Genomic DNA, 206,871 nt, shown 5'->3' on the forward strand with positions numbered 1-206,871 from the left:
CAACCGGTCCCATTCCTTGCAACAGAGGCATTACTCTTCTGTGGGCATTGGGGCACAGCATTCACAGGTACACCACCAATCTCCAGAGCTACGCAGCCTTGCAGCAGCCATTCCTCCTCTCTCGTCCTCTACCTGTTGCGCCTCTCTCTCTCTCCTCCTCCGTTCTTCAATTTCACAAAGCTCTTCGTCAGTGTATTCTAGCTCAAATAAATAAGGGTGGCCATCAAACTCTGCAAAATCAAATTCCTGCTCCACAAAGTCGAAGTCTGGCAAAAAGTCAGCCATTATTCTATAAATCTTTCATAAAATAAATGAACGAACTTTTCAGGCTACTGTCCGGTTCTGCCTTCCAGCTGTTGCTGCTTGTTCTCGTGAGATTGCTAACTATTATTTCTATGTCACTAGTCACTTGAAACAAATTTAGGACGATAGGAGACAGGTTGAAATAAACCGAAATTTCCCTTTAAGTAAATTTTGGAAAATACGCCTTTTTTCTGAGTTAGATGATAAGATCAATAAAACTATCATGTCACTACGGTAAATATAAGGCCTAGGCTTAGTTTAGCATGAAGACTGGAAATGAGAGGAAACAGCTAGCATGGCAGGAAGCACCATCCAGTGGTCATAGCAATGTTATTACTTTTACTGTTACAGGTGCAGAGGAGGAAGTGATGTGATGCTGCATGAAAAGCAACAAAGTCCATGTAAGGTTGTACAAATATCAAAGAAGCGCCTATGTGAAGGGAGGGGTTCTGCATGGGTCAAACAAACACAGAACTTTCACCCAGAAGACAGCTGCTCACATCCCGAAATCAGTCGACTTCTTCTAATGTAAAGGTAGCACAGTATGCTAGTATGTGTTCACTGACACACTAGTAACATACAGTATGTGAGGTGTCATATGTGATGTATGTCATGTGACATGTCACGTTAGGTTAGTGGCAAATGTACTTATTTCATGACCAATTATATAATTATTTTTCTTCCAAAACCTAACCACACAATTTTGTTACCTAAACCCAACCAGGGGCTGTATTCACAAACATTCTGACAATACTCTCAGAGAGCTCCTAACTTAGCCTAAAATATTTTAGTAAGGAGTCCTAGCTTAGGAGTGATTTAGAAAAGTTCTCAGAGCAACTCTGAGCAAGGAAGGGACAGAAAACTTTACCTTAGTGAGGAGGTGTGGTCGACCCTGTTTCTTGGTACTATGCACTCATTTAACAGATGTGATTGGTTCTCACAGACAAACCCTTCTGTGAGCCTGCAAGGTGTGGACACCCAGTGGAAATGAAATGAACTGCGTCACAATATGAGACAGTGAACGGTGTCTTCATTGTTACTGTGATAGTGTGATACTATTGATGGAAGGTTTCGACAGACCAAAGTCATCACTGCTGCACTGCTGCATTTTTCCAGTGTTTCAAATATCTTAGTGCTGTGATCATTTTATTTCTGGTGTTATATCAGTATTGCATTGGGTGGCAAATATGTGCATATTCCTAATGAGAACGACCACAAACATTATCCCTGCACAATCTAATCTGTCGCATTTCATTCATTTACTGTCATTCAGCATTAGAAGAATATTTATCCGCCTTGGTGTTTCCACCATTTTCTCCTCTGCTTAGGTAACTAAAAGTCCTCCTCTCTACTCATAATAGTTTTTCACCTTAGGAGCTCTCTATAGGGCTAAGATGCTTTATGAATAACTTTTATCTTTGCCAGGACCTTGTCTTAGAAATTTGTCACTCGGAGCAACTCTTTGTACCAGGAAGCTTTGTGAATCCGACCCCAGGTAGGTTTGGAGCAGAACTTATGACGCTAAGGACGTGTTAAAATCACGACCAGTAAAGTTTTGTGACTGCACGTTGCATGGTTGTGATGCTGTCACTGTGATAACACTGCCACTGACATCACTGCCACTACAATAGGTGTCTTCAGGACCATACTTTGCCATGACAACACACACAAACACAGACTCAAAGTATGAAATATATACCAGCCCCATTGTCACGACTGGTAAATATAAGGGACCAAATATGTAAAGTGATAAATAGCCATGAATTTAAACCAAAATTCTTCTAACGCTACAAAAAATGAAGCAGTATTTAAAGCAAAGTTTGAATATGATGATAACCTCAACTCAGAACCACTGTAACACTATTTACTCGGGCAGTTACACACACACACACACACACACACACACACACACACACACACACACACTTGACCCTCACTGAGTGTAAATCTGGAGATGTTTACAGCTAACAATGTGGGAAGCCTCATTGGACACTTGGTGATTAAATGAGCAGGTCAGGGCAACAGCACATTCCCCTGTCACTCAACTGATGGCAGATTAGCCATCTGAGTGGCAGCCATCAACTGCCATTTTTGCAGGTGTGTGCGTGTACATACACACACACACACACACACACACACACACACACACACACACACACACACACACACACACACACACACACACACACACACGTCAGCAGGCCTATGTCTGTTGACAGGTCTGGCCACAGGTCTGCCTGTTCCATTGCCTGTCCGGTCCTGTCTCTCCATCCATCTGTCTTCACCTCCTATATCAGCCACGTCACACACCAAATCCTGAACCCTGGTTGCCCATACTGCTGTTGATGCCATGTACTCACACCATTCCTCCTCTTGCCTCAGACAGACAGATGGACAGACTGAATGACACTTGGACGGATCCATGCAAGTCCCCAAGGGCAGGTGCAGTCAGTCTGATTAGGCACACTCATAGCCCCATGCAGCCGCTTACACACACAGACACATTTACACTTGTACGTACACAAGCCCACACACACACACTCGCCTCAGTGCATTCTAACATGTTGCCTCTCCATTGATATTATAAATATTATTATACGAGTGGAATAATACGGCTCATTAATCGGTGGAATCCTGCAAATTGTCTGAATATACAGAATTGTTTAGCATGTGACATTCAATGCAAGCTACATTTCATACCCGTATTTATGATAGAATAAATCCAAAACTCTAAATGTTTTTAGAGTGGCAATGGGATTTCAGTTAATTCAAGTGTTTATTTAGTGTCTTTTATCTCTTTATTTTACATTGTAAACATTTAAATGAAGAATTACCAGTCAATTAAGGTTATGCATTTCATATTTAATGCAAAACTGTATTTATGCTGTATGGTATTTAGGCCATATGGATTAGAGCAGATTAGGACATTATATAGAAAAGACTAATGCTTCAGTAATTAATGAATCATTATGTTGAGATCACTGGTTGTGGTCTATAATGCTGTGCATATGTGTGCATACTGTATATGCATATTTACATATGTGTTATGTCTCATGTGTAAAGCCCATCCCCAGCACAGCATCGTGTATGCCATGTAGCAGTTTTTCTGCCCCTGTCTGTTCATAAGCATCTTCATTCATCGTGTTTATACCGAGTGTGTCTCACACAAAAACAGGGGTTACCCTAAATTGATCGGTCACAATTTTGCCCAGCAACCATCTCACTCACCGTGGAAAAGCTTAAAATCCATGTCGCAGACATGCAGTGACCTCACACACAGTGTCCATTTAGTTCAACCAGACTTCTCCATGATTGGAACATTTCGGGAAAAGGACCATTAGGAAGAAATGGCCCAAGCTAGGAACAGCCTTGTGCCAGCCGTCACGTTATCTGTGTCAAATCACCAGATATGAGTTCAATGGGAGCTGTTACAGCCATCAAACTGTGCTTTTTTGTCCTTAAATGTTCCAGTTTGCAGTTGATCTATGGTGAATGATATGAAGTTACAGGAGGTAAAGGGACGGAGCAGTCTTTATGTCTGGAGATGAGTCTGGTGAATGTTTATTGATTGACAGTTAACCCAGGTTGAGGTTACTTCCTGTTCAAATAATTCATCTGATTGGCTTTAAAATGGGACTACAGAATGTGTCAGTGAGTTCAAAGATCTATCTCAGTCTGGACTGTGGATTGTTCCACTGGATATGTTTTTACAAAGTTTACCAGCAGGTAAGAAAAATACACTAATTACCTGGTTAAATATGTGAATTTTTAATTTGGTAATTGGCTGATAAAATTGTGCGTTCATACACCAAGATTAGCTAATAATGTTAGACTGAATAACCCTAAAAGACCCGCAGGACCCCGCGGCAATCTTCATTGGAATCCATTGGTACCAACCATGTCATGATAGGTAATGAGAAAGGGAGTTAAATAACGCTCCAAAGTTAAGCTAAATTTTGGCAAGGGAAAAACTGGATTGGCAATTTCACAAAGGTCCGTGACCTGTCGCCTCAAGATATCTAAATAAAAATAGGCTCTATGGCTACCCACCGATCTCTCCTTTACACAAGAGCCCACATTATGCTTGTCCCGTGCAATTTGGGGCAAAATCATGCAGTTTCTTTTTTTTTAATGCAGTATAAATGTGTTATTTTCACCTTCTTAAAATGGCGTCTTTGAATATTTCTGCATACTGAAGTCCCTAAACAGTGTTGGAATTGTATAAATTGGGTATGACCAGAAAGCTGAGACTCTCGTGGATTCCATGAGTACAATTGTATTCATGTGTGATGATGTCAGTCCCCATAGTAGGCATTTCATTGTAGCAATACCATTTCTTTAAAAAGTGGACATCACTGTATAAAATGACCTACTGTAATCTCTAGGATAATCACAGCCTTGTGAAACTTTACAGCCACAAACTACAGACCTTAGGCTTTCAGGGGATGTATGGCTTTCATAGGTATATTCACAATAAGGAGGTTTGTCAGCAGTTTTCAGAATAGAAGTGCTCGCCATCCAGTCACAGACAAAAAAACAATTCTTTTAGAAATCTCCAAATGTCAAAATGTTTGATGCCATATCACAACATGAGACTTTTCTGTAGTGTTCCTCAAGGTCTTGGTGTCTTAATGTGGTATTTTGGAGGGACATTTGACCATCTTTATCAATTCCGGAGTTGTCAAAAATTTAGCTCCAAATCTGTAAAACAAATAGTGTCAACCCAAAAACTGCTGAAATAACTTATGAGACATTGAGCATGTGAATGGTCATCATATACTTCCATCATTATGTTCTAAACCCCTATACAATCTAAACTTTAAAAATTTGAATAGGTGTCTAACCAAAATACAATGTGTACTGTATATTAATGACGAGAAAGATTCACTCAAATTAATCTTCAGGTTCACAGCTTTAAGATGAAGTATACGAAAAAAAAAGAAAAAAAAATCTGAGTCTCCTAAAAAGGGAAATGTGCACAGACAAGCTGCATCCCAACAGATGCTAAATTGAGCCTTAAAAAATTACGAGAAAAATTTCACTAATGTCAGATCCAACAACATGGCAGAAACAGATTCATATATTTTGTAGGCCTAAATTTTAACAGTGCAACAATTGTTAATTACGTCATCAGTGTGCAGCAACAACATGATTTCATGTTGCTTTTTCCACACTTGTACAGCAAACTTGCAGTGTTGTACATGTGCTACAAATATACAAATAAAATGTGTTGTTTCACACACTATGTAAAATTACAAATTGATTTTAAGAAATTATGTTAAAACATAGAGTTTACGTATTTTACATGTTTATACCACAATAGTTGAGTATCTGTTATTTGGCTGCAGTCAGTCAGTTTTTACTTGCCGCCATACAGGTTGTTTTATTTATTATCAGTTATCATAAAAACAAAGACTTAAGTAAATTATCATGTTGTGACGTTGATCGTAAACTTGATGTGCCTTTGAAAAACGACCCTGCTTTATCTATCATGCTGTAAAGCTTGCGGCAAACTGTACATAATATATCTGGTGTTCACCCTCTAATGCCAAACTCCTGTTTTCAGGGTAACTAAAATGTCCGTTTGTGCTTCAGCTCATAAACTTTGTCTTTACCCACTGCCACATCCTCGCAAGTGCCCAATGGGTATTGTGCATGTGCAACACTCAAAAGAGATGAGAAGGAAGCAAGATGACTCACTCTTTAGCTATTTGTTTCATCAGCTCCAGAAAAAACAATATATACATTTTTTTTTAACACTTGCCCGATCAGGCGTGTGAGCTGCTAGATTATACCCAGCCCAATGTGGTATTCTGCTGGCCCCAGGAGGTCATTTAATCCTTATTGTTAAGCCATGTTTTTTTTGAGTGCTCATACATCTTTACAGAATTTTGTGTGTGTGTGTGTGTGTGTGTGTGTGTATTTGAGCTGCATTCAATTTAATATTGTTCTGATATGATACATACGGTATAGCTAAAAAAAAAAAATCAAAGAGGAAAAACAGACACATTGCAGCCACAGAGAAAGTTCCCCTTTCTCTGTGGTTGCATTCCCATGGTAGTTTGCACAAACCCCTCAGGCAAAGCTTTATCCCCGAGCTAACATGCTGGAAAGCCTCTGAGTACCCCAATGATCAAAGTCGGCCATTTGTTTGAACACACTGAGACAGAGTCATTAGAAATGCATATTACACGACAGCTATTGCATATTAACACAGTCAGGCAGCCAATTAATCATTAGCTCATCAATATCTCATTTGCATGAAATTATTCTCTTTTAAGAGCCTGTGTCTGAGGTGACGGGGTGAGCTCATCGATAATGCTAATGTCCCTATGGGCCTGGGAGAGGAAGGGGAAGGGGGAGAGACGGGGGAGAAATGGAGAGGGGGAGACCTTGTTCGAGTGTTGGACTCCCACTTTAAATACCATATGAAGAGAATTAGCATGTACATCAGCTACAAGAGTTTTATATCAATGAGTGTAGGAGAGTTTCTATGAGTATGCTTGGGTGAAATGGACGTATGCAGGTGAGACATGCTCAACACACACACACATATACATACATGCACACAGACACACACACACTTATGCTATTGGCAAGGCCAGAGTGAGTAGAGTGTCTCAAGGTCGCCTAAGGCTCAGGGCTCTTATAGATTGCAGCTATGGTGCGTATGTGCCCTGGCCACACCTTTGTGTGTGTCAGCGTGCGTGTTGCGGGGCTGGTAGATGGAAATGGCAGCACTGGGAGTGATTCTGTCACCCTTCCCTAAAGAGGAAGGTGAGATGTGCCATGCTTGTTATCCATCAAGACATTGATTCCTCAGATGGAATATAGGAAAAGGGGGGAGAGGTGGAAATGCAACAAGACATCAGAATTATTTGTTAGCCAATTTGTATAACGATGAAGCAGACAGTCATTCTAATGAACATTTTCATCATAAAGTCGGTCCTTTAAGTTTGTATTGTATTTAATTCAAGATACTTTGCTGCCCGTGTATACCAGTCGTTAAAGTAATCCTCAAATAATTGTCCTTGGAAATAGTAGTTTGAGAAAACTCAAGGTCCACTCACTCGTACTCACTTACTATCCACTGATGAAGACTATGTGATACAATTCAAAGCTCTGGAAAAAGCCAGTAAGAGGACCTCCTTGAGTTGGAATTGTTTTGTCAAAGGTAGAGAATGAACGTTCATGCTTAAAGGAGGGGTAGGCAGTTTAATTTTGACGTCACTGTGCAGAAATTCCATAATAAACTTTGAGTATTATGTAATGTGGTGGTGGTCCGAGAGAAAACTTGACTTCTGTACCTCCTAAGGGGCTCTGTTTTCAGTGTTTAAAAAAACATATAGCCCGTGATGGGAGACTTTGGCCAAACAAAAGTCATTTTACAGAACAGGCCCTTCTGTTGGCTATACGAAAAATGCAGATGTGTGTGCACGTCCCTTTGGTGACAACCTGATTCAATGGTGGAGAATCCTGCAGAGAAAGTTGCCATTCTAGCATTGGCAACAACTGCTGTCACTGCAAAGCAACCTAAAGAGGAGTCTAAAAGGAAATTTGACAATCAACAAAAGACTTGTTAATATAAGTGTTTCAGAGATGGAGAGAGAATGTTGCCATCAGTTTAGTCTTCTCCTAACCAGAGCCAAAGGCTGAGGGCTGCAGCTTCAAGTTCATGTTTATGGAGCTTATGTTAGTGACAGCGTCAAATCACAGTGTGTCTTCCTCCTTACTTCCTGTTGCTGCAGACCACCTCGCTAGGAGAAGAGCGCGCAGCACCTCTGGAGACAGACTCCCAATCAGCAGCTCAAAATCAGCCAATGCAAACCCCAGCTCCCAGCCAGATCTGTTGCTGCCTTAATTAAAGATAGATCCAGGGTTGCTACTTGCCACCAGCCCGCTGTGACACCTGGCACTAGGGGTTTGCATTGGACGTATCTGATGTGCTAAAGCCACCAACTGGAGGGCATTCATTTGTGGTCTGATAAATACAGATGGAGAGATGGTGGTGAAGAGCTGAGTGACTGTGCTGCATGCAACTTTACAATGAAATAAGATTAAATAAATCAATGTATGGGAAACACTGGGTTACTGTATGAGGTGTGCGCACATGCCAGCTGACGTCTGGAGGGAGCAGCTTAGGACGGATAGGGGAGAGCTGCAGGAAGGTGTATTTTCAAATTCTGCTGTCTCTTTTAGCCTTTTCCAGATTCACTACAGATTAAATCACAAGAGCTGCTGAGCTCCCCATGACAACTTAGTAAACCACATCTGCCAGTGAAGACAGTGTTAACATGACTGAAAGCACCACAAAAAGCTAGTGATAGGACTTTGAACTCATCTTCCAATGTTCCACTTTACAAAAAAAAGAAAAAAAATCAAAGTTTCAGGACATAACCTAGCCAGACAAAACTGTGAAAACACCCTGAACAAGTGGAGGTTTTTAGAGAATTGTAAAGACTGAAGTTAAATTTAAATTTTGCTTTGTGACAACTATGAATATTATACAAAGCTAAAATGCGTCTTCATGTGAATCTCACCTCCTGTCCTCATTCAACAGGCTCCACATTTTGTCTCCTTGTTTCTCCTTTCCGTCCTCATCTCCTCCCTAGCGCGGGGAGGTGATACGTGTACTCTTAGCTGATTACCAAACATGAAAAGGTTTCCCTAAGTTCAAGACTTCTCATTGATTACCGACCCCCCTCCTCCTTCTGCTCACTCTCAGCCTCTCCTCTCTGTCTCATTGTCAATCCTCCCCACCCTTACCTCCGTCTCTACCCCCTCCCCTCTTCACCGGCACCAGAACCTGCCCACGTCACCCATGTTAAGTGCGGTCAACATAACACAACACTGCCAATTGCTATAATTGTGCACGTGTGTGTGTGTGTGAATACGATCTCTGCGTCTGTCTGTTCAAGTGTTTGTGTTTGAGGATACACTTGAGGCCTAATTAGAAGCGTTATAGCTGCAAAGGGAGTGGTATAATGGCACATAATGAAAAATGACAAATTTCCTCTCCAATAAAAGCGAAATTGATTAATGAAAAGCACTTTGAGATAGAAGAGGTAAAGCGTTGTTGGATATAAAAGATGATGTATTAATCCTCTGCCGTTACAGATGGTTCAACCCTCCTGACAACTGCTATTCTGTCGAGACACTGTTAGCATGCATAATTATGCTAATTAAGACCTAATTAAGTGCTAATTCTTTAGAGAGTCTCTTTCTTTGGTTGTAATTTAACACGACTCAGCATTTAACACTTCTTAAAGAATTTCACACCCCCTGTGATTCATTTGTAGTCCTCGTTTCGTTTGTTATGTGTTGTAGACACACGTAGGCCTCCGCACTGGTCAAACAATGATGTAAAAAAAGGCCGTGGTTAAGAGGGAAATGGGCCTGAAGCAAGAAAGGAAAAGAGACTGAATTCAGAGCAAAGGACATACAGATAATGGAAATTAAACTATGATAGGTTGTGTTAGAAACTGAGGTATATTAGAGAGTTTTGACATAGTTAATTAAAGAAAAGTTGCATCCCTCAGTATTTTTTTTTCCAAAATGCTGTATGACAGGAGATCACTATTAACTGAGAGGTGTTTTCACTCTCCATTAATGATCACAATGTGCAGCGGTTACACACTTTGTATTTTTACTGTGTTTGTGTTTTCACTAGTTCATGTGAGAATTAGTTCTCCGGCCGGCTGACAGGACATTGTTATGTTGAGTGACAGACAGATCACAAGTTGTTACAGCGTATTGCGTCAGAGGGGAATGAAAATTGTGTGACAGTGATCCAGTGTGTGTTCAACAGTGACCCCGCGCACAAACGAGCGGTGACTCACTGTCATTAAAACAAACCCATTACAAAGTTGACATGACATCTGTCAACCCGGCAATCATCACAGGTCAGGACTCTTGACCTCTCCCTGTCATGGTGCATGTAGCGATCAGATGTAACGCAACTCACTGATTGGCCGCAGAAGCCCAGGAGCAAAAGCTGTTTCGTAATGCTGTCTATGGTATTAGACAGTAGGGCTTTTTCAGTTGCTGCAAATTGGCTGGTGTGGTTTTCTTAGAGCAAAACCTAAAGTCATGTTTTTTTAGAGCTCTGCAGTTTCACGTGTTGGAAGTCACAAAAAAAGGCTTGCGTGACAGTGTATCATATGTTTTTTGGTAACATATGAGGCTATATCCTCAGGTTTAGGTGGTCAAATAAATCCCAGATTTAATCTTTAAATACAAACTCACTGAAACCAAACGTTATATAAATCTCAGGCTGAAAAAATGTTTCAAGAGGAGAAACAGATGCAATGTAGTGTGGAGATTTTCTACGTTACCTTAAATCAACGACGGGCCTGTAGCATTGGAGCAGGACTATGTGCAGATAATGAAGTGTGGCCCTAAGTAACTGCGGAGTCCCTGCCAAAGCTTAATTAGAGATTCATCCACTGGTATATATCACTGTTAGTGTGTGTCAACAGGGTGCCGTGCATCAGCCACTGGCAGAAAGGGGTTTATGGCTCAAACTGTGTGTGTGTGTGTGTGTGTGTGTAACAGCCACATCTAGGTCCGTGAAATTAAAGACCAATAATTAATGGGAGGTGGGAAGTTTAGCACCTGTTTCAGTCTATTGTTAATGGAGATCTTGCAGGAAATCCACTGTGTAGGGCCGGTGGGTGACTTTAAAATAAACAAGGGGACTGAACGTTAACTTCTGTTCTTTTTTTTTTCTGTTCTTTTTTATTGCCCATATATTGTAGTTGCCCATTGTCTGATGGTTTACCTTGAAAATATACTGAATTCACTCATGGACTATTAAAGAGAATAAAATTGAAATAAAATAAAATGTCAGTCGCTTAATAATATATTAGCATCAATTCCATTCAAATAACTGAAACAAATAAGAAAATCAGCCCATTTAACATTATTTTTACTCAAGTGGATAAAATCAGTAACTGAAATAAGAAATTAAATCCCCCAGTCAATCAACCCAGTGTGCATTTCATTTTATTAAATAAAGCATCCAAATCAGTTTGGAATTTCTTCACATAAATCATGCAAATGTAAACACAAAATTTCCCTGCACATTGCGCCTGCACTGTTTTGACTTTGTGGGTGGCCAAAAATCAAATTTCACTCCACAAATGTGACCTGGGAAGTTATGTTGCATTTTAAAATAGAAAATACATCAATTCAATGTTTTGTCTTTTTTCCTTTCCTCTTTTTTTTGTGACCACCATAATTCTACTTGTGTGACAGGGCATTGTTAAAACCCATAAAAATGTGTTTAAAATTTGTTTAAAATAATCTTTAAAACAAAGATATCAAATAGTGGAAGTCAATGTAATACTGTATTCCATTGAAAAGTGTGTAAAATGACTTAATCATTTAATGTACAGGCCATAAAAAAGCAACTTAAAAAAACAGTCACTGTCAATGGAAAGAACCATTTTAATAGGGCTGCACCTGACTCATTTCAGTTAAATTAGATTTGGCTGTTCAACACAAATACTACACAATAAGTTCTTTTTTTTCCATATAGAGTTTGAGAGTTTGAACGAGGCTCATTGGGATGTGCAGGGCGACGGTGACATTCACATAATATAATAAACAAGCTAACAATGCTAACAAGAGATTCGAAATGTGCAACATTTTATGCTGACACATGTCAAGCAATAGCCAGAGACTGTATTGTATTAAGTGTCTGTGAGCTGTAAATTCACCACTGCTAAGCAGAAGGCAGAAGATAACATTATCTCGGAGCCTGACCAGGTGAAGTCTGTCTTCCTGTGGACATCTGCCTCTGTGTCAGCAGCTGTCTGTACTGAAGAGCAGCGTGAAAACACGGAGCGCTCACTCTGCAACTAAATCTAGGGACAGAAATGTCCCCAGATGTACACTGCACACTGGGTGACCAAAAAAAAAAAAAAAGACGATTTAAAGGATTCTCAGTCGACTGGGGGTCTTTCGAATCGCCGACTTTAAGGGGGCAGCCTTACATTTTGATGTATAAAGTTCAAGAGGAAATCAAACCTCTAAACAAGTAAAATCCCTCCTATTCTACATGGTTCACAGTCTCATTTTAGTACAAACAGCATGATGTAATTTAACTGTGTGGACCAAAGAGGTCGTAAACATGGTGTAATTAATAATACAAACACAGTTAAACTCTGTTAACCTTCACAGCTAAAACATTCAGTCACACATGCTTGTATCCATGTGTTAGGTTCGTACGTACGATAACTGCACAGGTTTTCTTTATGACGTGGTGTATATGCAAGTGGATAGATGGCACATATCATCCTGTATTGCATGGTGTGTGTGTGTGTGTGTGTGTGTGTGTGTGTGTGTGTGTGTGTGCTGTACATGAGGAGAGGGCCCCTGAGGTTTGATTATGAGCCGGTGACCATAGTGCCCAGAATATTTGGTAGAGGAGGAAGCACAGAGGCGCCGGTCCAGTGACACAGTAACACAGCCCCTGGGACACGAGCTTATACAGACTCTGTGATGTTGCTGGCTGAGTCTGGAGCGGGATACACACACATACACATACGCACACACACGGTATAATGACGAGGTCCCACTGCAGACAGCACACTGCTCAGACAACACACTGCTCAGACAACACTAAAGACTTGTAAGGGGCTGACAATTGAGGGCTTCACCACTCCAGGGGCTGTGAACTTTTATTTCAACTGTGNACACACGGTATAATGACGAGGTCCCACTGCAGACAGCACACTGCTCAGACAACACTAAAGACTTGTAAGGGGCTGACAATTGAGGGTTTCACCACTCCAGGGGCTGTGAACTTTTTTTTCAACTGTGACCAAAGAAAAGATTTAGATTGTGTGTGTGTGTGTGTGTGTGTGTGTGTGTGTGTGTGTGTGTGTGTGTGTGTGTGTGTGATCTAAGAGAGAACTTCCTTACTGTATCGAGATGATTCGCCACTGCTTCGCTCTCCATTACCTTCTGTAATTTCATGTTTTTGGGGACACACGACTACTGTCTTGAGCCAAACAACACACACGCAAAAAAAAAGCAGAAAAGCTTCTAGAAACCTTACAAAACAGGGTGGGAGGTGAGCCAGAGATTCAAGGAGAACATTGAGAAAACAGTAGACAAACAGAGCGCAGAATAGTGGCGGTGAGACAGCGAGGCAGAGACGGCCCGTGCAGCTTCACCTCTCTGTGTTAGCAACATGTTTCTTGGCTGTGTTGTTTAATCTGGCTAATTGAATGCTCTAATAATTCTAAAGAGATTATTGTCCGACAGAGCGTCACACTCGGGTCAGAGGTAAAGCAGGCCAATGATCTATTTGTCAAATACATCAAGCTCTCCTCTAATTTCCTTTGATTGAAATTGATCATTTTGTAAATGCACAGTCCAGATGGCTGATAAGATTTATTCCCTTTGTGTTGGGGGAGGTTGAGCTAATATTATGTAAAGGAAGTGCGGATAATTTTGGATTAACTAAAGATCAACGTGTAGAAAGCTGGTTTTAAAGCTCTATCTGCCACAAGCTGGTGATTCCACGTAAAGCTATCATGGTTTTACTTAAGCCTGTTCTTGCAGGGTGTGACCTCCATCTTCACTTTGTCTTATCTAAGTAAGGATCTTACTAATTCATTTATTGCATCGCCAAGCATACAATTCTCACTATACAGCATTTGATATAAGCAGTGATTTGAGAAAGACAGAAAAAAGTTCCCAGATGCCTGACAATTAGTTACTGAAGAGACATCAGAAATAGATCCACACACATTTGTCTACCTTCAGTACAACTTTGGTGAAGTCTGACACTAAAACTTGAGTTGTAGCTGAGTAGCAAGCCATCCAAGCATTTTTCCAGCTGGTTAGCAGTTAGCTCACCAAGTTCAGTAGTTCACCAACCAGCCCTGCGAGCTATCACTGCATTACCAAGTGTCTATAACTAAATATGACGTAAAAACATGCAGATGAATTTTGCTGTGCCACTCCCTGGTGTGAGCAGGGGCCGGCTGCACAAAAACCTTAAGTTAAGATTTACCTTTAAGTCCTAGTTAAGGTTTCCTCAAAATAAAATCCATTGCACAAAGCACTCTTAAGTCTTCTCCTTAAGATTTCTTTAAAATGTTCACTTAACTATTTATGGTTTTCTCCTTGTCTTGGCCTTATACTTAAGGAACCCCGAGACTGTTGCACAAAAGACCTTAGCAACTAAAGCAAGGCGAAAAGAAACATAAGGTACCTCTGAGTCTATCTGAACTGCAACATGACCAAGTTTATGGTGATAAATGAAAAAAATTAACACACCCCGAGAAGAGTGTTCTGCGACCAGAGAACCCAATGGATACACTTGATTTTACGCTATAGATCTGACTATTTTTCTTTGCCTCTTCCTACAATCGTTTTCTGGTATTTGAGGATCAACTTTACTTTGTAGTATGTGCTTCCTATGATTCTATTCCTCCAGAAGTATAATCTATAATCTTTTCCTCCTCTGATCAATATGGTTTTCTTGTCTCTACCATTTTTTCACTATCTAACTTTAAGCCAACTTTGTTAGACAATAACAGGCATCACAAGCATGGGTTCAAGCAAACAAACAATCTCCATGGAAACTTTTATCACTGTGAAATCTCTTTCAATGCAGTAAATGAGTTAAGATATTTCCTTAACTGAGGAAACCTTTTAAGGGATTCTGTGCAACTGTGTAAGTCCCTCAGCTAAGGAGAAATTAAGCCCTAAGCTTCAGAGAAAACTTAAAGTGTTTTGTGCAACCGGTTCCAGGCCTTTAAGCAGAGCAAGGACAAAACAATATATAAATCCTTTATTCAGTCACATATTTATGGTGATTTTACATCAAAGATTCTTCGTCAAAATAATTTGTGTATTCGCCCCGTGACTTTGGGATTCAGATTCACTTCAAAATGTAAAGGGTTCTTCCTTGGCCCATGCTACAGGTACACCCTTTCACCAAGTTTCATTAAAATTGGGCTTGCAGTTTTTCCTTAATGCTGCCGACAAACACACAAACAAACAGCAGTCCTTGGTGGAGGTGATGAAAAGACCACAGATAGAAAGAAACACATCATGTGCTCCTGTTTTTATTATTTCCACCCTGATGTAACATACATACATACATACAACATAAACCACTGATAAGCCCAACTAAACAAAGAGTTTTTCCTTGGTCTGTCTGAGAGTGCCTTAAGCATCAATGCCCAGGTTCACCTTCAAGAGCACAGTTCTCCAGATTAAAACTGTTTCTGGTTAACGTTACACAAGCCTGCACACATGCAGGAATAAACAATGTTTCACAATAAAAACTGATCCAGTGAGACAGAGATGGAGAGGAAGGGTAAGAGGGATGACATTTTGAACCACAGACGTCTGAGATTGACCTGTCATTTCAGATGGTTTGTATATGGCTCTATAGTGCCGCTCTGAACTGCTGAAGTGCATTTCTCTTCTGACATTCCACAATATGAGGACGAGGGTCCAGATTATTCCAAAGTCATTCCAAGTTTACCAAAGCAGGTTGTTTCTCCCCTAAAAAGTCACAGTCTATGTTACTCAACGTGATCCCAACTCAGCATTTCGGAGAGTTTTCTGTCAGCCTTGCAAAATAAACAGCTCTCTGTAATGCCCCCTTCTTTCGCCCCCTCCCCTCTTCCCTTTCTGTCTCTCTACGTCTCTCCCTCTCCCTGTCACAGTTGTTCATCCGCAGGTTGATGGGAGGCATCAGAAGGGATGAGTAGGAGGCATTTGAGACAAGTGTGTGAGAGACACAGCGTGATATCGGTGGAAAGGGACGTCTCTCTCAGAGCTTGTCTCCGGTCATATCCACAACTGGGGGACAACAGATGATGCAGAAGAGAGGATAACCCTCGCAATCACCCAGGGGCAGGATGGCAACGTGGAGAGGTTACTGTAGAGCGAGAGCGCACAGAGAGCGGAGGGGTCACCAGGCCAAGTGTGAGCTGGCTCTCCCGCACATGTCCCATCATTTAAACTGTGTTTTTGTCTGCCTGATGCCCGCCCCTCCCCTCCTCTCCTCTCCTCTCTCCCCCCACTTGCAATTCTCTTCCTCCCCAATCCCTCTCTACATGTAGAGCCTCGTCAACTAGATCTGCACTGACAGGCCCTAGCTGCATGCGTACACTCTGACCGACTGCTCTTTTTGACTTTGTGTTTGTGTGTGAATGCGTGTGCGTGTGTTTGTGAGCAAAGAGAGGCGGGGGGGAGGAAGTCTCTTTTCTTGGCGTCTGAAGGGTCTGATTTTTGTGACAGGGCTGTCAGATCTCCGTTCCCTCCACGCCAGATCAATGCCAGCACCAGGCAAGTGGCAGCGCCTGATGAGAGCCACCCGCCCCTCTGACGTGTGCCCACTACGACAGGGAATATGTTCTTCCAAATAGCAAGCTGGTAGCAACTGAGTGACGCACACACAGAGTGGCACTACAGAGGGAAATTGGTTCCTTCGCTGCACAGGAATGCTTTTTGTTGAAAGTGGTGACAAATTAGAGAGGGCAGGTACGGAGGCCTTGACGTCTGTGTGTTGCCATGTCAACACAAATACACTTGTGGATTGTTCATCTTGTATGTGCACAGCGTGGTTAATCATATATAAACTGTATATTACCTTCTAACATCAAATTTTTCTATCTATCCTGTTTTGTATCTTCCTAAAATTAGGTCACAATTCCCACAAAACAATTCCTTTACATTTATTATAAACAAAAAATGTGCCATTAAACGTCATTTTTAAAGTATGTTTTCCCTCTTTATCAAAAAAGCAATCACTTAAAAATGAGAACTAGCCAGCTTTTTGTGTTTAACAAATCACAGCTGCTTTTGCTTGAATTTATTGCCGTACTTCAGTCACAATTAATATCTTGCTGCCCAATATGCGAGTGTCGACTAAATTATTCAGTGTATTATTTCAAAATAATTTGGTAAACACAGGTCTGATTCATTGTCAGTAATAAAACACTGTTTACATGTGACGTACTTTGATGAATATGAGCAAACTCTAGGCCCAGGTGTCTGGTGAATGATGAATTTGTGAAATGCACACTATGCTGCCGTTGATTAAAAACCCTCTGCAAAAACACAGCAAACATGCACACTGGACAGAATATCTTCATAAGAGCAAAATGCTAACACAGACGAGCAACACTTTCGCCTTAAAAGTAGTTCAGCCTGATGGAATGAACCCGGCACGATAAATTTTACCGAGCACATCCTTCACCAAAAGCCAGATGCAGAAGACAGGGTAAAGGGACAGCAACAGAGCGAGGCATTTAATGCACGGCACCGCAGCCATAACACTAAGTAGATGCTGCCCACTTAAATCTTTACATTCTTCATTCACTTTAGCTCACCAAACACGACAGTCCCCATAGGCGAGTAATGAATAATCATTAGCAAAAGGTCCACAAATTATTGATGTAAAATAAGCAATGATTCTTTTTTTTGTTTCGCAATTTATTGCCATTAACAAGTAACTTGCAATCCAATAAATGTCAGCATGGCTTTCAGTTAATTAAAGGGAAAGATATTATACAGTAATGCAGGGTGGCGTTTATATCTCGATTTCCACAGACTGCAATTTACTGCTGAGCCTTTATTTGAAGGGACCCACAAATAATGGCTATTAAGCCGTCAGAGGATGGACAGGGGATCACATTAATGAAATTAGATAAGGTGGAATGGTGATCTACACAGCCTGGACTCTGGAGACACACACACACACACAAAGCCACACAGACATGTATGCGTGCTGCACACAAGAGTGACACATTAGGACTAGATGCTGTTTAGTTTCCTCTCTCCACCTCTTTTTGTTCTCCTGACCTGCCTGGCTTGTGTTATCACTTTTTTTCTTCCTTGTCGTCACCTCTTCTGCACTTTGTCCGAGCACCAACCGGAGCCCAGTTAGGTGTTCAACATGAGGGCCTGTCAGCTCATCAGGGAAAGTTTCCCTGTTTGTCCTGAGCACTGTAGGCAGCCAGTCAGTCCATCAACCCCGCCATCAACACTGCCAACACACACACACACACACACACACACTGGCACACGTGTCCACATCTCCCCCACTAACAGGGAGGTGTCACTCGGGGAGGCAGCTGCAGTCGCTGGTGTGACTGCTCTCCTCAAATCAGAGACCCTCGTCCCTGTCAACAGCAACCTGGCCCTGAGGCTACCACTGTCACACAGCGTGCACCCTTCCGAACACACACACGCACACAAACACACACACCGACTCGGGGGAGGAAGAAGAGGAGATGGAGGAGGAGGTGGCTGTGTTCTATCTGGAGAGCTGATTTCCACTGTATTAGGGGAACAGGGTGATGGAGATGGGAAGAAGAGAGGGAGAGGGGAAAAGGGGGAGAAGGAAGGATGAAGGGAGGGGTGAGGGATGTGTGTTTTAGTTAGAACAGCGGGCCTGATTTCCTTCCTGACAGAGAGGCCCAATTATTAGCTGTGACAGTTTAGGGAAATTGGGCGTGAGTGTGATGGGACAGATAGGAGCCGAACAGATAGGAGAACTGATAATTGTTCGACAGACGCCCAAGTCAGGTAGAAATCCAGCTGCAGGATTCACCTCGCTGTTTCATGTGTACTAAAAAAGAACAATTCAAGATTCACCAATAAGACATTAGACAAATAATTTCCCCGGATAACTAACATGCCCTAAAAAGTCTTCCCTTTTATTCTTGCTTTATCCTCATCCTCTCACTCCTTCTTTCTCTCTTTGTGTGTGTGTGTGTATATGAATGACTTGGCCTGTATTTGTGCTGGCAGCATACATAAGAGGCCCTCTGTGCAATCGGACAAGGTGCCGATATCTCAGTCATGTGACAGTGACTTCCTGTCTGTGTGTCAGACAGCAACTGAAGGCTTGTCAATACACGCTCGTGCTCACATCCTTTCCCATCTCCTCAAACACAAACTCACACAGCCGGCAGAGAACCGTGAAAACCACTTCTTTCTTTCTTTTTTTTTTTGCTGTGTGTCACAAGCTTCTCCGACAGCATGGAAAGAAAACTTTAGACTATGACAATTTCTATTTTTACACACAAAAACTATAATTGCTCAGTTGATATCTGAAAATTTGATGAGCCAGGGTCAGAGAGTAAATTAGTTTTTTGCATTAGACTAGTTGCATTCAGTGTGACAGATTATCCCACTCCAGAATACTGTAATATATTTGCTTTTATCAGAATTAATTAGTTTATGTGCATGTTTAACAGCACACAGCAGCCGTGCAGTCTCCATCTATCCCATCTACAATCCAGTTCCTCATCCAGTTTTGCGTTTTGGCTCCGCAGCCTGCTGAACTTAGAGAGAGCCTGGAGGCTGTTTCAAAGGACAACACTGCCCTCGTATGGCAAAATTATGCTATTAAAATGAGACAATCATGCTGGCTAAAGTAACGTGATGCAACTTGACACAGTTTAAGTCACCAAAGAAAGGTGTAAATGAATCTCATGATCACTAGTGTACATGCAAATTTTCTTTACAAGTGTCTTTTTGATTCATAATGAAAAGGAGGATTTTACAGATTCTGTGAAAACTGTTTTCCCCATTTGATGCCACACAAACACAGAGGTTGATCCAGCTAAATCTCAGTCTGTACCCGCAGCAGCAAATATTCTTGTTTGGACTCATAGATGCCCATTGCTGTGACTACAACCCATCCACTCTCTGCTTAACATTTGTCATTGATCGCAGCCTAGCCCCCATTGGCAGGTCTAATTCATTTACGAACTTGTCATTCCACATCATTGATTAAGTTGTCCTTCATCCCCGCTTTAATTATATGCAAAGATAAAAGATTTTCTCATTATTGTGTTTAATCTAATGAAAGGCCTTGTGCTACAGCAGGGGCCGGTTCAGAGGTCCAGACTATTGACCTTGGAGGGCACAGCTAGCGGATGAATGTTTTTAATTAGACAGAGGAAACAGCTTTGGGAGGTTGTCTGTTAGGCTAGAGGGTGGGACGGGTTGGCACGGAGCAGTTTAATAGATCTCAGCAGGTCACTGTCTCGCACCTATAGCTCAAGACTCATCACTGTTAAGCACACTGCTAAAAATATCTGTCTTCAAAAATATTGATATAGCATTCAGTCCTTTCAGATCTTGACATTCATGAAGTCATAGTCATAGACAATCTCACCATAAACTAGTGCAGAAAATGCACTACAAATTGGTGCATAAAAACTCCTCATTATGCAGGAAATTAAGTGTTTGATGATCAAAAACCCCCAATTCACATGTCCCCCCAAATGCTGACATGAAACCTACGCCCTTTCATGCAGTGATCTGTTTTCTGTGGCAAATAAAACTGAGATACAGACAAGTTTTATTATTTAATTCCATTAGGATAAAATCATTTTTACTCCCAGAAAACTGAATTGGAGACTAAAGTAATGTTTGCAGTGGAAATGTGTTCTAGGTACCATGTCTGAAGGGTTACTTTTGGTTCCAAAGGTACAATACCGAAAGCGTTTGGTGGAAACGGGGCTTAAATATCTTGTTAAATAAGCCTTTCATTTAGAGATTGTCTGCCTGAGCTAGTTCTGAACTTACAAAATTGGAGCCACATTTGTAAACTTAAGCTGGTTGAGACGACACCTTCAATGAACCATTTAGCAAAGCACTTGACCTCCAGATGTCAGCAGTAGGCAGTGTGTGTGGGTATCTGCAGGGATAAAGAGTACTAAAATAGTCTACTCAAATACAACTACTGTTTCTTTAAACAAATTTTACTGAAGTAATTTTCAAGTAAAAGTAAAATTACCACAAAATGTACTAAGATAAAAGTAAAATGTAGGTCAATAAAGTAAACACTAGGCGTTACATTTTTAAAAGAGACAGGTGAGTGGAGGGAGGGCAAAGAAAGATGTACATGATGATGTTTTAGGCCAGTGGTTCTCAGATGGAGTGCTGTGGGATTCTGTGATAACCACACATTATTATTGCAATATTCAACTGGGCCTGTACAAAAAGTTATGAATGAATTTTTAATTGACTGTATCAGTATGTTGTGTGCACCCATTTCCTAATAAAGAAGCATACACTACCTTAAAAATGTAATTTAATTTAATTTTAAAAACCTTCACAGGTAACCTATTTGTCACTGTTCGCATGAGGGAATTAGAAGTGCGTGACACATCACATTATCTTACATTATTTACCATTTAAATGGAGGTGTTACTGGTGTTTTGATGTGGTTTTTAAAGTTTAAAATGAATTCTTGCCTCATTTTGTTAACAAATATTCCATGAGTAAAGTAGTAAATAAAAACAAACATTTATGTTGTGATAAGTGTGCCTTCACACACATTCGAAACACATTTAGGCTACAAAATAAAGTGCTTTAACATGTCAGCAGATGTCTATACCTTTTTCCTTTTCAACATAAAGCACTGTGCATACAACTGATGAGCCCACCCATTACACAGCCAGACACACCTAAGCAAAGATGAATGACAATAAATAAAAATAGAAATGAACACCACAGAGGTGCAAAGCATTATTAAACTACAATTTAGTAATCTGCCATTTCTTGAAGAATTAACAGCAGAATTAAACACCAGTCACCAAGACAAACAACAGAGGTATATATTAATGTAAACTCAGAGAGCAGAAAACTCAAAGCTGCAGCCACAAACACACATGCAGCTACAAAAGAGCTGCAGTTTTTGCTCAAATGTAGTTTAGGCCTACACACAATGCACCGTGGACTGTCTCCTGTGAAGTGAGTTATATCCATCATGAGTGTGTTGTTGCACTCACCTGTCTGAATGGCTTTGTGTGAGGAAGTCCTCCACAGTCTGCTCCACTGTCAGTCTCTTTGCTTCATCCTCAGAGCATAATACAACCAGTCCACTCCTCAGTCTCTCTGTTACACTTTAACTGTCCTCTCAGCCTGTGTCCCACTGCGCTCCTCGGAGTTCCCAAACATTTGGAGCTAAATGATTTAGCATGTTAGCCAGTTCCGCGTACACCTGTTGGGCAGCTGGATGGGTGTGTTTGATTTGAGTCACTAAGCGCGCTCGCTGGGCGGTTCATTAAAAAACAGCAATCAATTAAGGTAAATGCAACTCTTTTTTGTTAGCCTGTGCCCATGTTCAATAATGCTTACAGTGTGCATGATGGCGTGATTTCGCATATTGCATTGTTTTAGCTATTTCTTACAAACTAAAAGTGGATAAAAAACTGTCTAACTGGCACTGAACATGCAGCTCTGTGGAGCTCTGCCTCCCTGCGGCCGCAGTCACAACTTCTTCTTCTCTGCCTATTTTGTTTCTTTCTCACCCAGATAATCAGGACTTCTTCATGTGACTTTTGATTTTACTAGGAAATGTAGCGAAGTACAATATTAGAGATATAAAAATCCTTAAGTAGCCTAATGAAATTACTGATTTCTTTTTTAAATACTCAAAAAAAAAAAATTACAAGTAGGCTATCATTTCCTTTGTTGAATTATTAACAGTAACAGAAACTAAACTATGCAAATACATTATTTACTGGACACCTATTATCTGCTTTTGTCTGAGGATAATGAAAACAATAATGACAAGTGTTTTATTTATTGGATGCATTACAAATGTTTTCACTGCACACATCACAGCACAAGATATTTATAATTTAAAGAAAAATCCCAGATACCTGACAGTGAATGGTTGTTTCACTGAGGCAAGAAAAGCTGATAAGGCTTTTTACCTGTCCCTCACAGTGCCTAGCTCTGTTTGATCTGTCATAAGATGCTATTTGTCAGCAAGCTACTCCATAACACCTTTATATGTATATGTGTTTTTCCTCATATGAAACAAACCATATGTAAAGGATAGCATAAAGATACAAAATAACATTTAAAACAGACATTTAGGCCGAGCTTAAATGCCAAATGAATAATCACAGTATTTATTCCAACAGGTAACTTACCGGCAATTTATAGTTTCATTTTTATATTATTTATTTTATTAGTTATCATTTTTACAAAGTGAAAAAAAATCATCCACTGAAAAAGTTCTGGGCAAACTAAATTTGATTGAGACGTCACTGTAAACATTTGGCATTACTGTGTGAGTTCAGGGGTACATTTTTAGCTAGTTACAGTATTTCAGTGTAGTATGTCACTCTTAATGCCAGCCTAATATCAGTTACTGTCAATATGTTTCATTTTATAATTTAACTTTATAAAGCATATTATAATTTCAAAGATGTGGGGCAGGCTGGGAATAACAGTTTGAGTATTTTCCCATGCACAGCAGGAGAGGAGAGGAGAGGAGACCAGATTCAACCCCTTAAAAGACCTGTGTGTAGCATCTAGTTGTGAGGACACAGAACTGAAACTTCTTCCATGCGCCAAGTGTGTAAAGACCTCAGACTAGCGAAAGCCCCTGCTGAGTCGCCTCACATCTATTGTGTCTCAACTAAAAGTCTGCACATGAGCACACTGCAAAGACTTCAACCAAAAGCCAACCACCATGTACATTCTGCACTAATGCTGACCATCAGAGTGATTTCATTCACAGACAGGCTCTGCAGTTGTCGAAGCCAATTCAACATGCTGAATCACCAACAAAACAAAGCCAGTTGACAGAGGCCGACAAGGGGCCAAAGATACGGGACACATCGCAGTGATGAGGGCCACAGGTGCTCACTGACGGCCCAAAGCACTGAAGGCTGACCGTCTGTTTGGTCTGTCAGGGCCTTGAGAGAACTATAGGACTAAGAGAACTAGGAGAATGTTAAACTGAGAATGGTCCTATTTAGAGACAGTGTTTGATTTGTCCATTCTGGGCCACTGTAGAAAGAACATGGTGGACTCCATGAAAGAGGGCCCGCTTTTTAAAATGGCTCATTCTAAGGTTATGGAAACACAATTCTTATTATCAGGTGATTACACTGAGGAAAACACAGTTATGAACATGATTTACCATTTCCTAAATCTGACACACCTGAACTTAAACTCTTGAAGTATTTTTTTCATGCAGTTGCAATGGAGAAGTAACAGGAGGCACATTAGTCTAACAGCAGTGATAGTAGAAGTATTGTGCTTGAAAGAAAATCAAAAGGAATGGGGATTTTTTTTAGCTGAGGCAGATGCAACAGACAGGATACACCACTAGAGGGCAGTACTGCCTCATATCAACCATAATGGAAACAATGTGCTGATACTGTACTGTCTGCACGGGTTGCAGTTCACAAATATTGATCAGGTTTTTCACACAGCAGCTTTAAAACTGTAATAAAAATCTCGATACTTCCGCAGTCATGAGAGGCTGACAGTGCAGAACAGATAAGTCTGTTGCTGAGGCTGTAATAATCTACCTCAATTTACATAAGCAGTTTGTTAGAGCCCCAGCTAACAGCTGAATTAAGGTTGCTCTTACTCTTTATTAAATTGCATTTAAACTCTATTTTAAAATAAATGTAAGGGTAAAGACCATCCATATCACTCTTGCCAAATCACCATCTTTATTGGCACTTCAAAAGGAGCAGGACATTATAATCAGCATAGGCTACTCTCCTTAATCTGAAATAATGATATACTTTCCTTTTAGATCACCTTGAGCAAAATATAAAAAGGCAAGTCAAAATGTGACACCGGCAAAAATAATTTGTGATAATACAGTTGGCCCCTGTCCTTTTTGAAATACGCCATATACAAATCTTACTTTACAAAGCAGCACACAAACAGCGGCCACTCTAGCAAATACTTTAGAACATCATCAGCACAACAATCACCACGCTGTCAAACACAAAGACAAAAGGCTTGATTACAACACTTAAGACATGTGTGTTTCTCTGTCAGATCATGGACAATAACAGTTTTATACATGATTCAGTAGCTGATGATGCTACGGCACCATCTCATTTCCTCTAGCACCATTGACGTGATGCCCGGAGAGCTCAATCAACTAGATTTTGCAAATCAAGTCAATTCTTCTCTATTAAAAAGAGAAGACAACAGTGATGAAAATGACAAGCATCACAGAGTTTTCATCTATTCCAACTACTCCTAATCTCTTAGGGCTATGTTTTTATTTTCCCTGCATTCTAACACTTCACTCAGAAACCCAAAGTGCAGTGTGTTCAACGTATATTGTTCCACTGCAACAGTGACAGATTAAATATCTCTTCCTGCCACAGTATTAACAACCTCAAAAACCAGAACAGCTTCAAATGCATTGTACCAAATGTGGTCTTGGTTACTCTCGCTCCATCCATTACGCATAGAAGATTTATGGTCACATGTTTACATCCATTATCCATCTGTTCACAGCTCAGGCTTGTTCAGCTCCTTGTGTAACCACTAGTGGTCCACTTCAGCATTAGACTCATGATTCATTGTAAACATTCACTGTAAACACAAATAATCCACCACTTTCCTCTAGGTGGCATTATGCATTCACCAGATCGTCCTCGTGTTTCATTCATACATTGATTGAGCCAGGCCTGTCTGCTTGAAGGTCTCAGCCACCTGTCTGGAGTGCTGCATTTTAGCTGACAGTGCCTCTAGAATATCATTCTGGTCCACAGCTGTGGCTGTCCGGTAAATGAACGTCCCCATTGACTCCAGACCTCGCATGCCTAGATTCACCCCACAACCTGGAGGATGTAAAGGAGGACGAAGAGGAGAGGAGAAGACAGAGGAAACATAAAATCTATCTCAGTAATGCACAACACATATTCATGATAAGAAGTATACAGCTTCTCATTTTGCAGACCACACATTAATATGTGGCCTTGACGTCACAGTTGTGGCTGAAAACAGCGGCACAAAAAAGCAGCATGGAGACAAAAGCAGACGAGCGTCAGCTGAAAGGCCACTGAGTGCAGTAGTGACTCACACACAGGCTGCACACATAAAAAATAATTTATCCTCTCCTTGCATCTCTTTTTATTTCTATCTCACTCTGTCTCATTTATTCAAAGGGCAGTGCTGGTATTAACTGGTAATAACTGGTATTTTACAGACGTGCATACCTGTGTCAAAGTTGAGGACACGTGCCGCCTCCCCCTCCACAGTGACCGCCACATTGTCCCCCTCTATGTAGGCAGCGCTGATGCGTCTGTGTGACAACTGAATCTCAAAAAGACGGCGGCTGCACTGCATGTGATGGAGCGTCACGTCGTTGAGACGAGGCTCTATGTCCGTCTTGTAGACATTGAAGGACTGGTGGAAAATGTTCTTCATGATCTGGGCAGCAAAACAGAGACAGATCATGTGTCGCATCATTAAAGGCCCACTTCACCAACTTTTAACCTCATCTTCTTGTACATGGCCTTGCTTATGAACATTACATTTACACGATACAATATATCCCACTCGTCATCATGCTGCCACAGTGGTACTACAGCAAGAAGCCCCACATTTTTCCTGACTTCAGTGTGTCTTAAGTTTTCTTAGTGTGAAAGAAGAAAAAAAAAATGATTAGCTGAGATGAGTTTTTACTGCAAATTCCTTGAACCAGAGGATTTGGGGTGGTGATTAAAGCCTTCCCATGGAATTCAGAGAGAAATTGTAACTGCAATAATCTAATTGTGTATAAAAATGTATGCGATTACAACAAAAATCTGCAAAATTAATCAAAAATTCTTTTACAAGTCACTGGAGGTTACCTATTGAGACAAGAGATATGGAAAGATGCATCTCAACTGATACAAACTGCAGCTGAAACAATAAACTTAGCCTGACATTGCCATTAAAGAAAGTGTTGATTGACAGAAAATTAATCTGCAACTATTGTGCTAATCCAATTAATCATTTCAGTCATTTTTCAAGCAAAATTAGCTTTTCTTAGAGATTGTCTTTGTTGGTCAGAAAAGACAGTGAAGACGTCATTTTGGGCTCCGATAAATTGTGATAGGCATTTGTTACATCCTGGTCCAGTTGTCAAGGTTATGTGTTCTTGTTTTTAGTTTTTCCTGTTATTATTTTCTGTCTTATTGTATTACTCACCTGTGTCTCTTGTCTCAGATACCTCACTTCCTGCCTTTGCGTGTTTCCCGCCTGTGTGGTTACTTTCCCCATCCTGATCAGTTCCACCTGACCCTTGTGCCAGTTTGTCTTCACTGTTTTCTAGTAAGCGTTCCAGTAATTTTCTTTGTGCATTTCTAGTGTTATTCTTTCTATTTTGCCTGGTATTTTTGGACCGACTCTTGTGTATCAATCTCTGATTTCTCCAAGAAAAGACTTTTCATTGTGTTTTTGAGTTGTGCTGCTGAGTCCCTCCTTTGTTGTTGCCTGTATTTCCTGATACATTTACTCTGCACTATTTTTTGGCATTTCATAAGCAATTACTCAAATAATCAAGAAAATGATTCAAAGATGAATAGAAAATGAAAAAAAATCATTAGTTGTAGCCCTAACAGGTTCTGTGACATGCTTTCATCTATCTGTAACAAAGCAACTCTGACTCATAAAAGCACTTTGTCATTTTATTTTGATGTAGGAACACTGAAGAAGAAAAGCTGCAGTGTGCCCTCTCATCAATTCTACAGTAATTGTGGGTATTGAGTGACAAGCCTCTCTCGCTCTCTCCGCCTCTCTCGGTCTCTTTCTCTGCTAAACTCTGCTCTTCTTCGACCCATACTTGCACAGTCATCTGTTACCAAGTAACTGTGCATATGAATGGCCACCCACATAGCAACAAGCGCTCAAAGGCTGGTCTTGCTATGTACCTGTGTGTACTACACCGCACGCTGTGGCTACAGGCTACGCATGACCAGAGCAGTAGTTGACATGAAAACCTAGAGATGCTCAGATAAAACACAGACTGCCCAGTGGTTGTAAAAGCACCTACAGCCTGCTGGTGAGCACAGGAAGAAAATATCATGCCCTCCATTTATTCACTGATGTGTAACAGCAGGGTACAGATGGCCTCTTCACTCTCACACACACACATGCACGCACACACACTAGTGAGGTCTATTTTCTCCTCCCCCTCTTTCCCCCATTTCTTCATCTGATGCTCTCTTTGGCTCAGACACACTCAGACTCAAATACATCCACAGACTCAAACACTCACTGACGCAAACATACACCCACGTACAGACACTAATGGACTCCCACAATAGCGCAGTCAAAGGCCATTTGCTGAATGAAAGGTGAGGAATAAGTAGCAAGACAAGGCAGCACAGCACTGTGCCAGCGTTATTATTATCTGTCTTTCTCTTGCATTGACATGGATGTACAGCTGCATATTCTTCATACCTATAGTCTTTATCAACGACAACAAGTAGTAAATAAGCTCAGAGTCTCACAGAGGAGTTGGCCGTGTGCCTGAGGAAGCGAACCATCTTGGTGTCAGAGGCGGGGCAGACGAGGGCCATGTAGCGGTTTCTGAAGGTGCCATAAATCTTCAGGTGGAAGCCAGGTTTGGCCGTGGGATTTCGGTGCTCTCGGAGGGCCTCTACTCCGTAAGCGGACAGGTCGAAGTAAAGGCTGTGGGCTCGGATCTCAGGAGTGGGTACCTGAAGTTAAAAGACACAGAGGGAAAAAAAGGAAGTGAGATTAGTGTCATAGATTATATCATTATGTGGACATTACCAATATATCTGCTGAGTTAATCTAATTCCTAACATACATGCACCTGATGATGTGTACGTGGTGAGAGGACATATACCATGTATACCATGTCTGCCTGTGGGGCTGTTGTCACTTGAGTGGAGATTAAGACTATCTTGATTTTTATTCAGTGGTTCAATCTGGCAGTGACTCCTCATTTTCCCTCAAGCCACAAGTGATCAATTTTCTTTTCAATGACATAAACCAGCCAAGTGGGATCAAATAGCATTTAGTGCAACCAAGGGAGTTAGCTAGGGAACAGAGCAGCGACTGGGAGGAGATGGAAGGGATGGTGGGGACGACCAGGTCATATCCTGGGAGGTAAATTCAATCACTACAGGAAACAGCCAGAGAGAAACGGGGCCAATAAAAGGCAGCCACACAGCCACTAAAGAGAACGTGATATGAATGGTTATAGAGGCATAATACAGCAAAGGAGACAATGATTGTGTTTCAGATATTAGACGATATTAGCCTGAAAGCTTTTGACCTGTTTATTTGTTCCTCCAAACTAATCCTCTCTTTTGTACAGATCGTCACTGTTTATAATCATAAGAGCGACCTTTCACAAGTCAGTCTCTAAGAACAGTATCAACAATGACAGAAGATGAGGAGCAGACTACTGCTGCAAATATCATCTGTCTGCATCTTCAGTTTCCCAAACTCAGTGGACCAGCAGGGATGTGACATTTGTTTGTCAGTCTCTCTGAACAATGCTTCTGCCTGAATAAAGCCCCAAAGGCTGATCTGCTGCCTGTGCTGCATCATATTCCAAATATTACACCTTTCATATTTTCTGTCTTCATTTCTTAATCAGCAGCTGCAGCCAAAGAACGAATGAAGTGAATCAATTTTGCTGTGTGGAAGGGAGTGTTGCACATTTATCTATTCAGTCCTTTCTGGGCCTTTTGATAACATCACTGAGTCATCACTCACAGAACCATCTGCTTATATAATGTCAAGCGACCTTTGGCACACTACGTGAAAAACATTGCAGCTGAGGTTTTGATATCTTGATTCATATTCACCTGGCAGGGAACAGATTATGAGCCTAGCCAGGGGGGCGCACTGAATAGCAGGCTTTATCATCGCCGTCACCTGCCTCCAACAGCTGCTCTTATCAAATTCAATGAGTAAATCAAAAAATAGGGCCAGTGTTTATGCTGACGAGATCCAACATTCTGCCATAATCGGGCTGTTTATATGAGAGTCAGATATTGTGCTCAGCTGCTATTGGCAGGTCCACATCACTGTTTGCACAAGTCAGCCTTATGAGGACAATAAAGTCGCCTTCACTGTAATATCCTGCAATATCCTGTTTCTGCTGCCTTCATTCTTTACTCAAACAGCAACCTGTTGGTTATTGCCTCAGTGTGTGCACAGGAGTGAATGCATCCATTAGTGTTTGTGTAAGTGCTTGTATGTGTATAGAGTGTGTGTGCGTGCGTGTATATGTGTGTCCTGACCTGTCTCTGATCTAGTCTCTCTATAGTTGCGTTAGCTCCATAGGCATGGCAGGACTCCACAGTGTAGTCAGAGCTGATGCCCAGCACCGAGCAGGAGTCGCCACACGACCCATCAGCCACTACAATCACACGTGGCCACTCATTCCGTGGGATCCGCCGAAGGTATTCCTCTGTAAACTGAAACAAGAGTTAAACTAAATACAAGGGAAAAAATTGCTTGTTTGATTTATTCATTTTCCATAACCACTTATCCTGTTAGGGGTCGCAAGGAGGCTGGAGCCTGTCCCAGCTGACACTGGGTGAGGGAAGGAATGCATCCTGGACAGGTCGCCAGACTATCACAGGGCTGACACATAGAGACAGACAACCATTCACACTCACATTCACACCTACGGATAGTTTAGAGTCAGCAATTAACCTGCATGTCTTTGGACTGTGGGAGGAAGCCTGAGTACCCTGAGAAAACCCACACTGACACAGGGAGAACATGCAAGGTCCAAGTCCTTACATGCTTGTTTGATGAATATTAGAATTTCATTTACAGTTGAATTCACATTGTCAGAGCTTCACACTGACTCTATTCTATTAAGAGACTTGAGCAGTAACAGCACATCTACTGTTCTGAGGAGCTGAGGAGTAAATATATTTTTCACTTGTGGCTGTAGTCATTAAAGATTATTATGCAGGATTAAAAAAAATTCTCACTCATCACTTATGACCTACTAGAGGTGTGTGGTGTGTTTGTTGTTTTGGGGTTTTTTTTGTTTTGGGTTTTCTTTGTTTTGTTTTCAGAGACTCTTATGGACGTGTAGGCTCAAAGCACTCAGGTGAGGTCGAGGCTTTCAAAAAAAGTAGAGACCAAGTGCCAGACTGTACGCAGCCAGCATCCAAGAGACACAGTGCTGAAAAAACACAAATATAGTGAAGTGAAATGCCAAACAGGAGTGAGTCTGAGGTTGACTTTTACTGTCACTTCCACTGGCGAGCTTGTTTACAAACAGTAATTCACAATTCTGCAAAGTAAACCTTGCAATATTTCTTAAAATTAGGGTTTACGTGCAAAGCATTCAAGATTCACATAAAATATAAATTACCATGCATTATGTGTGTTTTTATGCTAACATATTTAGGTTAGTGAAACCAAAAGAAATATTTAAAGATTTTTTACAGGTTACCAGGGCTGCAACTAATAGTTATTTTCTTTATTAATCCATCTGCCAATTAGTTACTTAGTTAGGTCAACACTGTGGAAAATTATCTTCACCATGCAGCCTTCATAACACTAAGATATAACTGATGGAGATAGACAGGAGAAACATAGCACAATGTTGAACCTCAATTAATAGCCCGGGCTATTATTTGCTTAAATCACTGAAATCAACAGGCCTATATTTTGGACAGGCCTTTGACTCCTTTCACACAAAACAGCTGCTCAGCAAAGATCAGGAAATGCAGTCAAAGTGTTTATTTAAACTAGTATGAATATTACTTGTATAAAAAATAGGCTTCAGATAATGTATCCGTTATGAATCATTCATTTGATCTAACTTTGACAGACAGTGCATCAGAGAGAGACAGTTACAGCACTTGAGGATTACAGCACCTGGCATATGGACATGACACCACTTTATACTGTTAAAACAATACTCAGTCACAACTTGGATTAATTATAACAACAAACCCTTTTGATTCTTTTGATCCTTTTGATCTGAGGGACCTCACGGACTAAAGCAATATGAAGAACTTACAGGGTAATCGAGGAATGGACACATCATTTAAGGTAGCCAACAACCCGGTTTTATACACTCAGAAGCTTCTATTAAAAAAATTAACTGCTTGGCAACCAGACCAGGCGTCCTATTGAGACAGGTTTGTCAAAATGTGTAGTAAAAGGGACTCAGCATTTAACTGGGACTAGGCTTTTAATTGAAGTTTTACAGTACTTTATTATTTATGCAGCAGCAAGAAAAGCAGCAAGTCTTGAAAAGTGAGAAGCTGGATGTAAATTGATGTTTGGCATTTTTGATGAAAGGAACCACCTAATGGATCAATCAGTCCTTAAACGAATTAGTCAGTTGACTAACTGATTGATTGTTTCAGCTCTACAGGTTACAGCACCAATATTTAAACCAGGGGTGACGCAGTATACCAGCAGTGATGATAACCATGATACTTAAAAGTGAAATATTTATATCATGTAAATAATCCAGAGACTCTTAAATAATTTCTGTTTCTTTCCCTTCTCACTTTCTTGCCTTTTCGCTATCCATTAAGTGTAATTGCTCTTTCTCTACAATTTTGTACCGTTACGGTTGAATAAAATAAAAATGCCCAGTAAAAGGATTATGCATTCTTGCTTACAGACATCTAAATGTATATTATATCCAATAATCTGTCCCCAGTGATTCCAAGAGAGAGGATGAGGAGGCCTCCAATGAAGTGCTAACATTTTTTTGCTGCTTTAAGACCAACAAAAAGTGCAAGCTTCTGGTAGCATGAGAGCTCTAAAGAGGACGTATCATTCAATAGGGGCAGATGAGGACAATATGGCACTTCAATATAAGGCAGGTCAGATAAGGCTGTAGACACCATTTTCCATAAATATTCCAATACACACGCAAAAAAGACGCAGTTTCGCCTTTAGCGCAGAGCTCACAGTTAGGAGACGATATGAGCTTCATTAGATGGAGCGTTCTCAGTGTAAGATACATCCTGTGCAGATATTTGAAGTGTATCAGTTTGTTGTTGTGGCTAATTTTGATTGCTGATACTTCTCATATTTACACTAAGGTTTCTATGAGTTACAGTTTGCACTATTATAACCTCTACATAACAAAATGGTTTGATTTCTCCTTCTTCACCTGCCGATTAATCAAAGGAACAGGTGAGGTTTTATTATACATTTACAAGCCATTAAAATGGGCTCCAGAGGTTGTGCTTGTCTTGGCAACAGCGCATCTCTCAGAAAGATTTATTGTTATGCCTGTGTATGCATCGCTGTCCCTCAGTAAAACACCAGGTACTCTCCTGTGCAGAGGAGGAGACAGAGCAGGACAAAGTGAGTCAGGGAGAGACTGACAGGCTGAAAGGGAGAATAAAAGGGCCTTACAGTTGATGCGAGAGATCTATGTTAAATCCATTTCGACTGCAGAGAACAGGTTATTTAAAAGACCCCCTTTTGCATTCCCAGACCTTGAAACCACTTACAGGCTGGGAGGGTGAAAAGAAAATCATTCATCAAACACAATGTCCTGTCCCAAGAGGAAATGGCAGACTTGGCAGTGGCTCTAAACGAAACTGAAGTTTGTTGTGATCAAAGACCCTCTTGACCTTGTCTTCCGTCTTCCAAAGGTTGGTGAGTCACTTGATAGCAGGGGGGGGGGCACCGCAGTTAACAGGAATGACATTGGAGCTGAGGAGGAAAGAAGCTGCTGGCAAGAGCCGGGGAAGAGTAGCAACACACAAGTGTGCCACTCAGATAGCTATGTTTTCTACTGTCGCAGCATCCGCAGTGACACTCCGGTCCAACCTTAATAGAGCACTAATAAAGTCTCGCTCTGGTTTCCAGCCATGACACAAATATTCACTGAACATTTCATAATTGTTTGCCCACTCCGAGCACTCACTGCGCCTCTCTGAGAAACCCCTCTGAGGTTTTTGTGTTTGTAGGTTGAGTATTTCTTTGGCCTTAGTTGAGGTCTGGCAGGGAGGCTTTGTTCTCATGTTTTTGTTCTCTTGGTGTGGGAGTTATGAAGCTCACAGTGAGGACTATACAAATAAACATAACTTTTTTTTTTTAATAAAACAGGGATAACATCTGTGGTTTCATCTTTGATCACACCTCGTGGCCAGGTGCCAGAGTGTACAGTAACATTTCAGTGACTTTGCACATGGTTTGGGGATACCCTCAGAAAATCAGTTGTAGAAATCTGTAATTAAATCCATGTTATTTTGATGATATAATAGTTTGGGGTTGTAAGTTGTTTACTATATTGAGTGTTTTCCTTTTTCACTGGCCTAAAAACTGTAGCGAGGATTCTCTGTAGGTTTGAGGTCAGCTTACATAACAGGTTATTCTGACATTATACAATGTTATGTTATGAGTAGCTGTGGGAGAACTGTAGAATAGTATATGCATGTTTGGTGTATATGAGGAAACTGAGCATTATAAGAAATGAATAAAATTATGCTTGCTAAGAAAAATGTGTTCTCTGTGCTGTGCTTAAAGGGAAAACTAGCTCATGCTGAGGGCACCAAAAGGCTCTTTAAATGTCAGAAAAGGAATCAGTGAGCTACAGTATGAGACAGCAGCCTTGTTCAGTGGCTTCTGATTGGACATGGGAACAGACATCTCTGTCACCATCACAGCTGATAGCTATCAGACCCCTGCTGAAGTGCAGGCACACACCAGCCTCTTTGCTTTGACCGCTGCCACTTAGGGAGGATCAGGTTTTGACAGACTATGAAGGCACAGTCATTACAAAATGAGGCAGTGTGAGACTTGAAGTTTATCTCATCTCTCTACAGAGCCATCACAAATTATTTCCAGATCAGTGCTCGATGTATTATTGATAAAATTGCATGAGGAAATTGAAGTTGTATAACATAGGATTTATAGCCTCGTTGAGAGAGTGGCACATGGGGATTATTTTGAAGCACCTGTTATTAGAGACTTTTAAAAGCCTATTACTTAGGAGACACTAACATACAGACTATCAGATAATGGATAAGGGTTAGTTGAAATCAGTGATGAGGCTATACCTTGGTCCCCAGCTGCACCTTGACGTCCACCTTCTGTTTCTTCTGCTCCAGGATGCTCAGCATGTACTCCTGAAACACGCCTATCCTGGTGAAGAAATGCTCGTTGTGCCAGCAGCCCTCCATGTTGTCAAAGTCCACCCCGAGTCCCAGCAGAAACTTCACGCTGCGGGGATCCAGGGCGATCTGCTGGGGCCGGCACAGCAGGGCAGTCCGGTACCTCTCATCCAGCACGGTCAGTTTCAGCACCTTACCGGAGCGGACAGCGACCAGCGCGGCCGTCAGCCCCACGGGTCCCGAACCCACGATGAACACCGAGATCCTGGCCCGCCACTGTCTGATGCCATCCAGGCTCACTTTGACCACCACGTACACGGCCACTGCCACGAGAGTGCTCAGCGCGGTGTCATAGGCGAGAGCGCGGTACCTCTCCTCTGCGTTTTCCCCGGTGCCGCCAACTCCAGCGTTTTCCGCCTGCAGCCCGTCCATACCGCGAGCAGAAATTATACTGTGATGAGAGCCAGCAGCTGTATCCTCTCCTATCAATTAGCCGAGCGTCCTCTCATCGTCTGTGCATTCACTGGAAGAGAGAGAAGCAGGGTTTACGTGCACCATGCTCTCAGCCAAAGCAAACCAGCTGAGACTTGCCACATGCGTTCTCTCCACTGCCTCCGCTGCAAGTTCAGCTGTTGCAGCTCCCTCCCTCTCTCTCCTGAAGTAGCGACGGTGTGTGTGTGTGTATGTGTGTGTGTCTACAGAGCGTCAGCACAAAATGAACTGTTTAGTGTATCAGCAGTCTATGCGTAAAGGTGTAAATCAGTCATATTTCTGTGCCAGGACTTCATAAGGTCAGTGGTGACCCAGCTGTAGGCATGTGATTGTCCCGTCCTAAAATCCAATAGATGCTTAACAGCAAACTGCAGGGGGCTGGGCAATGTGCTTTGGTTTTACTCTGAGAAAACTATTGATTTACTGTCGCTAAAACAAGAGAGAGGTCGACCCCCCCCCCCCCCCCCCCCCACACACACACACACACACACACATACATACACACAAGGACAAACAGCAGCACAGCAAACCTACTGTATAATCTCAAAGGACTGATTACAAAGTGTAGACACACTACTCCTATTTTACAACAACAATGTTCCCTTAGGGAAGACAAGAGCTGTAAAAAGCAGAAGGCGACAAATTTGCTTGGATGATGAGTCAACAGAGTCATCCTAAAGTTGCTGGTGCAAGATTAAGAGTAAAGCCAGAGGGGAAAAAAAGCTTAACATCCTCTCTAATCTCACGCACTGCCATTTCATTCCTTACAGGACCATGTTAATCACTGGCTCCATCTAATGTTGTGTGTGGTTTCAGTGCTGACCTTTGTTTCCTTTACTTTTCCTTCCTGTCTTCTGTGAACCAAAGGAAGCGGTGGCCGTGAACACACTTCACCATGGCGATGGCTCCAGAGAGAGCGGACAAGGCCAATTCATATGAAAAGATCCATTTATGTGGTGCGGCTGCTAAAAATGGATTGTAATGGCACATTGAAAGGAGCAGAATAGAGATGATGATGCAGTAGTGGCATTGATCTTTTCATTTTTATTCAATTTGTTTCTGCACTGTGATGGAAAAGCAACCTGTCCAGACCTCTCCTATCCAGGGTGGTATAGGTTCCCTTCACCCTTATCTTTCTATGCACATTTTTATCCATTAGAGTGTTAGAAACGAAGCACACCTCAACATTCAGTCTTATCTGTTGGTGTAAACTGAAGCCCTGGAGGAACATAATTTCCTTCCCCTTGTATACTGCATATTGCATATGGAGAGAATGGCAGTAAATCCTACCTTGAACCTTGATACGCCTCTCAAACATACACAAATAAAGGAGCTGCATGAAGGAATACTGTTACCAAAGAACAGCATTCAGTGCCATATTCCATCATCATTTTTCTCCTCTCTGCTGCCACCCTGGCCCTGAATGACCCCAATGCATCACATTCATCAGAAGGTTTGGCATTTTAAATAACGCTCTGACCTTTAAGCCCCATTTGAGCCCTGCTAATACAATTAGCACTTTGAAGGTGGTAATGACATCAATTTACCTACATGACCCCTGATATGAGCCAAGTATTCGCACAGGACTGACAGGGAGGTTCATATTGGTCTCTGTGACTATGACAGAAAGTGCGTAAATACATTTAAATCGGCGGGGATCCAGAGAGAAAGTGAGGAGAGAAGGGCAAACACACACACACATACAGAGACAGAGAGAGAGAGGGGCATATTGGTGTGATACACCGTGCCTCCACCGGTAATTGGTTTCCACCTCTGCAGGTGCCTGGCAACGATCATACAGTCCGGCCAGTCCAGATGAAAAGACAAATGAAGCTCTAATTACAGTTAAGACCTGCAAGCTGGCAGCAACCACACACAAGACATTTCCCTGGAAATGAAAGGAGAGCGGTCACCTGGAAACAAACTGATGAGCTGAAATATGAGCAGAACTAAATAGCTGTTTTGATCTTAATGCAGGAGTAGTTGAAAGGAAGACAAATTATAAGCACAAGGTTCAAATACTGCATGCAACAGTATTTAAAAACATTAATAACCAGACTAAATAATGTTTCTGTATGTTTGTGGATATTTTACTTACACTGAGATGAGCTGAGCATCTCACCCACCTCATCAGCACTTCCTCACATGATGTAGCATGAAATAATACACTAGAAAACAATTAAGCAGCACTTTAGCTTTGATTTCCACATTGCCATGCTAATATATGCAGTCGCACAGGGGCGATGGAGATAATCCTTCCACGAAGCCTCGGGATTTGAATGCGATAATGACACTGAGTGGATCCCTCACACGTTCTACTCTGACACAATACTGCGCCTGAACAAAAGGAGCACAGAGTGCCGGTTTTTATCAGCTTGCCCACATCTTACAGCCAGTAATGGGGTCACGCATAGATCTGAGGTCACTGGAGAAAAAAACTGGTTAGGTCCCAACATAATGAATACAAACCCTCATTGTTGTCAGGGAGTTCAGACCATATTAAATCAGCATATTCACATACAGGGTTGCTGCCAAGAGAATGGGACGAGGCCACCTATTAGTTTGCAGTCTTTAGAACATCTTTGAATGGGGTGGACAAGTTGTACAAGTAAGATTTTGGACAAGTAAAAAGAGGAGCACAATAAAGAGTTGTAGACTTACAGGAATCAGAGCGTCATGTTGTGAGATCCAAATAAGTAAAGCACACAGAGAAATCCAGCGAGCCGAAGCTGCTCTCATGCAAAATGTATCAAAGTTATAAAGGGCAACATGCAGCGCCAGTGGTGGACAAAGTACAAAACACATTAAGTCAAAGTGTAGATATTTGTAGTCAATTATTACTCATATATAATAAAAGTTGTTCAATTTTTCTTTTTACAAGCACTGGGGTACTTGCTTTAAAACATACTTCAGTTTTCAAAAGTACATTTTCTTTTTAACATCAGTGCATTTACAACATAATGACTCTGAAACAACATACTGGATTCACACAGGACCCTGATCCAATACGACAACTTTGCAGGCAAATCAGTAAAAAACATAGAAAGTTATTTGACCAAAATGCAGCTACTACAAGCACAGACGACTTGGTGTAAAAAGCTTATCTGGAGTTAAGCAAATGTTTAAACCTCAACATGATTCTCAAAATGGACAGTGAATTTTTGTTGGCAGTGATGGGATTCAAAGAAATATGAATCTTTCCTTATCTTAAAAATCTCAAACATGGACTTCAGGTGATTAAGAATCCTTATCTTTATCTGCGATAGCCATCATTATAATTACCAAGTTCAAAGTGTACTGTTGAAAAATGCAGCAAGCATTTTGAACCTGACTGCAGGTGTAGGACGAGTTGTTTACTTTGACTGGGTTTTCTCCTGTGATTATCACATCTTATGGCCAATTGAATTTTAGAAAAGAAAGTTATTCCACTTTCTACATAGCTATGCTTTAAAGTACTGAATGATGGGAACCTTCACAGAAATGTAGTGGAATCAAAAGTTTGTCTTTCAGTAGTGGTGTGAATTATTCATTCTTTCAGTTTATTTTATTTATAAGGACAACGCACATTAAATGTGTCAATGTTAGCCAGCTGGCTAATGTTCAGCTGCAGTCATTTGGCGAGATGTTTTGAAACCAATAAAAGGATAAAATTCACAGGACAAAGACAGCATGAAGACATGAAGACATAAAGACAGGATTAACTACAGCAATTAGAAACTGTCAAGGTGGAACAGAAGCCATGCAAAGCAACAAGCTTTGAAAGTCATAAAAAAAATATTAAAGTACTCACTCAAAAAATTAATGTAATGTACAGTACTCAAGTAGTTACTGTCCAACCCTTTGTAACATTACACATAACTGCACACAGTAATTAGGATATATATTGGGGGGCACACAAATATACACACAAAAAACGTGTCATTTATGTTGCGCTGCATGTGTAATTCATGTAGACAGTAGTAGTTTTTATTTACTGTACAGCTGTACTTGCTTATTTTAACAGGAAATAAGTTTTCAAATTTTCAATTTTTTTTTTCTTGGGGGATGGGAATGGGATCCGCCAGCACATTTGGTCCCCCCACTATTGACTTCCCAGCTACGGCCTTGCATAACTGCAAAACTGTTGAACCATGAACATCCAAAAACTACAGTGTATCCCAAATGTATGCCTCTCAGTCCCGTCTCCTTCTCAGGGAGCCATTTCTTCCCTTGCTCATCCTCAACAGCCTTTCCTGCACAATTTCCCCCCCACTGTGCTTGATCTAAGCCAGACGTGTCGTCCTCACTGTCCACTGTATCAGCATGTGTTCAGCATGTGCACTGATCAGTCCCACATCTGTCTGAGCGCCGCAAACGGGTATCTCATGCTCCTACTCACCAAACTGGTAATGATCTCAAGGTGAATTTTGTTTTATTGTGTTTCCAAATTTAATTTGAGCTCCTTTATAGTCTCTGGGATGCTTCTTTCTTTGGCATACCACTAGTCTGGATGATAACAGGACTTACACAAACACCCCGGCATAACACTCAGAGGTTTTGTGTTAATTTACAATGAACTGCAAATACTTTCCACTGGACCATCATTTCACGGCCTTGGCTAAGCAAACGTCAGAGCTGACAGTGACACAACACATTTGACTGGACAGAAGCCAAAATATTTGGCTTAGTTTATCTCAAGGACAGCCAGATAAATGACTCCATGGGTGGACAAACATAATGACTTCTTATCGGGTTATTTCATGCTCCTGAATTCAGAATGTTTCTGCACCTGTAGCTGTTGAAAGAGAATTTTTTCCCCTCTTTGCTGTGGGTTGGATGTGGGCGCTGAAAGTGGTAAAAATTCAGAGGAGAACCCAGCACTAATTCATGGTATTTGCACTGCCAACTGCCAACCTGTCCAGCTGAGTCTAGTGACGCGTTCAGAGCTGACAGACTGAAACCGTGCTTACGTGGGTTCAGGCAGCCGAGAACACACTATGACCAAAAGGAACAGATCAGATCACCATGGTTACTCAGTGTAATAAGGTCAGTGTGTGACGCTGGATGTTACCATCTTAGCAAACTACTGGAAGGTTTCCATCAGGAATCAGTTGTAGCAGATCTAGGTTTGCTCTTGCTTTGGATTGCTGTACAGAAGAGCTCACAGATTCCTTAATTGCCTATTTTCATCTGACTAGAGCATTCTTAATAAGTCCTAAAGTCACTCAGTGGGCAATCCCAAATTTTACTGAAGCATGTCATGGCACATTCGTCCTTTATTAGGAACTGTTTCCCCGCAGACATATTTTCTAATAGGCAAAAAAAAAAAACCTATGCTGGCTAAAAATAGACTGATTCAGCAGTCCAGCTGCAGAAGACGAGAGCAAGTCTTGACAATTACAGAGCAGGAAGGCAAATTAACTTCTCACACTGCATGAAAACTAACAATCCCAACAGCTGGTGTAACAAAACAACACTTTATTTTCTCAATAAGATAGTACAGTGACACGCTGATTGGTTTAATTATCTGCTGAAAACTCAAACATGTACATACAGCTGAATCTGCATTGATTTAAGCATGTCAATAAAGAAATAACTGTGATATCTCAGGTGTAATAAAACTTACATTACTGGATCTTTGTTGGCAAAATGATATTGTTTCCCACATCATTAAAAATTAATCTTTGAAAAACTTGTGAAAGCCAGTATTTACAGAAAAGGTTGGCTGACGTTTAACCTTTTTATGGTTTTACTTTTCAGAAAAACAATGGTTGGAACTCCTCAAACATCAATAAACAAACATGTTCTCAAGTAGGACTGAAGACATGTGACTATTAATGGCATGACAGGTGCATCCATTTTCCCAGTAGTTCACAAGGACAAGACTCAAGGGTTAAGTTAGCAAAATTCTGGCTGTATACAAAAGATCATGTGCACCCACATTCTGTTAAAATGAAGCATTCCCTCAGACTGTTATCTCCAACAAAAGGCAGATGAACTTGAAGGTCCTTCATATACAAGATTTTGAGACACTTCTGCCACATCCACACTTCAGTCATGCCAAAACTCTTAACTGAGCTGCTGTGATAAGTTCTCATTTTGGACTGCGATACAACTGACCTGACAGCCTTGACTTAAATTAAGCTGAAGTTACAAGTTAAAGAGCGTTGTACTCCACGCACTTTGATGGAACCGTCGAGAAGTGTTTCTGGCAGATAGTCATTAGCCTCTTCAGTCCCTGTAGAAGGAAAAATAGAAAACAAGGCAAATTAAGTTGGCACTTAGATCACGTCTCCAGAGTGCGACTATTCTGGTCAGAGATGAGACCACACATGATCACACCACGTTCCTCCTAAAGCAACATCAACCTTTAAACATGTAGGTATTTTACAATGAAAACAACTAGTGACTGTTTTTTCATCAAGAAAAGTGCTACGTTGCCCGTTACACCTGTTCCCGACCCTTAGAGACCCAAACCAGACCCAACATGACCAGTGGAGGTAACCGCTCCACCACCTGTGTCCTGTTCCAGGTAAGATGCCTAATCCTGATCCAACATATTGGGCCTTTGCAACAGGGCTGTACAGTGCAACATGAAGGCCCACAGTATGTTGCACTTGCTACACAAAAATAGGTTACTGCGATGACTGAAATGACTACGTGTGTGAGACAGATCTGCTTGTTTGAGGTGAGGGACTGCGTGTTTGTTTGTGTATTAGCTGAACAGATAACACATTGCTACTCTATTTAGTAGTTGTAGACTATCATGATGGCCCCCGGATGTGCTCATAAAACTGCAGCCTGGTGACAACAGAAATATTTCATACACCAGGTGTAGGCTATAAAACATGGATCTGCCAATATGAGAAAGCTAACACTCTGTTAGTAGAGAATGCAGTTTGCAGTGTAGCTCATAGGTTTTATGATAAACTGGGCTTCATGATCGAACAAAGTCTCTAACTACATTAGGGTTGTCACGATACTAAAATTTCAAACTCGATATCGATACCCAGGAAAATATTCAATACTTGATACCATTTTCGATACAGCAACAAAAAATTAAGAGGCATGTAATTTTTTAAATAAAGATCAGAACAGTAACATCAATGATAACAACAACAAAAATCCCCCCAAAATAAATAACAACCAGAAACAAGATCTGTCCATACAAATGTATTTATCTACAGCCCTGTTTATTTTCTGTACTTCTGGTGAATTGACACCATATTTTTGTTGCTGATCAAAGAGTTGGTAGTTTAGGCTCAGGATGCTCCTGTTTCTACCTCACTATGTGATCAGAGAACAAGGGGTTACAGGAGAAACCAAACGTTTTTTCATCTTCAATCTGTGACTTTACAGTTAACATAACTTTTCAGACACACATAATTGTGTTGTCCTGTTAAACTAACATTGTCTATTAATGTTACAGACGGGCATGACTGATAAAGTTTTCTGCTTAGCTCCCACATTAACATTAGAAGTTATATTTTAGTTTGATGCTGGCGACACCAGCTGCTCAGCTGCTAGTGAGGGGAGGGGCTGTACCTGCCGTCTGCAGCGTGCTGTGTTCACTTCACTAAATATTTCCAAAGAGCGCTTTTTCCTTTATCATTTTTGACCAAAACTGGCTGCTCTGATCCTCCTGCAGCTGCGCTGGCCATATTACAGCAACAGAAATGTGTGCATGCATGCACAGTGACGACAACAAGCCGGGTTGCAGCGAGGGCTCTGTGCCTGCCAGACGCTGGCTTCACAGGTGGCGTGCACTGTTAGTATCGATACCTTTGTAAATTAGTATTGTATCCAGATACAGCGTTTGAGTATCAATACTTTTCAGAGTATCGATACTTTTGACAACCCTAAACTACATTGAAGGACGTACTTGAGCGTGCCACAAAACCTTCAGTCTCTGTAGCACCGGAGCTACTGTATGTGCACAAAAGTTAATGTACAGCATTGTGCAATTATTTACATGTAATGTTAAAAAATACCAAGGGAACCAACAAAAGGTTAAGCTTAAAATGTGATACTGTGGGGCCAAAGAGCACAGTGAAACATTTACGGTGCACCTAAATTTTGTGCACTAGTGCAACCAACGTAAAAAAAATTCATCTGTAGCTCTTAATTAAATGTACAAACATGGGTCAACTATAACCCATCTAGTAAATTCATTTCTCAAAATGCTCTGCAGCATTTTTAACTTTTTTAGACACATTTACATTTTGGTAATGTTTACATGTCATTTCAGGAGGTATACTGGTATAATGTGGTTATTACTGTATATGACCAGCAAATAACTTCAACCCTGATCTCCTCTACAAACATCAGCAGACAGTTTAACACACATAATTTACATGCAACAGTTGTGAAGACTGGACACTGAGGAAAATAATGAAGTAAAATGTGCATACCCTACTTGCAAAATATTTACTACACACACACACATAAGTGTTACTGATGAATCCTAGACATGCAAACTATGTTACTCTCTGTATAAATGAAGAGTAAATATGCAAATTATTTCCTTTCTTGGTAATAAAACACAAAGCACACTTCGACATCCAACCAGACGTGCGTTTAATCTAGAGCAGGCCTATGCCACTGGCGGCCACCGGGCAACATCCAGCACAAAAGCATTCTCCGAGTTGAACAGCATACATAATATATGCCAGTACAAAATATGTAAACTACATACAGTGTCTGGAAATAGCTACTGAGTGAGTCATCTCACTTCATTCTCATCTCCATTGAGTTACACATGCGCAGTACCAATCAGGAGGCATGTATGGATCGGTACAGTATAAGGACACCGCCAATCATACCTTTCATAAATCAGTGTTTATTCATGTGACGCAGTTCTGAAGACACTTAGTAGCTTTTCAAACAGTCTGGCCTGGGGTCAAGTAGTCGAAAATATGCCTTTTCCTTCACACTTTTCCTTGACCTTGATGGACAACATCATCAGGGGTGTGTTTGTGTGTGTGTGCGTTTGAGAGAGAGGGGAAGAAGACACTGGTAGAGAGAGATAAAGTGTGTTATAAGTTACTGTTATTGATACTTGTTAGCACTGTTAGCATCGATAGCTCTTTTATTCTGTTTTTGCAGTTGGTGATGTGCCTGTCACGTTTTTATTTTAAAAGTGAAACAATAAAAAATTGCTACTCTTTTACTACATTCATTTGCATTTGTTTAACATTTGTCATTACCTAAGCTAAAAAACAAACAAACAGGTTTTAAATAGGCTGCTGATGAAATGTCTGGCCCATCTACAACAAAGATGAATATGATAAATTCCTACACTCTCAGGGTAAAGATCCTGCAATCATTTTTTGCTTATATTTCATCTTCAGCATCACTGTCCTTGAAACAAAGCCCATCCTAATAGAGATTTAGACACTGTCTGTAGGGGACAATCTGAGAGTCTCACCTGGATGTATTTCCTCTGTGTCTCGTCGTTGAGAACATGGGCCACGTGTTTGGAGAAGATCTTTTCTCGCCCAGTACGAGCATGGATACCCACCATGGTCACACCGATAGGCCAGGGAGCGTTACCAATGGCCATCTGCAGGTAGGCATCATTTGCCTGGGGGAAAAGTTGAATGAAGTTGATTCATTTGTATATTAATAAAAGGACTAACATGGTAAAAAATAATGCTGTTATACAGATAGTAACACACCTTGACATATTCTCTCTCCAACATGAATTTAATAATGTCTGTGATTGACTCTTTGATGTCTGCTGGTAAACTCTGAAAGAGATAGTAAAAACATTAAAACTCTGCGAAATGGAAAAACTACATTGACACCTTTTAAACAACATCCTTGCAACTTGTTTTGTTCTGTCCACAAATGTTACCTTCTTCCTGAGCTTCCTGAAGAGAGGTTTGAGGTAAGACTCAGTCTGTGAGTGAGTTGCACTGGCCAGCTTGCCCTGAACACCTCGCTTCACGTGGTCCTCTCTGCTGTTCAGATCTTTGGCCCAAACACCAAGAAGAAACTAGAGATACAAGAGGAAATATAGCTGTTAAAATATTACAGAGACACTAGACAGGTTACAATTATTTCTTCTTGAATGGCAGCATTAAAACACACCACAGAAAACATTATCTATTTAACAACAAAGCAAATCATTACTGTAACAAATGAAGAAGAAGAACATGAATGGCAGCCACAATAGTGTTATACGTTTCTTAAGCAACAGCTCCCTCTAGATCAAAGACAGAGCATGATTTTCTTGCCTTACCCTCAAAAACTTGTGGATGACTTCCTGGTCTCCATCATCATCTCCTGTGCCCAGGGTTTTACCAAGAGCCTGAGGGAGAGATTCAGTATCAGACACAAACTGATTTGTAACCTTTATTTACTAAAGCTGACAAGAATAACTTAACACAGTTTTTAAAACAACAGCTTTTATTTTGTGATGACAAAATTAGTAAATACTCATTAATAAACTGCCCATAACTTGATCTAATAGGAAAAAAAATTAAAGCTCAGTTACAGGAAAACTTTGCCCACAAAATGACCATTTGTTTATCTATTAATCATGCTGTGTTACCTTCAATTAATGAAGAAAACTTCCGTTTTTCTTGCATGCCTGCACAGAAAACGGCAAACATATTGTTTTATTGATTAATTGGGAACCAGTTTAACAGCAAAACTTTGTCAAACTGGTCCCCAATCAATCAGTAAATCGATATGTTTATTGTTTTCTGCAGAGGCATACAGGAAAGACAACGTTTTCTGTACAAATTCGAAGCAACACAGCATGACTGATGTACAAATGGTCATTTTGTGGGTGAAGTATCACTTCAACTAAGCAATGTTAACTATGAAATGTACCTCCAATTCCTCTATAGTTGTGTTTTCTTCATGCACTTTCAGATCGTGCTGTGTGTCCAGTTCTCCTGACTCTGTTCCTCCAACAATCTCATTCAGGTACTGCTGGTCAATCTTGTCCATGGCTGCTTTCAGGTCATTCCTCAAGCCCTAGATGCAGAGGCAACATTAAACAGAGGTTTTCAGCATACTGTGTTTAAGAATTAAGACAATAACACTATTATAAGAATCACATAACGAACAGCCACATAAAACATAACTTTATTCTCTGAAGAACAACATAACTAAGATTCACTGCTTCACAGTTGTCGATCAGATCTGGCTCATGTGGTGAGGTGATGGCTCATAGAAAAGGTACGTTTGCATTTTCAGCCAGATATCGAAACTGTAATTTTTTCAGTGTAGAGACTACTGTGATTTTTCCCCCCAGACTGAATGGACTTAAATCAACATATCTTTATTGAATAATGTGTCCCACTACAAGGTGCTTTCAGTCGTACCTTGTTCACTTCTGGAGTCAGAATCTCAATCTTCCTGAGTCTCTGGAAGGCATCATAATCAGACTCTCCAAACAGTCGGATTGGTTCCCCTCGTTCTCTAAGCCGTCGAATTACCTATACAAACACAAAGTTGCCACAGATTAATTAATGTTTTAGTACTGACAGAAAAATTACTGTGAGGTAAGTGTTAATGTTTAGTATTAACTTACTTCCTGTCGGGACAGTGTCATCGGCAGCTTCTCTTCTGTTAGTTCCAGTTCTAACACTGGATTAGCTGAGGTGGTTGGCTCATCTTCTTCTTTCTTATCAATCTTCCGGACAACATGGAGAGAACAGAAATATACTTATAATTTAAGGTTTAGAATTTAATAATATTGAAAGATTGCTCTTTCTGGGCTGATGCAAATGAAACAAATTCAGCTGGGATATGTGAAAAGCATCTGTAATGTCTTCAGGAGATGAGACCTCAGCAATGAAGAGGATGTATGTCACTATGATGCACTGTATTGCAGAAATTCAGGTCCCTATCTTACCCCCAGCTCCTCTATAAAGTCATGTCTCCTAATAACTTACCAATAAAAGCAGGCATTTTTAATATTACATTACTCATACTTCATTTTGTGTTATTTGAATACTGACTGCACAGCCTAAAACCTAATCACAGGCAAAACATATTCAGTCATTTTGTTTGCAAAAAGGAAACTCAAAGTATGCTTCCAGATCATGCTTTCATGGGCACATGCATCCCAGCACTCTTAGATTGTGGTGTAAGGAGCACAATCTAAAAGAACAAACAGAAACTGATTACAAAAAAGCCTTCCAAACAAACAATGGCCATTGCTCAAATAAACAAAGTATACTGCATGTGTGCATAGCCTAATAATTTTGACATGTTAAGCCTTGCACAAAGTAGAACAGAAATGCAGTTTTCAATAGAGCAACTGTTACAAGGCAATGCAAACTGGTGACACAAAACCAGGGGAACTTACAATTGGTTTAAATATTAAAGCCGCCGTCACAGACTATGTGCAAAATAACAAGTGCAGCTTGGTAACAGAGTTATCTTTTATTTCAGTTCAGTATCCCATGCTGAAATCCACACCATGTCTGTGTCCCATTTTGGCTTTGTTGATTCCTTTCCTTGTTCCCTTGCTTTCTGACAAGTGGTTGTTGCTAAGTTTGGAAATAGTTTGTAACACAAAACTGGTCCAGGATATAGTCTAGTTGTCACAGTGGTTGGTCTATAAAGAAATAGATTGTTAAAGGCATAAATATCAACAAAAGTGGAGTATTGGAAGCACGGGTGGATCAGCAAATGCATTCATGTTATCAAATGCCTTTCTATAACTGGCTAGACACAGCAATTGTTTGTTAATTTATAGATTGAGTTGTTTGATGCTGAATTCATCTCATTATCTCACACAAAAAACACCCAGCCCTTGTGGCGTTATTTCTAACAACCCACGCTGGAAAATAAAGATATCTCCACCATGTTATTTCTGCTTTTATCCTTGCTGGCTTTTGAGAGTGAACTTTCAGAAAGGGTGCCAAGGAAGCGGAAGCCTTTGGGACACAGTGCGTTTTATCCTGTTATCATGCATCCTGTCAGGTACTTTCACTGTGCAATCCCATACCTGGCTCTCAGGAGTCTCTCTCTGAACCTACAGATGCAGGCAGCAGAGGCAGGTTGGGGGAAAAACAGCAAACACAAAACACCAATATACACCTGAGCATCAAAGCCTGACCTTATTTTGTTTCCTGGCAAAAAGTTTAACGACAGTATTACAGCGTCATACTATACATGAGATAAAACTGAACTGAGGAAAGGCAGTGATTTATGTGTTTGAGTATATGTGAGCGAGTTAGAAATAAAGTGATATGGACATCAACCTTATATCCACATCTTCTGAAGTAATCCTCTTGCTCCTTGTGTGCAAGCTCAGACCGTTTGAAGAATTTTTTGGAGTCCTGGAAGCAGAAAGATAACTTATTCATTAGATGTTTCTAATAAAACCCATGTGAAACACAATAAAAACACAATACTGGTGGCAAGGTCTAGAGTAGCATAACATATTTACCTTTCTCTTTCTCTTTTGTTATGACATTGTAGGGTGTGTGTTTTTAATACAAAATAACTGGTAATTTACTCAACACAACTATTAATTTTTCCTCTCTGCTGGAGTGAATGTGGCAGCATGCTGTACTGCATGTAACTATCTTGTAATTTTAAATAATAAATCAAATCTTCACAACAAAGCAATTTTATAAGTTTATGTTTTACTAAACACAAGGAAGACCACGAGTAAAACAGTGTCAGTATATTATAAAAAAATATGTGATCTGTATTCCCTAACCTTGGACATTTTATCTGTATTAAAGTGTACTCTAATATGCTGTTACATGAGACTGTTAACACTCCTGCTGCACAAATAGGGATCATTCAACTATAAACTAACCCAATCCCACTGAATACATTATTAGTATTTTACTGAATGGGTGTTTTTCTGCGAGTGTGGCATTTACAGTTTTTAGTTTGAATCCCAGTGTTAGTTCAGCAGGAAGCAAGCAAAGCTAACATTAATTTAACGTTAATATTAACATTGAATAAACCATATGATAATCTGGCTACAGTTTAAGTAGACTGTTTAAGTGATAATTAGAACATCAGCCTATACTTTGAGTAACGTTAGCTAATGTTAACGCTACGTTACGTATTTGCTAGCTATTTCCGTTTACTTTAACCTGTCAGCTAACGTTAGCTTCCTACTACGTTGCTAGTTACTACAATATTTAACATTAACGTTACAGCTATATTTAGTACTTTAAGTAGAATTCAATACTGTATCAATATATCAATCAATACATATAAAACATCGATGATTCTGGAGAGGCAGCGTTAACTACACTGAGTAAACGTTAGCTAGCTGTTAGCTAAGTTAACGCAGGTAAACACTTTAGCAACAATGCTAAGTTACCAAGCTAACAAAAACAAGCAACTTCATACGCTACTTACGTCGACAAGCTGTTTGTCTTCGACGAGTTTTCTCTTCCTGGCGATCTCAGCCTTTAGTATGTCCATATTGGTAAAGTAATTGTGGTCGTTATTCTGTTATTTCAACAAATAACCACATGTGTAGAGCTTTTGCAACGACGTTATCACCCAGACACCTTAACCGGAAGGCAGCTTTAGCCTAACACTGAATTTCAGTATAAGAGTCCTCAGTGATTTACTTTATTTTGTTAATTTTGTGTCTAAATAAAAATGTAAAAATAAAATGTAATTTGAGTTTACTGGCCATTCAATTCAATTCAGTGTAAATAATTAGTCTTCTTATAGAGTTTAGTATAAGATCAAGCACTCTCATTTTGTCACATTAAAACAACAAAAATACTGTTTAATGTGTTGTTCTTTGGATATAGGTTTATAGTTACTGTAATATAATGATATTTTAGGCTCCAGTAGGCTAAGTAAGAATATTATTTAGGCTAATAAATATAAAGGGGTAATGGCAACTAAAAAGCAAGATTAACATTCATACACTCACTGTAATAAGCCATGGTTATGTGGAAAAAGTGAAAACATTTCCAATATTTTGTTTTGGGTGTTGATCAAAGCTCAGTTCTTTCACACTTGTAGCCTATAGTGTATTCGTATTAGCATGGCTATTTATCCAAAAACGAGTCCAGGGCTATACTAGCTATACAATTATCTTTTTCAAGTGATTAAATTATTTAAAAACAGTTCCAAATGAAATAGGCTAACGTGTTTTTTATTCTTCTCTCTTTTTCTCTGCCACTGCATTTCGACATTTGGACACGAAAAAAATAAAATCATTTTTAAACAAATAGCTTAGTTTTACTGACATCACTATGGTATTGTTGGAATGCATATTCACATAGCATTTCACCAAAGTGATGAATTTGAATGCTACATATAGGCCTATATCAGTTTTACCTTGTGTTGCTATATGTTGCTGCATATTCTACAATATAGAGTTACAAATCAGTTGCAAAGAGGCTGCTGATGCCCTACTTCTATTAATGCAATAATAAGCTACAGTTTGTGTAAGGATCAGTCCTTTCTCTACTCCCAAGGTCTGAGATTAAAATGGTTAGACCTTTTGAAATCGTTTAGGGCTGACAATGGAGAATTGATGGAATAATGTAAAAAGTAACATCAATTTAACTGGCCTGCACTCGTCATAAGTGACTCAACACTACCTCCTATTTTCTGCCAGTGACTCAGAATTTATACCGTTGCCTGAAGCGAGGTCATGACTGGAGGGAGGGAAAATCTATCCTTTGATGCGCAACATGAGCTCCAGATAGAGATAGATATCCGTTACATGCATAAAGAAAGGGGATTTACACAGTCTGATTCCTGTCTGACATAACAGATAATATCTTTGATAAATATTAAATTAATTGAGCAACCACCTCATCAAAGAGTTTCTGCTGCTCACTCCAGTCAAACATGAGATGTGGCCATTTACTTATTTTTATAATCAGGTAAATGAGTCGTCCAAACAACAATAAAAACAGTAATAACTATTAATTTCTTAATAATTTAAGGGGGGAAAAGTTTATGATTGCAATGTGGTCTCATAACTGCCTTTGTTCTAATGCCAGTGCATTGTTTGGACACCACAGTGGCAATTTTGTGACTCGACCTTTTAGATGAGAACATACCATCAGGTGGCGCAAAGGGATATGTGACGAATTTTTAATATTAAAGTCATTAATTTATTTACATGGCGAAAGGGGAGAACCAGCATCCTTACTGGCAACGGGGGGAAAATCATACATGTAGCATTTCTCAGGTCTATTTGAGCTGAACACGGTGACAATGTGGCGATGACAGGATCTGTAGCGCAGCCTGGGGAGAAATTTAACTGATTAATAAGGCAGACGGACAGTGATTCCGCTGAGTGTTTCCTAGTCACTGATTCCGTCTTTCTGAAGAGCGATTCTCGACTACACGACTTGCTGTAGACTAAATCCTTCCTGAAGATGGAGTTTGGGGAAAGGAAGAGGAGAAGGAAGTCACAGAGCTTTAAACTGGTCACGGATGAAGGTAGGCTGCTGAATGAATGCAAGACCTTGCAAGACGCGCGTCTGTGTCTGGGTGTTTGTCTGGCGCTGTGTGCCAGCAGAGGCGACTCTGTAAACAAAAGCGATGGCCACGACAATACCCATAGTCTGTGCCTCGGTTATAACCAGCAGCTAACTCTATTGATTCAAGTCTCACGTAAAACCCTTCCAGGACGTCAGTCTCAGTGTAGATTCAAGGTTGAATTAATTAAAGAAATAGTCCAAAATATGAAAACATGTTGCGCATTCTGGGCATGCAGCTTACTATTCACTTTCTGCTGAAGCAATCCAGGCCACCTCTCTTGGCTACACTTCTTCATACCACCTACAGGTGGTGGTTTCTGCATGGGATGGGAGGGGGGGTTCTGCTTTGGTTGACATCACCGTCCCTGTCAGCCTGCACAAGCTCCATTATTGCAATGCAAAAGGCCGCAACATCATTATGCAACTATTTGTCAAACAGAGCATGATGTGAAATTAAGTTTTAATTTAATTATTGTTGCTTCACGACAAAACAATTTCTTTTCAGATTTTGCCCCTTCATATATTATGAATTCCAACTGCAAAGACGCCAAAGGAGAGCCTAAGGATGCTGCTGTGTCTGATGGTATGTGCCATTATAAGGATTAATTTCACTGACACACAGAGGCAGATCACACTAATTATACCAACACCCTTCTCTCTCTCAATCTAGGTTGGCTGGGGGATGAGGGTGTGGAGATCAAGAGGCAAATAACAGGAATGATGAGGCTTCTGAGTGATAAGTCCGGCAGGGCTTATCAGCGTGTGGTAACAGAGCAGGACAGCGTAACAAAGGAGCCCCAGGATCAGCACCTGACCTGGGTGCATCAGCCTGTACCCTCATCTCTTGTATCGCACGACCACCAGTGCAACAGCTGGAACTCTGCAGAGGACCCAGGGCCTTCACCTTCATCAATATCTACCTCCACCGGAAACGGTCCAGGCTTTGGTCAGTACAGCACCCGCTCCAAAGCTCTGAGGGTCCTCAACAACACCAAGGATCTGATCAAAGTGAACGAAGTGAATGGTAGGGTACCACAGCAGGTTTCAGGAGGAGAAGACCAATAAACACAGCACTAATTTCCCATAGAAAACAATGATGCTGATAGAATAGAGATGAGATAGTGACTGTTGTAGAAGGGCAAACAAATACAGAGACATTTGTGTGGAAGGCGGACACTTTATCCATACAACACAGTCAAACACTCATGCACACACATACACACTTTCTTATCAATGGCATGGCAAGGAAGCACATTGCACTGGTATGAGTATGCATGTTAAAGTAGACAATTTCTTAGCAACCCGATACTGTCTGTCCAGCAGATGTGATCCCTCCTGCTGCACCCGAAACCCCCTGCTGTATGTGTAACTGTAAGGGCACCTTGCAAGCTATTTTGCAGGAACTGCGAGCCATGAGGAGGCTGATGCAGACTCAAAAAGGTCAGTGGATGAACACAAACACTCACACACTGTGAAGAAGTGAGAAAGAGAAATTATAATGTGTTACTTTCTTTTTCTCTAGCATCCTTGGAGAGACAGGAACAGGCAGCATCACCATGCCAACCCCGTCTTGGTCCGGGCCCCGCTCCTCGCTGTAGGCCCCGCAAGAGGAGGCCAATATATAAAGCACCCCTGACTGTGTCTAGTACTAGAAAAGCAGCTCTTGCCCCTCTGGAAGGATCGGCATGTACAGCTGCACCTGCAGAATCTGTAAAGAGGGAGGAATGTGAGACAGAGCAAGCTTCAACTACACCCAACAGTCATCCCGTCTCCTCTGAGGTTTCTGCGCCGCCACCTCAGAATAATCCAGTAACTGTCAATAACAGACAAGATCCTGTCCTGAACCAGCTACGGGAACCTCAGCAGGTAATATGTCACATGGCATGTTCATGAATGTACATGTGCCAGGGGAGTTTCTGTACTTAACTGGTAGCTCTAATTTATGATTTGAGTGTACTGCACTCCACAGAAACAGTATTCATGAATTTGAACTCAATCTTTCTGATGAATGAATCCTCAAAAGGTTTTTTAAATCTATATGTATTTACTATATTTACACTGAGTCTAACAAGCATCTGAAAAATCACACAACATTATGACTTCAGGCTAGAACTCCTTAAAAAAGCAACAGCTAAAAACTGAATTTATCTTGTTATGTTTTAATTCACCATTATCCCTTATTTCTTCACAATCCTCAGTATCTCTTATTTGATTCTTTTTCAGTCTGAGGTGCGTCTTGCAGAGGATCATGACGTGTATATTTCAAAGGCTCAGCTGGACTCCATTCTGGTTAACTATACACGCTCTGGCAGCCTGCTGTTCCGCAAACTGGTGCGCATCAATACCTTTTAAAGAGCCAATTCACTGGCCCTCTGATTGTGGTTAACACGTCAGTCATGTGGCATCACTGGTTTCTCACATTTTACTGTAAACTACAACAACAACAAACATCTAATAATTTACTTCTATTAAGATACATTTGCAAAGGGCTCAACAATATTTAACATGGAGCTTTATTTGTTTTAGGTGTGTGCCTTCTTTGACGATACGACGCTGGCTAACTCCTTGCCAAATGGCAAAAGGAAGAGAGGGCTCAATGATAACCGTAAGGGCTTGGACCAGAACATTGTGGGTGCTATTAAAGGTACGATGCAAAAGACTTAATCAGTCTCTGTCAGTGGTGCCTCCGAGGGGGAGTATCGGGGGGTCAGTGACCCCCCTGATATAATTGCTGCCCCACACTGGCCCCCCAGCGAAAACAATTAAAGGCCAACAGGCTGTGGTGCACTCATTTTTTAAGCTGAAGTTGAAATCTTATTAAACAGGACAACCAAAGGCATCCATTGGTACTTTAAAGTAGAGATGAAGCACTGGACAATATGACTGCAGCAAGGCAAGGCAAGATATGACAATGCAATCAAACTTGATATCCACCTAGATTTGCCAGAAAACTAGATTGTATTTCAACATTTTCACCAGCAGGATGCAGCCATTTTACAACAAGCTAGCTGGTGACATCACTGGCATGGTTCATCTCTATTGCTCGCCAGGACAATTTGTTAAGGTAGGCTTGGTAAACTTGGTGATATAAAGCATGTTTTGTCCTTTGATGGCAATAGGTTTTTTATGACCTGTGTATGAGATGTTTTTTAATAGAGTAGTGCACAAATGTACACAAAGCCATGTAGTTACAGACAGATGATAGACAAGTTGCATCGCTGGTGCTTCCTGGTGGCGGTGCTGGCATAGGGTGCAGCAGGTCCAGCTTATATTTTGTTTTGAAGCACCACCGAGGGGAGTCATACCATTTGTTTATTTGACCAATGCTTTGTGATACTTCCGTTTGACTCAGCTTCTATTGGTGGGGATGATGTTGATTGTGATATAAGGTGGCTTGTGGACTTGACCACTGGGTTAGGCTAACAGAAGCTATGTTAGCTGCGACAAAATAACGTTAATATAAAGTTATAAGCATCTTGTGTTGTTGCGGTGCGACAACTTGATGAAGTGTTGAGAAGTGTTTTTTGTGGTTTGTCAGCTGCAACAACTGGACATAAAATGTAACGTAAGTCAGGTTCAGGCAGCTCTTCACTCATACTTTCGCTGCTGTCATCCAACTCTATGGGAACAGGTTTCATCACCATATTTGGTCCTATTGGCTCAGAAAGCATTGGTTATTGGTTTTTAACTTTGTCCTTGGTTCTTTGCACCTCATTAAAACTCTCTGGATATCAAGTTTGATTGCAGTGTCATATCTTACCCAAGGTAAAAGTCAAACAAAAAAACAGTTATATTGTTAAGCGTTTCATCTACGTTCCACTCTCTCACCTCAAGATATCCTAATGAAAATGGGTTTCCATTGCTTCCCACGAGTCTCCCCTTGCAAAGGCTTGTTTCCATGAAATGTTTTGCTCTCTACAATCAATGTGATCCTTCAAATTAAAGCTGTATATTTGTCTCATTAAGGAAAAGGACAACCGGTCGAACGAATTGACAAACTTGTATAGATACATAACACAATAAAAAAGGACTGCTGTGGAACTCAAAATGTTTACTGTACTGGTATTGAAATAGTTTTCAACTAGCCTGTATACTTTAACAGCATAACTGAATTCCTAAAATTCCGTTAGGATTTTTAGTTTTGGTGTGCCACCCAAAGATTTCCAGGGGCCCCATCTAGCCACCTCTATGAAAAATGTGGGGGGGCACCACTGCTCTTTGTACCAGGGTACAACAATAATGACACATTGTGTGAACTGTGTCTAGTGTTTACAGAGAAATATTGCACTGAACACAGAATAGAGAAGTTGCCCGGGCCACGAGACTGGGTTCAGATCCTTCAAGATCAGATCAAACTTGCCAGGAGGAGGCTGAAAAGAGGTACTGCTATAAAGTCTGTTTCCCCTTTTTGCTTTCTTTTGTTGGGGTAGTTGTAAACTCATATTATGCAAAGGGTTTGTGAGCGTGATCAAAGGAAGTTTAGCTATTATTATTAATGCAGTAAGTTTACTAGTATGAGTCAGTTAGAAAGGTCCTGTTTACACCTGGTAATTACATGTGTTTTGGGTGTTTGGACCACAAATGGACAGCTTTAAATACAGGTGTGAATGCATCCATTTCACCCAATGCATCTTGAGATCTAATCACTCAGACCACATTCAGAGGTGGTCTGGGCCGTGTCAGCAGTATGTGCGCTAATATGAGCTGGGCCACATTAAAGGACCACCTACTCAGATGACATCCTTGCATATAGACTCCCTGCCAGCAGACCCAGCACCAAAGGACTGTCAGTTTGCCCGGTTAGCACAAGCTAATACAGCAGCAGCTGTTAAACAGTCTCAACAAACTCACACCAACACTGAAAGAGTACAACACCGTCATTAAACCCGTTAAACAGTTAGCTTTGTCACTCTGTGTGTGCAGGCAGACTCTCACCAGTGAGTGCATAGCCATAGACAAATCTCCATTCAGCCCACAGACTGAAATGAAATGAAAATGAAATAATGGACATAGCCGCCGTGACATCACCAATTGGTTTCTGGACTCTTGTTACAAACCAATTGGCCATCACCATCTTGTTTGTTTGAAGTCAGAAGTGACCATATTTAAGTGAGACAGTGGAGCTGACTCAGACTATAGTGACGCCTTGCAGACAACCTCATGCGGCCACACCCTTAAATATGCATAACTTTGAGCCTTGACGAAATGTAACCAAGTGAGTACCTATACAGTTGTCATGAATGGGGAACACTTACCAAGCTGTAAACATGTTTATTTATGCTGTAAACGTGGGCATTTTCACATGGGTGTCTGTGGGGATTGACTTGCTTCTGGAGCTTTAAGTAGCCATTCAAGGAGCTGCAATTTTTGAAACTTCTGCACTGACCTCATTTTTCAGCCCCGGTGGTTGCTGCTTTGTTCGGCCTTTCCGAACTGAAATTATGCAGGCGTTTATTTGCACATAGGGCAGGAAAGTGCGATCCGATCACAAGTAGTCACTCAAGGCATGTGGAAACATATTCTAATGACAGGTGTGAACAGGCAGACTTTGAGCAGTCCACTTGTAGTCCAATAAGCCAAGACACATGTTAACATCAGGTGTGAACAGGCTCACATACAAAATTATCAGTCAAAGAAGATGCTTTCTGTGAACAAGTCAGGTAAACCATGTTCATCCTTTGACTCCTTAGATGCTGCAGAAGCAGAAGAAGCCGTAAATGGACCTTCCACAAGTATGGACCTCATATTAAAATTTTCACACATGCAGGCAGCTAACACACACACAGACACGCACAATCCTACCCATTTATTTAGTTGTCTACTTGTGTCTGTCTCTGTCTGCACCTGCAGGTCCTATGTCGGTATACAATCTCACACCATCTTTTCATCAGCACCCCCTCTGAGCCCACAATGTCTTCACGTCTCACCACTTCACAACACACACAAACTGCTGGCTCGCTCATTGGCTCGTCTTTGTCACGCTGTTGCTGTGACATTTGACATTCTCACGCAGCTTCCCGAAATGTCAGCTAATTATCTTCACACCATGCACCTTATCCCCTCTTTCACCTTTCTATTTCCCTCGCTGCCACAGTAGCATGTCTCCTTCTGCTCTCTTAGTTTTATTTTTTTTCAAGTAAGGCGATCAGACCCATTAAATGTGTTGTGGCTTTTATGGTAGTAATATGTAAAATGTTAACATTATTTTCTTCCTTTCTTTACAGGCTGTGACTATAACAAGACTGCGAGTGTGGAGGGGACGATGGTGAACATGACTGGTTGATTCAAGGGTTGCCACAGTGGCCTTACAGCAGATCTGTTGTTTGTTCTCATTACTTCTCTAACTTGATGCATTTTGCCACTTTAGATATTTCCGTTGCAGCTGTAATCTTCTCTGTGTTATGGATGTAAATGGAAAAAAAACAGTAGGACCAAATGAAGAAGACGCCTGCCTAATGATATCCTCTCCCTCCCGCCCTCACACACACACACACACACATGCGCACTCCATCTTTTAAGGTCCATGAGGCTTTTCACCAGACAGATATTGGGATCTGGGATTTAAGCCAACAGACACTGAACTACACAGTGGTTAAAAAATGTCAGCTCATTTTTATGTTCAGAAATGACTTACTGTTTACATTATAGGCTATAGCTTTAACTTGCCTAGTTCTCATATGTCATAACTAAGAGGAATCACAAGTCTAAGATGAAATACTGTAACAGTATAGCATCTGTATATTTTGCACAAATTACTTTTTAAGGGAGGTTTTCCATTGTGAATTGTGCCTTTTAAGTGACCAGTACTTCAGTGGGTGTAACGTGCAGTGCAGCATCAACCTTAATTACAAACATCACATCCAAAAAAATATCTGATGTATTTTTGGCCAGTTATGCCAATTAAAAATATTAATAGGCGACATCTGGCTGAAAATATAAAATATACAGTATTCTATGAATAGTTTGTTTTCATTATTAGAATCTCTAGGCTCTATGCATATCAAGTGTGCTGTTGTTGTTAATATTGTGATGAATTATTTTTAATTTTTGTCTCTCTGTGCATATAAAATGAATATTAAATATGGTTTCCTGAACATTTGGTCTTTGTGTTGTTTTTTATATGCTAGACAGCAAACCTAACAAAAGATAAAATGAGAAAAAGACTTCATATTGTTGGATTTCCTCCTGAAACATCTTCACAAACAGGAATGGATTTGTTTTAATGTTAAAAAGCACTGTGGCAAACATATGTGTTGCAATACTGACATAATAATGTCAAATATAAACTCACAATTGCATATTTGATATATTTTATGAGCCTCGGCTTTTATTAAGTACATAAACTGACAAAAAGGCAATGTTGTGTTGTTGTAGGTGCAATTGGAGGGAAAACAGTAAATTAAAGGTACACTCCATTGTAGAGATTTTGTTGCCAGACTTCACAGTTCATTAAAGGGGATGTTGAAGCCGCCGCTGTACAGGCAGAGGACCCTTTGAGCTCTTGTGAGATTCCTCTCCGTGTAATACACCATACATTGTTTTGTAAAGACGAATCGTGGTCGGATATGAATCTTTATTAAATTATGTATGATAATATGTGATAGTTTATTTTTTTAGTCGTCTATTTTTGAGTTCGAAGACAATTTTGTTTTATTTTTCGTCAGGCTTTCGCCGAGGACGCCCGATTCTGGCCCCAATGCATTCTGGTGCCGTCCCCGCTCTTCTGTTGGGATCCACCGCTAACGTGAGGCTGGTAAGGATAAACTGGACAGAGCAATTAAAGGGGAAATGTTGCAAGAATATAACTCCGCTTTGGTCCTAAAATTGCATTTAGGGCGATCGTAAACACTTCTATTGCACCGCACCATTGCAATCTTTGCACAAGTAGCATGTTTACTGCTGTTTTATGGGTATGAACTCCGATGTTGCACACATCGCATGGCGAGGGACAGGAAAGGGTTAATTTTTTCCGCCGCCGACATTTTTATTCGGCGCTCTACGGCAACTTTTTAACTTACATGTGCAACGAGCTGGCGCTATGTTACCCAACTGTGTGTCACATTTAAGCTGCAGCTTGTACAGTGTGTGTTTCTACATGTAGCACAGCTGGCACACTCGGACGGTCCCAGCTCTTTGTTGCTTAGAGCTGCTTATGCCCATCACCTCATGCATTGATCAGCGTTTGCAGGAGCTAGCATGGAAACGGAAACTGCATTTTCAGCAAAACAAACACAAATGTCAGAGATGTGGCTGTCACTATCAGCACATATTGTCTCAAAGCTGAGCGCACTGTAGATTATAATGTAGTGTGTACACCGGATAGTCAACACTGATATTGTTAGCCAGTGCCTCAGGGTTGAATGAACTTGGCAGCATTTTGGCTCTTGAACACTCCCACTGTGTGTACCGACAGAGGCCCCTTACTTACAGCAATTATACAACAAACCGGGGTTATAAGTAACCAATAACATGCCTGGCTTCTCTGTTAGGTGGTCTAGATTACCCACTTTCATGTCAAACCGGGTCATCCATGTGTCACCTTTGATTGAACTAAAAATATCAGAGTTTATCAGCACACACCAGCTCAAAGTTTTATGTTACCAGTGGTTGGTGGGTGTGTGGAACATAAAGATGTTACTGAAGGGTCAAACTGATGATATTGAAAAGTTTTGGATGCTTTGCAGTTTCTAACAGTTTATTAGTGTGCACCTTAAGCTTTAATAACCCCTGTCTCCTCACTAAACTGACAGAATTCCGTATATCTTGTGCCTGAAAATGAAAATGCACTTGATTTTTCTTTTCCTAATTCAAACAGTAGCAATTGTTAATTGTTAATTAAATGTTGAGATACATCAGAGAGGCGCTGATGTATTTCTGGTGGTGTTTATATCTGTGACTTATGGTGTTTGGTTGCTTTGGTATCGTGTGTCTGATATTGTGTGTACAAAGCAATGTTATTTACTGTTATTAAATGTTGATTCAGTGCTGCATTTATCTCTGTCACCAGGACATAAGATGACAAGTGCTTAATTGATTAGTCAATTGATTATTTGATCCACAGAAAATTGATCTGCAACAGTTTTGTTTATCAGTTAATTGTAAAAATCATTTCCAGCTTCTTTCATGATGATTTGCTGCTTTTCTCTGTTTTATATATTTGTAAACTGAATAATAAACTGAATATCATTAGGTTTTGGGCTGTTAATCAGACAAAACAAGACATATTTAAAAGTGTTAGCAAGGGCTTTTATGAAATTCTGACATTTTATGGGCTAAACAATTTATTGCTTAATTAAGATTGATTGAAATTTTAAATAATTGATAGTTAAAGTCCTAAAGATGACAACAGACTTAAATCAGTAGCCCTCTGACACAGTCCCATAGACTAATATTATAAGCCACACAGGCAGGATTCATTGCGGTGCTGTGGCTTCAGATTTTACAGAAGCTCATTTGTACTTGAAGTTATTGACTTGAAATGATGCACATGGGAGAACGTTTGTGGATAATTTGCTCTGTGATGCAGTGTTGTGAATGAGGCTGAGCTGTGTTGTTTTTATTATAATTATTGTTTATCAAGACCACACAATGAACACAGTTGTCCTCGCCCCCCCTGTGACATTAAACAGTGTTTCTAATCACCTATTTTCTTCCTTCTGTCCTTTGTTGTGGTTCTAGTGGTGAAGACCCAGAGTTTCTTCAGACATGTCAGTGAGGGAGTCCTTTAACCCCGAAAGCTATGAGCTGGACAAGAACTTTAGGCTCACACGCTTCGCTGAGCTCAAGGGCACAGGCTGCAAGGTTGGCTCTCCTTTTCAAAACCTGCCTTTGATGCCATTATTGTCTATGTATAGCTCTACAAATTAATAAGAAATATGATATAAAAGCAATGCATGAAAATGGTGGTTATTGTCGTTGGTCACAGGTGCCCCAAGATGTGTTACAGAAGCTACTAGAAACCCTACAGGAGAACCACTATCAAGAGGATGAACAGTTCCTGGGGGCAGTTATGCCCCGATTAGGTAATAATGACCTTCACATAGCACTATATTAACAAATAACTGAAGTTAATAAGTGCTTACCAGCAGTACGGCTTAAACAAGCAACAGTAGCTGTTCTGACTGCAACAAGAATGACTCATAAAATGCTAAATATATGTTATATTGTCAAATATGGGAAGATGACTAAATTAAGTTCTTCACGGGACACTCCCTAAGGTGTGCCAAGAATTCTTCTCTGTGCTTGAAAACCAGTTTTGTGGTGGCATTGAAGACTAAATTGCTTGCTATTAAACTATAAGTGTGTTTCCCTTTTCCACACCAGTGACATCCTGCTGTGTTTTATGTAAGCTCCAAATGGATGAACATTGTTGGCTATCATTTACGGAGGGAGCAAGAAATACCTCAGGGTACAAAATATTTAATTGCCGTAAGGGTTTTGAGTAAACCCTGCCCCCTTAGTTCTGAAATGGACAGGCTACCAGTGTCAACAGACTGACATGAGAGTAATTTGATGATTTCTTTCTCCATTAAATGGACAGGTCACTCCTTAATGTATTTTTCCTCTTACCTGTGGTGTTATTTATCAAGCTAGATTGTTTTGGTGTGAGTTGCTAAGTGTTGGAGATATCAGGCGTGCCTCTACTGCTAGCTCACCTAGCACCACTAGCAAAGTAATGTTGCAGCTCAGCAGAGGAGGACGCCATTAATGTTTACATCTCGTGTTCTCACAAGCACGAGCCTCTCATCATGAGTAGATGCATGCTTCCCTCTGCACAGGGATGCAGTCGGTAAGTGTAGTTCAATAGAAAGAAAAAAAGTTCTACAAACTGCTCACAACAAGGTCTGTGGATTATGTTGAATAGGCTGATCATGGGCTCTGGAAAAAGATATTGCTGTTGAGTTTGTAAAACATATTTTTGAGCTTTGAGCACCACAGGCTGAGTGCCATCTAGTTCCATTATATTTGAAAGAAGACAGACATCTCTACAGCCGATATCCCCAACACTCGGCAACTCATACCAAAACAGTTGACATCAAGCCAGGCAGTCAAATATGCTCGTTGGTAAAGATTACAGAAACTTTATCAAAATATCACATACAGAGCTCTTTTATTTTGAAGGCATAGGCATGGACACCTGTGTGATCCCCCTCAGACATGGAGGCCTTTCTCTCGTCCAGACAACAGATTACATCTACCCCATTGTGGATGACCCCTACATGATGGTATGACCTCCTCTTATATGGATAATACTTTTACTTGTGACAAATGGAAGGATGTTGCTGTTGGCTGTATTATTTAGTGTGACTATGTACACCAACCCTTAATGTTCTTAACTTCAGTATTTCTATCTTGTAGGGAAGAATTGCTTGTGCCAATGTTCTAAGTGACCTGTATGCCATGGGAGTGACAGAGTGTGACAACATGTTAATGCTTCTGGGAGTCAGCAACAAAATGTCAGAAAAGGTAAGAAGCATGTCAGCCGATGTCAGCTGATGCGTTCACTGTTGGGTCTTTTTTCAGCCAAATAGCTCTGAAGAAGAGGTAGAGGTTGAACAAACCAAAATACCACTCATTGCAGAGAATCGTTTTTAAGGAATTATTTCAGGGTGTTAAGAATGATGTTTTTATTTTTCTGTTGTGCTCCCTGTCTCTGCTCTGAACATCCTGGGTCTTTACAGGAGAGAGACAAAGTCATGCCACTGATCATCCAGGGGTTCAAGGACGCATCAGAGGAGGCCGGCACATCTGTAACAGGAGGACAGACAGTGCTCAACCCCTGGGTGGTGATGGGAGGAGTTGCTACCACAGTCTGCCAGCCCAACGAATTTATCATGTATGTATAGCATGAGTCCCTACTACATATGTCCTTACTTATATATTACATATTATTTTGTTGTTTTGGAAAAAATCCTGATGACGCAATGTTTTATATTTCTCAGGCCAGATAACGCAGTGCCAGGAGATGTGTTGGTGTTGACCAAGCCACTCGGAACACAAGTGGCCGTCGCAGTACATCAGTGGCTAGATATCGTAAGTCCACCTCACTCATTACACTCTTCACTGTGTCTGGATATTTCTTTATTTTTAGGATATACACTGATGCCATTGGGTGTGTATGTTTTCTATATCTCAGCCTGAGAAGTGGAACAAGATCAAGCTGGTGGTGACCCAGGAGGATGTAGAGCTGGCCTACCATGAAGCCATGATGAACATGGCTCGGCTCAACAGGACAGGTAAAACCATTACGAATGTGTCCAGATAACTGATTTGCAGTCATAGCCTGTTTTTTTATTTATTTATTTTTTTTTAAATAGACTATTTTCATTGTTTTTAATTAGCATGCTAGGTTGGGCATAATTACATCAGCTGTTGTGGCAGGGAAACAATGAATGGAGGACATTTCTTTTGAAGTACAGCATTGGTCACCATAATGGCTATTTGTTAGCTTTTAAGATGACACACAGTGTTTGTTCCACAGTGAGTAACAGCGTTTGTGAATATCAACACAAACTGAATAATCTTTATTTGTTACCACTGACTAATCTTCAGTCATGAAAATGTTGTACACATCTCTAATTAACCAGTTAATCATCCCGATGCCCTTCTAAGTCTCTTCCTCTCTCTCTCTCTCTCTCTGTCTCCCCATGTAGCGGCTGGTCTCATGCACACCTTCAACGCTCACGCGGCCACCGACATCACAGGGTTCGGCATCCTTGGCCACGCTCAGACGTTGGCACGGCAACAACGAAGTGAAGTGTCATTTGTCATCCACAACCTCCCGGTGCTCGCCAAGATGGCTGCCGTGTCCAAGGCCTGTGGGAACATGTTTGGACTCATGCACGGCACCTGCCCTGAAACATCAGGTGTGTGTATACATGGATCTGTTTTTGTCTTTCTTCCTTAACCACTGTATATTTTGAATGTAAAGTTTATTGACTGAGTATGTGGCACATGTGTGGATTGAACCTCACAAAGTGCTTCACAAGTCAGTAAGAATAGCTGATGCATAGTTTTGGGCCTATTACAACAGATATTAAGTCACCCTTGGTGTTGGTTTTACAAAAATCCCTGCTGTATCATTCTGAATCAGCTGCAGTTTATCCAGTCATAATTTATTTAGGCAGTCTGATTAGTCTAATTGGGACAAGATGAGTGTGAATAGTTTTACAGCATGGAGAGACTACAGGCCATAATAGATGGGAACATTTTAAGTAGGAAAAAATGTAGTAATTACATAATAATTTGACATACTTTTGCTAACAGTCCTAAGAATATGAGTTCGTACAGTTTGAAGTTGGGCTGAAGGTCATATGTACCTTTGAAGCAATGCTCATCCAATCCTTGAGTGTCACCCATCACACATTGCTAAGAAAGAAAAACTAATAATGATATGTCCAAGTGAAAGGAGAACAACCTTGGGCCAAGAACGTAGCCCTGAGGGACACAAAGAGGAGCCCCAAAACAGAGATAAATCCCAACAGAGAGTCAGTAGTATCAGTCAGAAAACAGGATGAGACGTATTGCACTGCAGCCACATCTAATGGCACCTGGGCCCTGTGCCCCAGGACATCAGTAATGTGATCAGTATCACAGCCAGCACCCGCGTGCAGTAATAGAAATGAGCACTCACCAGCATCACTACACTATAGAAATATCATTTGAGCCCCTTGTGACTGACAAAATCTCTTCATCTTTACAGGAGGCCTGCTCATCTGTCTGCCTCGGGAGCAGGCCGCCCGCTTCTGTGCCGAGATCAAATCCCCAAAATACGGCGAGGGCCACCAAGCGTGGATCATCGGAATTGTAGAGAAAGGAAACCGCACTGCTCGCATCATTGACAAACCACGGATCATAGAGGTGGCACCGCAAGCAGCCACACAGAATGTCAACCCAACTCCCGGTGCAACTTCTTAATCCTCCTTTGCTGCATCACAGACCGGAACCTCTGCTCTGCTGAGTGTTTTTAGACACATAAACTACAAAAACCATCCTAGAGTGTTGAAATATATACACACAATAGTATGTACACAGAAAAGACTGGGTTGGTGTGTATCTACATGAAAAACAGCCCCACACAGTGGCCAAAGGGGCGTGTCATCAACCCGTGGACTCAACCTGCAGTATCCCCATGATAAAAAATTGGTAAGAATTAGTGCATACTTAAAATCCATTTGCCTTTCGTGTCTGTTGTGTTCTGTTATGTTATACGTGCGTGATTGGCAGGCAGCTTTGGATAAGAGAGTGATGATGATGAAGACAATAACGCGATACTGTTGATTCATTTTGAATCCTAGGAAGTCTGGTGTCTGTTGCCTCTTTGGGTCTTTCAAAATTGCTCTCATCCAGCAAGCGGACTGCGTGGTGGTGTTTTTGTTTGTCCATTCACTTTGTACAGTTATAAAGCGTAGTTTTAGTTCATTGCCGTAACTGATGCCTTGAAAGAAACGGAGTGTGACCAGAATGGTTTGTTTTTTATTACTTTGACTTTTTGTATTGTCCCCACCAAAACTAATAAATATTCAAATAGAAAATGGTTTGTTTTTGCCGCTCATGTTAACGTAACAGGTCAAATATGACATAACAGTTACTGTCTAAAGTCATAGATGAGAAGAAATCTGCACACCCCTCAGGAGATGAACCCCTCTACCATCTGCATTCCCAATATGTCATCATATTTAAGGTAATATGGTGTATAGAGTTTGCATTATATGGTCACACAATTGTGCAACTGTAAAAAGCAGTCTGGGTTGTTAACAATAAGCACTCTGATCAGTGAGTTTATTAGCTGTTGCCTGTGTTGGAGATCCGGCGCATTTAGTTTTGCTCTCTTAAGTTTGCTGCGAGCAGTCTGACTTACTGATGAAGCTTCCAGCTGATCAAAGTCCAGATCGTTCTTGTTTGTCCTAATAGCCTGGATGAATCTGGAAGGCCTCTGTACATGTTCATATGGATATCAGGAAAAAAGATGCAACCTCCACCCCATCTCTTAAAATAAACTTCTCTTATAATAGGTTGTTTTCCTGTCTGTTTTTCATATATTAAAAGTGGTTGTTGAAATGTGTAAAAAATGGAAAATAGTAATCAGTTAACAGCATGATGAATTCATTTTTTACTGATTTGTATGATTAGAATTGCACAAAAGCAGCTGATGGTGAGTTATATGTAATAGATGTATAATGATCTTTAATATTTGAATCAAAAATGACAATGTAAAATGAACAGCAATTCATAAATACAGGCATGTAACATGATTTATATTACTACTGAATTCTTTAAAAAGATATATTTACAAGTTGCATATGCACAAACTATAGTGCATATATATAAAGATTATATCTAGATTTATTACATTAGCTTTATATACAGTCTATGGCATTAAAGGAGGGAGAAACAACCATTGCAACAAAAAAAAAAATCCCATTATTAAATACACATATTACCCTCAGCACCAAAATAATACAGATCTGCAAAGTATAATACAAAACAGAAATAAATTAGAGAAGTAACAACTATTCCTTTAGTCTGACAGAGTGGAATGACCAGCTCTTACAGTGTGACCCACCAGAAAAGCAAAAAGGTTGAAAGTGCAACCTGTCACCAGAACCAGAGCAAAAAGACTCTCAGGTCATACAGTATGTGAGCCTTACGCAGCATCCCAGCAGTGTGTGTTAGATGTGCTTTTTCCCATTTTCCATATGTACATGCTTTGCATTCTCAACCACCTTCTTATCATTTTCAGGCTTGAAAAGTGCTTGGATGTCCAGCATGGCCTTACAAATGTGCTGACCGAACCGGTATGAGTCCTGCAGGTCACACAAAAATGCAATTACAGTGAGAGAGAGACAGAGAGTGTTGACTTTTGAAAGATAGCATAAATGCTATACAGATGGAACTATAATATGCATTGTTCTTACTGTGTCAGGGCTGGAGAACTTGCTGGAGATGTGGAATGTGATGAGGTTTTCCCCAACAATTATATAAGACACGCCATAACCATCATCAGCCACCTGGTGGCAGTCAAGAGACGTTATTATATTACAAGATCAGGACAACAAGGTTAAACATTATGACTGTAATTCATGCACATCTTTAAAATAAAACATTATAACTCACTGGGCCAAATCCACCACCAGCACCCACATATTTAGGGAACTTGTTGATGTCGACCAAATTGAGCTGCTGCTGTGGAGTCTGGCTGGTGGACAACTTCCACGGCTCTGAGAGCACCTAGAAGCAAAGACATAGAATGTTACAGCAAATAAGGGTTGTGAGTGGTAGGTTAAGGGGAAAATTGTGAACGAGAAAGCATAACGATAGAGAGATAATAGATGATAATAGCTGTAACCTTCTTAAGGAATGGCGAGTCGACACCCTGGTATTTGGACACAATGTAGAGACAGAAGAGGTGGCGGTCGATACCAGAGCCAGTCATGGCCAGACGATACATGTTCTGATGCTTATCTGCTGCCTTCCGAAAAAGGGAGAGTCTCTGGGCGTTCTGACCACAAAAAACAATCAGCAGAAAAATTAGCATCCAGGCCTGTACATATGACATCAACATCGAATCACCTTATTTCTGTTAATGCAAGTGTCAGTTTAACCCCACCATGACACATGAGAGAGTTCAGAGTCCAGGGCACATACGTGCAGAGACACAGTGCCACTAGGTCCTGGTGACCAAGTCCTAAGCAGCACAATGTGACCTTTCACAGCGTGCCCTCTCAAAATGTGACCTCTAATACTAGTAATACTAGCAAGTAACACACATTTAATACCAGATATGTCCAAAGTCTAGTCTTGTAAAGGGTTTTAATGTCTTCAACCCTGCTGGACCTACCTGTGAATCTGCTGATATAAATCATATTGAGCCATTAACCATTGCTCAGTCCTCTTTGGTTTCATGTTATGTGTTCCTGGTTTATTTTAAGTGTTCCTGTGCGTTGTTGTGTTCTGCTTACTGTTGCACCTGCGTCCTCCATGGCTCTGACAAATGCAACGGCCTCAGAGGTGCAGGAGCGTACCGTCTCTGTCCGACCGTCTCGGAACATGCGAGTCATTGATGACTCGTACGTCAGACAGAACACTCTCTGGTCCTAAAATGTAGATGGATTGAAGTCATGTAGTGATGGTGGATGATATAATCAAACTGTCAAAATAAATCAGTGAACAACAATGTGAGTCATGTCCCAATAACGTCAGCCCTACCCTGAACTGTGCCAGCTGCAGGGCCAGCTGAATGAAGGCATCAGGGCTGCTCCTGCACTTCTTGATCAGTCCCTTGCCAAACTCATTAAACAGATAGCCGTGGAAGTCTACGTCATCAGCTATGTGCTTGGCTGACAGGTATGAAGTCTCAATGATGTCTTGGCACTAAAAAAGGAGAAAACAGAAAGATCTCCTGATTCATTTTGTGATGCGAGCAAATACCGGTAAATGCAAATCACATAATTCAATGGCAGTAAATGATTCAAGACTCTACTGCACCTCCTTTGGAATCTGCCACTGCAGTCGAGTGGGATAAGGCAGGCCTTTGTTCACATCCCCTTTACAGTGTCCCTCCTCTGTGTAGCCCAGATGGAAGCAGTCTGTTGCAAGGACATACTACACAGACAGAAAATGCTGACTGATGATATCTGCGAACTTTAAATCATTGTTTTGAAATACAATATCAGCATGCATTTTTATACCTCCCACATATGTCCGACAATTGGTGCATCAGCCCAAGAATGTTCAGCGTTTACACCCATTTTGCCATTTGGATAGGAGATCAAGGTGAGAGACTTGTCAAACCACCTGTGGGGAAAAAAGAACAAAGTTTTTTATAGGGAAACAAACCACTTAAAGTCTCAGTAGTGCAGATCTTCCCTTCATTTCTGCCTACCTGTCGCAACATTTTCCATGAAGCAGGGACTTGGCGTAACTGTCAAGTGACTTGGTCTTTGCAGGGTCATAACCCTGCGGCTCATCATCTAGTGTCAGGAAGAAGGCAGCTGACTCAATGTCATCCAGAGACACTTTGTTTTTACCCTGGCTGAAATACTTAATCCGAGCCCGAGCCCATGGAATTCTAGAAGAGGATGTCAGAGTAAGACAGTTTTCCATCTTATTTTGTGCATATATGTCCTGTGCATGTGTGTGTGAGAGAGAGAGATGGTAGACCTGTTTCCTGCAGTCAGGGCAGCTAATTTGAGTTCTCCTGGCTGTGGCTCTGATGTATCATTGAGGATCCTTTGAAACTGCATCTCAAGTTCACTGGGAAGGAGGTGCCGCCCTCCAGTGTACAGCCACAATTTGAAGAAACGGCCCTTGTGGTAGACAACCAGGTGCTTACGGTCATTCAGGTGCTGCACAATATCTGCATGGAAGGGCGAATAAGAAAAGGAAGCATGTGTGGACACGGTACAAAATAAGAGGAAAACTGAATACTCCCTTAATCCCACATACCTAATCCTGAGCTACTGCAGGACACTTGTTAGAAAGTAAAGCAGCACTGGAGTACATTGGACGGAGGGCTGAAACTTTCAAACCAGTTACCCTTCTGCTACTTTAATTTGTGATGTCAATGCAGGTATTGGTCATGGTCCAAAATGGGGTGGCGGGTCCATTATGAATGGAACACAAGTGACTCAAAAAACAAAACAAAAAACCCAAACATTTTATTTTGAAGTGCAGTGAATTTCCGACACAGAGCTTTTATTTTGAAGTGCTGTTTCCTGCTGTAGAGTGAGGGACTAATGGACAGCTACTTAACAGAGACAGCAAACTAGCTCAAAGACATGGCCAGACTCATGTAGGATGCTGAATGTATTACACTGTGTGGACCTTGAACTAATGACTAAGGAGCAATCTGGACCCCTGTCTGGACCAGTTGGGACCCACTACTAACTGTACCTTAGCAGCTGTTTACCTGTTTCAATCCCAGGGATGCGGGTGGTGTTAAATATCCTTTCCATCTGAGTGGAACACATAGGGACGGTCCCCAAAGCCCTCAGCTGAGAAGAAAAAGGAAATGAAATCATCAGAGAGAGGAATGAAGTGTGTAAAGGGGGTTTAAGGGTTAGGGAAGAGTGGCAGTAAAGTCAGAGCAAGCATTACCGGTGCATGTTCACCACGTTCCAGTTTGCGTCTGTACTGCAGCATAGCATGAACCACGTTCCCTGCCCGAGCAGCCTGTCGGTGTGTTGGAGTCACGTACAAGAGGTCCTAATACATTCATCACGAAGACAAAGCAGACATATACAGTCAACACAAAAAGTAAAAAAAAAAAAAACCCTCCACTGTTATGACAGGCTGATCTAGTGTTAGTCTTACCATTACATAGAAGTTACTGTTCACCATGATAGGACCCCTGCCCCTGAGGTAGATGTACTCCTCCCACCAGTCACTCACCTAGAGAAGATAACACATCATTACTGTATAACATTATGATTCAGTTGAATTTCATTTAGTGTTGTATTATTTATGAATACCACTCACATAATTTGTCGCCCACCAGGATTTTAGGATCAGGTATCTCTGTAGCTGGGCTGCCTCTTTGGAATCTTTAAAGTCATTGGCCAAAATCTCCATCTGGTTGTACTGTTCATTGTCCAGCAGAGGACGGACTGACTGCAGGTACTGTGGGGAAACATGGAGTGTGTTGTCAGGACAAAGGAGCAGCGTTATGTAGAAACACAGCTGGTGTAATAGAGCAGCTGAGATACACACACAGAAAATCTGGAAGACATCCAGCATGTTTTATGTGCTACTGTACTACTGTGTATTATACTGTACAGGGTGCAGGATGGCAGCTACAACAGTAGGTGGTGCTACAGTCAAACTATGTCTGTATGGTCTAACAAGCGTCATTCATCACATGGTTGGAGGAGGCTTTATCATGTAAGTTGTGCTAGATAGGTTTGAATGTAGGTGTAAAGGTTATCATGGGATGGGAACATGACACACAGTAATATTTAGATATCAGGTTACACTCAATGACATGCATGCATTTATCGTGTTTGTGTGTCATTCATTTCAAGTGGCAACATGTGTGTTTGGGGTCGTGGGAGGTCAGCAGTGCGTAATTTCACACCCTGTGAATAGTATCATCCACACTGGGCACAGGAAGCCGGGGTAAGGAGGCCTGGAAACTGTAGAGCAGCGGCCTGCGTCCGGAGAACATCTTCACCAGGCTCTGGTAACAAAAGAACAACATCCAGAACATTATACACATACACTACACTAGATGGTCCTTTCTATCAGATTCTAACAAGAACCAACCATAACGTCTGCACAGAGTGATTTAATTTAAAGATTCAGACAGAGTCAGTGAAAGACTGAAGGACAAACATACCAGCCACACTTTGGTAGACGTGCTCATTCTTCCATGGGACTCAAAAATCCATCCGTGATAGGAGAGCAGAGCTTTGAGAGAGTATCTCAGGAGGTAGATGAGGAACAGCCACAGTCCCGTGGCAAAGAGGATGGCACTCAGCACCGCTCGGGTCTGCACTGATATATAGTCTCTGCTCAGAAAAGGCACAATGCTTCCTCCGTCAGCAATAGGATGTGAAATCAAACAGATACATCCAGAATAACTTCTGAGCAAACCTAAAGGTCCAGTAGAATACTTAAAAACTGAACCACAAGGGAAGACATAATGCTGCAGGAGATATCTGACCTGTATGGTAAGGTTTCCTTGATTGCATCAATCATTCCTAGGGAGGGGTCTATGCGGATATACAAGGAACTCATCATGGCGATCACAACTATTAGCCAACTGGATGGACTGGCAGGATAGACTCCAGCCAATACACAATTCTGGGAATGAGAGCAGTAACACTTAATATTAACGCAAGATCAATCTTCATCCTCAACCTCTGTTTAGACAATGAATGAATGAATAAAAGTGTAATCACATTGAGTGACCCCATATTTTTACACTGATGATCAAAGTTAGATCTGAGGTGTTGTACCTTGAATTGAATGGCTCGCTTCTTCCATGCTGTCACTCCAGACAGGTAGATGTTTTTGATGACCTCTTGACTCAGTGTAAGGTCCACGCCATCTGGGCGCACAGTGAACTGGAAGCCCACCGCCTGATGCGCCTCAGCCATCTTTGATTAGTATTAACACTGAGATCAAAAGAAAGCTTTTTAAGTCATCAAGTTTATGACTGGAAATGATGACTATAGTAATGATATTGTAAAAGTATAAAAGAAAAAAATAATCAAACGTTCAGTGGAAGATATAGATCTTGATAGAGATGTACCCAAAACTGTTTTACACTGTGACATATGATAACCGTTTCCTTTCTTCATACATTTCATTGTCAAGATGGCGTCATCAGGAAGTATTCAAATTTTAGATTCTAAAATAAAAGAACAAATTATCTTTTTTCCCATCAACTCTTAAGATCATTTTAAGGTCTTCTATGCTTTTTAAGTCATCTAAGTCATTTGTGTCAGCTCTGGATGCCAAATCTCCCAAGATCTAAACTTCCATATTCCATATCTTCCACTATTTAAAGGAATGTTTCAAACACAAAATGACCATCTGTATATCAGTTAGTCATGTCACCTTGAATTTGTGAAGAAAACCATCATGGCGTTTCATTTAAAAGACAAAACCCTTTCAACTTGGCAATATATATTTTGCTCATGCTGAAATCTGTGAGCCCCATATCAGTGGCCTTACTTATCACATGATGAGCAAACACTGCAGATGGTGCAACTTTACTCCAAATGACGTCTCCACTGTGTGTCACATCTGTGAAAGTGTACTAGTAACACAAAACTGGTCCAAAAAAATCAACAGACCTCAGGTTACTCTTACTTATTGACATAAACAGTGAATGAAATACCAAATGATTCTAGAAACGGATGCGCAGCACAAAGGAAATTGGGATTTTTGCAGCAGAATTTTTCCTTTAGGGAACTGATAGTGAATAAAAGCACACTATCTGATCTTTAAAGGAATACTTCATCCATAAAATGACGATTATTATATCCATCAGTCATAGCGTGTTACCTTGCATTGGCAAAGAAAGCTTTGTTTTACTCGCATGCCACCACAGAAAATGGCAAATGTTTCGATTTGTTGATTGATTGAGGACCAATTTACTCAAACTCTCACATAAGTAGTGATCAGGTAGTATGCTCTTATTCACAATCACTTCTCAAAAGGAGAAAATTCTACTGCAAAAATCCAAATTTCCATTGAGCTGTGCATCAGTTTAAGAATCAATAAGTAAAAGTAATCTGAGGTCTGTTTATTTTTTTGGATCAGTTTGGTGTTACCAGTACAGACCTGACGCACAGTGGAGACGTCATTTGGAGGAACGTTGCACCATCTGCAGTGTTTGCTCATGATGTGATAGGTAAGGCCCCTGATATGGGACTCACAGATTTCAGCATAAAAAACATATATATTGCTTCAGCTTTTGTCTTTTAAATGCAACATCATTATGGAATTCTAAATGAAAATATTTGGAGATCATAATTCACTCCATGTAATGGCCAGGCTGACTGGTGTAGGATTTCTTTTTCCATGTCATATGACTGAACAGTCACCAAGTGGGACAAAGTTCATTGGCCAGATATAGCAGTGCACCGGCTGAGCATGTGCGAGACCTCAGATGGGCATGAAAATATAAACACAGAGCACAACCAACGGATTAATGTTAAACTCTTTGGCATTTCAGAACATTGTGCGAGCCTAAAATACAATTTGAAGGTCAGCATTTATTTCCACTTAAAAAATGAACAAAGAGTGAGAATGAATTGGTCAACACTTGAGTGTGTCATTGAACTTCCCCATCATGATTTTCACCTGCTTTTTTGACATACATGGCTGAACACAACACAAACATCACACTCGAAGATTTTAGCACATCTCCCTAACTTGTTATACCCCTATGTAATTACAACATTGAGTTTGCACATCAAAAACCTGTGCAGCTACTGTAACACATCTACACATAGCGCTGAATAAGAACTATAAATAAAAAACAGAGCCATACTTTACCTGTGTCAGAACAGAGTCAGTCTTGTCCACTCAGGCTGAGGAAAGCTGTGACTTTGGTTTGTGCCACTGAGGCAGTGAAATTCCTCTGTACTCAGCCTTGTATGCTCTGTGTGACTCCAGTGCCCTTGATGTGGCTTTCCTCAGGTAGTGAGATCAGAGCTGTCGTCTCCTGTGCTCTCCAACCCTCCCTCTTTCCCCCCTTCCCCAACACCACTCACTAGCTTTACTCTCCCTCTATCCCCCCCCCTCTGCCTGTTCCTCTCTCACCCGTGACATGCTTTTTTTTTTTGTAACAAGACACCAAACATAGACAGAGCCTAACCTCATGTGGCTTGAGGTCTCATGCTATGTAACTGAATCTGCTGCAGTGCTGTGTTAGGACGTAACTGGAGTAATGTGACGTTTCCTTTCCAGTGCCAGAGAGTGCAAGCAGTATTAAACTGTGATAATAGAAATGTAGTAGTGTGATAGGAACAGCACACAACTCTCAGATTATTATCAGCAGATTTAAGCTTGTGACTTTGCCCCAAATGTGGGTTACAAAATGGGATTGAATGGTTTTTGTTAAGAGAAGACAAAATGTGTTTTCTTCCTCTTACTTTTCTAAATGACCATTCGTAAATCAGTTAGTCATGCTGTGTTGCCTTAAATTCATGAAGACAATTTTTTCTCTCGCATGTCTTCATGGAAAACAGCGGACATTTTAATTCATTGTTTGTTTGGGGACCATCTTTAAAAACAGAGAAACTATATAAAACATCAGTTTTCAAACACTCACTCAACTCCCCGCAGTATGATCCAAGTCTCATTTATCCAGTCATATGGTCGGTACTTCACAAACACATGCAATTTTGCTAAAACCTTACAATTAAAACTGCTAGGAAAGTGAAACTTAGCTATGGTCTCTTCAAAGCAGGGGTGTCAAACTCATTTTAGTTCATGGGCCACATACAGCCCAATTTGATCTCAGATGGTGCGGGCCAATAAAACCATCACACAATAACCTATAAGTTACATAAGCTCCAATATTTTCCATGAAGTAAGCAAAGCGTTGTTTAACTTGCTCCTGAAACCTGGCCCCTCTTAGTGTAGTCATCTAGTGGGTTGGATTGGACCCTTTGGCGGGATGGTTCTGGCCCATGGGCCGTATGTTTGACACCCCTGCATCAAAGCCAGACCCTATTATTTATTTTTTTAGCTAGCATTTTTGCACAAGTTGTGTGACAGTTTGCTAATAGATGTTTTGATATAGTTTTGTTGTTGTTAAATGTGGCCCCAAATTAATCAATAAATCAACATGTTCTCTGTTCACTGTGGAGGCATGCAAAAAAAGTGTTCCTCACAAATGTAAGGTGACACAGCATAACTAACTGATGTACAAACTGTCATTTTGTGGGCAAAGTTATTCCTTGAAATCCCACAAAAACATATAAACAGGAAAAAAGGAAATGTCTTTAATTTAAACAACAAAACAAAAAATAAACAAAGTGGGGCATCAAACTCTAGTGTAGTGGATCTTACATTTCATTCCTTATTCATACATGACCAAGAAAAATCTATTTTTTCTCATTGACATTTTTGAGATTTTGAATCTCAGATACCAGGGAGAACAGCAGAGAATAGCCTATGTGTATACAGAATATACAGCAGCAAATCCATCTAATGGGTACCAAATTCCAACCATGGTTAAAAGTAATTCACAATAAAGTCAAGTTAAATTCTCTATACTCTTCTATTCTTTTCTCCCAGAGGTTCTCTGGATATTCTTATGTATAAATCTAATTGTAGTCTACCAGACTGAAATGTTACTGAATACATATTATGTGACAATTTTTATAATCAGTAATGTATTCAACTGGACTATTTAAAAAAATGTAATCTAATCTGAATACGGATTACTTCAGAATCAAACACTGAAAGCATTGCACCAGACACTAAAAAAATGGATGCAGCCACAAAAACCTGAATTCCACAAAAAGCCTTTTTTTCTTTAAACATCTAAAAACATTTTCAATGCAAATAAAACACATTTTGCATATTTAGCATTTACAGTTGTTCAAATCAAATGACCCTAATTAATTACCACCACAAAATGGGGCACTTGTCCAAGAAACCCTGTGTTTTTGATGTGCTTTTCATGACTTAATAATGTTTGTTATCATGAAAAAAGTTTCAGAGTTTAAAATGATCGCATTTTAAAGACGTCATAAAATGTGATCAAGTAATCCATGACATTATATTAATCTAATTGACCTATGGCTAAGTCCTGCCCTCAAACACAATGAGCCAATCACAATTCCCATATACTCGGACATTCTCTGCCTGGACGTCCATTGAAATGCATTACAGAAAGTCAGTTTTGTTCGGTTTTATGAGCTTTTTCTGAGATTTGAAGTTTAAAAATGGTCAAACGGTGTGCATGGGGTACATGCAACTCCTACACAAAGTATCCTGAGAGGCTGGGCGACGAGGTGTATTTTTTACACCGTGAAAAATGTCTCCTTTGGATAAAGTTGTGTGGTAACGGTAGACCACAACATCAACTCAATGTGAATAAGATTAACAATGATGTCTTCATCTATTCTCAGGTAAGACAACATCGTGTTTGAGGCAACATATTCTCACTTTGCTGGAAAGAAATATAAAGTTATCTTTAACATCTCTAGCTAACGTTAGCTAAAGTTAGCCTAATGTTAGCTCCTAGCTGCGTTGTTCATCATGTCACCTTGTTTGCTGGGAGTTCATTAGCCTGTTTTGTTCTATTTTTTGTACTTTGGTGATCGTACATCATTGTTAGCTGTTGTCCAAAGGGCTCTAGTTAAGCTAACGTTAACTTCTGGAGTTTAGCTTCATTAATTTATCTATAATCACAGAGATAACAAAGGTTGGCAAACGGTATGCTGAATAATTCAGTGTAAATACTGTAGCACCAAACTAACGGAGAGACACTCTTGGTAAAGATGGTAAAAAGGCTGTTATCCTTTTCTCATATTCTGAGCCAAAAACCTTAACTTCAGTGGCACTTAAACTTCTTGTCTTTGATGGCGACGGCAACGAGATGTGGTTCACAAGCGTACACTGTGATCTGTAAATTTTGGCCTGTAATTTAAGCTTTTCATCGACCTTCTCAACAATAAAATGATATATCCCTCCAATGCGTAGTTTAGGCCCTTTTGGTTACTTCTCAATGACATCTGATCGTTATGTCCCCAAAAATCACCAATTGCCTCCTGCGAAATTCCGTGTACTGTGACACCTGCCATAGTGTCGGTCACTGAATGTTGTGGAGGGGGGCGTGGCTTAGCCATAGGTCAGTTGTATATTTTTAATATAATATGGGCTGATTATAATACTTATATTTTTTGTCATTTAATTACATAATCCCAATGACATGTGTTCTGTTACTACCCAACCCTATTTACAAATTAACGTTAAGCTAAACACAAGAGATGAGAGTGATAATCCACCTGAGTTTATCTCCTTATGTTTGAGAGAGACTTAACCTACATTCAGCTGCAAAACAATCACATCATATGTGCAGGATAGCAAAAAAAGTTAGCTATAATATTAAAAGTGAAGATAAAAGACAGCTTCATAGCGGGTGAAGATGGGTAGAGGAGGAAGAACTGTGAGGGAGAGAGTGTTGAGGTCCATACTTGCAACAGTGTTATGCTGTATACTTGGCATCAGGACCTGGTCACCTACAACTGTCCCCTGTCCTGCAAACGCCACTTTCTCGGTGCTGTGCACCTAAAACAGAAGAAAAAGAGGCTAAAATTAATTTTGACTTAGGTTAAAAATAGACGTCTTTGTGCTTCGGATAGACAAACTCAGCTTTCTATAGATGTGTGGAAGTACTTGTACCTGTCCCCATCTCTGTGACTGCACACAAAATGATGTCACCACATTTTCTGAGTTGTTCCCACCAATCACAAGCAGCCTGTCAGTGGCGGCACCCAGGAAGTAAAGAGTAGGGAGGTCTGCATCTGCTCTGGTGAGGGTGGGAAGCAGTTCAGACCAGGAGTCTAAAAGACAGAGAGAATACAGAAACATCATTATTCATACAAGCTCTCTGGGCTATAAAAAAACAAAAACATATTCCTCTTGCCAAACAGGGCTTTGCAGTTCTGCCGTACCTTGCCTTGTGTTATACTGCAGCAGCAATTTCTCTCCTGTCCTCTGGATGCTCCCCAACACATAGAGACAGTGTCCAAGGCTAGTGGCAAGGGGCACATCATGGGACAAGGACATGGTGAACTGGAAGTCAGTGAGCGGCAGTGAGGAGACAAACCTGAGACAGAGTGTAATCAGTCACTGATACACCAACAACAGGATACTTTTCTGAAGGGAGAAAGATTTTTTTTAGTGACATCCCAAAAACCTACCCACTGAATTACACTGATAAAGAGGACACAAACCTCCATGTGTCCTCCCATGGATCATAGCGTTCTACAGCTGTGTAGAGAGCTGTGCTGGAATCTGGGGTCACCAGTGAGTCCAAGTACCAGCCTCCCACAGCGTAAATACAGCCTTCACAGGCCACTGCACTGAAGTGCCTTCTGTGCTGTGGACGCAACAAATGGTGACAGTTTTCTTTATATAGATGACACGGAAAGCAAGAGAAGTTTTATTTTGGGTAAAACAGCCAGATCATTAGCTTGACTCACAAACTAGAAGACTGGCTCACCTTAATCAGAGGAGCTGTGGCAGCCCACGTATGAGTGAAGGGATTATACCTTAAGGAGGCCATCTTGAACTCCCAGCCTCTCTTCACAGGCTGTCGGTAGCCTCCTATTATGTACAGGTAGTTATATAGGACCACTGTAGTGAAACACCACTTATCAGCCCTGAAGGGAAGCTCTGTAACTGGACACCAATCTCCACTGTCCTCTGACCCTCTCAGGGTGAAGATATATCGGGCACGCTCTGTTTCCGGGTCTTTCCAAGAAGTCAGGTTCTCTTTCCTGAGGCTGCAGAGACGTCGGTCTCCTTGTTTCCTCAGGTGGACGACTTCAACCTTCTCCTCATCGTTCAGACACCTGACAGGTGAATCAGTTTTAGGGACAAGACAGAAACATGTGGCCAACTAGGTCTAAATAGTTTATGGTCATGTAATTATACTGTTAAGGGATGCATACTTGATGAGGTGAGGCAGCTCCAGCAGGTTTCTACTCAGGTAGGTGAACACTGTCATCCTCAGCTCCTCACAGCAGATCTCCTGAGCCAGACTCAGGTAAGACAAACAGTTACCTGGGCTGAGTTCATCTGCCAGGACCGAGAGACACTTTGAGAGGAAGGCCTCAGCCAGGAGATAGCTGCTGACCTCCAGAGTCAGAGAGGCAGAAAGCAAGAGATTATAGGTTGGTTTTGGGGGGAATCATGGCACTGAATTTGCACAGGGGAGCATAAGATTTCTGATTGTGACAGGGGTAAATGAGACATGGAGATATGAAGTCTTTATACCTGGATGTGTGTGCCCAACTCCTCCTGAGGGACTTTAAACTTATCATGGAAGGAGAACTCGAGGAGATTGTGGAAGACAGAAGAGGACACGTGGTCCAGGTGGATGTGGCTCTCCGAGGTCTCTCTCATTCTGGACTGGGACAAGGCTCGGAAGTACTCGCTGCACTCTGATAGTCTCCCAAGGTCGACCTTAAAGATGAATGATTCAACCAGTTAGTTAATACAGTTAGCTTTTGTTGAACCTGTATCGCTGAGAGACATGTTTTGTTTTTTACTTACATGGAATGCACATGTGCTGGTTTGGACCGTAACCCTGGTTTCGTCTTCATCTCCAGAGTGATATGTGCGAAGTGCCTCATTAGTTTTCCACTCCTCTGAGTCTGCCTTGCATGATCGTCTATCTGTGATACCCTGAGATGCTATCTGATTTTTGACTGCTGGAAAAGCTCCCCAAACTCTTGTGAGAACATATTTCAGCCAGAAGCTTATCCAGTGAAGAAGTATCATAAAGCATTGCCTGAGGGGACTCATCTCATTGGCTGTCAGATCTAAGTTAAGCCCATTATAGCAGCTTGAATACTGCCTGTACCAGGTTTTCGGTTAAAATCTATAGGGTTAAACATGCGATGCTCTTCTCACACAACCACTGCTCCGATCACAGATTCAGATTGATGCTGTAAGTGCTCCAAATAAGGGAAGACAAGCCCCCCGGAAGAATTCCAAACAGCCACTGTAATGGAAAAATAGAGGACAGAACAGTTTAGTCCATGCTTCCTTTCCCTGCTGCAGCTCTCTCAGTCACGTGTCCTTTGACAGCACAAACAACGAAGCAGCTGAGAGGAAAGATTTAAGGCCACATGCCAACAGAAACAGCTTGTTGATAAAGAAAATAGCGCAGTGCAGAGAGACTAAATCTTCCGAACTCCTGTTTGTTCTGCAACAGATCCAGTCGATTCAGAGCGTCCCTCGATCATTGAGCAGTGTCGTTCTTTCTGGCTGGTCTATTCTTGGCACGTGGAGGTGGGATGAAACATAGCTCCTTTACTCTGCTCCTAGCGTCATCATGGGGCAGTCAAGTTACTGTGCCGTTATATGAGAGTAACTTAAATGTATCAGTGCATTTGTTAAATATCTTTTAAGACTGATAGTCATAAGAAAAACAAGTGCACAGACACAGGTTCTAAGCACATCTTTTTATTAGCTTTTAAATTATAATTTTAGTAGTGCAAAGAGGACCAATACAATAGAGTTTTAAAAGCATGAAACGGTACTGGAACATTGTCAATTTAAAAAAAACAGCTACAGGTAGTTAATGAGGCACAGTTAAGTTTCTAGTACATTCTCAAAAGTACACTGATGTAGCTAAGTGTAAAACAAGGATATCATGACATTAACTGATGGCAGTGCAGTCTGACAAATACAGGAGAAGGTGTAAATATATACAAGAATCATAAAGTAAATTAAAAAAAGGAAGTAAAAAAGCTTCGAGAAAATGTCAAAACCCTGCTTCACATTCAAACAAGCAAAAGGGAAAGTCGTGTTGTGACTTTATTATAATACAGATTTTCTAATTTAAGCAATTCAGATTGACGTGGTTGCATATATGTGCCGCATAGACATTATAGTTAACCTAATTCAATAGGTAAGAATGACAAACGTTTAAATATTCTAGGTTATGGTTCTCAGCCAAGACAAAAGCAGAACACAAGAAACACCTCTGAATAACATCATCAACACAAAAGGTAATACAAACCGAATAACAGTTAAAGGTGCGGCAGAAATGTACAGTTAATACAGATCTAATGTTACTAACTTAACTGTCTTAAACTTTGGAACTGTTCTAATGGTTACATTGACAGTATTGTTGACTACAGTGATACTGTATAAAATAGCCCTCGTGTAATAACTTGCTGAATGTAGGTTAAGTATTTAACTTAAAGTTATTGGACCGTGAAAGAAAAAGTCTAATGTAGAATGAACACCAAAAGAAAAGAGAGAGGTAGAATGACTGAAAAAACTAAATTAAAGAGATAAACAAAAGCCTTCCACACTGAACTTAATACTACTTATTTTAGTAAACAAAAATTATTTTAACAGTGAGATTTACCGTCTGAAATTACAAGACACAGATACTCTGGCAATCAGCATTCTCCATTACAGCAATTGACCATCACGTTGACTGAGCCCTTCAAATGATTGAAACAGAAAAACATTAAATGCTGTAGAGCTATAACTGCTCTAATAAGTGCTCCTTCACACAATGTGTAAAGGTACTTCAATAAAATGGATTGCCTGCATCATGTTAAAATGTAAATGTCGATCCTTCACCACACATTGCTTGTCATAAGCAGAGCTGCATAGGACCAGAGTGTCGATATCACATGGTTGAAAATAGAGACATTACATTCGGATTCACATGGTGGAAATCAGGACCAGAGCTTTTTGAGCTTGAAGTAGGCATCAAAACGACACAGGGCATAGTCCTGCAAAACAACAGGGTATACTGTGAGGCAAGGTTCAATAAAATGTAACATTAAATATGCGAGTGACAAACATTACGATGTGTACTGCAATCATAAACTGTATATAGAGGTGGATGATGCGTCTCCACTTCCTCCTACAGTACAAAAATGAAGCCAGAATATCCTGACTACGCTGTTGCTATCTTCTCTGGTAACGTCGTTTGGAGCCAGAGTCTTTGCAGTGGAGATCTCCGTGGTTCCTGCCCATACAAGTGTCTGACCAATCGCTAGCAGCACCATTGATTGTGAGCACACCAACTGGCGCATATAAGCCCCTCTTACAGTGCCTGTTCAAGGTGAGAAATTCAAGCCGTTATCCAACTTCACTGTTCTTTATAAAAGGTAAGATTGCGGAATGGAGGGACGGAGTTGTTCTGCTTTTAAGCTGGCAGCAGAGGTAGTAACTACGCCACATGGGCATCTGTGTAAAAGGAACAGCTAGCAGGACGGGACCATGGATGGGACGAGTGTGACGTTTGGATGATGTGTTATGTGTGCAACCCACTCAGAGGATATTCAAAAAGCAACGAGCAGCAGTTAGCAGCTAACTCAAAGAAGAACAGCAGCCAAAAATGACTGCACATTGGGGAGACAATTAGGTCCGGAAGCTCCTTACCCTCCGGGCAGAGGATGAGATCAGCCGCCGTATAACAGGGATGGTAAATGACTGTTAATGCCATGTTATGCCACTGTTATTGTTTAAAAAGTGCTACCAGCATATGTTTTACGTCACACTTGACACAGACACTGTTTTGTTTCAAGTTATGCCCGTCACACCTCTTTTGCTTCAGCGATGGCGGCATGCTATCTAAAATCACCCACTGGGGCCGCATGATGCTGCTGTTGTTTGGTTCTGTGTAAAAATGCAATGGCTGCATAAAGAAGGGACTTTGTAGCGGCCCTGTGGTACGATCTCTGAGTAAAAAGGGCCCCAGCTATGTCAAATCATGGTGTCAACCCCCCTTTTTATAGCATCGAATAACTAGTTATTCGTTAATCAAACTTATTAGAAAAATGAAAGCTTGAATATTCAACAGCATGATAAGAACTACCTAAAATGATGAAAACCATTTTTTGATGTGTACTTGTGAGATTTTATTTGGCTAATGTCCCACTTGCTAACATCGAGGGGTCGGGGTTTATGACCTGTGCTGCAGCCAGTCACCAGGGGGCGATCACGATGTTTTAGCTTCACTTTTGGGAAGCTGTTATGTTCATACAGTCTATGATTAAAATACATGTAGTTTGCAGCTGAATCACATCAGACTGTTAAAGGAAAAGAAATTCTCCTTACCATGTACCCAAACTCAATCTTGGAGATCTTTGCTTGAATGATGGACCACAGCCCCCAGAGGAAATGTGATGCCAGTGCATACCTACAAATCAAAACAAAAATGATGACGACACAATAAAACCAGGGCTCTGTTGGTTCTTTTAATCACACATACTGCTGCTGTACATCATTATAACAGCATGTGTTACCTGTTAGCTTCAACTATCATGTCCTCTTCCAGTTGTGTCTGGTCCTGGGTAATAGCAGTGTATTTTCTCTGTTCTGCCAAATAACTTTTGATAAAATGAAGCTGAAATAAAAAGCAAAATCATCTTTAATAAATGTAGTACAGTTATCATCTGTTGGGGATTTATTACAACCGTATTTGTTTACACCCTTTGTGTTCACCTACTCCAGTGGTTCTCAACTTTTTTTGTGTCAAGGACCCATAATTTGATACATGTAAGGTCACTGACCCACATTTGATATAATTTCCCTTCAGGGATAACCATCTGAAAAGATACTGGTTGTTAGATATGATTAAGACCAGAATTCTACAGCTGTGAACGACAGTTAACTTTGGAGGAAGTGAAACCTATGATCAGAATAGTCACTCCTGTGACTCATACTGGGCTTATTCTGTATTTAATGAAATTGTGAAAATAAACAATTCCATACTTTTCTGGGCGCCCACTAGAACCCACCTCAATGACTCCTCCCTGGTTGAGAACTGCTGCCCTACAAAGCAATGAATATTGTAAAGTAATCCCTCAATTTGTTTTAGTTTTGTTCCATTACATCTGTTTTTTCATGTTTGGTTATCTACAAAAGGTCGTGATTTCAGCTTCAATAATTCCCCACACATGCCACAGCACTCTGCTGTAAATAACCCCCCTTTAAACTCAAAATTTCATTTACAAGTTTTACCACTAGATGGTACTGTGTAACCAGAGTACCTGTCATATCTATTCCCCAATAAGATTAAAAGATTACCTTAGATCTTAGGTTTAACTTAGGGTTTAAATGTTGGCACTGTAGTAGCTTATATAGTATCAGTCTGAGCTTCACAGGAAATTGTGAGAGTAATACTAAAATTGGAAAAGTCTGTATAATGTTTTAACAGTAAAAATAATTGCATAAGTGCTGCATGACTGTAAATGCTGTGGAAAACCCCCAATATCCCCATTTAAAGCATCTAATTAAAGTGATTGCAGGTTTTATCTTTCATCAAAAGTATAACCTCCACTTACAATATCTGACCTTTTCTCTGTGAATACACTTCGAAATAAACCAAATTAGTTTTTAACTTTTATACAAAGTTTTGACTTTTTAAACATTTCTCTGTAAATGTTTCATATTGAGGTTTGTATTTCTGACTTTGACACTAATTAAGTCTTACCATTACAGTGCAGTGCGGCAATTGTATTCCAACCATAGCAACAAAAAATAGAGGGATTCTATTTTAATTATTTAATGTGAAGCTTTATTTAGCGATCAAAGAAAGGTAGATTGACTTAGACTGACCTGCTGCTCTCTGGTAGGATAGTCGTCCGCTGTGGCTTTGTAGAAGGGCCACTGGTTATAGGTGTAGTTGTACATCCATTCACAGAAATGGTTCCCAAAGTCAAAACCCCTACACAAATTATAATATAATATTATTAATATTAATAAGCAAGGGCACAATCTACAATTGCAGCCCAAACTGCTCATTTCTAAACAAATGATATCAATACTGTTGATGTATGACTTATTACATTTGCCACAAACTAAGACTTTACCTGTAGTTGTAACTGCTGTACTCAAAGTCGATCAGCATGAGTCTGTCTCTTGAGTTATGGTCCTCCTTGTCCAGTATCAGAATGTTACCTGCAGCAGCAAAACCCACCATCATTCACTCTCTCCATTTACTTCAGCTACTGTCAAGTATTTCTGTTATACTGACAAGTATCTGAACTATTCAAACTGGTCACCACATATGGGTGGTTTGGTGAGTGGTCACTGTGTGCATGTGCGCGCAAATGTGTTAATAAAGGGGACATTATCAAAAGGCCTTTTCTGTCTCACCATGACAAGTCTCAATTCACAGAGCCAGGCCCATAAAGAAACAGTTTCACCAGTTACTCTAGGATTTATTATACTCAGGAATAACTTGCCTGTTTAGTAAAAGCTGGAAAGCTTACCAGACATGCAGAGACTGTCAGAGCAGCATAATGATGCTAATGATTTTTGAATGAGATATATTGGTATAATGATACACATTACAATCACACATGGGTGTAATGTTGAGGCGTCCACATACTTTTGGAATGCAAATTCGGAGTAGACTCTCGGCAGTTCTGTGAGACAGTCGCATTCATTGGAAACCTAAATCTCCTACTGCCACATCATCTACTTCAGAGCATATGAATGTGAGCCACACCTATTAATAACTTCACCCAGCCTTCGTTTGATTTATGGAATGCACTGCTCTCCTTGGCAATGTGACAGTAAGGACAGGGGGTTGATCAATCAGCCCAATTTAGAGGTGTGAGGATCAAGGGCGTAGGTTTCATTTCAACATTGGTGGGGACACAGATCAAGTGGGGGGAGTGCGGGTGCTCTCCAGGAAATTCTGAGTGTCAAACACTGTATTTCCTGCATTCTGGTGATGTTTTATGCACCAAGTTTTTGATGGAAATGTCCGTTTATGTTAAGAAAAACACCAAATTCAGGCAATTCATGACAATTAATAGGTAATAATGGAACAAAATGAATAAATATTTATTCTGCTGTAGATCCACCTTTCTCATTTGATGTTATTACTGCTGACTAAAAACTTGTGTAGGCACAGTTTACTTTTCCGTCCTGTGTCTCCTTTGTTTGGGGAAGTAACCTCTTTAGCAGTTGTGTGCTGCGTTTTATCAGAGGTGGAACACAGAAATGAACAGAAAACACTTTTGATCAGGCATTGAACATGATCATCACATACTGAAAAATAAAATGCACTGTCCCTTACTGAATCAATACGAGACGTTTGTGCCATATTTTCGTGCACAGAACTGTTAGAATGAGGATAATGTGAATGAATTCACTCAAATATTGGTGGGGACAATTCTTTCCCATACTGTCCACATGCAAACCTACTCCCTTGGTAAGAAAATGGAACCCAACAAAAGAGGAAAAAGTTTTTACCTTCCTGGACGTCATTGTGGCAGAACACCACTGGCGATGGAGTCGCTGCCAGCAACGCACTGTTGTGGAGAGAGGAGCCAGAAAGAGGGAGAAGAGAGAAAGAGCTTGTCAGTGTTGTATTCACAGGTGGTGTAACTTAGTAATTATTATTACTAAATTATGAGAAATAGGCCAAACAGAAAGCCAATCAATTAAAAAAAATGCATCACATCATGTTCACTCCAGTTTTACTCTCACTGGTGGACAACATACATGAGATAAACACCTGACTTCATATCTATAGTGTAGCATCTGCTCAATGATTGTGGATCAAACGCTTGAGTCACCGCAAGTTGATTCAAGTTTCTGTGATGCATATACAAAAGAATGTTGTCTAGCAGGTAATATAACATGCAATCCCTCTTTAACATTGCTTACAGAATACAGGCGTTTACAGTCACACAGAAGATGTAAACTCCCACAGGAAATTAATAATTTTTTTGCACTGCATCCACTTTTCATAATGTCGGATGTGATTTGTCGCATTTGTAACGTGGTTTTGTTGATCGGTTAATGTTTTGTATTTATGTATTTGTGTGGAAGCTGATGTCCTGGAACACGAGACAAATTTCAGAATCTTTTCTGACAATAAAGTAAAATCAAATCAGAATCAGAGTCAAATGATCTCTCCTGAATAGCAGGTATATATGGAGGCATCACTGGCACTATATACTGAGCAATTCAAAGCATCTATGTATGTACCCTGTCAGATTACCCAATATGTTATTAGTGTGTATGATTGACAGAGCTCCAGAACTGCTGTATGACCAAGTACAAAAAGTGATGTTCAACTCTCTAGACGACCTGCCTGGAGCAAGCCAAGATATTATCAGATCAGATATGTTTGAGGACCTTTAGATGACTGCAGCAATTAGCCAGGGGAATTTCCATGAAGTGATCTCTAAATCTTAAGTCTGCTTCAGTATGAGACTGCCACATATCTACAAGATAACAAACCTGCGCATAGATATGCCCTGATACTGGTTAACACTGACAATAAGCACTGGGCTGATTTTCTACTGGCTGCAGAGGTCAGACTGACAGGCGACGTGGAGGCACTGGGACAAAGGTCAGCCATTAGACTGAATTACTATGTGTAATACATCTCAAACTATAACCCTTGAAGCCTTATTTGTGTAATCTTTTCTTATCAATATTCATCATGTTCAAGTCTCAATAGGTAAGTTTAATGCTGAAAGATGTGTGAAAAATTAATTGTAAGTCATTTATATGAAGACCACAACTGAATCAAGCCTTTGGGCTTTACTGTGACTGCTTAAAATGTTGGATAAATAATATATGAATATAATATGCTAGGTGACATAGTAACCAATTTGCTGTCTCATGTTGTTTCTCAGGATTCACGTGTTCCCAGAGTTACGTTGTAGCCTTGGTGGCAGAAACACCAAGTCAACACAAAACTATTTAACTGTTCAATAGGTCTCCCTCTGTTCCTCTGACTATCTGGGGGCATGATGTTTAATCAAACACTCTGCAAGCATCAGGGGTTAAACAGGCTAAACTACCACTCCGATTGCATCACCATTCTGCTACTTCCCCTTCCAAGTAATTTTGAAGCTTACTGGAAAACTCGTCAACAGAAGGGTTTTGCTTTAGAGCTTTATGTAGAGCAATCAGCCTAAAATTTATAACCAACTGCACTCAGGGTGTGCTGTTACCATTAGGGGGTGTACAGTACTTGGTCTGCAATCATATGAATGCCAGGACCCAAGGTTTCCCAGCAGAGGACTGCATTGTAACAAGATTATCAATGTTATTAACTTCACCTGTCAGTGGTTTTAATATTTTGGCTGATCAGTGCATATCATAGTATAAAGTCACCTCATGCAATATACAGTGTTTGGCCATTTGAAGCTTGTAGCCCAACTCACTGGAGACTCTCAAGTTCAGCAGGCAGGTCATGCTTCATCAGCTTATTGTATTTCTTCACATGTGCTTCACGTGTAAAACTGAGCTTCATCACTTGATCCATGTATCTAAAGGAAAAAAATATCCAGTACATTTTATAATTAAAAACCAGACAGTTCTAGCAGTAGTAATAGAGTGATATTAAGGTGTCCTTACTTGTCGATGGTCCCAAACAGCCACTTAGGCTCTTTGTTAAAGGGCATGCTCATTTTATGGAAACGTGCCAACTTGGTGGCAATCTCAGCTGATATGGCTGAATCTGAGAGTTGATCTGTGCGCATGCGGGTATTCTAGGAAAACAGAGGCCGAGAGATGATACACATGCTCACTCCACATTAAGAACTAGATCAAGTAAATACACTAGAGTCAACTAAAGAATATTGTTCAGTGGGAATGCATTTCTAAAGAGCAATTATTTTTTGTCATCATTGCACAAAAATATATTCAGTACAATCTACACATTATAGTTTAACCCTGAATATCAAACACTTAACATACACAATACAAAGATAACCATTTTTTATCTCATGACAGTCAAGGACTTGTGTCACTGTGTCCCCACACACAAAATATGTTTAAAAAACGTTGCCTGAAGCAGGAGACACACAGTGTGCATATATGTGAGCAGTTAGGTGTGCATACCGGAAGGTACTCTTCCAAGCGTCCCTCGGGGAAGATGCCGTAAAGTTTTGGTCCTAGTGTTCGTTCTGCCAGGATGGCAAACATCACACTCTCCAACACCAGGGAGTCCACTCCCTGCATCAGACAGTCAAAGTTTGATAGTGTTTTTGGTTTAGTTCATGCTTCAGTGTGAAGAACAATGACACTGTGACAGTTAACTGACTACAGTGATGGCACAGAATTTTCTCCCCGTGATCATTAAACATGTACAGCCACACACATTCATGGACTAATAACTTCTTGAGGGCACCGATGAGACGGACCAACCTGTAGGATGGCACCGTAGACTCTGAGGAGCACCTGGCGAGGTTCCCCTCCCACACATTTCACGTGGTGGGGCAGACAACATAGAAACAGCAGATTACTCAGTCCACCGCTGTGAAGCAAACACATCAGTGTTATCACATTGGGGCAAAGTTAACATGACCCCCTGGAATCTAGTCATAAACAATAGTCAGAAAACACCTGAAGATTTTTCTTAAGAAACCTTTTATGTTGTGTTTACCTTTGTCACTGTGTTCATACTGTACTGCATATACCTTGGCATTTTCATACTGTTTATTACCATTACTTACACTACCACTATACATATCACTGGTTAAATGCTCAACTGCACCCCTCAGTACTGTTACTGTTTACAGTGACAACAAAGCTGAGTCTAATCTAAACAGTGATCAGCCTGGGTGGTTGAATTGAAGGCTCCTTACAAAAAAGGGTCATCCTATAGTGTTAGAGGGATGCAAAATAGCAATTACAAATACAACATAGGCCTGAATGTCACAGTATAGTGGTTCCCAACATGGGGATCAAGATTTAGATGAAACAATAGGGAACTAACTCACAACCCATGTCCACACTAAGGCTATAATCTGACCACAAGTAACTTTATCAAACCAAATGAGATGGGAAATGCTGTTATAAGAAGTAAATGAAGGCCATTGTAAAGCCATTATTTGAGACCATGGACATAGCGGTCCGCACACATTCATGTGTAAATCCCTCGCATTCTTAGTGATGCTATCCTCACATGCTTTACCTGACGATGCTAATTTGAAAATCCTCCTCATCGATCGTCTTCCAGGCCCCTGACAGAAAGTCTCGGCACCAGGCAAACGCCCTGCCCCTGGTGTCCCGGTCGACCTCCTCGGATCTCCCATCCCGGAAAGCCTCTGCCTCCGAGTCGTCATCGTAATTGCCCCCAAACAGAGGGCTCGGGGTCCTCAAGTTTCTCTCGTTAGCGACAACTCCGAGGAATTTGTTCTCCAGCGGAGGACCCGCATCTTCTGCTGTGACAGCCGGAATGGTCCTGAACAGCCCCGGCCCTGGATTCTCTGCCTCGGTCAAGCCATCCTTTCCACAACTGTCGCTGCTGGTCACATTTTGGCTCGACTGCATCGTGAGTTTCCGGGCGAAGAGTAAAGGAGGACCGGTGTGAAATGCTGGTCTCAAACGGCAGGAGGGACTCGCGGACAAGCGCAGTTCACTTGTAAGGCTACTTAACCGGAAGAGCCAAACATAGCCGGATAATCTAAAACGCATGGGGGTGGGGGGCGTTTTATATCGACGATTTAAGTATCATATATTCAGATGACAGCTTTTCCTCCTCGCACGCGCAGTGACTGATGATTTGCACTGAGCCTAACTGGCGTATTCATTGTCCAATCACAGTTCACTTCCGCGTTCTTGTGCCAAGCGCATTGGCCGTTGTGACGTCAGACGTCAGCTTCCCATACGCAGGAGGATTCGGCTTCTGGGAAATGAAGTGTTTGTTTTTGGCTAGGATTTTAGCACACATGTTTGTGGTTACATAGAAAATCAAATGAATCTTTTATTTTTTGGTACAAACATGGGTGTGGGGAAAATTATAGGCTAGATTTTATTACAGTTTACTAAGATATGTGATTGTGTGGTAAAAGCTGGGTCGTTTTAAAGGGGAACACCAACTGAATTAAGAATTACAACAGGCCTGTGTTATTTTCACAGCCAAGAAAAGTTTTATCAATATCTGTGAACATGAGCTACTCTCTCTCTCAAAGCCAGAAACCAGAGAAGTAAGTCTCAAACTTGTAATGTTGCAGGGTATAACACCTGGAGCTGCTCATTAGAAAATGAATGGCAGTCTGATTTTATGGACCCACAACATGTGTTTTCTATTATATACCCATACAAGCTTTACTCTATTGTAGAGCTTTCAGTTCTGAAACAGAAAATGTACCAGAACATTCCTCTGGGTGCACTCAGTGTCATCTAAAACATCTTTCCCAGTTCATTGTCTATGGAGCAGCTCCAGACTTTATACCCTATGACATCACAGATTTGAGTTTTAGCACTGTCATTTTTGGATTTTGGAGAAAGTTGCAACTTTGACAAACACAGAATTCCACTGGATACACCATGTAAAAGTTCAACAAGGTAGAACACTTTTGGACAGCCACTTAATTGTTGATTTTGGCCCCCTTGTATTACTGTCAGAACAGTATCTGATCTGATCTGATCTGATGGATGTCAAGTACTTTATGTTGTGGCATAGTCATATGTTTTTTCTGCAGTATCTGTTTTAGATTTTAGGCTACTGCTGTGAGGTCACAGAGTAAATAATGCATTTGAATGAAATTTAATAACATCAGACAACATAATCCAGCAAATTGGTGATTTATTTGAAACTCAGTCACTTTTCAGTTTGCAACAGGAACAGAGATTTCATGACGAGGTTCTGTCTCCATGTTGTTACTGACTCGTGGTCTCGCTCACGATGTTAAGCTCCCCACTGCTAACCACGGTGGTCTCAGCTCTGAAGCCTCTCTGGACGGAAGCAGCAATGTCCCTCCCTGTGTACAATACATGGCAATGGTCAGTTTCTGTCAGTCTTGAGGTTGAGTAAGACACAAGATTATGTTGGAAGTAATTTACTCTTGGTGAAAATATGTTCAGCCAAGAGCTTTTCTGATTTCCATATCACAAACCATGCTGTTTTTGTAACACTTGACAAACATGATCTATTTAGCTTTCTGTATTCATTGCATTTAAAAACAAAGGAATAAGACTTCCCCATATTGGTGGTGTATATACTATCAAAATTACTACTGTACTACTTACTCTTTCTGAAGCACCTTGGTTCACAATTATTTCCAAGTGAAGGTTGGCATACAGCTACGTTGCAGTGGATATACACCTGGTCAAAAACAAATGTATTGATTGAAAATATGTTGGCTGGATAGGGCCATATTAGAAATAATATTACAACTAAAATAATCATTTTTACTAGATAGTTGGATTGTATACCTTTTCCTTGAGAGGAGTCATAACCTCTGGATCTGAAGCCCCCTTCTTGCCGGTATTGCCACCTCCAGTAGCTACAAATGTGAACATCTTGAAAACAAAACGCCTGTGGTGGGTTGGGAACTCAAGTCCTGATTGGGCACCCACAGGCACCAAAGTGGTCAGGTAACGGTCATCACGGTATGGGCAGCTATGGCAAGGAGAGAGAGTGAGGAATAGGGGCTGAGTACAACATCAAAAATGTATTATAAGTGTCTGTTTCTAAGTCAAACCAACCCTTACTCTTACCCATCAATCAACAAGTCCCACTGAGGAAGACTGTGAGGGTAGGGATCAGCAGTAGTCCAGCATCTTCCAAGAGTCAAGACAAGGTTGGGATCAGTCCTCTCCAGCATTCGGATTTCAACGTACACAGGATCCCTAAGCACCTTTGTGACGGGGTAGTCGGAATCCACGTAGAAGGAACTGTAGGCCACCTCCTCTGCTCAAGCAGAAAGATTGGTTGGGGACACACTCACTGCCAAATGAGACTAACTGCACAACACATCTCCTTCACACTAACCTTCCACACAACCCTTGGAATGACACTCTCCGTTGGCCAGCCTCAGTTCCACACGCAGAGGTCCAGGAGCTGCAACTGGGGGTGGTGGAGGAACCAGGCCAACCTCAATGACCAGAGCCTCAATTGAGGTGCCGATGTATCTACACTGTACAAGCAGCCTTGGACAAAAAATAAAGTCTGTGTCAGTAAATCAAAAACATTTGAGTGGAGTTTGTTAAATATCACAATGAACTAATTCTACCCTGTTGTAGAAAATTCATGGTCAGTTTAATTGTCTGAATACTTTAAGACTTAGTAGTAATCTTTTATGTTGTGACCACTTGGTGTTAAAGAGAGAAAAACACATACTCATAGTGGCTGTCCCTGGTAATGGCTCCATAGGGTCCAATAGCAACTTCATACAAGGAGGTCATCCTGTTCTCATAGATTATAACCCCAGGTTCCTCCTACAGTAGCAGGCAGTATCGGCAGTATTTTAATATTCATCATAACCTGATGAAAATTAATACAAATCAAATTAACGGTCAAATGAGTCACAACCCTTACCATCATGACAGTGCCGCAGGCAGTTACAGGGAACTGGTAGATGGCAAAAGCTGAAGTGGTGCCAACAGGACTGCAGTTCTGATCATTTCCAAGGAAGGTGACTGACTCCAAGTCGATGTTGGGTAGGGTGGCGTCTCTTGCAACCACAACAATCATTTGGGCATCCTTGGTGCACTGAAGAGTCACTGAGAACAACAAATTATAAACAAAGAACAAAGCTCATGCCACACACTTTGCATTTTAAGTGTCAAGAGTATCCATGTAGTTCTGTGAGGAGTGAAATAATACTCACCAGATTTGCCGTAATAGCACATGCGTCCATCAAAGCAACAGTTTATAGCCTCACAATCTGAAGCAGTGATGCCCGGAGCTCCGCACTGTATCTTGTACTGCTCAGCCACTTCACAAGTGTGAAATGTTTCTGTAGGCTGCATGGGCTGCTTGATGTGCTGTTGAGGCTGCTGGGGCTGCTGAGGCTGCTGAGGTGTGTACCTTTCGGGGGTCTGTGGCCTCTGAGGCTGCTGAGGTGCTGGTGGGGTGTATTTCGGCGGCTGGGGCTGCTGGGGCTGCTGAGGCTGCTTGAAATATTGAGCATCAGCCAGACAGCCTAGCAGGGCAACTGCCAGAAGACAACCACAAACCAACTTCATTGTCACGGCTTCACAGCACAGAGTGATTGAGAACACCAGATACTGTGAGAAATATTGTGCAAACAGGCTGACTTTTATAAGGTATGGGTAATGTTGACTTGTTGGTGACTCCCTTCCTATTTGCTGTCCACAACTGCCAATCAAATGCTCCAGTTACTGGTTGGTCTGTGGTGACGCACTGACAAGATTAGAGGTGATGCCAAGAACAAACTCCAGGAATTGAAGAGATATTGCAGCAGAAGATACCAAAAATATACATTACAGTAAATGTACTAATGCATGAACATAAATATTTATTGATTAGTTTCTGATCCATGCCTGCTACAGAGAACCCACTGATTGTTATTGATTATGAGTAAAAGAAATCACAGCTTGTTTGTACAATTAAAAAAAAAAAAACCTTCACAGGGTCTGTATGACCTACAGTGTGCAGGTCACCCTGTATTTGTGCAGCACGACATGACAAAACAAATACCTCTTCTTATCTTCAAGTGTATTTGCTATTGCTCATCTAGACCATGAAGAGAACATTAAATTAAACTGACAAGCATCCAGAGCAACCTACAGTAACATCCCTATTAATCCATTTTAAAGAGTAAGTGAAGTGGTTAGAGTAAGCAGATGGTCTGTGGGTGTATGCTAAGCCTTTCAGTATTCAATAGCTTGACTGGATCCACATGACATGTAGGCCTACTAGCAATTCATGTATTTTCATTCATTAGTTTCAAATATGTACCGTTCACCTTTGGTCTCCAAATATCTCCATTGTTACCTCCGCCAAGGAGGTTATGTTTTCGCCGGCGTTAGTCTGTTTGTCTGTTTGTTTGTTTGTCTGCAAAATAACTCAAAAAGTTGATGAAATTTTCAGGAAAGGTGGATAATGGGACAAGGAAAAGATGATAAAATTTTGGTGGTGATCGGTTGAAGCGGTGGATAAAATAATAAATAAAGTCTATCGTCTGACAGCCTCAGCAGCACCATCTGGTGGCCGGAAAGCACGTCTTGTTCATTCATTCATTCATTCATATTCTAACCACTTCATCCTCTTGAGGGTCGCGGGGGGGCTGGAGCCTATCCCAGCTGACATCGGGCGAGAGGCAGGGTACACCCTGGACAGGTTGCCAGACTATCGCAGGGCTGACACATAGAGACAAACAACCATTCACGCTCACATTCACACCTACGGACAATTTAGAGTCATCAATTAATCTAGTCCCCAGTCTGCATGTCTTTGGACTGTGGGAGGAAGCCGGAGTACCCGGAGAGAACCCACGCTGACACGGGGAGAACATGCAAACTCCACACAGAAGGGCTCCCACACCCGGGATCGAACCGGCAACCCTCTTGCTGTGAGGCGACAGTGCTAACCACCAAAAAAGAAAATGAAAAATACAAAAAACATATTATATTCTGTGTTGGTACAAAATAAAAACGAAATAAATACACCACAGTGTCTCCATGGTGAAGGCATATATAACCTAATAATGATAGTGATGCAAATAACCTAATTGTGATGCAGGCTGCAAAATCTGATGCAGAGGGGGAGGGAATATCACCTACTTGGTGGAGGTCTGCTCTCTCTGAGTGCTTTTCTAGTTACTAATGTAACCCAAATTAAATATATCCTAAATGTAGTTTGGACTAGTCGTGATTTTAACTGAGGATATCTTCAATTTCTTACAAGATGTCTTGATTAGTGTTGAGCACCAAGTGGTACGAGGACCCTATTGAAAATGAAGGTATTGTATTTTTGAGGGGCTAAAGGGGCTCGAAAACTCATGAAACTGCACACACATCAGAAATAGTGAAAAAATTTGATATTTTATGGGTCTCATGCTCAGTGTGATGAAATGGCTCAGGAGCGAAAATTGGTAGGCACATATAACATCTCGGGACATAAAAAAAGTCACTTGGAGCCGTGACCTAAACCTAACAGGAAGTCCACTATTTTGACTTTACTGTACAATTTTTGTGCATTTTTGGCCAGCCACAGGGGTCATATTTTAATGAACTCGTCCTAGACATTTATTCTTATTGACTTCAAATTTTGTCTGTGCCATTAAAAGACCTGAGCAGGAAGTCAGGAGGACCTGATCGGATTGTCAAATTTCCATGTTTGACCATGACACGTGGTTTGTAACTGGTTCAATCTTTCCCCCAAACCTCATGTTTGATAAGTCCCGACCTGAACACGTCAAAATGATTAACTTTTGTAATAGTTATAGTGTCACCTACTGGCAACAGGAAATTGCATGTTTTATCCTTTGATTTGCTTCTCATTGCAGGTTGCTCGGATCTTCCTAAAAATTGCTTTGAAAATTCTTAAGACCTCTTCCAATCCGACCCAGATTTCACCTGTTTTATAAGTATTCAGGCCTGACAGATGAATGGGGATGTCTCTCCCATGTGCCAGAGGTGTAAGATAGCTGAAGGCAATCTCCGTCATATGATCTGGGCTTGTCCTTACCTGGAAGATTTCTGGAAGTTTATCATAGCCACTGTTTCAGGTATTATAGAGGCTGAAATTCTATCCGACCCCAGGATTTGGCTTCTGGGTGATGTCAATATGATTAACGTAACTCACTATAAGGAGTATTTTGTGTTATTAGCCAGCACCGCTGGGAAAAAAAATATTCTTAAAAACTGGAAGTCAGAAAAACCACCGTCACAAAAGCACTGGCTGAATGAACTTTCATCATATTGCACTCCACAGAAAATTCTGTACAATGTCAGGAGAAAACCTGCAACTCATGATAGAATATGGGGTTCTTTCTTGGAATCTCTCCCTTCAATTAATCCTCTCAGTTGAAAGTGCTTTTATTCACTTACTGGGCCTGATGGATTTATTCATTTTTTGTATGGACCTTTTTATTTCTCCTTTTTCTGTGACACATTCTGAAAAGACTTGGTGTTGCCAAGGATGTGGTTCATTGTACCATTCCAGGGGTGGGGTGGGGGGACAGGTATGTTCTATGCCGTTGTGATTTTGTAATGTGTTTGTTTATTGTTGTTTTTTTGTTGTTGTTGTTTTTCTCCTTGTTAATGTACTTTATTCAAAGAATGAAAATGACACTTGTACTTTGGTGCATCGTCAATAAATAAATCTTTTAAAAAAAAAAAAGAATGCAGGCCTGATGGTTTCAACATGGCAATTACATGTCATGGTAACTGAGCCACCTACTGTAATCAGGAAGTAAGCCTTGTCTGACAATTTTCTTTTGATTTACATGAATTTTACATGGTGTGGTCTACAAAGGATGTACAGTAACATGACATATAATTAGTGTGGACACGGGATTGGGTTCAAAATGCTCCTAGGACCCCTAATGTGTGTCAAGGTACAAGCGCCCCTTTATCGCTGCTTGCAGCTTTAATTAAAGCCAAGAATTAAGTCAATATCAAGCTGATACCTCGAACTTGACCTGATATCTATCTTAAGATATCTTGAACTGGAGTTCCAACTATTGGCAAATCAAATAATAATAATAATAATAATAATAATAATAATAATTTAACTTTATTGACAAAGATGGTAGAATATGTGGAGAATTTGAAAACATGGTACATAGTAATTTAAAAAAGACAAGTTATTAGTTATATTATATATATAGCGACTTTTAACAAGACATAATTATAGTGTGACAAAATAATAATTCAACACATTTTCCAAGATATTTCTACACTTACTTTTATCTGTTACATTTAAATTAATTAAAACACACACATACAAAAAAGACTCTAAGACCTTTTCTTGGAATATACTGTGAGATTTGCACAATTATTATTTACCTGTGGCCCAGACAAAACTGTTTGCAGATTCAGGTTGGTCTGACATAGCTGGCACTGTGTTCCCAGTAAAGGCATTTATATAATATACATTCTCTGCTTATATCACTTTACCTTACAATTCCTGAAGATTGTTTTCTGTATCAACATTTTTTCATCAGAGGGTTTTCTGGTTACTGTAAATAAAACTGACTGACCAGTTAGCCTCTGTATCCTTTTTAAACTGTATCCTTTTGGTTGTTAATCTCAGCTGACACTGGTTGCAGCCATATCGATTTGCAGCCCTTCACAAAATGTACTTTGGCAAAATCCTGAGTTTGACATGTCATGTTGAGGGCAGGTAAACCTAACCCAGGGTTGACATAACGTTTTGAGACTACTGCTCAGTCTCTGAGTGCATCTTTGCCAAATATTCATACATCTTTCCTCACGTGTTCGGAAAAATTGAAATAAGAATTTTAATGACCCTCATGGTGCCATTATTCCTGTTATTTGGCAGTTCACCCTCATATTGATTTGTGTGAGCACATGTTTGGTTTTGTGTTGAAAAGACTATTTTTATACACTGCTTGTATTTTATTGCACATTTATTGAAATGCAAGAATGAAAAAACTTAACCTATCTGGGAAAACCCTCACCAGAGTTGTAGGCATTGCTTTCGGTCAGCAGCTGCAACCCTTTCATTGGCTAATGTTTATGCTCATCAGGTCTGATGGGGAATGGCCAACGGAGGGGGCGGGGATGTAACTGAAGTAAACATGCTCACTGTGTTATAAAAGTAGCTGCACATTTCCATCTTCCTTACAGCACCCAGTGAACTGTGCAGATCACTTGTTGTTGTGAAGCCATGGTGATGAAGTGTACTGCTGTGTGCCTTGTGGCACTGGCTCTGCTTGGCAGCCTCTGTGATGCTCAATACAAGCCCTCACCACCTAGATACCAGAAGCCAGCGCCACCTACGAGACAGGAGCCTGTCAAGCAGGTGCCTCAAAATCCCCAACAGACAAAGCAGACATTTGAGAAACCACTCACCTGGACATACCCTGAAGATCCAAAGGTTGAGCCTGCACCCGAGGTGCCTTTTGAGCTGAGATATCCTGTTCCTGCGGCAACTGTTGCGGTTGAGTGCAGAGAGAGGGATGCTCATGTGGAAGTCAAGAAGGACATGTTTGGTGTCGGCCAGTTGATTAATCCTGCCGATCTTACCCTGGGAAACTGTGGTGCTGTCGCTGAGGACGCTGCTGCTCAGGTGTTGATTTTTGAGGCTGAACTGCACGATTGTCTCAGCACATTGAGGGTAAGAGCATGAACATGGCATCACTGATCACTGAAAAACAAATAATAAATTGTAAAGAATATTGATCATAACTATGGCAAAATAGGCCCTATGACATGTATAATGCTTGTTTGTACTGTACTAATATTTGTTTCTCAACTAGATGACAGAAGATTCCCTCATCTACACCTTCACTCTGAACTATAATCCCCAACCTCTGGGCGGTGCTCCAGTGGTGAGGACCAGCAGCGCTGCTGTGATTGTGGAATGCCACTACCCAAGGTATGTAGACTATCAGGGAGAGGTGTGGCAGTAAACAGACAAACAACAAACAAATGAATAAATAACATAATATGACACGAAAATGGATGGACATTAATATGAAAATTACATTAGTCTGCTTTCTAAAGAAAACGTATTTAATCATTCAGGAAGCACAATGTGAGCAGCCTTCCTCTTGACCCCCTGTGGATCCCATTCTCTGCAGTCAAGGTGGCCGAGGAATTCTTGTACTTCACTCTGAAACTCATGACCGGTGAGTTAAAGAACAACGTATCTCAATCTGCTGTGATTTCAGTATGTATTTGTCATAATTGCTTAAATGTCATTTTGTAATTGCACAGATGACTGGCAATATGAGAGGCCAAGCTACCAGTACTTCCTGGGTGACATCATAAATATTGAGGCTACCGTCAAGCAGTACTTCCACGTGCCCCTCCGTGTTTATGTGGACAACTGTGTGGCTACTCTTTCACCTGATGTGTCCTCCAACCCTAGATATGCCTTCATTGACAACCATGGGTACATTTTGATGAGTACATTGAAGTTCTGTACAGTGAGACTACGTTTGTGTGTGAGTCCATCTCTAATGTGAATTTGTATGTTCTTTCTGCATGCAGATGTTTGCTCGATGCGAGAATCACAGGCTCTGACTCTAAGTACATGGCTCGCTCTGCAGAGAACAAGCTTCAGTTCCAGCTGGAGGCCTTCAGGTTCCAGGGTGCTGACAGTGGACTGGTGAGCATCTCCATATTTTCAGCTGTCCATCAAGTGCAATGCAAATACATCTCATAATAACCCAAACCCTCTATTGTTCCAACAGCTCTACATTACCTGCCACTTGAAAGCAACATCTACTGCCTATGCCATTGACAGTGAACATAGGGCTTGTTCCTACATCAGTGGGTGAGTGTGCACACATGGGGAAAAAATGTGTTTGAAAACTGACACAGTATTTACTGCATGCATCTTTTTTTTCCTTCCCAGTTGGAAGGAGGCTAGCGGAGCTGATGCAGCTTGTGGCTCCTGTGAATCTGGTGGATTTGGACCAGCGCCCTCTGCATCCGGTGGAATTGGTGCTGGCGCATCAAGTGGTAACTGGGGCACTGGTGGCGGCTCTCTGGCTAATCCTGGAGGTGGAAGGAAGATCCGTGATGTGTCCCAAAAACAAACAGGTATGTTATTAAAAATGAATTGTCTAAAACATTTAATATTTTGTGAGGTGACATAACAGTCAACACATATTACACCAGTTCATGATGAGTAAATGTCTCACTGCATGCCTACCTGTGCTGTGAGACAACCGCATTGGGGCACACTGTGACATGTGTCTTCTGTCTTTCCTTCTAGTTTTCGAATGGGAAGGTGATGTCACCCTGGGTCCCATCCCCATCGGAGAGAAGGTGCTCTCTTAACTCAATTCCTTGCCATGGCAATGACCATCAAAATAAACAGTCTGATTGGTTCATAACTGTCTGTATGTTATTCACTCGCTTCTTGTTAATAGTTCATTTTAAACAAGGAAAGTAACCCAATGTACTCCATTAAATGTGACCAATATTTGACATATCCAAAACATACCAAAGTGTAAGGACCAAAAGAAGATGAAAGTGTAACTTACTCTTCCCTCTGTGTAATGCTGCATGTTACATATGGACCACAGCTGCCCAGTTCATAGACTGTAAATCCTTCTGTTTGATGGAAATAAAAATGCAATTGTGTGAGAGGCTTGTGTCAATCACTGGAGGGAACCATCAAAGAAATGGCAAACTTTTTCCTTTTCTATTGACCTGTAGACTGACCATGCAGTGAACAACTAGAGGTATAAACTAGCAAACATCTTAACAACCAAATGAATAAATAAGGAAAGCAGGGAGATAAAATTGAAATGGGCTCAACCCTCCATTTCATAACTGTTTGTTGGCTGAATTAGTGAATCTAACATCATGGGGCAATACAAATGCACTTGTTCTGTCAAAGGCTGGTCAGCTTTACATCCAAGGGAGTGAACATTTGCCTCCCCCGTGTGGCACATATGATAAACTGCAGTTTATCAATATACACTTCAGCACCACAGGCAGTGAACAGCTCCACACTGCGCATGCTCAATACACGGTACATTCACTGATGGTTCATTTACAAGCTGTCATTCAGTGGTAAATAACAAGGGAGGAAAACTGCAGCCTTGAGCCTCTGATCATCTTAATGCAATGCCAGTCTCAACTCAGAATGAGCCTTCATTTTCATGCATTTTCCTCTGAGAGACTGTTTTCTGCCAACTATATGTTCTGTGTGGCTTATTGTGATGATTGCACTTCCAAAAATGTGAATTTAAGATACATGTAAGGTTAAATAGACTAAATTTTAAACCCCAAACCATCCAAAATACCGTGCACAACCCAGTCTATAGGGCTGCATCACTCCTGGAAACTAGCTACATACATTCTTATTTTCATGCTAAGTTACTGTATATACACTGTACATAAGCTTATGGTATACACTATAGGCTCTGTAGCGTCTCACCTTGTAGATTTTTGTCTTGCATTGTATTGTGTGGCACTTTCTTTGTCATCTTTTGTGTCCTGAGAAATTCGCCAGTTCTTCATTTCAAATCTGTGCCATCTTATTTTTCATCCTGTCCACCTTGGCGCTCTCTGTATATCGATCTGTTTCTTGGTTAATTTTCTGTTGCACTGTGCTCTCCTGCTGTCAGCACTTTCTCTTTTCTGTCTCTTTGCTTTTGTGTTTATGGACGCCAGGATTAAGTTCGCTGACACAAGCGGGACGGGGTCAGAATAAACATAAACCTTGACAATAAGAGTCCATCTTATCCATATGTGCTGAAACAGGGGCTTGGATGACATATTTAAACGCATGTCTTTTCCAGGGAACCCCTGGATCCTCCCTTAAGGAGCTCTGGTGGTCCCCTGGACATGAGAGAGCGCGTTTGTTGTGACTACATGTTTCACTGTCAGTGTAATGTCACTGTTAACACTTAACGGGAATTGTTTTTCTACGCCACTGTTTTACTGCTTGCCTGCAGGCTCCGGCTCTGCCTGCATCCACTCAGGACAGCCTGCTCATACGGTAACGGCACTGACGTTATAGCTTGCTCCACACCCCTCCTCCTCCTCCTCCTCCTCCTCCTCTTCTGTCTCTGCCTGTCTCCGCACTGCTGGCCCGTATCCGTTGTGTGTCACAGGCAGCATCACATACAGCAGCAGACATTTGGCGAGGAAAAAACACGGACTGCGGTGGCACACTGCGCGCTTATGCTCCGCGCGGACGCACCGGGGGGAAAAAACAGGATTGTATTTTAATTTCTGCGGTGTTGTGCGCTGAAGATCATTTCTGCCTTGACACCCCCTCCTTCCCTGCTTGTGTGGATGGTTGACTGCAGATTTGATGGTGCTGAGCAGGCTCGTCTGATTGAAGGCTTGCGGCCAGGGGGGCTTCTGTGGGGCCGCAGAGAGAGAAACCTCTGTCCACGGCTGCGTCTGTCCTCTGCCTTGTGATTGTGAATGGACTGCGCTCCCCTCCGTGATTTTCTGCAGTCGCTCTGAGTCATTTGTGGAAGAAGATGGCGGACAGGGCTGAGATGTTTTCCCTATCCACTTTCCATTCCCTCTCTCCTCCTGGTTGCAGGTAAGGGCTTAGATGTAGAGCGACAGCGGGGGGATGATGGGGGACGATGCGCACGGATGATGAGTGGATGAAACGACAATAAAGAGGATGAACATATCTGTCAGTTTTGTTTTCGATGACTGCAATAAAAACGCACATTCCCTACCATGGGTTGTAGATATTTTGAATAACCTGTCAGGCCTGCTACTGCCTCCCCTGCGCGCCAATAGGTGCCGCAGCTGAACGCGGCCGGTTGTGTTTTGGAGTTGATAGTATGCTCCTTAAAGACAACTGTTAATTAAAGACAACTTTTATTATCCTCCGAAAAGTGTGAAGAAAAGCAGATGGTTAAAATAGATGACAAATGATTGATCTTAAGCTGTCGCGACAGGCACCCGCCTTGCGCATTCTCTGTGTGAGGCCCACGCCCTGTTGAGTCCAACCCAGGCAAGGGCATGTTGCTGAACAATGATTTACGGAAGTCCCACTGATATTGGTTTCAAACGCCTCTAATGTGACCTCTGCGACACACAATATGATAAATCTGCTCGCTGTTTTCTTCTTGCCTGAACACAATTGTGAGTGGAATTCTGCTGGCTGTTAGCAGAGATCGATAACTTGTGCAGCATCAGTGATACAGCCACAGTGTTCTCCTCAAGGTTGTCTGTGGTGGGTTGAAAGCCATGGGGTTTCTTCACTGTGATTGGTTTGTGGATGTTAATCAGGCCTGGTGAGATGTGGAGTATTGCAACACTTTGGTGTTGTGATTTGGATTTGGATGAAACTGTGTGGAGGCTGCTGCAATATTCAGATCTGTTCTTGCCTCGAGGTATAATAGAATATGTTGCAGAAATATGACTGATTTCTTTGTGTTGCTAATTTGATTTCCATATGCAGTAATCTCAAGCCTATTGCTACTGGTGTAAGGCCTTCCTCTCTGTTATTACAGGAGAACAAATCCTACATAACAACAAAAACAACTACTTGTAATTGTCTTGCTATACTGTGTTGTTTTGCCACTATATACAATAATTTAAATTCATCCACAGTGTATCAGAAATAATTAAAGTCAAGAAAATGGTGTGTTTTTAGGTTTAGGCTCTCTGCACTAATGCACATCATGCCACAACATTTCATTGTCCCTGTTTCTGCCTCCACATGTCAAATGTCCTCACAGAAAACAATCACATTAGCAAGCCAGATCCCAGTGGGTTTTATATCCACAACATGCACTGGGGTTAGATTTAGTTACACGCTGCAGCTTCGTCTAATGGACGGATCATATCAGATCAATAGACCTGATTTTTTGCATGGCTACCACTGACCTTAGTTTGGAGCCAAGCTTTGGCCATTACATCAATATTTTAAATTTACAGCGCTGGCAAACAGCTGGAGCAAACTAATCTTTATTTATCTTTTTATTTGTCAGAGGGATGATGGGTATAAGTCTTTTCTTTATGCAGTCTGTCATTGTGTAACTGACTCCAAATCTACTTAAAGTGTTTTCGTTTTTGTTGTCAGCTTTAAAAAGTAAAGCCAGTGTTCATGAGCACTAAAGACATGAACAGTGATTGCTTGCATCACTCTTCAGTTAGTTTTGTGTGCATCCAAGACCACATATATTAATTTGTGTTTATTTTGTGCAGCCATTGATCATCGATTTCAGACTGTCAAATACCAATAATTCACTTTCTATGACATATCAGTGTTTGGATCATATGGAGACAAGCTGTCATCAATTGTTTTTCCTGCAAAAGTGCGTTTCTCATTTAATAATGTATGTTTCTGTGTTTCTTTTCAGTGTGTTTTTGTGTGTCCCTGCTTTTGTGTGTGACGGATTCATGATGAAACCACCGGTGGTGTGATGGTGTGGCACAGTAATCTGCCTTACATAACCCTAACACTGTTTCCAATGGGCAACATAATCCGTAAGAGAGCCTGTCTTTTTCTCCGAGGCACCAGAAATTTATGACAGACTGTAATTTCTCCTGCACAGAGGGAGCACTCTCTCCACTGGAAATAACAAACCTTAAAAGAATGAATATCAGCCTGTGCAGAGGACACGTGGTGCACTTATCAACTGATGTAATATTTAATTTCTGTTGTTAAGACAATATGTGAGTGTATCCCATCCAACTACAACATGCTTCCATATGAACATGGGGAAATTAATCAATACATTAAGGGTCGCAGTGCTCCATTTAACTTTATTTTTCTATTAAGGCTTCATCTTACAGATATATTTATATGGAAATGAACTCCATCCAGGTATGCCATGCTTTTTCTGAATAAACAGCTGCTGTGCTTTGCTGAAACCTTAAAACAAACATGCTGATATATCAAAAATGTGAGAGTCATAGTGTGACCCATGCTTCAGAATTCATTAATTACATTTTGTGAAAGAATTTGTTTGTGTGGATTTGCTGAGGCAGCAGTCTTAATGCAGCCTGGTGGGAGGTCAGTTTTTGGGTGTTAGGCTGTGAGTATGTGGGAGGGTTCGGATAGTGGGTTCCATTTTGGATCTGTTTCCAAGATGGTTCAATGTGTTACAGTAAGATTTAACAAATCACTGGCTATTTTTTAGTTATAGTTTTTAGTTCTTTTTTATTTGTCTGTTTTTGTTTTCTCTTTTCTTTCCCTTTCCTCTGTCTTTCTACATTTGCTTGAGTAATTAATACAATTATTAGGTGAAGTTCTGCTAGCTTTCCTCCTTTACCTGAATGTATCTTGTAACCTGTAATCCTATGGATGGGTGGGCAGGATGGTGGGGATTGTATCAGGCATTCTGATTTCAAGTTGTCAATATATATGATGAACAGCATCTCTTTATCGTCTGGGGACGAACGGTTGAATTGATGTCAAATACACGTTTTTTTTTGTGGGATTTAGATTGAAAATCAATAAAACATATCTACAAAATTGATCAAAGCTAAATGTATCAGCTAGATGTTTTATGATTAAAAGATTAGTTGATCAACAAAATATATTTGCAATTATTTAGATAATGGATTCATCTTTTAGATTTTTAAAGGACGTTGGCAAAAATCTCAGTTTGCAGCCTTTCAAATGTGTATTTTCTGCTTTCTCATGGTCTTCTATGACAATGAATTGAGTGTATTTAGCTTTTGAAGTGTTGATCAGCAGTGGTGTAGTGGTAGTTGGTGAGGCGGGTGTGCTACAAGGTAGATGGGTAGGTCACATACCTACATATATCAATGGATTTTTGGGTGATAGGTGAGTTTATTCCATATACCTGTGCAAACCCTCCACTTCACTGTTGTTGATCGAACAAAACAAGACATTTGAAGACATTGCCTTGGGCTCTGGGACACAGCTTTTCACTTCTGTCTGAGTGACTGATGAATCAAGAAAAATAATTGGCAGATTCATCAATAATGGGAATAACCTTTAGTCACCGCCCTATATTCAACAGTAGATGTGAAGGGTTTTGGATTTAATGAGACAGTTTGGTACCAGATTCAGATTTGCAATAATTCTGCCAAACCCCAGTTGTATTCCATCATAGTGCATCAATATTTTAAAACTACTACAAATTTCCAGTTGCATCCTTCTGATTTTCCCTGCTCTACTCCTCTTCCTGCGAATCTCACATGTTCAGCAGTCGATGTTCCACTTTTGCCTTCTGACTCTTTGAAGGCTGTTTGAGAAGGCAGAGGGGGGAAGTGAGTGAGTGAGTGGGTGGGTATGGTTACCATGGGGTAAGAGGCTTAAATCAAATACAGATTCATTTTAGCTTAAGCGTTCCATCTCTGCCCCCCCCCCCCCCCGCTGTCTTTCCATCACGCTCTTTGTATTTTTGTATTTCGTCTCTCTCACGCTCTGCGTATGACCAACACTTGCCATGTTTTTGGAAATTAATCTTTGCAGCGGCTGCTGCCATAGCTTTGTTTTCTTTATTTAACAATAATTATATGAGTCATGTTTATCCTGTCCACGAGGTTTGTTTTCCATCAACGTGACGCCAGTAAATGTTTCCCATCTATTTGCTCTGCATCTGATGACTTCATGAATCCAAATACAGCCAAATCTACATGAAATCATCTGTTCTGAGCAGACTGATGCATCATCGCCGCCTTTGGTTTAAAGATGGAGTAATCTGCAGGTTTGGATCAGACAACAGAGAGAGTGCCTCATTAGGTTAAATGGATGACTCATATGTGTGTGTGTGTGTGTGTGTGTGTGTGTGTGTGTGTGTGTGCCGGTGTGGTTGTGCCTCTACATTACTGAGGACTGATGGTGGGTGAAAACCCTGGGAAATTGATCTTGCTAATGAGTCAGTGGCAACCACATCAAATGTCCTTGGCTTTTAAAGATGATGATGTCACCATGAAGCAGGTGCTCACGGTTTAAAGGCAGCTTAATTACAGTAGACACACCACGGCCTGTCTCCCCTTTGTATCTGTGTCTATTTTAATGCTGCTATCAGATGGTTTTTCATTGCTTCTCACATTCTTATTTTTGTCTTATCTCTCATTTTTGACCATGGATGTCTGCTATTCTGCTATTAACACAAATTTTGAGGCATTACATTGTTGTGATTGGACTCACTGGGGTTGTTTTAAAGATATACCATGCAGGGGTTTTCCAAAAAACAAGACTCATAGAGAAGTAATCCCTCTCAATCCTCAGTTACGATCCACTAGAAGCGTGTAGCAGTGTATTTTTCTGCAGGACGTTTATGGGCGTGTACCACCATAGCACTCAGGTGAGGTCAGGGCTTTGTAAAAAGGTAATGACCAGCTGCCAGACTATATCAGCAGGCATCCAAGAGACACAGCGCAGAAAAAAATGCAAATATAGTGAGGTGAAATGCCAAATGAGAGTGAATCTGGGGTTGGCTTTTATTCTCACTTTTGCTGGCGAGTGTGTTTGCAAACACTAACCAATTATCCTGCGTAGTATACCTTTAAGAGTGGCTATGCAGAGTCCGGATTAGCTGTGCTAATGATAACTAATGATTCTTTTACTTTTTTTTCTTGGTTGGTCTGTAAAACATAAGTAAATGGTGAAAAATGTCCATCGCTAGTTTCCAAAGTTCAAAGTGACATCTTCAAATGTCATGTTATGTTCTAGCAAAGTCAGCATACTATAATCAGTGTTGAAAGAAGTATTAAATCTTTGACTTGAGTAAAAGTAGCAAAAACCACAGTGTAAAAATACTTTGTTACAAGTAAAAGTCCTGCATTCAATTCCTACTTAAGCAAAAGTACAAGTATTAGCATCAAAATACACTTAAGTGGCAAAATCCAAAGCATTCATTGTGTTTAAAGGCTCATTTCTGACTCTTATATTATGTTATTGGATTATAATTATCAATGCATTAAAGTGCTCATTACTTTAATGTTGCAGCTGGTAAAGGTGGAGCTCATTTTATTTACTTTATACACTACTGGTAGTTTACCATAATATCACATCATATCTTATCACTTGATTTATAATTTGTATTAATAATCTAATTTGCAAAGTTAAGGCTGTCCAACAACATAGCAGAGTGAAAAGTACAATGATTTCATGCAGTGCAGTAGAAGTATCAAGTATGATGAAATGGAAATCCTCAAGTAAAGTAGAAGTACCCCTAAATTGTATTTATGTACTTGAGTAAAAGCACTTAGGTACATCACTGACTGTAATGTATGACAAGAAAAAACAAGCAAATTCTCACATTTCCGGACTTAATCCATCAATATGAGGTTAATTTCTTGATTTATTGATGATAGAAATTTTAATGTGTTTAGATGCTCTAAATAAAATAAAATATATAACAAAACATATTAAATTGTTAAAAGTGAAAAGTAGCTTAACTCAGAAAGACAGTTGAGCTTATATTTTCTGACAAAAAAGGACACCTGCATGCATGAACATGCAGTCGGTGTATATACAGGATTAGACAGGCAAAGATGACAGTGTGCTGGTTTGACAATTTCTGGTTTGGACGTGACAGTATCAGAGATGACAGAGAATAACTGTTAGAAATGTGGGCTGGAGGGATTGTTCAAGCCTGAGAAGGGCAGGGAGAAAATGAAATGAGGAGCCAGAGCTGAAGAAACGCAGAGATTGTAGCAGAACCTTAACAGTGGCAGTGAATCAGGGTGTGCCATTGCAGCAAGATGACCGGCATCAGTGAATGGTAATTTTGTGCTGACTTGTGTTCTTGTGGTAGGATTCTCATTTTGCTCAGCATATCACAGTTCCAAATAGAGACTGATGTGATGCAGGCCTTTTTTTCTGCACGACTATGGAAAGTGGTTATGATTCCTCTTCGGCTTTAAGGCCTCAGCTTCAAATCCTGATTATTAAGAATGATCGCAAGCAGAGATCGACTGAGCGCAAGGAACGTCACAGTGCGCTGTCGGATAAGCAGCGAGCGATACACAACATGGTGTGACAGGAAGTGCTGCACGCTCACTTGGGCGCTGTCTAAACACCAAAGCAGGAACATGGACATGTGATGTCAACACTGCAGTGGTGGCTGCATCTCACAAGTGACATAGAAATCAAAATAATACAAGGTATTTTACAAAAGGACGTGTCACATATAAGATGTGCATGCATAAGGAGTACCTGTATGCTGGTGTGTTTGCAGCTGGGGTCAGTCTGTGTGTTCACTGTACAAGGAGCGGACAGAGGCCTTTGCTCTGCAGCTTTTCACTGACACACATTCTTAGGTTTTGCAGTTTAGGGGAAATGGGGCCACACTCTGTTGTGACGTGCATTGCAGAGCTACAGGAGAACTCCAACACTAAGCAGATGAGCACACAAACAAAATGGAGTCTGGAAACACAGCAGAGTAGGGAGCAGTGGAGGAAACCAGAGAAGGGGAAGCAGGAAAGGAACAGAAAAACAGATGTCATACAATGATAAAGGGCCAGTTCATCCAAATGTTCTCAGTCACCTTTGGTAGTGTAAAACCATGCAGATAGATTGAGTTTCATTTATCCAGGTTTTGCTTAGCCTAGTGAAGCAACACAGTGCATAAAATAAGCACAGTGCTGATGTTAGATGCTTCGGACCACAGTGTTAAACTATATATCTTTAAATGTTACAATTACGGCTGAAAATGACAAAAGAAATTAACATGTTTGCCGATTTTAGTATCTTCGCAATTGTAATCAGTTGCCAGCTCTCTCCCCAGAAGTGACTGTTGTTGTTAGTGCGACGTCACGCTGATTCGGTCTGCACAGTAGCGGAGAGTGGAATTTTGTTTGCTGAGCTCACAACGTTTAAAATTGATTTTAAAAAACATCGATAGCAGCATCTTTTTTTTTCCCTCAGATACTTTGTCCCTGTTACTTCTACAGTTGTGAAAACAGTTGACAGTGTGTCTGTGGATTATACAGAGTAACAGGCACTGTTTCTCTAAAGAGGTTGCTGTTGAATATTTTAATTGCAAAGCTCCAATGCTCTGAGCATGATAAACGATGAAAGATGAAACCAGGGCAGGTAAAATCCAAACTGTCTGCATAGCAAGAGGGAATGTTTTATTTTAATTTGAGTGAAGTGACCCTATAAGTGTGACTGTATGTGTAAATAAATCAGAACCACATTCATCTTAAAGTTTAAAAAGCAGACCTTCACAAACAACATTCTGCATTTTACCTCAAGTGACAGTTGGTCAGATTTCACAGGAAATCTGTTGCTGCTTGTCACCATGAAGAATTGCTTTGTGCCATGAAGCAAGCAATGATTTTTTTTTTTTTTTTAATATCTCCAGAGCACATATACTTTTTGAATTCTACTTGCCTCGCTACAGGATTCTCCTCTTCCTCTCTCCTGGTCCTTCTCAGTTATTCTTCATTTTTCTCATCACTTTTCAACCCTTCATCCAGAAACAGAACATGGGACTTCGTTCCACTTGTGCGGTGGTGACAGCTGCCTTGGATACAGCTGCACCAATGTGGTGTTTTTCCATTGCGAATCACAAACACCTGCACACACACCTACACTTACAAACATAGCTTCCCTGAAGACTTGGAGGGGCAAGGAGCCCATTAGTGACCTTATTTCTCCAGGTTTCGAGAAGATACCATTTTACTTATTTTGACAGAAAGGAATTTTGGCGGCTCCTCTGTTTGAGTGAGCATCTATGTGGAATGGTCTTTAAAACTACACCATTTTGTGTAGGCAACTTAAAGCTACAGTTGGTAAATTAATGCCTTATTTGCTGAAACTGTCACTATATTCTGAAAGAAATACATGTGACAGACAGTCTGTGGAAAAAAATCCATGTCCCACCTCCTTTTCCTGCTGATTCTAATGGCATTCACCAGAGTCTACGGTGGTGCACTGAAAACAACCAGTCAGGGCCGAGGAGTCTCTAAAGCAGCTGTCAGTCATGTCAGTCACTTCTGGTGTTCAGTCAAACTGTCACCACTGATCAAATATGAATCAAGACTCTGTCTCTCCATCATCTATTTCTCACCTCAGATGTTTGCAGAAAAATATTTTAGTGTACTATTTAGCTGTAAAATGAGAACATTTGTGACCTGGACCGCTGAAAGCAGTTAACCGTTTCCAACATGGCAGCTGGTACTGAGTACTCAGGACCTAGCACTGCCCGAAAGCTGGACCAACTTTCTCGTTTTACAGGTAAACAGTACACTAAAATATATTTATTCAAACAATAGAGACGAAAAAGAGGCAATGCAGTAACAGAATCCTGATTTGTTCTTGAACAGGGCTGCCTAGCTTGACAGTTTGTCCGCAGTTCATGAGCAGTGATTGACAGCTGCTTTAGAGACTCCTCAGCTCTGATTGGTTGTTTTCATTCACATGCAGTAAGGCCATTAAAAGCGCTACAAAGCAATGAAGTTAGCAGAAGTGTATGATTTTTTTTTTTACAGATTATCTGTCTCATCTAATGCTGTGTGAAGTGACAGTTTCAACAAATATGAAACAAGCAAATTTTTTTTATAAAAATTACCAACTGTAGCTTTAAGTCCAGTATTGTACTCTATATAATACATTTTATTACATCAAAATCAGCTGTCTTGTCTGTCTCATGAATAATCACATTTGCTGTGGAGCAAAAACAAGCACTCAAAAGCACTAAAGGTGAATACATGCTTTTGTTTGATTCTCTAGTATTTGAACATCTAGAGAGATTATTTATATTTCTTATGTGTCCCAGGATTGTAGGACATTTAAAATGGCCCTCGTTGAAGGAATTAATTAGACACCCGCACACAAGGACACACTCAAGCTCAAGGTTAATTATGAAAGGGGGGAAAACCCCTTTGAAGTCCCTCATCTCAGGACCTGTGCTGTTACGATAATGAGTGCTCATTTAGAAGGATGAAATATTAAAACACTTGCAGCGACCATTTTAACCTTTATTCTGCTTGATAATGAAACAATTTCACAGACAAATTTACATTTTTTTTGTTTTGAACATACAAATCCATGTAAATCTGTACATACCAATTTAGGGATGTACAATACAAGACATGTAGAACAATATTATATTACAGTATCTTTCAAAACAGATGTTTGAGATGAACTGAAGCTTTGGCAATATTTGAAACAGACTTAGTTGTCACTGTCTGATCAGGTTTATGGTCATGGTTAGGTTACACTGACGACGCTTAGACAGCTGTGGCAAAGCCAACACGGTTGTTGGTGCGATCGTAGACAGAGTAGTACTCCCTGAGGAACACGTCTCCAAAGATCCACAGGGGCTGGCCATTGCGAGAGGGCAGGTAGGTGGGTGTGATGCCCACTGAGCAGAACTGGTATCCATTCTGGTAGTGCTGGAGGTGGAGACGGGAGATTGGAAATGTTTATAACATTGCACCCACAAATAAAAAAATATAGCTCCCACATAAAGGCACGAACACACACACACACACACACACACACACACACACACACATACACATACATGCTTATGCTATGCACGCATGTAGTAACTTACCTGAATGATGTAAGCAGAGGGAGACAGAGGGAAATTAATGCCGCTGATATAAAAGCTGAGAGTCGGCAGGTTGTTGGCCTGGCTGCAGTCCACCGTGTACTGGAGATCAAGACAACAAAGAGAGGGACAGTTTGAGAGGGACAGAAACTCAGACCAACACAAGCTGGCCCAATTTGTACATTGTTTCATTACACTCTTGCTTCTCTTTTGATGCACAGGTTTGATTTTTGACCTTGGCGTCCACTGCTCATAATAACTTTAAAATAGTGCAGCCTGCTGACCAGAGCTGCAGCTTTATGAGGAGTAATAATCATAGCTTACTTTCCTACTGCTTCATTTTGAGAGCGTGTCTGTCTGTGTTTCCATTTGTCTTACCATGCCATACTGGCTCTGTTGGGCTCCAATGGCCTGCATGATGTAACCCAGAAGCTGGCCTGGGGCTGTCAGCGTGGAGGTTCCAGTGTCCACAATGGCCTGGCAGCCCTGAGAGCACCAGCCATTCTGTCGACCGTTGATCTCGAATCTGCAAGGCACCACACATGCCAAAAGTTGTTTACAACACAAAATAATCACTAATAAATAATTACTAATCTCTGAAATGCCTTGTAACGATCAGATTATTTGACTTTTCATGTTGATGAAATGTTGAAAAGCACAGACCCCTCAATGCCGATCTGCCAGTAGGTCTCAGAGGTGACAGGCGTCCAGTAGATCTGGCCCTGGTACAAGCTGTTGTCCACTTCTCCAAAAGAGAGCATGCTGCCCTCCTGTCCTCCCCTAAACCAGACCAAACACCAAAATTTAGCTGTAAGCTCTCCATGTGAATATACAGTAATATCTAAGTAGCAGTATGTCCCTTATGATTCTGTATGTTTTACAGCACCTAATAGAAGTCTTGTGTCAGTTATACCTGGACAGGTAGAAAGCGAAAATGTTGGAACTCAGCAGGTTTTGATTAATCATGTTGTCCATGACGGGAGTCTCTCCTCCGGCTGAGATGGTTGGATAGGACAGGCCGAGGATGCCATCAAACTTGGCCACCACGAAGGTCTGACCAGGCTCGTCTGTGCTCAGACCAATCTCTTGGTTAGGAATCTCAATGCCGCCGACCTAAAGGTCCAAAACCAACCAATATAGTTATGAGTAAGAAGCAAAGTTATTGACTGTATTAATATGTGTTCAGCCTACATGACTGTAGACAGCAGCATCAATAAATACAAATGGGATTGACCTCTGTTAATTAAACAAATTAGCAAAAGTATTCTTCTAGTTCTACATTTTTCTGTAATACTGAAATGATCTTATACAGAGAATTGTCTCTGTATAAATAGACATATATTTTCTTAAGTTTTAACACACATAAACAGGAAACTCCTGCCCTAATATTTTTGTATTAACACTTTGCAACATAATGCAACTCTGGTCACACCTATGTCAGGTATATTTTAACTGTGAGTCATCACTAATAGAGGTGATATTGAAAATGTCTGTTTTCAGGTAGATCTCTCAGTCTCGGTACCTAAGATTCAGCTCAGTCAAAAAACTGTATAGAAACAACTGATGTAGCCACTGTGGCGTCACCCACTGGTTTGTGGACTCCTGCTTGAAACCCTTGAGTCTGCTATTTTGGCTGTCACTGCCTTAGTTTTTTGGAGTGACCATATGTGGACGAGGGTGTGGAGCTGACTAATGGACTGTTATGATGCCTAGCAGACAGACTGTTACTCAAAGCGACCACGCCTTTAATTATGTGCAACTTTAAGCCATAATAAAATGTAAACGGGTGAGTTATATCAAAATTTGTCCCTAAACATGTTTATTTCTGCAGTGATGTTGTCTATTGGGATTGACTTGCTTTTGGAGCAAGCCTCAAGTGGCCATTTGAGGAACTGCAGTTTTTCACTGGCTTCATGTTTCAGCCCCAGAGGTTGCTGCTTGGTCCGGTCTAGTGTTTTATTTAACTGATGTACAGTGTTTGTTTGGTGGGTTTGACTCACATTGACAGTGTCATATCCAAAGACTCCATAGAGGCTTCCAGCTCCGTAGGGCAGGTAGAAGGACTGTCCCTTGCGAGAGTAGGTAGAGGACTGGCTGGGGTTGAACTTCGTGTGTGTGTCTGTGGATGGCATAGGTCAGGATTATCTGTAGAGCCACTACCACAAACACGTCCTTACGCCTTGCAGAGCCTTTTGACATACTGATAATTCACTTGATTAGAGAAATCATGAGCTGAATTTTAGCTTATACAGATGCTTCCCAAAGACCCAGAAATGTTTAGTAGCATGCCTGTAATTACACTAAAACTCTAAATCCCATGTATGTACAATATGTAATCTCTTGGAAACAAGATGACAGGCTCAGCATGCTTGGCCTATATCAGCCTTAAGTCCTCTGGAGAAGTTCTCCACATGCAAATATGTTCTGGAGAGTGTGGCAGATGAGAGATTTTGTCGTATAAAGCCTGTCGGTTTGTACTCACTGCAGGCCTCAGTGTTACAGTAGATGGAGTCCACCCACAGGTTGGCAGAGCCGGTGTCAAACAGCACCTGGAAGGACTGGGGGGGTGTTCCAATACTGATGGCGCCATAGTAGGTGGTCTGGGAAAAAACATTGAAAGTACAAACCCATCAGTCAGTTAATGCTTTCGTCAAAACGTTGTGTACAGTATGGAAGAGTGCCTTTAACCTAGGATTCCTTACATCAGCATAGTTATTGATGTACATGTTGGCAGAGCCATAGAACTCATCAGGCTGGTACTTGCGTGCCGGATCCTGGTAAGGCAGCTCGATGCCTTTCTCTCTCAGCGCCTCACGCATAGACTTGTTCTTATGCAGAGGGATCCTGAGGAAACAAAAGCACATTTATTTCAGTTATGATTTTTTCTGGCTTTCAGTTTCAGTCACTTTAGCAAAGGACCTTCAAAATTTTGCTTTCTGATAAAAAAAAGATCACAAAACACAAAACCGGCGCAGCAATGAGAAATATAAAGAGATAGTTTCTTTACTTGACGATTCCCTCTGCGAGCACTGCACAGACCAAAACAGCCACAAGATACTTCATGATCCCTCCGGTACGCACAGCACTTCTGGATGGATACAACTCTGCTTGGATCTGAGCACACTTTATATACACATGTCTTGGCCCTTATCAGCCAGAGTGTTATCAAAACTTAAGTCATATCAGTTCAGTCAGGGTGACCCTCAGAGCCTTAGAGGATTTATAGTACATACTTAATTTGCACATCTAACACTGATTAAATACACACCACCTTCTGTGATAGCCACACTCCACCAATACAGCCAAAAACTTCTAAAATCAACACATTATAAAACAATGACATGATAAGATGTAAGATGTTATCCATTTGGGCATTTTAATATGGCACTTTAAGTAAAATACTTAACTCTTATTTAATGTTCCATGATCCTAAATGTAGCACAGATAAATATTGCGTGTTCTACAGGAAAATAAATAACATATGTAGGAATAAGTTTTAATCTAACAGTGATAAATGTGATGTATTTTTTCCCCGTCTTTTAGAAATGGATTCTGAGTACTGAACTTTGACTTTGAGTTTGCATTATGAATTAATTTTGAGCAATTTGGAATAACAGTTTTCTGTTGTTTCCCCTGAAATCGTCTGCGTACTGTTGGAAATCCTCAAGCTGCAGCTTTGGTACAGTTTTATCCAATTAGATTTACATATCAGCAGCAAGGTCAAGCTTAATAGCTTGTGCGGAACTACACCTTTCCACAAATAAAAAAAATGATATCAAGACTTTGGTATCAGCAGCACTTTAAACACACAGTTTTATCAGAACCGTTTGTGCCGTTCAGCTTATCATACCTTTTAATATTGTTTACATTTGATAGCTTTTGTCCTTTGATAAAATCAAGATTTTATGTTTTGAGTCCTTGTTTTTTAAAAAATCAGACATTTATGTAACTTTAATAGCTTTAAAAAAAAACAATAAATGTTGGCATTATATATTTCTGCAAACCACAGATATGAAACATCTGTACATTGTTATGTTGCAGATATGCTATGTTTTCTTTAACAATGCTGTGGTTTCGGTGTGGCTATTTTTAGGCAAAAAACCCCACTTGGTTGTGGTTAGGAAAAGATCTTGTTCTGGCTTGAAATACCCGGTTTTGGTGGCACAATCACAGCTGGAAGTGCTGCTGATATCTTATTAAAAAATGTGATTTTGTTGTTTGTTGATCTCAAACAGTGGTTGGCAGCTTGGCAGCCATCTTGTCTTGCTCTCACGCCATCCCCTCCACTCCCTGATGGCAAAGTCAGCTCATATTCATGTAACCAGAACTATGTCACTTTAGAACAGGCAACTGGGCTGAGTTAAAATTAAAGTTTGTTTATGCCCATAAATTGATTTTTTTTTGTGCTTCGACTGAGCTATATTAATAGAATAGAGGCCTACAACAGGCCACAATCATTTCACACAAGTAATTCTTCTCAACAACTGCCATGATTAGCTTTGTATTTTCCCGACTGTTTTCTGTCAGTAGCATCTTGTTGTACATTAAATCAGACCAGTGGCATGGGGGTACTCTGATTACACTGACTTTGTCATGACCCCCTATGTTATACTTTTAGATGGATCAGCACGTCCTTATTTCCTCCATGGGACCAATGACATTGTGTGGACGGGACCCTATGACGTGATGTAAGCTCGCATCCGTACGTAATATCTGAAGTGTCCTTTTCTTGGTAGGAAAACTGCAATGCAGCATTTTCTTCAACACATAGCAAGCTAACTGCTGTAGAGTTGAGAGCCTGCTGAAACTAATGGGGCAAAGATGAGACAGAGCCTAATCAAGAAAACTTCCAATGCCACAGCTCATTACAGAGACATATACTCTTCCCTGCTGTAGTGTGGTGCTGCTGTAAATAGAAGTTCAGAAACTGTGGTGTAAGACGCAACTGCCAACAATTCACTTCCGACTCTGTTTATAACATCCACAGCTCATACGATAAAATGAAAAAAATTCAGCCAACTCAATTTCAAATATTGGCATTTATTCGCAGTACTGTAGGTGTTGCTGTTGTCATCCTGCACCACTGAAATGTGTCACACCTTGTTAGTGTGGATTTTCAAGGAAGAGAGCGAGAGGACGTGGGCGTGTGGCTGCCTGTGTGCAGTATATGTGCATGAGACCCAGATAGATGGTGACAGGCCATGAGTTAGAGCAGGTTTCCCCTCCAACAGGGCTCAGTGTGTGGGCATAAATCAATGAGAAATTCCCTTCTGGAGAGCCCGCCGATCAAACAGGCATATTGCAGGTACAGCACTGGTGTTCTCACAACATGTAGTGAATATGCTGTCTCTCATGTGTTTCCAGGCCAGCCCATGACATCAGCCTGGAGGAGTTTGATGATGAGGATCTCTCTGAAATCACAGATGACTGCGGGATTGGACTCAACTACGACTCTGATCCATATGAGAAGGTGGGGCTCTCCTTCATTGTTAATGCTTTTATTGAAATTTGACCAATGCTTTGTGTCTCAGATATGTAAAAATGCAAATTTCCAGCCCAGATAGCAACGTGTCATATATGTAAAACATGTTTACAGTAGTTTGTTTCACTTTCTATTAACTGTGAATATTATAGCACTTGTAATCTAGTTGGAATTATGTATATTTTTCTGTTTTCTGACAAATGTTCCAATGAGTTTATAGTCAAACAGCTCCTCTGCAGTTGCTTTGACAACCTGCAGGTACGACCCTGTCTCACCCCCAACTACTCAAATACCGACACTTGGTCAGTGGCCCTAGGTGTCAGACACTGAGGCACGGCGGCACTCTTTAGTGGCAGGATAAGATGAACCAGGCGGCAGCATTTTGTGATTCATTAATTCATTTATTCCTTTTCTTTAACCGCTTATCCTGTTAGGGGTTGCAGTGGGGCTGGAGTCTACCCCAGCTGACACTGGGCAAGAGGTTGCCAGACTATCACAGGGCTGACACATAAGTCCTGTTTCCACCAAACACTTTCAGTATGGTACCTTTGGAACCAAAAGTACCCTTCAGACATGGTACTTAGACCCTGGCGTTTCCACTGCAAACCATACTCTTAAATGTGGGCAGAATTGTTGCCACTCACTGCTCCGTCCAGCACTATGCGACCCTTTTCTTCTCTCCAAGTGAGGATTAGAATATATGCAGTTCACATAACCCGGCCAAAATTAATACACATTAATGCTTGTAGATCCACTCATTACTAAGAGTGTATGTCATATAAAAACTTAAGTAATGGTCAAAGTTGTCATATGGAATATTTATGGTGTGTTGATTGATTCACGTCGTGATCTCATGCATTGAGTAACTTCAAGTGACCATTCCACCTTAAAAGTTGCCAGCAGTCGCTCCAGTGAATTAAGTTATTTTTTTCTCAGACTCCAGCTGCTGTGAGAGGCAACTGAACATCCTTTGATTTTATAGTTACAGTTTACTTATAAAACTCTCCACCGTATGAACAGTGGTTATATGAGCCTCAAAACCAGCCACAACTCAGCCCTGAGCAGAGTGACTGTCTGCTACTGACAAACGGACGCCCTGAGCAGAGTGACTGTCTGCTACTGACAAACGGACTGCAGTGTTCACAGCTCCACCTTTTAGTACCAGATCTGTGTGCTAGGTACCCCAACAGAGGGGTGACCAAAAATGGGGACGGTTCGGAACGGTTCCATTGGTACCATCCACAACTTTTCATCGTGGAAATGGGAAAAAAGCGTACTGAACTGAGCTGAACTATACCGCACTGCTCGGTGGAAACGGGGCTATAGAGACAGACACCATTCATACTCACATTCACACCTACGGCCAATTTATAGTCACCAATTAACCTGATGTGCATGTCTTTGGACTGAGGGATGAAGCCGGAGAACCTGGAGAAAACCCACGCTGACACTGGGAGAATACGCAAACTCCACACAGAAGGGCTCCCCACCCCGGGTTCAAAGCAGGAGCCCTCTTGCTGTGAAGGGACAATGCTAACCACTGTTCCACCGTACCACCCAAAATGGGTCAAACTAATTCAGACAAACATTTGGTTTCACCTGGGAGCCTTCTGTTAGTGTCTCATGTGACACCAAAATTCAATCAAGTGATTTTAACAATGACGTAGTGTGCTGGTACGTACAGAATACTTAGTTCAAGCCAAACCATGTTTTTTTTCTGAACCTAACCACATGCTTTTGTTGCCTAAACCTAAGGAAGTAAACCTAAAAAAATTTTTTTAACCTACGTCTTATTGTGACAAACACTGTATGCATTTAAAGAGGAGAAACTGTACATTTCCTGTGAAAACAGAAATTTATTTTGAAAAGAGACCATGCATGTAAAGAGTGTAAATTGACAAGGCTTCCCTGAACATCCAAAACAGATATGGGAGGGGTACCTTTCGCATCATATTTTGATGTGTAGAGCCACTGACCAAGCTTCGGTATCTGACGAGAATGTGTGAGAACTTGTTGGCAGGTAGCACAGGTAGAAAAATGGCAAGCACAGTGACAGGAGAGAGGCATGTAAGAATGAACTTAAACGTGTATTTAAGGTGATAGATAGATAGATAGATAGATAGATAGATCTTGGTTTGCCGAGCTTTTTAGTGTAGAGACCTGCTTATTTGCATATAGCTGTCTTATGTAAGCATCTCTGTAGCTCTGGATTTTGATCTAAGCTACCTAGCTTACCAGCATTGCAGTCATCACAGTAATGATCATAAGCCTCAGATACCCATATCATAATACCAGGGACAAAATGAGAAACATGAATAGCTTTGGTGAACGCAGTGAATCCTTCTGCGTGTACTCTGATAACATACCGGACCTGAGCAAACCATATACGTTGAATGAATTCCTCGGCATACAATAGAAATTCTAAGTAGCACTTCCACTAAGCGTCTGATTCGAGTGACTGTGTTGTGAAGTATATGCAAATAATTGAGTCATTAGCTGTATCATCCCACATGTCCGACCAGCTTAGACCTTAATTACACAATTTCCAAGAAGTATTATCTCATATCCTCTCTTTCTCCCTTTCTGTCTTTCTCGCTCTCTCCATCCTGTGGGATGTAAATGTTTTATGCTGGTGGCGTGGAGCCACGGCTGCAGCAGAGGGTGGGTGACCCAGTGCAGTTTGCTGCTATGCAGAGACAACCTCCTTCCCTCCCTCCCTCCCTCCCTCCCTCCCTCCCTCCCATGTGTCTTCCCTTCCCTCCCTGCTATGCAGAGTGTTGCTCGGAGACAGAGCTCAGATTCCCTCCTCCCTTGTTCTCCACCACCTCTACACTCCCTATCCCCCCCTTAAAGCTGTGCTTCCCTCACTTTCTCCCTCTCTCCTCTCCCTTCCTGCCGAGGTGGCTGGGAACGGGGATTTAGCTCAGGGATGGTTGGTTCTGAGGGTTAAGCTCTCGGCATAAATCTGTGCGAGATATTTTGCTTCCTCCACTTTAATCCACCGACAAAACACATTATGGATAGCAAGCAAAGCCCTTCTGTAACAAAGCTGTGTTTGCGTAGCGTGTGAGGAGACTCCAGAGAAAGAGAGACTTTTTTTTTTCCCTGTGCCAGGGAGGTCATACAGTAGTAAACCATACATACAATCTTCCTCATCTCACACACATCAGACACATAGCAGCGGCCCTGACTGCTCACTTCACAAACAAGAAAGCGCAGGGCACAGACAGTGTCGGCCCTTGTTACGTTACATCATTGCCCAGAGGAAGTAATCTTGCTGACATGGGATGGATAGGACACACACCCAGTTGCCCTCTGGGTGTGTGCGTGTCCATTTAAATAACAGAGGATGAAAGGCGAGACAGAGAATGTCGTGCACAGGGTTTCTCACATGGTATTTGATTTTGCCTGCATCAGAAAGGGTGGGTGGGTGTCAGCTCATCATCATCAGCAGTCCCTCCCTCGTGCACCGCACTCTGCTGATGAGAAGAGAGGCTTCTGTTTTTTATGTCAGTATGATTCAGCCATATTGGGCAGCATGTCTTTGATGTTTAGAAAGAACAGCCAATCTTAACAGTGAGATGATCCTCCGGCCCCAATCCCCAGCTCTGATTAATTCCGATTTGTTATAGGGTTCAGGTCTTAATCTGCGTAACCCTTTAGATCAGTACTTAGCCTTTGTGACAGGAGCACACACACATACATGTGAACAAAACCAAACAGAGACACACACGATGCCTCAAAATATCTTCATTCGGAGCTGAAGGAAGGCAATTAAAGATCGTTCACATGGGTTTGCTATCAATGTCTGATTTTATATCTCTGAGGAAATGGTAATTGCTGGCCAAATGCCACAATGCTATAGCGTTTCTGGCTCAGGCTGTCCTTTCCTACTATCCATGATGTCAGAGGGGATTAGGTTTGACAATGTGTTTTCAACCGTGGGATTTGTTTTTTTGCCATGACCTTTAATTTTTTGAATCCAGCATATCAATATAACTAGGAGGGAATCCACATCAGAGGGAGCCCCTCCCTTTTTTTTGTCTCTGAATCTTCCCTCTGAGTCCCACACACACATACGCCCTGCTGCTTTCTGCCTCGTCTCGCCCCTGATTCTTCACTTCCTGTCTCTCTAACATCCATCTCTGTCTCTCCAGAGCCCTGATTGAACACCATGAGCACATGCATAATTCAGTATGTGACAGAGCAATGGTGTCTGTGTCTCAGCTGTGGTGCTAGTTTAAAATGTGGAAATGGAGAGATACAGTGATAGATGGAGGCCATCACTCACTGGGTGGTCTCCATTAATGGGAGGCTAATCGACATCTGTCATACGCTCCGGCACAAAATTCATCCAGATTAAGAGCTACATTTGGTAAAGGGGCTTTACTTGGGCACACATGCACCCACACAGAGACAAAATTTATACTGTCCTTGTAAAAATGAAACAATTGGAGGAGACAGTGATTATGACGGTATAGCTACATTTATAATCAAGATGTGAGCTAAAGCCTAGATGCAATAAATCATCTCCCTTTTTCATTACTCTATCTCTCAGCGACATGCGGGACTACTGGCATCTCGGCCAACATTACTGTCTTGAAAAGGCTGCGGTGCACTTATTTTTTAAGTGAAGGTAGCGAAGGTAGTGGTATCATGTGAAAGTAGGCAACCTAAGGCATCCACTGGGGGAACTGCCCATTGGTCCAACGGCCCATTGGTCCGACAGCCCATTGGTCCGACCATATTAAACCCATTGTTCCGAAGTCCATTCCGAAATCATCATGATGCCCTGTGGTTAAGGTCTGGTTAGGTTTAGGCACAAAAACCACTTGGTTAGGGTCAGGAAAAGATCATGGTGTGGGTTAAAATGAAAAAGAAAGTGGCAAATACATAAGCTATGAGCCTGCTTCGCCTCAAGCCTTTCTCAGCTGACCCAGAGCCGGTCGCGGCACACCATCAAGGCAGAAATACGTCCTGCCGGGAGCTGTTCAGCACTGCCGACCGTCGGACTAATGGGATGTTGGACCAATGGGCTGTCGGACCAATGACATGGACCCTCCACTGGTACCAACCATGTCATGCTTGCTTGCCAAGAAGGGAGCTAAATAAAGCTTTAACGTTAGGGAAAATTTTCGCGAGGGGAAAACTGGCATAGCCATTTTCAAAGGGGTCCCTTAAAATCTTACCTCAAGATATCTGGATGAAAATGGGTTCTATGGGTACCCACCAGTCTCTTCTTTACAGACATGCCCATTTTATGCTAATCCAAGCAATGTAGGCATATTTTGGCATATTAAAAACCCTAAACAGGCTTGGAATTGCATAAATTGAGTATGACTGGAAAGCTGAGACTCCTGTGGATTCAACGAGCCCAATTGTATTCATGTTTGATGATGAGGGTCCCCATAGTAGCCATTTCATTGTAGTGTAGCCATTTCATTTTTTGAAACATGACCTCACTGTATAAAATTACCTATAGTGACGGATAATCACAGCCTTGTGAAACTTCACAACCACAAACTAGAGACCCTGCACATTCAAAGGATGTGTGGCTGTTAGAGGTATATTGACAATAAAAGGGCAATTTCCACAACAGAAGTGCTCGCTTTCCTATTACCGAAAAAATCAATTCTTACAGAAATCTCCAAAGAGAACAAGAGCTTTTTGGTACCAAATCATAGCATGCATTTGCTACGGTGTCCCTCAAGGTCTGGGTGTCTCAATGTGGTATTTTGGAGGGATTGTTGACCCATTTTTAATCAAGGTAAATAATACTTAAATTTAGCACAAAATCTGTATAACAAATTCATCAACCCAGAAATTGCTGCAGCCATTTATGAGACATGATTGAGCATGGAAATGGCTATCATATACACTTTAGCCACCTGACTTGACACACAGTGCTGAGCTGCATTTCAAATAATGTTTAGTTTCCTGCTTTCAGATGACAATTACCACTCCTATGTGACATTTACTGTTGACTTGCTATCTCCGCCTAAAGATCCCCTGCTCCCCCTAAAACAAAAATGGCCCTATGGTGGACCTTTAAGTGTTAGCAGTACTGCCTTAGTGATCCAAGACTAATGGCTGCGCAGGTGTATATGGAGCCAACCATGCAGCAGTGACCTTTATAAGTAGCCAGCATTTCATGAACTGAAAAAGACCCACTCCAATATAAAAAACAGACTGCAACATGGTCACAGCCAACATATAGCTCCTTCACATCGGCAGTAATAAGGCAGCAGTGTATTCATGGTCAATTAGCAGTTGTATAATGTTCTCTGCATTCTGTTTTGCACCTCCACTGGACCCTTACTGCTTTCTGTTGACCCTCGCCGCCTGATAGATCTTACAGTAAAAGACCAATTAATTCCCAGCCCCCACTTCCCCTCTCTGAAATTTATGAGTCCCTGGTGTCCACTTCATTCGCAAAGCCATGTGTTCACTCGAGGATCATGTCCTCAGTTCCTCTCAACTGTCTGGCTCTCCCCTCTGTCATATGGTCAGCTCAGGAAGCAAGATGGCCCTGCAGTCAAACCTGGAGCTTCTCCTTTCCCTGCTGCTGAGGACAGTGCTGTATAGTAGAGCTGCCATTTCGCTGTCTTCTGATACAGTATGCAGTGGAAGAGAATTACCCATGCTGGAAGAAGCCTGTGGTCTGCTAATTAGAGATCAAAAAGCCTTTCTTTTGGTTACAGTGATATCTCTTTGCCAGCTAATCAGCATCCAGAGACACTGCCCTGTTGAGCATAAATAACTGTGAAGGCAGAGCTAAAAGAAAATATAAATAATACATAGTTTTTTATGCATTTGAGCGTGTCTGTGTTTGATACAAGGAATATCGTTTTAACTTTAGACTAATTTCATTTCCATTGACTGCAGCTGTGCTCTCCAGTGCTTTCCTCTGTGTGTGTAAGAGGACTAACCTCATTCAGCAGGAGAGTATGCTTGCATAAGTCTGCCGGGTGACAAAGGAGGGACAGTCACGAGGCTGAATGGGATGTCCTTGAGAACTGGAGAATATGAGGATCGATTCTCGCCGACACACAACTCTTATTTATAGTTCTCTCTTTTTCTTTAAGCCTGTCTGCCTGTCTGTCAGGTGGCCTCACTAAAGAATGCCTCCTGACAGTGCAGATTATTCTCCCAGGCAGATGTGGCATTTTCACAACCCCTCTGATGGATCTCTGGATTTTTACACTGTCACGGAGTTATAGGTCACACATCCCTAGTGATGGATTATAATGGGTCAGTGTGAGGAAACAGCATTGTGAATCTTGACAGTAGATTATGAGGTGAGAATGCGTATAATGATCGAAGGTTTCTCAACATGCACCCGATCCTTTTTAAGACATTTCTTCACATCTTAACAGCCAAATCACAGAAAGAAAAATAGATATGTTAATCAGATAAGCATGCATATTCATGTGCACTCTCTGGGTAATAGATTGAGTGTTGATTTCTGTTGCTGTGGCATAAAGTGGATGCACCAGGCGTCAGCAGAACCTGGTTGGATGGATAAGAGGGTGAGCTTTGATTCCTCCATTAAAGAGACTGCGCCGAGAGGCAGAGAAACTGCTGCGCTGTTCAAACTGCTGGCCAGATAAATCAATCCTTGTGTTTGCATTGTCGAATTCAATGGAGGAAGGAGATGATCAAAAAAAAAGAATAAGCCACAAATCGTGTCGTGTCCATGCACTCTGTCCATGACAAATTACAGTGGAGGAGCTTTTATCAATATTAGCATGAGTAACGCTTTTCACTTAATGTTTTAAGGCTCATCCGAGAGAGATGATGTTACTGTGATGTCAGTTTTATCCTCTCCGTAAGGGTGAATGTAGATATGATAAGGGAAGGTATGAGATAACTGTCTCTGAAAATATTACAGTACATGGGATAAGGTATTACACAATTATTTTCTTTATCAGATACAGTGAACTAGACAAACTTTTTTTATATTCAAACTTAAAGCCATTTTTAAAAAAGGACGTATGTGTAAAAGTCTTGCAGGCAGTAGAGAAGGACAGGAGATGTGCACACAGGTGAGATTCTCCTTCCAGTTGAATATTTTTTCAATATCGTAGATAACCAAATATACATGACATGACATGATAAACGTCAGTTTTCTTTTCACAGTATACAGTTTCAAGGTATATATTCTGCACCCCTACGTGAGAGATGGCTTAGGCCAGTGGTTCTCAAATGATGTGCCACCATCGTGCCAAATCCAGGTGTGCTGTGGGATTTTGTGATAACTACACATTATTATGGCAATATTCAACTGGGCCTATACAAAAAATGATGGATGAATTTTTAACTGACTGTAGCAGTATGTTGTGCTCACTCATTTCCAATAAAGAGGCAAAATCTAGCAAATAACCTTCACAGGGAGCCTATTTGTTGCTATTCACGCATGGGAATTATAAGTGTGTGACACATCAAAGGCCCTGATTGGCAGCCAGTGTGAGTGATGATAACATTTAAAAGGAGAAATCTGAGAGTGGGACAATGGATCACCAATGTTACCTGTCTTATTTTTTCTTATTTTTATTGTCTTATGTTGTTATAAGAGTGATAACACACATTATAGAGGCTGCTGTGCACCTATATAAATACAGGTGTGCCTTGTGATTTTGGCTTGCTCTTTGGTGTGTCTTGGGCACACAGTTTGAAAACCATTGTCCAAGACTATTGGGGTAATTCTAACATTCTTAAGCAAACAGCTAGTCCTTAAATTACATTATATTTTTACATCTGATAATCAATTAAACAATTTGAGTAATTTTTTAAAGTGAAAAAGCTCAAAATTCTCCAAACAGCTTCCTATGTGAATATTTTTTGTTTATTTTGTTTTATTTTTTTACTCCTCTATGACAGTAAACTGAATAACAAGACATTTGAAGAGGTCATTCTGGGCATTAGGAACCACTGCTCGACATTTTTCACCATTTTCTGACATTTTAAAGACCAAACAACTGATTCATTAATGGAGAAAATAATCAACAGATCAATCGACCAATAAAATAATCCTTAGTTGCAGCTCTAGTGTGAGATGTGTGTCTATAAGATACTTTATTGACCTTGCACCATCAGTATACCTTGTATCTGGCAAACGTGAAAACTAGACAGCAGCACACACATGCTCGTGGAGGTGTGGTCTATTAAACCTCAAAATCATTTAGTGCACTGCTTTCCGGTAAACCAGCTGAAACCTGAGAGAGGTCTGATTGATCCACTTACATTTCATTGCCCCTCCATTGTTTTACTTTGGTCTTTGTCTCACACACACTATCTCATCCTCCTTTCTCTTCCAAACAGTCCATCCTCAAGACTACTCCATTGTTCTGCTCTCTGCAGGGTTTTTCGCAAAGTGACTTTGTATTTAGTGCCTTAATTGGTTCAACCTTTTTCACCTTTATCTTTTCACGGGGAGGGTGTGAGGCTGCTGATGCTGAAGGCTGCACTTAGCATCTTTGTCTTATGTGCACACACACATAAATGTATTCATAGGTGTGCACACAGAGCGCCCGAGGCTGCAGGGAAAAAACATATCAGCAAAATGTACTGTGGCTGTTTATGTGAGCTCTGTTGCAGAATTGCCCTCTACAGTGCTTTTATGTGTGTGTGTGTGTGTGTGTGTGTATGTGTATGTGTGTCTGTGTTTTACAAATGCCCTCTGTGTAATCAAAGAACATTGTGTTGCATGCTGTCCATCTGCACTATCCCTTGTTCTATTCATCTCCCAGACAGGCCTGTTCTTGGCAAAGCTTTTAAATGAAAAAGGAAGTACAGCGAGTAGAAGGTAGCAGCTTTTTCCTTTGTCTTGGCTCACTACATAATAGTTTCCCCTCTGCTGTCAGAACAAGAGATGCTTTAATTGGTTTATCTGAAATATGCTGAAGGTGTGAAAACATAAAGCATTCTTTATTTTATCCTCTGAACCCCATTACAAGTCTCGCCCTTTCTCCCCTCTGGCCTTAGGACTCCCTCATCCTGGAGAAGAGTGACATGCACCACCCAGTCTGCTCCTTCCAGGATGACTTCCAAGAGTTTGAGATGATTGACGACGAAGATGAGGATGATGACGATGAAGAGGAAGAAGATGAAGAGGTTGACCCTGATGCACCCCCATCCCCCTCCGCCTCCCCGCCCCTCTCTCCTAGTCTTGGCACTCTGAAGAGCAGACCCACCACACTGAACCTCACCACTGCTGTGTCACAGGTCAGAGGCCTGAAGCTCTGGTCCCAAACACAAACACAGATTATCTGTAGTTGTTAGTCTTTTTAATAGTACTGTGTAACTTTGTTGAATATCTCCCCCTCTCTGTTCTCATCAGGATTCACTGAACAACAACAGCAGTCTGTCCCCAAAGAAAGGAAGCTGGCAGGACTCTTTACGCAAGACCTCACAGGGTAAACACATGATTAATTATCCGTGACAAATTTGGATACGGACTATGAATATCTTTTTTTTCATAGGTCTACTGCTTGTGATACCTCACAAAAGATGCTTCTTATTTTGCCTGATAAAATATTGTCAGATCTTTCAAGAAGTTATTAGAGTGAATCGGATGTTGCTGTAATTGTGATGCTACATGAGTTTTTATGCCGTGGCCAGACGCATTTGTCCCATTCTTATGAATGTGATACCTCAAGAACACCTGGAGGGAGTATATTTTTTAATTTGGCACAAAGGGTCACATGGGCTCAATGATGAACTGATTAGATTTTGGTCATTAAAGGTCAAGGTCACTGTGACCTTGTGTCTGTCTCATTCTCATGAACACTCTGTACATTTCTGTAAATCTGGCACAAATGTCCACTTGTACTCAAGAATGAAGTGATTAAAATTTGGTAATCGAAGGTCAAAGTTCAAGGTCACTAAGACCTCACAAAACATGTTTTTGGCCATAACTCAGGAATTCATACACTATTATGACAGTATTTCACGCAAAAGTATATTAGGATAAAATGATAAAGTGATGACATTTTATATCCAAAAGGTCAAAGTTCATCTCCACTGTGACATCGTTCTGTTCTATAAAAACACTTGTCTGGCCATTATTTAATGCAGTAACACAGGAACAGAAGGCGAGACAGATACCGACTTGGGTGCCCATCTTAAAACTGTGGTGACTGTATCGACGTCCTGTGCTGCTAGGACGTGCTAGCTGCATGTGCCTAAAGGTTTCACACTTTAGAGTATGTAGCTTCTTTGCAGCAACATCCATATTTGAAGCATTGACAACCATCATGGCTGCATATGAGTCTGGACAGACATGGATGTAAACTGTAACTGAAACTTGACTGGTCTGCACAGGCATACAACCACGAGGCAGTAAATCTAGTTTAAAAGAAGCTCAGCTATTATAAATGATCCTTTACAAACTGCAGACATTACACAGAGTTACAAAATAAATATCCTCTCAACCTCCAGGTCGTCTGTCTCCAACCCACTCATGCCTGGAGGATGGTAGCCATGTGACAGGCCAATGCCCAGTCTCTCCAGTTTCCCAGGCACCAGGGTCTCAGAGCAAAGGTACTCCACCAAAACAGGCAGGGGAGGGCGGGAACCCCCAATCCCCTCACAGGCCCCTCCTCTGCGACATGGAGGGCAACAGGCGGGAGAGGCCCGAATACGGTAACAAGAAGGCCAGCCAAGCAAGCTTAGAGCCCATTCCATTATCATCAGTGTCGTGTAGTGCCGTGACGTGAAATGAAGTGATGTGATGTGACTTTGACTTGTTCAGTAGTATTTGTTGTTCAGCAAAACACTGTCATGTTGATTCTTAAAAAACCCCATTGCACTAGTCTACTCTAGGGAACAAGATTAGTGTGTTTCTAATTAAGAAGCGTTTGCTGAACTTTTTCATCACACAACCTCGATACTGATTATGAACTTAAAGAAATACTGCATTTTCTAAATGATCATTTGCATATCAATTACTCGCCCTGGTTTAAATTGAATTCATGAAGAATAAAGTTTTTCTCACATCCCTCCACAGTGAACTGCAGTATAACCAAAGTGTCATTTATCCAGTCTTATGCTCAGTACATCCCAAACACATGCATTTTTGCTAAAAAAAAAAACCCTTAGTATTAAAAACACTTACACAGAAACAGTCTTGAACTCTGCTTATGTTTGGTAAGTACTGAGCATAAAACTGGATAAATAAGACTTGGATTATACTGCATGAGTTGTGAAAGAGATTGAAAACAGATGCTTGAATAAAGTTTTGTTAAACACGGTCCCCAGTGACTTTAATTCGTGAAGAATGTTAGCCTTTTTTGGATTCGTTCACCATTGAGTCTTGCAAGAAAAACCAAAGCTTTCTTCACAAGTTCAATGTTACACAGTGTGAGTAACTGATATAAAAAATATCATTTTGTGGGTGAAGTATTCCTTTAAGAAAATCTTCTCTTCATTTATCATTATTTATGCTCTTTCTTTTGATCTTATTTAATTGTCCAAATTACTTTTGCCTCTGAAACTCTTATGACCTGTCTTCTTTTTTTTTGCACTCTCTACATCATGTTCTTCATAATCCTCTATGTCATCCTGTATTTTCATTCTTTCATGGCTTTTCTTGTTTCTCTACTTTTTTTTTTTTATCTTCACAGGCTCATTTGGTCAACACAAGTCCCATCCTTGCTCTGGCGATGAACCAAAACCAGACCCTTCAATTCAGACAACCAGAGTACCTTCTGTAGACGAGCACTCCCAGTGTTCGGACACAGAGGTGGACCACGACCTCAACAGTGACCACAACCACAAACACTCAAACAGGCGTGCCACCGACACTTACACGATCACCAGTGAGTCAGGCGTGGAGCCAGAGAACGACCTAGACCCAGATGCAACCAGTCGCTGCTTGTCATCCACTGCACCCATGGGAGCCAACGACGGTGCTGATACACCTTTGTCTGATGAAGAGCTGGAAAAGGACTTTGAGGTGGAGTTCATGTGTAAGGAGACCTACGATATGGTGTGTAAGGAGAATCCGTCGTCATACGTGGAATTCCCCTCCATTGAACCCGCCTCCTTCTCCAGCTACGTGTCCTCCAGCCGCTCAGATGCTCTTGACCAGTCTAACAGTTCAGATGCAGCAGTTTCGGCCTTGGAGGGAGCAGCTAACGACTCCACCTCTCCATCCTCAGACCCAGGGATAGCAGATATGAACCAGCAGGGTTACATGACTTCAGACCAGGATAAGGACCTAAGCTCTCCAGGCTCTGACTCTGACATCGAAGGCGAGCTGGAGGCAGCGTTTGCCTGTGGAGGTCCTGTGGTCTCCAACATGATCTCCTCTATCTCAGAGACAGAGCTTGACCTGACCAGTGATGACAGCAGCAGTGGGCGCTCATCTCACCTCACTAATTCCATTGAGGAGGCCAGCTCGCCTACATCAGACCAGGAACTGGACCCAGATACAGAGTTAGAGCAGGACAGTGGCATCGTGGGACTAAAAGCATCTCTACTTTTGGGCCAGCCTGACCCAATCAAAGAAGGGTCTCCTCTTCCTTCTCCCTCACCTTTACCCTCACCCACTATTGCTACGCCTTCCCCTGTTGACTCACCCATAATACCTCCTGAATCCTATGATGATGGTCAAGCTCTGATGGGGCTGCAGAATGTGGACGATGAGCTGTCCTTCGAGCACCAGGCCGACCCAGATGAGACTCTGCCTCCAGCCCAACAATGTGAAGACAGCCTGTCCAGACAGATGGTGCTGCAGATAGAACCAGACCACAGTCTGGAGAGCTTCAAACGCTCCTTCTACCTGCCAGTAGGACCCAGGCTAATGCCCAGTGCAGATGAATATGATGGAACCAGTGAGGGAGACTCAGAATCAGAAAGTGAGGATGAGCTGAGTGAGAACTCTGACTCACCCTGGCTGCTCAGCAACCTGGTCAACAGGATGATCTCAGAAGGCTCGTACCCAATCAGTTGTCCCGAGGACTGCTTCAAGAGGAAGGTGTCTGTGTCAGACACCATCTCACCATCCTCAGACATCGGAGATGGAGATGGATTCAATGATGAGGACCAAGAGAAGAAAGCAGGGATGGTGGGAACAGAAGAAGAAGAGAAGGAAGGTGAAGGGTACAGAAAGAATATGATGCAGCCAGGAGATAGGATGAAGAGTGTGGAGTCTTCAAAAGAAGGCCCCAGTCTGTATTTGAACAACCCTACTGGTGATACCATAGCCCCTCTGATCTTGGAGCACTGTGCAAACAATGGGAGGGGAACCACAGATTTCAACTCCTTGTATACCACTAAAGACTCTGAGAAGAACTTCACAGACAATCCATCTAAGAACACCAGGAGACAGGAGGAAGATGAAGAGCCCAATAATGACTTGACGATGCTGGAGGGGAGGAAAGATGCGGACTCACCAAGCCTCAGTGAGAGTGTGGTCAGTGACAAGGACGAAGGACGAGAGACTGAGCCCAGGCCAACGAGCCGTTCCTCTGCTTCTCTTGAGCGTATCACTGAGGTTAAACACAGCCTGACATTGGACATACCCACCGCCCAGACTAACCGCTGCTTCAGTCTCACCTACTCCACAGACAATGACGAAGAGGAGGATGACGGAGACTCTTACCCATTCCTGGGTGGCCTGAGGAAGCACTCCTACAGGGGTAGTGACTTAGAGCTTGACAGTTCACCACCCATTGATGCCAGTGTGCAAGACCATTCCTTATCTGACCATGACCTTCCACTGTGTGAGAAAGATCTGGCTCTGAGACAGCCGAATGAAGATGATGGACTGGCCTATGACTCCATGAAGTATACGCTAGTGGTGGATGAAAATACTACGCTGGAACTCGTCAGCCTCAGAAGGTATGCTCTGACAATGAGATGTGTGAAAGCTAAGAATGAAATGGAGTATGTGTGTTCAGATTGAGCAGAACAAATGGATGATTATTTTCATTATATTCCTGTAAGAGGTAATATTGTGAAAAATGTCTTTCAAATGTTTTAATTAAACACTACCTTCTATAGGGTGTGCCTTCTCATGGTAAATCAAGCAGTCTTACTGTGTCTATGAATGTCTAGCCCCAAATTGAGATTTGAAACTGACAGACCTTGTCCTCTCAGGTGCACCTCTGTTCTAAGTGATGACAGTGAGCTCTCCACGCTTTGTGATGAGGAGCCTTTGGGGACGGGAGAGGAGGGCTATGGTCGTGATGATGATGAGGTGAGGCCAGAACTTCTCAGCTCTTCTGAGGACTCCTCCCCTGAGGCTGACCTCCCGTTCTCCAAGAAGTTCCTCAATGTGTTTGTCAACAGCACCTCCCGCTCCTCCAGTAAGTTCCACACAAGGCTATTCAGACACTGTAGAAGCAGGGTGGGGGTTTGTGGCACAACTTTGCCTACTTCCAAGGGGCATGGAGAGGGAAAAGAAGTCTAAAGAAGTCAAAACTCAAACAACACTTGTAGCATAAGAACAACTTTATTGTAAAGCCAAAGTGCTTCGGCTTGTGACCTTCACCAGGGTCGTCCATGATGAAGGCCACATGCCGAAGTGCATTTGTCTTACAACAAAGCTGTTCTTTATGGTACAAGTGTTTCTTGAGTTCTGTCCATACATCCCTCTGGAAAACTCTCAGATATGAACTTGCAATCAAAGATGTAATATTTAGAAATGAAGGGAATAGTTTGACAATTTGGGACAGGTTGAAAAGTTAGATGAGAAAATCTACAACTCTTGTATATGTCAAGTAAATATGAAACTACAGTCGGGAAATGGTTAGCTTAGCATACAGACTTATAGCAGAGGAAAACCGCCATCTTGGTTTTGTCTAAAGGTTAGTACCTCTAAAGCTTACTCATTACCACATCATATATGCTTGTTTAATTCTAAGTAGTTCAGCACAGAAAAAAACCAAAGCCCTGTAAAACCAAAACTTTCAGTAGTCAGATTTTATTTACCTTTGGACAGAAGTGGGCTGGCTGTTTTCCCTATTGGGACAAGTTTGCCTTTAGGGCAGGTGTAGGCAACTTGCAGCTCCGGAGCCACATGAGGCTCTTTAGCCCCTCTCCAGTGGCTCCTTGTGGCTTTACCAAAAATGTAAAGTGTATTATGGAAATTAATAGTGGGTATCTTTTAAATTTTTAATTGTAATTTGTCATTATTGGAAGTCAAATGTGATTCTGATATTGTCCAGTTGTAAAAAAAATGTGTAGCCTATACACCAAGTTTAAAAAAACAAAAAACAAAACTAAAATATGTGTCATACATCTACAGCCTGGTGCTTTTTCCTTTAAATTTGATAGAACCTCAATAACGGTGGCTGGTCTTGAGTCTCCTGAGCAAGACTCCAAATCTGAAGAAGGAAAAGTCTCAGAGGAAAATAGAGAATTTAGTAGTGATGGACAGATTTTTTTGCTTTCACCAACAATGCTGCACAGTTAAAGTACCAAATAATCAGAAATAACCCACTGCTGGGTATCCACCTTGTGGTAAAACATTAATTGCACCAGAGGACAATATTTTATTATATTACAGTAAAGGTTGCAGACCCCTGCTTCAGGGTTTTCTGCCAGAAAGCCTTTTCTTGATTAAGCTTTGGAAAATGATCATGGTTTAAAGCCCTGAAGGCAAACTTCTTCCTGTGTCTGGTTGTTATGCTAAGCTAAGCTAACCTCCCCCTGACTGTGGATTTATATGTAGGGTACACACAAAGTAGTATTGATTCTGTCATCTTAATCTTAACACGAAAGTGAATAAGTGTATTTCCCAAAATTTGGAACTATTGTTTTAGCTGAAGCCAGTGTAAGTTATACACCATACAGGTTATGGCCCAGCAGCATTATTGCTAAATTGTCCACTCGGGGTCCTTCGATTGATGATACTGCACTGGGGTTTAACTCATCACTGTCAATATGATACATTAACATGTGATCTAAATTTGGCAGGGAGCCCACACAAGACCTATGGGAGGGCTCTGCTTCCCAGTACATCCATCATCAATCAGTGCTCATGCTTCAAGATTCATATCCCTAATGAAGGGTGATTTGCATAATGAAAGGCTCATTACAAAGGCTTTCGTTGCCATTTCTTTTTTACAAATCCAATTAGCTTCCATTTAGACTTCCTCACGTAAAGTTTACTTGAAATTGTTCTCCCAACAAGTAACAGGTTAGAGAAAAAATAATTCAGAGTATTTCATTTTGGACATTTAGCCTTCAGTTTTATTTGGAAAAGGTAGTATTCAGGGTCTAACCAGTGTCTGTTGTCACATAGGCACAGAGTCCTTTGGACTTTTCTCCTGTACCATCAATGGAGAGGAGAGGGACCAGACACACAGGGCAGTCTACAGGTAAGACAATCTACAGTACCCTCATTTTTGATAATGGGACATCAGTGGGAGCAAAGTGAATCACAGCAAAAGGCAAATTTCCTAATAAAAGATTACACAATTGAGCAGTTGCTTTCACTGATTGTAGAAACAGTACGGTGGAATGAATTGTGAATGCCATTAGCTTTAATTTTCAAATTACCATTCTGTGTCCGGGAGAGAAAGTCCTTGTGTGGGTAAACAAAACAATATTTCTTCGAGGTTTCACTAATTATGTTATTGAGGAGGGCAGATGTCCAAGCTACAGCTGGGCTCAAGAGCTGCAGGGAGACCAGTAATAATCACATCAACCACCACCTGTGTCTGTGCTTGTGTGTATACAAGAGGGAGAGAGAAAGCTACATGCGTCTCCCTTGTATACACGTACATGTCATGCATGTATAATTATGTATTTGCTTCACCACAGTCGTCTTTCACTAAGTGCTTCCCCACATTTAGAGCTCTTTGTCTCCCTCCGCCCTCCCCACTGTCTTTCGCTGTCAGCTGCTATCACTCCTCTCTCTGTTTCCCAATGGGAGTCACCTGAAACCCAAACAGATGCTTCCTGATCACATTAACGCCAATCTATAGGATGCCTGGCAGCAGGGATACCATGTAAGGACACAATGTTTAACATAGCTCTCTTTGTGTCCTCCCCCTCTCTGCTGCTCTCTGCAGGTTCATTCCCAGACATGCAGACGAGCTGGAGTTGGATGTGGATGATCCTTTATATGTGGAGGAAGAAGAGGATGACTACTGGTACCGAGGCTACAACATGCGGACTGGGGAGAGGGGTATTTTTCCTGCCTTCTACGCCCATGAGGTCATTGGTCAGTCTAAGGAGTTGTTGGGTGAGTTGAGAGATGCATCCACTGTTTTTTTCTCTGTCTCGCTGTGAAGGTCAAAAGAGTCACATGTTCTGTATGTGTGTGTCCACCTTGCACCCTGTAGGAATGAAACGAAATCCAGCCTGGATTGAGACTTTCAGCGTTCAGTTTTTGGGGTCTGTTGAGGTACCTTATCACCAAGGCAACGGTATTCTCTGTGCCGCCATGCAGAAGGTAAGCCAAGTGTAAACACCAATAAAAGACCCAAGCATGTGTGTTACACTGCGTGCACCATTAAAACATGTTTGTCTGTTAGATCGCGATATCGAGGAAACGGACGGTACACGTGCGACCTCCTTCTCTGTGTGAACTGGAGATTAGCTTGCAAGGAGTGAAACTGATCATGAGCCTGGAGGATGAATATGACACCCTCGATGAGGTATGGCAGAACGAATACATGAATCAATACATTCAGAGTCATCCATCTCTATTTTGAGGAATAATCTTGCCTTGATTTGACTTTGTTCTTTCTTCTTTTCTGTCTCTGTATCTCTCTCCATCTTTAGTATGACAGATGTAGTCACTTCTTCCAGATGAAGAACATTTCGTTCTGTGGATGCCATCCGAGGAACAACTGGTAAATACACACATTGGCTTTCTGTCCTGGTGTCGCCAGCGTATAGTTGAATATCCAACTGATTTCATCATATTGTTTTCTTCTCTCTGTAGCTACTTTGGCTTCATCACCAAGCACCCGATGCTGAACAGATTTGCTTGCCACGTGTTTGTATCCCAGGAGTCCATGCGACCTGTAGCAGAGTGTGTTGGGTGAGTCCAAATCCCATTATCATATCAATTACTCTTTACATATACCAAGGAACAGTAATGACTTTACATCTCTTTTGTGTTTATGTGAGTTTGTTTAATTTGATATATTTACTCCACCTAAACTGTAAATGCACTTTAAAGAAACTGTGTAGGCTTTAGTGGCATCTAGTGGTGAGGATTGCAGATTGCAACTAGCTGAAAATTCTCCCATATGCCAAGCATGAACTCACAGTTAAGATTCCTTCCGGTGTTCACTGTTCAGGAGTTTTTTCTCGTTTTTATCCACAGAGGTCTCCTCCTCTCCAAAACAAACAGGCCCGGTGATTAAAACCACTAAAAATATGTCCCTCTGACGCTGTTTGGCTTGTCTCAGATGGCCCCCTAGCGCAGCACCTGCTAAAGTCTGCTCACCTTTTTTCTCTGATAACATAAGATCCAGACATTCAGAGGCCAGTTTTTTTTCCAGTTGCTGTTTGGCTTGTTGCTGAGGGGCTGCTAACTATAATGGCTGACACGAAGTGTAAATAACACTATCTAGAGCCAGTATTAGCTTTATCCGTTCTGGGAGACTGTAGAAACATGGCGGCGCAACATGGGGAACTTTTTGGACGAGGAAATGCTCCCCATGTAGATATAAATTGTTATTTTAAGGTAACGAAAACACGATCAGTCTTATTGTCAGATGATTATACATTAAAGGCTATGCTATATTATATTTCATATGCCAGTATGTCCCTCTAAATCCCACACACTGCACCTCGTATTGTCAGAATGCTGAAAATTCTGACAGTGATCGAAGTTTAATATAAGAATTATAGCCTTAGATGTGTGCATGTGGAGAAGGTTAAATAATGATCACAGGCTTAGTCACGATGGATTCAGCCTTACTGGGTTTGAATAATTAAAGATACAGATAGTTCACTGTCTCTGGATGGAGCGAGGGCAGGCAGCAGAGCATGGGATTGGTGGAACTGTTTAATCTTACCCTCATGTGATTCAGTGAGAGTGGTTCTATATATTTGCACTACAATTATTTTAATTAAGCATTCCTCATGTTGGCACCAACCAGCCGTTTCTTAGTAAACAGTCAGAGCGTGACTGTGTAAAATCTGTTACTACAAGAAGGATTACTGTTAAAGGCTGTCCTCTGATAGCTGGCAGGTCGATCTTTAATCATCTGTCTGTCTTTTCCACAGACGAGCCTTCCAGGAGTACTACCAGGAGCATCTGGAGTACGCCTGCCCCACTGAGGACATCTACCTGGAGTAAGAAGTGTTGCCATGACAACCAACTTCTTTCTCTGCAGCTTGTGTATGTTCATCGAGTTTGCCACCAGAGGGAGCTGTCAGTGGGGTTTTATCTCCATTGTAAAATACTCTTCTGTGTCCCACCAACACTGGGATCTTCATTTCTACAGTATGCTAGGCATTTGACTGATTTCATCCATCCCTCTCTCTTTGTTTATTTCCATCATCCCGATGGAATCGATTGCCTGTTTCTTTTATCTTTTTCTATGATATAAAACTAAGACGCTGAGCACCTGTTTATTTCAAGGTTCCTCTTTTGAAATGAAAACAATATACCTACTACTGCTGTTTCACTTTTCAATGCATGGCTAGTAGGGTTACTGCACACAGACACACCAAGAAATACACATATCCAAGTGAATGGCAAGCAGCTCAACAATCAGTACGGGAATGGCGTGGAATCAAGAGGTCGGCATTTAATTAACTGTAAATATGTATTTGTTCAATATTGACAAACTGCTAATTTGATTTCTACTGATAGTGACATTGGAGCAAAGTAGAGAGAGTACAGTGAACTGTCCTTGGTCCGAGCTTTCCCCTGTGTTGCGTACAAGACGTAGTGTGTGTTGTAAATACATGTATAGAAAGTAGACATACAGGCGCCTCATCCAGACTAATTAAGAAACACTCACAGTTGAGACTGACGGAGGCAGGGGGGTTGTTTTGTTGTGGGTATTAATGGCTCACTCTGACAGGAATAACTGCAGGTGTAAGAGCTTTTAGAGTTGTAATGATCTTTGAATGTCATCAGCCCCGCAGACATTTGATTCAGCTTGGATTAGGTGCAAGTTAAGTGTCAGCACATTTGGATGATATGACAGAACCATTTTACTTTTGTCCCGTCCTCAAAGTTGCACTGCTTGCTGACCTTCACCTTGGCGAGCTTTCATGGGAAATCACTCAACTGTTACAATTGCAGATCATAGATCACTGTATGCTTTGCTATGATTGATGTGACTTTCAGGTCTAAGAAAGCAAAGGCCCTCTGAAAAGCCATATTCTCACACTTCCGACTGTTTAACTCTGGTTGTCAGTGACATCCTAGTCTCCGTTTTCTTTTGACTTGGCAGTTTCAATGAGGGAAAAGGAACGACTAGACTGACCGGTAGCCACATGTCAGTGCGAGCGTCCTGCTAACACTTGGTCCTGGTATCACAATGTAATCAAACCTTTAATAAAGCATTAGAAGGGAGGTTTTATAGACGTAATATATGTAAATGGTTAGACTTTGATCTTGTTTTTTAAGTTAGACAGATAAAAGTGATGGCCACATTTACTTATTGCTCTTAGTCTGGTCAAGGGTTGAAGTATCATTCACACATCAAACGATAACCAACTCTGGGGTTGTTGTAACATACCACAGCTTACAGTCTAGCACCTTAAATAGGGGAGGGGGTATATTTAAAAAGTGATGCACTCACTACAGTCACCGGAAATTTCAGGCTTTACTATCTCCATTGTTCTTTCAGACACTGTTGAGCATCTTGTTGTGCTGCTTTCAGTCACAGTCCACCAGAACAAACACCTCAGTTCACTGTTGATATGGCAGGAGGGAGGTAGGGTGTTATCTACATATGTATCGCTGTCAGTTAGATCATGTATATACAATAGCGAATCTAAGATAGTGCTGTGTCCTTTATGTTGAGTATGTTATGAAATGAAATTAATATGTACATTAATTAAAAAAAAAAAAAAAAAAGAAAGATCACAACCAGACAAAAACCCCTGAAAGAAAACAAAAACACATAAATATCTGTGATCTGCAATAATTTTATTTCAGTGTCTTATGTTTCTACACACGATGTTAACTCAGTATCTGTCACACAGGTGGCACTCGGGTTCCTGCCAATTCCATTAATCTCTACAGACAGGCTTCAGCAGCACATTTAGGGCACATTTGTGAGATGTGACATCATTAGTGTGTGACACACCCACCAGACTACTGACCAATCCGCTGTTAGAGCTGAATAGTGACTGAGTCAGCCGCCACTGGAAAACTATTATTGCGTCTTGCCGATTATAGTAATAGCCTTTGAGCTCCAACAGTGTGACTCATCTCTGATCTGTATCTATTTGCTTCTGATTATGTTTTTCTATCTTGTTACAGCCTAGTTAAAACCCTTCTTTCCACACAGCTACACAAAGACAAACTCTGAGGATGAGCTAGTCCCATATAGCCGCTGAGACATACATTAACAGTTAAACCAAACTTTTATTACATTAACAAGACTCTTCACTGTATACCTAGAGCAAAACAGTATGTGACAGAACAAACATATCCTATCTTGTATCTTTAAAAACAAGGACTTGTAAAATTAATTAAAATTCCAGGGAAAAACAACAAAAAAAATTGACAAAAAAATCACTCTGCCTTGTCATGGGTTTGGTCTTATGAATAAAATATATGCTTGATGTCCGAAACCTTTAATGTTGTCTTTATTGTTCATATCCACTCTTGACTATTTGTGTGATTAAAATGTGTGCAAAAATATTTTCACATAAAATCCATACATTTATTCAAAATTTTATGAATAGAAGAATGTTGAGGTGAACATTAAATATTAAATCATTGAAAAAAAAACATGAAATAGTCAGGAAAAATACAGTACATTGTTATACATTAATTCTAAATGTAGTCAACATTAAGAAAATCATCTCCTCACTGAGGAAACAGATTGTTTGGATTGTTACTCTTCAGTATGAACGGTAATTAAATTCTAGCTGTCCACAAGCAAGTAGCAATGCATGACAATATCAGCATCACATCTTGTGCATTCATGGAGAAATCTTGAGGCAAAAATCAGTGCAGTACCTCCAGCCTCTCCCACACTGTCATCATTAGCAGTTGTGAGAACTCGTCCCATCAACACCTGCAGCAGCTGGGTTTGGGGCTACACTGAGGATTGCAGCAAGGCTCCAGGTCCGGGTCTATTCCTTTTGATATCTGACTCTCTCCAAACACCATGGTGGCTTCAAACTGCTCCTTGATTTTCTTGACCCTCTCCACCAAAGCTTGGAGGTCAGGTTTTCCAAACAGGGGGAGGGGGTAGTGCTCCGAGGGGTCGGCCTCCAGGTCAAAAAGAAGAGGGGGGTCGTGGGCCTTGAGGACTGCGAACACTGGGCAGTCTTGGTCCGGGGTAGTGCCGCTGTGGGTGGCACCTTATGCACAAACATGGACAAGAAAGAGTCAAAAACATTTCAGTTCTGACTGTGATTATGCTTCTTGACTTTGAATTAATGCCTGCCCAGATCCATTTTTTGGCTTATCCAGATTATATTCAGATGGATTTTAGAAAGTCTGGACAGCCCAAAAAACACATGAAATGCAACTTTTGCAAACTGGATCGAAACATTTAGGGCGTGGTTTGAAATGTGATTCCAATCAGATATCTACAGATGCGTGTCAGTCTGGAAAATCTCGCTGCTGTAATTGAAATTTAAAGTGTCTTTTGCATCACTCGCAACATGACACATGACGACAATGTCAAATCCAGAGTGACGGAAGTGCTGAGCACACCTCATGCTGCCAGTTGCAAAGCACTATTGAGAACAATATGGAAAGCAACAGTGTATGGACAGAAGCCGAAATAAATTGTCTGCTGGCGCAAAGAGGAGAACTTCAGCACAGCGAAACAATGGACCTCTATTTCTCATGCTTCCGTGTTGGAAAGCCACCTAACCAGCGTAGCTACACAACCCATGCAGATAGTTTGACAATGTATGAACACATAAATCAGATCTGATCACTTTCAGATAACAGTGTGGAAGTCTGTCTTACAGATCTTATCTGAGAAACAAATCTGATTTGCCTGCAGGCTGCACGTAGCCTAATTGTGTCTATGAACCCTGCTGTACCTCGTGTATAGAAGTGGGCCTTGTACTTCCCCAGCCTGAGAGCAAACAGGCCGTACATCTCACTGGGATCTGTGGGGTAGAACATCATCGTCTCCCTCTTACTCTGCAGAAAAAGGATCAGAGATAAAAATTAACACGTCAGCTTGGTTTCCACATTTTAAATCTCTAGAGAGTGTGAGGTGCGATGCAAATACCTTTCCTTTGTTGACAAGGATTTCTGTCATATCGACTCCATCCAGCATCACCTGAGGCAGTTTGGCTCCTGCCAGACTTGCTATGGTTGGGAGGATATCTAGAGTGCTGGCCATCTCGTGGGTCATACCTGCAGAGGTGCATAGAGAAGAGCAAGCAGCAGCAATAACTAAAAGGATATGTGCAGATGAGTTTGCAGTCATTACATAATGGCATTTATTGTCATAATGTAGTTAAAGGAGACCAGTATGGCCTGGAATGTATGAAATCAGTGTGAAGACTTGTGATACGCTTCTGAAAATTGTCAGTAAAGCTTAGTACACGTGACTGAAATATGCAAAACCACAAGTATGGTCTTCAACAAAGAGCTCTGTGTGGAAAACTGTGGTTCAGTACAACAGAAACATTTTTATCTATAGAAATATAACTCAGTCTAAACTTGTGGTGCAGATGATTGAAGTGTCTTGACCTGGTTTAATGGTCCCTGGCCAATAGGCGATGGCTGGCTCTCTCATGCCTCCCTCATATGTTGTGCCTTTACCACATTTCAGAGGGCCTGCGTTACCTCCACGCGACATACGCATCAGCTCAGGCCTACACGCAGAGATAGGAATAACTGATCAATACCTGCAATATCATAAGACAGCAATAAATGAAACATAAAAGAGGGCACAGATATAATGCAACCTTTGAACGGTGGAAAAACACACTACTGTACCACAGCTGTGGAGAGTATGAAAGTAACTCCAAAAACAAAACAGGCCACATTCATGTAAAACAAACCAGGAGCAAAAACCAACCCGTTGTCTGAAGTGAAGAAGATGAGTGTGTTGTTAATCACTCCTGTTTTCTCCAGGGTTGTCAGCAGGTCTCCTATTGTGTTGTCAAACTCAAGCAGAGCATCTCCAAATGGGCCCCTTACAGAGCGCCCAGCTGCACCTGGACCTGCGTACTGGGGGTAGTGGGTGTGCTGTAGGAGGAAGTAGAAGATGGTGTTTAGTCTCTCACTGCACTAAGTTACTATATTCCTATATTCCATTAATGAGACAATATTGCACATTTCTGCAGAAACTGCCACCTCTAAAAACTACACACTTCTTTCATTTTAATTCAGATAAACTGTGCATATTTTTCTTTGTTTTATTTTTCCTATTTTTAATCATGACTTTATTATATTCTATATATATGTCTCTTGATTTTGGCAATACTTTATATATAATTTCCTTTTGTCTAACTATGTTTATGTTATGCAAAAAACACCAAAGCAAATTCCTTGTATGTGAAAATCTATAAACTGGATTCTGATTCTATATAATCTATTTACATGGGGTTGAAAACACTGTGGACTACGCATTTTTAAAAAAAATGTGTTTCACTGGCCAGGAGAGAGCTCTTATTCTGCACTGACTGTAAGAGAGGTACACTATCTGTGTAGATAGACTGTTCTTGTTACTTACATGTGAAGGATAGTACAGGAAGAAAGGCTGTTTTTTCTTGGCTGATGTGGTGATGAAACTGGTTGCAAAATCACTGTAAGCCCTTTCCAGATCCAGGAAGTTGACTGGTTGCTGCTTGATGACCTCATTGTGCATTAGTGGGACAGTTACAGTACCAACATCACACAATCCAAAACACTTAATATCTGGAGGGAAGCAGATCAGGTTCCTACAGGGGCCCTGGGAAAGACACAAGGAGACAGAAGAACAGATATTAAAATAAATATTGCAAAGAAGAAATTACATGATGCCCATTTTTAACAAACACCATCACATATTACACCCATCTAAATTCAATCGCACTGACCATGTCATGGGAGTAGGGGATCCCCAGGTAGTGGTCAAACCCCTGCCTCGTTGGAAGAAACGTCCCATTGGCCCCAACACCTAAGTGCCACTTCCCTACGGCAGCAGTGGCGTAGCCAACAGGTTTCAACACTTCAGCAATGGTGGTCTCATTCAGAGGAAGACCACCTATAGAGCCTGGGTACAACACTCCTGGGTATACACCTGAGCGGGTCTGATAGCGTCCTGTCAACAACGATGCCCTGGAAAACCACCAAAACAAAGCAAAGCTGTTACTTAAGTCAGGAAGGATGGACTGGAGAGTATGAGATGTGTAGACAAAAGGGCTGGGTTATGCAAGATGTGGCTAAAAGAGTCTAAAACATGTAATAAAGCTGTCGTTGGTAACTTTTCTAAAATGACTTTTTGTCATTACTGATAAATCTGTCGCTATATCCACATTCCACACACAGACAGATAATTTGTGTGTGTGGGGGGGATCAAATTTCTTTGTCCTCTTGAATTGCTTCTGATGCCATTACCGCATGAGGATGGAAACAACCAAATCCAAGCCAAGGAGTCTTTAACCCACCTGTCAGTAATGTCAATCACTGCTCGTGAACTGGGGTCAGACTGTCAAACAGCAGCAGCACTGATCAAATATAAATCAAGATTCTGTCACTACGTTGCCTGTTTCTCGCCTCAAATGTTTTCAGAAACGTATTTTAGTGTACTGTTTAGCTGCACAATGAGAAAGTTGGGCGACAGTGGGCGGTGCTTGGTAATTAACATTTTACAGCTACAACGGTACATCCATCCATCTATTTTCATCCGCTCATCTGGGGCTGGGTCGCCAGGGCAGCAGGCCAAGCAAAGCAGCAACGCTTTCCAGCTCCTCCTAGGGGACCCCAAGAAGTTCCCAGGCCAGATGTGATATGTAATTCCTCCAGCGTGTTCTTGGTCTACCTCTGGGCCTCCTACCAGTGGGATGTGTCAGAACACCTCTAACGTCATCCTCATCCTTGATCAGAAGCCTCAACTGGCCCCTTTTGACTTGAAGGAGCAGTGGCTCTACTCCGAGCTCCCTCCAGATGTCCGGGCTCCTTACCCCATCTCTAAACGGTACACTAAAATATATCTTAAAAATGTATTGGGGCGTTGGTGGCTTAGTGGGTAGAGCAGGCGCCCCATGTACAAGGCTGTTGCCACAGGGGCCCGGGTTCGACTCCAGCCTGTGGCCATTTCCTGCATGTCACTCCCTCTCTCTCTCCCCCTTCACACTTGTCTGTCCTGTTGTTTAAAGGCTAAAATGCCCAAAAAAATCTTTCAAAAAAATAAAATAAAAATGTATTTATAAAATATATTTCTGAAAATGTTTGAGATGAGAAATAAGCAACGCAGTAACAGAATCTTGACAGGACTGACAGCTGTGTTAGAGACTCCTCGCCTCTGATTGGTTGTTTGCATGGTAGATTCTGCCAAATGCCACAATAGGAGGATGGGAGACATGATCTTTTCAGCCGATCTGTCTGTTATAATACTGTGTATATGTAGTGATAGTTTCAGAAAACATGTCACAAAGTTATTTTCATAAAAGTTACAAACTGTAACTTTAATTCACAAATGAATCCATCCATTTATCTTTTTCGACAGGGAGATATTCTCCATTTTGAGCAAGGTGTTATCACGCCAAGTGAGACTGTGAATTAAGGATGTGGATGATGGAAGGAAATGGTGCAGAATACGCACAGCAAAGGAACAAAAGTTTATCCATACAATGACTTTCCACAGCAGTGCTCCTTTTCCAGGGTGCAGTATATAGTGGAAGTGACAAGGCACTGCTATAAAAATGTAAATGTGCAACAATGCTGGATAAGTGTGTCGTTCAGTTTATGACTCTCAATTCCATTCTCATTCACTGTGTTCAAAATCTGTTAAACAAAACAATCCTGAGGTCAGTCAAATAACATGACAGTTCCTTTTTTGATCGCTGCATATAGTTGTTTTTGTGCATCAAGAATCACATTTAAGTCTTGTTTCCTCATTTCTCTCTGAAGCAACAGGATCTGTTTTCAGGTCCTTTTTCCAGTGTACTGTCCAAAGCTGAATGTTACAATGCTGTAAGAAACGGAAGATATCAGTGTAAGCCACATTATGAAACACAGCAGAGTTGTTATCAAATTGTGACACCGTCTGATTATTTTAAATTGCACCTCTATATAACACACACACACACACACACACTGAATGAACTAGGCTGGATTTATAGTGTGTGTGCTAATCAGCAGTGACTTTATATTAACCACTTTATTTTCATCTCCTATTGTGTAATAATCTCAATGAGGCTCACACTTCTGGTGATATAGTTTAATGCTTCAAACAGTTATTGCAGTATTAATATAAGAGAGCAGAATCCATTCGTTAGATCCTGGGAAAGATGCACAGTAAAAGATGTGTAGAAAGAAGAAATCCTTGCAGGTCAGACGCATTTCACACACTAAATGTTACTTTTACTCCTCTGTCTGCTCTTAGACAAATGATTATGGGGTGCAACCACTTGCTGTAAGGTATACTTAACGTTCAGGAGCATCATTACAAAGTCAGAGAGGGTGAAGTGTAACATTAAGGGACTTAACTGGACTCTAACATTATCAAAACGTATGGGCACAGATTTAAAAAATGATTTGTTTGTGCAGCAGTGATAAGCTCTGATTCTCCCTCTCACACAGCATCAGTCCTGCATGAATCACAGACAGTGCAGTTACCTGGATGGGGTGCACACAGGGCTGGTGCAGTAGAAATCTGTAAACCGGAGTCCTCCCGCTGCCAGGCGGTCCAGGTTTGGAGTGAGTGAACTGGGATGTCCATAACAGCCCAGGTCTCCGAAACCTAAATCATCTGCGAAAAGGAGGACGAAATTGGGCGGTGAAGCCGAGCAGGTGCAGAAAAGAAAAATGCAGAAGAAGAAGAAGAGGCTGGTGTCCATCCTGAGCCGTCTTGCATCTGACTGAAGTTCCGGAAGAATCCGCTAAAGCCTGCAGGGAGGAACCAAAACAAAACGTCACGTGTTTACTTGCGGAAACTGTCGCGTAGAGTTGACGTCACGCGCGACTAGGAAATGTAGTCCATTGGAGCAGCCTACATGGTGCAGGTCAACTTCTTTGTTTTTTAAATGGGGGAAATTGTGCTTCTTCTTTTTTTTTAAATCATTTTTGAATGAGGACCAAGTTTGACTCTGTCCTCACTTCTCCATATGAAGGTAGGTATTAACATTGTCCAACATTTAACTGGTTAGACTTTGATGGCTTCTAACACATGAGTTTGTATAATTTGTCATGTGGAGACACACTTGTCCCATTTCTCTGTGTCCACTGTGGCAGGACAGGCTGTCCAATACGTCCTCAGCTATTTTTGCCTCCTGCTCTACGTCTGCTGTTTTGTCTCTTGACTGAAGTTGTTAGTCTGAGGGGCCTGCGGCTGAGTTTCTGTCCTCTGAGGCAACCTTGGTTTCTGCCACTGATTCGACCTGACACATGGTCAATTACGCAAACAAGAGGAGAAATAAATCGCTGGTGCAGTGCTGCAGGAGCCGCCGGTTTGAGGAGAAATGGACGTCACAGCTGATTTTGTTACGTACAGACTACAGTCCAGCACTGGGCCCTACTTATTTATTTATTCTCAGGGCCTTGCTTCAGTGAGGTGGACAGGAAAAGAAAAGGAGGGTGCTACCTGCATTCAAATGAGCTGGCATTGTGTGTATATGAGAGGGGGGAGAAAGACGGAGAGATGAAATGGTTCATAACACAGAAATTCCTGCGTGTGTGTCATTAACACTCCAGTCAGGTGATTCCCAGGTGATTTTATGCAAAGTGATCCTGACACCTGAAACAGAATCGGTGAGGAGTGGCCTGCTCGTGGTATCTAGATAATGACTGTTTTCTTTGGTCCTGATGAATTATGCAACACGTCCACTGTACCTTTAACCACAAACACTTGTGTGTGTGTGTCTGTGTGTGTATGTGTGTGTGCGCACGTATGCCTGTCAGCTTGTGTGCTGTCCAGCATCACTGTTAGCCTCAGGGAAGCGTTGCTGTGGCATCGGCTGATAGATAGTTTTGATTTACTATTCACTTTAACATCTCTCTACAGGACTGACCTACATTCAGCAGCTACTGTGTGTGTGTGTGTGTGTGTGAGTTAGAGAGAGAGAGAGAGGGAGAAGATAAAGAGAGAACTGAGATAAAAGATGTAAAGAGGCAGATGCTCCACAACTATTGCTGCCATTTTATCAGCTGTTCTCTCATCCTCTGCTGTTTGGTCGCTCTCTTTTAATGCTGTGAAAATATCAAACTCAGCCAGCCATCCGTGGATGATTAGGATCTGCATTAGCTCTGTACATACTTTATGATGTTTGTGTAATGTCATGCATATATAGCCTACAGCGTGACCCTGGAGAAAAGGGAACAGGCAGGCTTACTGCTTTAAGGAACATCTTTTACTGTAGTACTTGGCCTATTGAACTGAAGAGAGTACACAAAAAAACACAATGCTATACACAAATATATTCATACATGCATACACAAAAAAATTATTCAGAATGAAGCTGTTATGTGCACGAAAGCTAAAGATCACTGTGAGCTTCTGAAGAACAACCTCGTTGCAGGAGCTCCCTTCATCTAATCATCTGAAACCCCGAGCTCTGGAAACATCTCTGCAGGGAGCAACATGGTGCCAAAAGCCTGGAGGGGTGTCGCTGACATTCCTCCCTTTCCCTGGCAAGTGCTGATTTTTTAAATTTAAGACCACAAATCTTCTGAAGGATTCACGCTCAGTTCAGGTAAATGGACGAATCAATCATTAATCCGGTAGCTTGTAACAGAATACCTAACAGCAGCATCATTAGCAGCAAATAATTAATGATAATGACCGTTTAGGTTTTGCCACCACTAACAACTTGTGAGGGCGTTTGCCAAACAGCCCATCTAATGGACAAGCATGTCTCATGGAGAGGGATGAGGAGAGCCGCTGTGAATAAATGACAGTGTGTGTGCTTCACAGCCCAGCCTGCACTGTGATTCACTAAAAGATGACTGCTCTGACCTTTTACTGTGAGTAAATGAAAACCGTTGTCAGTGACAAACGCAGAGCAGAACAAGTAGCTGGAAGCAGCTGAGGCTACAGAAAGGTCGTCACCCCTGCCTGTGTGTGTGTGTGGATGGGGATGGCGTGTGTGTCTGTGTGTGTCCACGTGTCTGTTAAGCTTCAGTTGCCATGTTCTCCTGACTGTTGCTGAGAATGGTGTCGCTTAATTTATTTAGGATTGAATTTTGGGCATCTTTATATAAGATGGATTGTCCTGCCAGAAAAACTCATCTGAGTTAATGTCCCGAGAGAGAGTGTGTGTGTGTGTGTGTGTGTGTGTGTGTGTGTGTGTGTGTGTGTGTGTGTGTGTGTGTGTGTGTGTGTGCTTGTTTGCTTGAGTGTGTGTGAATCTTGGGTAGCTTTTTGCTTTGAACATCTGCTTTCACAGCCTATGGGAAGGATATGCATTAGTGTGTGTGTTTATGTGCGTGCACTTACAAGTGCGTGCATGTGCATATAATGCGATTGCTTCAGGCAGATGGAGGTGTGGTACGAAACAACACAGTAGAGCTGATGGAGAAAATGAATCCCACCATCCACCCTCAGCTCTCAGTACAGAACCAGGGAGAGAAGGAAACCAGCCTGACACCTGCGGGTAGAGACTCTCTCTCTCTTCCCACCTCTTTATCTCCCCCTCCTCTCCTCCTTCTCCTCCTCTTAAGAATCAAAATATCACGCTCACAGTTTTCTGCACATGCTGCTAGTTTATTCAGCTTCACAAGAGGCACAGCAGGTAATAACTGGTATGGGAGCCAGCAGTAAACAAGCATCCAAGGGGTCTTTTTTCTTGTCTCCTTCTTACTGTTTGTCATTTCACACAATATTAACAGTCTGAACCTGTGAGTTAAACTGTGAAGGATAATGCCGCAGTATTTGTGGACCCCAGTCTGTGTAAATCAGCTCCGTAAGGTGTGGATAAACAGTTTGAGCACTAGTGGGTGCCATAGGATCACAGTTCCCCTCACTTCTGTGTCTATGAAGGGAAGAAGAACCACCATTCAAACAGATTTATACCATTAGTTCCAGAGACAATCTCTGTTAAATCTCATCTCCCAGGCTATGCTACACAATACATCGAGCAGTAATAGGGCCATTGAGGGTTGATATGTATCTGCGGCACATGTTTAATAGCAGTTCAGCTTTCTGACATTTCTAGGCTGGGTTTTCATGCCTTCATGTAGTTTCCTCATGCCAGCCTGCACTGATCTGCCTCTTCTTGCCATTTCTCTTGCTGAAAAGAAATCTCATTTTATGCCCTCTCACCTTTTGTGGTAACTTGCAAATTACTTGCAGACTGTTGGAGAAGGCCTACTGAGAGGCACAGGAATATAAGATAGATAGATAGATAGATAGATAGATAGATAGATAGATAGATAGATAGTAGAGCAAGTGAGAAGAGGAGGGGGAAGGGAGGCAGGAGGATAAATCAGTGGATAATTCAGAACCATGGATAGCTCTTAATACTTTGATTTAGCTCTGCCCTGACAGCAGAACGTTTCTAAATAAGTGTGTCTGCTATTATCTTGTCGTCATGCAAACGCATTTTGAGCAGCATACGCCACAACATCTTTGAAGTTGCTCTTGAGAGAGGATATAGTGATGAATAAGGGCAAATTGTAAATAACACCAGAAGTGTTGCGTACCCTGCGCTTTTTTGTTTCAGACTTCACATAAACTGCACGTCATCGTGATAGATAACAGGTATTACTCATACTGTCAGTATGATATTGGAAAGGCATATAAACACAGTTTAATTTAGTTTTAATAGCAGGATTACATTTAAGATACTACGAAGACAGCCTGAGGTTTTAGCTTAAGGCGGTTGTGTGAGCCCATTTTGCAACAATCTGCTGTACGAGCAGGGATCAACCTGTCCTTTCAATGATGAAAAGTCATTGTTATTCTGGCTTGTGAGCTGAGGGAGCAGTGATAGAAAACATCCTGGCAAATAAACAGAGGTTCATTGGCACAATAGAGGCTGGAACAGAGCACAGAATTATGCAATGAAATCTAACAGGCCTCTGTGGAGCAACATGAGCTGAAGAACTCATAAATGTTTGAGGACCTGCTGGGGTAATATGCACTTTCGTCGACGTTCTCGGCTCGCACACTGAAGCTCTCATTGTACTAAACATAGAGCAAATGTTCTCTTCAACTGCACGTCACCGGCGCACAAAATTCTGAAGAGACATTACAGTCAGAATGAGTGTTACTGTCATCGTGTCTTCGCTGCACCATCACACACACATTGAAAGTCAGATATAAACAACAGCATCAACACCCCCTGTGATCCAGCTGATGTTTCCCTGCGTGGTCTCTGCTTTCTTGTGATGGACTGCTGGTGATAAGAAGAACAACCTGCCCTTGCGATCATTTCCTCCACAACTGCCTGGTAATATTATAAAGAAAGGCGGTCTGAGTGGCCCTCATGCCCACTTCCATCCTCCAGCTACCCTCCGGCTGTCATCTGCTGCCACACTGCAAAACTCCACAAGTGATTTATTCTTTTTCAGGCTGACTCCTGCATCACCCCTGCTCTCATCATGCAGACAGACGGGCCTGAGAGATACACAGAGATGACTCAAGAGGAACAGGCATGCACAGAGTAAGATGACATGTACTCAAAATGGAGTTTCTGCTGCATTTGTTGGGCTACGAGATAAGTGATGTATGCTTAGAGCAGAGATAAAACATATTCAGATGAGTGCTACATGAGATAAATGCCAAAAGTGTGTACGGATGTTGAGATTTATCATCCCAGCAGCACCTCCATCTACTGTTCAGCTCACCTTGAGATGTGCTCTGGCTCAGCTTGTCCTCGGGGACAAAAAAAACTCTCGGCTTTGATTGTAAACAACTCTGTCTGAATTTATTATCATCTGCCACGAGTGTATAATCACAAAGACCAGCTCCTCACGTCTACATTTCCATATTCATGCGAATGCTGCTGTCGAAAGAGAATGGTAATTTCTTTCATTTTCCAATTTGAATTTTGCATTGTCATCATTTGTAATTGGAACAGACATAGCCAACCCACTAAGCTGCACCGTACTCCTCCCCTAGCTTCTTGTGATTGATTAAAAAGAGTAACACAGAGCACTGTGTGGACTTAATGAATTCTGAGTTACAGTACTCATGTTGCTTCTCCTGTACTTGTCATGCTACAAAAAATAGCACCTCATTCAAGTGCTCATTCATATCGCCGCGGAAAATAATATTTGAATGTTTTCACTTACGAGATTTATCATTCATCACACACGACAAACTGATGTCAAACACTGATTAATGCAGATGGAATATATTTCACAGAAGAAGATGTAAACAAGATTGTTAGGCTCTACATTAGCAGCTCCAGTGCTTTGCTCGGTTACAGTATGTGACCAGATCACTCCTAATGACTCTGGAGCCACAACCAGTAATGAATGCAAAACGCATGAGCTGACTTAATGATTATTTCCCATTTGTGAGTTTATCTTGATCAGCTGTTGGTAGATGAGACTTCCTCTGCAGCTCGTCCTGGGTACCGGGTGGATCTGATAAAGGTGAGAGGGGATAATGTGCAAACACATGGACAGGTAAGAAACTTCAAACATCAGTCATCAGAAGCAAGATACAAGTACTTGTTAAAACTGTTTATAACACACAATAATGTATGTGTAAGTAGAGATAAGGACATCTTTAAGTGCTTATGTTACTATGAAGCATCCATAACTAGTGTGAAAACTGCTAGAAATTGATAACAGCGTGCAACATGGCTGTAATCATATTTAATAATATTAAATATGTAAGCACATACAATTTCAGTGTGCTATAAAAGATGTATTAACTGTTTATGTACATATAATTCATACACTTATTTATAACTTTGTCAAAATTGTCAAATTAAAAATGAAGCCAATTTTGGAAGTGCCAAAAACCGCAGTTCCTTGAACAGCCACTTGAGGCTGGCTCCAGAAGCCAGTTAACCCCCATAGACACTCATGTTAAAATAGCCATCTTTACAGCAGATATAAACATGTTTACAGCCTGGTATAAAAACAGTTTTTGTCCCTATACCTAATTGAAACATTCATAAGAACTTTACTGGGTGTGAATTTTTATATACCTCATCTTATTAAGGTTTAAAGTTACGCATATTTAAGGGTTGCTTTAAGTGACAGGTTGTCTGTGAGGTGTCATCACAGTCTACCAGCCAGATCCAGCCCTCAGTCCTCCATGGCTCCAACCTCTCGTCCAAATACGGTCGCTTCTGTCTCTAAAAAAAACAAGATGGCAATGACTGAAATGCCGAACTTGAGGCTTCAAAACGTCCATTATTTTATACAGTCCGTGGTCAAAACTTCAAGGTATGTTAAGTTTAAAGTAGGGCTGTCAAACATACTCGCATACATCAACTTTTGCTGTGAAAGTTTTTTTAAAAATTCAGTTCTATTGAATTTTGGCAGATGTGTCGTGGTTAAAGGCAAATTTCGGTTTATTTCAACCTGTCTCCTATTGTGCTAAATTTGTTTCAAGTGACTAGTGACATAGAAATAATAGTTAGCATGTTAGCCGTTAGCCTAGATACAGCCGGGGCACATAGTAGCGTCAGACCTGTTAAAACGTAAGTGAACGGGCATACTTCAAGTGCAAAGTTAGTCCACTAAACAAACTTTTTTTCCACAAAGACTGCCTCATATCGTTAGGATAAATGTCAGAGAACATATAGAAAACGACATGTAAACGTGTTGTCTTACCTTACCGGTGTGGTGCCATGTTTGTTTACCATCTAGTTCTGCTTTCCAAACGAGTTGAGATAAACCGAAATTTCCCTTTAAGCTGCTGGATTTTGGACACAATTGTCCCCCTGTCCTCTACCACTGAAACCGGTCTGCAGTCCATTGTAATCCATTTTGCAAGGGAATTAGATAGTTGATCACAGGTAGACTTAACACAGTTTGCGTCTGAATGCCTGGTCGCGTGTGGCTTGACAAGGCTGACTGCTAGTGCTAGCATCAGAGGCTGTGCTAGCTCAGACCTCCAGGTTCACTGCTAAATGTTTTGCGTTGAGGTGATATTTCAGGCTTGAAGTACTCCAATGGTACAAAAATTCCTTACTGCATAAATTACAGAGAACAGTGCTCCTATTAACATTTTCATCTGGGTGGTTTTAGATGTAAATGTTCCATTCACAGGGACAAGCATTATTGTCTTGTATGCTCCATCATGTGACAAAGCAACTGTGGTCTTCAGTGACGCACCGGGTCAAAGGGCACCACGGAATGCGATTAATCAGCGTTCATTTTTTTAATGCATTATTTTTTCTGTGACTAATTAATCAAATTTAATGCATTTTTTTTGACAGCCCTAGTTTAAAGGTCCATGGTTTACCTTGGACACAGCAATATGAAGTGAAAGTAAAAGCCATCCCCAGACCCACTCTGCTTTGGCGTTTTGCCTCGCTACATCTGAATTTTTTTATGCTATGTTTCCTAAATGCCTGCTGCGTACAATCTGGCACCTGGACGCTTTTTATGAAGCCCCATCCTCACCTGATGCTGTCGGGGCACATGGCCATAGGCGTCCCAAACACAGAAAATCAGAGGAGAATAAGAAAATACAGAAGGGGCAGAGTGATTTTTGAGAAGGATTACTTTCGTATGAGGCTATACATTGTTTGCATCTCATGGCCCTCTTCAGCAGATGAATTTTGCTCAGTTGTCGTATTATATTTCACAAAATTATGTAGACACTTATGATTAGAAGTGCTTTATTTGAGCAACCACACTTCACAGGGTTTATAGTTGTCGACAAATGCACATAAACACATAAAATGTTCTTATCTTTACTTACATATTAGTTATTGTGTCTTCGAAACATTCATCAGTTGCCTATACACTGTTTAAAAATGCTAATCGGGGGGTTAAAATAAAGTGGCACCATTTCTGTATTAGTCTTTCTTCACATGATAATGAGGTTCAGCGTACAGTACCGCTCATCATCCTTGTTACTGTTTCCAGTGCCAGATTGCTTTAATCACACGGAATTCATTTGGTGAGGAAGCCGGGAAGAGCTGCAAGTGAATTAACAAGTATAGCAATACAAAGTGTCTAATTACAGTTTTGACTCTGAATTAGCATGGCAAGCTATTAGCCCCATCAGTTTGAGAAGTGACTCTTCGGAGAGCTTAAACTTGCTCTCCGTCAAATGGGTATTTAAGCTATCACAGTGCATATCAGCTCCCATACAACAATGTTCCTGGGGTTAGTCTCCGAACAGATCTAGATCCTTGAATCAATTACCTCTCCAATGCCCACAAACCCAGATCCCATTTCTCGGTGTCACGCTCGATAAAAGCTATTCCCTGTCTTTCTACGCTGTCCGTCTCTCAGCGCTGAAGCTCTTTCTCATTTGTCTCATCTGATCTTTAAAGTGCTGGCTATTTCACATTTTCTGAAGTGACTCAGAGCTCCAGCTGGAGTAAGACAAATCCCAATGTCATAGTTCAAGTTTTTACTTTACCTGCCTTTACATTCAGGAGCTGAACTCATCTTTTTCCGTCTCTTGTTGCTACATTACTCACTGTGAACTTTGTCAAATTGAATCTGATTTTAGACACTCAGCAGATTTATTTCTCTTCAGCACTTTGCCACTTAGAAGCTAAGCAGGAGCAGTTGGGGTTAAAGAGCTCACTGACACCTAGATGTTTCTTTCCGACACGCTCATAATCCTGGCAAAATCAAGCTTCACTGCTGCTTTGCCGTAAATGTTCACTCAACGACTCATAGCCCTTTTTCACAGCGAGTCAGAAGATGCCCTTTTAGTCCTTTTCTACGCTTGGAATAAATTGTCTTTCATTTATGTACAAAAACCCTGTCTGTTTTAATGTGCTGATGTTCAACAATTTCAAACAAGAGTGATCAATAGCTGTCATCACCAGACACTACTGTAGCCTAATACACACACACACTGAGGTACACACACACTTCTCCTCTCAGCTGGGTACAGAGGCTAGTGTCATGTTTTCCTTGATGAAAATGCAGCATCTACTTTGCTGACAACAAAGTCTTACGTGGTCCCCGGTGAAACGGATGGATACGTGCATCAAGTCCTCGCTGTCAACAAAATAAAACTGTCAAAGTAACGTTGTTAATAAAAGGAAACAGTTGCACATGGGGATAAAGTCGTGATAGCATGAAAACACACGCACAAGAAAAGCCTATTCAAAGACATCCATTGAGAGTGGTGAAGTAAGAGGTGCGCTGGTTTGAAGTGGATTAGAGACATAAAAGGAAATAAGGATAGAAATAAAAATTTAATCTGATGTATTTATTGCATTTGAGGACATTAGTGTTTCAATTGGTACCACATTTTCCTAAATATTTAACTGGTGAGAAGTGGCAGATCTTCCTATAGGTGACATAGGCGGAAGTAGTGCACCACCCAAAGCCTTGTTTTTAATTTAAAACCACCAAAAATAAGGAAAAATGATTCACAGATCTGAACCACCTTGAGTTATGACAATGCATTACACCTGAATGTGTTAGGCAGGTACAACAGATCCATTCAACGGTTTGTATGATATGCTACAAAAAAGTGCCCCACGAATGACATTATATACTTAACCTAAAGTTTTGGAGGTCAGGTTTAGGCAAACAGAGTTACTGTGGTTAGGTTTATGAAAAGAAACATGGTAACAACGTACCTTAAAATGATTCAAAGTTCACACGATTTCGAATACTTAGAAATTCATGTGTTTTGTGACCCCATCCTACCTCCTCATAGAGCTGCTTTCTCTTTTATTCCTTTCTCCCGTCACTGTCAAGTGATTACAGCCTTCCCAAATACATGGATTATACACAAATTACTGGCTGAGATGTACACATTTTGCTGAATTACTATTTGTGGGAAAATGTACGAACAGTGCTTGAGAATAGCCTGTCATCAGTGAGTGATCATTTAGTCGGAACATGCTAGAGCATTGATGGGTATGGTGGAGAAGAGTGTATGTGGAGAGCATTAGAGTGCAAGAAAATGAAAAGGCAAAAGCCATCTGGGGCGCGGTACAAAAAACATAACAAAAGAAGAGGATATTTCCAGATTGGCATACACCGTATATACGTCTATTGGTTGTTAGCTAAGGTGTTTATTCATGTATTTCTCATTACCTTACCTCTTATTCTTGCAACATATCCTCATACAACAGTTCATATGATATCTTACTAATTAGTGGACCATAAATGACAATATGGTCTTAACATGAACTAAAGTAAATAACATAAAGTGATGAAGGGTAGGTTTAGGAAAAGAAACATCATGACAATGTACCTCAAAGTTCACTCAAAGTTTACATGGTTCCGAACTTTAGTAATATATGTATGTAAAACTCAGGCTATTTTCTTCTTAGGTCACTGAAATCAACAGGCCTATATTTGGGACAAACATTTAAAGATCAGGAAATTCAAATTGTTTATCTAAACCAGTATGAATATTACTTGTTTAAAAATTAGGCTTTGGATGATATATCAATTATGAAAAATTAACTTGATCAAGCTCCAACAGACGCATCAGAGAGAGAGAGAGAGTTACAGCACTCATGGATTATGGCACCACACCACTTTATCCTGTTAAAACAGTACTCGCAACACAAACCCTTGTGATTCTTTTGATCGAAGGACTGTTATGGACTAAAGGAATGTGAATAACTTACAGGATAATTGAGGAATGGACACATAGTTTGAGGTAGCCAACAACCTGCTTTTATACATCTGAAGAAGTTCTACAAATAAAATAAATTGCTTGGCAACCAGACCAGCATCTAATTGAGACAGGCCTTTATTTGTCAAAATGTGTAGCTACACCTGGCTAGTAAGTTTTATGGTACACATATATATATATGTATATACAGGGGCTTGCCTAGGTGCCCAGAATGTGCTAGGTCCAACACTGCTGGTGAGGGAGCGAATAGTACAGCTGCAAGAAAACATTCATTTTCATGCTGGCTTTGTATCAACATCCCATTAACTGTTCTGCTTTTACCTTCTGTCTATATGGACAGCACTTGACTCTGATCAGCTGAAGTCAGCCCCAGCTTTCCTTGAAGGTGACCCTCATCAGATTTAGTCAGCATTGTTCCGTTTCACCATGAATATGTAAATTGTCTTTTTTGGCTCCATTTGAGATGAGATCAATTTGAGGCTGAAGAGGATTGACTCGTAGACTGTTAAATACCCAGAAACCTCATTGACATGAGTGACAAGCGCTGCCCTTCTCAGGTGGGAGAGTGAGAGGAATATTAGGATAGTTGAACAAGCATATGCGCGTGTGTGGCTGTGAGGGGTGTGTGTAAAGTATAACTGTACTGATAAAGATGTCACGCCACAGCTTGAGAGTGGTAATTATAAGAAGTAAATCCTTATCCCCCTAATTCAGATCTGGTAAATTGCCAACCAGAGAAACAGAATTTTGCTGACTTTCAATGCGGAAAAAAATAGAGTGCAGATATTTACTGCACTGTACAGATAAACAATGGCTGGATTTCTCTCACGCACACACACACACACACACACACACACACACACACACACACACACACAAACAGAGCATTCCTCAATTATTAATGCAGGTGTGGATTACCTCTGCAGAGAGGGAGAGTTTACTCATAGGTAAAAAGTGATCCGTTTCACTCTATCTGCCCCATTTCCTATTCCCACTTTCATCTCCATCAGACCCCCTCAGCCATATCATCCCCTTTAACTCCCCGAGAGAACCTCTGAACCTGCCTCATGATGAAACATACACACACACAAACACACATTGACAGCTAATGACTGGCCAGTTGCTGAAAGGCTTGCCTCCTTCCCTCTCTCACAGAGGAGGTATTCAGACCCCCCCCTCGCCTCTGTCTGGTTCGTCCCAGCCTGGCTAAGATCGGCTCAGCGTGACTCAGTTCAGTCCGTTCATCTCCATTTGAATGGCCAGGTATTGTTTCACTAGCCAGGATCCTCTTACCATGGACAACAAAGAGAGGCCGCCATACCCTTCTTACCCACACGCATACACACACACACATGCAGGGGAACAGGCAGAGTAGTTGGGTCGACAGCCTGAGAGCAGCAGTCACATTTTTCCCAGACGTCTGCCTATAAAGCTGCAAAGGAATCAACTTCTTTCTAGTTTTTCAGAGGAGCAGACCTTTCCCTCACGGTTGGAGTTTCCTGCTTCTTCATGACAGAGTTATTCTGCACTTTTGTTCTTGTGTACTTCAGTAAATTTGTTGGTGGGACTCAGCAGCTGTTTGGGGTCCATCTCTACAGGTAGGACAGAGCAAAGGATGAATGAATGAGTGCTGAAGTAGTTAATTTGTCTGTCTATAATAATTATCATTAATATATATATATATATATATACAATAATGTTTTTCAGTGATCTTCCTACATGAAGTGCATCATAGATATATTTACTTGGTTGTATTTATTGGACTTAAAGTTCCAGTGTGTAGGATTTAGGGGCATCTACTGGCAGACATGGTATATAACACAGTTCTTCAATGTCTTTCAGGCCTTTGAATTGCACTTGATATAATTGTCTGAATTTTTTCGGGTCTTCTCTTGGTTGCACTTACCTGTAGCTTGTAAGTTGGCAGCAGTTGTAGCATGGCTCAGTGTGTTAGCCTCAACCTCTGCACTTTCTGAGGTGGACGGTATGTCAGGGTCTTTTGCTTGAAAGGTTACAAAGTTATTTATTATGGCTCACAAGCATGTCCGTACACTCGGAATAACAATACATATAACTAGCCGATATATATCAATAGCACATAAATGTCAGCTAACTCGTTTACCTCGCCATCATGGGTAGGTGCCGCACAGTGATTTGGAAACAGTTAGCCTATCATTAATTTTGTTTACTGTAAATTTTTTGTTATGAATAGACTGATTTATCTTTGCTACTAATATGCTGGATTCATGTTATTGTGTATTTTCTGACTTATTTTATTTTTGAGGAAAAAAACAACTTAAAACTTAAATTATATATTTTTTTAAAATTGGCAGTAGTAACTTTGAGGACCCCTAGGGGTCAACAACTCCCTGTTAAAGACCCAGTGTATATAATATTCATAACTACAATTTTATTAGTTTGTAATCACCTGAAAATAAGAATTGTTTTGGTTTTGTTACCTTGAAATAAGCTGTTTATATCCAAATATTGAACCGTTCTTCTTCCATAGATTCTGCAAAGTCGTTTCTTCAGTAGCCCAAAATGGACAAATCAAACAGTAGCTCTTTATAAGCCCATTTGCATTTTCATGTTTTTGTGTCAGCCACTGTAGTTCTCCTACACACACGGCACACGTGAGAAGTTTCAATTCTGCAACCTTGCCACTAGATGCCACTAAGTCCTACACATCAGACCTTAAAAATTATTACATTGATATTAACATCTGATGACAACATGAACATTCAAACAAGCAGACAGACAGAAAGTGATATTCACAACTAATGAAAAGCATAATGACAAGCAATTGTCAATGTATAATTACTTTGATTTACACATTTGAAAAGTAGTGGGAGCACTATTATAATCCTGTTATTCTGTGATAACCCCACTGTTTTATTTTGTATTTCCACTAAATGTTCATTAAATGAACAGTTTGGTGCAGTGTTCTGTAATTTCAGTTTTCCCAACTTCAGTTTATATTGCACCCCCAGACACTTAAGTGACAAGATCTTTTTCAAATTTCCTCTCCCAAGATTTATTCTAGTTTTTCATGATTTTTTTCTCTTAGAAAGCTTGAAATAGGTCTGTACAACTGTACAACTGTTTCTGTTTTTAGGCCTGAAAGCCCACTGAGACTGTGGATCTGATATTCAGGGTATACAAATAAACTTGGCATTTAAATTCCATCTACATGTACATCTCAGACTACTACTATATGACCTTATCCAGAGGTTTGAAACAATAAGCTCCAATTCCTGAAGCATCCCTGAGACCAGCACAAATATCAAGAGCTGAAAGTGCCAATACAACAATGTCAAGAGCACCGCATACGTGTGTATTTTCCCACAAGTCTGCAATGTGCAAGTAATAAAGGAAGCAGCAGTAGAATAAAATTGCTCAATAACACAAAAACATACGTTTCTTGCCAAAAAAAATGCAATCTATGAGCGTCACCATTAAATCAGTGACAACAAAAATAAACAGTGTGAGGAGCTGAATGAGAATAGAGGTATATTTTGTTCAAGTCATCAGAACCAGGAAGTACAATAGATAAGAAAAGCTATAAGGGAGGAAGAAGTGCTTTCCTCCATAAATTTCCCAAGTTGCTCTGAGAACTTGAACTTGGAGCTTTGCTAACACAAGCTTTACTATATTTAATAAGGGCCTTTGGCTGCTGCTAACCTCCCATGCTCTATTAGACATCACCTTTAATAACTTTGGGACAAATTAAAACAACATATATTAAAAAAATCGTGGCTTGGGAGATGTGACGATACATTTTGATGAGCTTTCCCTCCCAAAAGGTGTTCCTGAGTGTTATAAATGTCACGACTTCAGGTTTGCTCATTAAGAAGCCTTAGTTGATAAATAGTGTTTGTTTACATGCACCAGAAAAGTAAGTGGGTCCTCTCTGCGTCCTCTCCTGATGGCCTCGACATGCTCTGTGCCTTTTTTCTCCTTTCATCACCGCTGCCCTCGGGGCTCCTCCTCACCCTCCTCAACTTCTCCATCTGTTTCAATTAGCCGGAGTGCGGGGTGGAGCACAGAGGTCGATCACACAAGCACAAAGCTGCAGGTGCACCTACAGCAGTACCGCACACAGCTGACAAACAAGAGTCACTCTGTGCCTGTCAGGGGGTACACTGTCACAGGTGAGAGGATGAGGCTGTCATTGCTTTAACAGAGCTGCCAAAAGTATTAGTGGGATGTCGGGACCATCAGCGACTATCAGAGCAGAGATACAAGCATACAACCACACACATATGCATTATCCGCCCACCCTCACATACTTACCTCTTCCAGCCCTTACCTAGCTCCCTCTCACAGAGATTGGATTTCCCTCTCGCATCAGTGTGTCTGCTGTGCATGTGTATGAGTGTGTTTGCGCTGCTATTCACCTTGGAGGAGCACTGAATGTGCCTCTTTGAGTTTTATCCTGGTGTTCTGGTACTGCCGAGCACTGCGCACCCTGATAAGAGCTACTGGGGGATATTTTTCCACCTTTACAAACTATGTTCTTGGTGAGTGAGTCAACCTTGTCTTGCTTGACAGCATGTGCATCTACTTATGCCTTGAGCCGTGTATTGTTTTGTTTAACACATAGGTGTAGGTTATCCAGAAACAGCATTTCATCTGGTGAGTTTGTGTCTCCAGGAGTAGTGAGGACATCTGTTATGTAGGCCTATGCTGTCATACTTTGTACAAATGAAGTGCTTTGTTTATAAGGAGGGAGGGTGCTGCAGGATATGCTAAAACCCCAGCAGTGTGAATTGCTGGCTGCAGTATTTGAATAGCTGAATTCTGGGTGGACACGAAGCATCTGTTACTGTCAGAGATGTGCTCAAATGTGGTCTCAAATTAAGAGGAAGGATAAAAAAGTTCTCAAAGTAGTTGAAGATTTCTGCTCACACATGCTTATATCACTTTCTCAGTGAAAAGTAACTAAGGACATTATATGATATAGATTTACACTGTGGTGGACTACTGTGGTATTTTAATGACTTAACCACAGTTGGTGTTAATTTGCCAAGGCAATGTAAATTGTGACACTATGGTGGGGCAGTGGTCAGCGCTGTTGCTTCCCCGCAAGAAGTTTCTGCGTTTGTATCCGCCGGCTGGCTGGGGCCATCCTGTATGTAGTCCACATGCCCTCCCTGTGTCATCGTAGGTTTTGCATTTCTCTCCATGTCAGCTTGGGTTTTCTTCAGGTTCTCCGGCTTCCTCCCACAGTCCAAAGACATGCAACTTAGGTTAACTGGGGACTAACTTGCTTTTCGGTCCAAATGTGAGTGTGAATGGTTGTCTGTCTCTTTGTGTCAGCCCTATGATAGTCTGGTGATGTGTCCAGGGCACCCAGTGTCAACTGGGACAAGCTCTCCTGCAACCCTGAATAGGATTAGCAGTTATGGATAATGAATGATGAATATATGAATGATTTAAGTTACCACCTTTGTTGCCCCAGGGGTTTAGTGTAGGAGAAAAACTGTAATCAGTGCTGGGGAAATGACATTAAAATTGACGTTTACAACCCTACTCGCTACTTCAAAATGAAAAGTAGTTAAATTAAACCTTAGCACAGTTGTTTTCAGTCTTTGTATGTCAAACGCAAACCAAAGGGCAAGCCAATATATATATATATATATGTATATATATATATATATATATATATATATATATATGCTATATATATATATATATATGTATCTTCTATAACTTGTGTTTTCACTCTTATCACAACATAAAACAATAAAAATGAGAAAAACTAAGACAGGTAGCTTTCGTGATACTGTATACTGAGGTCGTCTTCACTGGTACTTTGTTGTAATTTGCTCCGTACAATAAAGTCATCCATTGTCCCACTCACAGCTTTTTCCTTTTAAATGTTATCATCCCTCACAGTGGCTGCCAATCAGGGCTTCTGATGTGTCACACACTTAAAATTCTAAGGTGTGAATGGTGACAAATAGGATCCCTGTGAAGCTTATTAATTACATTAAATTACATTTTTTAGGTAGAGTTTGCCTTTTTATTATGTGTGCACACAACATACTGATACAGTCGATTAAAAATTAATTCTTGACTTTTTGTGCTGGCCCAGTTGAATATTGCAATAATAGGCTAATGTGTGGTTATCACAAAAACCCACGGCGCACCATTTGAGAACCAGTGCCTTACTGTAGCATACAGTTTGTCAAAGTAAATCAGTTTTCAAAAGGTAAGCTGCATCCAAAGTACATCATGGAAAATGATCACAATCTGAGTCTGGCATCTCATATTGTTACAGGGAGGTACAACTGATCTGACACTGAGTAAAGTGTAGGTGTGTTCGATTTAGGGACAACAGCAAGCCAATCCTCACCAAGGCAGCTCGAGGGTGTGTTTTAAAGAGAGGATAGGGAGCAATTTTTGGGGCGGAATCAGGGAAAGCAAAACATGTAGGGAAATTAGCAGTATTCCATCGCAGACCTCTTGGTTGCAAGTCAGAGGTAATTTTAGTCAAATAGGAGGTGATTGTCATTAAATGGCAACTGTGGCCAATGAGCTGTAGCACTGTGCCATGTGGTGTGACAAAAAGTGTCATGATAATACAATGAATATGTGGTTTGTAATTAACTACATAAACTACGTGACCCACCTAGATTTGAATCTAGTTAGGCTGCCACCCAACTATTGCAAATTGTAGTTACAGTATACCAGTATTTTACGACAGCTTCACATAATGGATATGTACCAATCTCCAAAACATGTACATACTGTGCCCAAGAGGGGACAATCATTGCTTTGTTTATTTTCAGTATACTGTCTTTGCAACCAGTGATAACTGTGTTAGCTAGCAGCAGGTCACCACAGAGAAGATTTAGCTCCTAATTACATCTCTCAATGACAGGCAAAACACTCTGGCAATCAAGGTGCCTCTGTTCGCTGTCATGAAGTAAATCAAAACATCCCTCTTTGCTGGCAAAAGGCAGACAGTCCATCTGTGGGTGACCAGAGGGTACACTCATGTCCTGGCTCGACTTTTTGAAGCCTTTTAAGCTCTCAGGCCACGAGAGTTCAGAGGATTTTTAGAGTTTAAAATCATACCAGGCCTTTTGGACAGTCATAAGTTGGATTAGTATTACTTTCAGAAATTTGTCAAACTTAGGGACAAATTTGAACTCTGAGCGGTTTTATAATTGTACACATAGGTCCAGATGTCTGCCAGTCTGTGCTCCTGCTCCCGCACAGGAACAGGCGACTGAGTCATTTCAGGCCTGAATCCATCTCTCTGTTCTCAGCAAAAGGCTCCCAGGCTGCTGGTAATGTGCTCATGAAGGTGATCAAAAGCCTTTAGATCTGTACATCTGCGTGCCCTGCAAATATTGCAAGTGTTACAGCCTTCTACCGACAAAGAGCTCTCTTTGACCCACATGCCCCACCACTGAAATAAAACAGAGGACCTCCACGTTTGTGATTGGCTTAACGAATGGCAGTCAGGTCAACCATTGGCAACGCTATTGAGGGCCTCAAGGGATGAGTGATAGAGGATGTGATACCAGCAGAACAGAGGCAGATGCTCTTTTGACTCCCTGTCAGACAGGGAGGGATGCTAATGACATTCTCCCTCAAGCACTGAGGAGATATAGAGAGAGAAACACTAATGACTCTCTATCTCTCTGGTCACTAGCAAGCCTGCAGACAGCTTGTTAAATCTCACAGCAGAGTAACAAGATGTTATTCAGAATGTTTGGAGGCAACTACACACAGAAAATGTCTGGCAATTAAAAACGTATGTGCAATTAACAAGGTCTATGGTGAGGGTTTGAATTTTTTTAATGGCGGCACCCTCAGTGTGAGTTTTTCTCCTTAGACACCTTGCAACCTCATGTCCATTTTCTGTGAGTGTCAAACTAGTGCATGGTTTCAACAACTTTAAAATCATCTCAAAAATTACAGAAATGGTTCCACATTTTGAGGAATGTGCTGGCTTTCTTGTCGAGGGTTAGATGAGATCAGTAGCTTCCCCTCTCCTGACTGTGTGATGAATATGAAGCTACAGCCAGGAGCTGGTTAACACAGCTTAGCATAAAGCTTCAAGGTTTCTTTATTAGTACTTATGGGTAAATGTATTGTGCAGATGGGAAACAAAGCATTCCAAAACAAGAAATCACAGCAATACAGACTTAAAGAACATTTGAACGAAATACATTAAAACAAGTATCACTCAAAACAGTATCACAGCATAAGACTGGAAACTGGGGAAACAGTTCGCCTGGCTCTGTCCAAAGGTAAAAACATCCAACTACCAGAACTTCTAGAGCTCCTTAATCAATACATTATATCTCATCTGTTTAGTGTAAGTGTCAAAGTGACACATTGTGATGTTACAGGGAAAATAAGTTAACTTAAATGTGTGAGCTTTAATGTGGTTTGCAGAGATCCACAGGTACAGTGTGAGATTGATAACACTATAAAAACGTCATTATCTGTGTCTGTTCTCAAAAAGAGCTTAAGGGCAGCACTTACTTCTAAAATATGTTGAGGCTTGAATACCTCAAACAGTTGGGAACTTCTTATCGTGTTACAATACTCTAAAATCCATTTAAATTGTAGTGTTATTTCCACTTGCCAAGTCTTTATTTATTGTATCTTACCTATTTAACTGGCATTTACACTGATGGAATAAACATCTTGGGACATTTGGTGGTTAGGGTAGTTTAGTTTTTAGGGTCTTTGGTTTGTCTCGGGTGTTATTTAGGTTGTAAATGTTACTGTGTATCATGTGCATTTTTTTTTTTTTCAAATCAAGAGGTGTAAGTGAACAAACATTTTAATTACTTTAGTGTCTGAGACCCTATACTTCAGACTGGAAAGTAAGTGGAAGCAAGTCCAGGAGGAGATTGAAACATGTCTCCAGCTAATATAAGTAGAAAAGTTGCTCTGTGGTCGATTACACCAACAATAAATCCAAAAACGCTGATCTCCGATTGGTTTTCCTACCGTGTCGTAAAAAGAGGCAGCTCAGGCCTATAGACGAGGCCAGCATCTCATCATCACCAACTCCATGTGAACTTTTGGGTAAAAGAAACATGTTGTCACTTAAGGAGAGAAACAGGAAAAAGCCGAAAAGTTATTGTGTAGCTTTCACACTGAGATTTGAAGCACATTATATGCATGAATATTCACTGTCAAATAGCAAAATGATGCTGGTGACAGTTACTACTGATAGATAGCTAACGTTAGCTTGAGTGGGAGGCTGCTGCAGTATTGTCAAGCAGTATTGCAGCATGACTGTCATCTCCAGCTAAATCTTAGCCTAGATCAAACATTTGGCTTTTGGTTATTTACAGACAACGCTTAGCCTAACGATTCAGTAATTCAATCAAATGTGCATGTCCTGATAAGCAATAGTGGCCCACTGTGTTGGGTCAATTATCCACTTGCACAGGGAGGGGAAATGACAGTGAATAACCTTAATTTATTGAGGTATTATGAATGCTCAGGTTCAGGCAAGGTTGCACAACAAGTATTACAAATGGTTTTTTTTAACAAGAAATAAATGCATGTATATGTAAGAGGGTCAATCATACAGCAGTAATATGTATAACAAAGTCAAATGTACAATTCTAATATTAAGTTTTATAGTTACACAAAATTTGTTTCAGTTGTTATTACCTGACATGCTTAGGCCTCCATAGTCAATATGTGGAATGTCTGATACTCAGTTTCTGTTCCCCTACGTTCACCCTTGGGAGTACCCCACCTATAAAGAGGTGTCTCTCCTGCCTTACCTCTCCCCTTTTGCTGTTGTGCTCCATGGGAGAAGTAAGCGACATTGCCCCTGTAGCAGTTTCCTTGTTTTAGCACAGTTAAGCTGTGTTTATAAGTTCATTTATGCTAACATATTCCTGTGTCACTTAATTTGTGTAGGGGCTTGAGTTTATATGGTTGTATCTGACAAGGGATTTTGTTTTTACCTCTTGCTGTTAGGTATGTTTTCTATGTTTTATCATACTTAATTGAATGTAACATGGCTGCCGTTTTGCTGTTGTGCTCCATGGGAGAAGGGCTTGAGTTTATATGGTCGTATTTGATGGAGGATTTTGTTTTTAACTCTTGCTGTCAGCTGTCAGGAATGAACAGAGATTGCCTCCAAAGATCCTCTTCATATGAACATATGAACGGTTACATATACATACCAAAATTACAATCCAAATTTAAGATAAATGGCATTGACATTAATAGGATCCTTGGCTTTCTATCCCCCAAAATGGGATGCAGCCATGACATTTTGCACCTGTATATGCCAGTCTGATCTATCTCAGATACCTTATCGGGGTGTCCAATTTAAAATGTGTCCATTATGTGTTATGATTGCATTTTAGCTGTTTTGTGTATAAACTAAAACTGAATACTGAACTGAAACCGGTTACCAGTCTTTGTGCTAAGCTAAGTGTATCCTAGCTGTAACTTCATATTTAGAGAACAGAAACAAGAGTGGCATCAATATTCTCATCTAACTCACAGCAGCAAAGAAATGTCAAACTTCAAAGTGAATTGAATAAGGAGGGACATGCCACAGTGTGTTCTGCATTCTGCAGTTTAACTAAGGAGGATGTCTTTCCAACTTTTGCTGCCTCCCAAACTAATATCTTCTGTCATTGTTAATGGTGGAGGGCAGAGTAATTGGCTATATTACAGTCTCTTCCTCTGAGAATCCCTCCATGATTAAGGAAATTATCACACCCCAGTGTGTGATACAGATACACAGATATACATGTGCAGACATAACAGTGTATTTGTACATACACACACATACTGGACCTCCAGTCATCAGAGGTTATAGTGAGTAACAGAGAAATTACTCATGAAGCTGCTGCCAGTTTTAAAGCTGTTATTCAAAGGTGTATAAACATCCATCTGACTGGTGTTTTACTGCTGTCTGCATCTTTGTGGCTTTGTGCGGTTTACACAACATTATTATTCTCAGTTGCAAAGCAGTTATATAATCAAAAAACAAAATGAAAGCTAATATATATGAAAGAAAATATTGGATGGCTGAGCAATATTACAGACCCCTCTCCTCTCTGGAGAAGATATCAGCATCATAAAAAAACACAGGCTTTATCTAATATCTTCCCCTCTATTTTTTCCAGCTCAACTATAAGCATTTAGTCTTCACAAAGAAGAATTTCTCCCTCCATCTGATACGGTGTTCCTCTCTCTAGACATGAACCTGGAGGTGAATTCTGAAGCTCTGCCTTTTCGTCACCCCTCATTGGCTGAGAGATGCCTACAAGGGGAGCCACCACAGAGAATGATTGACTGTTTGTCTCTAACCCCCTATCAAGGATGAGACGAGCACTTTGGGGCGAGAGTCAGACTCATCTGTCACTTTCACATCCCATCTCACTCTCTCCTACGCCGCGTCATTCCCTGCTGTTACGATTTCACAAACGTGGGGAGGGGAGCTGCTAAAACACCAAGACTGAGGTCAATGAACTTACGGGCAGTCACTGTGGCAAGTTAAACACTGTGTGTGTGTGTGTGTATGTGTGTGTGTGTGTGTGTGTGTGTGTGTGTGTGTGTGTGTGTTTGTGTGTGTGGACACAAGCTCTATTTCATGTTTAGCACTGTTTTGGGCTACTTGAGCACTGAAATTAGACACTGATACTGAAATTCTCTCCAGCCAGATATTTCCAGCGTAGCTGCAGCAAACAGCAATCATTTTTCATCATCGCTGGAGTTGTACAGGTGGCTGGCTGCCTTTGTGTAACATCTGAACGCAAACTGTAAGTGCACTTTGATTTAAGCATATTGTGTTGTTTATGATGGAGCTCACTACAGTCTCTTTCAAACGTGTTTATCAAAGTTGTATTTGAATTTGATTCCTTTTCTTTAGAACTGGGTCAACACACAGAAAACCTGAGAGACTTCAGAACATATTTTGACATGTATTGGCGTAGACTTGACATTTAGCCTCTTCTTCCATCGCATTGCGTTAATTTTCCTCAGTCTGCGGGTGTGATACAATCTCTTCTCAAATGTGACACCACACAGAAGCTCACAGGGTTAAGAGTTCAGTGCTTTGATTTAGTCATTTAAATGATTTATCATGCAGATTAAAGAGGGAGGAAACTTTTGTAACAGCAGCACATTATGATATGGTCTCTTGCAATAGATTATCTATAAAGTGTTACCAATATCATAATCGTATTCAAATCCTCAATCATAAGTAAAATTCTTGTGCTCAGTCCCTCACTTAAGTAAAATTACAGAAACTTAAAGAACTTAAAAGCAGAGGTGATCCCTGACTCTGGCGAGCCTCAGACAAAGAGGCCCATTGAGACGGTTACAGCTAACATTGTAAATATTACAGTTGCAGGTAGCTAGCTGACTGTCCTAACTAATGGTATCCTGCTGGCATATGTTAGCGAGAGTGGTCCCACTTAAGGGTTTTGTGGGGCAGCTGTGGTTCACTGTGTAGTAGGGATGGGCATTAGTACTGGTGTACTCAATTTGGATGCCATTGTTCTTTCAATGTATTGAGTAATCGCTGCCCAACCTTCCACATGTGCATATGACTTTTCAATTTTTTTTCATTCATTTTCTGTAGCCACTTTTCCTGGTACAGGGTCGCGGGTGTGCAGGAGTGAATCCAAGCTGTCATTGTGGGGGAGTCGGGGTACACCCTGGACAGACCACCAAACTATCACAGGGCTAACACACAGAGACAGATATAGACCACAGACCATTCACGGTCACGTTCACACCTATGAGCAATTTCTAGTCACTAATTAACCTTCATGTCTTTGGACTGTGGGAGGAAGCCAGAGAACCCGCATAAACCCACACTGACATGCTGAAAACATTCAAATTTTTTTCACTTTTTTAAATGGTTAAAATACTGCTGCGGGAGTTTGAGCTTCATGTTGGGGAAAGCTAATTTGAGTCTGCCCACACATACACACACAGTAACGGGGCTAACTGTTAGCATCACACGTATAACGTTACCTAATGGTTATTAACAGGTTTAATGTCAGAGTCGAGGCGTTTTGCTGTCAGTGTGAGTTTTTTTGGGACCCTATAGCTTACTGTTGCTGTTGTGTTAGCTTATGCTAACAGGGCAGATGTTGAACTGACGGTGAGGAGAGTAGCTCTGAAGGTGGTTCTTTAGCACTGTGTCTTACCTATGTTATGGCAGCAACAGAAAGTTTGCTGATTTTTCTTATGTTAAGTGTAAATATATGGTTTATTGAAGCCTGGCTGTTCAATACATGATTTTCAAATTGCACTTTTTTTCTGTATTTGGCCAATTTACATTCCTATTCTTCCATGGAACTTTTTTTTCATGAGTTCTCAAGCACTCTAAAATGATTTAATACAAGTACTCAAATATGGAAATGACTTAAAAGGCCCGTCCCTTCTGTATAGCACCTTAATGATAAGCTTAAGGCGGAATTATAATTTGCAAAATGTGCCAATATGAGTGGCCATCGGACGTCCCTTTCCCCAGTTTTATGGGGGCCTTCAAAACATTTGCGTGGCTTGCCCCTCCTGACATTGTGCCCTTGATTAAAAGTAATCAGAGGTACTGAGTTTGCAGCAGGACAGCTGCCATCTGTGTTACATTATATATTATTTTGGTGACATTACTGAAGCATTAACATGTAAGCAGCGCATTGGTGTAGCTGGTTGCCAGGGAGGTCATTTTATTAATTACCCTGTATGCAGCTGAGTGGTTTAATATATAACCATGCTTATAAACTTATCTGTTTTGTATGTAAATCTTAATCTGCAAAGTAACTCAAACCACCAGCTAAATGTAAAAAGCAAAATCTTTTCCTGTAAATTGTACTGTAGATGTATCTCAAAAGTGCATCTAAGTACAGTGCTTGAGTTAATGTACTTGCCTTTCCAAAATGTATGATACTTTGTCTTGTATACAGTAGATCTATTCTTCCTTGATGTCAGACAGTTGCACTCTAGAAGCGTTCTGCTTTCTGGGCTGTCTTACAAGAAGCTGCTGTGAGTATTAAAAGGCCAAGATGGTTTATTACAGAGAGTTTAATCTCAGCTGTCAATAAAATCCACCAAAATTGAAAACACTTCATAATGCACTGAATAAATTAATGTAGAATCTGAGTTAATTTATCTGCATTGTCATATATTGCAGAATCACCACTATATGGACGCCACTGTTACCTTTCATTGGTATTGCATCATTGCATTACGCCTACCTGTTACATAGATCATGACATTATTGGTTTATGAGTTAGATTTGCAGGGTCATGTGAGAACTGAGTCCCAGCAGCATCGGTGGTTAACTCATGAAGGTCATGTCAGAGCCTCTCAGCTGAGTTCTGAGGTGTTTTAGTGTCTCTGCTCCTCGGTTCACCCCTCCTGCTGATCTAATCGTCACTGTAATGACAGTGTTGACTTTGCCGCCGGCTTCACTGTGTCTCTCATTTTCACTGTCATTTCGTCTCACCATCTCTTTCTCTTACTTTATGTGTCTGCCCTCTATCTCTCCATCTATAAGGATTGATTCAACATTTAACATTAGCATGACCTCAAAATAATGCACTTAAGTAAACCACCACTGCTCTAATGTTATCTTTCTCTAACTTCCTACATGTTTCTTTCCCACTCTCTGCCTCTTACTTTCTTACATTTTGTGTTAATGCAACCCTCTGTGGCCGCTATTGACAACGTCTTTGTGTTCACATGTAATAGCAGTGGCACTGGCAATTAATTTGCAAAGCTGCTTGTTCAATATCGTACATAAATGCAGGTAAATGAGAAGTTTGATTACATCTAATACTTGTGCATGTAGATCAATTTAACAAGAGGTTTAATAAAGCCATTGATTATGTACATCTGTTGCAGCCACCCCAGCATTACATTTCATTCATATTATCACAAAGGAATGTTCATTAAACGTCATTGTTATTGGGCAACTGAAGGCCGTTGTCATGGCAAACACTCCAACTGTAATTGAATGCGATGTTTTCAGTCAGAGTGCCCTTGCATGAGTCATGTTGTTGTGTGGTGGAGCAGAAATCTTTGTATACATGTGCATGAATGACATGAGTTGTGTAGTGTAAAAACAAATTAACAAACCTCCCATAAGGTTTAACAAAATCTGAGAAAGGAAAGGGTATGCCTTGAAACACATAGTTCTATGGGCACAAAGGGTCTTAAAGGTCCAGTGAGTACAATATAGGGGGATATATTGGCAGAAATCGAATATTATATTGTTAAGTATTTTTAACTTTTTAAAGTGAAACTGCTTTATTCAGTGTTTTTACAGATTTTAATCACCTGGTCTGTTTGTTTTGGAGAGTAGACTAGAGCACGACTCAGGCCACATTTTCCTGACCGAACCCGACCTGAGTCCAAGACAGTTAAAACCGAGCCAGGCCCAAACCCAACAGACTTTCATATTCTTAAGTCCGAACCCAACCTGAGTCCGACGCAGTTTGTTACCTGACATAGTTATATACATGCACACACACTCAGTTGGAGCGCAGTTTATAGACACACTCTGTGGCCTAACCTTTTACGCAGTCTCACTCATACACTACACTCACACATAATACACAAATATAATTGAATTAGAGTCTTACCAACTGGTTCGTTATCACCTGCACTGACGACTAAATCGAAATGCCTCCATTCCACCAATTTCCCTGCATGTTTTTTTTTTTTTGCAGTTTTAAACTTTCCTGTTAGCAACTTTTGTCTAGCATCCTCCAGTTTCATTAGTTCAGTCTGAATATGTACCGCCTCCTGCCTGAAATGTTTCTATTGGCCTGTGTTGCATTCAAGCGTTGTCAGGTATATAACAAATTCCAGCACTTGAGTAGGCCATAGCACAACACAGCAGCATGTCAAGTTGGCCAAACCCGTTCCGAACCCAAGCAAAATTTCTCCATCGGGCTTGGGTCGGGTATCCACACTCTAGAGCAGACCCTTTGCGGATAAATGGGCTGACCCCCTGAACAATGGACACTGAAAGAAATCTAACCAGGAGAAGTTTAGGCTGGTTGCAATCTGCTGTCCTAACCAGTAGATACCATTAAGTCCTTTAAGACAAATTTGTGATTCTGAGGCTACACTATAAAGTAAACAGTAAACAGTGGAGCCCTTTAAGTGTCTGCAATGTAAAAGGTCTACCCAATGACCTCTGTGGAGTCAGATCCATCAATCCCCTCTGGACTGGTACGGGCTTTATAATGTGCTGTCATACCCTAACTCAGTGTCCCTGGTGAGCCAAGGAGTGGCCAAGCAACAGGGTTCCACCTGTGCCAGTAGAGCTAAAGTGGAAATGTACAAGCTCATGGACCCTCTAATGGGCTCTGTGGACTTAAGAGGGTGAAGCTAGATGCTTACACTCCCTGCCGTGACACCAGCACAACACAAGCTCTATTGCTCTCATACAGTATGCAAGGGGCACCTCTGTGTCTCAGCAGTTTGTTCAGTGGGATATGTGTGCAGCAGATTTGTGTAGTTGCAACATGTTTTTTTTTTTATATATTTCATTTTCAAATTTTCAATTTTATATGCAGGTAACATGTAAACAAGATAGCAAAACAAGAAGAACAACAACAGACTAGAAAACACAAGAGGGAAAAAATGAAAAATAAAATAAGGAAAAGAAAAGAGCTGCCAGACATACACGCTCAGTGTTAGAAATTTCCGAATGTCACGTAGTCAGGTGTTACAAGGCCTCAGATAAAGGGTAGGCAAACATATGCAACAAGTATTTACCTTTGTAATAGTCAATGGCTGGACCCCATATGCTCGAAAATCTATTGGATGCTACAAACTTGTAGGACCGTATTTTCTCCATTTGTATGATTATAAGAATTTCATTGAGCCACTTCTGGAAGCTGGGGATGTAGATGATTTCCAGCTGGTTAGAATCATCTTCTTAGCAGCTACCATTTTGAGCATCAATGCTGATTGTTCCTCAGATGTGTAGTTCAAAGTTATCCCTTGGCATCCAAAGAGCGCCAGTTCTGGATCAGGGGGAATATCTATTCCAAAGACCCCAGAGAACCACTGAAATATTTTGCACCAATAATTGTGTAGATGAGGACAGAGGCAAAAAACGTGCAACAAAGAGTCATAGTTGACTCCCATTCTATTCACCTGTTAGCTTTATGTGCCTGAGTCTTTCTCAAGGCCCATAGTTAGCACTGGGACAACTGATGTGTGAGTGGCACGCTGTGGGCTGTTGTTGGCGTGCTCTCCTCTTTTCTGCATAGCAGAAGGCAGGTGAGGAAATGCATTTTGGCCCTGATTGGTTTGTCAGGTCCAAATGAAATTATCCACTCACACAGGCTTCTTCAGTTCAGAACTAAAGAGGGCTCTTGGATTAGTGGCAAGACATCTTCACCTCTGCAGCTTCAGTTTAGTGGATAATTTCATTTTGGCTTGATACTGTTCCATCTGGATGGATGAGATTAATCTATGTGTGGCAGGTTGTGTTCTATTTGTTCATTATTATCACTTACAGACCTGTAGGTGGGAGAGACGTTTTGTGATTATATCCTCTGCTAAAGCCATTCTTGTGTCAGCTTTGACTTAGTGACCTACTGTGCTGTTGTCTACAGTGACTGGGGCTTGTGTCACAGGTTGCATTATAGGATTGAGCTGTCCAGCAGGGCTTTACACAAAGCGCTTCACCTATGTGTTTGCTTTTTAAATGCATTTTCTGCACTGTTCTTAACTATTTATTGTCTTGCTTTTAGCTTTTGTTTTTAATGATCTATTGTTCCTTTATTTTAATGTATTTTTCTTGTAAAGCACATTGAATTGCCTTGTGTATGAATGGTGCTATATAAATAAAATTGCCTTGCCTTGCCTTGCCTATGCTCACACAACTAAAGCAGCAACATCTAACCACTCTTGTTTTTAGATGGTTAACTTTCTCATCCATCCATTGCACTCTTATTTGCAGCCCCCAGCACTCAGCAGTGGTTAACTCAATTAAGTAGCTCCATTATAATTGGTGAGAGCCGGAATGGCAGCCTGGGCTATCATGAAGCTGATGGAGGACTCAGTTGCAGCTATAACCCGCTGTTTACATGCAAAAGGAACTTGCTGGCCTCTATGTGGTTGGGCTCAGAGGTGGAAAAAGGCACAGTTGGACATTGATTGAGGAGCTGCAATTTACATGCTGCAGAGATTTGGAACAAGGCCTCTGTGCTTCTGCTCCTGGGGTTTTACCCACAGAAACAGGATAAAGTGTGTTTGTCTGCTGTGCTGCAACACAGACATTAGGAAACGGGCAGAATCAGATGTGTTGGATGGAGAGGATAGACAGCCAGGTACCCATAGAAACAGACAGAAGAACAGGAAGACAGCAGTCATGCACAAACATGCACGCAAACACACACCAAGTAGAGTGAATGCAATTACAGAGCACCACAGGGGAGCATATAAAACAATGCGGTTGTTACACTTTCATTATCGACAATATCAACAATGCTTAGCCATTACAAATGGAGGAAAATGACTATAATAATGTGAATCTGATGATTGCAGTCTCTTTCTGAAACATATTAAATTTCTGATTGAATTATTGTGCTTTGTTTTCATAAAAATTGGCCTAACCTAATTAACAGTGTTGAAACTGAGTTCTGAGGGTTTGTCTTTGAAGTCTTGCCCTCTGCATACAGTTAGAAAAATGTGTCTCATGTGTGGAGCAGTTCCTTCTCTCCGCTCTGTGCCTCCGTAGCACGCTCACTCTGATCACGATTCAGCTGTTGGCCAAAAACAAAGAAAACAGTGAAACTCATTACTGCTCTTCTGGCCTTCCAGTTGGATGTTTTTATTTTTTTTATTTTTTTTTGAAGGGGGAGTCTGCAAAACATTCCAGAAATAAATACAGCATGTGTGTGTGTGTGTGTCTGTTGTTTGTGAGTGCATGTGTGCATGTATGAATCAGTGGTGCTTAGTCCTGTCTCATAGAGACCTCGATAAGACCTCAAAAATCTGACGTAGTTTGGCCTTGCCCAGATATGGATTTCCCCTTTATTTATTTCGTAATCTGTTTTCAACCAAGACTATTCAAACATAGATATTTTTACCAGCATACATTTGTCTTTGTATTAGTCCTAAATTCCACAAACAGCTTCGCATCTCGAGACTGACAACAGGCTGATGCATGCATGCATAATGCTTAGCTCTAGATCCTGAAATCCATATTTGGGCAAGGCTAACACAGTGCTAGCATCCTGATTAATCTGTCTCTGTCACATCTCTCAGACGTATTTCTCTTTATCAGATCTGGGCCCAAGTTGTGCCCTCGTCTGTCTCTGCTTTGCCAGAAGTGGCCACTGGACAGACATAGCCGGGCAGAGGTCTCATAGCCTCTCATCTCATAGCCGGGCAGAGGTCCAGACAATCCCTTTGGAGGCAGCAGGTCTCTGTCTTCTCTTCTCCTAACTCTCAGTGGCTCAACACCACCGAACTATCAGCCAATAGCTCTATGAGGCCAGAGTCGAAGCTCAGAGGAAGGCCGATAGGAGGAGTAATTAGTGCTCGGCACAACACTTCAGTGGGATTCTGTGTGTGTGTGTGTGTGTGTGTGTGTGTGTGTGTGTGTGTGTGTGTGTGTGTGTGTGTGTGTGTGTGTGTGTGTGTGAGGGAGAGAAAAGAAGAGGAGGTGAGATAGACAGAGGGAGGTACAGACAGAGGGAGGGTGGGCTCGTCCTTGTGGAGTCACAGTGCCCCCACCACAATAGAAAACCATGAAAAGTGATTGCATGTAGGGGTGGTTTTGCAGACCTCATTAGCAAAATGGTTTCCCATGGGGTAAAGGTTACCAATCAGGATTCGGTCCAGGGTGTCTGCATGGGTATAGGTATCACATGCAATTTTGACGGCTGCTGTAAGTGTTAGCAATATGAATAGGATCCTCCTGTGTGCATATGTGTGCATCTATGAGTATGTGCGATCATCAGTGAGTCTGTCTTCCCGTTGACCTCAGTGTGTAGTTTGCTTTGAGAACAGATGCTCCTGGGAAACTTTCACTGCGTGTATAGGTCAGTGCTTGCTGTGTCTTTTATTAAGTGCGTCCCTCAGTCTGTTTCTGTCCTCTGAATGTCCTGTGCAGCATTTGTTGCTAAGTGACAGCATTGGACAGTGAGGTCACAGCATAACCTCCACTGAGAACTTACTGCTGTTAGATACATTCTTAAGTCCTATACTAGGACTAATTAGACTTGGTAATGTGAGAGTTGCAGAGATCTTTGGTGGCTTTAATCCCATTCAAATTATGTAAATTTCTAAAATATAAAAAAATTGGTGAGGACCGGGGTCCCTTGCTGAGTTTGTGTCAGTGAAAGTCATTATAATTTCATCTCTGTTTAGTTTTGTATTTCTTCCACATAACCGTCTTCTTTTTTTGTCTACAGTAAAGAAAAAATGTAATGGTAGTAGTTTTGAGCAAGGTTACAAATGCATTCTCTGCACAAAACATCAAGTTCTCCCTCACTGAATCAGAAAGTTAGAAAATGTAGTCGTGACTTACACCAAAGGCTATTTTCCCAGTAAATTTTCTTGTCATTTGCAAATGTATTTAACAGAAAAACAGAGATTAGAGCCTTGGTTGTCCCAATACAAGTTTTAGATTTTATCAGCAACAAAACTGATGGAAAGAAAAGGCCAGAGACACAGCAGAGGAGAACAAAAAAAGAGGACAATTTCAACTGCATTGTGTTTACTCCAGCTAGTTTTTCTACCCGCAGTTTAGTTATAATAAAACAATTTCACTCTAGTATACAGACTATTAAGAACAGCAGCTGCAAAGATATGTAATGCATACTCATTACTCTTGGAGCCGAACAGACACGGTGGTGCTCTAAAGAACCACCCCCTGCCCACACACTATCAAAAAGAGCCATTTTCCAACACTGTGGTATTTTCTGAGTTACAATCAACTGAATTAAGTCAATAGAAATCATTGTAGTGAGTCAGTGACATTAAGGTTGCTTGGTTTCAAGGGAGGCTAGGCACCAGGAGTTTGATTTCCCTGTTGGAGTGGAGACCCTTGAGAATCATTCACCCTGAAAAACCAGTGAAGAGAAACGCCTCAATAATCACACTTTGACTGGAGCGTTAATTCCCAAACATCTGACACAATTACACCTATTAACACAGGTAATTAAACTCACAAATGCACTCCTTGTGTATTGTGTGTGTGTGTGTGTGTGTGTGTGTGTGTGTGTGTGTGTGCGTGTGCGTGTGCGTGTGCGTGTGTGTGTATGAGATGAGAGAAAGAAATGTGCGGTTTGTTTAAAGGCTACAGTTGGAAGCTTTTATGAGAATAACTAAAAATAATAAGTTACTGAAACTGTTACTATATTCTGAAAGAAGTACAAGTCCTTTCTCCTCTTCTTACTGCTCCTAATCACTGGTCATAATTTACACTGAAAACAACCAGTCAGAGCTGAGGAGTCTCCAATGCACCTGTCAGGCAATCATTTCGTGAACTGCGCTCAAACTGTCAAACTAGGTGGAGCTAATTAAATATGAATCAAAACTCTAAATCAAAACTTTGCCTATTTCTTGCCTCAAATGTTTTCAGAGACATATTTTAGTGCACTGTTTAGCTGTAAGTTGAGAAAGCCTGTGACCTGGCAGCCATGTTGGATGCAGATAAACGGAGTCCCAAGCCCTGACCACCAGCTGGACCAGCTTTCTCATTTCACAGCTAAACAGTACACTAAAATATGTTTCTGAAAACATTTGAGGCAAGAAATAGGCAATGCATGAACAGACTTCTGATTCATATTTGATCATTTGATGCCTAGTTTGACAATTTGACTGCAGTTTGCGAAGTGACTGATACAATTGGCAGCTGCATTAGAGATTCCTTGGCCCTGATTGGTTGTTTTCAGTGTAAATTCTGTCCAATGATTAGAAGCAGTGGGAAAAGGAGGAGGGACATTTATTATAATCTGTCTCATGAACTCCTTTTATAATATAGTAACAGTTTCAACAAATATAACACAAAGTTATTCTCATTAAAGCTTCCAACTCTAACTTTAAACAAACTGAACATTTCTCTCTCTCAACTCATAAATGGGGCACCAAGCCCTGCCCACTAGCCAGACCAACTTTCTCATTTCACAGCTAAACAGTACACTAAAATATGTTTCTGAAAGCATTTGAGGTGAGAAATAGACAATGCAGTTACAGAATCTTGATTTGTATTTGATCAGCACTGCCTAGTTTAATAGTTTGACTGCAGTTCACAACCTGTGATTGACAGTTGCATTAGAGACTCCTCCACTCTGATTGGGTGTTTTCGTTCACTGCAGCAAGGCTATTACAAATGCTACAAGGCAATAGAGTGGGCAGAGAAATCACCATTCATCTCATTCAGTGCTGTCTGGATTTAGTGACAGTTTCAGCAAACAAGACAAAAGTTATTAAGTTACCGGTTACAGCTTCAATTCGGTATGTGTAAGCAACTTTTCCATTGATAAAGTTAACATTTAGTAATGATGTTTGTTTTCTAAAGACATATGTATTTTAGAGTGTGCAAGATGCTGCAGACATTGTCGCTGACGGAATCTGTACTTTTCCAGGGAACCACATACTTATAGAAAAAACAATCTGTGTGTTACAACAAAGATTCAACACGCAAACAACATCCAATTCACTCTGCAAGATAGGTGGAGGGTTGAGGCAGATGAGCACTGAGGGCTACCTGAGCTCAACTGATGTCAGCTGGAGTTTAAGGTGGATTACTGATACGCTCCGTACCCCTTGACAACCAGGTGAGTCACAGAGAGGTGAGAGTAGGAAGGGGAGACGAACTGATGGACAGGAGAGGAAAAGGAGGAAATGGAGAAAGGAGGAATGTCAAATCTGGTGCATTGGAAGTGATCTTGGCAGGAAACCGAAGTTACCATAGCGACCTGGTGAAAGCTCTGCAGCAAGTACGAGGCGAGAGAGAGAGAAAGAGAGCAGACCTTGAGGTATTGTATCTCTCACTGTCTTTCATAGCAGTATTTTGGACTAGTTGTTTACTTAATGACTGCGAATAAGTAGAGGTCTTTGACACAAGTGCATGATCAGCTCTATCAATACTGAACACTTATTATTGGCGTAATTTGTGTATTATTTAACTTGATGATTAGGAGAACACTGTTTTCGGCTACTACTTTGTCTCTTTCATTATTGAAGCCCAGTCAGGTTAATCAAAGCCCTGTTAGTCTCATCAGTGCGCAGCTCCACAGTCTGACAGTCCCTGGTTGAAAGGATATGAAGCAGAACTACACATCCATTTACATCAGTACGGTCTTTGTAATGTGGATGGTAATTGGTAGTCTTTGATGCGCTGGACTGCTGGGACCGCTGACTTTAATAAGCTTATTCACCAGCATGAAGATTCAGATAGGGGTGCTACCGTAGACAATCAAGGGGATAAATGAACACACGCAAGCACATGCACGTTTATTAACACACTCACCCATGCATGAATGCACATGGCGATGCAAAGACATGACAGCTATAAGAGCACATAGCACCATACAGCCATGTCAGCCCACCAGCACAATCTCACACACAGAGATACACAGGGGAGGTGTCTGAGGCATATCTGTCGATGTAACAGGGCCTGCTTGGATTTTTCAGAGCTTGATATCCATCTCCCCGAAGATGCAACAAAAAGGGGACACTTGGCAGAACAAGATTATCAAAGCTGCTACATCTACCCCTTAACTCTTGAATCATCCTCATACTTCTCCTCTCTTTATCTTCATCCTTGTCTCTACATGGTGCCTCAGTAAGATGGTGGCAGACCAGTGCATACAGTATGGTACATTAATTACTTGACTGTGTGTTAACTATATAAGTGAGGCATTGCTTTGTCTTTTATTCATTTATTTATTTAACCAGGATGTCTGGAGATGCAGTGTTCAGTTTTTATGCACCACATCTCGAACAAGCTCCCAGAAAAAAAGCAGGTCTGCTACAACTCTATACTCTTTTAAATCAAGGCCGCTGCCTTTTATTAAATCAAATATTTATTCACTTCTTACACAGCACTGTAACTTTAACCTGTGCTTATTTTCTATTCTCTAGCTCTTTAATGGCATTTTTAATTGTATTTAAATGTCCCTGTATTATGTGTTTCTTTTGCACTTTGTCCCGATGCTTTTGGTGTTACGTGTGAAGCACTTTGATTTGCCCTGTTGCCAAAATGTGCTTTATAAATGAACTTGCCTCGTCTATGCAACAAGGGTCTGTGGCATACATTTTAATCAGTAGGCCACCAGGACACAGATTTTCCTTTGGTTGCAGGTTTAAATAGTTACCACCATTAGACAGATGCAGACCACCAAACTAGATGACTGTAAGAAAACTGATGTCTTATTATTGACATTTCTGATTTTATTTCAGTCAGACAACTCAGGTTTTAAATATTTATTTCAACAAAAAAACATAGTTTATATTTGGCGTCTAGACTCCAGCCTCATCACATCCCACAGATATGTTCACATGTGATATTTGGGAGTGATGATTAAATATTTCCCCCTTAGCCAGAGCCTGCAGGTGGATGCTGGGGTGGAGGTGGGGCTGAAAGGGCGAGTAGCAGTACTGATGCAGGGCAGCAGCATAGACAGTGCAAAAGGAGAGCTGGGAAGATTTTGCAGCTTTAATAAACTGCCAAATTGGGAGGGTGTTTTTTGTAGATGACATATGGGGAGCGACGTATGACTTGCGTGTATGAATCAGTGCAGCTCGAGTTGACTGCCTGAGCTAGCTCGCAGGTGTCGCTCCATTTATTCTGTTCTTTTATCAGAAGTTCAGCTGCTATAATTTTGGGTTGGTTAAGTTTTAATATCTTTCAACCAAAAGTGGCAACCACATACACTTTATGAATTTAAGTAAAAGTACCAAAGTGGTATCAGCAAAATGTAGTGATGTACTATTATGTTGTATTAATCCTTAACTGCTTGTCCTGTCTTTACTTAGGTTTCAAAGATAGGAAGAATCCATGTCTTTGTATTCCAGAAGCCATTTTTAAACTCATTACCTCCTATCTTATTTCAACTGAAGTAATCCTAACTATAAGTGCAAATTCAACTCTTCAATCTGCACTCCCCCGTCATGCCTGTATCTATGTTGTATCTATGTTTAGAATATGTACGAGACTGCCTGTATCTTTAATAACAGCACATCCGTCGGTAGGCTACTGTCAACATCTCTCACTTGTCACTGGCTAGCTAACTCACTGTAATGAACATAAAAGACCAGTGTTTAATTTTAGATACGAGGAGTTAGGGCACTTATCGTGTTGATGGAGGAGATAAACCCAACCTTTTCAGGATGTTTAGTTTTTTTGTACTGGGTATTTTTAAGCATCATCATATGTTTTGAGTAGCCGCTCAGTCATTACATTTTGGTGTTCATGTTGTTGCCCCCCTTTGTTGTCATTGCCATACAGACCCAACAACAGGGCTGCTGCCATTTATGGCACTTATTTTGAATTTAGCACAGGGTCCATGCCATCCTAATTTAGGACTCCTGACCTGAGAAATTCCATCTTAATTCCCATGCTAAAACAAGAAAGGAACATCTTTAATGTCATCTAAACCATTGGTTTCCAACTGGTGGGTCGCGGTACAAAAGTGGGTCATGGGTCCATTTTGACTGGACCCCAAGTGACTCGCAAACATGTCAAGTTTGTAAAAAGCACACTTTATTTTTAAGTACAGTGAATTTCTGGCACAAAGCTTTTATTTTGAAGTGCCGTTTCCTGCTGTAGAGTGAGTGACTAATGGACAGCTACAACATGCAACATGGCCAAATGCAAGTATGACATTGAATGTATTTAAACCATTGGTTCCCAACTGGTGGGTTGTGGTCCAAAAGTGGGTCACGGGTCCATTCTGAATGGACTGCAAGTGACTTGGACTGCAAGTGACATGTAAAAAACACACTTTATTTTTAAGTACAGAGAATTTCTGGCACAAAGTGAGTGACTGATGGACAGCTGCTTAACAGAGACAACAAACTAACTCGATGACATGGCCATATGGAAGTATGACGCTGAATGAATTGAACTGTGTGGACCTTGAACTAATAATTAAGGAGAAATCTGGACCCTGAGGCTGGACCAGTTGGGAACCACTGATCTAAACTGAGATAAAAATGGATTTCAGAGTGAGATGTTTGTGTCATGAGGCCCCAGAATCCCTATCCAGTCTCAATATGTTATAATAGATTATAACCGGTGATGCATTAACATGGTAGCAGTATTGCTGCAGTTGATCAAGGTGAAGCTATTTCTAATAGTGTTGGGTTACTCTTTAAATTCAAATCAGATAATGTTATGGATTAAAAGTCTATTGTGGCATAAAACTGAAATACTCAAGTTAAGTACAAGTAACTCAAAGAAACTTGCAATGAGGTGCTTAGTTACTTTCCATTAGAGCTGTATACCCACAGTCGAAGTTTCCTTTAAAGCTTCATACAGAAGCGTTTTTCAGCAGATGAGCCTTTGAGTCACCCCTGGTAATATCATTTGTTGACAGTGTTTAGAAGGCGTTGACGCACAAATGGGACTCATTGATCTCTTCAGTTACATCCTGGTTGTTCAGACTCATTGCTGGTTGGTCTCTCTTTCTCCTTCTCTCTCCCTCTCCCTTTCTGTGAATCCTCTACAAATGTCAAGCAAAGACATTCCTTGGCCAGTCCCTCACACTCCTTATCACCCAGGATTTCTGTGTGTGCCGATGTGTGCTTGTGTTTGAGTGTGTCCCTGTGTTTGCATGTGTGTCCTTGTCTGTGTGTGTCTTGGTCGACATTGCTGAAGGGTTGCTTTGTTTGTATGTTCTGGAGAGGCTTAGGAAATGCCACTCAAACTCAAGATAGTACAACGTGACTCGCCACCGTCACATTTTCTTCTGCCCGCTTACATGAAGTCACCTTTTTACCCAAGCAAGGGTAAGTGGGTAATAAATCATTCCATGTTCAATCACTGCATGTTTCGTGCCATTTGCAGAGACCACTGTTCACTTCCTGTTCATTTCTGAGGAAAAAGCTGTGTGTAGGTGTGTGTGTGTGTGTGTGTGTGTGTGTGTGTGTGTGCGCGTCTGTGTCTGTGTGTCTTTGTGCGGTGTCATCTGGCACCATGTGGGAAAGAGATTAAACATCTCCCACAAAAATCTCATTTCTCTCCACTGCTCTTTTTCGTTGAATTTGTCACCATCACAATAACTCAAACACTGGTGTTAGAAGTCCCAGGGAGGGTATCCAGCATGCGCCTGTGTGTGTGTGTGTGTGTGTACACATGGGTGTGTGTGTGTGTATGTGAATGTGTGCAGTTGAAGGTTAGAAGTGTTGAGAGCTTGTTTAATCCTGCTGCAAGTGATCAGCTTTGTTCCACATGGTGATCACTACAATGATCGATTTCATGTTTTACTAACAGTTGTATGGTATCAGTTTTGCCTGTGTGTGTGTGTGTTTGAGTTTGTGAAATTGTCTGACAAAAGCTTTCTTATGTGTCGCTCTCAGAAATGCTGTGGGGTCTCCATGGTTACGAGCAGGCATGTCTCACTTGCTTACGTTTAGTAGAGCAAGTTTCTCCCATGTGGGTAAATCAGCAACAACAATAAAAAACAATGTGTGATATGCTGACCTTTAACATATATAACACTTGTTTTTAAAGCACTGGAGTTCTTTTTTGTCCACTTTACTTCTTGCTTCTTTGTCTGGAGCTTCTTGCCATTATGGAGTCTCGTCTAGCCAAGTACCTTTATCAATAATTATTTTACTCACCGTTGTCTACTATCCAGTTGAGGCAAAATACCAAAAATAATCATTCTTTTAAAGATGTCATGGTAAATGGACTGCACTTGTATAGCACCTTTCTAGTCTTCCGACCACTCAAAGGGCTTTTCACACTATGAGTCACATTCACCCATTCACACACACATTCATACACTGGTGGCCGAGGCAATAATCACATGGTGGCTGTGGCCGATGGAACAGCCACCGGGACAAATTGGGGTTCAGCATCTTGCTCACAGATACTGCAACATGCAGACTGGAGGAGCCGGGGATCGAAACTGCCGATCTTCCGATTAGCGGACAACCTGCTCTACCTCCTGAGTCAGAGTCACAGCCACCCAACTCCATCATCTCCAAAATGCCAGTGATACTGTGATCCTTTCCTGAAGTTTTGAGGAAGTAGTTGAAAAAACAGAGTCCATATACGAGACTATGCCCCCATTAATATTTAATTCAAGTTTGGAGCTTCACACTCCTTATCAGACAATATAGAATGCAGAGACGCACCTTCAAATACCCACGAGGCCAGGTCACCTGACAGAGCACCCAACAGGTCACCTGGTCCCAGTTGGCCCCCTTAAATAAATACCAAGCAAAGCTTCCTGGGCTGAAAAATGAAGCCAATATGAAGTGCCAACAAGTGCAGTTCCTTGATTGGCCACTTGAGGCTGGCTCCAGAAGCCAGTCAACCCCCGTAGACACCCGTATTAAAAAGCCCAGCTTTACAGCAGAAATAAACATGTAGCCTGCTACAAAAAGTGTTGGTCTCTGTTGCTAATTTCCACCTGATGACAACTGTATGAGTTAATTCATTTTCATATAACTCAAACGTTTACATTTTATTAAGCCTTAAAGTTATGCATATTAAAGGGCAGGTCGCTGTGAGTGACAGGCTGTCTGCTGATAGTGTCCTCGGCTTCTCAGTCACATCCACCCCTCCTCCACAGCTCCACACTCTCACCCAAATATGGTCACTTCTGGCTCCAAAAAACAAGATCGCTACAGAAGCAATGCCAAACTTGAGTCTGTCTGCAGCAGTCCACAAACTAATGGTAGCTACATCTATTACTTTTACAGTCCGTGATGAATACATATAGAATACATTTATAAATATATACATACATATCATACAGACACATACTGTATAGAAAAACCAACTTTACACATAGTGCAGATAAAATAGTGATCCGATTATGATAATATACTCAGTTATGTACTCAGCAATGTCTATGTACATACATAAAGCCCCATAGTACACTTTAAAAATTTAGTAAGTGCTTGGGGCTTGTTTAAAAAAGCTTGGATATCACGTCACCAGAACAACAGGTATGAACCACCATCTCGTGATAACTGAAATTGTAACAATACATACTTGTCCAGCACCTAGTTTGCATTGTCTGGATGTGCATGCTTTTCTATATCTTCTCGACAAAACAGTTTCTCTTTGCATAGATGCAGTCATACATGAAAATTTAATTACAAAACTCTCTAATCGTAAGTGCGAGACGGAAACTATAAGTCATCAACATAACTGAATGAAAGATCCATAGAAAGCTTGAATCATCCATCTGTTGGCTCTGATTCACAAAACACACACACACACACATACAGCAAGACAAAGAAAACAGGGGGAGGGGACAGCTGATAATTGGCAGCTTCTCTTTCATGAGCAAGTGTTTGTTTTTATGTCAATTAACAAAACAAGGGTTCAGCTTAATGAGGCTAATGAGGAAGCACCTCATTTGGCTCTGCTAGTTTAACGATCTGTCGGAGGAGGAACAAAACACCCTCACACACATGCGTACACACACACGCACATTTCCCACTCAAAAGCTCACATAAAAAGTAATCTTATTAAAAAGTGAGAGGAGAAGTTGATCTGTGTAAAGAATTGCAATCAAATTTGCAAGATTGCCTGAAAAATATTGAAACTTATAACTGCCTATTGAGGTTTTTAAATTCTAAAATATAATAAATGCTTCTTTTCAGCCAAATAAAAATATATGTAATAAGCATTGTACTCCACCTAGTTAGACCTATCAACTTGATTATTTAAATTATTAATCAGTCTGAGTCATCATAACCATTAATGACTGTAATCAGAGGCTGTTTCATGCCTGATGATGAGCACTCTCCATTTCCATTATCATCATCATGGGCATGGTTGTCTGTGCAATCTACCCCATAGTGATGCGTTGAAGTTTGATGATGCTGATAAGGCTAATCAGCAATTAGTACCGTTGGAGAGAGGAAGAGGGAGAGTGTCCGTGTCTGTATGTGTGCACATGTAAGTGAATTTGAGTGTGTTGTGTAGAGTATGTGTTAGCATGCACATTAGCCTTGTTTATCGGCTCTGGTGACAGCCGTGTCAGAGTAAGTTCGGTTCAGCTTGTCCAGCGGTGGTGGGTTTGTTGTGCAACAGTAAACACTGTTGAAGTAAATGCTCTTGTGGGAGCTGTAAGCACCTTCAAGAGGAGTTCAACTCAGAACATAATGCATAATTATCTCCATCAGCTTTAATCCAGATCAAAATTCAATTCAGGTAGGACTCCGAGGGGTTTGTGCTCATCTGGATCTGCTCAGGGAGGTCTCTCTTCATTTCCATTTTGCCCTTTTAACCAGTGATCTGCTTCTAAGTTATGTGTACAGAATATTTGGACTGTTCATCTGGAGAAACACCTAAGATTAAAGTTGAAAGTTTCACTTTCAGGTCAATCAACTTTTCATTCTCATAATGTAGTTGCCATTTGTTTTAAACAGAGTGACGTGAACGTAATTGACTTCAGTGCGCACAAATGACTTTCCTTTGCAAAGTGACATGTTTGAACTACAGATTGATTCTTTTTCTAATAACTAAATGAGAAATTCCTGAAGTGGGGATCTGACTAGACGTTTATAATACAATACACTTTTTCTAATGTGCTATTTTTTGTGGATTTTTAATTAACTGAAGCAGGCAGAGGGCCACACGACTTAGCGCTGCCTGTCTATATCTTATCTGTAATACAGCTCGGAATTGTAAAAAAGTCTCTTCATGCCTGGTAGCTCTGTGGTATTTGCTAAACCCACAACCTCTTAAATGGGTGTCCTTCACTAATGGCTATATTCCCAGATTGCTACAGCTATTTGCAAAGCAAATCTTTGATGGAGGGTTAGAGACTAAAGCCTAGTCAAATGTGTGATAGCAGGTGTTCCAGGTTGTAGTCCTGGTGGTTTGTTTTTCCCTTTCTGTTTGATTACTGTTTCTGTGTTCTGCATGGTTGAGCACTGAGCTGCACAGCAGCGCAGGCTATCTATCTTTCCGCACACACACACACACACACACACACACACACATACACATACACACACACGGTCACAAACACACACACGGTGAAACAAAGTAGAGTCCAATTTATTTGCACCACCAGCTGTTCACACCCATCAAAACTGACTATCATAAACACTGCACTGCGTCTGAGACAAGGTGGACACACAATAGACTCTCTTTTACATGAATTAATTCAACCGAATGACATATAAATATGAACTGATCTGACACCACAGATGGGACAAAAATGTGGCTGTTTAAACATTGACATACACCCCAGGTCAGTAAATGGTTTACCTGGCCCCTGTGGCCCCATGGCAACAGTTTTGAGAGTGGGCACTTTGTCTCGTCCTGACCTTCATTTATCAGGTTGCTCATTCACCCAGGACTATGCACAGTCCAGCCTGGCAGCAGGGATGTGGGAACAGCTGATGATGGATTAACAGAGGAAAGCACTACTAGGATTGGTTTAAAGCCAGTAGATGAACTCTGTGATTTGGTTCGTTATGCTTCCCTCCCAAAAACTTCACCTCCTCTTCTCCTCCCTCTTTCATTCCCTCACACTTGAGCCTTCTGTTGTTTTCTCAAAATTTATAACCCATTTTTCATATTTATCAACCTCTTATCAAAATCCACAGCCTCATATCCTCACGCATCCAGAGTCCTATTGGCCTGGCGATCATTTTATCTGTCTTTTTATCCCTGTATTTCCTTTCCATTATCTGCTCGTTTTTCCACTTCTTCACAAACAATTAATCAATCTCCTCCTGCCAGATTCAAGTCATCTATCTCCCTCTCTCCACCCTTCTCTTGCTCATCTGCATGCTGGTCCCTGTTTATGCTCTCTTGTCTTTTTCTCAATTCATTAATTCTTTCTCTGTGTTTGTCTCTTTGGCGGCTGTGCGTGGAATATAAACTTCGTGGAGAGAGGATGTCGTGTGATATTGTGTTTCCCCCTGTTTACTGTGATCAATGTGTCTTGTTATCTTGCATGCTTGTTTCTATTGAGCCTGGCAACGGCTGATCGATATCCTCGGTATAGACACTCATCACTAGCCGCGTCCCTCTCAGTACGTATGTGCTGGCAGATCGATAACAATGATCCCACTTCATTTACATCCAGGGCCCATTCACAAAACGACTCGAGGAGAGAGTATAATCCTCAATAATCCTGATGTAAGTGTGCTGTAAATGTACATCACAGCTGGGGAACTTCAGTCTGAATGACACTCATGTCCTCAAAACTTTTATCATATGACAGTGTAGAGGTAAAGGCTAAGGGTAGTCCCTCCTTTAAAACATACAAGACTGAACCCTGTTATCTCTCCAATACAGAACGTGCTGGAACGTTGTCAGTTAGACAAAAAAAAAAGCATACTTACTGTAAAAGGCCCAGAGATACCAAACCAACATCAAAGCACCCGTGGCGATGATAGCCAACTGTTGCATCTCCTCACGTTGCCTGTGTCTCAGCCAAACAGCACATGGACACACCACAAAGACTAAAGCCAATGGCCAAATAACATGTTTGTTCTGCATCTGCATGACAGGATGTAACCTACACAGCCTCAGGCGGCGCTAGTTTGTATGAAACATTCAAAACAAGAATCTGGAAGGCCGACTGGACGGATTCAAGACGATAGTTAGCCAGTTAGCACGTTAATAACACAACCCATTGCTGAAAAAACAAGTAATATTTACCGTGCGCTACCGAACAGTAACCCAGTTATTATGAACCTTTTCTGCTAAGATTGAATTTTCCAGGATGCATTGCGAAACTATCCAGTCATTCACAATGTAGCCGACATTAATATTTACAGAGTTCTACGTAGAACTCTGTAGATATTCATGTCGGCTACATGAATATCTACAGAGTTCTACGTTCTAGAACGTCGACGATATGTGTGACGTAGGTGAACACGTCTGTTATACTAATTTGCATGAAGTGGCGTCCCGATTCAAAGGTAAAATTTCCTACCCCTCAACACTACCCCATCGTCATTGAGGGGAATCTATCTGGCGAGTGCACTTGAAACCAAGGGGTAAGGTTCAGTGTTGGGTAAGGGTTACTTTAAAAGTAATCAAAGTACCTTACTGCGTTACTTTCTAAAAAAAGTACCCAGTTACTTTACTGCGTTACTCCCTGAGTAAAATAACTCAATTACTTTAAAAGTACTTCCAACGTTACTCCCTGAGAAAAGTAACTCAAGCACTTTTAAAGTACTTTTGAGTATTCTACATTTCCTATTGGGCAATGGACCACAGGGCGCTAAGCCTACATTTTTTTGTCTCCAAAATTAAAGTTATGGACCACTTGCCCTTCACTGAGATCCAATTCTCCCATCACAGCCGTCACTTTGACCAGTAGAAACACAGAACGATCTGCTGCCGTAGACAACTGTATGACAACAACACCCCAGCGTTTTTAATATTTCCTCTAGGGATGTTACCACACAGAGTAAAAGGGGGAAATGATGGTGTGAAACAGCAGAGGCACTTTGTCAACCCGCTGAGTTAACGTTACTGTCATTAGCATCAAGCTAGCAAACAATGGTACATCCTCACGGTCGGACATAAAGTAATAACATTAACAAATAGCAGTGGGGCTTTTACTCACCACAGCTGCAGAGGCTCCCAGCTTCATTTGAAACAAACTACATTATAGACGGTCCGTTATTTATTAATCCCTCTGTGTGTTTATATATTTACTTTTTATCCGCTCTGTTGTCTTTGTAAAGTTAGCATATCGCACCATCATTTCAAACTCAACACTTGTTTCAAATTAAAAGCCCCTTATAACCTCGGCTGAGAGAATCCCTCCATTTTCTAAATAGGCTTTTATTCTGAAACATTTGTCAGAACTTCCTGTGGAAGATACAGTAGCTTGACAGTTTACGTGTGGCTCCTGCCATCTGCTGACGCTTTTAGGTGACTACAACAACATGTTGTAGTCACCTGAAAGGCACATGAACAGACACAGTTCTGACTCAAATAATAGTAAAATAAAATAGGACAAGAATAACCCGATGACATCACACACGCCGTGAAAGACGACCGGGGATAATTGGTGAATACCAGCATGTAGCGTGTACCAGGCATAATGCAAGTCCTGAGTCTGAAATATGTCTGTCAGCGAGTCCTACTCCACCTATTTAGACTCCACCATATACAACGGCAGCATTTCTCCGACCACGTAGCGAGCCACAAGCTCTGTGGCTTCTGTCAGACTGATAGGTTTAACGTTATCTCCGTTATTAGAACCAAACGACAGCCGTTGCTGTTTCGGAGCTGAAGGACCAGCGTTCTAAAAGTAACAGAAGTAACTGATGTCTTGTTTGAAAATTTGATTACTCAAACAGCAAACTAACGCGTTAGGTTACTCGTTACGGCAAAAAGTAATCAAATTACTCTAACACGTTACTTTGTAACGCGTTATACCCAACTCTGGTAAGGTTAAGGGAAGAGAACTGCAATTGTCCATACTTTACCTAATATAAGAAGTCTGTTTCGATCTTGCTCTCTTGACTTAAGTCATTTGTTTGCTTTCCTCACTTCAGTTTTGTCTTCTCATGCACTGAGTTGAACTGCCAGTCGGAGTGATTTCATTCACAGACAGGCTCTGCTGTCTCTGGGGCCAATTCAACATGCTGAATCAGCTGGGAAAAAGCCGACAAGGATCGACAAGAGTCGCCAGTGCAGGACACGTTGCAAAAATTAGATCAACAGATGCTTACTGACAGCCTGACATTGACCAACAGCCAACCATCAGCTTAGTGTGAAGTACTCTTTGCAGTTATCTTTATATTAACATGCCTGTGAAGGATTAAAGGAATGATGGCTTGTCTTCTAAAGATAGCAGGGGTTATTTATCTTGTTTTGTTTTGTAAAATTCACATTACAACTGAAGGGGCCTGTCTTAAGATGTTCTAAGAAGTTTCTTTGGATGTTAACTGCTGAGTCAACTCTGACAACTCATTTAATCGGAGAGCTGGGCAGAGGTTTGTTTTTCCCTGTAGCTTTTGTTTAATTCCGCAAAACCTTCTTCTTGCAACAAGTACCAATTTTTGTTTTCAATTCAGTTCAATTTTAGCTAGTTTCCAGGGTGGGTTTGCTCGTTTAAGTTTAGTTTGTATTGTGAAGCATGAACATATGCACCAATGCCTCGTAATGCTTGCTGTGTTGACAAATTTGACCACATTGACAAACTCAAGACATTACCTATACATTTTTAGTTATCTGAAAGTGCACAATATGATTCATTGTTAGTTTTATTTTTTTCTGAAGTTTAGTTTTTATTTTAATTGCAGTTACCTAAAATGTTGTTTTACACACCTAGTTGTAATTTTTATTTTAGTTTTAGGATACTTTGGTACAGGTGTGTGGGGCTGTTCATAAAAACCTTTAATCTCAGCAGGCTTTGTGATTTGTTGTATTTCAGGCCATAATTAACTCCACAGAAAGTGTCAAAATTGTTTCCAAAATGCAGACTGATAACAATGCCAGATTTACTGCTGTGTAAACTCATATTAACTAGCAAAGTGTAGCATGTCAGAAAGATTAGTTTGTTGGATTTCAATGTTTTGATTTAGTCCCTTCTCCTCACTCCGTACATGTTATTTTGTTGGGTATGTTTTCAGCATTTATTTACACCATCATCTCAGGGCTACCACACTGCAGCCACCTGACATCCTCCTCACACTGCCTCCACTACCTTTCTGTCTTTTACTATTGCTGTGAGAGGGCTTTTCCTCTGCTTGCTGGGCAACAGTCCAGCAGAGATGTTGAGAGATGGAGGCAGAGAAAGGACTGAGGAGAAGAGAGAAAGGGAGAGGTGGGGGGGTGGAGGTGGACTGTGGGACTGCCCAGAGGGTTGCTCCTGCCAAGGCGACACAGAGGAGGGTTTGTATCTGTGTTTGTGTTAGTGGTCCCATGTGTCTAAGCAGGCAGCAAAGGATCAGTTTGCCACATCACAGATCTATTGTTGAGGTTCTGCTGCCAAGGCTAACAGTGGGGCCACACAGCCATCTGTCTCCATAAACTGACCCACTGCTTAGCAGATAACCGCTCAGTGAGCCAACCTCTTCCCCCTCTGCTGCCTGACGAAGCCACGGTTCAACTGAGCACTGACGGTATGATACGCTAATATATGACACTGAGTGCATTTCAATCATTTCAATAGCTATGAGCCCTTTGAAAGGGCATTGTGCGACTTGTCGTTATGGTGTTTAAACTGCATCATATTCTCTCGCAGCCCGCCTCATTACAGGCTGCCTTCAGACCCAAGGAGAATTATAATCAAAGGCAGACTCAAGCCCGTTCTTTATATGTGACCCTCCAATAACCCTCGGTCCACATCTCTTAGTCAAGGTCAGTTGCACTCATTGTTCTGCTCTGGTAGGCAGGACGTAAGGGAATGGCATTGGCCTTTTTCGTCTGCATCTGTAGGGCAGAGTGCATTGTTTTGTACAGGGTGGTGCTGTTGATTATATCAACAACATACTTGTCACTGCATGTGAGTTGATTGTGTTAGGTCATGATGGTACAGAAATAACATGTTATTGTAAAGTAATTGCCATGTCTGGATTTCCAGGTTAGATGTCATTCATGGCTAAGTTAGATGTGTTAACATTTCAGATGAATAGTTTTTGTGTATGTGTGTGTGTGACTCCGACTTTGAAAACGTGAACATAATGGTCACTGTTATCATCTGCAGAGTGTCCTCTTCCTTGTTTTTGAAATGTCTTTTAAAAGGCATGGATACACAAAACTGTACACAGGTGACATCTGGGACTCGCTGACTTTGGAATCAACTTAAAATGCAAAAATGCATCCTCTGCCCAGCATGGCTTCTCTTGTTTTAGTTTGTTGCTCTTGCTCTCTCTTTCTCTTTCTCTCTATCTCTCTCTCTCTCTTTCTCACACACACAAACACACACATTAATATCCAGTAGCCCCTGATTTGCAATTTCAAAAGTGTCACAGCTAATTTTTCATAAAGACAGGTTGACAGTGCTTGAAAGTAGGACCTGAAAGAATTTTCACCCCCTTCGTTCATTTTTCCACTAATGCTGTAAACTCTTTCTGTTTTCCCCTCCAGTGCTCAACTTGATACAGTACAATGCATTCATGGAATATTCTTCAGGGGGTAGTACATTTGTGTTTTTCTCAACTAGTCTCTTTCATCTGACGGAGGGTTGAAGGAGGAGGAGATAAATGAGTTGAGCTTTTGGGGGTACTGTACGCAGACAGTTATCTCACATCTTATGGTAAAGATCATATTTATTAGTCTCTTAAAGCAAACTACTTCAACCACAGGGAAAACACAGTGCTAAGGCAACAGTGAATGCAGAGATACATTTTCTAGTTTTATTTTTGTCCAACTCACCCACGCTGCTATATCCTTTATTTTGTTTTTGTTTTTTTCTTTTAACACTTTTTCAACAGTTCAACAAAATAAATGAAATAAAATAAAATAAAAATGAAATAGACAGAAGTATATGGACACACACAGGGATTTACCATATTAGTTATAAAGTTATTAGGTTGAGTAAGATTTGCTTAAATAATAGTTTTGGTAAGTTTTTTTTATCACATATTTTTAAGTTTGATATTGTATCAGATATATGTCTCTTATATGAGGGAATTTTCTCTAAATATTTTATTTTATGAATGTAAAATATTAGTTATAAAGTTGTAAGATTTGCATAAATAATTGTTTTTTTTTATTAAATATTTTTAAGTTTGATATTGTTTTAGAACATGTATCTACATCTGATTTTTTTTTAAAGCGGCACGTGAGAAATTGGAGAAATTTACATTTTTGAATATCATTTACAAATCAGGTTCTTTGACTGAAATGTTCTTGCCAAAATGTGTGCGGAGATCTAACAAAAAATCACGCCAGAAGTCACATGTACACACTGAAAAAATGAATTTTTTATCCTTCTACCATAACTGTCATTCATATCAGGAATACATCTATAAATAATCAACTTTACTGTATAATATATATGTATAATCTTAAAAAGCAATTCTCTGATTTTGTTGGGCAGCACATATTTGTGAGGAAGAGTAAAGACAGTATTCCATGTCTCAGCATCAAGAGTCTGGTCTGTCCATTTATATTCAGCAGATGGTACTGTTTTAATAAGTGAATACCTAATTACGGTATTGTTGAATTTTCTTAGTCAAAAATGGAGATTCCTTTCACAGTAATGCTGTCATTGGTTGTATTGATATCTGTCATATATCAGTTCAGGAAGGGACCCACATGCAGAACAGTAGGCAGGTGAATATGAAACAAAAGGCGAGCTTTAACAAAGCTGATAACAAACACCCAAAACAGGCAGGTAACTCAAAGTCCAAAAGACAGAGGAACTAAAACTAAACTGAAAACCAATTGGGTTAACGGGATACACACAGGGAAGAAATCCAAAGCAGAACTCGGGTGTGGTGGGGAACCCTTGGGTGGAGCAAGCAAGACTCATACAGAACAGGTGTAAAGGGAAGACTCTTTGAACAGGGAAGGACCAACGAGACTGGTGGAAAACAGGAGTGACAGAAAACAGGTGGGAAAACACACTAAGACAGGAAGCAAAACCAGACATGGTGCATGAGGAGAAACACTACCAAATAAAACAAGAAACAGATTAAACATGAATGAATAACATAAAACAAGAAAGAGCACAAACAGAAAACTCCAAAACAAAGAATACAAACAAAAACCCAGGATGATGATGATATCGTCATATATAAGTTGCAGGGTGATAAGGATGTAATGCCAGTTAGCAGTGCATTTACTACAGTGTTATACTCTACACTAGGTTGGGAGACAGAAATACTATACCTCTCTTTAAAATCATCATATGAATGCAAAAATTCAGCATTGTCATGTAGTTGTTTCACAAGCAGAATGTTGTTAAACCAATGTGCAAAGAACATGGACTTATTTCTGTGTATAATATTGGCATTGTTCCATAAGAAATATTTGTGAGGAGAATTGCTGTGCTTATAAAGAAGGGACCAACATAAAAGAGCTTGCTTATGAAAGTTGAGTTTGACAGGAAGTCCACCGACAACATAAGGGCATATCAATAGACAATGAAGACCATCTGCTATTTTAACAGACAGTTTGGGATAATGTTCCACACGCTATCTGGCTTTTTTTAGGAATCATTTTAGCCAATTAATTTTGATGGTATTGTTGAATGAAGAGAAATCCCGAACACTAAGACCTCCCTCTGTTAGAGATAAAGGTATGACCTCTTTTACCTTGTGAGGTTTATTTTCCAAATAAAGTTTATGAGAAGCCGGTCGGAACTTGTGCTTTTATATTTGGTGACCTCAACAGCGGAGAGGACAAAGAGACTCTAGACAGACCTTCAGCTTTGACGCTGCTACATTTTAGACTTTGGAGTCTTGAATATTTTCATATTGACACACAGTGATAAGATAAAGTCTACTGTGTGTATGAGATGATATTTGTTGTCCTGTTTTATCTTTTCAGATAATATTAGAACAGGCATACTTACCGGTATACATAATTAAACTGAGGCAATTGCAAGCGAATTAAATTGCATTGCAATTATTTTTTTAAACAGCATCCACTCAGCCGAGAAGCTTTTCTGTAAGATTTTGAAATCTGGCCGCAGGCATTTGCTCCTATTTAGTCACATAAGCATCAGAGGGGTCAGCCACTGATGTTGGGCAATAAGGCCTGGCACAGAGATGCTTTTTCACATCATCCCAAATGTGTTGGGCTTTGAAGTCAGGGCTCTGTGTTCTAGGATTTGGCCTTGCTTTGGATACAAGCGCAGGAGGGACGATTGCCAGACTGTTGCTATAATGTCCAAGGCATTATATATATTATATATTAGAATCAAACACCCTAACCCTTACGAGATCTGGCACAAATTTAGATGATACAACAATTTGATGATCAGTGTTGGGGAGCAGTGAACTACATGTAATTCAACTAACAGTTTAACTACGTTTTTCAGTAGCTTGCTGGTAGTTCAACTACATTCATACCTGCATATTCAAGTAGTTACATTTTTTTTCTCTTTTCTTCTCCTTCCTCATTATGCTTCCTCGCCGAGGACCAAAGAGCACCTGCAGTTTTTAACATTTTTTACCTTTTTGAACGCCGCTGCCCTCCTTCCTTTGTCTTTTCTTTAGTTAAATTCCATATTTTGACTTTTTTTTCTGTAGTTAAGTTAGTAATCAAGCCATTTCTCTCCCTAAAAGACCTGGAGATAGTCAACCACGCTCTCATCTCCCGTTTAAACTACTGTGACTCACTGTACACCGAGATTAGTCAGTCCTCTGGTTCATAATACCACTGCCAGGCTCCTCACACCTGGAAGAGAGACACCATATCACACCTGTTTTAGCCTCTCTTCACTGGCTGCCTGTAAAGTTCACAATTGATTTTATGGCTCATACAAAGCCCTTAATGGTCTGACCCTATCCTACATCACAGACCTCCTAACCGCTCATTCTACCCCAAGGTCCCTCAAGTCAACTGACCCAGGACTTCTGGGTCTCCCATGCTCCAGACTTAAGCTCAGGGGTGATCGTGCCTTTGCTGTGTCTGCCCCCAAACTGTGGAACAACATCCCCCTTCCCAATCACATATGGCCCCTCCACTCAAAACCTACTTTTATTCATTGGTGTTTGAGTCCCCCTGATGTGGCTTTCTCTGATGCGTTCCTGTGTGTGTTGTGTCTCTAAATGTATTAGCTACAGTATGTACCTGATCTCATGTATGTGTTTTCAGCATCTTATTCCTTCTGCACAGCACTTGGGTCAACGTGAGTTGGTTTTAAATCAGCTTTATAAATAAATTTGAGTTTGACTCATAGGCTACTGAATCTACAATCAATTCTGGGCCATAAAAGGAAAGGAATGATTTTTTTTATTTTTTCTAAATTGACCACAATTTTTCACAAGCATTGATTTTTGCAAGTTATTAAAGAGGGGAGTTCAGAAGTAGTTGCCTGCTGTTTTAGAAGTTACCAAGCTATCTGAGTAATCCTGCTTGGTGCAATACCCCCACCAGGTTTCTGGAAGACATTAGTCTGACTGATGGACATTGTATACAAAACCAAAGCTGGCTTTTTTTGCACTTTGAATAGTGCAGTATTTTATTTTTTGGTTGTGTATGAATTTTGAGCAAGTAGGCACTTGCAATAAACTTAATTGTCATTTTTTTGCTTGCATGTGACTTTTTGTGTTATATCTTAATTACTTCATATCACATATACATTAATTTGATCTTTTTTGCAAAGTGGTTTGAACTACTTTTTCTAAAAATCTTTAGTCAGCCAAATGGCTTTTTTCCCTATTATAACTATGCTGTAGTTCAACTTCTTCCAGTGTGAAGTAATTGGTAGCTTGCAAAGCTTTGCTCCCCAACAGTGACAATGGTGATGGGTCCCCACACAATTCTGGCCATGTAGTTTGTAGGGATGGGCGGATTTATACAAAAATATTAATACTATACGTTTTTATTTTAAAGATTGATTCTAGTGTCAATGGGATCGATGTCATACCTTTTTGTATTTCATGAGTAAAACTGTCTGTGTTAACAATGTTCTGTTGTCTCAACACATCTAGTACATACGTACTCTTTGCCACTGTTTTTGTGTTGTCTACACTCAACAACATATGAGTCACACATGAGCAGCACACCACGGCATGCACCCTGACTAGTCTAATCCCACACATAATAGCTGTAATGGGTTATTATTGTTATATATATTTTATAATTATCTTTATTTGATTTCATGCTTTCCACCATGAGTTTTGCTTACAATTTCAAACACCTCATATTAGTTCTATCCTGTATACTCCACTGGATCTCTGCCTTCCCTTCCCAGTCATGCCAGACATATCTTTTTTTAAATTTAAATTTAAATTATAATTATCTTATTACTATTACACTTATCATATTATTTAGTTATAAATAAATTTGTAAAAAAAAATCCCAATTAGTCAATATGAGTTTATCCTGACGTTCTGTAAATGACTGGACCTTATTGTGCAGAATTATGTCTGATAAATATTTAATTCCCCTTGTACTCCAAGTGTCCCAGTTGAGCTCTGCAGTATGGATTTTTCGGATTATTCCATAAAGTTTTCTGGTCCTAGGGATATTAAGTTGCACTCCTAATGTATTTTCTATTTTATTCAATGATTCTAATGTGCTATTCATAACAAAATTAGATACTTATATATTGTTTTTGGTAAAGCAATAGCTGTAATGGGTTAATGAAAGCCAAGAGAGAGAACTTGGAGCTGCAACCAAAAAGATGGGAGGAGGGGAAGGCCTCAGCATCCAGACCTCTGAAAGAGTCAGTGTTCAATTGTAGAGTCTATTCAGAGAGACTCAGGAACTGAATATCCAGGATGCTTTTACTTTGAAGTGACCAGTACTAGTAGTTAGCACACCTCGTCCATCTCAGACTGAATTTGGCTAAGATAACATTATCCCCCGGTCCACCGCAGCCAACCACTTCTACGTGCTTTTCAGGTAAAGTCAGTTGGTCTCTATTTGCATTTTTTTTTACAGTCAAGATAACGTTACCTTGTTCACGTAGATAGTCAGAAAAGTTTGTAAACATTAACCTCTGTAGAGGACCTGTCATAATTGACGTTGTTGCACCAAAGTTAACGTTACAGGTTAGCAAGAATGGAACAACTAGCTCAACGGCTAACTGATAACTGATAGGGTTTTGACTAATTACATGAAGCTAACACTAACTACACGCTAACAAAAAAAGCGACAAATTGTGGCTCGGTTTTTATGTAAAGAATTTTTGTTTTGTGAATGTTGAGGAGAAAAAAAACTCTTCTGCATTAGCTAACGTAATAACGTTACAACTACCGTTAATTAACGTATGTAACGTAAAATGGCAGCTAACATTAGCTATCTTAGGTGTTAATCCAGAACTCAAACAGCACACCTGTTTCGTGTCAGTGTACATTAATTTCATGTCAAACGCAGGTGTAATTAATAACATTAATAATGGCTGCACTCAATTTAGGATTAATATTTGAATGTTTTCGATACTGTGCATGCTGGCTCACTGGCATAACGTTAGCCTACTGGCAGCTTAATAGAGCAGGACCATAATTAATGTGATTAGTTACACCTGTGGTGTCTCTGCTTTTACATGTCAGAGTGAAAGAAGAGAGAGTCCAAACACTACATCACATTGTAGTATTTAAAACATAGGCTAGGTAGCAAAGACATACAGCCAACATTAAAGGGCAACTACACCCATTTTAGAATATGGCAGAGAAAATCTGCAGCGGTGTGAACTTTCTGGTTGGTTGGTCAAATTGCTGGTGGCTGGTTTTACATTCACCACCTGTTTCTACAGTCAGTCGACTCATAGGGAAGTCAGCTAGTCAAGCCAAAATGACTGCAGACGGTGTGTTTACTTGCTGCAGCAGGTGCTCCGTTCCCGCCAAGCCCTCTGTTTCCATCCTCGTGGTGTGCCAGTGTTGGACATTGGGTCGCTGCTGCTCGCTGTATGTGCTTAAGCCCCCACTCATCTCGTCATGAATCTTTGGTCTGAACTGGGTGTAAGACAGTCCAAAATTACTAGTAAGCATATCATCTTCCTCCCAATTCCAAAAACTAGAGTGCTAAAATCCAGATGTGTCCTGTCATAGTATAAAGTCTGGAGCTGCTTCATGGAAAATGATTTAGTTAAGATGTTCAAGATGACACAGAAAGCACCCAGGGAATGTTCTGAGTATATGGGTACATTTTCTGTTTCAGAACTGAGAACACTACAACAGAATAAAGCTCATTTGGGTATGAAAAAGAAAAAGACATTCTGTGAATCCACAAAATCAGGCTCCTATTCATTGTCTATGGAGCAGCTCCAGACTTCATACCCTATGCCACTCTGGTTTCTGGCTTTGAGAGACAGTAGCTCATGTTCACAAAATTGATTGAACTTTTCAAGGCCATGGAAATAAATAACAGCTTTCATCTACTTTTCCACTAGTAATAGTTTTACATTTACATATTATAAGCCTTGCTAAATTGTATGACAACTGTTTTTGATGAGCTGCCTCTATTCACATGGTATAGGGTCAAGATTTCCTCAGATGTTTTACATCACATTCAGCTTTGGATGCAAAGTATGCACACCAGCTGCAGACATCATGAAGCCTGTTGGGGTTACACTGACCCCCAAATCTCTCAAGTCCATCAAAGTAGTAGCCTACTCCTCCAAAAGAGTGAGTATATTCAACAGTTTTCACTTCATATTGTATGTTTTTAAAACATTTTTTTTTTCCAAAATCAAATCTCACTTAATGACATTTGCCAAATATTAGCTTTATTGATTATTTTGTATACAAATTATATAAAGACTTGTCAGGGTTTCAAATTCTGGACTGTTAGGTATGGCTCTTTGGCCACAAGTCATCAGTGTATACTTTTTGTTGGTATAGATCTTTTTTACTGGTATGTTGCCATATACTGTAAACTAAAGATATGTCAAAGTCGGATATTGATAACTTGCATATAGGTCACTGAGTTTAAAAACAAAAAAATATGTGCTATGAGGAAATTTGAGAGCATGATTGAATTTAAACTGGTGAGTTATATAAAATTTCACCCCTGTTTGCAGTTGTCAGGGAGGGCAAAATTAGCTAAAGAGACTGAAACGTTTTTTTTTGTACCAGGCTGCAAACATGTTTATTTCTGCTGTAAAGTTGGGCTTTTGATATGGGGGTCTTTGGGGGTTGACTAGTGGCCGATCAAAGAACTGCAGTTGTTGGTGCCTCTGTGTTGGCTTCATTTTTCAGCCCGGGAGGCTGCCGCTTGGATATTATTGAGGGAAGCCAATGTAACTAGGTGAACTTTTGGGTGCTCTGCCAGGTGACCTGGCCTAGTAGGTATTTGATGGTGTGTCTCTGCATTGTATTTTGTCTAATAAAGAGCGTAAAACTCCAAACGCCACAGTTGTCAGAAAGAGGAAAATTAGCTATAGAGACCAAAACCGTGTTCTGCACCAGGCTGTGAACACATTTATTTCTGCTGTAAGTTGGACTTTTAACATGGGTGTCTATGCTTATGGAGTCTCAAGTGAGCATTTGAGGAACTGCATTTTTTGGCACTTCTGTGTTGGCTTCATTTTTCCCACCATGAGGTTGCTGCTTGCTAATAATAATAAGACTATTGCAGAAAACACTGTGATGTCACCCTATACGTCATGGTATTCAGATGTTATGACCTGTGCCGCCTTCTGTGTTGTCACGACCCAGATTGTATTGAAGTACAATGTAGGCAGGCAGTCTTTCCATCTATGTCTTATTAAATAGCTCAGTGCTGTGCTCTGTGTTTTCTGAGCTCTCCTCTGTGTTTGATATCTCATTTGGCATTCCCTCTGTGCACAGCCCTCGTTATCGTATTCCTATGGAGTGCACTGGCATTTGACATACAGACACCAAAGACTCTGGCAGCATTGCAGATCAACTGCCTCTCACAGCAGTACTCTCTCTCTGCCTCATTGTGTCTCTTCCTCTCATCCTGTCATGTCTCTCTCGTAGACCTCAAACAGGTGATGGACCTAAGGGATCACTGACTGTCACTTGGTTCAGCATTAATTTGATTTGAATCAGGTCACTGTGTGTCTGTGGTGAGAGGAGTGTGTATCTGTGTGTGGCGTTGGGGATGACAGTGAGGGGGGGCATGCATGCTGCTAGTAAAATGAGCGTTTTGACATTTAATTTTTTTATTTTTTTCATTTGCATAAACACTTTAACAAACAGATGTCTCTGAAAACATGCTGATTTGTACAGAACATACAGCTTCTGCTCACTAGAAGACACTGTATATGTCATGATGGGAATTTCTCATATTCCCTGCAACTGCAACTGATATGTAGCCTTTACCGCCTAGTAAGGACTTTCTTTTAAATTTTTCTGCTTAGGACAGCTCTTTGATTTTGGTGAGAGATGTGTCCATTTAACTTTAGGAAAAGAAGATGGTTTTAGTGTGACAGACTACACAAAGCTTGATTTTTTTTTTTTTTTTTAATCGAGTCAAGTCATTTTTTTCTTATTTAGCCCAAAATCCCATATCACACATTTGTCTCAAAGGGCTTTACAGTTGTTACAACATATAGCACACTCCATTCACCGGCCTTACATTTGGATAAGGAAAATCTTCACAAGAAATCCGTTAGCAGGAAAAATAGGCCCATATAATATTTGTTTTAATTTTTTACCCCAGATTCTGATTTATGTTTCACAGAAATCTGTGTTTTCCATTTTAATTTTTCTGAATTCTTTGTTTTAAAGAGTGTCTAATCATGTGGTGGGTGAATACAATTTTAACAATATAATCAGAAAATAATATGAATTTTACAAATATCAATAAATTTAATGTAACACCCAGAGAGGCTCTTCCACCTGACTGCAGGGTCAAACAATAATGTTTATGGTCAGGATTTTTCCCTCCAGCAACCCAACATAAAAAATGTATTTACTTTACAATTAAATGGAATTTCTTAATTCATAAGGGAGGCAAGTAACGTCTTTTCTACTTCCTGTGAATATAATCCAATTAATCTTATTTCCACATGTATTTTTACTGTGTTAACAACTGATTTTGTAAAGCGAGCGTAGTCATACGTGTATCCTAGGCAAACGACAAACGTGGCCGGAGGCGTTGTGTTTTTCGGGTTGTCCATCCGTACATCTGGCTGTCCCGTTCTTGTGAATGCCATATCTCAAGAATGCCTTGAGGGATTTTTTTCAAAATTTGCACGAACATTCACTTGGACTCAACAATTACCTCATTAGTTTGTGGTGATCATAGGTCAAAGGTCAAGGTCACTGTAGTCTCGCCACCAGACAATCAGAGATCTCCGCCTTCTGATAGTCTGGGGACACTCCTTTCTAAAGTGTGTTTAAGACACCGGCGAAAACGGCCGGCAACAAAGCAACGCCTCTTGCATTTTTGAAAAGGACACGCCTTCTCGGAAATGTGCGCTCCCCCTTTTCTCGTCCGCAAGGAAACAAACACACAGAGAGCTTGAAAATGGATGCCGAGAGATTAAACTCCGTGTGCTCATCCGTGAAGAAAATATTTTTGCCAGCGGATGTCTTAGTTATAACTTGATTGAGCTAACTGGAGTAGTTTCATGTCGTATCCGACAACGGGAGGCTTTTAACAGATGACGT

At 41.0% G+C, this 206,871-nt stretch overlaps 13 protein-coding genes across 17 annotated transcripts in view; 5 read left to right on the plus strand and 8 right to left on the minus strand.

Moving 5' to 3' along the window:
* Nucleotides 1-24,691: 24,691 nt before the first annotated feature.
* On the minus strand, nt 24,692-35,993 carry si:dkey-234i14.6 (uncharacterized). The gene is made up of 5 exons (XM_050074186.1): nt 35,103-35,993; nt 30,342-30,518; nt 28,572-28,781; nt 26,292-26,505; nt 24,692-25,913 (listed from the first exon to the last, which is right to left on the minus strand). The coding sequence occupies exons 1-5, from the start codon at nt 35,586-35,588 to the stop codon at nt 25,735-25,737; spliced, it is 1,266 nt and encodes a 421-aa protein (XP_049930143.1). The 5' UTR covers nt 35,589-35,993; the 3' UTR covers nt 24,692-25,734.
* Nucleotides 35,994-41,085: 5,092 nt separating this feature from the next.
* On the minus strand, nt 41,086-50,157 carry prpf18 (PRP18 pre-mRNA processing factor 18 homolog (yeast)). Of its 2 annotated transcripts, XM_050073638.1 has the most exons (11): nt 49,977-50,157; nt 48,854-48,931; nt 48,598-48,624; nt 47,173-47,274; nt 46,964-47,077; nt 46,467-46,613; nt 45,871-45,939; nt 45,484-45,624; nt 45,305-45,376; nt 45,055-45,210; nt 41,086-41,865 (listed from the first exon to the last, which is right to left on the minus strand). In XM_050073638.1, exons 1-11 carry the CDS (start codon nt 50,040-50,042, stop codon nt 41,785-41,787), a joined length of 1,053 nt encoding a protein of 350 aa, XP_049929595.1. In that variant the 5' UTR covers nt 50,043-50,157; the 3' UTR covers nt 41,086-41,784. The 2 variants fall into 2 exon arrangements, with proteins under 2 accessions (XP_049929595.1, XP_049929596.1); XM_050073639.1 differs by lacking the exon at nt 48,598-48,624.
* Nucleotides 50,158-51,973: 1,816 nt separating this feature from the next.
* Nucleotides 51,974-58,361, plus strand: bend7 (BEN domain containing 7). Its single transcript, XM_050073557.1, has 10 exons — nt 51,974-52,037; nt 52,584-52,661; nt 52,749-53,102; nt 53,399-53,518; nt 53,601-53,944; nt 54,302-54,409; nt 54,605-54,722; nt 56,345-56,458; nt 57,769-57,810; nt 58,303-58,361. The coding sequence occupies exons 1-10, from the start codon at nt 51,974-51,976 to the stop codon at nt 58,359-58,361; spliced, it is 1,401 nt and encodes a 466-aa protein (XP_049929514.1).
* Nucleotides 58,362-59,744: 1,383 nt separating this feature from the next.
* Nucleotides 59,745-67,521, plus strand: sephs1 (selenophosphate synthetase 1). 2 transcript variants are annotated; one of them, XM_050072787.1, is made up of 10 exons: nt 59,745-59,831; nt 61,757-61,879; nt 62,004-62,100; nt 63,200-63,303; nt 63,437-63,544; nt 63,760-63,914; nt 64,021-64,111; nt 64,215-64,314; nt 64,732-64,944; nt 65,781-67,521. In XM_050072787.1, the coding sequence occupies exons 2-10, from the start codon at nt 61,784-61,786 to the stop codon at nt 65,993-65,995; spliced, it is 1,179 nt and encodes a 392-aa protein (XP_049928744.1). In that variant the 5' UTR covers nt 59,745-59,831; nt 61,757-61,783; the 3' UTR covers nt 65,996-67,521. The 2 variants fall into 2 exon arrangements, with proteins under 2 accessions (XP_049928744.1, XP_049928745.1); XM_050072788.1 differs by lacking the exon at nt 59,745-59,831 and adding an exon at nt 59,870-59,988.
* Nucleotides 67,233-75,274, minus strand: cpt1b (carnitine palmitoyltransferase 1B (muscle)). The gene is made up of 19 exons (XM_050072786.1): nt 75,086-75,274; nt 73,036-73,194; nt 72,741-72,880; nt 72,414-72,585; nt 72,153-72,254; nt 71,558-71,698; nt 71,393-71,470; nt 71,177-71,284; nt 70,989-71,073; nt 70,241-70,436; nt 69,963-70,148; nt 69,769-69,874; nt 69,566-69,682; nt 69,287-69,451; nt 69,040-69,174; nt 68,427-68,579; nt 68,195-68,308; nt 67,996-68,088; nt 67,233-67,884 (listed from the first exon to the last, which is right to left on the minus strand). The coding sequence occupies exons 2-19, from the start codon at nt 73,174-73,176 to the stop codon at nt 67,750-67,752; spliced, it is 2,367 nt and encodes a 788-aa protein (XP_049928743.1). The 5' UTR covers nt 73,177-73,194; nt 75,086-75,274; the 3' UTR covers nt 67,233-67,749.
* A 71-nt stretch (nt 75,275-75,345) lies between these two features.
* Nucleotides 75,346-81,367, minus strand: LOC126408393 (kelch-like protein 17). Its single transcript, XM_050073921.1, has 8 exons — nt 80,828-81,367; nt 80,549-80,737; nt 80,224-80,408; nt 79,773-80,124; nt 79,504-79,649; nt 79,222-79,376; nt 78,950-79,110; nt 75,346-78,835 (listed from the first exon to the last, which is right to left on the minus strand). Exons 1-8 carry the CDS (start codon nt 81,077-81,079, stop codon nt 78,653-78,655), a joined length of 1,623 nt encoding a protein of 540 aa, XP_049929878.1. The 5' UTR covers nt 81,080-81,367; the 3' UTR covers nt 75,346-78,652.
* A 359-nt stretch (nt 81,368-81,726) lies between these two features.
* chkb (choline kinase beta) lies at nt 81,727-91,806 on the minus strand. Its single transcript, XM_050073923.1, has 11 exons — nt 91,200-91,806; nt 90,431-90,539; nt 90,125-90,238; nt 89,639-89,772; nt 89,446-89,550; nt 87,515-87,573; nt 86,122-86,209; nt 85,868-85,976; nt 84,553-84,653; nt 84,365-84,446; nt 81,727-83,031 (listed from the first exon to the last, which is right to left on the minus strand). Exons 1-11 carry the CDS (start codon nt 91,700-91,702, stop codon nt 82,975-82,977), a joined length of 1,461 nt encoding a protein of 486 aa, XP_049929880.1. The 5' UTR covers nt 91,703-91,806; the 3' UTR covers nt 81,727-82,974.
* Nucleotides 91,807-93,251: 1,445 nt separating this feature from the next.
* On the minus strand, nt 93,252-95,254 carry LOC126408397 (zona pellucida sperm-binding protein 4-like). Its single transcript, XM_050073926.1, has 7 exons — nt 94,843-95,254; nt 94,551-94,735; nt 94,353-94,450; nt 94,005-94,162; nt 93,731-93,923; nt 93,446-93,632; nt 93,252-93,335 (listed from the first exon to the last, which is right to left on the minus strand). Exons 1-7 carry the CDS (start codon nt 95,198-95,200, stop codon nt 93,252-93,254), a joined length of 1,263 nt encoding a protein of 420 aa, XP_049929883.1. The 5' UTR covers nt 95,201-95,254.
* A 4,519-nt stretch (nt 95,255-99,773) lies between these two features.
* Nucleotides 99,774-102,262, plus strand: LOC126408396 (zona pellucida sperm-binding protein 3-like). The gene is made up of 8 exons (XM_050073925.1): nt 99,774-100,283; nt 100,426-100,544; nt 100,694-100,797; nt 100,886-101,063; nt 101,162-101,279; nt 101,365-101,447; nt 101,529-101,716; nt 101,892-102,262. The coding sequence occupies exons 1-8, from the start codon at nt 99,834-99,836 to the stop codon at nt 101,954-101,956; spliced, it is 1,305 nt and encodes a 434-aa protein (XP_049929882.1). The 5' UTR covers nt 99,774-99,833; the 3' UTR covers nt 101,957-102,262.
* Nucleotides 102,263-103,719: 1,457 nt separating this feature from the next.
* On the plus strand, nt 103,720-141,585 carry mapk8ip2 (mitogen-activated protein kinase 8 interacting protein 2). 2 transcript variants are annotated; one of them, XM_050073919.1, is made up of 14 exons: nt 103,720-104,186; nt 119,458-119,563; nt 129,560-129,799; nt 129,915-129,990; nt 131,015-131,218; nt 132,199-134,419; nt 134,678-134,886; nt 136,827-136,902; nt 137,599-137,771; nt 137,872-137,981; nt 138,064-138,186; nt 138,314-138,384; nt 138,477-138,575; nt 139,772-141,585. In XM_050073919.1, exons 1-14 carry the CDS (start codon nt 104,122-104,124, stop codon nt 139,842-139,844), a joined length of 3,846 nt encoding a protein of 1,281 aa, XP_049929876.1. In that variant the 5' UTR covers nt 103,720-104,121; the 3' UTR covers nt 139,845-141,585. The 2 variants fall into 2 exon arrangements, with proteins under 2 accessions (XP_049929876.1, XP_049929877.1); XM_050073920.1 differs by having other exon boundaries at nt 131,015-131,116.
* LOC126408398 (gastricsin-like) lies at nt 113,695-117,160 on the minus strand. Its single transcript, XM_050073927.1, has 9 exons — nt 117,101-117,160; nt 116,796-116,937; nt 116,576-116,693; nt 116,094-116,212; nt 115,007-115,206; nt 114,757-114,873; nt 114,472-114,619; nt 114,097-114,195; nt 113,695-113,932 (listed from the first exon to the last, which is right to left on the minus strand). The coding sequence occupies exons 1-9, from the start codon at nt 117,154-117,156 to the stop codon at nt 113,768-113,770; spliced, it is 1,164 nt and encodes a 387-aa protein (XP_049929884.1). The 5' UTR covers nt 117,157-117,160; the 3' UTR covers nt 113,695-113,767.
* On the minus strand, nt 139,869-148,716 carry arsa (arylsulfatase A). The gene is made up of 8 exons (XM_050073922.1): nt 148,476-148,716; nt 145,733-145,973; nt 145,387-145,605; nt 144,730-144,899; nt 144,399-144,523; nt 143,932-144,059; nt 143,738-143,840; nt 139,869-143,041 (listed from the first exon to the last, which is right to left on the minus strand). The coding sequence occupies exons 1-8, from the start codon at nt 148,694-148,696 to the stop codon at nt 142,746-142,748; spliced, it is 1,503 nt and encodes a 500-aa protein (XP_049929879.1). The 5' UTR covers nt 148,697-148,716; the 3' UTR covers nt 139,869-142,745.
* A 22,356-nt stretch (nt 148,717-171,072) lies between these two features.
* shank3a (SH3 and multiple ankyrin repeat domains 3a) overlaps nt 171,073-206,871 on the plus strand; it is a 267,152-nt gene continuing 231,353 nt past the window's right edge. Inside the window, exons 1-2 of one of the 2 annotated variants that reach the window (XM_050073917.1) lie at nt 202,171-202,192; nt 203,768-203,916. The gene's annotated coding sequence lies outside the window, so the exon portion shown is untranslated. Of the gene's footprint in view, nt 171,321-202,170; nt 202,193-203,767; nt 203,917-206,871 lie in introns of those variants that run through there. The other variant, XM_050073918.1, reaches the window with a different exon arrangement.

Source organism: Epinephelus moara, chromosome 20 (genome assembly GCF_006386435.1).
Source record: "Epinephelus moara isolate mb chromosome 20, YSFRI_EMoa_1.0, whole genome shotgun sequence".
In the NCBI taxonomy this organism is placed as follows: Eukaryota; Metazoa; Chordata; class Actinopteri; order Perciformes; family Serranidae; genus Epinephelus; species Epinephelus moara.

What these genes read in the sequence shown, in the direction of transcription:
- chkb (XM_050073923.1), bottom strand. Translation starts at nt 91,702, where the DNA reads ATGCGTTTTAGATTATCCGGCTATGTTTGGCTCTTCCGGTTAAGTAGC. An exon ending in CTGTTTGGGACCATCGACAA is followed by an intron (nt 89,551 to 89,638) that starts GTAAGGACACCT and finishes TTTTTCCTTTAG; the next exon opens with ATACATGGATCAAGTGATGA. An exon ending in AGATTGAGTTTGGGTACATG is followed by an intron (nt 83,032 to 84,364) that starts GTAAGGAGAATT and finishes GTTGTTTTGCAG; the next exon opens with GACTATGCCCTGTGTCGTTT.
- LOC126408397 (XM_050073926.1), bottom strand. Translation starts at nt 95,200, where the DNA reads ATGAAGTTGGTTTGTGGTTGTCTTCTGGCAGTTGCCCTGCTAGGCTGT. An exon ending in CCTGCGGCACTGTCATGATG is followed by an intron (nt 94,451 to 94,550) that starts GTAAGGGTTGTG and finishes CTGCTACTGTAG; the next exon opens with GAGGAACCTGGGGTTATAAT. An exon ending in ACCAGGGACAGCCACTATGA is followed by an intron (nt 94,163 to 94,352) that starts GTATGTGTTTTT and finishes TTTTTGTCCAAG; the next exon opens with GCTGCTTGTACAGTGTAGAT.
- bend7 (XM_050073557.1), top strand. Translation starts at nt 51,974, where the DNA reads ATGGAGTTTGGGGAAAGGAAGAGGAGAAGGAAGTCACAGAGCTTTAAA. An exon ending in GCTGATGCAGACTCAAAAAG is followed by an intron (nt 53,519 to 53,600) that starts GTCAGTGGATGA and finishes CTTTTTCTCTAG; the next exon opens with CATCCTTGGAGAGACAGGAA. An exon ending in AGCTACGGGAACCTCAGCAG is followed by an intron (nt 53,945 to 54,301) that starts GTAATATGTCAC and finishes ATTCTTTTTCAG; the next exon opens with TCTGAGGTGCGTCTTGCAGA.
- arsa (XM_050073922.1), bottom strand. Translation starts at nt 148,696, where the DNA reads ATGGACACCAGCCTCTTCTTCTTCTTCTGCATTTTTCTTTTCTGCACC. An exon ending in CCTGTGTGCACCCCATCCAG is followed by an intron (nt 145,974 to 148,475) that starts GTAACTGCACTG and finishes GTGGTTTTCCAG; the next exon opens with GGCATCGTTGTTGACAGGAC. An exon ending in TCCTGTACTATCCTTCACAT is followed by an intron (nt 144,900 to 145,386) that starts GTAAGTAACAAG and finishes TTCCTCCTACAG; the next exon opens with CACACCCACTACCCCCAGTA.
- si:dkey-234i14.6 (XM_050074186.1), bottom strand. Translation starts at nt 35,588, where the DNA reads ATGGACGGGCTGCAGGCGGAAAACGCTGGAGTTGGCGGCACCGGGGAA. An exon ending in AGAGACTAGATCAGAGACAG is followed by an intron (nt 28,782 to 30,341) that starts GTCAGGACACAC and finishes TTTTAACTTCAG; the next exon opens with GTACCCACTCCTGAGATCCG. An exon ending in TGTCCTCAACTTTGACACAG is followed by an intron (nt 25,914 to 26,291) that starts GTATGCACGTCT and finishes TACATCCTCCAG; the next exon opens with GTTGTGGGGTGAATCTAGGC.
- mapk8ip2 (XM_050073919.1), top strand. Translation starts at nt 104,122, where the DNA reads ATGGCGGACAGGGCTGAGATGTTTTCCCTATCCACTTTCCATTCCCTC. An exon ending in ACTCTGATCCATATGAGAAG is followed by an intron (nt 119,564 to 129,559) that starts GTGGGGCTCTCC and finishes CTCTGGCCTTAG; the next exon opens with GACTCCCTCATCCTGGAGAA. An exon ending in CCTGTAGCAGAGTGTGTTGG is followed by an intron (nt 138,576 to 139,771) that starts GTGAGTCCAAAT and finishes TCTTTTCCACAG; the next exon opens with ACGAGCCTTCCAGGAGTACT.
- sephs1 (XM_050072787.1), top strand. Translation starts at nt 61,784, where the DNA reads ATGTCAGTGAGGGAGTCCTTTAACCCCGAAAGCTATGAGCTGGACAAG. An exon ending in TCAAGGGCACAGGCTGCAAG is followed by an intron (nt 61,880 to 62,003) that starts GTTGGCTCTCCT and finishes CGTTGGTCACAG; the next exon opens with GTGCCCCAAGATGTGTTACA. An exon ending in GGCAGTTATGCCCCGATTAG is followed by an intron (nt 62,101 to 63,199) that starts GTAATAATGACC and finishes TTTATTTTGAAG; the next exon opens with GCATAGGCATGGACACCTGT.
- LOC126408393 (XM_050073921.1), bottom strand. Translation starts at nt 81,079, where the DNA reads ATGAGTCCCCTCAGGCAATGCTTTATGATACTTCTTCACTGGATAAGC. An exon ending in CCAGCACATGTGCATTCCAT is followed by an intron (nt 80,738 to 80,827) that starts GTAAGTAAAAAA and finishes TTCATCTTTAAG; the next exon opens with GTCGACCTTGGGAGACTATC. An exon ending in GCAGTATAACACAAGGCAAG is followed by an intron (nt 79,111 to 79,221) that starts GTACGGCAGAAC and finishes TCTGTCTTTTAG; the next exon opens with ACTCCTGGTCTGAACTGCTT.
- LOC126408398 (XM_050073927.1), bottom strand. Translation starts at nt 117,156, where the DNA reads ATGAAGTATCTTGTGGCTGTTTTGGTCTGTGCAGTGCTCGCAGAGGGA. An exon ending in ACATCAATAACTATGCTGAT is followed by an intron (nt 116,694 to 116,795) that starts GTAAGGAATCCT and finishes GTTTTTTCCCAG; the next exon opens with ACCACCTACTATGGCGCCAT. An exon ending in CTGTAACACTGAGGCCTGCA is followed by an intron (nt 116,213 to 116,575) that starts GTGAGTACAAAC and finishes TGCCATCCACAG; the next exon opens with ACACACACACGAAGTTCAAC.
- LOC126408396 (XM_050073925.1), top strand. Translation starts at nt 99,834, where the DNA reads ATGGTGATGAAGTGTACTGCTGTGTGCCTTGTGGCACTGGCTCTGCTT. An exon ending in ATTGTCTCAGCACATTGAGG is followed by an intron (nt 100,284 to 100,425) that starts GTAAGAGCATGA and finishes TTTCTCAACTAG; the next exon opens with ATGACAGAAGATTCCCTCAT. An exon ending in GCCTTCATTGACAACCATGG is followed by an intron (nt 101,064 to 101,161) that starts GTACATTTTGAT and finishes TTCTGCATGCAG; the next exon opens with ATGTTTGCTCGATGCGAGAA.
- prpf18 (XM_050073638.1), bottom strand. Translation starts at nt 50,042, where the DNA reads ATGGACATACTAAAGGCTGAGATCGCCAGGAAGAGAAAACTCGTCGAA. An exon ending in AAGACAAACAGCTTGTCGAC is followed by an intron (nt 48,932 to 49,976) that starts GTAAGTAGCGTA and finishes TTCTGCTTCCAG; the next exon opens with GACTCCAAAAAATTCTTCAA. An exon ending in GAGAGACTCCTGAGAGCCAG is followed by an intron (nt 47,275 to 48,597) that starts GTATGGGATTGC and finishes GTTGTCCGGAAG; the next exon opens with ATTGATAAGAAAGAAGAAGA.
- cpt1b (XM_050072786.1), bottom strand. Translation starts at nt 73,176, where the DNA reads ATGGCTGAGGCGCATCAGGCGGTGGGCTTCCAGTTCACTGTGCGCCCA. An exon ending in AAGGAAACCTTACCATACAG is followed by an intron (nt 72,586 to 72,740) that starts GTCAGATATCTC and finishes TTTTCTGAGCAG; the next exon opens with AGACTATATATCAGTGCAGA. An exon ending in AGTTCTCCAGCCCTGACACA is followed by an intron (nt 67,885 to 67,995) that starts GTAAGAACAATG and finishes TGTGACCTGCAG; the next exon opens with GACTCATACCGGTTCGGTCA.